This window comes from Ciconia boyciana, chromosome 7, assembly GCF_034638445.1.
Source record: "Ciconia boyciana chromosome 7, ASM3463844v1, whole genome shotgun sequence".
NCBI lineage: Eukaryota > Metazoa > Chordata > Aves > Ciconiiformes > Ciconiidae > Ciconia > Ciconia boyciana.
The window spans coordinates 33,553,538-33,837,036 of NC_132940.1; the positions used below are offsets into that span (position 1 = coordinate 33,553,538).

General features: G+C 41.5%; 3 protein-coding genes and 1 long non-coding RNA gene across 6 annotated transcripts; 1 reads left to right on the forward strand and 3 right to left on the reverse strand.

Moving 5' to 3' along the window:
• The first annotated feature begins 5,918 nt into the window (after window positions 1-5,918).
• On the forward strand, window positions 5,919-133,112 carry C7H1orf21 (chromosome 7 C1orf21 homolog). 2 transcript variants are annotated; one of them, XM_072867170.1, is made up of 6 exons: window positions 5,919-6,115; window positions 55,139-55,254; window positions 82,627-82,721; window positions 117,087-117,163; window positions 121,987-122,047; window positions 132,108-133,112. In XM_072867170.1, exons 2-6 carry the CDS (start codon window positions 55,161-55,163, stop codon window positions 132,144-132,146), a joined length of 366 nt encoding a protein of 121 aa, XP_072723271.1. In that variant the 5' UTR covers window positions 5,919-6,115; window positions 55,139-55,160; the 3' UTR covers window positions 132,147-133,112. The 2 variants fall into 2 exon arrangements, with proteins under 2 accessions (XP_072723271.1, XP_072723270.1); XM_072867169.1 differs by having other exon boundaries at window positions 5,921-6,115; window positions 55,049-55,254; window positions 132,108-133,109.
• Window positions 133,113-144,850: 11,738 nt separating this feature from the next.
• Window positions 144,851-176,240, reverse strand: EDEM3 (ER degradation enhancing alpha-mannosidase like protein 3). Its single transcript, XM_072866905.1, has 20 exons — window positions 175,932-176,240; window positions 173,648-173,693; window positions 169,110-169,210; window positions 166,331-166,370; window positions 164,750-164,862; window positions 163,876-164,029; window positions 162,612-162,746; window positions 161,353-161,458; window positions 160,636-160,733; window positions 159,215-159,340; window positions 158,540-158,623; window positions 157,179-157,262; window positions 156,477-156,601; window positions 155,810-155,975; window positions 153,501-153,655; window positions 152,564-152,717; window positions 151,866-152,060; window positions 150,921-151,086; window positions 150,243-150,428; window positions 144,851-148,688 (listed from the first exon to the last, which is right to left on the reverse strand). Exons 1-20 carry the CDS (start codon window positions 176,096-176,098, stop codon window positions 148,282-148,284), a joined length of 2,808 nt encoding a protein of 935 aa, XP_072723006.1. The 5' UTR covers window positions 176,099-176,240; the 3' UTR covers window positions 144,851-148,281.
• A 477-nt stretch (window positions 176,241-176,717) lies between these two features.
• On the reverse strand, window positions 176,718-250,777 carry NIBAN1 (niban apoptosis regulator 1). Of its 2 annotated transcripts, XM_072866522.1 has the most exons (15): window positions 250,593-250,721; window positions 227,110-227,204; window positions 220,185-220,315; window positions 218,660-218,791; window positions 217,854-217,968; window positions 216,169-216,336; window positions 195,716-195,831; window positions 189,614-189,718; window positions 189,357-189,519; window positions 188,187-188,374; window positions 187,791-187,952; window positions 184,758-184,868; window positions 184,040-184,147; window positions 182,086-182,197; window positions 176,718-181,139 (listed from the first exon to the last, which is right to left on the reverse strand). In XM_072866522.1, the coding sequence occupies exons 2-15, from the start codon at window positions 227,174-227,176 to the stop codon at window positions 179,419-179,421; spliced, it is 3,399 nt and encodes a 1,132-aa protein (XP_072722623.1). In that variant the 5' UTR covers window positions 227,177-227,204; window positions 250,593-250,721; the 3' UTR covers window positions 176,718-179,418. The 2 variants fall into 2 exon arrangements, with proteins under 2 accessions (XP_072722623.1, XP_072722624.1); XM_072866523.1 differs by lacking the exon at window positions 227,110-227,204 and having other exon boundaries at window positions 250,593-250,777.
• A 6,189-nt stretch (window positions 250,778-256,966) lies between these two features.
• LOC140654468 (uncharacterized) lies at window positions 256,967-260,540 on the reverse strand. The gene is made up of 3 exons (XR_012043423.1): window positions 260,387-260,540; window positions 258,070-258,511; window positions 256,967-257,303 (listed from the first exon to the last, which is right to left on the reverse strand). It is a non-coding gene; the product is annotated as an uncharacterized lncRNA (long non-coding RNA).
• Window positions 260,541-283,499: the final 22,959 nt, after the last annotated feature.

Genomic DNA, 283,499 nt, shown 5'->3' on the forward strand with positions numbered 1-283,499 from the left:
CAACACCCTGTATGAAGGATGGCTTCCCAATAACCCTTCCCATTTGAGCCAAGGTCTTGGCAGCCTCCTTTGAGGCATTTGCCACAATAGCACGTCCAAATGGATGTGGTCTGTAGTCATCAGGAGCCTGTATGAACTGGTAGTGCAGACTCCAAAGTATTGGTGTATGGGGGGGTCTCTGTGTGGGACAACGTCCCTTTTTCTAACTTAACTTAAAACTGGGCTCTAACTTAAAACTGTGTATATTCCTGATGGAGGTGAGGAGTGGGAGTGGATCTGTGCTTTGCAAACACCTGTGAGCAAAGAAATCACTGATGAGCAGTGTCCCTCAATGCTCCCAACAGGAGATGGCCACCTTTCCAGAGGAGGAGGTAGAGCTGCTCACATAAGTGCTCTCTATATAATTTAGTGTCAAAATGAGCTGTGTTAAAGCTTAAGAGGCTTAAACAGAAAGTCATGCTAGCCTAACTGGTACTGAGAAACAAATGTAGGCTAGAAGAAAATGTTCTTGGCTTTTTGATGCTAACTCAGTAATAAGCATAACTCAGCATGTGCTTTGGATCCAATTCTGCACCATGAAAGTCAAAGGGATCTTTTGCCGGTGGCCCAAACAGGACCATAGCACCCAGTCCTTGCTTGTCACTAATTTCCTGTGTTTTCAGATTGTATATTGCCTTGTTAGAGAAGTAATATAGCAAACGGTGGGGGTTTCTGGCAAACTGTGCCTCCAGGCACGCAAATCAAGTCGATCTTGGATGGTTTATCTTATTATAGTATAGGCATATGGCCTACAACTCCAGTCCCAGCGCAAAACATATTTTAGGCTAAGAAACTCAATGTATGAACTTTAGCAGTATCTGTGCTGCATCCAAATGCTGAACAACTAAAAACTAAAGTTCCTGCTTACTCTTTACTCTCTCTGCCTTTGCCTGAAATTAATAGACAGCTTTGCTAAGTCATTAATCTGGAATTAGGACCTCAGAATTGGGTGCTCTGACACAGATCTTCTGTTCTTGCTTATACAGCATCCAAAATGTGCATGGCTTATCTGAGGGCTTATCTACCTATTTTGTCTTATCTTGCCTAATTGCAAGCTCAGGTATAAAGAGAATAATTGAATCTGAAGAGCAAACAAACAAATATTGCATATAGAACTGGGATCAGTAAAGATTGTCAGAAAATTCCCAGGGGTATCTATAGGTTTCTCCTACAGCTGGGCTTGCTTTCTGTCCCAGGTTTTTAATGTAGGCCCTATTCTGTGATGACGGAAATGTGAAAAAGAAAATTCAGAATTATGCAGCTTTAAGTAATGCAGATTAATCTTTGACTCTCTTTAAATATTTCAGACTTCTTTTTGCCCTCTGAACAGGTGTACTGCTCAGTGAGGTGAATGAGAGCAGTTCATGTTTCCAAGGGCATTATTTATTCTAAGATAATTATTTATTGGTTAAAATGCATTCTCTAATATGTTGAGAATTTGTGATCCATTTTTTTCTTTATTGCAGATTAACACCATTTCCATTTTAATAATGATAGTGAATGCAATGAGCAGGGCCAGACTGTGCAAAACAAACATCCACTAATTTGTAATCATTTAAACATGTAAAGCTAGACTTTGATGTTAATGCACCATTAAAAAGAAGCCGGGAAGTTCACATGTCTGTTCCTGTATCACTTGTCAAGCAGCAGCCCAGCTCAAAGAGCAGCTCATTGATTTACAGCATCAAACCCACCTCAGCAAGTTTGCCATCTTGTAAAAATTTTTGGTACGTGACATCTTCAAATTTTACAGAACATGGAAAATCCATCGGATGAAACTGAATCCACAGAGCTTGTGCCTTTCCGTGCCCTCTCTTCATTATCCAGCAGCACCAGCTATCTGGTCCATGCGAGCCTGACTCCAGTTCTTCTCCAGTCCTTGGGGATGGAGGAATGGCTTCAGCACCCCAGCTGTCAGAGTCCTTTCACAGTGGCTGTATTTTCCAACCCCAGAGATCATGTTTACAAAGACTTTTGAATATCAGCATGTTTAGGAAATAGTTTGATGTTTTGGAATTATTATTCTTAAAGGGAAAACAAATTTGTCATTGTAGAGTTTATATTAGCATCCCCCAGGCAGGGTCTAGACAACACCAATTAATCAGAAACTTTAAACTGTTCCTGGCAGCAGTTTGTGCGGCATTTTAGTTTTTCTTCTGAACTCATGTTAATTGGTAAAAATGTGCAGCAGCTTCACCTATTTATCTGTAAGTCGAGCCATGACTTCTCTAATTTCTCCCATTTCTGAAATGTAGAGCTTCATTAAAGTGTCAGGAAATCACCAGTACCTTTCAGAAAATAAAAGAGGATAACTTAGGCATTTGCAACAATTTTTAGGCTTGGAACACAGTTGCACTGATAACAACTACCTGAGTAGTTTTTATCAGCAAGTAACAGTTTATTTTTTACCAATAACATGGGCATATGGGACATGGGCACAACATGTATACCTTTGGCATAGACGAATGAACTGTATCCCCATTTTGAGAAGAAAAGAAGGCAGACAGATCCCTACAAGCAGCGCTGTATTTATATAACTTCAGCAATTTATATAACCATGCATAGCGCACACACACATTGATTTCATTCCAGTAGTCTGATGAAAGCCAAATAACTTTTTTTTGCATAAACGGGTCAAATTGATGTTTCTACACTACTGTTTTAACTGTCCTCTTATAAGTCTTGCCATTTCCAGCGCTCTCTTTTACATTTCACATCTTCAAGGCTTGTTCTACATGTACACCAGCTGTAGCGCTTTTAACTCTCCCTATGTAGCTAGTGTTATTGTACTGAAAATGCTCTTTTGTGAATGTAAGTGCGCTATGACAGCATAATGTGAGTACAAGCATGAGAAAACAAGTACATAATCCCACTATGATTGCATCCACATTGGAGTTAATATTCATCAGCCTGGGTAAAAATCACTCTAATCAAACAGGTTCATCATAACAGAAACAATGCGTAGGTAAAGCCAACAAATAACCTCTTATAGTGCAAAATTTCAGACTTTGAGACACCAAATCACCAGCTTTAAAAGACTGCTGGCATCATTCGAAATAATTGTGCACACCACTCCCTCTGCTCTGTCTAGTGTGTTGCTGTGTCGGGGTCAACATGAAGGAAGCTCCCACTGATGCCAGAGGTAGCGCTGCTTGGAGAGGGCTCCCTGACAATAAATCTATGGGTTTCAGTGGCCTTAGAGAAGAAAGGGTCCAAAAATTTAGTGTGGCACAATTTGGCCCAGAGGTGGATCTTCTTTCAAAAGCAGACAACCGGCTGCAATCTCTGGAGCCACAGACTCTCTCGATACTCATTTCTATCCTCATCCTTCTCCTTTCCAAGAGTTTTGAGGGGCTTGTGTGTTTTTTCTTTTTCTTATAATAAACATTTTTTCTTTGCAAATATTTGTCTCTGGCTACTCTTTAGTCCATGGCTCCCCCAGATCCAAGTCAATTCATTCCCACAGCAGCAGGAGAACTGAATTGGGAAAGCCAATTTCTTTTGCACTGTATAAAAAAGTCAGGACGAAAGTTGTCATCTTCTTGCAGGAACAACCCCCAGCCCTTGGTTTTGATAATAAAACCATAATTTATTCTTGGGGTAATGAACTAATACCTGGTTCGGGCATCACTAGGCAAGGACAGAGCACCAGGCTCAGTTGATGTGGGCTACACTTGGTACCAAATACATTCTGGATATCAGAAATAGTTTACGCTATTTATAATTTTCCAGCTTCTAAAAATAACTCTCCCATATTCAATGTCTCTTCTCAAAAATGAGTAAAACAAACATGGGAAATAAGGGAAATAACTATTTTGTGCTTTTAGATGTATCTTTGACCACTTGAGAGTGGTAGACAAAGACTTGATCCACAAATTTGTGCATAAGGAAATGGGTTTACATGTAAATAATTATATTATGAATGTTAACTAGCTGCATACATCACAAGGAAAATGTCAGGGAGGTTTGTTTGTGGAGGCTAAACAAAATGCGTTTGCTTTATGCTGTTCTTATATGGTCGTTTTTATTGGAAGCACAGTTTATAGTGGCAAAGCAGTCATATATTTTTCACTGTAAAAGCTCCAAACATATTTGGAAACAGTATCAGGCTCTCTGTAGTGAAAAGGGCAAAAAACAAAGTTGGCCAACTTTAAAGTTGTCAACTTAGAGTTGAAAATATTCCCTCTTTTGGAATCTCTTGATGTTTATGTCCACCTTTCTGGTAGTGATTTCCAATGCAGAGAAAAATAACTAGATTGCTGGAAAGATTAAGGTAGAAATGACTGCAAATGGGATCTTGCCAAGGATTTGGCGAAGAAACTGTTATTTATTTTAACATTTTCATAATGGAGAAGGAAAATTCCTTGGATGAAAACATATCTGCCTGGATTATTGAAAGATACTAAAACTGTAAGTGATGAAAAGAATGTAGGCTTGCTGGAGTCTTTCTAGTTCACATGGTAGCACTTCCTGGCAGAAACTGAGAATCTGAGAAAGCTTTTATAACCAGATCTTCAAAGAAGCTTCACTTCAACCTCAATTTTTTTTTCAGTCAGCAGTCATTTTCATGAAAAACCACGCCTCTGTGAATACAAAAACACAGTTTTGCCTGTGAAAATTTGGGCACATGCTGCAATAAAGCTGATATGCATTGTGTTCTTGGGAAAACACCTTCCATGATAAGGTGGAGAACCACTCTGTTGTCCCATTGCTGAGTGGAAGAAGGACACCAAAGGCACAGGGGTCTGTATTTTTGCATCTCTGACCTTACCTAGATGCCTGGTCTTCTCCCACCTCAATGTACTCAGACTCCTGCCCTGAGATATTGTGGACCGTGGATGCTTGAGGTGCTCTCCAGTGGGTGCTGAGCCTTCCTTCTCCCTAAGGAAAAGCCAGTCCACCCCACCGAGGTGGGTGCAGGCTTTTAGGAGTGGGAGTGAGAATGTCCTTGCACTGTCACCCTTTCAGGGTACTGAACTGCTAGCAGAAAGACTGCACATAAAATGAGACAGCATATTAATGACAGCTTGACGTGAAAAAGTCCTATCCCTGCACGTTTTCCACCCCCGCGCACAAACAAGATTTCAGTGAAGTAATTGAGAAGCACAGCGCTGATAATCACTGTGACTTCATTCCTAACAGTCAATGGAAAAGGACAAATTGGCCAGTGGGAAATTTTTTTAAGGATTTCCAACATGACTATAAAAATGACACAATGTTATCCTTGCCCGTTAGTTGTGTTTGAAACAAAGCATTCAAAAGGGCACATTTTAAATACTAATTTACAACCGTTTCATGGGCAGTTATGAGACCCTTCATTTTAATTAAGGACATGCTCTTATTTTTAAACGTCGTCTTCTGTATCCTAACCAATTTTGCACCTGCCCTGTCAAAAAAGGCCTGTGTCCTCCATCCCCTGCGCCAGCCCCTCCGCCTCCCACCGGCCCCGAGGCTGCAGGTGACATGGGGTCGCCTGGCCCCTCCAGCCGGGGAGCGCAGGCGGGCTGGTGCGAGGCGACGGCCGGGAAGCGGACCCCAGCACCGGCCGCCGGCTGAGGGAGGCAACGCCGCCGCCTGAGGTAACATCACCCCGGCTCCTCGCAGCCCAGCAGGAAGGGCTGGAGCGGGGCCCGCGGCGGGCAGGGGACGACGCCGCCGCTCAGGCCCCGGCCCCCGCCCAGGGCGGCCGTTAGGAGCCGCTCGGTCCCTCATCCGGGAGAAACGACGGGGGAGCGGCCCCTCGAGCCCCGCAGCCCCCGAGACGAAGCGGCGGCGGGAGGGGCGGGCGGTGAGCGGGGGCTCCTCCTCCGCGGCCTCTCCTCGCCTCCCCGCCGTGACGGCCGGGCGCGCCCCCCGCTCCGCACCGCCCCTTCCCCGCCTCGGCCCGCCCCGGCTCCCTGGAGAGGCTGTTCCGCGCCCGGCTGCCGCCGCTGCCGCTGCCGCGCTCGCACACTTAGTTGGAGCCGCCCGGTCCCTCGCACCTCCCTGTCCTCTCCAGCCCGGGCCCCGAGCCGCGCCCGGCGTCTGCCGGCGGCTCTCCGCAGCGGGGGAGCCGCTCCGAGCAGCGACTCCTGAGGTGAGCGTTCCCCGGGTGCCGGCGGGGGCGGGCGGCGAGGGGGGGGCAGCCGCTGGCGGGGGGCCGGGGGGCGCCGATTCCCCCGCGGAGGCCCGGGCCTGGGCTGGCGGCGGGCGGGCCGGGGCCAGGGCCGGGGCCGGGGCCGGGGCCGGGGCCGGGCGACGCCCCCGCTCCGGGCCGGGGCCGGGATCCGGGCTCCGGGCTCCCCCCGCCCCCCGCGGGGCCGTGCCCGCGGCCGCGTCCCCCGGCCGCCGCGCAGCCTTTTTATTCCCTTATTTCTCCGTATCCAGACCCCCCTCACCCCCCTCCCCCGGGCGATGTTTTATTCATGACTCCGCCGGGCTTTGTACGGGGACGGGCGCCTTCCTCCGCAGTTCGCCAAGTGCTGCGAGACCCTGGGGCTGGGGGGGGCACCGGGGAGGTCGCGGCTTGGAGACGAAATGGCTGCAGGGTGGGCAAGGCTTTCCCATCCGGGCAGGCAAACCGGGGTTTGAACGGCATCTGTTTGCTTTGGGGGGTGCTGGCGTTGCCGCGGCTCAAAAGTGGAGTGAGGCAGGGGGGTCTCTTGCTGCATTTCCCTCGCTGCAGGTCTGCTGGCCTCATGGAGAAGAAACAAGTCACTGCAAGGCGTCCTGTAGCAGATTTTAAATATGTATATATACATATGTCTATCTTCTCTTTTAAGGGTTCAGCAGCAAGCGTATTGCAACATGAAATGCTTGTAAGCCAGGCGGCACTTACACCATCACCGAGTTAACTGTAGATGTCAGACTGTGCTTGCACTGATGTGATGTCAGATTTGTAATAACACACAGAAATGGTGAATTCAGTGCGGGCTGAGCATGATGGAGATGGCACAGACCCAGCTGGCGTGGACAGACTCAGTGGAGCCTCTTTCTTCCCTAGTGCAGAGCCTGCTGTGGAGGTAGTTCCCGTAGGGGCACTGGAGTAATGGTTACAGATTTGTGGGTACTGCGGACTCAGAGCAGCAGATATTTGTGCTTGGAGCAGAAATACTTAGCTTGCTTTCCCTTACAAAGGTATTCAGATGTGTGTTGGTTAGACAGTCATTTGCTGATGCCTGTCTTGGCTGTAACTTCTGCGATGAGGCTGCCACCATGGGTATCAGTCAAGAGGATGAATTTTGTTGCGTGCTGTAGAAAGCCGGCTGCAATCAATAGGTGGTTTCGTCTTAGCCCCCGATACTGCCCCTTGATTTCTCATGAGCCGATCATGGGCTGGTGAACTAAAACTGAGAGATGCCAAAATATGTTCCTCACGGTATTCGGTTTCCTGTTTGCCTGCCCTTCACCTTCCCCATGTTTTGGTTGGTTGGATGTCAATGGAAAAATTCTGGTCCTGAGTCTGTTCAGAGAAATATGTGTGTTCTGGTTTTGCTTTTCTAACTTGCTGTTTGATAATAGCCGTAAGGCTCTGTGTTTCTGAAGATCTCCCGTGTATGGGGGCTGGAGGTATTTGCCCTTTGGTGCAAGTGGAGTGCACTGATACTGCTTGATGTTGTTTAACCTTGTATTATCTTAAGCGTTGTATAATGAGACAGCTTGATTTGTTTAAGACTTTTTGATGATGTAATACAATAATAATTATAAATCTTCTAATTGTCTGAAGAATCTTTAAATACTACTCTGTCTCAGGAGGTACTTCATGTGTGTTTATTTCCAAGAGGCGCAGGCATGGATGAGCAGCGTTTGATATTAATCATGTTCGTTTTGGGGCGGGAGGGCAGGAGCAGTTTGGCACTAGTCCTTTAAGTTGTAATTTATGGGTGTGACGTCATGCAGTAGATAAGCTTTTATGGGATCTGCCATGTAAATTATGGCCTTCGTTTATATACGTGCAATTACTTGTTTTGAAAATCCACGCTGTATAGTTTGTTTAATAGCCTGCACTGGAGCTGTGAATAAGATCTAGCAGAATGTGCTTTAATTGCGCAACATTGTTCAGCAGTTGAAAACATTTCACTTTACCTTGCACTTGCAGCCTGCACCAGGTGTGAAGTTATTATGCTGCATCTACATGCCACGATATGTCTTGTACGGTAGTCAGCTGTGAAAGCAGTGGCCAGGCGCTTTTATTTTCTTCTTTCTCCATTATCTGTTTCATTTTGTTTTTTAAAAGAAGGAGTGTACTGAAATGAGTGATTTCAACTAATCCGTGCTGGAGAGAGCAGCTTGATTATTTAAGGCTGCTGGAGTTTGTTATGCAATCAGATTAACAAAGGTTGAAATGATCGTTCAACTTTGGGTAAACAAATGTTATATATAACAACGTGGATTAGGGCGACTGTTTATATCTGAGAGATGTGCTGCAGGTAGGGTATTGCAAGTATTGGACAAAAACACAACGAGTGGACACAGTAAATAAATAGTAGTAAATAAATTTTTGGTAAACTTCTCGGGATTACAATGCACTTACTATTGATTGTCTGTACTCCAGGAGCTTCTGCGGTGCGTTAGGTGCTGCCCGCGTGCATGGGCAAACTTACTTTCAGCTTCATTTAGTTGACAAGCAAAGGCCTCGGCAAACGTCTTTGTGCACAGTCCGATCGTGCCTGGGGTGTTGTGCAGGCTCTGTGCTAATTGCAGCACAGGTGTTGGGTCTAGGAAGATGACCAATGCTCAACTGGAAGCTTTTTAAAATAAAATTAAGAAAATATATAATTCCAAACACATTTGCTGAAGCTGGTAGCCCCTCAACCAGTCCCTTATTAGTTGGCTATTTCTTCTTGTTGTCGTGGAAGCAGCGTTGCTGCAGGAGAGATTTTTTTTTAAAGCTTGTCTCCCTGAATCTGTGCAGAGAGCAGGCGATGATGTGCGTGCTGCACGGCAAAGGTCAGCGAAGGCATCGCTGGTGTATCAGAGGTGACACCCCGCTGGGAGAGACAAGAGCCAATATAGAAAGGGGAAGGTGGAACCTCAGATATGGGGGAAGTAGCTGGAGCGGAGGGAGGAGAGGGAGACGTTTATCTGTGTTATGGCAGGGACCTCTCCTGTGCGTCTGTGCACGCAGTGCGTCGCTCAGACCTTGGTCTGCGGTTGCAGCGCAGTGATCTCGCGTGGGCTCTGGTGCTGTACAAGAGGACCTCGCTCTAAAAATACCGTACTGTGAAATATGCCCACTGTTATTACGGTATGCAATGGTGTCAAGTGGTTGGGGGAAAGGGGAAATAACTCAATCCTGGCAGTCTGTGTTCTGGAGGCCTTCGTATCAGCGTGGAGCCTGAGCCCTTCCAACCTTCCTCTCATTCAGGGAAAGGTAAGGTACCCTCTAGGATTCTGCTTTTCCATCCTTCAGCAGAAGATGATGGAACAGCACTATGTTTTGGATACGCGTGCAAAAATACTCCGGAAAGGGCTTTTTTTAAAATATTATTGTTACTTATTTCCTTGCTGCCTGTTTAATTCTGTATAAGCACGCATCTAATTGCAAAGGGATTTCACAGGCACTTGCAAATATCTGTCACTATGCTACTGGCTCATCTTTGTGCTGTATAACATATTTGTGACACAAGCACGTTTTAGGTATACTGGAATCTAAAGAGGTACTTTTGGAAATAGGTGATATTGTTCAGGCTGTATTCTTGTAGGATGTTCAGAGAGGAAGTGGTGTGGAATGTGATATGCAATCAGTAATTTTAAGACTATTTTTTTTTACTGGTACTAGTCTACTTCAGCTCCGATTTATTAACAGGTTGGTATCTTGTCGTCTTCAATTTTGTGGACTGAATAAGAGCAGTGATTCTTGGTCAGACTAGAGATCTGTCTAGCTCAGTATCTTTTCTGATGGAGCCACTTAGCGGTGCATAGGAAAATGGTAACTACAGAGTTATCCTCCTGGTAAACCCTTCTAGCAGTCATTGCTCTAGGAAATCTTTGGGCTGGCAGTTGTTCCATTGAGGCTGTTGTGTTTAATAGCTGCTGATGGATTGTCTTATCTGAAAAATGTCTGATTTGTTTTGAAAACCTTTATGGCATTAGTGTTCACAACATCCTGTGTTGGTGAATTTCTGGTATACTCTGAAATTGGTGAATTTCTGGTATACTCTGAAAAGGATTTTATTTTATTTGTTTTATGGCTTGCTATTTGAAGTGCCTGCCCTGTGATTTTTATCTGAATTCTGGAAGAATATCTTCCTTTTTAGATTTTTACATGGAAAAGTACTATGTATGGGGATGTTAACAAGTCTTAGAATGTATATAAAGATAACTGCTATATGTTTGCAGTAAGGTATACTCCCAGCCCCATTTACAGTCACCTTTCATAGATACATACCGTTACAGCTGTAGCATTTAGGTGATTGCATGAAAAAAAAAGTTCAAATACAAGAAGTGATGTGATTTCTGCAGCTATACATCCTGTATATAGATTGAAGTAAGTCTTGATTCAGAACAACTCAGACGACAAAAGAGTTGCCGTATGCCAAGGAGTGACTTCAGCAGTGTTGTTTGAAGTTCTTGCCAAAGTAAATCTTTGCAAGGTATCTGGTGCAACATTTCAGGCGATATGGAAGGATGCAAGGAACAGAATTGAAAAACTGTATTAAAGAGCTTGAAGTTAAGAAATACAGATTCTAATAAGTGCAGCGTCATGCAATAAAAACAATGTGTTGGTCCCTGAATTGTTCTTTAGGATAGCTTTCGACACGTCATCCTGGACCATTTTGGGAATAGGTGGGTGTTAAAAAGCTGTGTTTTAAATTCCACTTTTCCTTCATGTGACAGGGAAGCAGAATCTTTTGACTGTGAATTGACCTACAGTAATTGCTTTTGTACTGGTGGTCCAGGAGTCTGTGTGGGTTACAGGGGCTATCTGGGTTACAGAGTTCGTTGTGCTAGACTTCGGTACTGGTGGTAATGGCAGTTACATTTGGTGTATTAAAAGAAGCCCTCCAAAGGTTGGTAATTTATTTATTATTATGGTAGCTTCTGAAATCCTATTGATAAAAATGGGTAAAATTTTCACATTTTTAAAGCAAACAGAAAATCTTCATCTTGCCATTTCTACTGTTATTCCACCCTTAAGCCTGTAAAACTTATGATTAAAGTGGGTGGAATTTCAGCTTACTGGTTTATGGGTGGGATAATAGTAGAGAGTGACCAGACAAACATTTTCTGTTTGTTTTAAAAATAGAGCAACTTACATAATGATGCTATACGCAGCAACAGTACATGCATATGGATAAGATCTCTGCAACAGAGTATTAATCCAACAGCATCCCTTGCCTGCATGTCTGCTTTCGCTTGCTTCAAAGGAAGGTAATTCTGGAGTGAAGAGATGCCGATGCCAATGCCAAGTGATTTAACTGGAGTATTGGTCCAATCCTGAGCAGCCTTTAGGCAGGGCTCTGGATTAGAGGTTTGGAGAAACAGATTTTTAAACCATTATGAGCTCTTAATTTGTTATCTGAATCAGGGAAAACCGTTCTTTCTCTTTTGTGGACCACTTTCTATCTGTTTGTGTTTTGTTTGCAGAGATTCATCTTCTAATATGTGGCATGTGCTTAGGAAAACTGAGGCCCCATTTTTGAGAGTGGAGTGCTATTGCTAATAAAAAAACCCCAAACCAGCGAACATGTCTGAAAGCATCAGGATCACACCAGGGTCCTTCCTCTTACTATGGAAGTGGCCTCAGTTTGTTTTTCTTCTGTCTCTGTATCTCTAAACAGAAAGTAATAGACTTTATCCATCAAGTTTGGAAAAAGATAAAAAGCAAGTTCACTTGAAATATATATTCAATAGGAAAAATTTTCCAGGATCTATATATACAGGTGGGCATTTTACCAAAAGTGTGTGTTAGGCGTTGAGGCTGTAGCTATGTTGTTGCTAATCAAAATTCTAGCCCTGAACATATCTATAAATACCATAGCCTCACCCCTTTGACTCCGTGAAATGATATGTAGCTGGAATAATTTCATACATCAGGACATAAAAGGACCTTGGTGAACTTGGGCTTTTATAATAAACAAGGAAAAGTGTATCCAAGTTGCCCAATAGAGGAGTTTATCCACACAAAGACAGCTCTTTATTTGGTGAGGGGGAGGGCCTTACCTTTTAGACTTTTCTCCTTAGGATTTTTATCTCATCCCATCCCAAGTTTTTATTAATAAAAGCAAAACAACTTCAATGTGATTATGCAAGTTTGGCAGACAGACCTCTGTGTTTTAGAGTCATAGCAAATTAGATTTGCGGAGCCTGTGCAATTTAGGATATTGGGCGGGGAGATTGTTTTAGCAGGAAGACACAGAGGAAGGAACAAATTGCTCTCCTTCCCTTTCTTATGGTGGCAGCAGCATTTTCTGTGAACTTTGCAGGTTTCTAGATGACGTGCTGATGTTGGTGTGCCATTCCTGGGGAAATGGGCTTGTTGAAGTTTGCCTTTCTATTTGGAGAATTCCTTTTCAATTACCATTCAATGAAGTTTTGAATATCGGATACTTGCACATCTCCACTAGAAAACAGTCTGAGGAAAGAATTGGCTGGTAAAACAAAGCAAATGCTGTCTTTTTAAGGGCTGGTAATGGGCTGTAAGCCCATTTCAGCTTTAACTTTGAGGGGTGACTAGGATGTTTCTCTCTTCTGGCAATACCCAGTTTGGATCCTGTCTTAATTTTGTCTACAGGCCTGCTCATCTCAGTTGCATCTTAAAGGGAATGCAGCTGATGTGCAATAAATGTACCGACAAAATGTGCAGGAGTTTGGTCTTTTGTTGCAGATGGATTTATGCAGCACTCCGTCACTAGGAAGCCACCTTCAGCAGCAGGGTGTTCTCTGAAGTAGGATGTTTAAAGATGTGGTTTGGGCTGCTGAGCGTGGTCAGCCATGTGATGCTGAAGGATAGAGTACTGTTCCTTTTCTTCCAGTGCAGTTGTGCTTGTTATGTGCACACAGTAGCTGTGGTCTGGTGGATGCCCAGAGGCTCAGCTTTCTCTTCTGAGCCTTTATTTTCGCAGGAATCTGAAATAGCAGAACCAAAGCTGCTGAATAAGCTGGGCTGAATCCAGGGGAGCAGATCTGGTGGCTCCCCCTTTCACCTACCACAGAAATGCATAGAGGAGAGAAACTCGTATGGGTACTTCAGGGACTTGGTTTATTAGTGGGTGAAAGAAAAGCCAACCAGGGTTTTCTAATACTGTCTCTGTTATTTTTACCACTCAAAGTTCTTATTAACATAGTTGTTTTTTCTTATGATTTACGTTTTTAAATTACTGCCTAGTTTTCAGGTGTGGGAGCCTATCATTTAAAAGTGTCTGGCCAGTGCTACTGAAATGAAAATCAAAACCTCCCAATGAACAAGCTTCTGAGATAATTTCTGTTGCTTTTCTTCTGTTTTAAAAAAAAAGAGGAAGCTGTATCCATTCTGCTTTGGTCATGTCAGATAAGGTGTATCTTTGAGATTAAGAAGTCTTGATGCTTGTGGGAGGCGGGGAGCGCTTCTTTCTTTTGTCTCAAACGTTGCAGCGGAGGATAGTAATTAACCACCAAACAAATTGGGTTTGAGGGAGTTTGCCTTTGCTATCGCAGTGAAAATGTTTTGTTTGGAAGAGCTGCGCGAATTACACCCGCAGGCATTCATCTAGAGATAAATCAGCCCCTGGCTGCCCAAAATCTTCCTGTTTCAGTCTGCAGAAATATGCCAGGAAAGCTTTTGAAATGGCAACAGCCAGTCTGCATGTTCTGGAGCAGATTGTGTACCGGAGACCGCGGCACAGCCCTGAGCAAAGACGTCAGCAGCGAGGAGTGACTGTCATCCCCAACACAAACAGACAGACTCCATCAGCGTGACAGACCAGCGAAGAGTGACACAACACTAATGGGCAGATCATGATGATTGTCAGCTCAGAATATAGGGTTTGTTTGTTGTTCTTCCCCAACGACAGGAGCTGACTTTGAGGTGGATTTTCCTATAACTAGCATTCTGCATCTTTGACATTTTGGCAAGAGTGAGACTATTTCCTAAAAAAAAAAAATCATGGAGTAGGAGGCCTCAGGCTTAGGAACAGCATTTAGGAGAATAATAAATGCTCAGCCTTGTGAAGCTACATTTAGTTGTACATTTATTTGGGGATTTTTACAAGCATAATGGAAAATTATGCACTTGACTCTTCACTGAGTTGCAGTGGGATTCAGGGGACCTAATTTCCCCAAGACTATGAAAATCCCAGGCTTTGTGATGCAATTTTTGTTTGCCTTTACACTTCTGTGCTAGTCTCTGAGCCTTTTTTCATCCACAGCAAATGCTTGGGTGCTGCAACAGAAATAGTTTAAAAGCAAATGATTTGAGAGAAAAAAAGCTGGAGCTTCTTAGATGTGTGGGGACTCGATGAAATAGGATTAATCTGGCATTAGGGCAGAAATTTGTGAGAGAAGCCTGGTCAAGTGACTGTTTGGAGAGAGGGGAGGTTCATGAAGTCAAAGCCACTTCTTCAGCCAAAGGGGGATCAGGCTGACATCTTTGTGACAGGGGTTTTTGCCTGGCCTCTCCCACAGACTCTGGGTAGCTGCCATGTACTTCCCCTGTAATTGCTTGGCGTTCTGTGAGCCCATGCCTTAAAAAAGACTCTTGAAGTGAACAGCTTTCCAGAAGGTCATTAGGAATTTAATACTACAATTTAACGAGGTTTGTGAGTTACCTGTAACACAAATAACACTGCTGACGACTGCTTTTCAATTATTAATTTTTGTACAGCGTGTTGTTGGCCATTAAGATGGGTTGTCTATGCAAAGTGGTTCCATAAAATGCAAATTATTAGCTTCTATGTGGGTCAGAAAACACTGCATACTTAGTGTAACTCTTGTAGTTAAATAGACTCCTTTGTTAAGCAAATAATTTAAGCACTGGTTACTCTTAGCAGTGTCAAAAACATACATGAATTCTTGCTGAGTGTAAATGAAGTGTTTCAGCTTTGAATGATGACTGCAGGATTTGGCTTAAAAGCTATTTTTGTGCCATGGGCACAGCCCAAAGCCGGGGGACGTACGTGGCTCGGCTCCTAGAATGGCGTCAGGATGGAGGATGACTCAGTCACCCCTGCAACTTCCTTGTTGCTCCAGAAAGGTAGTGATTTATTGCAGGTCTGTGTCAGCAGTAAAAAGCTATCCACCCGGCGCTGATTCAGCTGCTCCGAAAGTGGTAGTTAAGGATGTGCGCCCCGTCTTTGCCTACTCAGTCCCTCCCAGCTCCCTTCCCACCCATCAGCTGCGGAGGGTGTAAACAAACACGTAGCCTTTCCTCCCCCATACTTCTGACTGCTGGCCAGGCGGTCTGCGTGAGGCTGTGAGCAGAGATCCTGTTCTTGCAGATAGACGCACAGTGCGCGCCAGCATCGAGATTTGGATGGCATTCCTGTTGAGTCAGGGAAGATTGGCTGTGCAAAGCCTGCGGGGTTTGGTCCTCTAAGGGTGCTGAGGTTGAAGTAATAGTAAATGTGGCAGAATCAGCATATAGTGCTGTTGCTGCTGGGTGAAAAATTGGTCCAAACCCTTGCAGGCCCTGCCCTCGCCTTCCTTTGTAGGCAGAACAGGTTGGACAGCAGCATGGGACCAGGGGAGACTACAGAGGAGAAGGTGAAGTTCACTGAGAATGTTCATTAAGTGCTACAGGTCGAGGACTCTTGTTTTTCTGGGGTTTATGTTGGCTTGCAGTACATGAGGAGGAATTTCTTTGCTCCGGTTGTTATGATTAATGAGAAATAAGGCAAGTAGTTGTTTTACTGCTGGCTTTCCCCTCCTGCCTGCCCTCCAAAAGATACCCCAAGGTGCAAAAAACCACCAGTCTAAATGCCTGATTTTGAAATAAAGCACTTGATTTCAGATATATGAATGATCCTACCAATGTCAAAGGATTGCGATGGAGAACAGCATCCTAATGGCAATACCTCCTCCAGTCTCCTCCACTCTGCCTTCCCAAGAGCTACTGCTATCCTGGGATAGCACAGGAAGAACCCACTTGCTATTTCTTGCCATCACAGCCTTTTTCTTTTTAGTGGAGGGCAAATACCAAGATAATTGTTGCGTTCCTGTATTTTTTTGCCTTAAGCCAAATGCAGAAGGAACAACTCCCTTTTCTGGGGCTTTTTTTGCATTCACGTATGCTTTGAAAAGGCACATAACAGGCTGTTGTTGGCCATAGGCAGTGTTAGCCACTTCCCGAGATGTCGTCTCTCACAAGCAGGAGGTAAGTTTTAATGCGGTGCTTGTGAGAGGCAGAGGTGGGATGGAAGATCCCAGGTGAATTAACCATGCCAAGGAAACTATAAAAAAAAAATCTGCTGTGGATTTTCTGAGCGTGTGAGATCAGCTCCACTTTTGATCTTGGTTGTGTCTGAATATCCTCAGGAATAAAAGCCACAAGTAAGAATGGAGGTGGCCCTGAAGACTTCCTGGTTTTGCTTTGATGGTTGTTACCTGATCAGTCGCACTGTCCTGTTTGCTGACAGATTCTCTTGAGTAAATGGGTGACCTCTGTGCTTTTCCAGCCTTTCAATTTCCCATTCCTCTCTTCCCTACCTATAATCTTCCATTTTTTCTCTTTACCTGCTGCCAACTCCTGCAACATCTCATGAACGTGCCTGAAATGTGTTTTGTATTGAAGCAGTTTTATTGCTTTGAAAATGCTGAGGGTGGTTGGGTGTAAAATAATAATAAAAAAAAGTAGTGTGTGAGCTTCATGGTCTGCTGCTTCTGTGCCAATAAAGTCAAACTCTATGGGTTAGGCTCAGTATCTGTAAGGTCTCTTCAAAGTGCAAGCTGAGCTGAGGTGCTGTCTGTGGGAATGCTGATTTGGTCTCAGCGTTGAGGGGAAAAAAAACAGTGTTGGAGGAGACACAGGGACCTTTCTGTATCGTCAGACTGCATGACTGGTTTTGTATCTTGATTTTGAATGTCAAAGAGATGGAAAACAGAAGATGGGAGTGACTTTCACCCTTAAGGTAATGTATGCCTCTTGGTGCTAGGGATTGTGAGCTGACTTACCAGTCTCTAGTTCATCACTTCCACCTGGTCATTAGCCAGCATGTCTAGTAGACTCAATCGTTTGGTTAGTCACTGGAGGTACTCTAGGACAAAGTTTAAAATCGATGAAAATTACAGCAGTCTAAGCTGCTGTGTTTGTTGTGCTTACCTGGAAATTTAGGAGTATACCTTGGTGCTGTGTGCAGCTGCCTTTTGCAATTCCCCTGGTTTTTATCCTGTTTGCTGCTTTGTTATAGATCTATACCAGAAAGGCTTGGATGAAATGAGTGCCCACAAGGAAAGTTTTAGGGAATATTGGGGAAAAAGTATAAAGGAGAACAAGCATGCACCAGAAAATCAGCTTTAAAGCATGCGGTAAGGAGGAAAAAATGTACATGCTTCCAGATATGGCTGGAATAGGAGAAAAATGGCATGATGTAGTGAAAGGTGCACCAGGGTGGGAGCTGGGAGACTACAGCTCTTTTTCCTGAGAGGCTATAGAGCTGCTGCGACTGGAGTTGCTCATTCAGGCTCTTTGCAGCTGCGACAGTAGCTTTGTGACACACAGTGTGGTAGGTCTCTGATCTTGTTCTGTGCCTTGTTATCAGAAAAATAAAAACAGGTCCCTTTTCTCAGCTTTGAAATGTTTTTTTGTTCCCTTTTTTTTTAATAGAGTGAAATCTGGTTTATTTTTCTAAATCCCTTGATCAACTTGAACATCAGTAGCTTAATTCTGTTCTCATAACAGATTTGCTTTTAAAATACTATTTTTAAGTTCATAGTTATGAACAAGAGTGTTTCCTATTGCTGTCTATGACAAATACAAATGCTCCCAGTCCAGTCCTGGGGCTGGGGTGTCTGTTGCTATTTCCTTATGGCTTTTGTAGCTGTTCTCTCCCTGCTTCTGCAGGGTGAAGACAGTGCTGATTGATTGCAGGTTTGTTTTGCTAATAACTATAAAGAAGCAATTCTGACTCATTGGTCATGGAAGACAGAAGTACAATCAAATATTGTGGCTATGTTAATTTGTTTACATATAGGGAAATTATGTAAATATCGGTGCAGATCATGTTTAGCCCCTGTGTGCGCTTGCATTCAATACCCAGGGACCAAAACTGGGTACTGCTGAAGCCGTGGAGAATTTTGCTGTTGAGCTTAGTAAGTCTAGGATTTAGCTTTTGAATGTTTAGCAGCGCAATGGCTTTTAATACTGTTAAATGCCGTAGAAGAAGGATTCTTGTGGCTTTACATTACCATTAAAGCCATAATCACAGACCTGTGAAAGGACAAAGTAAGCTGGAACCATGTCTTTCAGGCTTTCTGATTGCCTTTCTTAGGTGTACAGCTCCCCTGTGCATCTGGCTTTCGGTTGTCCTCCAGCCTCAGCTCCCCACCACCCCTCAGCCCCTACCTACCTCGTACAGACTGGAGCCTGCAGGCACCTTGGGTTTAGCATGGACTGAAAACTAATATTGAAAAAGAAGTTCAGAGTAATGATTGGCCACAATGATGCCCAGCAAAGGAGGTATTGCGTGGGCATCATTAGGGGCTTTCCCTTAGCAGCACTATGCAGGTGGGGTTGGCTAACTCTTCATTTTTGGGGTAGGAGCAGAGCCTGGGCATGTTGTTTCTGGGTCATTACCATCAAGAGTTGGTATCAATAAGCCAAGAAATGGTATGGAGAGCAGGAATAGCATGTCTGTTCATAAAGGTAGTAAACAAGGAGGTGGCAAGGTAGAGGGCTGGAGATGAAATGTGAAGAGCTAAACAGCTGATGGCACGAGGCTGGAAACGTGAGCAGGAGAAAATGAGACACTGAGTAACGAAACCAAAAGGCACTTGCTGTTGAAAAGGAAATTGTGTAAGGGCACACACATGCTTTGCATTACTATCTCAAGGTGTGTGGTCAAGGGGGCAGAAATGATCAAATGCTTCCTTCTCCTGTTCTTCATATGGTGTGTATTATGAATAAAAGCTTTCCGAGTGACAGGCTCAAAGCCAGAGCAGTTTTCTGTAGGCTGCGATGAAGGATGCTGGCCTTCGTGTTGCTTTTTGTTTTAGAGGTGGCAAGGCAAGAAATGACCCTGTCAAAACAACAAGGACAGAGCCTGCTCTCCAGCAGTGGGCTGTAACCAGGGGTGGTGGCACCACATCCTAAAGCTGGGTCTTGGGCTGGTCACACCCACATGCCAGTGACACCCCATGTTCTTGTGGGAGGCACGGAGTAGTGCCTGGCTCTTTGTGCACCCTTCTCTTTTAATGGGTGAGATATAGTTGGGTTGGATTCAGCCAGGAGATTTGGTGGTTGAATCCTGCTGAGTGGTATCACTAGCTATGGGCAAGGGAGAAGAGGAAGGAAATAATTTGGTCTCCAGTTAGCGTTTTTCTACAACTTTGAAACATTAAAGATTGGTCAAAAAGGTTGTAAATATTCCAGTTGTGAACTGCAGTGATTTTGCTTAATGCACTATACTGATTGTTCCTGTTATCTTTTCCAGGTGGAAATATTACAGTTCCACTTAGGAGCAGTATTTCTTCTGATCTCTGGCTGCACTTGTTGTTTGTTCCCCAAACCTTCTCTCTTTCTACCACAAACCACATAGATAACTGGTTTTATGGCAAAATAATCATCACTTATGTTAGTTCCTTGATTCTCAGCAATGCTGGTTTGTACTCCGGTATTTGAAATTGCAAGACAGACAAATAGACAAGTGTGCAAAAGGCAAAGCAAAAGCAACAAGAAAAAAAGATACTGTATTTGATTAAAATAAATTTCACCATGGTTCATTAACTATAGCTAATCAGGAGTGTGTCTTTTGGGAGGACTAAGGGTAAGGATGAAGTTTTATGGATAAACCTTCACTTGCTGAACCGGGGATGGAGCTTGATGGAAGAAATCATAGGCTCATCGTGACACTGACATACTGTCGGGAAGGAGGGGGCAGTGGCTGACCCTGCAAATACTGGCTGTGGGAATACGTCGGCTCTCAGGATTTCAGTACCTTTACCAGTTAATGGTCCTGATAACGTGCCTGCTTTGTAGGATCGAGGCTTGTTTGTATTTATGTCCACCACCCTTACTATCCTGTGTTGCGCAGCAGACCTGCAAAACCCAAACCAGCATGAATTTCCGTGGCATTTTGTGTTGCCACTTGTGTTGGCACAGTGTGTCTGGCGGGACACCAAAGAACAGGAGCTATCTTGTAGGCCAGCAGATGTAATGGAGGTAAGGCACTGTGCCTGCTGCAGTAAGACCTTGTATCCAAGACTGTCAAGTGCTTTAGCGCTGGTTTTGAGTGGGGAAGTTCATGTGGGTAGTATCTGCAAAGTCCTAGGCAACATAAAAGTTTCATCATAGGTCTCTCTTCTTTATTGATTTAACAATTTAAAGAGTTTGTAAATCTATAAAAAGCTAAAAGTTTAAACTTTTAAAACCTTGTTCCTTGGTTAACTTTACTTGTAACTCAAAATTATTTCTTTATTATGGAGCTTCCTCTCGCCAGCACTAACACCATTTCCCATTTCGGTTTGCTTTTCTTAAATTTTCCCTTGCCACATTACTAATTGCGTTATGTTGGCTCAAGGAAACTCCGGATGAGATCAGGTGTTGTTCTGGGAAGCACAGTTGTGACTTTTGGCAAGAAGGTTGGCTTTCCAAAGCTCACAAGGTAGAGACGAGCAACCAAGGGTGAGAGGGGAACAGGGAAATAGGCAGGAGAGCCTGATAGACAGTCCTGTGCTGTGATGATCGATCCATATTGACTTGCTGTGTTGTGTTTAGTACAACTTCAGTTACACCTTGAATCGAAGGGGAAAAAGTTGTCCCTGTACTTGGGTTGGGGTAGGAGAGAACGTCACATGGTGGTTTTGCTGTGTACTTGATCTGTATTCCTACGCCCTTTCTCAGGTATCTGCTTTTGGTTTCTGTTGGGTGCGGGATAAAATGGACCTTTAGTCCGACCTGATGTAGTTGTTGAGAATAATTCTGCATTGTTGACCCATCTTTAAAGTCAGGAAGGCTTGTGTGGGCGTGGGTGTCTTTATAGAATGGCTTGGGGGACTGGGAGGTTCAACTGCAGGCTTCCTGGAGAAGGAATTGCCTCTTTATTTGTTTCTGTACATCCCCAGCTGAGCTTATTGGACAGCAGCAGTTCTGGAAAGCAGAGGAATATAATGAAAGGTTGCTGTGAAATTAAAATGAAAAAAAGGCCTATTTCTGCCATGCATATAAGAGCAGAGGGCTGGAAAGGTGGAGCCTGTGCTGTGCTACTTGTTCTTTGGTTCCTTGTATGTGAAATGGTATAAAAATGCAAATGACCTCTACGCGGCACATGGGGATGAATGAGTAAAAAGCTCAGTGAAATTGCAAAGTATTTTCCCCGTTCATGAAAAGGAGCAACTGTTCTGTTGGGTTGCAAGGGAGGGTGGCCTATCTTTTATTTCTTTTACAGTGTTTTCTCGTCTTCCTCTCAGATGAGTGCTAACAGAAGTGCTGATAGGTTTGTAGTCTCTGAGGAATGGTGAATTATCACCCGTTAAGGGACTGACTGTCTAATTGAAAGAGTGAATTTTGAGCACTATGTGAGTGCATTTGCTCCTTGCATGTTGTTATTCAGTGACTATGATGTATGAATGCTTGCTAGTGGGAAAATTCATTTTCGTATTAATACACTGAATGATTTGTTTTGGTAAAACCCCTTATTTTTAGTCTCTTTTAAGCCAGTAGAAAACTTTTAGATTTGGTCATTTTTTTTAAGATTGCACTTTTTTCCCCCGAAGTCTGCAAGTAGCGTTTTTCCCCATGTTTCCTGCCTCCTCACCTTATGCACAGCCAATCAGAATACTATTTTTTTCTCCAAATTTAACTTTTACAGTAAATTAACAATGTATTCTGTTCTCCATGAGATTCCTCCCTTAGCTGAGGACAGCATATAGTAACAGAAATTATTAGGCAGCAGCTTTTTAGGCATAAAGGGTTTGTAATGTCCAGCAGCTGAAATGCCTCTGTTCTTTAAGATGAGTGAGAGCACTGCAGCCTGTGACTGCATTCCATCCTTCAAAGTCCCCTCCTCCTGTTTTAATTACCACTAGACCTGGCTGCGGTTTGCTTTCAGTTTATATGACAAAAATTTATATAGGATTTGCAGATTCAGAATCATGCCTTTGTGCTGGGTATGCAGTTGAACAAGTGTGAGTCTAGTGCATGGTTAGAGCTCTGCTGTTTCTTTTCTGTGTTTTTGTCTTTCAAACAAGTTCACATAGGTTTTTTATAAGTGAATGCTTTACAAGCTAAGTAGAAAGTCTTTGTATTAATTTGTTGTCAACACAAGCAAAAATACAGAACAAAAGACAAACGCAAACATATAAGAAAATATGTGTAATAAAGGTTCTGCTTATGTGAATTCTGTTTTAAGTGAATCAAAAGCACTAGTTATTTTTTATATATATTAAAAATATATGTGTGTGTGTATACACATGTATGTTTTTAATCACAGAAACTACTGCATATCGCTTGGTAGCGATACAAAATGGTGTTTGACTGGGTATCAGAGTCAGCAGTGGATGGCCATCTGCTGCACACCACTTGGATGCGGGTTTGTGGCTGCAGACGCCCATCTGCAGCTCCCACCCGTTTCTGCTGCTCACCCGTTACCACGGGACTGTGCAAAATCCTGTGGGTAAGATGACTTGCACAAAACACTGATTGCTGCGATACGCATTCTGCTCTTAATGCTACTTAGTCACAGTATCTGCTGATGCAAAAGAAGTTACATACTCTGTGCAGATGTGAGAGCAGTAATAATATAAATGCACATGCTTGTGAAAAGTAACTCTAATCAAAGGCGCAAGTGTCCACAGCATAAAGTACACATGATAATGGAAGGTATATTTGCAATATCAATTATTATGTTTATTGTAGCTTTTAAGTAAGAACAGTGCATATGAAGATACAGTAGGGCAGGCTGCAGTGCAGGCCAGCTGCCCAAATAAGTACTCAGTGTCCCCTGATGTCCCTGAGTTTAGTGTTGGTGACAGGCAGAACCACTACCTGCGATTCCAGGTTTGGTACCTTTTGCATGTTCTGAGGTAATTAGTGATTTATGTGCAAATTGAATTGGATCACAATGATTATTGTGGTGTCTGTGCTTAAGGAAGCGTGTACAGGTATGTAAAGATTTTTGGAGAAGCAGCTGGGTATAGCACAGATAGACCATGGCAGCACTAAGTGTCGGACTTAGGTTTGGTTTCTGCTGGCTCCTTTTGCTTTGCCTTGTGCACCAGACTCGCTTGTCCTTAACTTTCACTTTTCCCCCCCTTTTAAAGGTGCTAATTGGCCTTTAGCCAAAATATGTTGCTGCCAAACCCTTTAGAAGTAAAAGCCAATCTAAACATTCAAGCGTTGTATATAGTCAAGCACTTTGTCCGGGGTGATCTTCAGAAGCGTGAAGCAGCTACAGCAGCAAATCTGCTTGAGCATCTCCTGTGGTCTGGAGCTTTCAAAACCCATCTTGGTTGTGTTTTCGGTGTCAGCAGTTGCCCTGCTCTCGGTGGCTTTCCTTTCTCCTTTGTCAGCTTTGGGAGGGAGCAAACTTGAAGCAGAAGGAGAAGATAAGTGGAGGCTGAAATGAATATTTAAGCACTTCTAGATTTATTTCACTGACAAATAGAATTCACTGCTTGATTTCTGTGGGAGGAGCGTTTGCCAGAGCCTTGCCAAATACTCCAAAAAAGGATCTGGAGAATGTTAAACACAAGCCCCACAACATTTGATGGGAGTTTATTCTGTTGTTTCAGTGGTGACTCATCTCCAGAATGATCCATCCACTTCACTGTGTATATGTGGGGAAAAAAAAACCCTGACAAAGGTCTCGGAGCCGCCTACGAAATGCAATGTCCTGTTCAATTATTAGTTAAAGCATCTGAGTATCTTAAGCCCTTAGACAGTTTTGAGAGTTGTGCTGGCAAAATATGTTTGCAGTCAAATCTTGTTCACTTTTTGTTAAACATCCTATATTTTTAAAAGAGTGTGGGACGAGAAGAAATGGTAGGTATGATTTTCTTTTTCTGGATGGACAGGATTGTTGTTTTTGAAACCTCGGGGGTCGTTAGGATGTCACTTTTTTCCTTTCTGTACATTACATCTTTGGCTAACTGACCTGAAAATTAAAGATCAGCATTTCAGCGTGTTTGTTAAATGCTCCGCTTCCTGAGGCGGCCGTTCAGAAAACCAAGGGCTCCTGTCTTGATTTTCCTCCTCCCCCTACTCATCGTCCTCTGAAGGCAGCAATGAGTACAAAAACAGGAAAGAGGAATGATAAAATGCGGGAATAAAGCAAGTGCTGAGTTACCAATGCCAGAAGGAAGCATCTTTCTGACGGCAGCCTTGCTTCTGGTGAAAAATAAACCAGAGGTGAACTGACTTAAAATACTTGCGGAAATGGAGTTCTCTCTCTTGTGAAATTTTTCTGTGACCTCTTTCTACAATTTTTTAATGCAATAAAGTGGAAAGAATGCCCATTGTATTGACTGGATACTGGCACTAGTGTTTTAGCAAACACCTACACAGTATATATGGACTAAATTATCTAAAGGGCTTGTCAGCATATCATCTGCATGCAAAAGAAAGTGATGATGGTGATGGAGGCTTCTTAGAAATCAAATTAAGGACTCCGGCTCCTGTGTGTCGTGCTTCTGCATGTGAAAGCTGCTGCTTTTTCCTTCAACCCTAATCTTTTTTCCTTGTATCATTCCCCAGATATTGTGCAAATTGATGGAGTGATAGATTTTTTTTTTTTTCATAATATTCCCCTATGGAATTGCTAGAAAAATAGAACTGTATTATACAGCAAAATGTAACATGGGACGTGAAAGCCTATTATGGCTTTACTGCCTTTCCAGAGCCGGAGAGCCAAGGGTTTGGGAGGACTCTCTTGATTCATCAGATATTGCACTTGCTCCTTTCCTGTAGGTGCCAGGTGGTCAAAGCAGATGCACTTTTGACTCTTCCACGTGGCACTAACATTTCCCTCTTCAAGAGCAACGTAATGACAAGAACGAGCAGTGTCCTTTGGCTCTCCGTGTTCAAATGAGTCAACCCATAAATCAAGAACACCACAGTTAATGAGTCCACTGTGGAGGTTTGGGGGGGAGGAGGGCATCTTGCAAATGCTGAGAACAGTGTCAGCCTTGGTCAGGGATCTGAGGAAACTGAGACAGGGCTACCACATTTTTTTTTGCTGTTTTCTGGTTTCACATTTCAACTGGAAAAAAAAATCCTTGAGCGCAAAACTCCAAAACCTTTGGGAAAGGTTGTCTGGATGAGAAGAAACCGTACTATGGCAATTCCTTCCTAAAGGGAAATGTCATCCAGAGGTCCTGCTCCAGGCTTGTTCACTGTGAGCGAGGTAGGTCTTTGAGCTCATCTCCAAGCAAGGAAGAGCCGAATTACAGGATATGGGCACCTGTGTCTCTAAGCCTTCAGAGCTCGTGATGGAGTAATAAGCAGTGAGATCCCAAGGGTAGTATGTGAGAAAGGAGGGTATTTAATCAAAAAGACTTGGAAGTAAAACTACTCAACATGTGTCCCTTCTGTCTTTTGATGTTGGTCTGGTCCCGTGCAGAAGATTTTGTAAGGACCTGCACAGTGATACAGGCAGGGCTTATTTTAGAAGCAGCATGGTAGAAATTAGGGTGAAGTGTTTTATTCGACTGCAGTTTGACATGTATCAAAATAATATAATATGTCCTAAATAAGAAACATTTTCTAACAAAAAGAAATGAACCATTGGGAATTATGGTAAATGTATGGGAAGCTATGAAATTATTTATTAGGAACAGTGTTTCCTCTGGGTTTGCAAAAAGAAGTTCTGTTTTAGTAAGAGAAAGCTATATTTACATGAAGATCAACATAATTTAATGGTTACCAACTGATTACAAGGGAGCTTTCTTTAATAAAATAGCTGCCAGTAAAAATGGAGATGCTGATTTGGGTTCCCTGCCTGAGAATTTACAATACTTGAGTTTAAATAAGTGTATGCTACTTTGTGCAGAAATTGTGAGTAACAATTTGTGCCCTGCCCTTATCATCAGCTGTGGAGAAGATTGAGTAGGTTGGAGGTAAATTCAGTATTTTCCTGTCCAGCCCCAGGTGTCTGTCTCTTGGCCAGGAGACTGAGACAGGGTGCCTTTTCTTCTCAAATTTTGTATATGAAGAAAGCCTCCAAAGCCAGTCCTCTTCCCATAGCACCCAGTGGAAGGTGTGATTTGGAAAAGGATTAGGTTGTTGTTACATTTTGCTTTCCTTTTTCTTTTCATTGTTTTCTCCACAAAAAATGTCCATTGTTTTTGAGCACGTCTTTTTCTCTCTGTTGTCATTTTTGTTGTTGTTGTTTTGAAAGGCTTAAGTTACTTTTTTCCCTCTTTTATCTTAGGAAAATTTAGTAAGCTGTCTGGCCAATGCTTTTGTAAAGTTCACAGAGCATGTAAAATAGTGGTAGAGCAAAACCATCCACCAGTGAAAATACTTCATCTACAGAACAAGTTGTTTCTGAGAAAAGTTGAGTAATGCTTGATTTGATTTTGTTTTGTTTTCCTTTGGTTTCTTGGCTTCCAAATCAGTGTTGAAAAATACCTGCCAACTGTAATTATTTTACTGGAAGCTTAATTCAAGGTCTAATTTTACTGGAAGCCCAAAGGAGGGGAGGAGACCAGAGCTGGAGAATGGCATCTGATGTTGAATGATGGCGATGTCAGAAATAGTTAAGATAAACGAACTTGCTGTTAACAAAATAAACACACAATGCTGCTTTTGGCCCAATGTGGTGAACAGACTCTATGGAAGTACTCGTAGCAAGCTGGCTGTTTCGCTGCTGGTCCAAAAGCCTTTGCTGGTGGTTTTGGTTGTCTTACATGTGTGCCAAGAAGTTCTGGTGAAACTTTGAGCCCTCAAGCTGGTTGTGGTTGAAGTGTGTGTGTGTTAAGTGCTTTGGCTGAAAAGAAAACCAGTACTATTCTGATAAGGAGATTGAAAGTATTAAGTTGCTTTAAATACTAACTTTGCTTAGTGGGATTCAAGTTTGCTGTTTCCCATTGTTTAAAACTGTTGTGCTGGTATTTCTCCATCAGGGAACCTCCTGAAGCAATTCCAGCATTTCCAGATGGGTCTGCTAACACCTTCATTGTCCAAGTTTTCTCTTAAGAAGGAGAGAAAGGAAAGCGAGGGGAGGAAGGCAAATTTTCAGAATGAATCAACCCAAAGAGCAGACTGTGCGGGGAAGTTTTTAATTTCTTCCACATTCTTGACTTCCTTCCATGGCTGGAGCATCACGAATGTGCAGGCACAAAAGGTAGCTTGTTGTGAGACATGTGAGTTACACCTGATGGCTTTGTGTCAAGTGGAAAAAAACCAGTGATTTATCTTCACACCTGAGAGGAATTATTTGAATGATTTCAGAGGAAGCATCTCTCATTCTTAGAATTTGAGTTTTCTTGATACTATTCTAGTCATCCCTCTGCAGTTCTCCTCCCTGTGTTCAGGGTGAGCTGCATTCATGTTGTGGGTCGCTTCATTGAAAGATCAAACCCCTATTTCAGACCCCCAAATCTTTTGGTTAATTTTCATCAACAGTTTATGTAGCGTGTGCACCTTCTGGTTTTGTTATCCATCACAAAAGCATGTGAGGAGTTTAACTGCGGTACTGATACTTGCAAAATATTTCTGAAATTAGACAGATGATAAAGGATTGATGTTTCAGATGTGCTTTGTGTGAAGTGTTTACAGAGCAGAAGGGTTGTGGCAGGAGCAGTTAAGTGTGTTTTAATAGTTTAGGCAAAAATGTTTGGGAACAACGCAGTGGGAAACTATTCTCATGTTGTTCTCAGGGGAAAAAAACAGCCACCCATTGTGCACTGGGCAGGACAGTGATGGTGCTGGGTAGAACTTGGTTTTGTAGCTCACTGTGTGAAGGATGAATATATTACATGGGGAAAGGGACTCTCTCCTCTCTCACTTGCTTTTTCTTCAGGGGAAAAAACCCCAAACCCATAGTTTTTCTCAATTTACCTATTGAGAATAAACTTGAAAGGTATTTATAAACCACAGGGTTTATCTGATTTGTCTGGTTAGGCAAATCAGCAGAATCTGTTTGGGGAAGGAGCCAGGGAGGGTATCTCTGCCTTTCTTTTAAACTTCAGGTAGAGTCTTAAAATTAGAGGTTGCTGCAAGTCCCCTCCAGCATGTTTCATATAATTTGATATTTACGCACTGAAAGCCTGTCTAGACTCTTAGCAGTTGTATTTATTACATACAGCGTCAATCACTGCGTGTCTCTCCTTGTCAGTTTGTGTATATATAAAATTCATCCTGATTTGTCTGCATCTCTTTTCCCCATAAAACTCCCCCCAAAAGGCATACCTCCTTTTCCTTATAAAACTGCTTGTGCCAGATGCCCCGCAGTGTCTGAGGACCTGTCTTGTCTGTGAGCATGGTACGTTTTGCTGATGCTACAGCTTGCTGCATAGACCTCAACCAACTGGATCTGCTTTTATAAAACCATCTTTCAAGCTGAGGGTGATTCATTGCATTGAGGGGCTGAAGGCTGATCTATTTTAATCTGGGACCTGCTGCAATTATGTTTAATTGTCTGTTTGCCCATATGTAAATTGAGGATTGTGGTACCCTCCATCTTCTGAAAACCAGTCCTGATGCCTGAAATGAGCAGCATTTTATAAGGAGTGGATGATAGTACTTATAGTGTTTATCGTGAAACCTTTTTTGAGTTTTCTGATGGGTTCAGCAGAAGTAAAATTAGTTTTAATAGGAATTGCAAATTGTCATCTGTTTGACGTTGTGCTAGTATTTGTGTATCTTCTGTTTTATACTTTAATGATAGGCTTTTTGGAGGAGACAGCTCTTGCTCTGTGTTTACACGGTGTCCAGCACAGTGGGATTCTTTCCCATGCTACTCCTACATACTACAGATATTTAAGTAATAATGAAATTGCATGCAGTGCGCTCTCCTCTCCTACACGAACAGCTTTAAACCATTAACGCCTCCTTTCACCTGTCTTATCTGAAACCCTGTGAATTGTGCCTAGAATTGTTTTGAGCTTGTTGGAGCTCTCTGCTGCCTGTTTGGTAACAAGAAGCACTATTTACTTACATACTGGTAAATGCTCTATATTGAACAGGAGCAGAGGCTGTTGTCTGTGTTCAGAGGACTTCAAGAAAACTTGAACAACAAACAATTTTCCCCTTTTCTTTTCTAAACACTGAAATACTTACTTCTTGTCTTAATCTTGCAGAGACATCCTTCACAGAACATGTGTTTAAGAAAGAAGAGAATCCAAAATCTGTAGGCAAGGGATTAGAAAGTAAAATCCCAGTTTGGAAGGTAGATATATTTATTCTATGTGTTCACGCTTGTTTACAATAGACACAGAATTTGGGTTTTGTCTATCCATTGTTGCTTCTCGAAGTACTTTGCATATTTAATTAACAGTTTCACATTTGAATTATTCCCCAACAAATTATTCCGTCCATTATCGGACTCATTTTTTTTGCTGTCATCTGAAACTCTTCCTTTCAAGTACAAGAATTAAGCAAACATTGCAGATCTTGTTTCTGCAGACATTTGTGAATGCAGCCTTCACAGCATTAAAAGGCTGAACAACTGCCCACAGTTCTCAATAGGTTTCTTAACAATTGTATGAACGTCAGTCCTTCTGGGACAGAGTACTGCGAAACATAGCGTGTTGTCCTGCACATCCACATAGAGGCTTGTGCAGGAGCTTGTTTAATTTCAGATATCATTGACCTGCCTGGCACTGTTTTTCAGATTGCTGTCTGTAGTATTGAAATGAAATCTCTTACTGCCAGTGCTTCTGAATTATACAAGATGCTAGTTTTCATGAGTGGCTGAAAGTAAAAGCTGGTAGTGACAACTACATATAGATATCTTTTTTTTTTTTTTTTTTTAAAGGAAGTATTTTTCTTCTTTTACTAATAAACAAAACACATGCACACGAAAGGGGAAGATCTTATTTGCTATTTGGGACTGGAAGCCTACCAAAGCAGTGATAATTGGCTTTATTGACTTTTTTTTCCCTCTGATTGGAAACAACACAATTGTTTTTTTTCTCTGATTGTGTTCAAATTGTGCTCTGTGAAAATTACACTACCTTTCTCTTCCTGACCCATGGAAGAGCAGATTTCCCTGTTGCTGGATGTGTTTCCCTGTCCTTTGCTGCCTGTCTCTGTCACAGCCTTGGACACAGTTTTCCTGATCCATTGCTCCTTGGTGCTGCTATGCTGTGTGTTTGATGGTTCCGGTTCCAGCTGTGCAGTACAGGTAACCATTCTTGTTTATAGGAGGGACAGGATGCTTGAAGCATAAATCCATGATCCCGACTAGCCTGGTATTAGGATTTCCCAGTGCAGGCTGATAAATGTGTCATTGTGACCTGGACGCACATCTCTGTGCATCTTCATCTGGAGTCACTTGCAGCTTATGAAACTGAACTCATTGATTTAAAAAAAATATATAAGGGGATGAGGAAGGGATCTAAGAGGGAGTCTCCCTGCCTCTCTCCAGGGAAGGCATCCGCATGGTCTTGAAAAAGCTGTTGGCCAAGACTGTCTTGTGTTTCTAGAGTAAAAGGGAGAAGAGCCAGGATGCCCTTGTGAGTCCTGCCAAGGATGCACAAATCTTCCTCTATTCCAGATCATCTTTTTAACAGGAGTACCCTACAATAAAATCCTTGTGTAGTTTTTAAGTCATAAAAGGCAGACCGTAGAGTTAAGATTAGTGGAGTTTTCTCCTCACTTGGATTTTAAGGTTGCTGAATTACAATAGCATCCATTATTCACCATGCTTTTGCAGCCTGCAGTCATTTTTCTTCACCATGCTTGTAGAATATGTATAAATGCAATATTGTCATTAATGATATGAGCGGTGTCCTAAATATCTTCATAGACTGTTTTTGTACATCAGAAATGGTTAACCTTCATTTCAGAGGTCTGATACTTCTTTAGCAAGAAAATAATTGAACGGTATGGGAATGTGCTTCCTCTAAATACTGAAGGGATGCCCTGTTGCAAAAGAGATTCAAGTGCGTGTTAAACAGCTGCAGGCAGATGTATTTTTTAATTTAATAGAAGAGCTCATTCAAAGGTTTTCCCAAGGGAGCGCCACTTCAGTGAGCATGTTGGTTGACTCGTAAGAATTAAAAGACTTCTATTGGAAAGGAAGCCCTACAGGATGTCATGTTGAATGGGGATGTTGAAAAGTGTGTGTGAGTATTCGAATTTTTTGGATATGGATTTGCTGTCATAGTAAAGTTTTGGATGAGGCAGAAAACTAACGTAATTCTTGATCAGGTGATTTAAAGTACAGTAATAGGAGTTTATGTAGTCTAGGCCATACTTTTTTTTAGAAGTTTGAAAAACTGAAGGTGATTCTGGTTTGCTGTGTATTTGTTATAATTTCCTTTACCAAATAAACATTTTAAAAGCTATTAAATAGATTAATACGCTGTCCTCTTCTCTGAATTTTATAACCTCCACTACTTCAAGACATACGTTTTCAAGTGAATCTGAGGCTTGTGCTTCTGTGAGCATTTGGGATACAGGAAATACTGAACCTGATTTTTTTTTTTTTTTTAAAGGTAGAAAGTATTCTTTCTATTAGTATTTTCCTTCTTCTATTAGTATTTTCCTTCTTCTTTTGTTCACCAAACCCCATTACTGCTGGCAGCAAATACTTCTTGCTTGTGCTTAGAATCCAAATGCCGCCGTCGCAGTTCCTGAATGGGCTTGTACTACCCCAGCTTTTGAGGTAGCTTCCGGAATTTGAGAAGACTTTTAATTTGCAATTTCAATTTATCATTGTCTGTCCAGAGCCTTTATTCTCTGGTCTGCCTTCCTGTTCCATGTTTACTGTTCACAACTCAAGCGCCTCTCACTCTGCAGTTATGGCTGTTTTGTAAGGGGTGGAGGTTGGTTTTGTTGTTTTTGTTTTGGCTTTTTTTCTGAAATACAAATTATTTTTAAAAGTGGATGATGTGCTGAAAAATTCTTGTATACCTCATATGCAATTATATTGGTATATAAGGCAGACTAGTAATCTTTGCAGAATCACAGCTTACTGTACCAGCTCTGAAATCATTGTTATTTCCAGTAAAAGTGCTTTCTTATTGCATTAAAAGGTTGTGCCCCTTGCATGTCAGCAGTGATAACTGATTTGGTCATTATATTCATGGTAAGTGTTGACTATATAATCTCATACTTTTTGGGTCATGAGAGATTATTTATAAAGCATAATGAATAAACTGTACTATCATGATGCCTGGTAAATATAATTTTTTAAGATGCTATGTTAAAATGTTTTACTTAGCCTGATAAAGATTACTTTTATTACGTTTTACTGTTTGCATTGCAATAGCATTGACACCTTTAACTGCTCCCCAGCTCTTTGCTCATCTTCAAGAATACTTGGGATTTTACAAGCTGAACAGGATGTGATACTTTTCCCCCAAATAATTTCTACTGCAAGCTTTTTTCTTGGCAGAAACCCAGCTTTTTCTTAAAAATTATATCTGCACTTACACAATGAAAAAAGCTACAAATTTTTCTTGATCTTTTTGTCCAAGTACTAATTATATAATTTGTATAAAACCAGCAGACTTCAAATGCAGCATGTTGCCATTTTAAAGGGTAAACCTAGTGAGCTTTTTTTTTTTTTAAAACGCTATTTAAAAAACCTCAGAAGTGAACAGGTCTAGCACGTATAGAATTCTGTAAGAACATCATTCCTAGGATAGCCAAATCCCTAAAGCTTTAAGCCTCTCTTTGATCCAAGGGATTAGCAGAGATTTCCATTTTTGCATGGCAAATTTTTTGGCTGTTAAGGATGCATGGAGGAACCATGTTTTCATGGGAGAAGTGTCATGTAGGAGTAATATTGTTCCCAATCCTGCTCTGTATGCACGGTCCTCTGCACTGGTTTACACAAGCCATTTCAAATAGGTTTGAACATTGCTCTTGAACTCAGAGGAGAGCCCTTTCACTGTTTAGTTGCTCAGGAAGATAAAAGACCATGTATTTGATGACCCAGGCTGTCACCTACAAACAGAGCTAAGCGTTGAAGCAACTTTATTAACACCGAGGATTTACGATGCAGCTGTTCATAGGGGTCAGTGCTAGTCAAACACCTTTGGATGGCATCGGAGGGAAATGTATCTTGTGTCACAAGGTTGGATCGGAGGCTGTCTGATGAAGGCAAGGTTTTTTCCCCTTTGGTGAAACATTTAAAGTATTTTTTGGTAATATAATATAATTGGCTGCAAGGGGAATCATGGAATCATTTAGGTTGAAAAAGACCTTTAAGATCATCAAGTCCAACCGTTAACTTAGTACTACCAAGTCCACCACTATACCATGTCCCTAAGCGCCACATCCACACGTCTTTTATATACCTCCAGGGATGGTGACTCAACCACTTCCCTGGGCAGCTTGTTCCAATGCTTGATAACCCTTTCAGTGAAGAAATTTTTCCTAATATCCCTAAATCTCTAAGTCCTAGTGGAATTACTGTCTTGCCTATGTTGTGTTAGAAGAGGGAAGGTTTAGGTTTGGTGATTTTTACAGTGTATACAGCCTTTTATAGAAAAAGTTCACCATGTAATAACCCATGCTATGATAAGTGTGGTTGGTCTCTCGTCACGTACCTGTGAGGATGCTTCTAGGAGAATGGTTTGATCGTGGTGAAAGGTATGATGAGAAAGGCTGCAGAGACACCAAGAAGAGGATTTTCAGGTGCAAGGAGAAAAATCAAATGTGAAATAAGAAGAGAGATGGTGTTAGTGGTATTAAGAAAAACAGAAGATAGATGTTTTGTAAGCTGACAATACCTGTAAGATAAGGACTGACTTGTATCAGCTGTTTACACAATTCAAATTGGTATTTACAGTATAAATATTGTAACGTGCTTGTAGCATCTCTTCTGGTGACAATAATGAGCAATGCAAGAATGCCATCGAACAGAGTTGGGGTTTGGCTCTCCAGTGAGTGGTGGCATTTAGAGAAGCTTTCTCTCAGGCCAGAGCTATTTTAAATTTAAAACCAAATGATAAAATAATATCAGGCAAAATAAATGCTCAAATAAAGAAGAGGAACTGTCTCAAAGGATTATCAAAAACATCATCAGCTGTTTTCATGTGTCCTTCAAGAGCTTCAGAATCAGCGTGGATGTGGTTGGCTGGTGCAGAGCTGCGATCCCAGTCTGACCTCTCTTCTCCCCAGGCAACTGCATGGGAGATAAGCTGGGGTAGGTTTGGTTAGCACAGGAGGTCATTGTTTTAACTTGATCTCATTCAGTGGTACAGTTGCTCTTCATATTTATCGTATGTCCCCAAATCAGCATCCTTAGTTAGAAATTCATTGGAACTGTACCCAATGAAATTAGACAAGTTACTTTGACATTTGTGGTTGTTAAAACCCAATTTTGTAAATAATCTACTTCCAATAGGCTCTTACAGTCAGAGCTGCTGCAGCTCTCCATCTTCAGGTAAGAATCAAGGAGGTCCTTGGCGAATATTTCTTCATCTTTTGGAAGGGCTGTTGTTGGTAGGGTCTAAGACAAAGGAATTCAAGATTGTAAAATAAGTGTGCTCAGAGACAAATATTTTTAGGTGCAGAGAAAAGTCGTGCGAGAACTTCCCATCAGACTCCATGTGTTCTTTTGTTATCTAAAGCAAGAAAACAAGATTCTGCTCAGCAGACGAGAGCAAAATTTAAAGCAGGGGTAAAAACAAACAAGCAAAACCCTTTAATACCTTTTTTTATGATTTCAAGTTGAACTACTCTCCTGCTGTTTTGCTAGAAGTAACTGCTTGTTAGTTTATTTTCTGCAAGGGATAGAATAGATAATATTTATGAATGGCATGAGCAATTTTTTAATTTTATTTTTCATGTATGTTTTTTCCATGCACTGTAACGTGAAGCTCTAACAGTAGAAGCCTACAATTAGGTAAGGATATTAGTAGTATCTGAAGCCTTCTGTAGAATAGTTCTTTACTGTGGGTTTCTCAGCATGTATGCTTTGTGCTTGTCTCCTGCTTAAAAGTCTTTGACAGTGTACAGTGTGAAAAGTTATGTTTTGCATAATAAGGATATTGTCAGCGCGTAACAAATGCTTCATTTTTAGTGAAAAAAACCTTCCAATACAGTGCTAAAAGTAGCACTCTTCGTAGCAGATACCAAACTGATGCTCCTGGACAACCGTGTTTTAAGTAAAACCCATATTATTACTAGTTGCAACCAAAGATATTTGTGCTGTTGCAAGACATGGCTCGACACTTGAATCTGATGCTCAGCCAGCCTGTTAAATATATTAACAATACTTTATATTTTTAATCTGATGTTTCAAAACAGCATGGCAAGCATAACCCTAATAGGGTGCAGCTATTTCTTTGCTTGGGATAGTGCAACTGGAATTTTGCTGTGATTTCATGGCTTTTCTTAACCCAAACCATCAGAACACAACTCAGCAGAGGCTGCTGGCTGTTGCTTGGCATCAAGAAGAAATTACATAAATCTGAAGGCTTGGGTTGTTTCTGTCAAAAATGAAGTTTCCCAGGTTTACTGAAAATTCATCTCAAGTCATTGCAAGTCTCCTGGCTAGGGAGTTTGACGTGCACATGTTGCAAGGCTTATGGGCTCTTCCCCCACCCCCCGTCTTTCCTGTCCTGCAAGCATTTCTTCATGTGCCCTTGGAAGAAAGCTGCAGAATAATAGAATATCCTACTTACTCTGCTTTAGAAGTGCCATACTGTATTATTATTTAGGGGGGGAGGTCTCATTTGGATTAAAATTAATCAAGGTCACTTGAGGTTTAAGTTAAAGGAATAAATAAATGTAGCTTTTATAATCATAGGAAATATTTGCAACAATTTGCAAAATTATTTTAAAAACCAATGTTAGGATAATTAACAGAAAAATGGTTTTAAAGCTTGCCTTACAACAACTCTGGAAAGCAATTTTTATGTTTAAGAGGACGAGAGATGTTTTCTGTCCTTGAAATCAGCCAGCAGAAATTCTAGCACAGAGTGTTAAATCTGTTTTTGCTGGGAGAGTCTGGCACCACGGGAGGAGGAAATGAGGTAAGGATGGGCATTTTTAGGGATCTTGTTTTTGAAATACAAAGATGTGTGTATTTGTGGCTTCTAAATATTTTGTTTGGCTCTATAGGATATATATACACGCACATATAATACATATGTATACGCACATACACCTTTGAAACATTTTCATGTCAAAGGGAAGGGTGTAGAGGGGAACACGAACACATATTCAGAGATGCCTGAAAATGCACTGCATGAGCCGTGGTGTTGCAGCCTACACCAGAGCGTGGTAGTCTCTAGCACAGCTTCTGCTCAGTTGCTCATTCATATCTTGTACTAAACTTGCCTAGTTTTACCTTCGGGAGTTGGAAGATATAAGTTTTCTGTCTGAACCAAGCATAGAGGTGTCTAGGAAAGCTGAAGATGGCTGGATCTCTAGCAGGCAGTACTTCTTATGAAACATCTAATGAACTTCCATAAAATGTCTAAGGGAAAAAAAAAAGCTAATCTAGACTTTTGCTCCAGAGTTTTTCTAGGCTAAAAAGCCCGTCCAAAATACTCCTTGAAAGTAGGAAATTCAGTTAACTCTTACTGTGAGATAAGTGAAAATGTATGGGTTAGGTGTGTGGGACCAACAGAAGGTGATCCAAGGGGGAAGAATATGTTGCCTCGAGTCTACGGAAATGCGCATAAACGTGTAGGAGTCAGGATTGTTTTTCAGTCCTTCTTGCTCTGTTATTTTGTTTGAGCCTCCTCATCCAAAATACGATGCCTATTTACAGGGAAAACATCTATTGACAGGGCAACTCATGGAATGGGAAGCTTAGCATTGAGTTGAAGACTTAATGAAGGGATGTTAGCAAGGAGCTGTCTGGTAGCATAAGCTGACTGTGTTATTGTTGAAGAATACAAATTCTTCCCTCTCTTCAGGAATGCATCTGAATGTGCATATGGAGTCTCTCATGGTAAGCATGAAAAATTAATCTTGGTAAGCAAGATACCCTGGTCTGTAGAAATTGGGGAAGAGGAGTTGCAGCTCATGGGCCTACTAATAGCACACAGCAGCAAAGCACTTGGAGGTTTTTCATCAGAGATTATATGAGACAGGCATAATATGCAAGAACTGTCTTGCATATTACTATGCCACATCATGACAGCTCTTCCAAGTGTTTTCCACTGACTAAAACTTGCTATGAAATGGTGCTATGCCTTCAAGAGGGTTTTTTAGACATTGTGAGAGATCTACTGAATTACAGTGTATCAGGGTGAAGCCTTCTGGTAGTAAGACCAGTTGACTGTTCATGTGCATAAACAAAGTGTGTGTGAGGATGATTGCAAGATACAATCCCAATCACAAAAAAAAATTTGGGTGTCTGTTATATCTCATGTTGCTATACAAATCAATACAGATGAATCTTTTTGTTGTTTTGATTTAGTGGGTTTTTTTTAAATTTTTTTAATTCAGTATTCAGAACTTCCTGTGGTAAACAATGAAATGAAGGCAAGAAATAAAATATTACGGTGCTGATGTACCTTTACATGTTATTTTCTGTCACGTTTTCACAGTGTTTTGTTTGCCAGATCCCGAAGATACGTTGTCATTGAGCTGTCTACAGTAAAGTCCAGGTCACAGTTGTACATTATTCCTTTTAATCTGTGTTACCTTGTGCTTGTCAAGATACGTTTATTCCACTCTCAGGCAGCTTAATTGTCTGGCTTTTCTCTGGCTCTTTAGGATTTTGCAGTTTTCTCTAGTCTTGATTAATTTGCACAGTTTAGTGCCACCCGTCATGTATAGTTCTGCCCTGGCCACTCTTTTCTGGAGATGTGGTTTAGCCCATCTCTGTATTTAATGAAGAATGCTGATATGGGATTTTGTTTTTTTGGTTCCCCCCCCCCCCCCCCCCCCCCCCAGTATTGAAGTTTATGACTACGTGATTGGAGGGGAATTAATGAGGACTAAATGAAGGCAGGCAGGCTGTAGGACCACTCAGCTCTCCTGAGTTAGGTTCTTGCTCTGGAGCATTCCTGGAGGAGTCGTTTCCTTTTGTTGATATTCAAGGAAGTCTTTTGAGGGTAAACTTGCACTTGTGAAGATTTCCCTCCTCTCCTTCTCCCTCCTCTCCTTCTCCCTGTGGCAGACAGACCAGGTGACTTTCTAAGGTTCCTTCCAAGCCACTTGCCAGGGTTCTGCAATAAAGTCCCTCCAAGATGCTGTCACTGGCTTTTGAACATTCAAATAACAGTGATGTTTTCTTTATCCAAAGAAACCAAGCACATTGACTTCCATGACTGAAGCTAGGTTAAAATTTTTTTATTTAACATGGTTCTCTAGTTGTTTTCAAACACTATCATTAATTCTGATTTCAAACAACTTGTAAGGCTGATCGATCTGTAATTTTCAAGATCGTGCCAGAGCGTTTCTCACTCCTCCCTCTAGCTGGCTTGGATGGAAAACGGAATATTTTTCCCTGGTAAATTTTGAGTAAATTAAACATTTTGTGTTCTTCCAAACTGGGGAGTAGGGAAATGGCATGGGCATGCTATACACCTCAACCACTGCCTGTAATATACCCATTAGCTACCAGCTGCACTGTGGGTGAGAGGCAATCGGGGCAGTGTATTTATTTTATGTATTCAGTTTGATTTACTAAAATAAACAGAATTTGTTACTGCTGGAAGTGAGGTTCCTGCCTGCAATCTGCTCGCCTGTTTTGGAGCCCCTTATTTTGATTCCCAGATGTGCCATCCTGTGTCATTGGTATTCTGTGAAGGTGTGTGGCCGCTCACAGGGAGTTAAATCCTTGGGGCTCGGGGGGGAGCTCGCCAGCCTGGGCTGGCTTTTCACTCACAAACCACCGAGGAAAGCTGTGTGCTATGGTGAAAATACAAAGCACTGGATTTTATAATGTAAAAATCGGATTACCTGCTGCCCTCCTTCTGAAGAAGTCTGCTGTGCTCTGAAATACCAGGCTTGGTTTTTATACACTAATGAAAGATCCGTTAATGTCCTTCTCTGAGTCTGTACTTTAGCTTACATAAAATCACATCCTTTTTTTTTTTTCCCCCTAATAAGGCACTTAAGCAGCCTTAAATGAAGATTAATGTTCCGTTACACTTTTATCAGTTTTGTTATAGACTGAAATGTGGTGGTCACATGCAGATTGATCTTCTGTGTCAAATAATAGAAAAAATTTATATTTTTGGGTTTTGTGTCCAGTATATCTACAGAAACGCTTGCTTGCATCAAGTAACTCCCTTGTTTTATTGAGTCTCTCTTCGGGGATCCGTGCATGCCGGGGAAGTGGGTTGCCCAGAGTGAAGACGTGAAGCCATTGGTAAGCCAAGCTTTAAACCCCGGGCTATGTGAGCATCCACATCATTCCTCCTGTCGCATTTTAGCTTAACATTATCATTTGTCCTTTGAATTCAGAGGCCCATATAGATCTTTTTGTTGCCTAAAAAGGGAGAAGAAACCAAGCTGATATGGTTATGACTTCGTTCCAGCTGGTACCGTCTGTGCGTGCTGGCTGGCAAATGCCCGGGGAATTGCTGTTCCTGGTTTTGCATCTTGACTGTATTTAAAGTTTGATCACTGGTGCTTTCTCGGAAACTCTCTTTTTGGGAAGCTTGGAGGGAGTTGTTGGCATTTGGGTAATTAAATCCAAGCGGCTGCTTTGTGTGCCTTCAGTATAGAGCCTGAAGGTGATCAAGGCTTCTTTCCCTAGGTTTTTTGCTGCTTTATTTCTTGATTGGGCAGCTGTTGATGGCTGTGCTGCAGCCGGCACAGGCTGACTTAGCCCTACAAAAGTCATCCAAGCGATGTGATTCACGTTAGCTGAGGACCTTGTAGAAAACAAAGTTTCTATGTTTAATTCCTTCACCCTTATACTTTTAATTTCTTTTTCTCAGCTGGGCTGTCAGAATAAGAGACTTGCTAAGCAACTTCTTCACTTCTTCCCTTATTGCGATGGCATTTCTCTCTTTCCGTGGTGCTTTTGGGGACTTGAGAGGGTCTCTTCCATCTCAGCAAGCAGTCGATAATTCCCATAATCTTGCTGCACGGAGGTGGGATGGCACTGGTAACACAAAGCTGATTTCGCCTAATTCCTTATCAAAATTGCTTCTCGTGCTGCTTGGTTTCCTCGTGAGCTCGTACAGCAGGTTTCAAACCAAGCTTTCCTTGCTCTAGCTGCAGTTAAAGCACTTTTGCTCTCTGCACTGCAGCGCTGTGGGGTCTCAGTGTATTGAAAAATCTCTTCCAGGGATGGCGATGGCATGTCATAAATGGGAAAGCCTCAGGTTTTATTGTACAGCAGAATAACATGATGAGGGAGTGTTAAGTTATGGCAAGTTGTTTATCAGAAAGGAAAGTGAAATGATTTCCAGGCAGAATGTCCTTATTTTTTATTTTTGGTTTTGAGCTTTCCAGCATATTTGGTAAACCTGAGCACTTAGACTTTGCTTCTCTTTTAGCAAAGGGAACAAAAAACACCAGGAAAACATGGCAATTTTTAGTTTATATTTCAATATATTTTAAAACTTGTCGCTCATCCAGACAGATGACAGTCACTAAGAGGATTCTCCATGTTGGTGCTGGTACTTTATCACGCCACCGTAGGAGAAGGTGCAGCTGCCTTTGCACGCAGAACGGCTCTTCTCTCTGCATCGTTCTGCACAAAGCCTTGATGAACCAGAAATACCATCTCTGTCCTTCCTCTTTTTTAGCTTCAAGCTCTCACGTTGATGTTCTGGATTTAGTCTTTGGAGTTTTGAAGATCTGAACTTCACCTTGATGAAGTACGGTTTATTTATGAGCACTGACATATGTATTAAATGATTCATTGTAGGTGACAAAACAGTGGCTATTTGTCATGTAATTTTTTAATTATAAAAAATGCGATTGAAGAGAAACAAGGTGAAGAGAGAAGAATCCTGTTATTAGCTTCTGGGGTTGATGCTTTTCCGCTGTCTCTATCCTAATGACGTTTTTTGCAGTGGGATGTAGGCACCTTTAAATAGTCTGTTTAAAATATAATTGGTAGGTGCTCAGCTACAGTATCGTAAATCAGTTGCGCAGAATTTGCATATAGCATGGGAATGGAAAAATAAAGTAATGCTGACTGAAGGATTTATGGTGTTTTGGTGCATATGGCTCTGGCAGCTGATTTTCATGAAACTGTGTTTATCAGTTGTCTGGCAATGTATGATTTACAGGTGCTATAAATGATGGCAGCATTTACAGTTATGTTGTTTTGAGTTAAATGCTGTTCTAGGGATCTGGACTCGGTTATATGGTTTTTCTTACGAATAACATTGAACCAACTTCCAGTTACAGGCTCCTTGCTCAGCCGTGACCGTCCACATTCGTGGGCTTGGGAGGGAGGTGCACAATCTGTGCAGGACCTTGTATAGCACTGGCTTATACTTGGGGCAATATAGCTGCACTGTTTAAAAGCTGGTTTTGTGTGGTGCAATCAGATTGTTTAAAAAAAAAATAAAAAATTGTTTTTATTGTGTATTTTTTTAGCATTGCAAAAGGGAAAGCCAAGATTAGATAGCTAGATGGGACTTGTGTTATTTAAAAACTTTCTTGGTGCTGCCTTACTTTAAAAAAAAAAAGAAAGAAAAGAAAAAAGGAAAAAAAAATCACTTAAAAAATGTGCAATGATTTTTGCCTGAGGGAGGATTGTGGCAGACCAGAGCCAAGTGGGCTGTGTGTCTATGACCAGGTCTCCTGCAAAGGGCTGAGCAACTGTGGTCTGCCTTCCGAGTGGGGGTGAAATGTTTGCTTTCTTGGTATTTGAGGAAACTGTGGGTAAGCTTTCTGTCTGTCCCGCAGGCTGAAGGATTTTTCTTAGTCGCTCAAACACAGTTTTTCCGTTTCAGGTTGGTGGCTGGCTTACTGTCAGCTCTGCACCCCAGCAAGAGAGCTTTGGGTGCTTCACTCTGCCCAGCTTTGCTCTGATGGGAATGGGTTTGTGTCTTTTGAGCTTCTGGTAAACTCTGATTTTGATTGTTAGCTTTTGAAGTACCACAATTAGCAATAGTTGGACTCCCCCATTTTCCTTTTTTTTTTTTCCTTTTTTTTTTTTTTCTTCTTAATTAATATCAAATTCAATGTTTTTTGAATTTAGTCTCAGTACTGCTTTCCTAACAAAAGCATATCCAAGAGAGCCTGCCTGCTGTTAGAGTTCATAAACTTATTTCTTTTTCTAATTTTAAAAAGAAATCCTTCTCACACTTGAAGTTAAAAGGGGGAGAGGAAGGCTATAAAGATATTGCAGAATTTACTCTCAGGAAAGCAGCTGCTATTTTCATCCACAAAAAGCTAAATGTGGGAGTAAAGGGGCCAATGAGCTTAACATTGTACAGCTGTTGGTTGGCTGCCTTTTAACTTTGGATGCAGCTGCATTGAAGTTTCCCTGTCGCAGGGAATCGCTGACCCTGGTCAGTGAAATGGTCCTGCTGGACCAAGAGCCCCATGCGAGGCAGCCTGTCCCGGCTGGGCATGGTGAACCTGCAGAGCTGGAGATGGAGATGAGTCAACAAGTTACTGCAATTAGTCCTTGCTGGATGTGAGAAGGGAAATAACAATGAAATAAAGAAGGAGCAAAGATATAACTGAAATTTAATCAACACTACATTACTTCTCAAAGTAATAATCATTCCAGGGCTATAGGTTTTGAGATACATCCCTAAGGAAGATGATACAGCCATATGATATCCTTGGAGAGAGGTTATCAAAAAACCTAAAATGATGCTATGCTGTTGAGTATAAGCACTGTTGAAACGAGACAGTTTTCATGTAGTTTCTGCATCAATATCAACAGTAAGTCAAAATATTTTAGGTTTGAAGGCTACTGAGATGGCTTTAGCAATTCTTTGTGGCTATGTGGGTAGTATGGAGAGGTATGTGTTGTTCCTTGGCCCCTTACGCTAGTGGCAGTATATGATAACTAAGGCCCTGAAGGTCTTAGAGCATTGGCCATTGAATTGGAAAAGGAACAATATTTGAGCATTTGAATAATGAAGTAATTGTAAGGAGAGGTCATTGTGGGCAGAAGGAAAAGGAGTCAAAATAGCTCCTGGAGGGCCAGCTCAATTCATCCCCATGAGAAAGGTAGGCCTGCTTGGAGTGTAGCAGAAGAAGTTGGAAAATGCTTTTGAATCAGGATTGTCCTTCTGGTCTCGAGATGATGAAAACGGTGCAGTGGGTGAAATTTCCACAATTTGGAAAACACAATGTGGATGTTGTCCTCTGCCCTTGGATATGAATGAGAGGCCCAGTGTGGACCTGTGGAAAGCTAGCCTGGGTGATGTATTTGCATTCTCAGAGCTGTTACCTGCTCAGCCCCTCCTCAAAGCCAGCCAAAGAGCGTATGTACTCGCATCCTTCTTGCTTTTCTAAGTCTTCTCAATCTTTTGTAATCCGTATTTCTGTTTTCTTCAGGAGACCTATATTATTTTGTTCCACTCTTACAAATCGAACAGTGTTGCATTAACTTTTCTTCCCATCAGTTTTCTCTTCCTGGGTGAGCATCTGCTGAGCTTTAGTGTTTTTTGGATGTCCGTGCTGGCATATTTTCATGTGGGTTATCCACAAGAGTTATAATCCTGTAGCCATTTGTATTGTTCTGGCAGCACAAACCTTAAAAAAATTCCTATTACGCTTCAGTTCCTACTGATTGTTTTCAATGGTATTTGGAACCTTTTTCAATTATTTATTACACACTTCTTCTCTGCTCCTGCAGTTGAGCAGAATGTATTTTTTTTCCCCTGCTCTGTATGGGTTTCTCTCCTTGCTTTGACTCCTGTGAGGCTGTAATGTTTTCAGGCTGTTTTTTTCCACCCTTCTATTCATGTATTGGTTTGGCAGAAAAATCACAGTCAGAGCTCAACTGTGTGGCCAGGCGACTGTGAGGGGGCGTGGGAGAACACTTCATTTGCTGTTTTCTTTCAGGATTATTTCCTCCAGCTTGTTTGTGCTCAGCTATACACCTTTCACAACTGCAGGACCTCAAGCTAGCAATTCATCTCCCTGACTTTAGAAACGTCACGATCCCACAGCTAGACTGATGTATGACCCCCTGCTCCTCCTTAGATGAGTTATGTTCCATGTGCTGTGTGGAGGGAGTCGGGAGCAGTACTCTAAATATTTTTGGATGGTTCCCAGTCCTCGAGTCAGTTCCAGTTTCAGTTTTTGATGATGCACAGCACTGATTAGTTTATAATCTTCACTGTTCCTGAAGAGACATGAAGGCACATGCACACTTTGCAAAGACAACTTAATATTATTTAATGCCTTCTGCAATCACAGGGTCCATGCTGTGCATGCAAGAGTCACTGGTGTGGCATTTGCATGCATTGGTGCTCTACTAAAGATCTGCTGACCTGAAGAGTCACAACACTTGATCTGCAAAAGTGGTTTCAAACCAGCTTTGGATGAACTGGGTGAATCCAAATGTACCCATCCTGCGTGGGTGTGTTTCGCGACAGCAGCTGGATCAGTCACTCTTAAGTCTTGGTTGAATCAACTGCAAATAGCTTTGGATTCAACCACTTGCAAAGAGGAGTCAGGGCACAGACTGACATGACTTTGATGTCCTGGGTGGAGTGGCAGAAGTTCTGCTCGCTCTATTGGGAGCAAGCGTCCCTTAAAGAGGGGACAACACAGGCAACTGGGAGCGGTAACTTCTGCAGATGTGGACCATGAGTCAGAGCTTTTGCTCAGCTGGCTGACCTTTGTGTTGAAGCAGATAACAAGTGCTCTGATGGTGGATCAGTGCAGGTCAGGCCTAGAGATGATGCTATCCATCTGATGCTCAGCAATAAGCAGCTGGTGGGTAATAGCACCCAAACGGTAACAGACCTTTCCAAAAGGATACTGTGTCCTTGACCTGACTGCCCTTAACTTCAGGACTGCAGGCGTTTTGCTGAGCTGGTATTCATGGGCGAGGTGTTAATGTTGAAGGAGTGGTTCTTAAATCTCTTTCTGTACCAAAAATTTCATAATTATTATTCTGCATGGTGTTTGGTTTAAATAAATTCAAGTGGTATCCAGAAAAAGTTTACACCATGAAATAGAAAGTTGTGCTTGACCTGTTTTCCCCTAAAATTTCTAATTTGAAATATTTAATTTGTTTTATACACAATTGGTTTTAAACACTGGGTTTTTTGAGTTTAAATAGATCCCTAAACTGTGGGTCAAAGCACAAGAGCACTGTACAGGTATATGAGATGCCGTATAGGAGCCAGCTGCCTATATGCAGAATATTAACATGGTCACTTTTGGGGGAATGTAACATTAGGCCAAAGTATGGGGGCAGGATGCTAACAGCCTGAATAAGATGTAGGTAGTTTAAATAAGATAGAAGGTGGTTTCTATATTTTTAATCCTGAGGGGGTCTGTTGCTGCCTTGACTGCTCCTTGTTGTAACCCAGGGAAGTCAGGCACCCCATCAGTATCGTCAGTGGGAGGAGAGATCTGCAACATTCCCTGCTCCTGTGCCACTGATCCAGCTCCAGGCTTGCTGGTTGTGTTTGAGTTTTATAACTGTGTTAATATGAACTGAAAACATTTCAATTGTTTTTGGCTAGTCTACTGCTCATTTATTTACATCATAGGCTGGAACATGGTTTAGATCTTATTTTTTGAGTATCCATGCTTAGTTAAGGACATATCCATTCACCATCTCACTATTGAAAGGAAAACTCTCCATTACTTGCTCTGTGAGCATTAATGGAGAGTGTGGAAATATAACTTATGATGCTCTAAGACTTTTTTGTTTTAAATAAAAAAAAAAAAAGAAGGAAAAAGTTCTTACCCAAAGCCGCGACTCAGGTGGGCTCCTAAATCTGTTGACGGAACGGAGCAAGGAAACGTTTTTTGCAGGCACTGCGCTTCTAGCGGGGAGGTCCAGAAGCGCCTGTGCCGAAGCTTGGATGGGGAGATGTGATCAAAGAAGGGAATGGATCATAACAGGTTGTACAGGAGCGGTGACACATTGCTTTTCCTTCCCATAGCCCAGCTTCTCTCTCACCTGCGTGTTTTTTCAGCTGCCTGTTCTTGGCTGGAGGTTTCTGAAGCTCTCCTGTTCCTGACCAGAGCCTGCTTTCTCAGCTGCCCTTGCAGCTGGGGTTTCCGGGGGATAACCTGTGCGATAGGGTACGGTATCAGATAGGATATTGCATAGGGCTCTCTTGAACCATACCAATGCAAACATTTGGGTACTGTGGCCTTCAGCACCAAAAATCCTGTTTTCTCTTCCTTGATCCTGAGGAGTAACCCTGCTAAGCAGGAGAAAGCAGTCAGTAGTGTAATTTTGGGAATGCAGGTTGCAGTGTGCATCTCTTTCATTCCTACTTATGCCATTTACATAGGACTACGGCTAGGTAATGTCCTGACTGCATGAAAGAAATCCCCAGTAGAAATGCTGAACCCTATACAATTGTTCACAAAAGCTAAGAGTGAAACGAGCTGCTTTGTTAGCTTTTATCATTAATTTTAACTGATGATTTTTAGCTAGATTTTAGCTGTCATTTCAGCCATAGATTAGGCAGCTGTGCATGGGAATGGGTGCCTGTGCTGGGATTACTCTTTGCCAGCCTGGACGAGCCACCTCCTGTGGTTTTGAGCAGCGTCTCTGCACTTATTCTGTTGTTTAAGTCTTATCAGGTTAATGAAGAAAGATTTCTTCTTTCTCTAGCTCGTCTCTCTAAAAAAAGGAAGCCCCTTTAAATTGCTTCATGCTTTAATTGCACAGAAACAGCAGAGGTGCATATGGCAAATGCTTCCTTGCTGACACATTAGCAGCAGGTCCCCGGCATCTCACCCCCTTGGCTTCTGCGTAGCTGAGTTGTTTTGTTTTAATTTCAATTTAAGTGGCACACGAAGTACCTCCTGCCACAGCTCTTTGGATGAAAAATGCCTGGGAAGTCACCCGGGGGGCAGATCGTGGGCTCTGTATTGCTGCAGAGACATCCAGCAGCCCCCCTCCAGCTTGCAGCTGCTCCCCTCTTCCTCTGCAGTGATGAATTTGGCCAAACTTGCTGCTTGGCCAAACTTACCGGGGAGCAAGGAAGGCTCTCCAGGTGAATGCTGGAAGCACACAGCGTAACTGAAGAGCATATGTTCAAGGCAGATATTACAGAGCAGTCTAGAGGGACTGAAAGTGGTTTCCCAAGGTGAGGTGGGATAATCGCATGCTGTATGTTTGGAGGCGATCGTTTGGGGAGATAGATTAATTTTTGCTGTATTTGCGGTCGTCATTCATTGATGCAACTGGAGACAGGGGATCCGATGGGGTCTGTTGTTTCATTTTTGTCCTAAAAAGACAGTCCTAAAAAGAGTTCAGCTCCAGGCCAAAGTCAGTGGTTACATCTGGAGGTGCATTCCCCATCACTGGTGGGAAGAGGGCAGGAGGAATTTAGGAGGACGAAGCTGCTTTTTCGGAGTGTGGTAATTATCTCTCAAGGTTTTCCTCCAAAGCAGTTTTGTTGATGGCACAGCTACAGCTACTACGTAATTTTATTTTAGTCTAGTTCTAAATGATGGGGTTGATTGGCTAGGTGTAATGGTTACATCTTTAAATTATTTTTAGTAAGGCAAAGCAAGGGGAATGACTTCTCAAAAGGAAGATGATGCTCAGACCCGTACTTAGGCATGTACAAAACATTGTATAAATCACAGTTCCTGTACCTCAGGGCCTTTTACTGTATCTTGCTCAATAAAACATATCTTGCTCTTAAACCATGAGGACAGAAATAAAGTTAAATAGGAGAGCTTATTGCTGGTTTTCTTTATACTTTAGAGATACTTGGGCACCCTACCCATTATGGTAAGTGCTGGAAATGATTATACTTAGATATACAGGAAAGTCATGTATCGAGGAGAATTGAACCTGGCTTTTCTGTAGTCCTGTCTAGTATCTCCCATCACACCAGCATGCCTGTCTGGGCTGCTGTCACCAGCACTACATTTCCAAAATCCCTTTGGAAATAAATCATAAAACAGTCTTTCTTCCATGAAATTTGAGTTTTAGGAAGTGACCTCAAGCCACATAAAGTCAGTTGAAAGGGTCATGTTGCCTTTAATCAGATCCCTCATGCTGGTTTCTGTGGGGTTTTCAATCATCTAGGACTGACTGTGACCCAAAAGAGAAGTACTGGGCAATGGACTGAGGTACTGTAGTGACCCACCAGCTCTGAAACTGGCTCTGAAACGTGTTTGATAGCAAACACACATCTGAACATTTTGTGTGTGTTGTGGAAATCTCTACTGTGATTCTGTAATGTCCTTATAACAACTATAGCAATCACTCATATAGAAGCAGGAAATATTTAAGGTGTCCTCAGCTTATTGTCATGTAATCTTATTTTTAATGAAAAGTGCTTGTTTTTTCTGCAAAGGGAAAGTACACAGGATAAATGTCCTGATTCTTTGGAAATTCTAGTTGAGTAGCAGCACCTACTATGGTAAAGAGAAGCTGTGGGACCACTACTGGTTTGCAAGAGGCTGTGCAGGTGAAATATGTTGTATGCAAGTTTTGCTTTCTTACCAGAAACATACCATCTTTAGTGCGTTTTTCCTTTGTATGCAAGGAAAAAAGACCCTACAGTATTGGCAGCCCATACTCTTGTAAAGTCTAATCTGTCTTCAATATTTTGTCTATTAATTCTCCTAGAAAGAGGAAAAAAATCATTAGATGCTAGAACTGCATTCTGTAATGGTGGTGGTAATCTTCCTATCGCTACTCCTAAGGTATTTGAGTGTTTTTGAAAAAAAAACAGAGTAAAATTTAATTAATTTTCTTTGGAAACAGCAAAAACGGTAGGTCCTGTGACTGACATATCTTGCTCCTGGGTTGCTGGGCTTTTCACACTGGTGTTACTTTAACTCCACTCTGCGTGAATGAAGAGGAAGATTGCAATGTGATTCCCCTTCTCTTCCTCGTTTGTATTTTACAAATCTCCCAGGGAGTCTCTTCCCAGGGACTCACTGGTGCTATTTCTCCTTATGAGACTCAATAACGAGAAAATGCTCCCTAGATGCATTGCGTTGCTGTTGAGAGCTATTCTATTTGGAAATCAATTATTGCTTTAATACATCAAAAAACATGTATTGGGTCAGCAGAAATGCTGATTGCAAACAAAATAAAAGAAAATAAGAGGCTAATTTTGCTGATAAAAAAAGGTAAGATAAGCCTCAGTGGGGCAAAGTTTGTCCTGTAATAGGACAAATAACCTGATGATATGAATTAGTAGCATTTATTCAAAGCGGGCCCTCCCTGCTAGGAAAAACTAGGTAGATGAGCTATTGTGGTTTTTCTGTTGAGAGTGTTTAGCTGTAAAATTGCAGTATTCTTGTTTGCTCTTTGAAAAGTGAATGCTTAAAATATGATTTCTGCTGAGCATGGCTTCCCAAGAGAGGATACATGCAAATAGCAGTTCCACCATCCGACTGGGTAACTGGGCTGGTTTAGTTTGTTGATGGTATTTTTAGTGCAGCTTGAGTAAAACGCTATAAAACTGTGGTGCGCTTTCTCTGCATTTCCTTGTGCGTTATTGATTTTATTGCACTACACTCATTCTTTTCCCTTTCAGTGAGATTACTGCTGCATTCACCCAGCTGGCTGGAAGAGCGTGTTTCCAATAGGATGCCAAAATGTGGTAATAAATCCAGGAATTTTGCATCACGGAGACAAACAATCCATAGAAGAGGAGAAAATGCTTAATTTCATGGCTGTTAGTATCAACAGGCGGAGGGGAGCATATTCTGCCTATAGATTCAAAGGAACAGAGCATCACCACTCACTTTGACTTTTCTTTTTCCCTTTCTGCCACTGCAAGGTATTGCTCCAGAGTATTTGCAACTCTCATTCTACTGTAACCTTGCGCTGTTCATTTAGCAAGGCAGTGGGTTAATTTTCAATATAACTATGCTATTCACTAGCAACGCCAGTTTGAATAATTTGAAGAAGGAGAAAGAGAGCTTATATGATTTAAAAAAAAAAAAATCTTTTCTTTTTCCTCCCCTCCTTAGGCTGTTGGTGCACTTCAAAGGCAAAAGCTCCATCTTTTTGGCTCAAAAATGCCTTTTGCAGTTGAAAAAAAAACAAACCCAAAAAGCCCTCTTTTCTGGCAGAGGTGGTGGAGGGTAGCTGAGGAAGAGGGATATCACAGTGGGGGACTCCCAGGTGCTAACTTCCAATGACCCTCATGGAGGGCAAATTCAGAAGACATTGCTGCTTTCTTCGGGGGGGGGGGGGCAGAAATAAAATGGAAATCAAACAGGCCTATTTCTTATAGGAAATAAATATAATTAATAGCACTAAGTTAAATCCTTGGGTTCTGCCTGGACTAGGTTGTATTATAGGAAAAGCCAGAGTGGTTTTTCTTTGTAGTTTAGGATTTTTTCATGGCTGCACGAAGCTCATTGCTTTGATCTCTTGAGCTTTTTGAAATTTTAACCTGATTTCCCATGTGGTCAACACGGAAGGAAACTTTTAGATGTATCCGCACACTGAAGAAGATGAAAGATTGGTTATCTCAATGCGATAAAGATGAAAACAAATACACCTGTGGTAACAGAAGAATTAATATACATTTATTGTAAAACACTGGAGATCCTCCGTTCACTGTTAAGTGTTTGGTTTTCAGCTGTGGAAGCAAAATGTGTTTTGTCAAGGGTGCAGCCTTGGACATGACTGGCAGAAATAAGAGGTGAGGGGATGACAAGTGGATTAATGAAGGTCAAAAGGCTGGTAAAAGAAAAAGCACAACATAGGCATGCCTCAAAAAACCCCAAACAAACAAAAGGAATTGCTTAAGGTTTCCAAAGGCAATTTCTATTCTAAGGATTGAGCTCCCCTGTTTTTAGTTCAGAAGAAACTTGGGGTGTGAAGTACAGCATCTGAGAGTGTCTATAGTCTTCTCTTGACCTGCACATAGGATGTAATCTTAAACCTGCCGCATTTAATTTGGGGGTGGTGTAGGCACTTTTGATCTGCCTGAGAGATTTTTCTCACTAGGGTTTTGCAGATCAGAGCTTGCAAATTGCCTCTCAAATCTTGATAATTAATGATGGTGGGTGGTGAACATGAACTGCAAATGGTTGAGGTTTTCTTATTCTTTTTATTTTTGGCTTCTAAAATCTGTATGCCCCCGAAATGCTCAGGAAGACAAAAGGGAAAATTATATTTGTTCAAAAGTGGGGGAGGAGGTGGAATGGATGCGTTATTCTGTTGCCATTCGAAGTACTGCGTTTCACATCCTCAAAACCCTCTGCAGGCATCCCACTGAATGAGGACCAGCACCTGGTTTCTGAGCAATACCCGAACCTCATCACTGTGGGCTTCGGTACTGGGGCAAGAGAGGTTTCCCCGAGGCTGGGGGCAGTGTAAGGATGGAGAGCATCATAGTGGTGTGCATCTCAGATTTCATCTCTTGTAAAATTAATGCTGCTTTCCTCGCAGTTTTTGGGTTTGTTGTTTTGTTGTTTTTGTTTTTTTTTTTTTTTTTTAATCCTCTGCTAATTCTGGGTTGTGTTAGTTATCCCTGTCGCAGTGTCATCTGTCTCGCTGCTCTGTGTTTACAGTAGTCCAAGAAATGTGCCTGGAAATGTGTGTTGGACTTACCTTGGAGGTCATTTTGGAGTAGCTTTCTCAGCCCAATTTATTGGCACCAGGAGAAATTTCCTCCAAGTATTAGTTGTGTAGTTTTTTCAGATACTGCTGTGATTACTGTTCTTTAATGTAAAAGGTGAAACTTCCAGTTCTTGTATTCCCATTTGTTTCCTTTAATCACAGTGTGCCTTCGAACGTGACCATATTTTCAGTAAGGTTGGCGTGTGCTACCAAGATACTGAAGGAGAGATTTGACCGTGGATATTTTTTTCTTCCCTCCCCCAAAGAGCTTTATCCTTCTGCATTCACGTTCTGCGTCTCTTTGCTTCCGACTGCTTCTACAGCTCGCCAGTCCTGGGTGATGGGACCATCACCCTCCTGGGTACTAATCAATGATTAAGTATTTGGCAATGTGTTTTGTTGTATATTGGCTGTGTATAAGGCTTCACAAAAAATCCCTTCCCAAAAACCGGCCCACTGCTATGTTATGAAATACACTTGGTTTTTGTTACTAAGCAGCTGTTTCCCTTTTGTAAGTGGTCCCTGCTGAGAGACAGAAGGAAAAAGGAGAAAGAGGAAAAACAGTTGAATAGGGCAACAGCATAATTCATTCAACAGGTACTTCTGTGAGTGCAGTTCGGCTGTTCTGTGACAGAGATGCTGGGTTTGCAGTGTGCAGATTTCCCCCACGTACAGCCTGTTAGCGGTCCCACATACACACCTCCTTGTCTTTTCTGGGGTTACATTGGGTCTTCCCTTGCTCTTTGCCCCATAGCTGGCCACATCCTTTTCCCTTGGATAATATAACTGGTTATATTTTAAATCAGAAATCAAAGTTACTGTTTTCAGGCTCTGCTTACCTTGAGGCTCCTGCTTTTCTTTGAAACCTGAAATAGGGACTCTGTGGCAAAAAACTTGATTGCTTCCCCCCCTCATTTGTTTCAGCTGGTCTATTAAAAGCTATTATCTTTAAGCAAATTTGCATCCTCTAAGAAAATTAGTCCACATTTCATTTCCAGTCCAGGTAGCAGTTCCCCTTCTCAGTCTGCTATTTCTCCTCCATCTCCCACACCTCTGTGTATCTTGCTGAACCTCCTGAGTAGGCACAGCGTGGCTGATGCTTGAAATCCTTATGGATCCTCATTTCCCACCCCAACAGTGAGATTAAGACCTGTTATCTTAAGGCAGGCTGTCCCGCTCTTTGAACGCATGTGAAGACAAATTGTCAGCTGCGACCCTCACTGCATTGCAAAAACTTAAGAACATCTCATATAGTTTACATAAAATGAGTCTATTGGTATTTACAGCGCCTGGCAGTGTAATTAGGATGGCCTGCTCTGGATATTGACTGCTTGGATGTGCACATAGGGATCTTGAGAATGATTTGTTTCTTAGCAGGGCTATAGCTTTGTCTACACATCTGACAAGCAGACGGATTAAAACAGTTTGAAGAATAGCCTTGTAGATTGCTTGAGGAAGCTGAAAGTTTCCCTAGCTCAATACTGACTTTTGCTACAAAACCTAGGTTTTCTTTAAAATAAAAAAGTATGTAACCATATAGGGTTAAAAAAATAGCTCAAGGGGGATCTGCTCGCTCCCTTCCACTAACAGCATGAATGCCTGGTTTAAAGTCCTTTGTTTTCAGGTGAGTAGCTAGCTGTGACTAAGGGAGAGGAGAGGGATGGGGTAATTAGACATTTATGCTCAAGTGTGCGTATATAGGAGGAAGGAAAAAAGGAGAAAGCATGTTGGGGAATATACTGAACATAAAGAAAGAAAAATGCACGTAGAGGTGTGACTGGGAGGGTTAGCTGCTTAGAACAGGCATTGAGCATATATACGTTGTATGCTTTGAGTGAAACACCCTTGTTAAATGGAGAAAAGCACTTTTCTGAGCAGAGCAAGATGGAAGATGGAAGCTGGTCTGTGAGTAGAACTGAGAGGTGGTTCTGCATTGAGTCCTTCCCCTTGCATGGTAAAAGCCCCTGGTCAGGGAACCTGCGGCTGCAGTGGAAGAAGCAGAATCGCTCTTGGCCTGGCTGGCCACATCCTTGTTTCTGTGACTTTGGGGATGGGTGGGGAAATCCCTCCGAGGGTGGCTGCAGAGGCCCCATAAACCATGTCCTGATGTGTCACGGTGCTGCCTTGACACGGGCAGGCGTGCTGTTCATGCTGAGTGCACAGGGAAATAAAACTCACAAGATTTTATTTGGGGTTATATATTTCTGGTGGGATGGATACTGCTATATCCTAGGTAAGAGTGCCTTTCTGCTGTTATAGATAAAATTCTTGTGGTTGGCATGGAGTAGAATGAACTACATCCTTTTAAGTAAATACCCAGAAGTAATGAGTTAAGAAATTGTGTGTATGATCTTCTGCTAGAGCTGAACTAAACAACTCAGCAACAAGGGGTGGTTCTCATTTTCCTCTAGCTCTTCTCCTCTTCCAAAAGGTTTGGCTGGTGGAAAGGCAAGCAGGTCATCTCACCCAACTTTGAAGTTGGTTTTGTTTGAGTGTGGAACCATTTGGTCATTAAACAGTTTGTGGTTTTAATTTTTTTCTTTATATATATAAAATATTGCAGCTATAAACTAGCTTTTTCTTCCCCCTTTTGTTTTATGTGACATCTGGATTGTTCAGGGAGTGTTATTCCATCTTAAAGTGGGGATAGTTGCCTTTTTGAGCAGTGGAAGTTTTATGGATTCAGTAGAGTAATGGTCACGTAGAAAAAAGATAATACAGCTGGCTATTGCCTTTCACATCTATTAACATAAGATCTTTAATTGATTTAGGGGTGGTATTTTGTCTGAACACTTGCAATTAGCAGCTCTTAATCACTAAAACACTTTGTAAGAAATCTGGCTTGATGGGTAGATTGGTAAAAGGAATAGGAAGAGCAGATATTGCTGGTTTCTTATCTTCTTTCCAAAAAAACCCATGTTCTGTGGGAAACATATCTGTGCACATGTTGCTTTCTTCAAGGCACAGATTAAAGAATAGGGCTGGAGGAGACTTTGGGTTCCTGTCCCAAGGCAGGATTGGTCTACCTATATCATGATCTGCCTATATCAGATGTTTATTGAATAAGGTTTTAACAACCTAAGAAGATGGAGACAGCCTGTGCTCTTGTACTTTTCTCCACAAACTCCATTATTTGTCTTCTTGAAGCTCTACATGTAGAGGTTACCTTTTGTCAATATTTTTATCTCTCTTTTTAGGTAAAAGTGTCTTGACAGCCACGCGGGAAGGTGGATTATTTTTCAAACAATGAGCGTGTGTCTCTAGACATGATTTGTGGTTCGGTCCAGCTGGAGCTGTCTGAATGAAGCTATGGGCTGTGCCTCCGCCAAGCATGTTTCTACTGTTCAAAACGAAGAGGAAACTCAGAAGGGGAAAAACTACCAGAATGGAGATGTGTTTGGTGGTAAGTGTTGCAGGATTTCATCTTTCTCCCAACATCATGAATGTTCTGGAAGGTATATTTTGAAGCCTTAACCTTTCACAAAATATAAAGGAAAATGTATGTTAAAATAAATCACGATGATAGTGCAGTTGGCCCCTCCGAGGGACAGTACCATGACACCTGAAACAGAGTTCGGGGTGAAATCCTTAGTGGAAAGTTAACATTCTAAGTGATGTACAGTACTGCGCTGTCTTTAACTCCACAAATCCTGGAATAGTTCAAAGACAACAAGTTGCACAACCCCCTCATATTTATATATGCATGTCTGTTATATATTTGTCATTAGGTACCAAAATAGTTGACTCATTTCCTAAAAATAGAAATCTGTTCAGTAAGAAAAATAATTCCTCAATACTGTTGTCCTGTAAAGCAATAAAGCATTAGTTCTGAAATCCTATAGCAAACAGGGTTTGAAGGTACAATGAAACTAGAAATAACCTTCTGTGAGGGACTCATTGATACTGGGAAGCTCTGAACGTGGGATGAAAACATCTGTTTCACTGTGTGGGAAGACTGGTCTATGATCCAGGTGTTATCACAGACACTTGTGCATCAGGAAAGTTGTATAAGATAAAATGTATACTAACACAAGCGGACTATATGCTAAGTGTTTTAGATGATGATCTAAACAATAATTAAGTTTTTTAAATGTTAGGAATTATCTGGAAGACTGTTCAGAACTGACATTTGTAGATCTGCCCAGATATCTATCTGAAAGTTAAGTCAGCTGTGAATAAGCTAACTTGGTACTGTTATTCTTAAAATAGGTGCATTGCTACTGAGTACACCAAACTTCTCTTCTCTGGTGGTTTTTATAGCAATTGTTTGTGTAGAAGTGGGAATGATGCATCTAGCGGCAAAAAATATCTCCCTTTAATTTCAAAAGCAATGATATTTCACTTTTTCAACCTTTCTGGGGGCTAGCTTGCTCCCAAAGTGGATCCCAAAGTAAAAATTAGTAAAAGTAAAAGATTACCTAGAGGCGTAATCTGAAGAGAAAGTAGTTGTTCAGCAAACTTCAGGCCTAAATGATGGGTTGTTTTGCTGTGTGTGCTTCTTCACTAACCTGAGAGATGCTGGTTTTAGAATTGTGAGTTCAGTATGTTGCCTTTATTTAAAACAGGCTTTAAGTGCCGTCACAAACAAAAAGCTCTATTAGTTTCTCAAAGGAATTTGTGTTTATATTTTAGCTGATACTTAGTGAGGGAGCAGTTTTTGGAAATATGTGTGTGCGTCTCAGCTTTTTCTTTGTTTAACTACATGCTGCAGACCAAAGATCATAACTTTAATGGCAAGAAACCTAAAGTAACTTCTGGAGGCAGAGGATCAAGAAGACCAAAGGGATTTTAAAGGGCTCCTACTTTATAGAGCTGGACTGGTGTCAGCGGTATCATTTAGCTATTCTGGGATCCATTTGAGGGCTGTTAATCGTTCCCTATTTTACAGAATCCTATCAATATCAGGAATATTACCTGCTGTTAATCATTTTCTGGTACATATTGTAGTTTAGTTACGCAGTCTGTCATTGCTAAAGATCCAGTTCAATGACTGATCCTTCTTTAGCAAAGAGTTTGAGTCTGTGACTTAAAAGATGTGTTGAATGGTAACCAGAATGAGCACAACAGCTGTGTTTTTCCCTTTCTGCTGAGGGACAGCCTCCAGATCAGGAATTGGGCGTATGAGAAAGGTGAGCTGGAGTGTACCTGGCTTTACTGCTGTCCTTTTGGGACTTATAAATGATCAACAGGATGCTTAGATGCCCAGAAGCAGGAAGCATGCGTCACATGTCCAGTGCCTTGCATAGTTCCTGAACACAATTTTTCAGTATAAAAAAGAGGCAGGAAAATACACCTTAACATCATATTTATTGTCCTTCTTAACAATCTTCTGGACTTGCCAAATGTCTAGAGCTTTTTCATAGGAGACTGAATACTATTCCTGCTTCCCCTTCTTCCACATTGGAAATCGTAGTGGCAATTGCATTGTTTGTTATGAGTTAGATCAGAAAGGTCAGAGTATTCTGCCCGCTTCATTTTCTATTAAACTTTCATGTTGTTAGTCCCAAATTAATTCCGTATAACATATTCTGCATAGTTATTCGTTGAGTCATCAAGGAGGAAGTCAGTGCCATATCAGAGGGCTGTCGTCATCAACTCCCTGCAAGGAGAGAGCGTGATCATGCTAGATTTGAACAGACTATCTCAGCTAGGATGACAAATCTTAGCAGTATAAGTTCCCAGAGATACAGGAGGATCCACAGAGTCAACAAAGGTTAAAAAGCACTGCAGCACTTCCATCATGAGTTCCCCCATCCAGTTCTAGGTGCCAAGAGTGTCTGAATGTTTCCTTGCTTATTGCTGGGAAGGAACAGAAATGTCTGATCCAGCCAGTGGCCAAGAGCAAAGTATCTCTGCAGCCTGTAGGGATCGAAAATTAACTGCAGAATGACTAGACAGAGCAACACCAAGGTGAGTGGCAGGGAAATCAGATGATTCATGAGGAGTGAGAAGGTAATGGAAAGGGAATTAGAGGCAATTGGTAAGAGGTTTTGGGGAAGGAGGCAGCAAAGTAAAAGAAACAGAGGTGACAAGTGGGGTTGGAAGGTGGCTGATGTAGTGATAGCATTGATGACATCCTGAGAATATTAGTATCCGTAAATGATGATGTTCGTAGATGATGAATACTTGCACTGTTCACATCTGGGGACTACTCTGACATAAAGCACCTGTGCAGAACTAGGAGGTATGAGCTTCATAGCTGTAGTAGTCAAGATTGCTTCAGATGTTTCACAACTGGAGAAAATCCTGAAGGACTTGGAAAAGCAATGACAGAATTAAAGGAAAATACCTCAGTGCTGGTGCTGCCTTCCCTGGGTGGCTGGTGTGATCTGAAAGATGTGGCTTACAGTGTATTGCCCCTTGCTGTTTGCCTAACACCTGAGATGAAAACAGTATTATTCTTTCTTCCTTGAACATCACCCGCAGACAAGTTGCAGGCAGAAAGAGTCAACAGTAAGGACTGTACTTTCCATCCTGCTTTTGCATTAAATAGGTCATTTTGAGTGAGGGGAGTATGAAAATACTTTATTTGGTTCTAGCCAGTTTTGCTCTTACCTTTGCCTTAGGCTGCTGGGGTTTTTTTGCCACTTAGGGATTTTTTTGTGTGTGGTTGAAAGCATTCTCCACATAGCTGAAAAACCTTTCGCTTTCCCACGTAGCACCCTTTTTCCACAAATAAGTGTAGTTGTTCATGTGATTTTCTGTGAGCTTCATCTTCTCTGGTGCGCAAGACCTTTCCTATTTTGCTCCACTGCTGTAATTGCAGCTCCACAAGTAGCAAGTGGAGCTACTGAAGAATGAACTAGATGGTCATCATTGCCATTGCACTTGTTTTCCAGCCGGGCAATAAAAACTGCCAATGCGAGCCTACAGTGATACAGAGCCAGTGGCTACTCTGTGCCATCTCTGCTGTCAAAGTTGAATAATGATGGAAGTTTCAGAGGGCAGAGAAGAAGGGGGTTAGTTATAGCCTGGGGTTATAAGCTTCCCTCTTGTAACTGATGGAAAAGAGCTGTAATTATAATGAGAGTGCTGGGGGGAGGAGAGACCTGTCTGGTTGTAGTTAAACATGGCTTCTTGCTGTGAGAGAGGTCTGCTGTACATGCAGTACAACAATCCTTAGTTATCTGAACTGAAGACTACATTGAGGTGATCTCAGAACTGTGTAAATGCTTGGTGTACCCCAAGCTTCTCATTTGGGGTAAGCTCATGGTACAGGACTTCATGAGTAAAGGAAGGGTGGAAAGGACCTTAGTAATTCCTGTGCAGCTCCTTGCTCTCTGTGCCTTGGATAACAATTCTCTGTTCATGTTGCAGAAGTTGCCAGAACAGCATTATTGCATTGCCAACTTTGACTTCCTTTGCTATGAACACACTTCTAGTCCTTCAGCACTTTTTCCTCTTCCTTTCAGGGAAGAAGCAGGCAATGAAGCCATGCAGGAGTGATGTGCACCAACAGGGCTGTAGCTTTGCCCTCTGCCCTTTTGTTGTCACTCAGCTTGCATGCCATGAGCCTTATACTTGTTTTGCAGCCCTCCCTCCAAGCCCTCAGAAGGTGGCCTGTCTAGAAGACCACTTAACATTTCCAAAGCTTTCTTCAGGGGCTGTGATGTTTGTCTTAGGGTTTATCCACCCTTCTTTAGACAAAAAGGAGATGATTTCCAGGTATAGTGTTTGATATTTTTTTTTCTAATCAGTAGTTTTTGCTCAACTATAGATGTCACTTTGAATCCAGAGAGTATTTTCTGAACTGCTTGGAGTGGTGCAGTTCTGTTCTTCCTCAGAGCCTCTAGATGCTTTTTCCTTCTTGCCTGGTGGTACTTGGTTGAAGCCCAGTCTATTGACTATTTGAGAGATCATCGCTTCTGTGAGGACTTTTTTTTTTTTTTACTTTTAAAAGTCACTGCAGGTTAGGATTGTGCTCCAGTGCCTTATTTCCTCACCAGCTTTTAACCTTTTTTTTTTAATTGAGCAGACACATTGAGCCAGGTGTTCACTGTAAATTTGAAACTCTAGTGTTTAAAACTGAGAAACCCACCGTGAAACCCATGAATTCTGTAAGAACAAATTCTGGTTAACTGAAAACAAAACATAAAAATTTCCATCTTCTCCCAGACTGTAGAAGGCATGCTGCATTTTTCTGTAATATATATTTAAATAATTGAGTTACCAGGCCTATCAAAGGAGATGTTCTAGAGAAGATTGAATATAATATGATTATTATGTCTTGTTGGTCTCTAATGACTTTAAAGTCCCTTAAATAAGGATAGTAATAACAAGTCTTCATTTATTCATCATTCCACTTCAAAGCTGATTTCCAGGGCAATACATAAGAACTATAATAATGTAAATACCAATGAAGAACAAAATGCCATGATAGAGCCTTAAGCGTTGCTGATTTCAGCATATGTTTTAATAATGTAATGTCTCTTGTAGATTAATTTTATTTGTGCCTTTTGAAAAAATCATGGGATGTTCATTTGGGGAGGAGGTTATTGACATAATTTTTTGTGTAAGACAATAACTGGTAATGTGATTTGTTGTGGGGGGAAGAAAAAAATTGTTTTAGAATCTGTTTATTAATCTGAGAGGCTAGTCCAGACATTTATGTGGAGCTCTTGGGTGCTTTGCAAAAGTGAGAGTAAACACGGCAGGTAAGAATATTCTGGCAAATTGGGAATATCTGTGCTGCAATTGCCGGATAGTATTTCTGTTATTAACAGCAGTTCTAATTGCTATACCAGCCTAAATAAAGCTGAATGCAAAGTACAATAGTTTATAAACGAATTTACCTCAGAGCAGCCGGGAGAATGCTAGAAAAGGAAATCTTTAGCATTGAGGTATCATAATGAGATTGAAAAACTGATTGATGCACATAGTATCTGATTGCTTCACAAGCTCTAGTTTAGTCATCTTCACAACTTTCCTGGTTGGTATTACAGACCCACTCTTGTTTTAGAGAAGAGCAGCATGAAGATGTGTGAGGGACCTGATGTCAGATTACTTGAAGACATGCATGCCCTTATCTCTGCTCTGCTCTTCCTCACTTGTTTTTTTCAACAGTTTTCTCCTGTGTTAATACGTCTTCCCAAATCTTTTGAAAATGCCATGGTTCAAAATCCAAGCAGCAAAGTTAGAGTATTCAACTACGGCAAGTATTGAGCTGTCCTGTATGGTGGCAGTCGGTCTGCAGTCTCTGGAAAGCAACAACCAGTCTCACAGGGAGGACTCCTTTTTCTCACCAAATTGAAGAGTTCAGCTTAGTCACCCAAAACAAATAGCCGCTCTGTAGTGCCTGTAACTGAACTGGAAGGAAGTAGCTTTACTTGGCTTCTTGTTCACCAATATCACCATTTAAAACCCAAAATCTTTATCAACTTGTTGTGAGTTTGCTCATGTTTGTGTTATCTTTCTCCCTATATGTTTTATGTGTTTGTCTCACTTCTGCTAATCCTTGCCTTGTGACAGTCAATTATTTCCTTCCTTGTGTCTGCTGTGTGTCATCCATGTGGGTATCGCAGTCCGCTACCCAAGACAGCAGAGCTCTGACTTATTTTGATGTATGCTCTAAGTGCCAAAAGATGCTAAAATAATTGAAACTTTTAAAACATGCCCACTGTATACAGGAAGAGAATAGCAAGGGGAATTTGGGACTATGACTTACCTTTCCTAAATATGTGTCATCATCTCCAAAAATATTGTGCCCAAACCTTTGTAGAGGTTAGTATGTTTTGAAGGCTCTTTCCTTAATAGGCAGGCCTAGAAGTATCATCTTATTCAAAACTTCAGTCTCAGGTTGTTGCTCATGACACTTCAAAATATCTGTGGGCCTGGCGAGACTGTTCAGATGTCCCTAATTAATATGAGAGAACTTCCTAAACCTGCCTTGTTCCTGTGCACAAAATTCTGCAGATCATCTTCAGGTTATCTGAGGTTCTGAAGTTGGGAAGTTTTCCGGTAAAATTTGAAGTGGGAAAAATATATTAGAAGTGTTTTCAGTGAATAGCACCTTCCTGTTACCTCTCCCTTACTCTCAACTGCCAGAAAAAAACGCTAAAATTGAGAACAAGAAATTCTTTCTACTGAAAGACAGCGTGGCCGTCCTCACTGAACTGAAACTGTCTGGAAAGCTGTAGTTTAAGGAATATAACTTCTGTCATGTTGACCGGGAACGCATGCTGCGATCATTAGGTCTTGCTGCACTAGGCTTCCCACAAACACACAGCTCACTTTGCCTGGCAGCGTTTATTTTATTGACTCTGTTGGTCAGCTGGTTAGCACTCAAATTGTAATTGCTCCAGCTCATTTGGCTGTCCTGACATGCTTCTGCAATGTCAGATCTTACTCATTTTAGGGACAGTAGTGATTATGCGTAAGGGTACCAGCACCATGCAGTGTCCTAATACCATACTGGATATTTTGAGACAATAACCTTTTTAAAATACATTTTCAAACATGAACAAATACCTCTGGTACAACCACAGGCACTTGTTCCATGCAGTGCTTAATCTGAACTCCATGGAAGTGATTGGCATGTAGGCACCCGCTCTCTGAAAACCCAGTCTCAGGGGTGCAAAACTTTAAATATCACAGTGAGTTTCAAAGGAGGAGATTTTCACTGCTTAAATTCAAATTCTGGCTGAGCTCCTGAAAGGGTAGCTTTCATGTTGTTCATGATTTCAGCAGCTCATGTTATAAAGTAGATCTTGCATCAGTGCTTGAAAGCTAAAGAAAAGCAGATGAGTGCATTGCAGCATATGGCTGAAGTGCATGAGCATCTTCCAGAATTATACTGGTCTCTGTTTTTCCTCACTTTTTTTATTCAGTTGAAATGATATTTTTTTAGTTTAACAACATCTTTGTTTTTATCTACTCTGTTCCAACACAATTTGGTGATAGCCTGCTTCTTATCTAAGTAAGGTCAGTCCTAAACATGTGTTTCAGGAAGTGAGAGAGAAGAATAGAACCAAAAACCACTTTGGTGTTATGTTCATGTGGGAAATGTAATAAAATTGCATTTGTTATCTAGGTTTATAATGTATTTGTGTAACTCTGAGAACACCCTTGGTAAGTCAATAATTTACTATTTTATTGCCATAAGGAAGCAACAGGGTTTTAAAAAAAAAAATTAAAACAAAACCAAACCCCACCCTCAGGTTTTGTCTACTCATGTATTTGTGATCAAAGCATGCAAATAAAGTGTTTTCCACATGAATTAAAACTCTGTATTTTCACCTTTTGTGAATAGAAGTGGCTCATCTTTATAGCTCTCTTGGAAAAGGTACTGCTTTTGCAGTATAAGGAAGAAGCTGTTCTGGGCTATGGGTTTGCTCAGAGAGTAGTAGCAAAACAGGCTCTTCATCCCACTCCAGCAAGTAAATATATAGGGAGATATGTAAAGAATATAAAAAGAGCCTTTTGTAGAAGGTGTAACAGGCCAGCATCTCTCCTGCAGCAGGAGCAGGGTTGCTTCATGAGGGGGGACAAGTTGGGAGCCAAGGGTGACCCCAGCACCTGCAGTGCCCTCACTGTTGGGGTGCAGTCCCATGGCGCCTGAACATGGGCCAGAGCTGGGTGCTGGTGACAGGGTCCATCAGCAGTCCCAGGCATGGCAATGAACCAGGTCCAGGGTGCATCCAGGGAGTGCAGTGAGGAGCAGCAGGAGATGAGGCTGGAGTCAGGGATGGGGACGAGCTAGAGCTTGCCCGAGGGCTTTGTTCAGGCGAGAAGATATCTCCAGTGTGGGGCTGAGGTCCCTCCAAGAGATGGGACCAGAGGCAGGACTGGAGACAGGCAGACCTGCTCTGGCAAGAACTGAAGGCCCAAGCCTCACCCAAAACAGAGCTGGATCTATGGGCAGAATGTGCAAGTGGGAGTTTCATGAGGCTGGCCATGGCCTCTTACTGCACTCAAGGCCTGACAGCATCTGTCCATTAATCATGAGCTTTATGACATGATTGTGATTGAACTAGCTCTTTCTTCTCCTACTCCTCCCCCTTTTGTTTTTACTTGTGAGAGGAGAAATGCTGGTCTGGTGGTCCTTAGAGATGAGATCCAAGTCAATTGAAAGGTTCCTGTAGGCTCCAAGAAGATACCTTGCCACAAGACTGGTTTTCAGCATCTAGTTTCACTGATCCAGCAGTGAAGAAAACTAGTTCAGAAGTGATAGAGTAGTTCTTTAAATCCTTGGGTGTTGGAAAATTGCTTCGTTGTAAATCGTTTCAGTGAAGTCAAGCAACAGTGGTTGAAGACATTCCTTGGTCACGTATAGTAATCCCCATGCAACCCATCACTAGTGGTAGCGGTGGGGTTGCCATTCAGGGAGAGTTAAAGAGCTTGTCCCCACCCTGCAGTGCTGTATACATTATGATTAATAACTTCGGTTTTGATAGCACTCCGGAGTCTATCAGGACTGGGCATGACCAAGCTAGCAATTGTCTGAACATGGATAAAGACATGCCATACTTCCTTGTTGCTATCTTCATATCTCATGCAGCGGTTGCCACCTCTTTCATACCATTGACCTTACAGCTCCAGAAGCTTTTTGCTCATTTTAACTGACAGTACAAAGAAAGGAGAAGAAAACACTGACCCTCGGAAGCTGATCACATCCACCACCGGCGAGCAAGCCTGTGCTAGGGAGCAGGTTGACAGAGCAGGTGCACAGAAACAAATTGCTTGTTTTTATGTGCTGGAGGAGTATTCTCAGTCATTGGCAGGGTGAGGTTTTGCATTGCTATGCCCTCAGCCACATTGCAAGGCTGCTTTGGGGAGGCACTGCATTTATATCAATTGAGCACTGATTTACCAGATAAAGCCTTCCCATTCTTAGTCATGACTTCTCCTGGCAGGAAGGAAAAAACGAGCAATAAAGAAAAATGGTGCATATTTGGAGTTCTGTCTCTTATTATTTCAGTTCTTTCCTTTGAAAAAAATCAGAAAGACCCTAAATGAGATTACTTTCCCAAATGGATAGCAGATCTTTGCTATATAAATGTTGCTGATGTTTTCCTACCTGTAAGCAGAGAACAATTGACTAAATTTAACAAAACCTGTAAGCAGAGAACAATTGACTAAATTTAACAAAACAAGTTCTTATTTTTTGATGGTGCTTTTTGAGATTATTGTATCAGATGACTGAACTGATATAGTAGTATATGGCCCTTAGCTTAAAAAATAATCCCTGTAGTTTAAACCATGTTTGCGTTTGCTATATAGCCAGAAGATGCAAAGTATCCTTCTTCTTTGCGGCCCTTTAACCTTAGTATATGGTTCGACATCAAACATTTAACTTAAGCATTTAACTTAGCTTTGAAATGTTTGAAAATGTGTGCAGATAATTTTGCAACAGGAAAACTGAAGAAAGACAGGGTGACTCCTACTTCATTTTTCGTGAAACCATAATTTTGTAAATTTTTCTCTTGCATAGGAATGAATTTGAAATTGTGTGACACCTTAAAAAGAGCTGGACTTAAAGCAGAGGAGGTGTCCATAAATTAACTAGATAGCCTTCAGACTGTATAGTTATCATCTTCTGGCAGTTAATAATCTTGCAATGTTTATGACCCCTTGTCATGGTATTAGGTGAGGGAATTATTCTGCAGTGTCATTCTACTTAGTGTAAACGCACTGTATTTATACAGACCTTCTCTGGTACAGGCACTGTTTGTTATCTGCTTTGCAGCAATGCCTGAGTTTCCAGCCTGGTGTCTGCTGGGTTTGGCATGATATGCAGGCAATCAGACTCAACACCTTTAGTGGGGATTTATAGGATAAAGAGAGAAGGTGAACCAAGGTGGAGAAACAGTTGTTATCCCCATTTTGGGGGGAGAAATTAATTGGCAGGTCGTAACTTCCCTGCTTCTTAGTTTAATGTAAGCTTTCACCTTTTGCAATCTGCCGATCGGTGTCAGAGCACCCGAAGGAGATGTACCAGAGGATGGGGGGGCTCTGAGGGCACCCCTGAGTCTCTGCAAGTAGTTGATACATGGGCAGAGTTAACGCAGTTTTATTCTTGGGAATGACCCTTCCCACAAGCTGCTTAGCTCCATGAGGAGTATAGTCAAAGTTGAATACAAATAAACTGCATGGGGTATGCATTTCACAATTGCATTAGTGTACTATAAATAGGGGCATACATCCGCCTTTGGTATTTGCTAGAAAGAAGACAGGATGTGTTTTCTGGCAGCCTTGGTGCTGAAGGAAATCCGTTTATTTTATGGGTACAGGCAAACGTATCTTTTTTACTTAATCTTTTAAAGACAGAATCCTTGGCGTTCATTGCCTACCTGTAGGTGCAAACGAGGAAAAATCATGGTAAAAGTACCACATACTTTCAATTACTGCAGTGTTCCTTTTGTCATTTTCCAAGTGGTGTATTACTTTGCCACAAAGTAAAAAAACCACAAACAAACAAAACCCCCAAAGACTGAAATTTGGCCAGGAAATCCTCAGTCTGGGGGATAATTCTCTGATTCCCCAGGTAAGCCTTGTGAAGCTGCATGGATGCATATTCATTTCAGCAACACAAGGCTGTAATTTTATAGTAGGAATATCTACAGGTAGAAATACCTATTAAATACAAGGAAAAGATACCTGACCAGTAAGTATTTGTGTACCCTCACATACACGGACAAAGATGCCTTTACAGGCTAGTTGCTATGAAACTTTGATTTCTAAAAAGCTGCCAAAATGCTTTGTTGTCCTATGTGCTCAGACTACAGCAAAACATCTGTTTGCTAGTGTAGAAGGCATTTTTCCATTAGGTACTTCTCCAAAACACTGTGCCGTCATGGGTATTTTAAGTAAATTCTATAACCAAGCGGTCTCATGTTGTCCTGGTCCAATGCCCAAGACTGGTGGTGCTCTGTCTTGAGCTTGCACCAAAAAAAAAATTGGAAAAAAATTGGGAAAAAATTGGAAATGTTAAGATTGCTGCCTCATGGGCTTATAAAAAACAAAGCCTGGCTTCTGCTGAGTGGGTGTAATCGTGCCCTGCCACACACCTTTTCTTCTTATCTGTACGAGGGGGGGTGGGGTGGGGGTGTGGCTCTGGCAAAAAGGATCAGGTTTAGGGTGCTCTTAAATTATGTATTTCCTTTTTGCTCTTGTAACGGGAGCGCTGCAAGGGGCTGTTCAGGCGACAGAGGCGCGGAGCACTTCATGTTCTGTGATACTGGGAAATAGCATGAAGTCGCCTTTGTTTCAGGATTTGTGGTTTCAGGAATGATCTGAGTCTATTCAAAGGGAAGAAAGGGGGCGTAGGTGTTTTTCATGGAAGTCTCCTAAATTGTATTAATGGTTGTATATATTAAAATTACATACATTTTATCCCCTGTATTTTGTCATCAAGTATATAGGGAATTTCTAACTGTAGGAACTGGGTGCATCTTGAGATCTTTTTAGGCTGAAAATGCTCATCTAACATAAGTGTTGTAAGCACACATTTCTTATTTTGATTTTTTTTTTCTTTAGCTATCATTAAAAACTGCCTTTTCTCACACATTGATATTTTGCTGTCTTTTAGAAAGTGTTGCCCAGAGGGAAGGGGAGGAGACATGGAAAATCACTAGCTTTTTAAAATTTCTTTTTCTTTTCTCTTCCAGTCATCTTTGTACTACCAGCATATCCTAAATGTGCATGTTCATGTATTATTTGCACGGAGCAGCTTTGATGTGGTTGCAAGACAGCAGGCAGCAAATGGGGACGAGCACTTCTAGTCTCATAAACAGGTTATGTTCGTGATGACAGTAGGGACAAGGGAGGAGATCGTTAACGGTACAAGACAGTGTGGAAGAGCACTGACTACATGCTGCAGAGAATTGGGAGTTAATTTGTGGCTTGGCATATATGGTGAGGTGGAGATGTTAAACCAGACATCTCCTGTGACTGGACGGGGCTGTGAGCCAGGCAGTCCCTCGTTGCCCAGTGTTGCTCCGGTTCCAGGAATTTCTTAGGGTGTTCCCATCGTTACCGTTGATTGCTTGAACGATACGCCTCCGTCAGCTCCGTGTGAGTGGTAGGTGTTTGCTTTTGGGGCTTTAGATAAAGCTTTTGCATCATGGATGCTGCTCGAGCAAGTAGGCATCTTTCAGAGATAACAGATTAACTCTGAACATTGTAACCAGACTAAAATATTAATCTTTCCGATAGGTTAATTTTGTAGCACTTCAGAGGGCCTGTAAGTGAAGTAATGTAATTAACTTTTGTATCTTTTGCATCTGGAAATGTGTGCTGTCTTTTATAAATTAAGTTTACATTAGTCCCTCTCTCCCCTCCTGGTTTACAGAAATACTAGCAACGAGGAGGCATTTGTGCTCATCATGAATCTCCAGTACGTCACTGGCCCTGGATAATTATTCTGTCCCTTTCATAATGCAGTTAATAAAAATGAAATAGCTGTTGATTTACAAATATTCTTTGAGGTACATGAGCAGTGAAAATTTGATAGAGTAGTATTCATGGAAGAAAGCTACTATGCCAGAAAGGACGTGAAAATCCATTTCAAGTCATACATTGCAGGGCAACAATCTCATTTAGTAGTTGACTGATAGAGAATGGCATTACTTGTTAAGTATCCTTTTTTATTAACAAGGATACTGAAGATGCCTCATCATGTATTTGCAATATAATAATATAAAAATGTGCTGAAGGAAAAGCCAGCAGGGAAGAAGACCGGCCTGGCTGAACAGAGAGCTTCGGCTGGAACTCAGGGGGAAAAAAGGAGAGTTTATGACCTTTGGAAGAAGGGGCAGGCAACTCAGGAGGACTACAAAGATGTCGTGAGGTTATCTAGGGAGAAAATTAGAAGGGCCAAAGCCCAACTAGAACTTAATATGGCTACTGCCATAAAAGACAATAAAAAAATGTTTCTATAAATACATTAGCAAGAAAAGGAGGACTAAGGAGAATCTCCATCCTTTATGGGACACAGAGGTAAACATAGTGACAAAGGATGAGGAAAAGGCTGAGGTACTTAATGCCTTCTTTGCCTCAGTCTTTAATAGTAAGACCAGTTGTTCTCCGGGTATGCAGCCCCCTGAGCTGGAAGATAGGGATGGGAAGCAGAATGAAGCCCCCGTAATCCAAGGGCAAATGGTTAGCAACCTGCAACACCACTTAGACACACATAAGTCTGTGGGGCTGGATGGGATCCACCCAAAGGTACTGAGGGAGCTGGTGGAGCTCACCAAACCACTTTGAATCCTCTATCAGCAGTCCTGGCTAACTGGGGAGGTCCCAGTTGACTGGAGGTTAGCAAATGTGACACCCATCTAGAAGAAGGGCCAGTAGGAGGATCTGGGGAAATACAGGCCTGTCAGTCTGACCTCAGTGCTGGGGAAGCTGATGGAGCAGATCATCTTCAGTGCCATCACATGGCATGTACAGGACAACCAGGTGACCGGCTCCAGTCAGCATGGGTTTATGAAAGGCAGGTCCTGCTTGACTAACCTGATCTCCTTCTATGACAAGGTGACCCGCTTAGTGGATGGGGGAAAGGCTGTGGATGTTGTCTACCTAGACTTTAGTAAAGCCTTTGGCGCGGTTTCCCACAGCATTCTCCTGGAGAAACTGGCTGCTCGTGGCTTGGACAGGCGTACTCTTTGCTGGGTAAAACCTGGCTGGATGGCCGGACCCAAGGAGTTGTGGTGGACGGAGTTAAATCCAGTTGGTGGCTGGTCACAAGTGGTGTTTCCCAGGGCTCAGTATTGGGGCCAGTTCTGTTTAATATCTTTGTCAATGATCTGGACGAGGGGATTGAGTGCACCCTCAGTAAGTCTGCAGATGACACCAAGTTGTATGGGAGTGTTGATCTGCTTGAGGGGAGGAAGGCTCTACAGAGGGATCTGGACAGGCTGGATCAGTGGGCCGAGGCCAATTGTATGAGACTCAACAAAGCTAAGTGCCAGGTCCTGCACTTGGGCCACAACAACCCCATGCAACGCTACAGGCTTGGGGAAGAGTGGCTGGGAAGCTGTCCAACAGAAAAGGACCTGGGGGTGTTGGTCGACAGTCAGCTGAATATGAGCCAGCAGTGTGCCCAGGTGGCCAAGAAGGCCAATAGCATCCTGGCTTGTATCAAAAATAGTGTGGCCAGCAGGACTAGGGAAGTGATTGTCCCCCTGTAGTCAGCACTGGTGAGGCTGCACCTTGAATACTGTGTTCAGTTTTGGGCCCTGGAGTCTGTCCAAAGAAGGGCAACGAAGCTGGTGAAGGGTCTAGAGCACAAGTCTTATGAGGAGCGGCTGAGGGAACTGGGGTTGTTTAGCCTGGAGAAAAGGAGGCTCAGGGAGACCTTATTGCTCTCTACAACTACCTGTAAGGAGGTTGTAGAGAGGTGGGGGTCAGTCTCTTCTCCAAGGTAACAAGTGATAGGACAAGAGGAAATGGCCTCAAGTTGTGCCAGGGAGGTTTAGATTGGATATGAGGAAAAATGTCTTCACTGAAAGGGTTATCAAGCATTGGAACAGGCTGCCCAGGGAAGTGGTTGAGTCACGATCCCTGGAGGTATTTAAAAGACGTTCGGATGAGGTGCTTAGGGTCATGGTTTAGCGGTGGACTTGGCAGTGCTAGGTTAATGGTTGGACTTGATGATCTTAAAGGTCTTTTCCAACCTAAACAATTCTATAATTCTATGATTCTAATAATAGGAAATGTGTAATTTTGGGGGTGTGGAGTGGTAATGACTCTCTTTTCCAGGGAACTCTTGGGGGTGGCTCAGTTCAAGAGAGGTTTTTGGTGTCTAGAGCAATTGGTTGATATGTTAGCAGGGCTGTAAGGAGCAGGACCTCCATCGTTGTAAAAGAGATGCTCACAGTAGTGGTCAGTTAAGTTTTTTGTTTGGAATCTGAATAGTCCCTGACAGGTTCTGTGCTAGAATGATAAATGTTGTGCAATGGAGTACGTAGATGGATGCCGGCTGGGGGAGGGTTAGCAGAGACCAGGAGTTTTGTTAATGATGTTGAAAAAACTGAAAAGAATTAAATATTTAGTGCTTGGTGGGTTTTTTCCTTTCTAAGGGAGGATTTTAAAAAGGAGCAGTAGAATGGAGTTGAAGTAGCCTTTCTGACCTGGCCACAGTGTGCTATCTAGATTGGCTGAGGTGACAGCTTTTGGGTTGGTCTCAAGATACTTTCCAGGATGCAGCGTGGAGAGGTGAGAGGACGGCACCTGCCTCTCCTCCGCGGCTGAGGAGGTCTTACCATCACTGCCTACAAGCTTGCTAGGTTTTCACCACCTAGTTGGAACATAGGAGAAGTTTTAGCCCTTCTTGTGTTGCAGTTTGTTATATTTGCAGATTTGCTCCCCAGCCGTTCCTCTTGTCTCTCCCTTCCACAACAAAGAGGTCTATGGCGATGAAGCCGATTCTTCAAGCTTTGCTTTTGCAGTTCCTGAGGAGCAGGGTGTTTTCTTCAGGGCAGGGTCATGCAATTTTGTTTAAAAATAAGTTTGTGGTGTTTAAATGTGGTAAGTGATTGGAAATGCTGAACTTCTGGCTCTTTCAAGATGCCGCAAGGGCTGTGCGGGGCCAGCCCTGTGCTGCTCCCCTGTCATGGCATGGGGATGCTGGGGCAGGATGGTGCAACCTTGATCCAAAAACCTACCTGGTGGTTTCATACAAACAGCACTATTTTCAAGGCACAGACCCTTTGTTTTCCTCCTGTCTGTTCCTTTAATTAATCTCTCTGCTGCTTGTTTCCTCTTCTGCTTTCATTTCTCAATTTGATCTTTTTAGTGGGCTAGATAATTGCATTTACTGAGTATCCTTCCTGCCAAGCACCGTGGCTGTAATCTCTTCCACCTGAGAAATGGTTTCCTTTGAACAACCTGGTGTCTGGCTCAAAGTTATGTGTTAATTAAATGCAAAAAAAACCCCAAACCTCTGTGTGTGTGTGTATGTATATATATGAGTTATATAGTTTCAGCAAGAAAAAATCTGGGTAGCTGAAAGACAGTTACGAGTGCACACCACCAGCACTGTTTTTTGGCTTCTTAATTACAGATGAATACGCAAAAGTCTTTAATTATATGATCACATGGCTGTTTTTTCAATACCATCTTATACACGGAGTTTCCTCAGATCTTGAATACAAATGGGAGTTTAAAATATCTGGAGATTGTGTAATTAAAGATGGTACTGTGTAAGCCAGGCGCAAGTTGTGTGTTTAGCAATAACTGGATTTTAGGATATTGAGGTTGTATTTTTAAGAGTCTTTCTGAGGTAAAGAAATGGCCTCTGAGGTTGTGGTACCCCATGCTTGAACTAGCTGCTGGCAGCCTGTACCTGGCCAGAGGGGTTCATTGGTGGAGTTGGCCGGAGGGTCCCTGACCTTCTTGTCAGGGAGCCATGATGGAGCAGAGCAGCAACAGAGCATTGCCTTCCTTCAGGGGTTCCAGGGGGGTTTAAGATTTCCAATCCCCCCCCTACCACATGCACGCACATCCATGAGCCCCCTTGTCCCCAAGAATTGTTTTTCAAGTGGTTTTGGGTACTCACTGTCTTCCACTTGTTCATGCATCTTCCCATACTTCTCTTCACATAAAGAGAATTAACCCCAAGGAGCACGGAGGAAGTCTGAGCTAGAGCAGGAAAAGCTTTAGGTTATACCCTGACCAGTGAACTGTCCTCCACGCTCAGTCTGTAGACCCGGGGTGGATGACCTGTGTGCAAGGAAGCCAGTTGTGCAAACTGTGGTGAGTTGTCATTTTTTTTCCACATGGTGTTAATAGAAAGATTGCATATGAAGCAGAAATCTTTATGGAAAAATTACTTCCCACAAAACAACTCTATTGGTTGCACACCAATATGTATGTATTTTTTTCCCCTGCCAAAGTACTCCTCTGAACTACCTATCACAACAGTAGACCTAGCAGATATACTGTAGTGGACCTGTGCCCCTGGTACAAGGTTAGTTAACATGATCTTTTATGCATAATGTGATAGAAAATTATACATACAACTATAGTTTTCACAGTACTTAGACTATGTGACAGTCCAAATATAGAGTAGCCGTAGGAACTTTTTTGGTCAAGAAGAAACATAGTAGGAGAAACCAAGTCATGACTTCCTTGATTCAGCTACTCGTGACCTGTGCGCAGCGGTGTGTCTCTGCAAGTCATGTACCAAATTCAAAAATTAAACCTATAGAAACAAGGGAGCTAAATTATGGCTTCATCGTCATCTGCCACTATATTAGATCGGGGGAAAAGAAATCAGAAAACTCAAGATACATAAACTAAGGCATGTGACGAGCAGTGGCATCGTAGGTGTTGGGACAGCACCTTCTCCCTCAGGCAGAAGTCAGGCTGGACCTTTTGTATGGGAGGGCAGAGATACCCAAAGAATCAAGAGCAGTTTGCAGCACTGGAAACAACTGACAGTATTAATGAAGGATGGATTAATATGGCAATATGAATTTTTGTGCTTCTACAGCAACAAAGATCAAGATGACGTCCATTAAAGTTAATGGAGCTGTGCTCCTGTCAAACCTGTCCCAGAGGAAAGCTGTTGAAAGCTGTCATGATTTGGGCCTGGAAAGGGGTAGCCTGATAAAGTAGAAGGGAATTTGCTAGAATTTTGCAGTTTAGTTTCAAGCAGGCATCACCCTTGAGTTAATGTTTCATAAAGCACTGGGTGTGACATGGGCTGTAGTAGGAACTGCTCGACAGCTTAGAAAAGAGCTACCCCTATCTTGCCTAGCTTTAGGGCAAGTGTCCTTCCAATACTGCAGAAGTAGGGTCTGTTTTTTGTTACACTGAATGTCTCTGTCTCCCCCCCCCGCCCCGCCCCTGCCGCAAACCCAACCCTAGCAGTCACAGATCTGCCTTATGCAGATTAGTTAACACGTGTTAGGATTGTGTAGGAAGAAGAAAAAATACTTGGGGGTGGTCTTTCCAGATGTGCTGTGATCTGTGTAGTACGTTTTTTAAACAGCATTTCTGTCATATGATTTATATTTTGTGGCAGAATTGGTGTCTTGTTTGTGTACCTGTTCTCTGTTTAATATCTGGTGGTGTCCACTGCCTCAGCTTCCAGCAGTGGCCGTATTTTAGATTGGATTAAGGTACGGGTAACTTCATTGGGGAAATCTGAATGAGCATTTTCAGATATTCCTTTGAGAAAAATGGTTTGGTTTATTTCCTAAGCTATTTTTTCTATTCAGTTCATGTTAGTAAAAGTAACGTGATCACTAGGATCTAGAATTACCCAGGAGTTGATAGCCCTGAGGATTGATGACAGAGGAAGACAATGGGCCGCTCACCCAATGCTGGTTCATCTCCGATGAAATTTCACTCTCAACCCACCTCAAGGTGGATCGGAAATCCACCCCTACAGCCGTGAATCTCAGCAATTAAGTCAGAATCGAAATAATCATGTAGAATAAAAACAACCGTGTAGGTGCTGCTTTCTTAGAATGCTTGAAGCTGGAGCTAAGAAGATAACTGAGATATCCTCCATTACCTAGTATTTAGTTTGAGAAACATTAGTTTACAGTTTACAGGATTTTTGCAACTTCTTTCTCTAACTGTTGACTTTGGTTGGTGTTTTGTTTTGTTTTGTTTTGTTTTGTTTGATCTTTGACATAGCTTGTGCTAGTGGGAGTTGATACCCGCATACAGTAACAGAGCTGGAATAATCTGAATAGCTCATTTCATCCCTCCTGTGCTCTAAAACAGGATGGACTTTAACCTGTGGCAGTCAAGGCTGAGGACTCTTTAAAGACCTCTGATGATGGAAACTGCAACCACCCAAGCAATCTAATTCTAGTACTTGACTGTCCTTGTGGTTAATGATTTTTCCTGATGCCTAGCCTGGCTCTTTCTAGAGTTAAGCCCACCACTGCTCGTCCTACCAGTGTAGCTGTGGAGCTCAGAGTATTCCTTCTTTGCCATGGCACTGTAGATGATGTTTGGCATGTTTTTTGTTTAGCATCTAGGTGGCCCCCCTGCTGTTATATGTTTCCATTAAATTGCATCAAAATCTCTTAACAATTTTTAACAAATATTTTTAGAAAGAGCAATTCAGTCCTTTATCTAAATATAGCTTCTAGCTTTCAAGTCTTTGAGAGAGGAGAGCACGTGAATCTTTGATCCGTGGCATTCCTCGTGATCACAGCGGTAGGAGTACTTTCCACACCTGGCAGAAATAAGTATGGTACGGAGAAATTTGTTAGACAGAAAGTTCAGATTTATAGAATAGACACGTGTTCTAGTACGGATGAAGGATAAATCTTGGCATGTCCTTCAAGAGAAATGCAAGAGATACTAAAGAAAAATATGAAGCACAGGAAAATGAAGGTGTGGTGAGAAACTTTCTTCTTGGTGGTGTGACTGAAGTACCACTTATCTCCTGTCTGATACTTCATATGTCAGTAAAAATAGAGAAGAGAGGCTCACCGATCGTCCCTGTTGATGACAGCAGAGCCAAATCTGTTCGTCCTTAGGTGTCTGAAATGGGAATGCAATGTAAATCAGCATTTTTTTTTTAATTATTATTTTTTTAAGACTTGATGTTTAACAAAAGACTTCTCCAAAAGTCACAGTGAGTCCAGATATGTTTGATGGAGTTATGCTTTTTTGTGGTGGTGTTTTTTTTTAACTGAGCCAGAAATAGCGTCATTACCAATGTTGCTGTGGTAATGGCACTTATAGCGATGTTTGGAAGTGCTGAAAAAAATTTTCTCAGAGGAACAACCACAGTTTTCTCCCCCCCCACCCCCCCAGTAATTGTTTCAATATTACGAGTAGATACGCCCATTTATCACTGAAATCATTATTAATGAGTGCTGTTTTTCTTTGTTACGTTGCCATGGCAACCGGGTGACGTTTGAGTAGAATTATCTATTTCCAGATGGAGATCTTCATTCATAAGATTTGCCGACTGAGAATTTTTGCAGTGTATTCAACTTAAAAATTCTTCCTCCCTTGCCCTTCCAAAGAGTTTCACGCTAGAGGCATTACTGCTTTCTGGTTTATATCCTGTGATGGATTTTGTGGTGGGTGTTATGCTTGACAATGTTTCTGTCTTTTATTTGTGGTTCATTTATGTTGGTTTTCTTCTGATTCAATTGGGCTGCTTTTCTTCAACTTGGTATTTGCTGTGGCAGTCCTGTAAACCCATTCCTCCCCCATTTGAGTTGTTGGAAATCTTCTCTTTTTATAATGTACCACACAATGGAAGACAGTACTTGATTTTTACTTTTACAGGTGAAAAGAGCATAAAGATGTATTTCTCTTTATATATGATCTACCACACTCTGAGTGATAGTGTCCTAAGATTTTTATCGTATTCACTACTCAATTTTTAGTTTTGCACAGGAAAGAAGCATAAAGATGTTTCACTTTTGTTCATGTTTGATGTAAAGGTGTATTTAGGAAAAAGAAAAAAGGTATTATTCTTGAGCAAGATAGAGCAAGGTAAATATGCATAGAACTTTGTACAATTTCCTTTATCCTGAACTTCTTACAGTTTTAAAGGTCTTGTTGACTGTCAGACTTGATTGACATCAAGTAGGACCTAATTAGCATTTTACAATTTCTCTGGGTTAGTTTCTGATCACTCAACCCAAAATATGTCAAAAATGGTGCATTTAGTAGAAATCAAAAGGTAAAAATCAAAAGGTGACTTTAGCATCCTTCACTTGTTCGATTCCAGGTGCACTCTTACCTTATCAAGCAAAACCTGGTTAGCAGTTTTTGCAAATACCTAAAGGTGTTACCTTTAGGGAAGGCATCAAAGGCCCATTCCTCCAACCCGTCTTTAATTTTCATATTCACTTAAAGCCATTAATGACCATACACCCCATGACACACTTTAAGGCCTGTCTGTTGCTTAAACATCCATTCTTTTGCATTTGCAGCACTTTCATCCTGACAGTCACTTTAGAACAAGAACAATCTCATAAATAGCCCAGAATTTGTAGTTTCTGAACACCCTGTCTTACACATATCTTATCTTTAGAAGATAACATTTATCTTCACCTAGTCAAAAAAGTCTGTATATAATTGTGCCCTCCCAATAATAACATAATATAGTGCAAGACCTGTCTTCTCCAAATACTTATTTGAATTTAGTTGCTGTATTTAGTATATTTGAGATAATGAATGTTGTCTTATCTGTGAAGAGCAAGGTGTTACACATCAGACTCGTTTCTTCTCTGTTACACCAACTAGCAATGTCCTCCCTAGCCAAACTGCTTGCTACCACCTTCTCCTCCTTTGCACCCTTTGGTTGCACTTTTGGTTGACTGCTTATTGCGGTCAACAGTCTTGGCTGGGAACCTGCTAAATATTGACTGGTCCCATTGCTTTCAGGAATTGTTCTGCATTTCTCATGTCAGGTCTCTACTTGAACAGACTTGTGATGGGCCCATAAAAATGAAGAGATTTTACAGCTTAGCTCAATCCAAGGAAAAAAAATGGGAGTTCAACATGAATGTGAAGGGTAAAGTTTGTGTCATTGAGTACTGTAAATGCCAGAGGGAGACCTGCAAGCAAAATTTGGTGTTTCTCCTCAGATAGCAGGAAGGTTGCAGGTATAAATATTGACATTTTAGCTGTGATTCAGGTAGTTACTTGTATTTAAGCAGCCTAGTTCAATGGCTATTGAAATTAGAGGTGGGGTTTTTCCTCAGCGTATTAGCTAGTTCAGAAGGTGGATGTTTCCAGGTATCCCTCATCGTACCTTGGAAGCTGTAGTCAGCTGGATACTCCTCCTTTTTCTTTCTGTGTCACTGTAATTACTTAGCAGTTTTTTTCCCCCCTTGAAAGTGGAATCATATCTATTTATACCTACCTCCAGCAAGTGACTACTTAATATGAGCTAATGTTGCCAATATATTGTATTTGTGCTCCCTATTTTAAGGAAAATATTTTGCCTGTGATAGGAAATTATGAGAGCTTATGAACAATAATATTGCTTCAAACTTCACATTGCTGATCCATTCCCTTCATCTCTGTGTGTATATGATAAAACAGTTGGTCATGGCTCAGTCCTCTCTTCTGCTGCTGTTAACTGAAATTAGGTTGATCGCTTGCTTTCCACAGGCCAGCGCTGTGTTTGCCTGTTTGTCTGATATTGGTACGTGCACTGCTTGCTCAAAACCCATTGGTTTGATGGAGTTGCTAGCTGCTTGGTACTCCTGTCTGTTAATCATTTATTTAGGCACTGAAACCTGAGTGTTTGCCACTCAGCCTGCTTCTTCCTTAATGTGCCTCATCCCCGAGAGGTAGTCTCTTGGCCTTTAAGGCAGGTTGTCAGCTTTAGATTGTGTCAAATTTACACTGCTTTTTGAGATACAAGTAGAGATTTCTCATGCCCTAACACATACCATATAATAGACCCATGACATTAATATTATTTTGTAAGACACTTTCTATTAAAAGAGTAATTCTACTAACATCTACAGAAGCAGGTGTCTTGTACTTTGACCTCCTGAATTTCTTTTATCTGTATTCTCCTAAGGAGAAGGTGGATTTCTCTGAAGTAAGACTTGCTAATTGGCATGGTGTATTCAACTTGTCCCAAAAATGTAATGAAAAATGACTGTTTTATTTTTGGAAACTTTCTTGCTGCTGCATGTCTCAGGCATGAATTGTCCAGGCATCTGCACTTCTGGAGCTGGTAGGACAGAGGGAAGAGTAACGCCAACTGTGCTACGCTGCACAGATAATTGAATAGTTACTGTATTCATAAGTAAAGTATTGGGGGAAAGCACGTTTATTAACCCTGCTGTAAATATTTGTGAAAATGACACAAAAAATTTGTGCAAAATTTTTTGCTGTCATTACAGGGCTACTTGATGCATCTGGCAAGCAGTGCAGCATTTGAAGGATCTGTGCCCATGTTCAACATGAATTTAAAATTACACTTTTGAAAACTTTTGTTGATAACGATCTCTAAAAAGACTTGTGTGGAGCTGAAGCTGGAAAGGAAGCATAGCCTAGAAATTCACACAACCACAGAGTGGGAACAGGCTGCCCGGGCAGCTCAAGTATTCCTTAAATGTCCTGTGTCCGTGTTGTAATCCTTACCCTCGCCTGGCCTGACTCTGTCCACAAGTTCTCTAACATTTATTCTCTTTATGAATCCTACACAATTCAGGGAGATCTCTGCTGAAGTTAATAGCAAGAGGAGGTCTAAAGAAAACATTGGACTGATACTTGTTGAAGATGGTCACCTGCTCCTTTTACCAGGCAAATAGAATAGAATAGACTATTTCAGTTGGAAGGGACCTCCAACAATCATCTAGTCCAACCACCTGACCAATTCAGGGCTGACCAAAAGTTAAAGCATGTTGTTAAGGGCATTGTCCAAGTGCCTCTTAAACACTGACAGGCATGGGGTATTGACCACCTCTCTAGGAAGCCCGTTCCAGTGTTTGACCACCCTCTCAGCAAATAAATATTTCCTAATGTCCAGTCTAAACCTCCCCCGGCACAGCTCTGAACCGTTCCCACGCGTCCTATGACTGGATACCAGGGAGAAGAGATCAGCACCTCCCTCTCCACGTCCCCTCCTCAGGAAGCTGTAGAGAGCAATGAGGTTGCCCCTCAGCCTCCTTTTCTCCAAGCTAGACAAGACCAAAGTCCTTAGCTGCTCCTCATAGGACATGCCTTCCAGCCCTGTTACCAGCTTTGTTGCCCTCCTCTGGATGCATTCAAGGACCTTCACATCCTTCTTAAATGGTGGGGCCCAGAAGTGCACACAGTACTCAAGGTGAGGCCACACCAACGCTGAATACAGTGGGATAATCACCTCTCTTGACCAGCTGCCCATGCTGTGTTTGATGCCCCCCAGGATGTGGTTTGCCCTCTTGGCTGCCAGGGCACACTGCTGGCTCCTATTGAGCCATCCAGCACCCCCAGATCCCTTTCTGCAGGGCTTCTCTCCAGCCACTCCTCTCCCAGTTTATACTTGTGCGCAGCATTACCCTATCCTAGGTGCAGAATCTGGCACTTGGACTTGTTAAACTTCATCCCAATGCTCCAATCATAGCCCAGTGCTCCAGTCTATCTAGATCCCTGTGCAGGGCCTCTTGTCCCTCAAGAGAGTCAACAGCACCTCCCAGTTTGGTATCATCAGCAAACTTGCTGCTGGTGCATTCAACTCCTGCATCCAGATCATTGATAAAAATACTGAACAGCACTAGCCCTAGGATTGAGCCCTGAGGAACACAGCTTGTGACTGGTTGCCAGCCAGATGTAGCCCCATCCACCACAACCCTTTCAGCTCTGCCCTTCAGCCAGTCCTTCACTCAGCGCACCGTGTACTTTCTCATCTCACAGTTGTACAACTTGGCCAGAAGGATGCTGTGAGGGACAGTATCCAACTAGAGGACTGGACAGCCCAAGGTCTACTAGTATTATTAAAGACTGAGGCAAAAAAAGCATTGAATTCCTCTGCTTTTTCTTCATCCCTATTTGTAAGTAGTAATGATGCAATAATTCCAAGTGTTGTCATGATGGTGATGATGAATATTGGGAAGCTAGGTACCAGCAAGTCCTCAGCTCAGACAGCTAAGCAGTGACGCCTGGCAGCACTCTCTTACAGTCAGTTAGAGAAGAAATACAGAATTAAGTTTCCAACAAAAACCCTCCTTCCCGTCTTGCCTCCATCTTATCAAACTGTATCAAACTTTCATATATAAATCTGATTACGTTGATTATCAGTCATGGGCTCATCAATGCCCTGGTCCACTTGCTACAGACGTATAGTCCGCATAGGATGGTCTGCTGCCCGGGTGTGCGCTTGGTGTTTTATCACAATTAATCTCTTTGAATAAGCAGGAGACACGTTTCAGAGGTTATTTTTGCCATTGAACATCAGGAGCTCCATACCTTACTTATTTTTTAAAAGGCTGGGTTGAACATGCCTCTCTTTTTTAGTTAATGTGGACTAGCTGCAGGTTGTGCAAACTTCCTTTGTGCTATTTTCTCTTTCTCGTGTTTTCCTATTCAAATCTGTACATGCAATCATAGGAGTTTTATGCTTTTTCTGTGTGTAGGTTTTATTGCTAATCACAACAGAGATCATTGAAGGAGTGAGAAAAATGTAAGTTAGATATTGCAGTCAATCAAGTACTTCTAATTCCCAGGCTTTACTGTGTTCAGCCTTTTTGGTTTTATGCATTATCACCTCCAGACTACCTAAATTCCATTTAAAAAAGAAAAAAAAATCAGAGTTGTTGTTCACATTTACCAATCTAATAATATTGTCTTAAATTCTTCCATCTCTTTTGAGACTCTGCATCTCAGATGCTGCTATTTGATAAATTTACAGTTTTATTTAAACTCTATAATAAAAAAAGCATATCGATACGGAGTAGGCCAAATGCAAAATCATGTTGTATTTAAAAAAACATGATTGTTTTTCAAAGTTAGGCTTATTTAACTTATATACTCTGTGGTTAATACTTTCCTGAAAACAAGCTTCCTTCTAAATAATTTTGATTTTTTTTTTTGACAATGCAGTAACCCAGAAAAATCCATTTGTGTTTTGTTTTTCCCTTAGCAAGTGAGATAAGTTGCTTGAAAACCCAAATAAAAAGAATAAAGTTTGTGCGGTTTCTTTTAATTTGCTAAGGTTTTGCCTTTTATTCCCAGTGTACTGTGTCTCATTTCATTTTGTATTACCATTTTTCCACTTATGTGGGGTAAAGTTTCTCTTCGGCATTATATATCCTGGCTGGAGGAATGTGGGTGCAAAACTCTGGGTGTTCTTCCAGTAGATTTACGTGCTACAAAGATAACCAGAGGAAAAAGCAGTTGAGAAAAAGCAGTGTTGGTACTGCAAGCACTGCATTCACAGGCTAGAGAGAAGAATCACTTTTCCCAAAATTCCATCTTGTCCTACCAAAATAAAAAATCCCTTATTCAAGCTTTTGGTGAGGCTGTTTACTTCACTGTGGGATAGCACATGTATGCTAGATAATTTTTCCATTTTGGCACTGGAGCTGGGAATTTATTATTTAAAGAGCTGAAATGCCTAGCTGATTAATATTAAGGGCAAACCAGGAACCTTACTTTTCTTATTACTTATTTTTACGCTGGATTTCTGTCTGGGTAACGTTCATGTGCAGGAAAAATGGTTGTGGGTGGGGAATGGGGAGAGGAAGATGCTCAGTATGGGGCCTTTTCTCCGGAAACCATTATATGACTGTGCATTGTGTATGTTTTGCTTTAGCTCCATTAAAACAGTGCAGGAAAAACAAAATTAAAAAAAAAAAGGCATTGGTTTTTGTTGTGGGGGGTTATTTCCAGCTTTTAACTCAAATTTTAAATATCCTCTATCAGCATTGTTTTTCAAAAGAGATTTTCTCAATGTAAGGAACATCCATGAGCAGACTGCTTTCTGTAGTAACTACTGTACATCGCTTGTTTGCCCAATGATAATAAAAATCCAGGGAGGATGCAGGAGCAAAGAACTTGTTTGTACTGAACATGTTATACAGAAAACCTAGGGATTTGGGGGAGAGTACATACCGAACATCCCCTGTTTGTGGTGCCGTGGCTATACTAGACCAGGGAGCTACTGAACAATTTCTGGAAGCTAGAACTGGAAATTCTTACTGAAGCTTCAGTCAGGAAAAACTTCCTTGGTATCAGTCACATTTAAGCCTTTGAAACTATATACATGTAATTTTTAGTTGCTTTGCTTAATTAGGGTCTTTTCTAGTCAGCTGTTTTGGTTTTAGTTTGTTTTTTTTCCCAGCTGCTGAACTACACTGGTTCAAAATTTTTTTTTTCTTTTTTTTTTTTTTTCCTTGGTGCTCAGATGAGTATAGGATCAAACCAGTGGAAGAGGTCAAATACATGAAAAATGGGGGAGAAGATGATCAGAAAATAGCAGCCAGGAACCAAGAAAACTTGGTAAGGAATGAACTTATCGCTTATCTAATGAAATAACGTGGCTCTGCTTTTGTAATGAAATATGCAACGTGCAGCACATTCAAGCTACAGCTTACATGCGGCAAGAGGATTTTCTCAAAAATGTCATAACTCTGTGCGAAGCTCGCATAGAAGGTGCATAATATGACTTTTTCCTGCTTGTCTTTCTGAATTAGGCTCTACTTGATCTTGGAGTGAGTGCTTCCACGATTATACTCACTCACCTCCTTTGCAGATCTGAATATACGCGTTTTGGAATGTATGTGTCTATATTGCAAACGAGTTGGTAGTAAACCAGCAGTGCACTGCCATTAAGAAAATGACTTACTTATATAGATATTATTTGCTCTGTGCTTTCTGCTTTTACATATTTAAAAATTCACAGGGAAGGCAGTTTGGAATAGAAAAAGCAATATATTCATAACACAGCAGTCGTAAGAATCATTTTGTGTGTGTTTCTTTTTCTCTGCTTTGAGCACCTTGCTGGCTCATAGTTCCACTTACGGGAAGGAAATCTCAGGTAAACTCTTAGTACTACTTGAAATAACTAGGATGCTGTTGAAGTGGCTTAAAAATCACAGTTGAGTCACTTCTGGCAATTCTGAGAAGTCGTTTCCTCTCTTCTAAAGCTGAAGGAATGTCAATTTTGTAATTGGCTGACTGGGGCTTTGCCCAGTTTAACTTTTTGAAGACATCTCTCAGTTATAATAGTTGGGCGCAAAATTTCACGTCTGGTTCCGCTCATTCATTGCAGCTTTTCTTCACATAGGATTGTTTGGTTTTTTCCCTCCTTCAGTAAGACCGAAGGGTATCAGCAGATTTCAGTGGAGCCATAACCATTATCACCAGCTGAGGATTTGCTTTTTGCCATCATTGGGCAGCTGTACAAAAATTCACTGTTTGGGTTTTTGTCTTTTCCTGAAGATACAAGTGAGCTCCAGGCATCCTGGATACTTTATATTCCCTCTTCTAGACACACATGCTTGCGTTACACAATTACACATGCGTTCCTGTAGCACCTGGAAGAGCTTATTTTGCTGTCTGCTGTCCTTACCTCATTGCTCGAGCAGTGATTTAGCAGCACACAACACGATTTCTACTTCAGTATCCACATTAGGTATTTGCCACTGCAATTTTGCATTGCTGATGCTCCAGTGGATGGCGCAACTTCAGCTGGCAGCAGGATTTTGGGATTTTTTAGGGCGTTAGAAACATTGCTGAGAACATCACCTTTTCTAGCAGCATCCGCAGTGCATTCAGCGTTATCGCCAATGTAAGCACGTTTGTTTTGAACTGGAAGAAGTGTTACTGGAAGAATTTTTTGCTCATTTTGGAGACCTCAGTGCTTTGTTGGTAAACAGAGAAAAAGGAAAAATGGGGACAATCTTCAGGTTTTTTTGATAAAAAATGGAAAAAGTCTAGCAGGTTAAATTTTAAACTAGCCTTCATCTGTATTTAAATTAGAGTATTTGCAGAAGGTAACATGCCACTTGAATGACAATGAGGAATAGTTCAGGAAAGCTTGGGTCTGCTGAGGTGACAGTCACTGAAGTTGTATTCAAAACCAGATAGAGATATTTTGTACTTGGGTTAGCGCCTGCTTTCTTGTAGCACCTAAGTGTTAGCCTGATTAAATTTAGGAAGAGACATTTCTACAGCACAGTGCTTATTATTTTATTATTGACAGGTCATGTTTGATGGGAGCAGTGGGTTTGTTTGAAAATATAACTTAATATGGAGTTGGAGGGCCAGTATAGCTATCTTCTCTGTCATATCTATCGGGAGAAAAAAAACGACAACACAAGAAAGTCTTCAATCAGACAGGATGTACATACTTTAAAACAAAAACCGTCTTGCACACCAAAAAGACTTCATTCTCCTTTTCCTCATCTTACTATAAGGAGATTACGTTGTCTGTAATGTATGCAGCTTTTTAATCCTGGGAATTGTCAGGTCCTCGTCACTCCTGGATTTTTTAATGGGGTTTCACTGTTCGAGTTCTCCTTAGTAAACATGTTTTAGTTCACTGCTTAGAAGATAGGTTAAGCTACCCATCAGTCAGGCTTTAGTTTTCTTAACGTGTGAAAAGTTGGCAAGCCCTTACATAATCCCATCTTCTCATCAGCCATTTCCAGGCAACAGAAATTTTAGGAACAAGAAAAGGCGGTGGGAGAATCGACCAGCCCTTTTCCCTCCTCTCTTGTTTCTTAATCCCACGTTTCTTTATCGTCACAGGACTGCTAATTCACATCTCCTTCAGAAACACGGCCCAGATGAGATGTATAACCTGAATGTCATTATAGTCGGTTCCCTGGGAACTGCTGCGGTGTGGGTTATCTTATCCTCTGATACTTGTGCTTGAATTATGTTATTCAAATGCCATGGAATTTTTCAGTCCCCCATTATCATCATTGTTACTTTTTTGAGGTATTTTGAAGTCTCGCTTTAAAAAAAATATCTCTGCTCAAGTGAAAATAAAACCGCTTCCCTTATAACTTAGGCTCTTTGATGTGGTGCCATCCCTGCCTTTGGTGTTGCAGTATTTCTGAGTAAGGGAAAAAAAGTCATGCAAGTAGATAAAGAGAATGAGAGGACACGGCAGACACTAGGCAAATTGTCATTTTGTACTGGGGTCCTGTGGTCAAGGTCCCAGGCTTTTATTCTGTTTAAAGAGAGAGCTGGAGATGGGCTGGTACAAGCATGGGTATCCCTGGGAGAGAGGAGGCTCTGTCAGTGAATCACCGTCTTCTCAGCTTCAACTTGAGGCTTAAGCAGGGCTCAAAACTTGAGCAAGGTTGACATTGTGAAGCAGAAATACTCCTCAGATGTATTGACAATGGGAATGGCTGTGCTAGGGCTGTATGCTCGGTGAAACAGAAGATGCTCCATGTGAAGACATTTTCTGGCAGAATCAAAGGCCTCCTTGAATTAAAATGTAGGCTTGGGGCAGGGGAGCGGGGGGAATAAGAAAAGATTAAAAAGCCAAGCTTGTTTCAGACTCTGTCACAGTCAGTTACTGTTTTCCTGCAGTTCCCTTGTATCCATCAGCCTGATTCAGTTCTTTACCCAGGTTGTTTCTGCAGTTCTCCACTTGCTGCTGGGATCTCTCTGGTCCTGGTTTCACTTCTGGTACCTCTGGCTGCCAGCACCTCCTGAGGCAGAGTTGCAGATTCTTTCACCTAGTAGATAGGTGAAGAAAGTAGAAAGAAGTAATTTGTACTGGTTTTCAAGACTATATATGTTTTTTAATCAATCAATCACAAGAGTTGGACTATATATATATTAAAAAACATGCAAATTGTGCTAATTTTCAAATGAGATGTGATTGTGCATAGAAGCTCATGACTGTGGTGTTATGCCTGGAGCTGAAGAAGCAGCTGTGATGGTTATTTGTACATTTGGAAGCAGAAGGGCTGGCTGCAATGGTTTATTGGGGTCCTGGACTGGCGTGGCTGGGCAGGCAGGTGGGCTGGCTTTGCCCACAGAGGATCACGCTCCATCAGGGTTGTTGGCTCAGGCAAAGCCGAGACGATGTCATCTCCATGCACAGCTTGGTGCCAGTGTACCAAGTGAGGTGATGAACCCCCATCTGTTTAAACCTCAACTCCTCGTGGATCCACAGCAGCTCAGCAAAACCTTGCTGGGGCAGAGGTGAGCTCTCCTGCTTTTCCCCATCTTTTGCGGGGAGACTATGGGTTGTTAATTCAGTACTGAACAGTGTTTAAGGGTTTTATGATAAGCGTTCTCCAAAACAAAGAGAGTTTTACCAACTTTGAGTTTACCACTCAGCAGATCTGGATGGGGCCCTAAATATCAGCAAAAGCTAATCATGGCTAATCACATATGTCACATACCTGGTTTTGTTACTTTGGAAAGCTAAAATGCTAAAAATCAGGAATTATTGATATTTTAAAAGCTAAATCTATTCTAAAACATACCTCCTATGAGCAGGTATGACCGGAATAAATAACACATTTTACCATTTCTAAAGATCTATTAATTTTTTGTTTGGAAAGGACTCACTGTTTAGCTCTACCACGTCATGTTAAATACACAGAGTACAATCATAACAGCCTATTTAACATTCATAATAGCATGAATTTAATTGTCCTCATTTCCATACTCTTGCAGCACTTTCCATTGTAAAATTTTATTGCCAGAAAGGTAAAATAAGAAGGTGTGGCGTATTCGTGCAGCTTAGCATTGCTTTGGCAAACTTGATGAGCTGTATCAGTTTTCCTCTGAGATGGCCTGTAATAGTACAGATACCTCTGAAAATATCAAATCCCTAAAGTTACATTTTTTTTGTTGGATAATTAACTTGATACTTGCTGCAGTTCAGTTTTTGGATGGTTTTGTAACTTTTACTAATAGAAATCTTTTTCTGGTCTGCATTGGCACAAAGGGCTACTTGTTGGGATTTTTATGCTTTGTTATCCAAACCCTCAAAACAACTGGGCATAATCCTCTGTTTTGTCCTGAAGCTCTGTAGTGAAATTGCATGTTAGAACTTGAGATGAATTCCTGCTGGAGTTGGAAGAAAATTGTTTCTCTCCATTGCTCTTGCTATCTCTCACTCTGCCTTTAATAACACAACAATGTTTTGCCTTTTTTTTTCCAGTAAGTATAAATTTCCACTCCACTTACCTGCAAATGTAATTTTTATCAGCCTTGTGTGCGCTGTTATTTCCTAATTATATATCGAGCTTCTCAGCCCAGCCACTGTTCTCCACTTATCATTCAGTTCTGTAATACTTAGTATTGCAAAACCTCAGTATCCATAGCTCTGTATTCAACACCAGTTATCAATTTCTGCAGTGATATGTTAAAAGTAGACAGTAGTGTCTGATAGATGAAGTGTATGAAATTAAAAGCCTAGCAGAAAATGAGGAATGAAACAACTGTAATAATTATATAAAATGTAATATGTGAAAGGGAAGCTACTGTGTATAATATAAATCTTTAAATAGGTATGCAAAATATGTATTATAGGTACATCAATTATAAACATTTTGTGATGTGCAATGCAAATATTGGCATATGTCTGAATTCCAGATCGATTTAGGAAAATATCTTTTTAATTCTATTGCCAAGTTGCCCAATCTAGGCACTTAAAATAATGAGAAGAAATAAGCTAGCTAAAAGAAATAAGCTAACCACCACTCTCTGGTGTTAAATTTATTGGGGGTTTTTGTGGTGTTTTCCTTTATACATATGCAAAATACCACAAGTGCAAATTTCAGCATGGGAATACAATTGATTTGGTACTTTAAAGTGTTTAAAGCCACTGCTGCTTACCGTTGCTAGATAAGCTTTGAATGGCTGTGTTTTAAATGCATAACTCTATATATTTATCACAGCACTGTTGTAGTGCATTGGTGAAGAACTTTGTAAAAATTAAAATTTGTGTCATATTAATGTATACTACAGTACTAATATTTCAGGCTGCAGTTTCCTAATTATTTATTTTAAACCATTTTGCAATGATAGCGTGTTTCGAAACATGCGATTTCAGGACAGAACTTGCTCATGCTCTGCTTATAAAGGGAAAGAAACCAGAAATGTCCAAGACCAACAGCCCTCAAGCCCTTAGAAAGAAGAGGTTTTCTTGTGTTTTGTCTACCCTGAAGAGTTTTGGTATGTTAAATCCTGTGTTGACCCCTCACTTGCTTTCAGTGCTGTATGCAGCATCATCCAGGAGACATTGTGCCACTGCTGGTGTGGTGTCAGCTCCAGGTATGAGTGTTGGGACAATTGCATCATGTTGGTTCATTATCCACTGTCAAGGATGGATATCTAGATATTTTCTATATATGAAGGAGAGGCTATTAACTTCTCTGCCTCCTGCTACCCTATTTTCCCTTCTCCTGTTTTCAGATACAAAGCCTCAGCTCAACAAAACGCTTGAAGATGTTGTTGGCTCTTGTGTTGGAATCCAGGCAGGGAGAAAAACACACTGAAAAATACAGCTTGGGTCATTCTGGGATGGGAAAAAGAAATTGAGATGCCCTTTTTCTTTGGTTCCTGGGGCATAAGAATAATGAAAGGACAAAGTGAGCATCACCAGATGTGCATGGAGACTTGATAACGTGCAGGGGTTCCTGCGCCGCCCACCCATTGCATCTCCTGTAATCCTGAGAGCTGGAAAATAGAGCAGAGAAGTTGAGGGCTACAAAGCAAGGCTACTCCCCCACACGTTTTCCCACAAGGAGAGGCATCCGCTTTGCCTAGATGCTGCATCAGCCAAATCCTGAGGCCCTGAGGGAGGTCTGTGGCAGCAGGTCCCACAGACTCCTCGCAGACCAGCGCAAAGATGCTCCCCATCTGGACTGTTCCTCTCTCAAGTTCAAGAAATAAACCACAGAACAAAAGCCGCGGCTACAAAACGCAGCTACAGAATAAGTAAGTAAATGAAAGTCAGGGATTAAAATTTAAAAGTAACTAAATGAAGGAGTGATGAGTGTAATATCAAGCTCTTTTCTGCCGGAGGTGGCAGGGTTCATGTTAGGATAAAGGAGGCAACATCCCCCACCCCACAGGCAGGCAGGCAGGCTGGGGTGCCCATGAACCTCCCTGCCCCAGGCAGCTGCAAGGGCAAAGGTGTCATTCCCTCAAGGCAGAGGCAGTCTGAGCAGCGCCAGGACAGACCGGGCAAAGTAAATGATGTGCCCCACTCACTGAAGAGGGATTTTTGCTCTTTACTTTTATAGCATGATACCTAAGAAATTCCCCTGGGACTATATAGTTCTTTATTGGATGTATTTTCCTCCAGTCTTCATTGGTAGGGTCTGGATTGGAGTGTTTTGTGCTGCACATACTCCCCAGTTCCTTTTCCCAGGGAAATGATAATTTTAAATTCACCCTTTGGATTTCTTTTTTTCAAAGTCTGAGATCCTGAATGAATGCTGCCCTATCGCTGTCAGTACTAAGTAATTACAACATTTCAATTTTCATAAGCCAGCCTCTCCAATGTTTTTTGGAAGAAATGCATTTGCAGCTGAGATAGATGTGCATGGAAAGGATATTGTTACTAGAGCCAGTTATTTTAAATGCCATGCAATTAGCTTATTTCCATATTGCCCATTTCATTTCAAATTTGCAGTGATATTCTTCAAAGAATGGTTTCTCATAATGAATTTATGACAGTTTTAGCTCATTCCACTTATGGGTCACTGCATATTATATAGACATCAAAGTAAAAGATTGCACTGAGTATTAATATTCTTTTTCTCCTGGATTCCATTAAAAATGGTTTTGGGGAAGAAATATTAATTTTTCCTCTAGTATTTAATTTTTGAAAATCTAGAAAATAAGTGGATACTATTAATAAATATTTCTAGCAAGTCAGAAAATAATCTACTTGTGCTCCAGATAGATACATTTCTTCAGACTAGATCTTGTTTCGGTCTTCACCCTCTGTTAAGTAAATATGCATTGTGCTCTATTGAGAGATAGAATGATACAATTTATCAAGCTCTTGATAGATGTGATTTTAAAGTATAAAGTTTAAAAAAAGTATAATGATATTTCTTTCTAAGCATATTAAAATGACAGTGTCCAGAAGCAATGTGTAGTTGCAGCCTTGCTAGTGTTTGCTAGGGGAAAAAAAATAGTGAAGGTCTAATGCCCAAGAGTCTTGGGCAGCTGTCAGGAGCAAGTTTTCAGGACCAGCTACATAGCTGGTGTAAAAGATTCTTGCAAAACCTGCAGAGATGGTCCAGTCACTTGTGGGAGCAGATCATTTTCCATACTGGTCATGTTTTTCCATGCCTGTATCATTTTAATGGGTGGGTTTCTGCCTGGGATTTTTTTTCCCTCTCTGGGGAAGCTGATGCTGTTGAGAAGGAAGATGGACAAGAAGCTGTTGGTGAAACAGAGGAGTCATGAGCAGTGGCAGGGTCGCTGTTGGGAGTGGACGATGCTGCTGGCTTTGAAATCTTCCACCAATATAAACTGCATTGTTCTGTTCAGGGTCCTCTTGAAAGTCCAGCTGAGCTGCTCTCCCTTCACCATCAGGCACTGGCTGAAAATCCCCTTTGCCAAGGAAGTCCTTTTTCACAGCAATCCTACCTAGGACCTAAACTGCAAAACTTAAAGCATTGCTGCTCATTGCCTGAAATGTGTCTGACTTCTCCAGACCACATCATTCAGGGTTTGTAGACGTCAGCATCTGAAGCCCAAGTGGGATGCTGCTGCGGTGAGCTCTGGCCGTGGCAGGCGGATGGGCACGGTGACATCTCTCTGTAGCCCTGAGTATACTGGCCCACCAGCAACCACGAGCTTGTGGGCATTTCTGAAATCCTCTCATTATCATCGTCCTTGTGCTTGAAGTTATCAAGGCCACGGGCATTGTGTGTATGTTTTGGACACGCAACTTTCAGTACTGCTCTCCAGGAGGAGGTATAGAAATGTATACTGTTCCCTGTAATAGTTTATTGTGCACTTTGCGGTAAACCAGCCTGCATTGCAGTGCTGCCGACATCAGCCATTTGAAAATGAGTCAGTTGACCAAAATATATAGATTATATATAAAATTTGTTATTTAAAAACATTATACATAAAGCTCTGGAAGTTTTCGATTTCAGTGTTTCTTCCATGATTGTGAGGACTGGGAACCTTCCTCCTCCCCCTGCCTTTTTTTTATAGAGCTGAGATTCTTTTTTATTCTTTTTATTTTTTTTTTTAAGAGCTTGAGCGTCTCAAAACTTGAGGAACTGGAGCTTTAAGAAAGATAAGCAGTAAGATTTTGAAAGCTGTCAGCAATAGAAGCTCTCTGTATCCTCTGTTTTGGTACTTGCTTTTCAGCTATGGCCTGGTAGGTGTTAATTATTAATTCTGCTGTTTTGGAACAGAGGATAAGGCAAGATACAGGCAGAAATGAACACATAGAAATGCCTAAAATCAGCAAAAGTCACTGTTGGAGAATAAAGCTGGCAAATCCAGGCAGCTGTGCTGGCTGCTAGCCCGAGAGTCCTGGGGTGGGAGTACTGCTGACCACTGGTGAGCTGAGGTCTCCTGTCCTCCTACCTCCTTTTGATAGTGGCGAGGTAGAAGTTTATCCTTTCATCTGTTCAAATTCAATTATAGATGTTATTATACGGGTTTGCTCAAGCTTTCTTTTCAGGCATAGGACTCCTTCAATTGAGGCGGTTGTGGAGAAAATGTAGGGCCCAGGATTTACATATCTGGTGAGATGCTTATTTCAGACTATTTAAGTAGATGGAGATAACAAGCAAATTTATCCATAGATACCTATTTCATTAGATATTTAACCATGCAGCCTTAATGATCTCTCAGTTTTACTTTGAATACAATATTGCACCTGGAAAAGAAAGTTTCATGGTGCTGAGAGATGGGAGGTGCCATTTTAGACTCAAAACCAGTACTGAATTTATTAATTTTGATTTATTGAACCTGAGGTGGTGCCCTTTGAGGGGTGGGACATTCAGTGTTAGTTTCAGGCAAATCCTTCTTAGAGTCAGTGCATTTTTGCTGTAACTCCTTTATACTATGGCTGTTTTTTTCAGTGGAAAAAGTGTTTTCTTTTGTGAACTTCCCTAACTAATGTCTTTAAAAACAAGTTAAAACAGGTGAACTCGAAGTCAGTCAAATGAATTATTGTCTGCGGTACGTAAAAGATCTCCAGCACCCAGTTCTCGGGATTTAATGCTCTGCAGTGGATGGGGTCCTGTGACAGACGCTTCCTTCTCTCCCTTTTCCTCCTTTTACCTTTGTTTACCTTTTACCTTTGTTGTTGGTGTTTCTTTGACCAACACCCACGCTTTGATCCCCTGGCCTGTTTATAAAGAAATGCATCTTTAAAGTTGTTTCTAGTAGCTGGAAGCTCAGCTTGCTTACACTGAATTGCAATGGCTTTGTATAGATTCAGAGATCAAATTTAAAGGTGAGGACTGACCGTTATGAAAGAATGGGATTTGTTCATGTTTTTAGGGAGGAGATTGCTTATGCTGTCTTCTGAGGTTGGTGACAGCTAGTTTGATCTCAAATGCAGCGAGACAGATGACACTTGACAGCTCTCTAGTGCAAAGTAGACCTCAACATCTGTGTTGGATGTCTCTCTCTGGTGGAATTTAATGCATCTTCTTGAGTGACAGGCAAGAGAGGTGGCATCTTCTGTGGCCAGCTGTGGCCAGCTAGGGTGAGTGCGGTCCAAAGCCCCAAAGAGGAATCTTGCTGAAAGCAAGCGGGAGTTAAATGACAATCCTAGAAAGAGGTTGGAGAGGTAAAGAAGGAAGGGCAAAAGGTGAAAGGTGGGCAGAAAAGGGGAAAAGGAGCAGAAATGCTACAAGGAGAGGTGAGAAGAGATTCAGAGGGCTCTCTGCAGCCCTGAACTTCTCAGTTTGCCCTAATTGAGGAGAGGCATCCTTCCAGTAAGCAGTGGGGCACCCCGTGGGCTACCTTGATGAGACACACACATCATTACTGACGTGTAGGAAGACACCCAGGTTTCTTCAGCAAAGGTAGCTTACCACCAGCCAACATTTTACTCAGTGTTAAATCCATATAGCGGGAGCTGAGGGCACTCATCAGCTCTAAAAACAGTTTTGATGGGGCCTTTCTGATGTAGGTGGGAGCTTATTCATAGCATTTCTTTCCAAGTGTTTTGTGAGGGGTCGGGAGATTTTATATGATCTCTCCCAGTTTAATCCCACAGCGATTGCCAAGGTCAGACACAGTGTTGTCCTGTAGGAGATGAGTCAGGTCCTGTGTCTCAGTCTTCGCTCTGTACCTCTGAGTGATCTTACTGGCCGTACTGGTACAGAGATTTCATGAGGCGGGTCTGCACTTGTGCCATGAACAGCATGTGACAGCAGCATGTTGCATAATCTAGATTTGTCATTTGAAAAACAGAGTTTTCTAACATATTTTTTCAAATGAGCGTTTGCAGTTTTGAATTTGGTGCTTTTCTGTTAAAAGCCCCGTTGCTCCTCTGTTACGGTATTGTAAAGGAGTTCCCAATCCATTTTGCACCATTATTGTTTTGAAACATTTGCATTTTGTCCCCTTTTTTATGTAAACAAGGCAGTTTTTTTCCACTATGCAATCCATACGAGACTTTCTTCATCACCTAAATTATTTTTAGTGTGGTTTTTTTCCCCGCGCTTTTCTTGGTTATTTAGTAAGAAATATAAAAAATACTTTTAGAAGCAATGTACAATAGAAGATCCAAGAGCAAGGAGTGCTTGCAGGAATAAAAGTTGTAGCAGGAGAGCACTAGTTACTTAACTAATCTTCAAAAAGGCAATATCTGTTGTACTGAATGAGCATGAAATGTTATTTTCCTGTTTCAATAGTCACTGCTTTTGTTAGGTTTTCTACCTGTTAGGCAATTGTATGCTCACATTGTTATTGAGCAGGAATGTTTTTCACCGCTGCAGCAGTTGGTTTGTTTGCTTGCTTGATATTTTGGTTGTGCTTCATTGCAATATGTGAACAAAGTTGGTAAATATTTAAAATCTGACATGGAGAAAATGATGGTATTTTGTACAAAATTATTTGAAACTGTAGTGGACATTTTTAAGTGGAATTTTTATTTTTTTTTTTTTAATTCTTTCAGGGAAACGAGGGGTCTCTGCAGGGGCTGGGCCACCCAGGCATTTTACCAGCTTAGGCTTGCTGGGACAGTGCTACAGTGAAGGCCACATGCGGGCAGAAGACATCCTGATTTAATGATGTCTTCTCTGGAGAAAGTGAAAGCTAACTGGAGGCAGCTGTTGGGGAAGCTCATTAGCTGTATAAATGGGCTCGTTGATCTCTTTAGCCTTAATTACTGCATGCTTAGGGTGACAGGCTTGGCAAATCCAGGTCTCCCCCAGACCTGGCATGAACTCAGAAGGCACTCCCCCATTTGATTTCCTGCTGTCGCACATTTTGGGACCATTGGGAGGGTAACAACGTTCCTCAGCCTATGCTGGTCCACCTTGCCAAGGGGGTTTGCTGGTGCTGGGGTGGCCACTGCAGAGGTCTCCAGGGCAGCGTGAAGCCGCGGGGTGATGTACGGGCAGGAGGTGAGTGAACCAAGAGGAGGGGATTTATTCCTGGTGGTGGATGAAAGTGGGGTTGTGTAACTACACACACGGATAGGGGAGATCAATGAAGTTCCTGATGTTCTTGAGACATTGCTGGTGCCCTATTCCCCTCCCCAGCCCCCCCCACCCAAAAAAAAAAAAAAAAAAAAAAGGCAAACCAACCAACCAAAAAACCCAAAAAACCCGCAAACTAGCATGATATACTTGTGAAGGGTAAGGGGAGGGATATAAATGTAATGTTTTCAGGATTTTTTTTGGATATTAAGTGAAATAGGAGGATTTTTTTTTTTTTCCTAAATGAGAAGCATTTTCAATTATTAATTTATTTATTTATATAAGATGCCTGGAGCATTGGTTAGGCACTTGCCAAATAGAGTCAGCAGAAACAATTTTTAATCTTAAAAAGTTGAAGGTGGCAGCTTACGCTCCTGTTTTAACTAGAAGGTTGGAGGCTAGAGTTGGGACTGTGTGAACATTCAGGGTTTGCATCAGCTCTGCGGCAGTAAACTCCCTCTCTGGCAAGCTGTGGGGCACTGCTGATGCTTTTGGCATTGCCTCCAGCTCTGACTAGTCGATGTGAAATTCCCTATATCGGATATCTGCCTCCCGTTGAACTGTGAATGCTTCAGCCACCTCTAAGGATAAAACGATGAGTGTATCTCTCCATCTGTACTATGTGTGCTTAAACCTGGGTTGGAAGGGGCTCAGCTTCATTTTTTCTTTTTTTTTTTTCCACTACAATTTTGCTTTTTGGCTTCATTTGTTCCCCTTCGCTTTTGCGGATAGCTGAGACCAGCTGCTCTGCAGACAGCTGAGAGACTCAAGTGCGTGTGTTGGAAGGGATTTCTGCATTTCAACTGGTGGAAAGAGGAGCAGAAAATTGGACTGGGAGAAGGGGAATCAATATAAGATTATAACCTTCAAGGGTTCAGGGGTTTTTTTTAAGTAAAAAGAAAAACAAAGTCAGAGAAGAAAAAAAAAACTATGAAAATACATTTATGCTTGTAAAAGCAAGCACTTTGATATTACGAAAATGCTGGGCAGATAATTCAGGCTCTTGTGCATACGGAGGACGATGCAATTTGGAATTACATGTAGGGACGTTATAAAATAAATCTCCTGAATACGTGAATATTTTTAATGTGAAGCACTAGTTTACACAGATAGCAAAGTAATACTGAACTAAGCTAATATGCAGCTTACCAAACAGTCTCATATTTGTTCTCACTGGGAAGAAAACCTTTTTTTTTGGCTTTAAATTGTTTGCTCCTTGCTCCTGCAAGAAAAACTATTTGAGTTCAAACACAGCTCTGCTTTCATCTCCCACACTTGATCTGCATGAGCCGCGCTGGCTGTGTACTTGTGCTTGCTGCTTTATCTAATATGTAATCTTTCCATGGGATAGCATCAAAGACAGGTGGCTTTAAATAAAATAAACAAGCTGCCAGATAGTCTATGCATGGGAACACAAAACCAATGCTTTTTAATAAGGTAATAATATTATATTTGTGTGTGTGTATATATATATATATTTAAATGTAGTTTGTATTACAGCAGCACCTGAAGGCAGTAGTTGGGAATCAGAAGCGGCTGCTCTGCCTGCAAAAGCAGCAAAAAGGAGCTCATATATTACCAATTCTTTCAAAAAATTTCATCCAAATCAGCACTTTTACTCCAAAATCCATGTAGTTCCAGAGGAGCAACCTGGGGGTAAGTTTCCAAATCCCAAGCTATAAAATGAAAGGCAAATGCTGGAGAGGGTAATAGCATGGTATGCAGCAGAACATGATGTAGTGCCATCCTTTTCCCCCAATATTTTGATGTCAAACTTCACCATGTGAGGGGATGATTTGGATTGGAGTGGCAGGGAGCATGCTGTCAAGCTGCCCTCTTCCCTTGGTTTTCTTCTTTCCTTTAGCCATTTGGAGAAATTAAGCTGCTGTGAGAGAGAGGAGGAGGAACAGTTTGACTGTGAGGCATGGTGGAAACCATGGGATGATTTCAGGGTTGGAGACATGCTGGCAATGTTGTACTTCTGCTGGTGAAATGCTGTGGGCTTCCCAGATCGCCCTCTCTTTTTAGACTTGGAGAGCACATTGCCTTAGCAAGCATACCTGAGCTAAACATAGAAAATCCTCAGCCCTTTCAGGTGACTGGTGGGGTTCTGAAATAACTGGCTTCAGGTTGCTTCATAGTCTCTAAGAGTGAGTCAAGGTCTAAATGTGCTTTATTTTTTATAAGGGCTTGGCTGGATGCACAAGTTTAGCAGCTTGTATATTTGTGGGATTTGTTGCTTCTGGAGCTCTCCCGGCTCTCTAAGTCACTCCATCCTGTCCAGCTTTTCCAAAGATTAACATCCGTATGGGAACGCTGTCTCTGAAGCAATGTTTACAGTAATTTCCTTCCTAGGGAAAGCATTCAGCAATGAAACAGGACTTCAGCAGTGCTGTGGAAGTGGTGACAGCAGATGCGAGGAGACGGTGGCACGTCTTTCCAAAGTACAGCTTGTTCTTAGAGGGTTGTGTATTGAGTTTTCTGCATCCTCTTTTTTTTTTTTTAAAAAAAAGGCAAACAGAAATCTTTTACCATGCTAAAGGCATTGCTCAGCCTTGCAGCGAACCCAGTCGGGGCTGGCCACTGGCCAAGCCTTTGCTAGCCACAGCCTGCACACCATGTAACTCCTCTCAGAATAGCCCCGGTGCTCTTTTTTAAAAGCCCCCCCCCAAAAAATATTTTAGCAGTGCATTGTCTTCATCCTTGTTGTTTAAAGATGTGGAGTTTGGAGGGGATTTTTTTCCCCCATGACGGTGTTTGTTGTTTCGTCTGTGCCTGCAATGAGCTATTGCTAATGCTGAGAAATATTTTCGGACTTAATATGGTGAGTCAGGGCTTAGCCATAAATTGGTCATGGGATAGAAAGGATTCAGATTGTCTGTTACCCAGTGTCTAGTTTCAGTGATTTCAGAAACATGAGCAATTTCTCAACTGATGTTAATTAGACTCATAATTCTTTCTGAGATGATCTAAGGCAAGGATTAATTATAAAAGTTTCTCGGTGTTAGAACATGTTTCTTTTAGTTAAAGTTTGGCATGCTTTCATTTTACGATTAGCATGAAAGAATTTTCCTCTTCTTAAAATCCCTAAACACACCATTCTATCTTACTATATAAATAACCATATTTGAGTTTACCTAAACAAATCTAACTGCTAAATGGGAAAAACACATAAAAGGCCCAAGCACTACCAGCTAATTCAAAGGCTCATCGAGTGGACTTGCATATTGCTTGTGGGTTTAGTTGTGTTTTGGAAGCTGTTCTTCTGGCTGTACTTGATTTCTTGCGTAAATAAAACACACCATGGATTATTTTCCTATCTTCATTTAAAAAATAAGTGACCTAATGAAGTGCCCTTATGTGCTTCTCCTTTTGTCCCCATATCTAGGAGCTTTTCCAGGGCAGCTCTGTGGAGTCTTGATGGAGATGAGGATCCAGTTGTCCCATGTTAAACCACCCCCATGGTTTGTTGTGCGGGGCTCTCACCTCTGAGCCTGTAGCCTGCGCTTTGAGGTGTGCGCTTACTAAATCTGAATATTTTTAATGCCATGGCTGCATTTCCTTAGAGGATAGAAGGAAGCGGAGCTTGTTTCAATAAAATTGTGTGAATGTGAAAATAGCCAGTTCACATCACTTCTGAAAGGTGAACCTACATAAAAACGGTCAAATGGGTATATGGAAGGCTTGGTTTGACTTGATGGTGTGCAATCACAAAAGGCTAGATGAGATGACGTGTCTTCTCTCCATCTTCTCTGTCTTCTGTGCTCCTTATTTTCCTGGGGGTAAATTTTATCAGAGCGTTCCCAGTTAAGCATCCCTGCATCGGTTTGGAAAACTTGGCCAAGTGTTCATTTTGTTTGCTTTTTTACTTCATAAAGCTCTTCTCTTACGATTAAGTCACATAGCCAAATAGCGATGTCATTTTTTTTATCGTACTTCTGTGAGTGCTTTAAAACAGACGAGATTAAAATCTAGTTCCTATGACTGCTATGTTTGAAATTTTTTTTCTAGAAAAGTGTTGCATTAGCCTGTCCTTGAGCGCAAGTATTGCAATAGAAAATTGTTGGGGATTTTTGCCTGTAATAAATTTAGACTTAGATTCTTATCATATGTTAATGTTTTTAATAATCTGACACTACAGATCTTCCTAGTTTTATGGCCTGTACTTATGACTCCTGCATTATGTATGCTGATGATTACTATGCGAATGTAAGTTATTGAATTGATTTTATGACAGTGGCACAGAGCATAAAGCTGAGTTCACTTCAGGAAATAAAAGCGATGCAAACACAAAGCACTAAAATAAGAACAAGTCTTTTGTGTCATGTTGGGTGATGAACCGCAAAGGGATTTGTAATTCAGCTTTCTGCTGAAACCCTTTTGTGAAGTGATGCTCCAGCATCACTCACCCTCCAGTCCTCAGTGTCCCCAAACTTGGCCCAGTTACCAGCAAGACAGAATGTATTGGATCCGCTTTGAGTTTACAAATGGTGACAGATTAATTTGGAAAGACAGATTACAAACGTGCATCATGGCTGCAGTCCGAGTCCTGTAAGTGATGTATGGCTGGTGCAGAATGATAAAAATTTGAAATTCGTATCAAGGGAACTGTTTAATTAACTATTCTTGATTAAAGTAGTACAGTATGTGGATTTAATAGCTTGTCTTCAAAAGCAGAATGTGAAATCGCTTGTTACTTTGGTGTATCTTGCTGGCAAATTGTGAGCTGCCAGAGGTTCTTCGTGATTAACTGAGTTTAGAGGAACTTAACACTGGGGTGGGAGACACCAAATAATTATTCTGCTCTTGCTTCAAGCTCATTGCCTCGTGTGAATAAAGAAGTTGTCAAGAACTAAGTCATAGGAGTGGACTAGGAATAGGATCGATAGCTGTTAGGAAAGGGAAGGCATAAGTGGATTGCAAAGCAAGGACTTCAGTTGAATACCACCATCAAAATGTTGGGCAGTGAAATAGTTAACAGCATTGCCATTCAAACTTCCACGTTTATGGTTGATGTTTGTGTCATTATGGTTGTTGGGGTCACTGTAGGTATGGAGAACGGTTTACTTTACAGCAGCTTTATGTTTTTGAAGTTTATTGAGTCTCACTTCTGTTGTCTTTTAGGCTGAGCAACTCTAGATCATGCAATGTTTTCTTGATGGTCATGTCTTATGGTGCTCCAGTCGTTCTTGTGGTTCTCAGAGACCTTCTCAATGCATGTAGCTGAAGCAGGACACACTTTCTGCATTCCGATACACCTTTTACATACATCAGTATGATGCTTGTCCTTTTTATAAGAGCATGATATTGATGGCTTGTGTCCAGCATGCTTCTAGATCCTTTTCAGCAGAATTAATAGGTAGACTGATGTTTCCATTTTGTCTATATCCAGTTGATTATTCCTGCCTAAATGTAATAGCTAGCACTTGGGCCCTGTTTGAATAATCTCCTCTCTTTTTCAGTATATCTCTCCAAGTTGTCAGGATAACTGAATCCTGGAAAGGACATTCTTTCCTGGCTTGATGCTCTCTGTGGTTTTGGAAAGCAGTTGTCGTCTCCAATTAATTATTATTCATCATCCTAGTTCCTAATGAAAATCCAGCTCCAGGACAGATAACAACAAAATCCTACTTGATACATTCCTCCATTTTAACAATGTGCCATTGTAAACTACCTTCTGTGTGGCCTCCCGACCAGCCTTGCACTTATCCTAGAGTGCTTTCGTCTTGTAGGTCTAGAAAAACAGACTTGGTTTTCCTAACTTGTTTATGAAAATGCCAAGAGAGATGGTGACAAAAGCCTTATGAAAGTCAAGGCGTATCACATGTTCACTGCAACCAATATAACTGAAATATGGTATTTACATAAATATGAGTTGTTTTCTTTAAAAAAAAAGGAATTTTCAAGTACTGTTAGTTTACAACATTTTTCCCATGTAAAGGTTTTTCCTAAAAATACTAATACTACAGAATGGATATTTGCTTTAAAATATAAGCTTAGATTGTGAAGCATTATTGAAAGCCAAAGGGTGAATTTTGGAAGCAAGTTTTATTGCTGCAGAATGAAGAACATTCAATGCCTTCATTATACAATGCTTCGGTATTAGTCAAAGCTCAGATTCAGTCAGTCTCATCAATTAGTACAGATGTGCAAGTAATGAACTTTATAATTATGTGATGTCAAAATGAGCTTGAAAAAGGATCTGATCTTCTTTAAAATAATATAAAAATCCTGCTTTACATTTCTTTTGGAATCAGTACCTCAAAAATATTTATACTTGATCTCATCTGAAGAACCCTTCTGATTCCAATCAGAGACAGTTTTCAGGGCATGTTTTCACTGTAAATAGGTAAATATGTTATTTGGATGGGTTAGCGTTGCTGCTGCTTGAAAGTAAAGTGAGTGAAAAAGATTATCTTAGAGCAGCTATTTTGGCTTTGAGACTGGGCATCTGCACACCTGTGACTGATCCAAGATGAAGAATTAGGGTTTGTTCCTGATTTTTTTTTTTTTCCTAATTTATTAGGTTTGTACATGGGATCTTACCTTGACTAGAATTAGTGATGGTCTGAGTCCTGAATAAAACATCAAAGAGGTACAGTTTCTTTGAGAGATACTCATTCCTCCTGGTACCCTTCTCCTGGGAACAGGGCTTACTGCAACAGGTAGGCTCGGTGAAATGAATAGGACTGGCTGTGGCTGAAGATATTGTAGCCTACAGTAAGTAAATATAAAGCCCAAACTTTTTAAGGGCATGTCTGCATCAATACATTTTTCTCGGCAATATATGTATTGCAGAAGCTGCCTCTGCAGTTACACCTAATTATAAGATACCATTGTTCTGTATTTTATGATTGCTTTGAAAAAATTAGCAAAATCCATTAATATTGTGGTCGGTGAACTCATCCGAAGTTGCCTGATGACGCTGTTATTTATACACAGTGGAAAAATCGATAAATTTAATCCAAGGTAAAACTGTCTGGCTCTCTAAAGGAGAAGGCTGCCTCGGTTGCTGAGGACTGGAAATCATTGCCTCATGGTAATTGAATAACATCCAGCAGTTGCATGGCTGAATCTTCCAGACTGATTTGACTCACGGGGATGGAGTCTCTAAATGAAGTGTATTTGTCATGCTGCAGTCCTACAGCATTAAGAGCACTTGGATTCATTTGATCTGATGCATTCCAACAATATTAAATAAGTCAATTTTTTATTGTCCTTTGCACCTTGTATTTTCCTGGCTGTAGAAGTCCAGCATCTTACTTTTTGGAAACTGAGCTGTGATATGACAAATATTTCTGGCCAGTATTTCTAGCTCTGGCAGGGCTTGAAGAATTCTTGGCTGGCTTTTACATAGGCTGATAGCTTAGACCAAATATAACAAGAGGCAGAGTACAGAATGTAGAATTAAATCATGTTACTTTTTATTATATTATTTTTCTTGTCTTGAAATTATTCACTGTATTCTGGGTTTTGTGATAAATAGTCATTCTAAAATGTTTTAATCAATACTTAGATATTAAATAATTTTAAACAAAACATCTGAAAGATCCTTTTGTCTTTCAGCAAGTTAATTACGCTGGGAAATTTGTTTTCATAATTCATTTGGGAAGTCCAATTTATTGAACATTTGGGAGGTGGGACTTACTCCTGCTATCTGTGGTTTCTCCTCTGGAACCTTCTTTGCAGCCATGCCAATGGGCACAGTTTATAATCATGCAAAGACACAAGTTGCATAGTTTAAAGTCTTTGCAAGGGTACCTCATGGGTAGGAGAGAAGGGAAGGAGAAGGCTATAATGTGAATGCAAAGCCATGAATCGACTACAATAGAGACATCTTTGTTCCTGCTCACAGTAGCATCCATCCATAAATAAATAAAGGCTGACAAGGTAAGAGTGGGAACAGAGAATAAGTAATGGTGCACACCTTTCCAAAGAGGTGAGCTTTGAGGTGGAAACCAAGAGAGAGGGAAAGTTTCCTCCCTGCTGCATTGGCTTTGGCACTTGGCGGGCTGCGCAGCCCTTTGTATCAGTTGGTGTGAATGAACCCTGCGAAAAAGACTTAAAGTTTTATTTTCAGGCAGATCAGTGAGTTAGTAGGACTCCTTACAGGGCCAGACGAGTCCTATTCCTGGCAGGAGTGTACCAGAAGTCCCTTTTAGTGACATACCTCAGTCAAATGGCCATAAATTGACTGTGAGACTGCACTCTTAATGAGAGAGGGACCTACCAAGAGGTAAATAAATACCTTTCAGTATTAAAAAAATATTTTCTGAACATGTATTGCATTTTTAACGCTGGCCAGAGTTTCTGATCGGTCCAGGAGAGCATGTGCTGAAAGTCCATGGAGGTGGCTGTGCAGCTTCCCTGGGTCCCTTGGGGGACCTCAAAGACCAAAAGCCACCCTCCCAGCAAGCTCGCAACAATGTGGCTAATATTAATTGAAAGTGATTTTAAGCTCCAGGAATTTGGGGCTTAAACTAAGCTCTGAATTTGAGGATTAGGAGGAGACCACCTAATCATCTACGTGTTTGTCTTCCCAGATAAGCCTTGATAACATGAGCTTTCTCTGCACCCACTGGATGGTTAACAAGTTGCTTAACGTGCCCTTTCAGAAGTTAGTGGACAGGGGAAATAGCTGTGCACCGGCTCAATCCAAGGTTGGTGTAATCACAGATGCCTCACTTGGCGCTGTCTGAGCAGCAGGAAAGTAGGTAGATGGGCTGGAGAAGAGAGAGCACGGGCACAGGAGCTCACAGGTTTGAGGCAAGTCTGTAAGCAGTGCATGGAGAGGCCGTTGCGTTCTCCGAGGCAAAGGAGCAAGCCCTATACATAGTAACAGAAAGGCTTTAATGGCCCCAGAACATTAATAGGACGGTGCAGTGTTACTACCTGCTTATTTATAGCTGCAAGTTTAGGGCAATGTGTAACTGCCCATATTTCATTTGGAAGAAAGGAGTAGAGGAGTCTTGGCTGAAAGCGTATTTCCTTCTGCTCATTACACTCAGTTGATTGCTGTTGGTTTAAGTAAGGTTTAAACATCCTAAAATGTGCCCCCATCCTGTGGTCCCCCATCTGCTGTTTACCCTTCTTTTCTCCCGTGAAGGTTATTTTATCAATTCTGCCTATATGTGGCACAGGCTTCTTGAGCTGGCCTCCATGCTGTTCCTGTGGCTGGTTGTTTGCCTGTCTTCCCCTTTGGCTTTCCTTCCCTGCATGCCTTACCCAGCTGTTTTAAACATACATAGCAGTATCACAAAGAGTCCTTCCAGCATAAAGTCATTCGTTGTTGTTGTGATGTTTAATAGCTGCAAAATTAGTCTTCAGCACATGTAGTCTTCTGCTGGAAGAGTCATGCAGACCATGATTCAGGAGAGCAGCATTATGGGCATATGCACCATTGACCTGAGGGGGATTTAGGCACCTCTGTGAGATGAAACGGGCCCTTAAGTGCTTTGCAGATCCAGGAGCAAAGTGTGCCTAGGTTGAAGTTTACATCAGAAAACTGTTAAAAATTAATTTAAGCACGTGATTCTTTAGGGACATGCTCCATCATGTCCCATAGCCTCAGTGATGCAGGAGGCTGTGCTTTTTATGAAGAGTCAGGGAATGAGAGCAGTTTTGCATTTCACTGGTAGGGGAAAAAGTGATCCTGACACACAATTCATGCCTCAGTTTGTTTCAAAACTGCTTTTGCAATCCTTCAGGTTGAGAAGCTTTGGGTAAGCATTGTCAGATTTGGCTGCTAAGCGCCAAGTACGGTGTTTCCAGTTGTCTTTGTAAAAGTTATACAATCTATTTGTTGGTGTTCCTGATAGAGTTGATAAGCCTGCGTTAAGGTCAAGTGTGCTCCTTGCTAGGTCTTGATGTTCTAGGTCTTTCTAGGTCTCTAGTCTGTTTTTAACAGCTTACAAAATGTGGGCCAGAGAAGGGCCAAGGAAGGAATACATATCATGGGTCTCTGCTATGGGTTTTCAAAAGTTGAAAGTTTTGACAGAACAAATGACCTAACATGGTCTTTGACTGAACATAGGTATAGGATCTGCAGAGAGCCCTGATCACCAGGTCTCTGCTGCTCTTCATTTTTCCAGAGATGAACAAGTGAGAAATATTAATCACAGCTTACTGATTTTGATTACAAAATAGATTTTATTTGTTAATGTTCTTAGTAGCAATCAGGGAAGATTCTTGGCCTGTTGCAGCTGCTGTGCTTTTATATGGCTCATAGTGTTATAAAAAGGCAGAGGGATTATGGGGCTTTAGTGACTTTAATAAAATCTATTTTTGCTGTTAGGATCATTGATGTGGTATATGGTTTGAATTAAAGTTCTCATTATCACATTAAGATTCAACAAGGAGCTAATTAAGTATAGGGAAGTAATTGAATGCTAATACTACAACACTGCAGTGAAAAATGAGGCAGTATTTCCATACTACAGCCTAGTTTTCTCCTCATTGTAAGTACCATGCCTATGAACATGCATCGGAGTATACTTCTGACTCAGGCAGAAAGCTTTTGTGTTTGGCAGTGCTGCACCTCTTGGTAGTAACATGCCGGTCCATCATTTTCTGAACATTCCTGTGATGGGACAACCCTATTAAATTTTAGAGGTACTTATCTTTGCACTCACCTGACTTGAAAAGAAAACAGAGTGTGTGTTAAAACTTGGCATCTGGAAATCAACTTGTAGACTTGAAAGCTGATTTTGATTAGAAATAGTAAAATTGAAATTATTTAAGAAGCCTGTTTTGCTTGTTGCATGTGATTTTTGTTAATTTTAGGAAGACCTGTTGGACTGTGAGTCATGGAACATGCGGATATTTTACTTTCTGATAATTCTTCTAGCACTGAATAATTGTTTTGTTAAATAATCTAAGGGTTGAGACAGGAAGACAGATCATCCCGACCAGCTTCTTGGCTTGAGAGAGATCTTGAGTAAAGTACCACAAATTTTATGTACCCATTAGAGAAGTTGTGCTCAGCTTATTTCTCCTTCAGCATTTATTTACCTTGGTTTTTTGAAGTATGAATGCACAGCGTACAGATGTCCCCTGTATATGTGGTAATAAAACTTAACGATATTTCAGTGGCAAACCATGTTACAGTAACAAAATGAGTACATTCAGAGAGGGCTCACAGAAGTCCCTCCCAAAAGGGGAGATTTGAACTGGAGCTGCCTCTGTTTTTGAAGGAGTTAGGCTCTCATCCCCAAATACATGATCTGACTTGCTCTTCGAAATAAGTGTATTTTTCTTTTTTAGGGAAACCTCAACAGTAAAAATAGTTGGTAGAGCCACGTGCAGCTTCTGTCCATTTGCTTATGAGTCTCAGATAGGGCTGCTGCAGGCAGAGAAATGCCATCTGTGAATACAGTAGGTTAACCTCACTGGTTTGAGATACCACATTAAAAACAGGAGCTTCTCTTGCTCTTAAATACATGTGATACATCCTGACTTCAGCAAGGCTTTAAATACTGTGATTGAAATTGGAAATGTGCTCTGTAGGAAAGATGTAGGCAGATGGGAAAGAGCCCAGAGGGGAGTGACAAGAATAGGAGGTTTAGCAAACGTAAGCTGTAATGTAAGATGGAAGGAATTGATTTGTTTAGCCTAAAAATACAGAAGGAAACGCAAGTCACCCGATATATAAAATATTGCTTTAAAAGGCATGACAATCGGTTTTTCTCTGTGGGCACTGAGAGATGCAAGAAGACATCAGGCAAGGATTTAAGCTGGATAGTAGGATAAATGTTTGAACTTTTAGGGAAGTGGCAAAATGAAAGACAGGCTGTTGAGAGAACCTGCAGGATGGGAGTTTGGAGAACAGGTTAGACAGAGATCTGTTGAAGTGGTTTGGATACATGCCCTCAGGTAATGCAATTAGGTAATATTTTGAAATATCTTCCTTTCGTGGTGATTGATGCTATGTGAAGCTTTCGGGAGCCTAATCTTGTAGAGTTTCACAATGCTATTTCACATTCTTATCAAGGAGCCATTGAGATTTTGTGGGCGAGTGAAGGATCCATCCTTGACCAGCCTGATCTTGCACAGCGTATGAGACCTCCTTTTCCATGACCGGTCCCTCCCAAGGGAGTAGACACCATATCCCAACTCTGGCCTGTCTCACGGCCATGCCGCTGCTGGGACTGATGCAGAGCAGCTGCTCTTGGCTAGCACTGACACTTTCCTGGAGAAAAGATTTGCTGCTTTCTGGAAAAGGAGGGCAGAGCTCATTTTGAGTCTTTTCCATGTCCTCTTCCACCTATGCGGGGTGGTTTTGGGAAGAGGTGATGCAGAAAGTGATGTGATGGACACAGTCAAGTCAGAGTGGACAGTAAAGGCCATAACAGGCATACAGTCATTTTGGGACTCTTAAATACTGGACATCTTAAATGTTGGACACAAGTATTTCCAGCCCTGTAATTGGATTTTAAGCTATTTCTTCACCCAATATTGGCTTGGATATCTTCCTCTAATCTGCAGCATCTTGAGCATCAAAGCTATTTTTATACATCCTTGATGGAATTTTTTTACTTATTGGTGCCTCTTTTTGCTAGCATTGAGGAGACATGCTTATTTATCTGCTCTTTTTCCAAGGAAACTTAGAGGAGATAAACACTTAAAAACCCAGCCTCCATTACTGATTTAAACAGCTTATAAAATTTTTAAACCATTTATGATTGTCTTTCATTCTGATGTATGTGACATCTATTCTCAGTATTACTCTCAGATAAATTTGTTTGGAGAATCCAGACAAAATCCATGCTTATACATCTGAGGATTGGAAACTCAGTAAGTGAGCAGGCTACTATATTCTTTGTGAAATAATAACCATTCTTTCTACTATTCAAAAGTAACGGCTAACCAAAACAATGAAAAGATGGTACAAAATACATAAATCAGACTTAAGGCTCCTCCTGCAGCCATAATACTTCTCATGTGTGTCATAATACATATGTCATATTTAATTATATTCAAACTATTATGTCCTTTAAAATGTACATTTTACCCATGCTTGCTGAAATTTGCTATGTAGCAAGAACTATAACTTCTTTCTCTTGGGTCTTAAATCTTATGCCTTGTGCAAATTTGAGAATTAATGCAAATAAAACAGATGTTGAGAGGAGCAAAATACAGGCATTAAAAATATGTTCCAGCAATGGCATTTACATAATTAAAATCTACAAAAAGTTTAAGAATTTAAGCCTTGGACAGTGCTGGGAGAATGAGAGCTTATTGTAGGGTACTCTTGCCATTTTGGAACAGGCATTAATATGCTTTTTTCCCTTTGTCAGCTGCACAGCTCTGCAAGTGGGAAATGCAGTTAGCCAGCAGTGTCCATCTGCATGAGTGTGCCATGTGCAGTGTATGGTGTCCTACATATTCGGAGATGTTTCCATGATGTCAGCCTGTGGGAACTTCTCAGGGTTACCTCGATCAAAATTTCTTGCTACCATTTTATTCTGTTTTCATTTGGCTTAATGGTGTCTTTTCATTTGCACCGTATCTTCTAATTAGTTCCCTTCTTCCTCTTCTCTTAATTGTAAACAACAAACCCAAAAGGACTTTTTCTTTCACTGCTTTCCCTTATTGTTCCAGCCTTTGTAAATCTCAGGTTTGAACAAGAGGGAAAAATTCTTACGTGTATCCTGCAAATTCCCCGTTAAGACTGGGTTAATGGGGCACTCTCATTATCCTAACATCTAGGAGGATCTCAGTGCACTTTATGGAACTGCTTGGATGTAATAAGAAATGTGTAATAAACATAGTCTACTCAAACTTGCAATTTGCTGATAAAAGCCAGCAACCAGTATAACTGCAGACTCTACAAGAGGAGATACCATCAACATGCTGTTGTTATGCAGATGAAGGGAACCAAGTGTTATTTTTAACACCTCCTCAAAGTGGCTGTTTGGTGGTCACCATCTTTTCAATGAGCCCAGCCTAAAATGCAACCCAAAACTTAGTATTAAGGCAGTGAGGTAGCGTATGCATGCATGGGGAGTCATCAGTCTTGGTTGGTTTTGCAGTGCAGGAAGATCTCAGGAGGCTTCGCTTGTGTGTGCCTGATGTGGAGGCGTCTCTCACAGAACTGATTTTACAAAGGGTGGGTGTAGAGCATGTTCCAAACACAGTCTGAAAAAGTTCAGTTTTGCCTTTAGAAATCCAGCTTTAGAAATCACTACAGCTGCTGAAATTTTAGGCCCAGCTATTTAAAAAGCCACAAAACGGGGCACATCTCATTCTCTAGATATGTTCTCTCGTTTGAAGGGCATAAAGCTCTTCAAAACCATCCCCATAAAAAGCTCTGCAAAAATTGTAGTAGCAATAACCTGCTTGCCATTCCAGCAAAGTGCCTTCTTGAAGCAAAAACTAATCAATACATGCTGTGCTGCAAACGGGCTGCGTAATGCACCAAGTTACTCTTCAGACTGTCTACACCATTTATTCCTGGCTATAAATGTTTTACAGACTTCACGCAATACTGTTGTTTCAATGTTATTACACTTGGTGGAAAACTGCCTTCAGGAGACATGCATGAAAAACCTGAGGGCATGACTAATATATACATTTACTATAAATAACTGTATTTCTGTGAAAGCTTGTTGACCGAGAGAGCATAATTGACAACACAGGCTTAATAAGCAGAAAGTTAATTTTTGAGCCCGGTTTTGTTATCCAGGGTGGCTGTACAATCCAGAAGAGCAACATACCTGCGAAAGAGAAAGGTTAGTTGTGCTTTTTGTTGTGAAGTGCCCTAAAACCTCTGAAGTTTCCTCAAGAGTCAGTCTAGTCTTTTAAGTTATCAGTAATGCAGTTTTTAACTTTTATCCATCTATTTTTTATTTGCTAGATAAAACTTTCAGCCACTCTGATGTACCAAAGCCATTAAAGATCTGGTATATTAATGAGAGTTGGAGAGCAGGTTTCCTTTCTGCCCATAGTATTTTATTTGCAGTATTTCTGGATATCTTTCAATTAAGCAAGTATTCTTCATGCCCTCAAGCAATCCCATGTCACCTTAATTTCTGGTGTATATAACTGTGAAGGACAGTTTTCAGCCTCTTGCAAAGTTGTTTGTAGAGGGGATGTTCCTCAACTTCATTTTGCATATTGCTCCCTGCTGGAAGTCTTGCAGACGTGTCCCTTCCTCTGCTTTCTGCGCGTGTTCCCATTCTCTATGAAATGCAGAGTTTTATTACATGGATAAGTAAGACTCTTCCAAAGGAGCAAGATAATTTCCCATTTGAAATGAAACTTCATGCAGTGCTATGGATACAGGTGTTTTGACTTTATTTATGTCTGTGATGTTAATTTTCTTATCCTGGCTGATCTTTCGGAGTACCACGGAGGCTGAAGGAACCAGAAAACCCTGATGCTTAGGGCGATGTGAACCTCACATTTCAGAATAGAGGTGTTTTTCAAGTGATCACACTCCTCATTTTCTGTAGGGGACACCTTGAAGTTTAGCAATCTATCTGCAGAAAAGAACTTTGAGATAGAAATAGACATTTTTATTTTTCTGGACCTTGGTGTCACAAGCTGTATAGAAAGGAGAGGATTCCAACGTGTGGGGTGATACAACTGCAGAGCTGTGAAGGGGAACGTGATGGCAAGATGCAAGTAAGAGTTTCCCTGGAGGATTTATTGGTCATACTTATTTATCATTTAGGTTCCTTATTTGTAATTTCATCTGTTTACCTGCCTTAATTTCCCGTCTTCATGCCAGCTGCTCCCATATCTAATTTTCAGTTTGTCTACAGCTTTCCTGGTATTTGGTTACTCGACAGAATTAATTGGAATTACGTAACCGATTAGTCCAGACTTTTTAATATTGACTGGGAGGGAGAAGGAGTTGAAAAGCTGATGGGGATGTTTAACAAGTTATAGCTACTATATTTAGTAAATATTAATGCCCTTTGAAAACCCTTTAGTGGTGGGAATTGCTCTTCGTTTTTTTCCCTGCTCTTTAATGACATTCTCCATCAAAGCTCAAAGACCAGTAACTTTGGCTGAGGGTGAAATATAGTTAGATGCTGCAGGAGAAGTCCTGCAACTCTCTCCAGAGGGAGCTTTTTCCTTCCTCTTCCATGCTTTTTTTTCTTCTTTTTTTTCCAACTTTACACTTCTGTTGAATTTTTCAGATTTTTTGAGATCCTGCAGCTTGAGTTGAGTGTAATGGGCATGTTAGATGTTCTTCTAATAATCCCCCCCCCTCGTTTTTAACATCTCAAAGGCATTTTAACAAAGCAACTACAAATTAGTTACTACACCAATTTCAGCCAAATATGCAAAGAGCTGATCTAAGAAAAAAAAGCAGGCCAGGTGACAACCTGAACAGAAAGTAAGTAACCTCAGATTAGATCTCCTTGGAGAGGGAGCTCAATATCAGAGAGGCAGCGGGGCAAGAACTGAAATGGAGCCAAACCTGGAGACAGAGCAAGCTTGTTGCCCTGCCTCCAGCCAGTGCCACACTCTACGAGGAGGTTGTTTGCTTCCTGCCTTGGAGGGTTAAATTAGGCTCAGTTTAAACCACTCTCAGAGTTTGTAGTGTGTTCTCAGCTAGTCTCTCTTTTTTTTCTTTTCTTTTTTTCTTGGTATCCATGATTCACCCAGCTCCTTGAATCCATACTCATCTGTAGCATCATTTCATTCTTCTCACTCACACTTGCCCTGAATTTCTGTGTTGGCTTCTTTAGTGGATTATACAAGTCTGGTGAAGGATCTCCATGTAGGCTGTATTTATTTTGTACAGGTGCAACAAGCATTTCTTGTCCGTGTTTTGAAGGCCTGGCTGAAAGCCACCTTGCAGTCAGTTGAAAGGCTTTTGTTGACTTTAAGCCAGGTCTTGCTGAGCAATATGCATAGGTGTATGCATGCATGTATGTATGACTGGTAAATAAACACTAAAAGCAGCATTATCTGATTTCTCAGATTGCAGCATATGTGTGCCTTTCTGGTGGGCTGTAGAAAGCTGCTCAGGATTTGTACCTTTTTCTTTTTTTACCTGTTTTTATCCTGTTTCAAGTAATTTTTAACTTTTTTTTTGTGCTTTCCAAATCCTGCTCTTCCGTATTGCATTTCAGGAGCTGGAATCACCACAGCAAAATTTCCCAGTAATAGCTGGGAAGGAGGAGCTCCGTTAAGCAGCTGATTTCAGGATGAGGCCTGCCCTCTGGAACAAATTTGAGAAAACCATGAACCTCTGATGAAAGCACAGGATTTTCCTCTGCCAAACCTGGGTTATACTCCTGGCATCAGTGCAGACTCACTGCATGATGTTGGCTGGGTTTGCAGAATCTGTTTGGTTTTTTTTCCAAAATAAATGCCAGGCAGTGTGTCTGCTTCTGCTTTCCCTTTGCATGCCTGAATGGCCACGATACAATTTGGGCCTGAAGTCTTCAGGCTTCAGTCTCTCACACTGTTACTTGGGGATAAAACTCAACAAACCTACTCCAAAATTTTTTTCCCAGCGTCCAATTTATTAAGAAAGATACTTTATCACAGAATCACACATGGGTTGAGGTTGGAAGGGATTTCTGGAGGTCATCTGGTCCAACCCCCCTGCTCAAGCAGGGCCACTTAGAGCTGGCTGCCCAGGACCGAGTCCAGACAGCTTTTAGACATCTCCAAGGATGGAGATATTTATAGGGGTAAGGTATCATGGGCAAATCCTCCATACTTCGTTGAGGAAATTTTGGCCTAATGCAGCAATAATATTTATTAAAATATTCCATTTAAGACTAAGATTTTATTTTGAAACATGACCTCAATCTTCATTCAAATCTGCAAATAACAGCCATGTTTTCAAGTCTTCATTCTGAAGACTGAGGTGCTCCAGGCGGCAGGACGGCAGCACTTGGTCAAATGGACAGGCTGAACATTGTTGTTGCCTCAGGTGCCTCAGTTACAAAGTGCTCCTTAAAACAGCTCCCATGGTGGATGGCAAACGACGTTTCCTAGGAGCCAGGGGCAAGACGGGCGTCAATAGTGGAGCGGTGCCAGCACCTGTTGACTTGTGTCGCAGTTCTGTGTTCAGGAGTCTACACAACTGCAACCACAGTCACAGCCACCTGGGAGGTATATTGGAAAGATCAGAGGAGTTTGTTCCAATATTGGCTCTTCTCATGACAGTTGCCAGTAGAAGGTTGCTTTTAAGAAAGACATATTTTGGAAAGGTAGAAGGTCCTTCTGATGACTGTGATGATAGTGTCTTTCTTAGGTGTCTTCTAAAACTGCTGGGCTGGCATACTGAAATTTTACATCTCATCTTTCATGCCATTTTTAACTGATGCATTTGGTTTCCTTCTTTTCAAATATGATTATTTTAAAGAGTAGTTTATGGTATAAAAAGAAAATAAATACTTAGTTTTTTCCCCTAAACAATTTTAATGATTAATTACACGGCTCCAGAAAGCAGTTTGAAAGGTGGGGTGGGCTCCTTTGAAGGAAACTGTCATCTTGATATAAATCAGGAATATTATTTTATAAATATTTGACTAGCTGTAAACTACCAATATTGAGTAAAATGTGATCACTGTCTGGACAGACCCTTGATGTTTCTATCAATTTCAGTATATTTTAGTAGCAAATCTACAGAGACAAATTAATCTTAAAAATGATACTAATTTGGAGGAACGTGCCACCTTCAAATATTGGTGGCTCCAAGATACAGTTGCAAGTTGGATACTTCAGCCTTTTCCAAATTAAACAAAAACCAGCCTTGAAACTAAGAATTCCATTTTACTTACTTACACTAAGTTTTACTGGTTTATGGGGGTTTTCCCCATTTGGTTGTATATTTGTTTAATTATTATAACTTTAGAGGAAAAACAGTTAAAGACCAAAACGTGACTGTAAGTTAATGAAAATAAGCCATTAGATTAGGTAGTAGAATTGCTGCTATCATCTTTAATTGATTTATTCCTGGCCAATTTAATAAATTTTAAAAATACATGAAATGTATAGTCTCTTCATAAAATACGTTAGCACTTACGGAAGCATCTCTTAAAAATCAGCCTTTCTCTAGTAAGCTGTCAGTGTTAAGAGAGTTGAGAAGAAGGACTATTAGCAGCTTACCTGAGCCATCTGTGGCAGTCTTATGAAGAAAAGCAAAATACTTCAAATTAAGTTCATATGTCTCTAGAAGTGGGTTCGTAAGAGGGGAAGCATCAAGGGAAATGTTGACAGATATTTAATTATAATGGCAGTAGTGGCTGTTCCTGTGTTAATAGCATCTGGCAGCAGAGTTACCGCCATCTGTTAATGCCCTGAAATTCTGATATGGTGCATCCTTTATGGAGGAATTAACAATAATTAACGAATCTGTCAAATGAAATCACCTTGATTGGATCACAGCTTTACCTTGATAATGATTAATTGCAAAATAATGGGGAGTAAAATGTCTGCTATTTGCCTTTTTACTATAGACTAGCTAATGCTGCTATCTGAGTACAGCATCCTGGAGGGTTTACTTTTAAGGTTATGGTGCGAGACATCATTTAGTGCATCTCCATTAAATAATCCTTATAAGCAGAGGTAGATTAAAAACAAACTTTTGCATCTTAATTTCTATTTGCAATATATTAGGACTGTAAAATGAGCCATGGTTCTGCTGATGCACGGTAACTTATTTAATGTTAAATAAGGGAGAAAATAAGGTTAGACTGACAGAAGTGATCCTTCAACCAAAGTCAAGTCAACCTGGAAGAGCAACCTGACTATGTTAAAGCATTTTGGGTTTCTTTGTAATCTCGATATTAGAATCCAAAGTGTTAATTTCTGATGAATCAGTTTGCCTTCAAAGTGATGGGAAAAAATATTCTATTTGTTTGTATTTGGAAGAATTCTTTTCAAATATCTGTTTTTATCAAAGCAACTATTTCAGTCAGTGTAATGAAATATCACTGCCGTAAATAATAGCTATAGACAAAGCAACGAGCCAATTCGAGGCCTGGTTGGGTTTTATGTTTCTCTTAACTCCTCTTTTTCTGTTCGTTCCTGCTGAGCAACAGATGGAGAAGGTGGCATACTCTGATTAAAAAGAAGAATTGTAGGTAATAAGTAATTGACGTGTGTTAATTATCAGAAGCAATAGGAGGGAGAGAGTAAATTTTGGGATCTTGAAGTAAAGTAAACTGGAATTTTATTTCCATCTTCCTGTGTGAGTCCGTTAATATTCCGAATATTGCTCTGGGACCCACAAAGACAAGGCAACATGTATTTTCCTTGTGTCTTTCTATTTATTCCTAAGTGACAGAAGTTTCTTTAGGCAGGGATTTGTGCTGATTCCAGCTACTGATAGAGCTGCACTGACGCCAAACCACAAGTGGAGGTGTGGAAAGCTGGGTTTGCACCACCGTGATTTATCTCAGCTCCCGACTCAGGAGCTATAATTCAGAGCTTCCCTTCGCTTTTAATTGAGGTAATGGATTTGCAGCAGTGTTTTGGTGGGGAAAGGTCTGTGCCTCCAGGGTGATGGTATGCAGAGACAGAAGATAGCCCAAAATTCACCTTGTGTTGCAGTAGGTGGGCAAGGAGGTGTTATGGCTGCAGAACGTGTCTACTACTGGACCATCCAGATGTGCAGTGCACAGCATTCCCGGTTTCTGCCTCTGCATTGTGGCAAACAAACTGGTGGAGCAGATTTGAGGATAAAGGCTCACCAGGTGCATGAGGTTGGGATTTAGCTGATTTCTGGTTTTGGTGTCTTCTCCATGAGACCTATCCCTCTCTTTTTTATTTTGCTTGACAGTTGTATGAGTCATACATCAACTCATATGAGTTGTATGACTATGTACATGCACGTTCGCCACACACACAACATGCGTGTACATAGTCATCCCCAGTTAACACTGCTAAAATTAGAAGATGCTTTGAAAGCAAGTGGTTTCGCCTCCTGTTCTGCTGCTTTGACTTGACATCATGGGATCATGGGCAGGCAGTGGCTGGTGGGATGTGACAAACATACAGAGACATTTGTTAAGGCTTGGAAGAAAGGCTTGTTTCTCTCTCACTGTTATTTTCATGCAAGACACCATTTTCTGTTTAGGAGGATTAGAAGATATGCATTAAACAGTGTTAAATGTGCTGAGGCAGTTGATGTTTACAGCCCTTGTAGAATTATTCATTAAAATATTAACTGCTAGACAGCCTCTTTTTTTTTTTTTAAATTCAGTGATTTAGTAGCCCTCTTAAAAATCATGTTGTGTGATTCAGATGTTCAAAGACTAAATAAGACAAAACAAACCCACCAAAATTACCCACAAAAGCACTAATTCTTGGGTTTACATTTCTTAAATTGTTATGGGCATGATGTGCCTAAGAAATTCAGATGGATTTGTGGAGCGGGTGAGCTGTAAGATTTGACTCAGCTCTCTCCCATCTGCACCAGCAGCTTTCCCTAACATGCAGCTCTGGGAAGATCTGGAAGGGGCCATATCCTTCTCCAGGTTTTTGCAGACAATAGATAGGTGTGTGCACTAAGCTCTGGTTTACAGAAACTTTTGTCTTGAGGACAAGATGTTACCTTGAAGTGCTGGCTCTCAGCTAAACTCTTTTCCTTCCCCATGCCTTTTAAAATATGTTTTTAATAGCTCTGGTCCTCTGTGGAGGACATGGTTGTGTTCTTGTCTATAAACATATTCTGGTTTGCTACCTTGGGCCCCTTGCATGCAATTTTCTGGCTGAGCAGGTCAAGTCTGCCATTGGTGCTCTTTTCAGTGGCACATTTGACGTATGCTTTCCCCACATACAGTTTTCCATGTGATGCTAATGTTTGTCACCTCTGTTCTGAGCAAACCTACAGGTCTAGGGTGACTCTGGGGCTCTGCCTTTTCAATGCTTTGCCTTGCTCAGTTAAAGGTACCAATTGACGTTATTATCAATACAACTCTACGAGGAGCCAAGCTGCAGCTGCACACCTTGTTTTCCGTGGACCACTGGAGAGTTATTAGCCAGCGCAGTGTTTGATTGCTACACATACCGGATAGATTTCGCCCGGTGATCCGGAGGCAATCCTCCAGGCCACTGGGCCTGTGACATTTAAAAATTGCCCAATCAGAGTCATTACATCAATTGTGTTGCCTTTAATTTCGTTTTTTATGAGCTTCTCTCATTCGGTTGTACAGGTAGAAGAGCCTGAACCCAGTGCAGTGTGACACTGATGACAAATGCCTGTTGCGCTTTGTGTGCTTCATAGATACTGATGGTATCTCTGTTGTGTTTTTTTTGTGTGTTTCAGGAAAAAAGTGCCAGTTCAAATGTAAGACTTAAATCTAATAAAGAGATCCCAGGATTAGTACATCAACCCAGAGCAAAGTAAGTTCATTTTTTTTTTTTAAATAGTAATACAAATAAACACAGGATTAAGCAGTATCTGTGAGATTCACAATTATTGCCCAGTGAAAACCAATTGGTGGTTCCAGCAGCCCTAAAACCATGCTCAATTTAAATAAAATAGGTAAGGTCACCTGTGTCCCGATACCAGTCACACAGCCGGGCCAGCGCTTGTGGTGGCATCCCTGCAGCATCCTCTCCTTCACATGGCTAAGATGCAGGACTTTAAAAATGTGTGAGATGCATCTTGCCGTGCCTTATAGGAGTACCATACTGTGTTATTTCTCAGCTTTCCATACAACTTCCACATAAACAAAATTATATATGCCCTAGTGTTCCTAAATACTATCGGTTAAGTTCCCAGGGAACTATTTGCCAGCTCTTGGCTTAGGTTAGCAGCTATGCTGCCTGGGATTAGGAATGGTAAGTTTATTCCATTTAAAATGGTCAAGTTTTTTCTTAAAATGAGGGTTGTTTTGTAGCTGAGAGTTTCTCCATCCTTCGCTTGCAGTTCTATGCTGTACCCTGGCTGAGATCAGTCAGCGTTACATATGCCATGAAATATTTAACTCCTGTGACAGAGCTAGTTATTGATATTAGTAACTTGTTTCTTATCTAAATCACCGTTACATTTTAATCACTAATTGGATTGAAAATAACAGATTACATGGAGCTGTATATTGGGTTCGTAACGAAGAAGTGATAAAGCTTTACTGTTTGATTTTGAACAATAGTGGAAATGCTGTTCTTTATGCCGTGCCTTCAGGGCACTTATTAACTTAAACTTGCCGCATACCAAATGCGTTGTACATGGTTTCAAGTCTGGAAACTTCAGTAATTTTCTAATCAACTGACAGTATAATTCACCCTCCTTTCAAAAGGAAAAATCGAGTGCTTCAGATGTAATTGCAAAGAAGTTCACAGTAGGGAGGTGGAGGTAAAATCACCCTTTAGCAAAGCTGTACTTCATTATAGTGGCTTGGTCCTTCCCAGCAGGGTCAGAGGTGTATTTAAGATGCTCTAACAGGAGGCTAATCAGCCTGGGCTAAAAAAGGGATGTTTCTTTTGATGGGTCATCTGTTCTGGTGCATCCCAGGCAGAGGGACTGTGTAGGGTCAGGGGTCCATTCTTTCATCAAAGTCTGATTTTAAAAGTCCCCACAGAAATCAAAACTGACCTTTATTCACCAAAAAGCCTAAAGATGGCATGTTGGCAGAGGTGAATGTTTCTGTCGCAGTCCTGCAAAAATAAGGAAATGTCTCAGAGTTACAGAATGTAACATTAGGTTGTTGAGTAAAACCTCCGCTGTTTGCCCAAGCCTCTGCTGTTTACCCAATTTACCATTGGATTTTTGTTTATAAAGTGGCTACATGTGTTTGAGTTGCTAATCACCAAGTCAGCAAATACCTGTTATCGTGTGCAACTGTTTTTTTAAGGTTTATCATCTGAAAACCATGACAATTGTGACTGCAATGGGGGGTGGCATTGGGTGGGAAAGGGCTACTTAGCTAAAAGAGCAGAAATTAATAGATAAATCATTAGATACATCTTGTAGGACTGTTCTTGTAGAACAGGTGTTATTTCAAAACAAAACATGGACTATGTACCAAATTACAATTTTATATACAATGGAAGGAGTTTTAAAATGTCAGCTGTAAAAGTAAGGCTGTGAGGGCTCTTCCCATTTGTAGGAGGATTTAGCTTTTTACATCTAGAGCCTTGGACTCTAAAACCAGTGTACGTAGGGAGCCAGCAGTAGATTTATGGGGGTCTTTGACAGAGGTCGAGGGGTTGGTCCTTCCTCTTCACACTGAATTCTGATACCTTCCATACCTTCATGGGGCTTCATCCCCACACCCTGCCCCGAGCTCTTGGGCACTTCCTCTGTTCATCCTCAAAACTGAGTCTGCTGACATCTTTAACCAGAAAAGTGATCACATATGCCCCATTAAGTACATTGAGACATGGTCATAACTCATGGCACAGCCAGAAGCATAAAATGAAGTAGTATTTCATACCATTTTACCCTGCTAGATCATGGAATCATAGAATGGTTTGGCTTGGAAGGGACCTTTAAAGATCACAGAGTTCCACCCCTCCTGTCTTGGGCAGGGACATCTTCCACTAGATCAGGTTTCTCAAAGCCCTGTCTGAGCTGAGCTTGAACACTTCCAGGGAGGGGGCATCCACAACTTCTCTGGGCAACCTGTTCCAGTGTCTCACCACCCTCATCATAAAGAATTTCTTCCTTATGTCCATTCTAAATCTACCTTCTTAGTTTGAAATTGTTGCCCCTTGTCCTGTCACTACAGGCCTTGGTAAAAAGTCTCTCCCTATGTTTCTTGTAAGCCCCCTTTATATACTGAAAGGCCACAATAAGGTCTCCCCGGAGCCTTCTCTTCTGACTCTTCTCTTCTGGCTAAACAACTCCAACTCTCTCAGCCTGTCTTTGTAGCAGAGGTGTTCCAGCTCTCGGATCATTTTTGTAGCCCTTCTCTGGACCCGCTGTAACAGATCTATGTCTTTCTGTACTGGGGACCCCAGAACTGGATGCAGTACTCCAGGTGGGGTCTCACAAGAGCAGAGTAGAGGGGAAGAATCACTTCCCTCGACCTGCTGGCCATGCTGCTTGTGATACACTCAGGGTGTGATTGGCTTTCTGGGCTGCAAGTGCACAGTGCCTGCTCATGTCCAATTTGTCACCCACCAGTATCCCCAAGTCCTTCTCCACAGGGCTGCTCTCAATCCAGTTGGTACTGACACTGGGGATAAAGATCCCGTCTTTTGGCAAAATGTGTTTCATTGGCCTGCTATGAAACATCTAAAAATGCATTCTCTTGCTTTCTGATGTGCTTCTTACAAGGAAAATTAAATCCACATTTCTATTTGGGGAGAGTGTTTTCTTCTGGAGGGATACCCAAGAACTCTGCTTAGATTTGGTGGTTTTCTGACTCTTCCAGTTGTTCATTAACTCTGTCAGTTCCCTGCCCTGCCAAGGATTTTATAATTTTACACAGCTCCTCAAAATACACACTATGTCAGCATTTGTATCACTCATCTCTAAATCGTAGGGCAATTTTACTGCCCAGCCAAACTTTTCTGAAGATCATGGCCTGCAAGGGCTTTAGGACCTCCTGTGGGACTTTTCATGTGTATGGCAACACAATACTCCTTTTGTTTTCTCCCTCTTCCTTTACTTTCCTTATAAATTATGGTTGGGGTGAGTCACTACAGTATCATCTAATTTTATTAGAAACTGGATCTATGATGTTGCAAAGGCAAGAATATGTTTCTAGTGCTTATCTACACAGAAAGGGCTGTGCTGCCCTAAAGCCCCTCTCCAAGACACCTGAATATGCAGGTGACAGGGTCGGCTACCCTAAAGAAGCATTTTTTTTTCCCCATCTCAGGTGGAGGTGGGAACCTGAGGGACAGGCAGACAGCTGGGGGCAAAAACTCCCACAGCCACTGAAAGGTGATTTGTTCCGTCTCCTGAATTACCAGCTTTAGGTTTTAATGCCACTTCTGAGACCTCCTCTTCTGAACTGAGCCTTCATTTATGTCCAGCATAAGCAAATCATTGTATACGTCCATCCTGATAGCAAGTGAAGTATGAATGCTGAGCTCTGTAGGAAAGCACAGCATGTTGTTGGGCACTTGGGAAAAGTATTAACTCATTACAGCTGAAAGGATCATGCTGAGGAAGAGGAGTCTGGGGTGGGAATTCAGCAAGCCAAACCAGCTTTTAGTGTCGGAGAAAATCTCCAAGAGCTGTGTGTCCTTCTAACCATTTGGCATCACTGTTAACACTGGCATCAGTCTCTGATCCTTCCTTTTTTGCATCTTTTTTTTTGTCCCACATTGAGTCCCTGGCGCTTTTCTCCAGCCCCCCCATGGGCCCAGGCACTCCTCCCTGCTGTGATTCCAGAGAATGCTCCAGCTTCACCTTCCCAGAGGGATATCGTTATTTCAGGAAGGAGGCTCTCACCACCCCCTAACATAAGTAAAGCAGACACACCCCAAATACCATCTGCCATGCATCCTCATCTTTGTCTCCTCATCCTTTCCTTTGCGTCCGACCTTCCTGTATTTTTAGCTTGCGGGTCCCCCTTGGGGAAGGGCCTGTTGTCTTGTGCCACCATCAGCGTTTTACAGACAATGAATAAGAGTATTTTCCAGCCCTCTTCACTAATGCAAAATGGTATCACTAACCCTGAGCCCCTGCAGAATTAATTGAAGTAAGTAATCTGCTGGGTCCACTCAGGGAGCAGTAAGGACCACTTGTTTGGAAGGGAGCAGTAAGTACCAGCCTGGGCTTGTAGATGTTCCTGGGTGTTGTGCGCGGAGCCCGGCTGGAGCAAGGCAGGCAGATCTTCCAGTGCGAGGCTTTAACCTCACATTGTAGGCATTTCATTTTGTGGTGGTGAGGTTGGCGGTCTTGGAAGACCTTCTGTCTCGACACAGAGGGGGCTCTCACTGGCCCAGGGAAAGGTAGCAGGCTATTAAGTTTCTGCAACCTGCCTGGAAAAGGCAATAGTCTCCTCTGGATGCATGCACGTCCTAGTTACCATCCCAAGTGTAGCATGCATACACAGAACTAAATGCAATAATTTTTCTTTGAGCAAACCAAAAAAATGAAAAAAAAGATTAAAAAAATTGTCATTGTAGTCGAAAGTGTAAAGTGATTTATTTCTCACAGTGGTGAAAGCTTACAGCTGAGTCCCTCAACAACCCTGGACTGCAGCATCAGTATTTTAAAATGGAAGAAATCCTGTCAGTACTGATACTTTTCCTTTGCCTTTCAGCATGCACATCTCTGAAAGCCAACAAGAATTCTTCAGAATGCTTGATGAAAAAATTGAAAAGGTAAGACACAATAAAGTAAATGTGCATTTTCACTCAGGGGGTGGACATGCAGGTTTCCTGGCTCCATGGGGAGGACAACCCGACACTGCCTGTTGCAGTGCTCTGTGTTCTCCAGTACTTGGAGGGACTCTGGTCCGAGATCCCCCCTTACCACTTGTTGATTAGATAGCTCAAGTGCAAAGAAGACCAAAAAGGTAAAGAGGTTACAGGAGATACTGGAAAGAAACCTTTGTTTTGTAGAAACATCACCAGGCTAGGATGAATGGCAAATTAACTCAGCACAAACATTCAGGATATACATGGACTACTGGATAAAGGAGAAGAGCAAAGTGAGATTTTATGCCCTTAGTGACTTGATTTTTCATTTAATCTCTGTGGGAGACAACTGGAATCTTAATGCCAGTAGTATCTGGGATACCCTTCTTATTTCTTGCTGAATCTCTTCAAATAGCTCCCGGCTCCAAAGGTTATGAATAGTGTGGCTGTATGTATGGATAACCCTGCCTCAAGACCTATGCTGAGTAAAATAATGATGCTGGAGATGTTTTGAAGAAGAGGGTTAATAGTTCTTTACATATCTCATTGTCTTGATACCAGCTTTCATGTGTTTCACAAGTCTTTTAAATGAGAATCCCAGCTTCTTTGTGAGATAGTAGTGAATACTTGTACCATAACATAGGTGAGAAACTGAGACGTGAGGAATTAAATGGGCTATTTGGATCAAGTCTAGATCTCAGCCTTTGCTTATACCTTCAGCTGATATTTGCTCACCGATATACTCTTTGCACTTCATATTTTGGAGTGGTGTATCTTATTTAATGCTTGATATTAAATATTTGCTTCCCCAATTGGAATAAAGTAATTTGTACTCCCAAACTGTAGTGTTGGGTTGCAGAGTAGGAGGGAAATTTTTACTTGGATGACTCAGAATTTATGCCATTTTTGCCAGCTCTCTGGCTCTTAGGACTTGGAGTGCTACAGCAGGTGAATCTCTTATTTGCCCCAAGCAACAACTTTGTTACGCTACTTTAAAAAAAAAATTTTTCATGAAAGCAAAATGTTAGATAAAGGTGAAGAATAGAAGTGAGGAGGAGTTTGTAGATTCCTGAGAAGAGTATTCCTATACCAGTATTTCACAGGAGTAAGATTTTACTTAACCTATACGCATTTAAAAGTAGAATTTCTACATATCCATAATATAGCTACATCTCCTTTGAATAAATGCATTCACCCTACAAATATTTAGATGCTTTTCCTGGACATCATCACTTTCCATAATGTCAAACACAGAATCTCCAGTGAAATGGATTTTCCAAACATCTCTCTTATCTACATACCAGACCATCTGATGGCTGTATCTAATTATGAATTGAGGTTAGTTTTTGTTTTCAAGATTTATTTCAGGACAGTAATACCATTCGTTCACCAGCTGCCACATTGAGATGCATTTGGACTCCTCGCTGTTTGGACCATGCTCTCAGATGCTTGCAGGTGTTCTCCAGGGCTCTTGTACTAATTTATCTTCTAGATCAGGAGATTGCCTGTTTAGAGGATATACACAGTTTTATCTGTCAAAGAGAGAAAGATGGCTCCCGTACATTTCAAGCTGCTGACAGTTGATGGGATAGGCAGGAGTGAATGTGCAGCTGCACATGGGATTTGCTTTCTCTGGGGACCTCCTGTGCCTGAGGAAATAGTCTTCCTAAGAGAAGTTTTGGTTTTTTTAATTAATCTGTGCCCGCAATACATTGTTTTTCTAGGTATCTGCCACAAGTGCCAAAAAGATTGGAAAATATGAGGGGTTTTGTTTGATCCATAAATAGCATTTTGAGTCCCTTCTCCAGGGAAATGGAGGACAGCAGTCAAACAACTAAAAGAATTCTATCACTAAGCAGCTCACCAGTTACAGCTGAAATAGTCTGCAGAAGTGGGGGGCATTGCCTTTGGTTGATGAGGTCCCAAATCATGTTGTAATGTTCACGTGGTAACCATGGCCATGAGTAGCATTGGATTTGTAATGGAGACACGCTGTCCATCACTGACTCCATAAGCTATGTCTGCAGAAACTCTACAGTCAGAAGCAAAACATCCCTCAACTTGCGTTGAAATCCCGAGGGGTGTTAGGTCACCTAATACAAATGAGTAACAACAACTCCAATGTGTGTGCTGTGAATTAGAGAGGAAAATTAATGGGCGTTTTGGACTCAGCAAAATGATTAAATGGACAGGAAGGTTAGCTAAAATAAAATTTCTGCAATCAAAGTGTGAAATGGAAAGAACACAGGCTGCTGTTTTAGCAACTGAAAATATGAAGTATTTATGAATCCTGGAGATCAGAAAAAGCCTTAATGAAATGGTCTGGAGAATTTCTCTGAAAGTCTAGCCCCCATCGGTACCCAGCACGCGCCCGCGTTCCTGGCTGCCCGTCTGAAGCTGAGCTGCCTTCTGCAAATGCCACCCAAAGGTAAAAACCAGAATGTCAGCCCCAACGCATGAAGCTTCTGTCTACCAGAATTGGGTGTCAAAACACTGTGAGGCATTCAGAGACAGACATCTGTTCCTATCTCTGCGTGAGTGTCTGTTCCTGCTTGGAGAGCTAGAGCTGAACTTGCATGTATGGAACTGCATGTGATTATGGTAATTCAATTCATAGGGTTTGTTGGAAGGAAGAAATACTGATACGAAGGCTCGGCACTGAATGCTGAGGTAGGACTGACTGCCTTGCGCTTAGGGTTAGATGTTGGTTCTGCTAGAGTCAACCCAGTCATTTCAGCAGCACCAGAATTTGAGCTAAAAAAAAAAAAACCCAAAACCTGATGAGAAGCCAGAGATACATAGTTATGTTGGGAGTAGCTGGGCAGAGTTAAGCAGTCAACAGCACAGGAAACATCTGTATGTGTCATATGTATATGTCATAGCATGGAGTGCTTCTTGTGATGGTGTTTCCATGGTGTAGCAACATGCATCCAGACAGATAAGAAGCAGGCAATTAAAAGGTTGAACAAATCTCAGCACAGCTGTGGGATGGTTTTCAGATGATGGGATGCTGGTGTAGTGGCAGAGGGTGATCACAGCTTCGGTGCAACACCAAGGCTGGATGTGCACCGCAGCAGGAGAGAAGAAGAAAAGGAAAGACCAAGTCACCTGTGAGCAGCACGAGGCCCGAGCGTTGTGGCAACAGCTGGCTCAGAAATGCTCCTGACATCTGCCAGCAGCTGCAGCGAGTCCTCTTGGGGTTTCGCACTTGCTGAAGTTACTGTGAGTAGAGTCATGGGCTTTGCTTTTGGAGACAGAAAGGCACATGCATACAAAGAGTTTGGGAAGAAAATGGAGCAGAGACCTGGTGACAGCTCACCTGGTGACAGCATTATCATAATTTCTTGAAAACTGAGCTTGCCTAAAGTCATATAAATACATTCCAGCAGAGGATGAGCAACAGGTAATAGCAGCAATTAAGCTCGAGGAGAGAGCCCCTGCCAGAGTAAATTAGAAAGACACGTGGGTCAGAGGTGCAAGTGATTTGCTTGAGCTGAGAAATCAAGGCAGAAATATTACTTCGGAAACCTGAGAAGGAAGCAGAGAGTGACTGACACATCCCTCCTAAAGCAAACACAGCAGCCACTGGATAATTCTGAGATCTGCTGTGTGATGCCCAGAAGAGGAGAAATGGGTCCCGCCAGCTGAGCCAGGATAGGGAAAGTCTCTGCACTCATCACGGTGTGATAAATCTGGTTTTTAAATACCATCTCTGATTAAGAAGATAGAAATGCATCCCACTAACAGCATCCCTGTCTGCATGACACCCGGTGTTTTCTGCTGGCTGCAGTGAGAAACTATAGCAAAGTTAGGCCATTTGTATTGGTATTCAGGCAAATAAATTAGTTACCTATGTTCTCTCTAATCTAATAGTGCAAGGACTAATTTAGTTAGATATTGTATATGGATTCACAAAGAGTTGCCGTGAAACACAGCAGAAGGATTACCATGTCTCTCCTAAAATTTCTCCAGTCTTTTTTTCCCCTTCCTACATCTCAACTTTGTTTGGACCCTGATTGTGCAGCACCACACGCAAACTCCACCTTACGCCCTAAGAAGAAATCCCATTAATTGAACAGGACAGCTCAGAACGGAGAGTTAATCCTGGGCACAGCCTTTGCAGCCTCAAGTCCACAGACTGGAGGGGGCCTTGTCCCACCAAGCCTTCCATGAAAATACGAAATAAAGCAAAATTAAAAGCTGTGATATATAAAATGTTGAATGTGGAAAATTTACCCCATTTAGCGCTTGCTAGCAAAAACATCTTGATGATGGCTATCACGGAAAATGGTCTGAAAAATGACTGCTTTCTCCGAATCCTACGTATGGAGCAGTAAAAAGATCATCAGAAATTATCTCCTTTAAGTATATAGTATTACTGTAGACTGTGGCACAGTGTGTAGGCAGCTGTCTCACTGTAGGAAAAAATACCAAGGCTGAGGTATAATTGAACAGTTGACAAGCAATATCTAGGATTATATCTGGGGATTGTACCCCCAGAAGAGAAGCATCTCTGGCTTTGTGGTTTAAAAAAAAAAACAAACCTCCAAACAGTCTGGGTAAGCTGTACCAGAGGAAATCATCACCGGTCCCATCATCATAAGTGGTTTCTTACATGGCTACAAAAATAAAATAATAATAAAATAAAAAATAATCACAAGGCAAACATGCTCATGGAAAAAAATGAGATTAAAAAATGTCATAGCACCTGAAGATGTCTTGCTATAAACTCTCATGTGGCCAGTGGATACCCCGAGTCCAGGGCATCATGTTTCCATTGCTGCAGGGGATGTCGCTTTGGGTCGAGAGATAACTTGGTCTTGAACACCAGTGCTGGTGTCAAGGTGGGTTTGCAGGGGTTATTCCACTGATCTGCACACCTGGCTACCGGGAGCTGGGTTGGAGATTACCGGCTTGTTGTTGGAGGCCATGGGAGAGATGCCTGGTGGCAACTCACTCCATCCCCTCGTTAGTAAAACTGGGCATGAAATGCAGGGGGAAGACACAATGCAACTCCTTGTATCGTATTTAAAGAGTGCCGTTGGAAGTAGGGGGGGTTGCTAGCCGAAACGTATGCAAGGGCAGAATTATTAGGCTAAAACTCATTAGCAAAGTGGATTGGTCTTAATGACTCTATTGGTTTTTTTCTAACAAAATAAGAAATGGACAAAAATTAGCACAGTATACAATTATTTAGTGCCGCCTCCCAGCATTTTCTTCCCGTCCTTTCTGTGAGCGCTGTAAACAAAACCAGATTGATGAACAGGGTTCCCACTGTAGAGCCAGGCTAATGTTTCCCAGCGCCAGCCATCTCCTCTGAAAGGGGCCACTGTGTCCCGCAAGCTCTCTTTCAGTTGTTGCAGAAGAAAGGGCTGCTTGGTGCAGCTCATTTCCCTCTCCCAGGCCGGCCGGCCTCCTCTTCCTCCTCTCCTCACCGGGGCCACGGTGCAAGGATGCTGGTGCCAAGCTGCAGAGCCGTGGCGGAAGAAGCATCTCCTGAGCTGCCTCCTCTCCCTCGGCAAGTCCGCCAGCTGCACAAAAGGCTATTGAACTGGGAAGGCTTCTGCATTCAGGCGGCGTGGGGTTTTGTTTATTGGCCTGTCACCCACAACAATGGGGAAAAGGGCTTTTCCTGTGATTTTTTTTTTTATTTTTCTTTTTTTTTTCTCTAAAAGGATATCATCAGCCGTGATGCATGCCCTGGTAGCGGCATCAGGATGGTAGCACTTTCTAGATGCAGCGAGGGAGAGAGCAGGGGAATGAGCACTTCTGGTTTGGGTACAAGCAGCAGGAAAGGAGCATAAGGCTTTTTTTTTTTTAATTACCTTAAATTCACACACTTGTGATAAGGTGTTTCTGTGGTCATCTACAAAAGTTGAAAGTTGGATTTTGAAACTGCAGGGGAGGAAGATGGGATTTCTTGGGAATAACTTGGACTTGGATGCACGTGTTCCCATTCTCATCTTCCTTGGTGTAGTTCACTTACACTCTCAGTCATTAAAACTTATTTAATAGCCCGTGCTATTCAGGTCTATTAAAGGATGGCCCATACATTCCTGTTATTAGCCATATGCTCTGTGCCTGTGGCTCCTCTGGATGTGGGAGCCTGCTCCCTTGGGCAACAGGGGACAGAGTTTGGCCAGCAATCCTGCACCCTCATTTTATAGCCACATTGCCGCTCTATTTGGGCGGGTTGTCACCTTCTCTGCTTTCTTCTTTTCCTTCCTGACACACATCTGCTCCCCCAAAAAAAACCCACCCTCACTTCGGTTTGCACTCAGATACTACCAGAGCTCCTCTGCTCACATCATGGAGCTCATCTTCTGACTGCCGCTTCACATAGTCAGTATTTCAGTGTGGTTTCTTCAGGAGACCTTATCAGCTTTGCAAGCTGTTAGCTCACCATTTCGAGTGAGGTTTTGCCCAGCCCCACCAGGATAATTCCCCATCTCAAGCACAGCAGGCCTCTCACTGATGACAGGCGTGGCCACTCAAGGCATCATCTTCTCCAGCATCTATCAAACATCCTCTGAAAAAACCAAGTGGCCAAAAATGGACATTTTAAAGTGTTTTACTGGACTGGGGCCACGGTGCTTAGCAGGACCAAAGCAGCCTTCATTCTCTGCCGGCGGGGAGATGGAGACCTCTCCTGCCTTTCTGCCTGAGGAGCACCAAGGAGAAACCCCTGTGTGTTGAATTTACAATGCAGCAGGGAAGGCATCTTTATTCTTTCTCTGATCTTCGTGAGGAACACTGATGTTGTTATTACTGATAAAAATTCAATTAGGGAATAAGCTTTAGACAAAAGCTTTGTCTAAAAAAAAAAAAAAAGGAATTGTGACTTTTTTGGCTTCCTTGTAGCATGGTTTCTCCTCCTCCTGCTCCTTTTAGGAGGATAAATACCCTTTGCTGTGTATTTCCTCAAAGAGACCTCCTTCAAGAAGGGCACTTACCATGAGCCCTCCTTCAAGAAGATGCTAAAGCACCTGCTTAACTTTCTGCTCGTGAGCTGCTCCAGGGCTTAAATGCTGTTTCCCTTGTGCTTAAAGACTAGAATGTGCTTAACCCCACTGAACTGGCCCAGGATGCTTCAGACCTTGCTGGGCTGAGCCCCACATGCTTCATTTTCATGCTGGAATTAAATACTGGGTGCGTGTTGGTGTGGGTCTTTGCAGCGTAGCCAGGACAGTGGGTGTAGGACAGCTGGGATGGGTGCAGGAGGATGTGCAAAACAGGGTGTTTGCTGTCACAGCCGATTCCCACCCCTGCCAAAATAAGCTAAACCTGCCAGAGCGGGGTGGTCCCGCAGGTTGTATCGCATCCCACCACTAAGAGGGTGGATGCGGCCCTTCCTTCTGCCAAGGAAAGAAAAGCAACATCCTCTTAACTTGCCATAAACCCCAAGTGAAAGCAAACCCCCTAATTTTGCGTGCAGACTGCCAGCCCGCCATGCCTTCACTCCGACGTTATTCTTGGTGTGTAACAAATGCGTCCCTTCCCCTGCATCACAGCATTCTCCTGCGCACGGCTCTTCAGTGGGGAGGGGCAGTGGATGTGAAGACTTCAGCCAGCCGCCGAGCGGCTGCAAGAGCCTTTTTTGGTCACCCCGCTCCCTCGCCACGTCCTCCCCCTTCCCGCCAGCTGGCGCGTCGGTGGGGGCCGCCCCTGCTGAAGCGAGCGCTGGGGGTGAACCCAGCTCTGGAGCATTTTCCTGCAAAAATACAGCAGCCTCAGGCTGCAGCGGGTCTCGTCATCTTGCCATCGGGCGTTACCACAGTTTGGGCATCGAATTAGCTGGTCGTGTCAGGGTTGCAGGTCCGTGCTGGGCACTGTGGGTGGAAGAGCTGCGTGCCATACTGCAGGACGGCGTGGGAAGTGTTTCTGGCATTTCAGGCAGTTCTCATCCTCCTCCCCCTTTTGGCTGCGCCGCCGTTGCCCACATGCTTGTGGGAAGGAGCAGGCTGGCGGGAAGCTTGGGATGGCGGCAGCTCCCTGCCCATCGGCGACCAAGGGCCACAGCCTCGAAGGCCAACTCCGAGACACTGACGTGTCTCCATCCCCAACGTGAAGATGGAAATAAAGTGTCTGTCAGCAGCAGTCTGGCTCTTGGCGGCCTTCAGGCAGTGGGTGAGAGGTGGTATTTCCCTGCTGTGGCAAGGACTTCTTCAGCACGTTGTTTTTTAAGTGGTGTCTTGGCATCCTTTTGAGGAGTGATGTGCTTGGCTGCCATAGAGCAAACCCAGAAGCAGAAGAATGGCAGGAGGAATGGGAAAGGAAAAAAAAGCAAGATGGCTTTCAGTGTTTTGGGTCCGTTTGAGTCTTTAATAGCACTGATGCCCCCTGGTGCAGAGCAGAGTGGAGAATGATGGGCCACAGGGCTCCCTCTTAAGCAGGAGGCCAGGTGACCAGCTAAATGAATCTCCTGGAAATGCCCTGAGCCTGCTGGTGGCTTTCACAGCTCTGAAGCATGTTGGACAAAGCCTTCATCGCCTCCAGCTTAGTCTCGTGGGTTTGTCCAAGTGCATCATGGTCCCCAACACGGAGAAGAGTAATGGATTTGGGCTTTGCTGCAAAGTATTTCTGCATTCCTTCTTTCTGAGTAAAATCTTTTACTTTTCTTTCTTTTTTTTTTTCCTTTCTTTCTGGATCAGTGATTGCTGAATTAAAATTAGGACTGATTAGTCTCTTGGGGTTTTTGTTTATGTACTAAGAAGGCCCTTTTACTAATAGTATTGGGCCATAGAAAGCTGTTAAAGTGCCGCACATTCCTGGGTGTGGACCCTCCAGCAAAGTGAGCTCCACAGTCCCAGCATCATCAGTGGGATTTTAATTGCAGACACATTTTGGAACCTTTGTTCCCAACGTGTACCCCAGCTATGCATTCCAAATAAACTATTGCTGCATCAAGAAATACCTCTCCCTTTTCTTTTTTTACTTTTTTCTCCCCTGCCCCCCCCCCTTCTTTCCAGATGGGACATTGACTGGTTTTGATTTGTGGGGCAACTGCGTACCCCTTGGGTTAGTAGAGTTTCACCCGTTTTACCACTGCTGAGTTGGGCTGTTCTGCTTACCGGATGTTGTTGAGCTTTTACACTTTATTGCAGGTCTGAGACTCTCATGTTTCTCCTTTTCTTCTTCTTCTTTGCCAACCCTCTGCTTGGCTGCTGGGATTTTCCACACAAGCGCTCAGGTGATAACCCAGCACATGCAAAATAGCCCAGAGGTTGAGATTTTCGACACTACATTCAAGACATTTGTTTTACACAGCATATCTTGGATGGCTTGTGTGTTGAAAAGTTCAGCTCTGGCTTTTTCTGTGTAGATAAACGAGGACAGCAGGTCCCGTCTGGTCCTATTCTCGCTGCTTTGCAAGAAACAGCTAGTGAGGGACGGGACATGTCTTCTCCAGACCTTCCCGAGGGTAATACCTAGATAGATGCTGCTGCAGGTCTTGTGTTTGGGATGAGATGTAAGGTGTAACACGACTGGTCCGAGTTTTGTGAAGCTTAGCCTGTTTTCTCCCATTGTGCAAGTGTAATTTCAATACAAATAGTATATTTTGCTCTTACGTTAAACTCTTGCTGAGGTTATCAGATGAGGTATCGTTCACAGCAGCTGGCTTGCATTACTCATAGGATTATGTGCTTTGTTGCTTTTGCCTCAGAGATTATGTTTTGCAACAAATCTATAGGGTTGTGTCCATCAAGGTGTATCTATCTTCACATAAAATAGTTTTGTAAATTATTGGACACCTCCTGGAATTCAATATAGGGGATGAAATTTATGAGATTAACAGTGACAGAAAGGGAAGGGTCTCTTATCCTGGTTTCAAGCAAACCTTCTAGAAATGGTTGGAAGAGTTGTGCAAACTCTGTTCCCTATTTTTAAGGTTTCTATCCCGCTCTGAACTTAAATCTCCTAAGTTTAGAGAACCGATATGAATTATTAGTAAGTACTCCCTTGATTTATGTTATTCCTGTCTTCAAGTAGTCATTTACAAACCCTCTGGCTTTTCTCCTTACAGGGTCGTGATTATTGTTCAGAAGAGGAGGATGTCACATAGTGCCAGTTCTGCCACTCGCACCAGGAGTACTACTGTGTAAATAGATTACAACCCAGCTGAGACCTTTTGGAAGTCTTCTAGAGCGAACAGCACTACATAACAGAAGAAGATCATTTCCACATTATATGCTCCATTCAGTTACAGTGTTTCTTAATGAACAGATGAGGAATATTGCTAAGAACCTGTAAGGAACTGTTTTTGTTGCTGCTAGTTAAAACTTGTTGCAACTTCTCACTTTTTCTGTGTCCAGATACGCAGCAAATCCTTAAAGTTAATCCAAAAGACATTGTTGATTTTATTGAGGCTTCTGGCCTGTTTTCTATCAGATAAGGTAGTGTTATACAAAGCTTCCATAAGTGAACATTCAAGCATCTAAGAAACACCCTTAAGCTGTCTGTCAGTCCGCGTTTGGGCCGGAGTGCTTATTAATGCTGGTGATTTCAAGCTTTGGAGATGGGATGTTTTTGCCATGGCAGGCCTTGTTTCTCTGCTGAGAAGAAGCTGAGAAACTATTATCCATTAAAAGCATGTTATCACTGAAATACTGGAAGTGATGCAGGAGCAGGAATTTGTATTTTAAGAGGAAACAGAGTTTCATTTAATAGGTATCTTAATCAAGGACTAAGCTTGCAGTATTGGCTTTGCTGAGCACGAATGGGAGTGTGATCACAATCATTTTGAATCTCTTTTTTTCTAAGAAAATAAACATTTTACTGTTTTTATGTATTCTTGTCTTTTACCATTCCTACAACACAATGTTTTAAGGGTCTGGGGACAAGGAAGGCAAAACCAGCCCTCCATGTTGATGAGTCTTGGATCTAATCTCTTAAAGCAGCTCTGTGCCAACTGGCGGTATCTGTTGTATGTCCTGTAGAGTTTATTTTTCCATATTATATGGAGAGGATATTACCTTTTCAAAAGCAAATGTAATATTTTTAACAAATGCTGTCACGAGTAAAAAAAAAAGAAAACACTTAAGGAAAAAAAAATACACCTTTTGTATTTATTATTTCAAAGGAGATTGTTCCCTGTGCTGATATTTCTTCCTGCTTTGACACCATATGAGGGCCAGGTTTGCACTGCATCCCATGGAGAAACTTTGTCAAGACATAGGTTTCTGTATTGTATTGATGTCATTGCTCTGATGTGTGTGGTGTATGTGGAATAGACCATGAGATTGCATTAATAGCATCTTTTGCTGATGTGGCTGACACTTGAATAGGGCACTCAGCCCAAAGCCCTTTAATGCTGGCCATTTTTCACTGGATCTTCTGAAAATCAGATCCCTTTAAAGGGTTTCAAGTCCCTCAGAAACCACCTGTGACTTCTGAAAAATCTCTAAATTATTAGGGAATTTCTTGACTACAGAGATTTCTTCCAATGTTTGCTCTGAGTGGGGTTGGACAGTCCACGTCAGGAGATTTTGTTCCCTATCAGTGCTGTGTCGTACCTAGAATATGTCAAAAAAAGAGCAACTTCCTCATGGTTCCTTCCCTGCACTTGATTTTCCTTTGGCTTTCAGGCAGTGGATGGGGCAGTGGGATAGGGAGGACTTACCAGGGATAGAGACCCAGGAGTTAGTCTTATTCACGCAGGACTGGATGTGAGCACCTCCAGCAAGAGCAGCTTTCCAAGCAGCATTTGTGAGGCTGCAGTATCAGGCTCTCTTCTTAAGGTAGAAGCTATCTCTGAATGCTGCAAACTGCTCAGTCCCCTGGTCTCCTGTCAACATCGGTTTGAGTCAAGTGGTTGCTGTATTGCAGGATTGGGACAACTCAAGCGCTACCTAGCTTCAATAGCTTTCCCTATAAAAGCTCAGTGACAGTGTCCTCTCTGGCATGTTTCACTATGTGCCTCTTTATCCTGTTGATGGTCAAAAATTGCCAGCCAATTCTGATTTTCCTAAATCCTCACTGCATTTTGGCAGCTGCTTTGGCCACACAGCTCTTCCTGAGCATACTGACCTCCCTGGAGATGAGGTTTCACCACCTTCCTCCCATCACATCATCCTTCTTAGGGCTGTTGGCATCGCCCAGTGCTACGAGCCATTTGATCTGTTACGAATTCTTCAAGGTGATAATTCTGTCCTCTTGCATATGATTTTTTTCCATAATTTATGGCAGCTCTCAAGCAGGTAGCCACACTAAGGAGAGTCAAGACACTCGCATTTCTATTATTTAAACACTTTAATTAATAAAGAGTCCTGGGGCTTGATCCTGCAAATCCTTCTCTCAAAAGTGCTGTATAAAGCTTTTGCAAGTAGTACAAGAACGTTGGAACTAGGTCTCTTTTGAAACATGGTTCATTTTCTAGATGCTGAATGTCTCGTGTATAAATTTCCCCATACAAACCATGTATTACAAACACATTTTCATCTTTCAGTAAACCAGCCTCCTTTTACATGGAGTTTCTTTCAGCCACCTATTAGTTTGAATATTTTTTTTTTCTTTTTTTCATGACAGTGATGATGGCACCAAAGGCATGGGCTTTGGTGGAAGCTTTGTGAGAGAGAAAGAGCATTTCCCATCTTACCTGTGTGCTTAATGTGACCACTGGCAAGTGCTTTAGTCTTCTGTATAAATTATAACCTCACTGATGGACCTTTAGATGACAATATTTGTGAATGCCTGGGTAGACTGTCCTGCTGCTGGTTGTGGAGGCATGAGGATGGACAGGAGGTTTGGAGGACATCAGTAGTTGTCTTTGGAGCTGACGTGCTCCAGGACTTCCCCAGGCTGCTGGTGGGATTGGGGTGACAGCGACAGACTTTGATTTGCACTACCCTTCTGCAAGAAACATTAACAGAATTGAGGTTGGGGCGGGGGGAGGTTTGCCTATTCATATCAAATCAGCAAATCCTTGGCCATGGCATGTCTTGCTACCATCACCATGTACCAGGCAGAACCCAGGAGCTTCTTGATGGTTTTCAGCTTACTGAGCTTCTTGGTCAGGCAGGAGACTTGCTCTTAAACTCTTTGGGATATGGAAAAGCAAAGATCAGTGCTGGTTACCTACTAAAAGGAGCCATGCTTATGGAAACAAAACTTAAACAGAGCAGAAACCTTTTTCTAGTCTTGAATGTCTGAAGTCTATGAAATAGAAGATGGTTTCTAAGCACTTCAGGCTTTGGGTTGACATCCTTCTCTCCACACCTCAGCCACTAAGAGCTGTCTGCTTTGCTTGTTGAAGCAGGATAACCATGGCCTCACGCCTTGAGCAGCAACTTGCTGCAAAAACCATGTCCCGAGTAAGTGCAGGGACCTGACTGCAGCCATGTAGCATTTCGGAAAGGGACAGGAACAACTGAACTTCCTTGTAAGAAGTTGCACATGCCACAAGCAGATCCAGGAGGTTGCTCAGATGAATGTTGCTTTTTAACCTGCTTTATTTCTTCCACCTTTGCAAAGTCCTAGCAAATTTTGTTAAAAGTCTAAATATATGCGGCAGCTGAGGATCTATAAAAATATAAGCAGATTACTGTAGCTTAAAATGCATCTCTCCTTGAAACCATACCTCCACGTTACTTTACTCCACTCAAATATATTCAGTGGGGTGGAAAACAGGAGGATGGAAAGAGAACGAAAACTGCTTATATCTGATATGCTGTGCTTAATTGCAAATGGGTTTTTCAAGGTTTCTTTTAAAAGAAATACCAAGAAAACAATTTGGGCAAAACTTTTCTTTAGGAGGCTGATGCACTATTTAATAAGCTCCAAGTCATATTCTGGGATCTTGGAGAAAATTGTGGTGAAGGGGTTTTGCAATCAACCTTCTCCCCTGGACGTGCTTTTTCCTTCTGCTAAAGCCCTTCGAGCTATATTGGTTTTCCTCCTTGAAGCCTGGCCCAAGTGTTAGCCCCAGGCAAGAGCGAGGAGAAGAGCCAAGGAGTGGGAAGAGTTGCCCAAGAGGCCAGCACCCATCCCTGGATCCAGCCTTGTGCCATGGCTGGCATGTCCAGAAACCTCCCAAATACCAGCGCAAGGGACCCATATACCAAGGCACCCGTATTCCTCCAAGGGCTGCCTGGATGGGTGCTCCGTCCGAGGCAGGCACGAAGCCAATGCACCAGAGCTACACTGTATTGCTGCATCATCATCGTCATTCACCTAATGAGCAGGGCTTGTTGGGGGCTGCTGAGATTGAACGTTGGTGCTCTTGGGGCAATTTGGGTGCAGTTTGATGTGGTGCTCATAGGATGTATTCAACCTGGAGAGGGACTCCTGGAAAAAAAAAAAAGTGTTTATTGGCTATCTGACAGTAATTTTTGTCTCCATCACTAGTAACTAGAGATAGGGACACATTTTGTCTAGTTTTGTGTTTCGTGAGGTTTTGGCTCCTTCAGCCACTGCCCATCTCTGTATTGTATCTACTGCGACACATACGCTTTGACCTAAAAAGGTGATGCCTTTATTTTTTTTAATTATTGCGAGTTTCTCTTCACCTATGCCCCCTCCCAAACCCTTCCACCCTCTGAACAGCATCCAGCTCACCAAGGGGGCAGGTCCAGTCATGGTGGGCAGGAGGAGGCAGAGGCTTTACCCTCCTACCTGAAATGTGGTTGTGTGTGTTAAGATGATTTTCTAATGCGCTTGGGCTGCGACTGCTCTGATTCAAGGAGGAGCTGGCTATTCTGTATGCAGCTCTGGTTTGATTCTGTTTTGAAGGTTGGCATTTGGTATTTGGCTTTTTCAGGGGCAAGGGGAAATCCTGCTCCTGGATGCCAGCACCAATTCTCGATGACAAGACATTGGTTTGCCTTGACATCATGACCCTGTAACAAAGAGCAGCATTTGACCCCAGGCATGTCTTGAGTCACAGGAGTCTGCACCTAAATCAGATTAAGGAAACCCAAAACCATATTAGTGCTTTTTTCATCTCGGAAGGCTGTGGATCACTTCACATCATTCAGATGCTGACACTTGTACTTTTTTCCCTCGGAACCCCTGGCGGGAGATGTTCTGGGCCAGACCTCTGCATGCGATAACAAGGGACCAGTAGTTTCTCTCCGGCACCAGGACTTTGAGGAAACCATTGAAGGACTTGAGCAAAGCCCAGCCTGTCCCAGTTGGGAGCAAGGCTTTGCAGGAGCTTTGCGTGGTCGGATGGATTTGCTGAGCTACTGCAGGATTTTCCATGATGTCCACATAAATTAAGCTCTGTAGGAATCACTAGAGAGCGTAGCTTGGCAGACTCTGGGCTTCTCTAAAATTTTGCGGAGATTCCCACATTATCATGAAGAATTGGGCATGCTACTAGAAGCTCTCTGGACTTTTGCTGGTGTGGCTGATGGTTTTTAGGACATTGTCTTAGACTCACTGGCAATGTTCAGCAAATGCCTTTTCCTCTGATTATTCCTCCTAATCTCTGTTTGGACTTACCTTTTAAAAATATGCCTGGGCTGATTGGACCAGGATCCACTTTGACTCCCCATGAAGGACTTGTGCCTGCAGGTGTTTTATTTGCCCGGTGCAAATAGATGTTACCGCACATAGATGTTACAGTATTGACCAGGAAGAGCAGCCTGGAAACCCTATAGACAGATGGAGAGAATGGATGGGTAAACAGCTATAACTGAGAAACCAGTCTGCAGACCTTGGCCAAAAACCTTTGAAAAGGTTCACCAATGCAGCCAGTTAATTATCTGACTGCTAATACTGTTGTTTCCTCATTGCCATGAACCTTCCTCTGATACTAGACTTCATCCCCAAAACTATACCATCCAAAACTTAATTTCTTCCTTTGCTTTCAGTGAGAGGGTTTGGTGTTTTTTTCTTTTTTTCCAATTAAATAAGTCTCTCTGCTGCGACCCAGAAGACCCAGCTCTGTCTCCTCCCCTGCCCCAAGTCCTTTGTGGTCATGGACAGGCCATGCAGAACCTGGGTCAACTTACTGCACCTCTCCATCCCTTTGTGCACAGCAGGAATGGCAGTGCCTTCCAAATCCTGGCTGCACAGGTGAAATGTTCAGCCCATGAATGCCCTCATCCCATTGTCCCCATGTGCACTCGGGCAGGCTCTGACCTTCTCTGCAGCTGGTGGAGTTATGCATGGTGCCGCCACAAGGCACGGTGGCCACTGCTGTAAGAGAAAGGAGGCAGTGATAGGCAATATTGCACAATTTTTTTGCAGTGTGCTTTTTTCATTGCTGTAAGAGAGCCCAGGCTGATTACTGTCCATGAAGCACAACAAGTATTTTAAAATCTGAATTATGAGACAAGAGTGAATGGGTAGATGAAGCACCGGAGAGGCATGTTTAAACTCCGAAGACATTGCCATCATCATACGAAAATTAGACTGAAGCTAAATATTCAGTTCTCAGCTATTTCAGTTTTATCAGGTCTATAAAACAATAATTACCTGTCACTTTGATTTTGGAGTTAGCAGTGACTCAACTCCAGATCGGCTTGGCTGACATGCCAGATTTTCAGGATAGGAGAGGCTTCCAGCTGGGTAATGTATGCATCCACTGAGGAATGAATTTAATACAAGCTTTAAACAAAAGGGGGTGATTTCCAATTGCTGTTGGCACTTCTGTCCCACCAATAGCTTTGGTTAGCGTTGCTGCTTCGTGGGTGCCAATCCATGGTGCCACATAGGCTTCGTGTCCAACATGCGTGTTTTATACTCACATTTTACAACACGTCTTGCCACATGGGCCATTTCCCCTTTGTTTTCTAAACTGAGAACTGGCAAATGAGCTCTGATGGCCCATCAGGTGCCTTCACCTCCCCAGCACGGAGGAAACCTACTGCACCTCCACATCACGTCAGCCTGCGGGGAGCAGCGGTGCAGCTCGTCCCCCATTCCCTGCCACCTGCTGTCACTGATGAAAAGCACCAGCCTCCTCAAAACTACATACCCTGCGTAATCACCTCTGTAAGCTTAAATTTTCTAACCCAACAAAGGTTAAACAACATTTTCCAAAGCCAACACTGTCTCTAAAGCTGCATGACTGCAAGTGTGCATCCAGCAAGAACCACCCCCACCCTGTGCCAAGCAGGATGGAGAATTGCCGCCTTTCGGACCAAAGTGGCGAATGAATTGTGGAGGTGATCTCTGTATCTGCAGGGAGAAGACACTGAAGTGAAAGGATGTCAGCAGGGTCAGGGCTCCCCACAGCATGTGGAGGGGCCAGCCAAAGCCAACAGGGGCCGATATAACCAGAGAGTGCCTGCCTGTGGGATCATGGCTGTGCCACAGGTGTCCCTCCAGCATCCATACTGGGACCAGTACCATTCAATATCTTCATAAATTACATAGACAGTGGGATTGAGTGCACACTGAGCAAGTCTGTGGATGACACCAAGTTGAGTGGTACAGTTGATTCACTAGAGGGAAGAGATGCCATCCAGAGGGACCTTGACAGGCTGGAGGAGTGGGCCTGTGAGAAGTTCATGAAGTTCCACAATGCCAAGTGCAAGGTCCTGCACCTGGGCTGGGGCAATCCCCAGTATCAGTACAGACTGGGGATGACTGGATTGAGAGCAGCCCTGTGGAGAAGGACTTGGGGATACAGGTGGATGAAGAATTGGACATGAGCTGGCACTGTGCGCTTCCAGCCTAGAAAGCCAACCATATCGTGGGCTGCATCACCAGCAGCGTGGCCAGCAGGTCGAGGGAGATGATGCTCCCCCTCTACTCTGCTCTTTTGAGACCCCAGCTGGAGCACTGCATCCAGCTCTGGGGTCCCCAGTACAAGAAAGACATAGACCTGTTGGAGCGGGTCCAGAGGAGGCCACGGAAATGGTCAGAGGGCTGGAACACCTCTGCTATGGAGAAAGGTTGATGGAGTTGGGGTTGTTCAGCCTGGAAAAGAGAAGGCTCTGGGGAGACCTTACTGAGGCCTTTCAATACTTACAGGGGGCTTATAAGAAAGATGGAGAGACTTTTTATCAAGGCCTGTAGTGACAGGACAACAGGTAATGGTTTTAAACTAAAAGAGGGTAGATTTAGACTGGCCATAAGGAAGACTTTTTTTTATGATGAGGGTGGTGAAACACTGGAACAGGTTGGCCAGAGAAGTTGTGGATGCCCCATCCCTGGAAGTGTTCAAGCTCAGGTTGGATGGGGCTCTGAGCAACCTGATCTAGTGCAAGATGTCCCTGCCCATGGCAGAAGGGTTGGACTAGGTGATCTTTAAAGGTCCCTTCCAACCCAAACCATCCTACAATTCTATGACTCTATGAAACCAGTGCCCTGACTCAAATGCTGTGTGGGATGTTGGGGAGTCTGAGCAATAGTCTTATGTGCCAAAGAAGCTTTTATCTGTGTGGGATAGCCACAGCCCAGGGGGACATAACTAGCACTTGTACTCCAGGAAAATCAAAAGCTTTGTCTGCAGCCCAGGTCAGTGTGCAGTAGAGACAATTTTTATGGTGTTCACTGAGAAAGCACAGATTTGTTGAACTTCCTACCAATGTGGCTTTATGGAGGATGCTTTTGGGAGTGTTTAACATTAGAAGCCCCTGCTCTGGGTCCTGGTACTGCTGGGAAACTTCTTCAGGTTGAAATGTTTCACTATTTATTTAGTTTAATTCTGTAAATGTTTGGGGAAGAGGAGACAAGGAATGCAGGGATGGTTTTGGGGGGGCACATTATTTGCTTTACTCTCGGGGAAGAAACCTTCAGGTCAAACATCCAAAAAGTTGGGTAAGCGCCAAGTGAAAATTCATATTATTGTTGTTGTGCTGCTGTGGCAAAGGGAAAGGAGTCTCAGCTCAGGGGAACTGCAAAATGTGAAAGTTGGTAGAATTCAAAAAAGTTCATGTATTTGCTTTAGGAAAAAATTTTTTTTTTTTTTTCATTTAGCTGCATACTTCTGCCCACGACATCCAGGTAAATGCTCGCTTTGAGCTTGAAGATGGCAGAATCATGATCATCATCTTCTTATTCTGTTTCTTCTTCATCATCTTCGTAATCTTCATCTTTCTTCTTCGTCATCATCATAAACGTGTGGGACTGTGAACCTGCTTCATAAAAGCCACCTATAACACCATCCTCATGGACACCTATTCCCTGCACCCATGACAGGGTCTTGGCAGTGTTGTGAACACCAACAGAACATTTTAGGGGAAAAGTGTCCTTTTTTTTAAAGGTTCGCCTGTGTTACCAAAGCTGATGCTATTTCAGCGCAGCAGTTTCATGTGGCAGTGGGGCCAGGATGGTGTAGAGGACCCCACTGATGAGTTTCAGCCTAATTACTGAAAAGCTGGTTGAATGAAGAAGCCAGCCCAGGGGTGGGGTGAGCTCTAGGCTTTATCTGATGGTTGCTGCCTATCACTGATCTATCTGCCAGGTGTCGCACAGCAAAAGGAGAAGCGTGCAATCCCTTCCCTCTTGGAACGACTCACTTCTTCCCCACTGCTCTGCCATCCTGGACGGTTTCTGTTTAAATCAGGAGACCTGAGCTTTTATTTCAAGCTTTGTTACTAGTGGCAGCCTCATCTTAACAGGTCTATTTGCAGGAGGCATTGCTCTGAATGGGTGTTAGCCCAGTGTGCGATGCAGGACTGGAGTGTGGTACCCTGGTCGCCCAGAGCTGGAGCAACAAGCGTCCTCCATCGCTGCAGACTTTCTTCCCTCCCCCCCACCCCCCCTTCCCCAAGCCTTCAAGATGTGAGTTGAATAGAAAATTTGTTCCCCCTGTATATATATATATATATATATATATATATATATATATATATATATATATATTTAAAAAATTAAATTTTGATACAAAAAGTTCTCGAGCGCGATTGCTGTGAGAAACTAGAAAGCTACGTGTGGAAACTGAGTGATATTCTCGGGGTTTTGGCATTCTGCTTTTGTGTCTATTAATAATCCCCCGAAGTGAGTCATACGGAGATGCATTTATTCACTGAGTTGGAGAGAGCTGCTACCCAAAATAGCAGCTATGTAGTTTTTTATGATGCTGTAATGCCAGTGCAGCGAAGATTGACATCATTTAACAGAGATGCTCTCTGCCTGGCAAGCAGATAACCCATGTCAAGCCCAAAAATAAACGTGGAAAGCCACGTGCTCAGTTACATAAAACAGCCATGAGAGCCAACCCGTGTTGGAAATGCCTTTTTGCCCTTTCCTGCACATCTTTTGCCTTTTTTTGCCCTTATGCCTTTCTAAGCCTTCTTTACTAATTTTCTTAAACCAAAGTGTGAGGAGCATTGAGCCAGAGGAAGGATGGGGAAATGGCTTTTGCTGTGGAGGGGAGGATCACGCACATCTCTAATGATCAACATTTACTCTATTACCACCCTGCTGCCTATGAGCAGAAGAGGTCCGTAGAGAAATCCTAAAATGCATCAAATTCAGTACAACCAGCTCTGAATTGCTCATCATTTCTTCTTGCCCACGTTGCCGCTCTGCCTGCTCCGCGTGTCCCTGCACAAACCTCCAAGCATCCCCCTCAGCCGGGGCTCATGCCCAAAACCCGGTGACTCCTTCCCATCCCAGTGCTCACAGCCTGAAGTGCTGCGAAGGCGATGGCAGCACCCGGCGAAGAGCTTGAAGGCAGAGAAATACTTGGGTAGGGTGTTTTAAGGAACAGTGAAACTGGTTTTCTGTATTTCTTCTCATTCTCTGCCCTGCACTGCTGCCATCAGGTCTGTCCTGGTGTCGCAGCTGGTGGGGCACCCAAGCCGTCCTCATGTGGTCCCGGTGCTCCCTGAAAGCACGTGCGGTACCACTGAGTACTCTGCACTCTTTTTGGTGCAATTTTGGCTTAAATGCCTCTGCAATCAGACCAGCCCTGGTGTCATGCCATCATGCTGTGCCCTCCACCAAAGGATTAATAAAGATGAATTTGCCCACGCTGGGGTTTAACAGCTTGGGTGAACTTTCCCAGGCAAACGGTGTTTTATAGGACCATTCCAGCTGGAAACGTTTATTAACATTATCTTTTATGTAGCACTTAGGAAGAAAATGGGACTCCTGCCACAGGCAGCTTCAGGCTGATGTGAATGATGGGTCTTGGGATGAGCAGCAGCAGCGGCTGAATTTTTGTCAGAGCTGCTGAAGTCCTCCAGCTTCAGGTGACCTAACTGTGAAGTGGAAATGTGAAAATGGAGTAACGGCCCATCGATACAACTATTGGCGTAAAGTAATTATCAAAGATAGTTTTAATAGGAGGTGTGATGTACTGTTGCTGCTGTGTCTCCCTTACTCTGCACATCTGTGCAACAAGTGTTCCTGGAGAGAGGGACCTTCAGACCTGGAAATAAATAAATAAATATCCCTGATTTCTTCTTGGAAAATAAATATAAAGAGGGGCAGGGATGCAGGCACACCCTGGCTGTAATTTTGCATAACATTTTTGTTTTTTCAGAGACCATCTGCAATGGGAGGGCAACTTCTTGCTGTTTCAAACAGCATCTGGGCATCACAGCTGGCAAGGTGGTAGAGATGAACATGGAAAGAGAAAACCAGATCCTCTAAGGCCTATGGGAGGGTATTTCTAAGAGAGAACATTGGTTCCTCTGAGAGAGGGGTTTTTTTGTTTTGTTGTGGTTTATTTTGTAAAAAATAATGCTGTTTGCTGAGGGTTTGCTCCAAGAACTCACCAGCTACCCCAGTAGAGACGAGAGAGAGACTTTGCTGCTGCCCATGGCTCTGCTCCAACCTCCCGAGCCCCCATCCACCAGGCCCCAGCAGCAGGAAGGGCAACAGGTTAAACCCTCCTGTGCTGAATCTTGGGCTCTGGTTTCCCATGGTGAGGACTGGGGCTTTGCAGAATTGGTGCTTCTTTTAAGAAACTGCATCCCTCTGCCCGCATGGGCAGCACCATGGATGGCCCATGACCATAGGTCGGAGGCAGGCACTTGTAGAGGATGAACGTCTACCTGGTTTTTTGGTGTTAATTCGATGCTTGGTTAATGGTCAGATAGGGAAGAACAACATGAGCAAGCCAGAGAGGTAGGGATGAGGCATCTCTGCAGGAAAGGTATCAAAGGCATCCTGCGGACAGGAGGCCACAATGATTATGAAGAAAGGTGGGAAAACACAAAACAATGCAGCCACAAAGGGCTGCTCCATTGTGCTGGAGATGTTAGTCCTGAAAGGGTTGGCCTAAACCCCCCTGCCCCATCAAAATGAACTTTTGAGGATCTGTATTCTCACTGGAGGAATGGATTAAAAAACAAAAAATAAATGCCCAAGTCATAGAATAATAGAGGTTGAAATATTCCAATTAGATGAGGTTGCTGAGAGCTTTTCCAGTCTACTTTCAATTTTATACTGAGGTGTTCCAATTATATGTATCTCTGCGGTTGGCCACCCTCACTGTGAAAAGTTATCCCTTATTTCAGAATTTCCTGCATTGCAAGGGGTGTGTTGCTTTCACCTATTGCTGTGCACCTCTGCACCCTCCTGACAGGGAGGGTGCACAGCTGCTTAGCTGCCTGCACGCACCAGAGCTCACCACCAGCTTGCCTTCAACCTGCTCCTGCAAAGCTGCTTCCTTGCCCCGTGGTAGCCAGGACAGGTCTATGTGCTCCCAGATGCAGAACTCTTCGAGGTTCCCATCAGCGCCTTCTCCTGCCTTTCAAAGGCCCAGGATAGCACGCTGCTTGCTGGGGTACCGACAGCTTCTCCAGGGTGGTAGCTAGGAATTTCCCCTTATTAAAGGTAACTAAAGACATGGGACAGTATTGGTGCGACTACCAAAGGCCTTGCTAAAAATCAAGGCAAAGAGAGGTGGGCATGTCAGTTTAGCACAGCCTGACCAGAATATTTACATTTTATTAAATCTTTACAATCAGCAGTTATAATCAAGTACACAATTATGTACACAGATTATATACATTTTAGCCCAGACTTTTACATCACAGTACATTGTTGCCCTTAGAAATATTGTATACACTTATCACCAGACAGTAAAACCCAACAAAAGTGTTACAGCACCTGTTATTAGACATCTTTCATAAGAAAAATATACGGCTGTAAATTGGGCTGGCTAAAAAAAAAATTTTATAAAATCTGAACATACAATATTTCATTCACAGAATGGTTTATTTTCTATGTTCTGACTGATGCTTTTTGCATAAGATGTCCCATTTTTAACCTCTCAACATACACTTATTCATGGCTAATGCTAGGCCTTCAGGTATGCTGGCAGAAGGAGGAGAACCAAAGCTGGGCTCTTTTTGAAACTTCATTAACAAACAATAAATGTAAACAATTGAGAAGATTCCTCTAAGATCAAATGAGAAATTAATTGGCTGATCTGAATTATATGGCATGGAATAAGTGCTAGTTCCAGCTGTGATTCCCGAATTCTTCAGTGTTCAATACCATATAAGTAACTGTACAATACCATACAAAAAGAGGTGATTACTGATTAATGATGTACAAGCAATATTCCACATGGAGGGAGCAGACTTCTAAAAATTTGGGAAGAACACTTACTCCCCTCTCCAAAAGGTTTTGTTTTTTTGATGAATACATTCTTTTTGCTTTTTAAGATAACAGTGACAGAAAATTGAATTATTTTCATAATGATATGAAAAGGTTAACTAAAGCCTCTTTCCTCATAAGGAAATATAAAGTGAAAATAACCTGAATAAAACTGCCCCCCCACCCCAGTTTAGTCCTCTTTCCCAAAAGGTCAACCTTACCCTATTCAGTTCTGTAAACAAAGCTATAGCTCTCATGATGGTTTCAAAGGTAAAGTAGACCAAACTGAAACAAAAAAACCACAACCCAAAAGGAAGGAGGCAACCGTTATCTGAGGTAGGCCACCACCAAAATGATGCTTCAAATCCATACAGAGTTCTGGGATCATTCGAAATCCCTTAAAAGGAGAGCTAATGTCTGCTGCTTTAGCAATAGATGTGAAAAAAGCAGTTAAATAAAAATGAGCTGGTGGTGGCAAGGAAAGTTAATCTTTTAATAAAGTTTTATATCTACACCTACCTTTTCTGCAAGTAAAAAAAGAAAACCTTTAGTTACTATATTGACAGTCTTAACATAATAACCAGAGGGCCTCTATAGCTATAAAAATAATTCTATTTCCACCAAAAGAGCTAACAAGTATGAAGATGTACTCCTTGTTGAAGAGCACGGGAACAAAAATGCTCCTTTTGTGGCACTAAGCACTGACAGATCAAAGAAATTATCAGAGTGAAAACTTTTGATCTGCACCTGATGGTTTTGGATCCTGCAGCTGACTGCACTTGGCCATGTCACTTCGAGCCCAGGCGCTACCAGGGGAGCACAGCATCCCTCAGGTGCGGACGGGGGCTCCAAGTAACAACGGACACTTAAAAGGCTCCCACGATCAAATGCCTTCCATGAAGAAACTCACGTAACAAAAAACATAAATAAAAAATTTCTCAACTGAAAAACCCAGCTGCTTCCAGCCCTACTCATTCAGTCCAAACCTCCATACAGTTATTTGTGCAAAGGAATTATAACTACATTTAAAAGTTGATTTATTTAAAAGGACACTTACTCACTATTCCACTACCGCCTCATTTCCTCCTCAAAATTACCTCCTACTCTAGTGATTTAAAGTTATCATTCAGTTTATGGATAATATTCTGATTGACTGTCATGCTCTCAAAAGGTGCCTGTGCATTTTGATACTCTTGAAAGCAAGTGTCATTAAGTATACATGTATACAACATTTGCCTGGGATTTCTCCATTCATGCTGTACAGGAGTATACATAAATAAATACAGTATGGCTGTACTAATTAACAGTTGCATATTCAGCACGCATAATTTCACCAGCTAAATGAAAGGTGCAATTCAGATTGGGGTGCTTTTTTTTTTTTCCATTGTAAAGATGAATATAAACCTTCATTTTTAGCCTGGTGCAGCATATAGGCAGTGTTAACTTACTCTTTAATATAAAACAATTCTTTGAACCACAATTCACTAAAAGCAGTTTATATAAATCAAGTTAATTAGTTTTTGGCAGTTTCTTTGGACACAGTCAAAATGTCTCTCAGTTGTTTAAACATCCCCATTTTTATTTAAATAATGTTTTTCATAATAGGGATAACAAATTAGGACTCACACTTACCTGTAACAAACTCCCAAAGCCCAGAGTAACGTACCAGTCATCCTCACAGTTCACGCCACTATACTTAGAACTATGGACCCAACAGCCAAAATTGTTGCACTTCGCTACTGGAACTGGCCTCATTGCCTTAAGTATCACACGTATAGAAGTTGCATATAAAAAGAATGACAAAGTCACGCTGTTAGAAGTCCAACTTGTAGAAAAAGGAAGATTTTGTTATAGCTGATCTAGTTCTGTTTATTGTCCTTTCAGAGAATATTGCCAGTTTAAATTCCGTATCTCAGGGTAGATTGAGTTTTTCAACCTGGGAGGCCAAAGGAAATACCTATAACTCAACATCTGCCTTGTCCACTTTACCTTAACCTCAAGCATAACTTTCACAACACACCATGAACCTTTATCTGGTAGACCCCAAGGCTGTCTTAGTTTCCCTGATGGAACCTGCTTACAAAGTACACATTGCCTTTGGTTTATACAGTTTCTCTAGTTGAAAGCAGAGCAGAAGGGAAAACTTGCATGTCATCATGGTTGTTCTTCATGGTAACAAATGGAAGGAGTGATGAGCAACACTACTATGTCTCAGTAGTCAGGACAAAAATCACACTGATTCTAGCTGTGTCTTAAAGACACGACAATGGAAACAATTTCACCCGCTGCTATCAATGAAGGCTTTCAACTCAGTAGAGATCAGTGAAACTGCACCTTCACTCCAACCAGAACAGTGGCTGACCTACTGCCTTCAAGTGCTCTCATTGATAACCGTTACATGGTATGTTAACCCCACTGCGTTCAACTTTTGCTTTCCAGAGACCAAGGGAGTGTGACCTCCCGGAGCCTGGAACGCAGAAGTCAGGCTCGTTCCCTGAATGAGCCTCCTGGGTTACAGCACCATGCAGTGGAGCCAGACAAATGCTTCGATTGCACGTTCCCATTTTTAAACAGGAAAAATTGAAACAATACAAAGAGTGCGTGCTGGATTTCTATGGTAATTTCCAGGTGAAACCTGGTTGCTCATCACAATACTGAATATGTTTTCTAGTTCTCAGGTATCAGGGCCTCACTTCTACCCAAAGAGTTCTCCATTTGTTTACTAACAAATAAGTTATTATTACAAGTCATAGCTCATCCTTTTCCATCATTTCAAATGCTTCTATATCTTCATTCCAGTCTGCTAATATAGATTCCATAGGTTGGACTTTATTATCCCAGTTAACTTTGGAATTTGACTCTGTCTCGGTCTTTTGTTCCTGAGGCTGGTGATCCCCTTGCATACATGCTGGCTCCAGAGCACTAGCCTCATCGGTTCCAGGGACATAGGAATCCTGATTTGAAATGGAAACGCTGTCACTGTCTGTGTGAGCAGGAGATAAAGAATCAGGGTCAGTAACATCAGAGTTTTCTCCTTCTTCAGGCTCCTCATTGACCGCACCAACATCCCGAGATGCTAAAGTAGCTTCTTCTGAATTCTGTTTATGTGAATCGTTTTCAGATAATTTCTGGTCCATATTCTCCATTTCCAAGTCTTTGAGAGAGGAGAGAAAAAAAATGTTTTGGGGAAAAAAACCCAGAAAGGCAGCATTTTATTATGTATTTCAAAAGCAAGTCACTTCCCTTGGCCTTATTTCCTCAAGGAAGTGCAGACTTCCCACTGATATGATAATTTAATGTTATTAAGGAACATCTTTTACAGAGGGAGGGGAGGGAAGACATTTAAACACATTTTAAGTGAGGGCAAACAATATAGTGAGACTAGTCTTGGTTCCTCAAACTTGAATAGTGACTGTTGGGGTCAGTGCTAGTTGCCATCCTTCAGTCTTAAGCAAATACCCACTGCATGCACTGAACTTTAATACTGGATTTTAAAACACCCCCAGATCCAGCAGGATCCCACATCTAAGCAAGTGGGAGTTGGACAGTTTCATAAGTTTACTGAACTATGAATTAAGGAGAGCACCAAAGCCGAAGCCTCCCTTATCACATTCCCACTCAAAGCAATTAACATACATATCTCAAGTACTGATTTAGCTTTACAACAGCTGTCCAATTTAACCATGCAGATTTCTTTGGAGTTTGATGTTTACAGCTAGTATACAGGACACTAATATTTCAAGACTTCTAGGGAGTTTAACTGCATATGCTGTTTTTAACATGGGATACTTACTGCTATCAATAATGTAGTTTGGAATCATTTTACCTTTAAAGATTGTTGCTGGGATTCCAAACGGATGCACGAGGAGGGGGGAAGAAGCAGATAGGCATTACGAATTCTCAAATGCAGACCTATCTTTTGTGTTTAGTATTTTGTTAGAGCATCTTAACCATAGTTATACACAGGAGGAATTTGTAAGCAGCTATGAAGAAACAACACTGTAGCTTTCAGCATATCACCTTTGCAAATGTGCAGAAAATAAACACTGTCTCTGGTTTACTAGAGATACTTGTTCTTACATACTCTGCCTGGACAAAGCAGTGCTACGAGGAAGGCTTACAAAATGAAAACCTAGAATTTTCTGCCATATGCAAACATTTTAATTGGGAATGTATTAGCTTGCAATTTTCTTGTATTATACAAGAAAAACCACAAAACATCTGAGGTCAGCAGTCTTAGGTCTCATGATAACCACTTCTCCGTAGATAGGCAAAATAGTTCTAACAGTTGTCTCTCATTTTGGGTACAAGAATGTCACTGGGGAGCTTGATAAGAGAGGCATTTACAATGTAGGGCACTGAAAACACATACGCTATTCCTGACACTACTTCAAAGCAGATGACGACAAAAAGGGTTCAAAAGGAATCCAAAAGGCTGTATTTTCTCATTAGTCAAACTGAGATTTAACTTATGAACAGCATTTCTGGCTGTGAATGTTAACTTGGGGGAGGGGGAAGCGGATAATGACACATCTCAGATAATGGCTTTCTTACGGAAAAAAACTAATACCAGTGTCAAACAGAAAACTACAGCTACCAAATAACGCATTTGCACCTTTGGGTAACAATAGAAGTCACTATTGTACATTTCACATTGTGCCACGGCACAGATGGAAGCTGAATTTGTATAAATAACCTCTAATCTTACCTCTGTCTTTTGCTTTATCAGAAAGGAGCACCTCCACAGCCTCATACTCCCGAATTGCATCCAGTATAATGTTTCCTTCCTTGTTGAAGAGGAAGAGCATGGGAATTGTGATATCATCTGTACTCTTTCCATCACCAGCCATTTGGAAGAGAGGAGCTGTGTCGCTACTGCTTCCCTCATTGTCATCTAGCCAGATGCACACAAAAGGAAAAGCAAGCAAACCTCCTGTTAGACTACAACTCCGAACTTCAGCAGACTTTTTCAGCAGCTTTCTACTGCCCAGTCAGTTAAGAGGATCCCAGGCAGAAAATAGTAAGTCGGTTGTAAAAAGCAAAAAGCCAACTTGTGTACTTGTTTTCCTTAACATTTTTCATTTTTATCTCAAGTTTTCCTTAGCAGTTAGTAGATAGCACTATTGCAACACTCAGTGATCCTTAAAATAACAATTTTTAATCTGTAAAAACAGTGACAATCACCCATCCCAATTTGTTTAGCTACACTTTTTATGCAGAACCAGACAAAACCAAAACATTTCTTCATCTTCTGAAAGCACAATTTCTGTGTTGGAGTACTGTCATCTCAGAGAGTTTAACAGCTTCTTGTCAGCTCTCCAGTATCTTCAAATCTGTAAAATACAGGTTACATTTCCACAAATAGAGAACTTAAAATTTTGTTTACCAATAACAATGCCTCCTATTGCTCCAGCTTTTTGAATGTTCCGTGCCTTTTCAGCAAACATACACTGGCCTCTTTGCATCAGAGCAATTTTCTCTTTCACTGCCTCAGGATTAGTGATCTCTGAGCATCCATTATATGGCTTAATGGTTGCAACAAATCCTCTTCTCTGTTTGGAAAAACAAAAACAAACAGAAAGAGATAATTAGAGCACTAGGTTCAAGCTTACAAAAGATTCCTAAGCATTTTCGTTTCTTCAGTTAATCTAATGCATTTAGTGTTGTCTTCTGTCAGTGCAGGCAATCTTTACCCTAAAGCTGGAGTTCTAAGAAGCAAAGAATGACCGAGTGAAAACCTAATCCTCATATTCAGTGTATTTTGTCTATACCTGTGAACTCCTGTCTCTGGAAAATTTTCTTCTGTGAACTGCTAGTCTGGAATTCCTCTTTAGGGCTGCATCTCGCCCAAAGTCACTGGGTTTTCCTACTGCTTCCAATAGGGACCATTGCCTCTGTGATATTTTCTTCTTCCCTCTAGATACAGCCTTTTATAAAAGCTTGTGTAAAGAACAGCCTACTCTAAAAGGGCTTCTGCAAACTCATGACTGACACTGTAGGAAAACCTTCCCTTAAATTAACATCTCTTAAGATATGCACTACAGATGATATAAATTTGTTTCAAAAATACTATGTATGCATTTGAAATCCTAGATCATGACTGATGACTCAGAGGCAGAGCATGGGCCACAGACCAATAAGCCACTCATCTAAAAGACTGTCACTGCTCTCGTTCCGTCATTGCTGCGCCTTGTCATTCTAACCACTGTAATGAATTGATCACCCTCTATCTGGCCACCCTGAAATAGTACCAGTACTGTAAAATTTAGGCTTATGCAATAAGGAAAGTAAACAGAAAGCTAGGAACAGATCACAAATACATCTTACATACCCCTGCTTTGTGTTTGGATAAGTCCATCCCAAATTGTGCTGGTCCAGCAGTCAAGACCACCCTGCCAAAGAATGGATGGGAAACAATTTGAACAGCACGAGGAGGTAGCTGTTGCTCTTTCTGTTGCTGACTGGAGAGTTCAATCATTTCCTGCATGAACCGTAAGCCATCTTCAGCATCAAGTGAACTTGCTGCCTGAGTAGTAAAGAAACAATAAACAGTTTCTTCTTAAATGTTTGAGAAACTTAAAAAAAAAATTGAAGTTATGTTTGCTTGGACCACTACTAGAAAGATTTTAAAATACAGAGTGGATGCTCACTGGCACTTATTCATCATTTCAAATAAGGAAGCTAACTTTTTAGTGCCTCCACCACACAGAAGACTAAAAACAAACAAACATATAGACCTCCTAAACAAATGGAAGTATCTCACACTGAAAGCTAGTATTTTCAGATAAGATGCTATTAGCTACATCACTTTGACATGAACAGCCTCCATCTAATTTAATGGAAGATTAGTTAAAAGTGTTGCTGAGGCAAAATATTAACAAGCATCAGCCTGCTAAATAAAGTTGCATATCCAGCTCATGTGCCTCTCTTTCCACAGTTTGGCTGTCCCTCCTGAACCTCCAAGTGTCAAATATCATTGCTAGTAGGATTTTACTGAAAGTTTTCAAAAAAAGTACTGTCAGGTCTTACTTGCACTGCGTGCTGTACTAATTGTACTCTTCCATCTTTCAGATGAATTAAACTGACTCCCATCTTCTTCAGAATCTCCAAGTGTTCAGGATTACTAGCCATGAAATCTCTGGCTCTCAATGGTGGTTTTGGTCCACTTCCCAAACTCTCTTCTCTGCCAAAAGACATTAGAGATCAAAATTTTAAAAACCAGATTATTCTTGAAACATAACTCTCACGTTATTCCTACCACCACAACATTAGAATTCTTTGGGATAATGTGGAGTACAATCTTCACTAGAATGCAACTTCTCAGTCAAACTATCTTTTTTAAAAGTTGTCGATATTATCAATACTCTTCTAGTGCAAAAAAGCACAGGCAATGTTGATGATAAAACTACCATATGCTATCTCTCATTTCTAAACAGTCTGCATTACTGTAAGACTGACTAAAAACAGTTTTCCTCATATAATTGCTACTCAGTTTTACTCAGGAAGTGTAAATATCAAAGAGGTGGTCAGAAGGATAAACTTCCTCAGCTTTAACAGACTGTCCCAAACTCTTCAAAATAGGTGAAGTTATGTATGGTAGCATGATTTGCTTACTACAAAGAAGAGTTGCAGAACTGTTCAAGAGACTACAGAAATTAATTTTACAAATTGAAGAGACATATTTCCTGTAATACCTGGGCTACAATGCCCACTTGGAGTATGTGGCTCATTAAGCTCCTTTTGCTTTGAATGACTTGCTGATTCCTGCTGGAAATTAATTAAGTCTTGCTGATGATGCCAGAGAAAACATAACTGATTTTTTCCCCTAGCTAGGCTATCCATTCCAAAAGGACTACAAACTCAAACAGACAAAGCTCCAATATACCACGTATTTCTCTTTCCATGCATAACGGACCCTATTTCACTCACTCCTACACTAACAAAAGACATAAAATATTCGTCTTACACTCTAGAAATACCCCTAGGACAGCTCTTATCCACCACATTTTTCAAAGGTTCACGAATACTCTGAGCAAACATAGGGTCATTTGGGAAAAGAATCTGGGTGTTCGGACAGGTCCAGTCAAAATTGCTGTCATCCAGCTCTGTGTATTCTGTAGTCTAAAATGAAAGATACAGATCACCTATTAAAAATGCAGGTTACATTTTTATACAAAGAAAATCAACAGATAGACATACCCTTAAGGAATCTGAGTACTCAGGACATACAGCAGCTGAATGCATTAAGTGTCCTACAACCACAGTTCCCAGGAATGATGTGGCACATCATTCTTCTGTGCCACACCTTGCAATAATAAAGGGTAACCAGCGCACTACAACCCTTTTCTAGGGATAGATAAATACAACACCAGTTCTAATTTGTAACTTACCAAACTTGTATCCACAGTTTCTAGAAAATCTTTGCAAACACAGCTAATCCTCTACTGGCATACAGTACTCCTCAAGCCTACCCATGACATAGCTAGTGCCCCTGTACTTTTATGTGCCGGACAACTAAAGGAAGTAGTTACGATTTCATTTGATATTGCCTTTATGCTGAGTGGACCAGCTGCAGGCCTTAGGTAATTCTTGCTTCGTATTACTAAGAAAGATTCTCCTCCTCAGGAGCCAGACTTGCAAGTCTGAATGGGCAAGGATGAATCTATATATGATTCAAACAATCTCTATCTTCAGAAAAGAGAACAGAGTTAACAATTGCACAAATTGCTGTTTTGTAACATGTGAAACCACGCAGAACATGTACGGATATTTGGAGCCATATTTAGCCTGTTCTTAGTTTTGCAAATAACTCATTGGATAACTGTCAAGTTAATTTTCTCATCTATAAAAATTAATGTATTATTTATCTACTTAGAAAAAAACCTGTTTGCAACATATTAGCAAATTAAAAATCAAGTATTTAAAGGCTCCCTAAAAACCAAGACCTAAAAGGCTATTAGTTTACTGGAATAAACACTTTAAAGTACCTATGCTCTTAGTGTGACAAATAGTAGTCACCTCACTTAAGAAAGAAGGTCTTGCAAGCGCTATAGCAAGCATCAGCGTAGTAAGACACAACCTTTCATGTTTATGAGAATAAATACAAACAGGATGTTGGGTTGCTACTACCAGCTCTCTCTCAGACATTTTGGCTTACTAACACTGTGTTTATATTAAAAATAATTTACACATTACATTTTTCTTATAATTTTTTCCCCCATCAGATAAATTCCATAAAAAAGAGTGTTGTTTAAAAAAACAGTCTCCGTTTCCAAAACTCAAAGACAAAAGATGATAAATGCTGAAGGAAAGAACATTTCAGAGAGGGTGTAGGATCTCCACTGTCAAGCAACATGAAAAATCAACCCCCCCATTAAATGTATTACCAATGTTAGACATTAAGAGCAAGTCATTAAAAATTTTTCACTGTCTAATGCTCGAGTCCAAAAAACAGAGTGCCTTCTACTCAATTTCAAGATTTTTCCAGGACACATGGCTTGACATGCAACATGACTGTTTTCCTCTGATCCAGACATTATTGTAAAACACACAGTAAAGGGTAAAAATAGAGGCACACTAACATAAGGGAATTTATGTCCCTGATGCCCTAGACACCTCTCTATTGACATTCTCATGCATTTCTTTTGCTTGCCAGCAGTATTATTGCCTTAAAGATAAATTATGTCACCTTACTGAGTACAAAACCAAAAAAGAGATGAGTATTTATGGTGCTTCATGGCACAGTTGTATTACTATAGGTTATTTTGGAAGGTTAAGTAATTTATAAACCCATAAACGTTCTCACATTTACACAATAGATGCCTATTGCATGGACTAAAACAATTAAATATCCCAAAAGCTATAGCTGTATCTTGTCAAAGTAACTTTGTAGCAGTCTCAAAAAACCTTAGGCATGTTGTTGCAAATGTTTTAGGAAAAAATAATAGAAAATAAAGATGAAGATAAAAATATCATAGTGTGTTATTTTCAAATTTGTTTAGAGATGGGGAATTACTTTCTTTTTAAATATTGCTAATATTCCACAGCTTTTTTCTCAAGATTCAGTGGTGCAGAATCCAGTCAGGGAAACATTATTCATCCTCATGTGACTGACACTGTTAATATGATGAAATAGTTCATATTAAATGAAGTGTTAAAACTGGTGTACTTCTTCAAACTATGATTTTTCCTGATTTTTCTCCCATTTCCTCTCATAAAAAAAGGAACTGCTTCAAAGCACCCCTAAAACTGATTTAAATTTGAGCTGTTACTTACTGTATTTTTTTTAGAGATGGTTTGGTTTGTAGTGGAAAGCCAAAGTGGCAGTAGATGAGCTTCTGTAGTGAAGATATAATCTTCAATGTCGAAAATCATGTCTTCCTTATCAGCAAACAGCAGGTAAAGATATTTAAACATCTCAGCCAGAAAGAAAGAGTCCATTCTATGGAAAAAAAATGAATGTCCTTTAGAAAGATCCCTTTTTTTCTAAAACATCAGAAAAACACACACTCATATTGCTCCATCTCTGAAGAATTCATGACTATTATTGTTGAACTTAATTCCATTAGCGTTCCTTCCACTTGGAAGAAACTATGTTTGGAGGGAAATGATTCAGCATGTTCAGTACAAAACAGCATTATAGAAAAAACAAATAAACCTCTTTACAAACTTCCTGATTTGAAGTATATTTTGTTTTAAAGTAATTTATCTATTGCTCTGAGACAAAGGAAGAGTTATTAAACTAAAAATATTCTCACGTAACAAACTACAAAACTATTGAAATAGTTTATAGACTATGACAATCAGGTAATTTAAGACTTGGTTATCAAACTGAAGACAGCCAGCTACTCAAAAGTCAATTAATTCAATTACATAAACAGGGTAACTAGATTTTTTTCCCCTATAATCTTTTTATGAAAAAAATCACTGCAAAAACTTTTACCTGTCTTCGTGACTTCCTGTACGAACATCTTTCATTGCAGCAAACCCACAAGGTACTCTTGCATACTTGTTCAAGTTTTCAATGAGTGTTTTTCCTACTTCTAGATAGTAAGGGTCCCCAGTAGCCTATGAAAGAAAAACAAACAAACAAAACCCAAAACCAAACAGATAGGTGCATTTAGACTTACTGTACAATTAGCAGTTTCCATTTTCCTAATGCTAATTTACTGATTCCATACCTTCTCAGACACCAGTAAAGTCTGATTTATTAACAGTGCTAAACAGTCACTAGAGAAACTTCTGAGATACTACTGCATTACCTTTTACGGATATGCAGAAAAGCACATGGAAATACTTACAGAAACGCAAGACATTTAGGCACTGCTCTTCTCTGCAAGGTACAAGCGGCTTTTGCTTTTAGTCTCTAAGATCTCTTTAAGAGAGATCAGCAATACCGAAGTATCTTCAAAAATATGGGCCTTTGTCACTTCACAGTTTTCTTTCTAATTCAAGGCATATATAACAAAATTCCTAGAACAATTTTTGATAACCAATACTTTCATCTTGTTTATATACAGAACTGGCTCCAGTAAATAAAATAAGCTGGAGATACACTACTCATTCTATATTGAAATAAAACATGAACCAAATTCTAGGTGCTAGACAAAGTGACCAAAAGTCAGAGGAATTAAAGTGATCTTACCTTATACAAGAAGTAAGTGCTTTCGGCAAATTCAGGCCTTAAAGGATGCTGAGCCCAGTGAACTCTGAAGTCTGTTGTGAATGCCTGAGGAAGAAAAAGAACAGACAAAAATAAACGCAAGAATGAAAACCAAACACAGGTTTATTTTGAATCCTATGTTAAGTATATTACAACAGCTAAGTGTGTTAAGGAGGCAGCACACAGCCTCCAATTGCTCCCATCAGCACAAGCACACAGCTGCTGCTGCAATCCAACCAAAGTAGCCTGGTGAAGGGCCACTACATAGAGACGACCTGAGCTTTGACAAATACCGTTTTTGCAAACATACCTACCACCTGACAGTTCCAGTGCATTGAACTGTCATTTCAGACTGACAGATGGTAAGCAGCTGTTTCTAACATAAGTTACCTAAAAATTTCTTAGTCTATGTATTCACTTTTAATATGTGCTGGCAAAAGCCACTTCTGTGATGGCTTACATTCACTACTAGTTCATACTAGGGTTTAAGCTAAGTCTTTGCTAAAGGGGATGGCATATTGGCTTAAATACAACCAACTGATCTTTCAAAGTTTCCTTTGTAAGTCCAAAGCACTGAAAAAACAACCCCAAAAAACCCTAAGGAGCCAAACCATACCATTTTAAAAGCACTCAGAAAAAACATTCCAGTGCTTAGAGAGCATTCTTTGGTCGCAATTTCCACATTAGGTGAATGTGATGTTAATTAAAATGTTCTCTAACAGAAATAAGCTTACACCAGAGGAAAGCCAAAATTACAAACGGAGTCAGAAGCTCTCTCGTATATTCTGGGTCACCACAGAATAAAGACACATACTTCAGCAGGTAAACAAGCTTTTCTGTGCAGAATTAAGTTGCTCAAAGACTGCACTTGCAATATCTACAGATAAGTTCGTGTACCCACTTTCAAGGACATTATGCAAAATTTCAGAACATTCTCTCAGAACAATTCAGTCTTTAGTTTCCTTCCTTGGGTTAATAAAGATGACTGTGATCTTTAGCATTAATGCTATTACATTACTAAGCAGCTAGGACTATGTGTGCTTATACAAGTTTTGTATACTGAAATGAGTCAAGGTCAATTTTGAAAGGCTGAGATATAAAGTCTAAGCAATTAATAGCAGCAGCTTCCTATTTTATTAATTACAGCATAACTGAAGGAAAAATATTTCATATCCAAAACACAGTTGTCATACACGCAGAACTGTAAATCACATAAGAATGCTACGGAAACGAGCCTTTGGCTTTAATGACACATACACCTAACTATTTCTTCAAATGGATATCTGAGACTGCTCAAATTGAGGTAAGAATCAGCTTACACGATCAGAAAATTACTACCTTACCTCTGGAAGAAAGTTATGCTTTTTTATAACCTGATACAGCATCTCATGAGTTTCAATAGCAGGTCTAATATCGCCCTTCAACACCTAAAATTCAATAACAACATTAACACTAATTCACCTTGCATAGGAATGATATTCAAAGTTAGGTACACTCACTGTGTTCATGTAAAGCTACAGACCAATTTCTACATTTCCAGCAGATACATACTGTAAATATTACCCCCTTTCAGTGTAAGCCACAGATATTCCATCAGAGCTTTTTAAGCAAAATCAGTGAGCTCATTAAGACTACTGCCTATGTAGAAAAAGGATCTCTATCATTTACAGAGAACTGTGGTGGAAATGTGATTTAGTTTGTCTCAAAGACATAAATGGCACACAAACTAGAAAATTTGTCACCAGACTACTAAAAAGGCAGCTTAATTTGAGTGTTTTCATGACTAGGAATGAAGTAAGCAAATCATACAGAAATACTTTTCTTGATATTCAACATGGCCAGAAATGCACAATAACTTGCATCATAGGCATTGAAGTGACAGGAGGAGTGAGTACAGAAATCCTCATTCAGTATTTTTGAAAATCAAGTTACTAAGCTTGATTTGTCAATTATATATCCAGTCTATTTAATCATTTACTTGTTATTAAAATCATCTGCACACGGGTTTTAAACCTCACCTGCAATCCAGGGAAGAAAGCTAGCAAAGAATCCATCCACGTCCTAGCATTTAGCATGGGTTTATGAATATGAACATCAAGAAGAAGAGGTGGTTGGCTAATGTATCTCATTATGGCATCGTAGTGCTGACAAACATCAGAAAAATCATGAGTTTATATTATCAATACATTTTACAAAACAGATATAGATCATCAGATTATGGCATTTTATTTCAATAGAAGAACCAGTACTACACTCCCAATCATTATTACATTTGGCAATGCACAGTAGTTTTTAGTTTTGCAAACTAAAAAAGTGTAGTAAATACTGCAAAGCTCCACAGTATTACACATGCAATACACATCACCTTTTCCAAGTAATACACATACAAAAAAGTATATTCAGCAGCCATGTGATAAACAAGTAACTATCACAGTTAAGGCACATTTGTTTTGGCTGAATCTTTAAGCACATGCTAAACAAAGCTGAAATTGCTTTCTCTGAACAGGAGAACTCTAAAGCAAATACATCTCAGGTAAAGGGGAAAAGGAAGTATAAAAAAAAACAACACAGCAGCTGGACTTGATGGCTCAGACAAACTTTAAAACTTGTCAACTTGCTGACTTCCAATTCTATACTCCCCAAGATAGCTGCCTGCCTTATTTTCTGAAGCACAGAAGGTACAATCATGAGCACATGAGGCAAATCGATAGAGAACAGTTAATAGACATAATTAGGCAAAACATAATAATGGCAGCTGCAGGTTAGGAATATGAAATAATCAGTACACTTACAAAGTATTGCAACAGGCCTTTAGCTGCTGATTGATTCAAATTTTAATACTGCTTATGATATAAAATCATTTTATGATATAAAATGTTTTAATTGGATATTACTATTTTCAAAAGATAGAATGCTCTTATGAAAGAATAATGATGCTGACAAAGTTGCTTAGTAATCTTTATGAATTTAGTAATCTAAGTGTGTTTTTCACCTTGTAAGTATACTTAAATGTATACTGGGCCTTAGGATCTGCAGTGAATGCAAGATCCGCACTTTGATTTTCACATCTTTTTTGCTATCCAGGACAGAAATAAATTGTACCATGGCTTGTAACAAGAGGCCCTTATGTTGTTTCACAGAAATATTTGCAGTATTACACTCTCCAAGGTGATCTTGAAATACAGCTTCTCCTGTACTAGAAACATGGAAAAAGGTCCAGAAGATTCCAATTTTCATTGAACGGGGTTAAAATAGCTGGTCAGGTGACGGTTTAGCAAAAAATCATATTAAAAAGAGCTGGCACTAGATACATCAGAAGTCACAGAAATTCTGCTAAAGATCTCTTCATAGGCTTCCCAGGATAACAGCTGACTGACAATACAATTAGTCTTAAATTTGTCTTACAGAAGGCATAAACCTGAGCAAGGCGTTAACTTACTGTGTTAAATCTTTCCAGGAAACTGTCATCTCCCAGCAAGACATAGGCTTTTAATAAATATTCATAGTATGAATCTATTCCTGCTCCAACTCCACTATCTAGAAACAGCAGAAAATGAAAAGGTGGTTTTATTTTAAGTAGCTATATGGGTATTTTCACATGGTTTCAGTTTGATTTTAAAGGCTCTTTCAGTAAAAGGAAAAGGCTCCTATCACTAGAATTAAGGCACCAATGGATGTAGAGACACAGTACTGTACATGTATACTAAAGGTTTTGCAGTATCAACGCCCACAGTAATATGAATAGACATGCATTGAAGCCAGTTGTTTCACTTTTCTCATATGAAAATATTTCTACTGGCTGCCATATACAACCACAGTCCTATTTATATTTTTCCTATGTATTTATAGTAGAATCTCTGAAAATTTATCCAAAGGCATTCCCGTCTCAGTATTAAAGTGAATCAGAGAACACTTTCTTTGCAATGAATAAAACTAGTTTCTCTACCAAAACACCCTTTAAGAGCAAAGCCAGGCTTCATTGTAGCAGTTTTCTCCAGCACTGACATTATATAACTCCACTTGCCCAGCTATTAACATTTTTAAATAGTCTAGATAAATGTGTTGGGGGCAGCGGGGGCGGGGAGAAGCACATCAAGGTTTTTTTCTTGCCCAAAACCATTTGTGGTCACTGATTCCGAGTCAGAATACCACACACCTTTGCGGACCCAGTCTCCAGTGTGAATATTAATAGTAACGCCCACTAAATTGCTGCTGCGCTGCCTCTTTTCCCAAATAAAATCAAGCGCTTTCCGTGCATATTCCTGCAACAACAAAAAACACTCATTACAGGAAATTATAGAAAAACACAGATACTGTTATTCTTTTGTCTATTGAAATTAAGATGCCATGAAGTAATAAGATGTTTCATATCTAACAATTATGAAACTCAGTATTACATTACATACACTTAAATAGTAGGATGTTCAGTCCACATTTTATATAGTTATTCTGTTGCTGATTAGAAAGTATGGTGCTTGACTACACAACTATTTGCCTATACACTGTATGGTCTTAGGCAAGTCAAACATCCTTCTGCATGGGTTTCCTACTGTAAAATTGTGCATACAGACAGGATAGCGTAACCTAATTAAAAAAAATTTCAAGAAATATAATAGCCTTAGAATCAAAATCGCTCCGTCTTTTCAGACATCTCAATGTGGAACAGCAGCCTTTTCATCAGTACACAAGTTAAATACATTCTTTATATACACAAAAAGTAATATGAAGGTAACAACCTACCCAACAAAAATGGCTCTAAATTGCCAAACACATGCATGGGATTTTAGGGGGACAAGTTTTACCGAAACACTCAACACAAGCCCAGCTATGCTTCCACTCAGTTCCATGAAACTAAATTAAATACTAGGCCCATACTGAAAGATTTCCAAAAAATTCTAATCTGAAAAAAAGCATGCTTTTTTTTGGTATCATATCAAAGAAATACTCGCAGACATTTTCATTTAGCTTCCTGCTGACAATATACCCTTAGACAGGTCTTGCACAACTTCAGTGGGACTATACGAGTACGATTTTTTTCTTTCCTTTTTTTTAAGCTGCATTTTAAGGAACAAGTATCTCACTTTTCTTCTTTCTAGTCCTGACCCCTCTACCCAAAAACTATGCAAGTATTATCCTTTAGCTAGTCTTCAGTGTATTTATCTTGTTTACTTCTGTATGACTGTAACTACTTTCAAACAAAATTACTTCCTGTGTTTTTTAAACAGTCAAATTAATACTTTTAGAAAAAAGGCCCACAAACACAACAAATCTGAACACAGACAAACTTTTTGTGCAGAATAGCTAAGACATGCACCCATTTGATAAACTCAAAATTATTTTTCCAAAGTTACAGAAACGCAGCAGAACACTAATGAATACCTAATCCAAAAAAATAAGATATCATGGAAAGCAAACCTCAAATATAGATGTTCCTGTGAATCGGCTTAAAGCTGCAAACTCAAGGATCAAGGTACCTGCACAAGCTGTACAGGTATCAGTTTCTGTTCCTGTTCGTGCTTCTGGATGTCTTACACCGAACTTTAAGTTAACCTAGAGAAAAGTAGAGATTATCATCTTTATTTTTACTAGCTGAAAGAATTTACACTCCCATGATAGGTCTATAGAGCAACTACATAACCTATGCTTTTTCCAAAGGCAAGGGGGGGGGGAATCACCCACCCCCACCCCCTAGTTTTGCTCTGCTTTACCATATACTGCCAACTCAAACACGTACATAAAATTATCCAGAAGTACCCAAAATACTCAACCCTCCTTGGTTCACTGGACATTTGAATAAAAGATTACCACCCTGAAAATCTAATTCTAGCAATTTATTTACCAGCAAACCAGAAACTCAGAACATCACAAGAGCTCATAGAAATTAAGCTCTGTAAATATCTCACTACTCCTGACTCCAGAAAATACCTTGCTAGATGGACTCACTTTTGTTGCGGACACAACATGACTTTCTGCATTCTGGAGAGGGCCCTCTCAGCAGAATATTATCAAACCCTGAACATTTTGAATTAGACACTTTCACTAGAAAAATGCTGATTTACTAAGCCTAAATTTTTAATTTATGGGAAAGTTTCCAATCAAAGCCACATCTCACAAACTCAATAGATGATATGCACGGGAAAGTTTTCTGTATTCGAATATATGTGCCATGCTTTGTTTGAATTTGATGAGAGTTTTTACATTAAGTGAATATTTTTAGATTACAGCTACCTTCGCCCTCTTAAAAATGTGGATGTAGACCATGAAGGTTAATCAGTTTTGTGCTAAATTCACAAGCAAGTGCTTGCAAGTTGCTCTTTCTGTGCCTTAGTGAGAGATATGTACCAAAACAAAAATTACTCTCCTCAGCTATTTGGTGGTGCCTATAGTAGCAGGGAGCAAGAAATCAGTAGAGAGTGATTAGACAAGATTTCTGCAGTTACTATTTACCCACAACAATGTATACTAGAATTTTCAGAGCTGCAAATGTAGAAATTCAGAGAGACTAAAACCGTATTTTAAAATACTAGGTAGCATGTATTACAAATGAGCAATTTATCAGCTTTTGATTTTCTCTACACTTAATAAATATACAAGTGATTTTAGAAACTGAGATAAAAACAAAACAACAAAAAATTTGCTTACAGAAGTAATTCTGAATTGCAGAAACCAGGGAACTTACTCTTGGATAAGGGAGACCACTAGTGGTGTTAAAAGCAGGTAAAAGCTTGTAGCCTAGTTCCTTTGCCATGTGCAGAAGTTCACCATTGTACCACTGCATATATTCACCTTTTTCTTTCAGCATAATCGCCACTGAATGCCCACCTAGGAGACCTCTAAATGCAAGAAAAGTTATCCACATCTGAATAGGTATATTAATCTCAACAGCAATGCAGCAATTTCTACGATTTAAACAACTATGTAAGTAACTGTGCTATGTTCACATGGCCCTAATTTTCAGAAATGCTGAGCAGATGCAACTCCAATTACAGTCAAGGTGAGCTGTCAATATTTTGGAAGCAATTCTTATTGTTCAGGACTCAGTCCTAAAGTTGATGAATCAGTGATTCAACTATATCTAGTCAAGAATAACAACCAACATCTCTAAACCTGCCTATAATAGCTTAAAACTAACCTGCTCCGATCCTCCTTTGAGCAGCAAGTTGTACGAGAGACCTCCACAGGTCCCTTCCAACCTGAAATAATTATTACCCTAGGTATTGAAATATTCTATCTGTTAAATCAGGTATTGAACAGTGTAATCTGTAAGACTGTTTCCATTAAGAAAAAACACTGCTACCTCAGCATACACAATTTTTTTCAATCCAAAAAAGCTATGCCTGCAGCAGTTAGATGGGGGCCAACTTGATTCAGTACTACTGCATGGATTCCTGCCTAGCATTTTAAAACCTTTCTTAGGGCAGGTGTCAAGCTATGCTAACTGACAAAAGCACAACTGTTTTAAATGAGGTGAAATAGCACAGAAAGGTATGCCTTAAGGACATTTAGTCAAAACACAAAATTTTAAGAGTTTTGAAAACATAAAAGTTACTCACCCGAGGACTCTTATGTTGGTTTCAAAGACAGATACAACTATGTCGTTATCTAAATTAACATCCTTTATTACTTTTTTTACAGCCTCTTCAAACTCTTTGGTTTTATTTAACACCTGGAATACAAATGTAACCAGGTGTTTAGGTTCCAACATAGCTAATACAGTCACACTCAGGTGTGGAAGAACAAGTGCAATGAATTAAAACAGAAAGTATTTAATATGCCTTAGACCGATATTCTGCAGGGGCATACTCTGATACAGAGCAAACGGACATTAGTATTACTCTTTTTCTCATGAGATACACGAAAGAGAATAAAACCTGTACACAAAGAATAAAGTCACTGAGAATGTACCTAAACTATTACCCAGGGATTTATTTGTGTGTTCCTTCCCCTGCTCCCATGCCATGAATGTAATGCAACAGGACTCAATGGGCTGCAGGCTGTGCTGGTAGAGTGGGCAAAGACTGGCCTGCTCTGATGCCTCCAATTTCACAGAAGCCTCCCATCCACAGACTAAGGAGCCACATCCTAAGTTCGGTGAATTGTCCTAGCAGTCTTCCTCCTCCCAACAGTTTTCTCTTTGTGCCTGAAGAATAGCTAGGGCGCTTCCTACAGATTTTCTTTCACACTGACTTTTAGTTCAATCTATCTTTAAGAATCCTTGTGATTTATGCAATTCGTTATTGTAAGTGCCTTTAAATTCCACAAGTGTTAATCCTGATCCAAGACAAGAAAACAATAAATAAACCACAATAATCCATTTGAGTGTCTGGTAGAGACTGGGAGTTCCAGATTCCACATTTTCCATGTTTGTGGTCCCGATTCAAAAGAGCTAAGGGTCATCACACAGCACATCATAAAATCACAAAATCATAATAAAAGCACATCATGCGCTGTCAGAGACAGAGCATTATATGATTCACATACCAAATCAGTGCAGTAAGGATTTTCAAAACTTTTTAGATTTACCTGTAGATGTGAATGGCCAAAAATTCCTGATATCCAAACTCTATCTTATGATGACAAAATATGTCAAAGGGATTGAAATCTAACAAAAAGTAGTTTATTAATGATTGGAATCTTTTAATAAGAGATGGAACATAAGAAGTTTGGCAACATTTCCTGGCAAACATGTCCAGGGTTGCATTTTTTTAAACATATATTTAAGTGCACACAAATTAATCCATGAAATGTGTACATACAATTTAAAAAAATAAATAATTCAGTAGGTATTAAGAGGCATTCACCTATAAGTCAGCATGTTGCTTTAGACTGTAATGGGAAGCACACTCACGTACTTTTTTGTTAAGTTAGAGCCCAAGAAAAACAAGATAAGAAAGCATCAATGAAATGTGAATGAACTGTTCTACTTTTCTTTTTGCAACAAACTCCAAACACCACCATCGCACCACTTGAAACTCTTACAAGCAATAGCCACTTCAGATAGCCAGAGATCAAAGTTGAAGAAAAAATAGTATTTTTTAATGTATAATTTAACAAAATAGAAATCTAAAAATAAGTCTGAGCATCAAAAGACAATCTTTTTGTTTTATCAAAGTTTATCAATAGATTAAACTTACCACAAGAGTGTCCAAGGTATCAATCAAGGTCAGTGAAAATCTGTGAAACAAAATTTAAAACAGATTTACTATAGGCCTGTATGTGTAGAAATGAAATAATTTTTAATAGTAACCAATACCGTGGAAGAAACTAAATTCTCACAGAACACTAGCTGCTAAAAGTTAGTTGTACACAGTATGTTTAATATCAAAACACCCTACTAAGTTTCTTCCCTTTCTTAGCAACCAGAATAGGAGCTGACTGAAGCAAGCTATGATTATAAAGATACCTTTATTTACTGCAAAGCTTTCAAACTTCTTGTAAGGAAATTAAATTTTTATTTAATCTCCAATCAAATCTACTAAGAAACCCAGTAGAATGGTTCAAAGTCTTTTTCCAACCTCTTTTTTTCTTTCTTTTTCAAAAAATGAAGAATGTTGACCTAAGCTTAATAATAAAAACATTTAGGAAGATCAAAAATCATTCCAAGCTAAACCTCTCCTACCAGAAACTGTTCCAATCACCTACTTCAGAAAAAGCTGCAATTTGTTGCAATAAAACTCAGTGTTAAAATTAGTGGTGAAAGACTAAAGAAAACGCAGTTATTTTGTTATGAAACTTATGTGGGATACAATGGAACAGGAAAAGGTATAATAAAGGGCAGTAAGGGGAGGGCTGAAGGCATGTAGCAGGTTCTGTACAAGGAACAAGTGAACAGACTAGTGCTCTTGCAAAAGCAAAAGTGTTGACACTATACGAAGATTTTAAAATTGCACATGGCATGAAGAAAGTGAATGAGAATCTGCTGTTCGCTGTTTCTCCCAGCAAGTTTCACCTGGTGCCATCCAGCACTAGCAAGTGACAGGCTTAAAATAAAGAACTAGTTATTCCATAAAAAGAGAACATTAAGTCAGATCCATACTGTTTGAAACAGGAATAGCACAATAAGGCTTGTCCTGTTCATATATTCTTCTCTAGGCCTGTTCTAGTGCATACCAAGCTCAGTGGATCTTTAGCCTACACCGATAAAATTGCTCTTATGTTAAGAAACACACACCATGCATCGAATAGAAGTTACAGAATATGATGGTATTAAAACTGAAAACTTTGGAAACAGTTACAACTGCCTATTGAAGAACAAGCGTCAAGAATTTAAGCAAGTGCCCAATGTTTGAGACCCTGTAAGGCAACATGTGACTATGCATGGAGTGTAATTAAAATTCTAAATTAAGTGGTCATATATTATAATTTTCTTTAATTTGTAAAAGATAAGGGCATTCTGTGGATGTCATTCTACAAGAGAAAGAGATTAACTAGTGGCTATGCACAACTGCATAACAAATACACAACTTTTTCCATACAAAAGGGGGAGGAGATTATGCATTGCACAGCTATAGAGGAGGCTGGTGTACAAGTACACTCCCTGGCCCTCCAGGGAAACAGAATTGACCTAGCTGTCTCACCCTGTCATTTTGTGATTGCAAAGGCTTGTATAGAACGTGACTGATGAGCCAACTAGCAAGAAAAGCTATCAGAAACTATTTGCGTGCACTATAAGAAATCTGATAAATAATAATATAGCTGATTATTAGGAACAGGGAAAAAAAGCATGTATACAGAAAAAATAATAAATAAATACTTACACTATTCAATGCATCTAAGGGGCTGAAAGGTATTTTTACTCAAATGATAGTATGTTACTATGTAAAAAAAGGTCATTAAAAAGAATGCATGACCAGGATTAAAAGTACATTTTCTTGACACTTCTTTCTCAGTCTTCTCTCTCAATACCTCCAAGGCAGCAGGCTTATATAGGAATCTCTAGACTAAGGAACTTTTGTAAATAACAAAAAATAACCAAAATGACATGCTCAATATCACAGAGTGAGTTAGAAGTAGTATTTAAGACAAGGACTTCAGCTGTGATTAACACTATTCTGCTTAGGGACACTAAGCAGTGATACCAATAAAAAAAAGCATCTGCTATTTGTTATTAAGTATTTGCTCTATAAACAGCACACATACAGACAACATTCTTTGTGAAAAAAATCAATTACAAACACATTTAGAGTAATTCAGCTTTGTCTTTGACCGTTCAATTTAATATGGAGAAAAACAGTCCTTAAATTTACATTTTGTCGGCCAAAGGATCAGTACTTTGTATTATAAGTTATCTTAAAAGGAAAAACGTGAAGAATTTCCATGTCTGAAATAACATTCTATACTTTGGCAAAGGCCTCAGGCTACCACACACACATGATAATCATTTGACTAATTATGTTTTCAGAGAGTGAAAAAAAAAGGCATTTTAAGTATCTCTTAAGGCCAGCATAATGGATAACAGTTTACTCTGTGCAGCTGATAATTAACCCTTATAACCCCTATTTAGCAGTCAAATTTACTAATACCATAAATGTCAGCTCACATTTGGACATTTTCCTATGGAAAATACTTGGAGAATGATTAAAAAACTGTATCTTTGGACCTCATTCACTGGTCAACTCTCTTCTTCTGATTAAGGTACAATTTCGTATCAGTTAGCATCATGGAAGGAAATAATAAAAGTAAGTCTGCCTAACTTGCAAGAAGTTCACAATTACAGCTTTCTTTCCAATAGCTTCCCTCCAACCCCCATAAGAGAACTTGAGACAAATTATGGATTTGTCTGCACCTATAGAATCTTTTTCAACAAATTTAAGTTTGTGGCCATGTCAACTGAAGAAACAAGTTTTATGGGCGGCAATTTGTACTTAGATTCCTAGATGTTTACATGAGACAGTAACTATTTCAAACACTAACTTTCCCAAGGCATCATCCACATCCCCTCGACTTGGTTCCTGACCCCGTACTCGTCCACGACAAGTTAAAGGCATGAGTTCATCAGCTGGATATGCATGCTCCTGTAGGGAAACAAAACAAGGGAATAAGTTATAACTGTTACAGCCATTTCAGCAAATCCTCAGAGCCCGTTAAAAGGAAGCCCAGTTATGCTGCACTTCAGAAGAACTGCATCAGAACCACAGAATCTTTGAGGTGGACAAGATGACCTCTAGAGGTCCCTTCCCGAGTCCTCTACTCAGCAGGGCCACCCAGACACAGTTCCCCTGTACCGTGTCCAGACAACTTTTGAGTATCTCCAAGGAAGGAGACTCCACAACCACTCTGGGCAACCTATGCCAGTGCTCAGTCACCTTCAAAGTAAAAAAGTGTTCCCTGATGTTCAGAGGGAACCTCCCATGTTTCAGTTTGTGCCCGTTGCCTCTGGTCCTGTCACTGGGCACCACTGAAAAGAGCCTGGCTCTGTCATCTTTACAGCTTTCCTTCAGGTATTTATCTACATTGATAAGATCCCGCTGACCCTTCTCTTCTCCAGGCTGAACAGCCCTGCTCACTCAGGCTTTCCACATAGGAAAGATGCTCCAGTCTCTTCATAATCTTTGTGGCCCTTTGATGGACTCTGTCCAGTATGTCCATGTCTCTCTTGTACTGGGGAGGCCAGAACTGGACACAGTTGTACTGTACTCGAGGTGTGGCCTCACCAGTGCTGAGTAGAAAGGAAGAATCACCTCCCTTGACCTGCTGGCAATGTTTTGCCTAATGCAGGCCAGGATACTATTAGCTGCCTTTGCTGCAAGGGCACACTGCTGGCTCGTGGTCAACTTGGTGTCCACCAGGACCCCCAGGTCCTTTTCTGCAAAGCTGCTTTCCAGCTGGGTGGCTGGAAATGATTAAATTGTGAACCGAGCAACAAGACCTCTTTCTCCTTTTCTCTCTCTCTCTCTCTCTAACCTCCCAGAGAATTCTGGAACAACTAATAGCACATCCAAAAAAACCCCCCCACCAATTAACTTGAATAGTTAATTGTATGCTTTCTGCACCAAAGTGCATATGATGCTTCCTGTAATGTTTCTTAGGTAGAAGTTATCATCTCAAAGATGAGTTTAAAACCTAAAACTAATGCAGCCATTATCAAGTGGCTGATATTTAATGGAGAAAATAGTGGGAATTAGACTTTAAAGTCACTTTGAAACATTTCCAAATGAACATAAGTGACTCAAGGTCACAATCAGTGACAGGTAAGAGAACTCAGAAGGTAAAATAATAAACTGGTAAATCACTACACAAGGCATAACAGAAGATAACATTCACAAAAAAAGCTTACCAAGATTGAGCCTTTTACAAATATAACAAATATATTTTTTGAGAGAGAGAGAGAGACATTGCTAGATTTTTTATTTTGGAAAAGCAACAGTTACTTTCCATATTTCTAGAAAAAGCACTCTGCGAAGCAAGCTATATTGTAATATTATTTCTCATCAGTCCAGCAGAAATAACAGGAGTGACATGATTGCCTAAGTCAAGCACACTGAATAAAATGCCTGTTCCTATTCCCTCTTGAGTCAGTGCAAGTTTTGTAGGTTTAAACTACCACCAAAATGGGATATCACATGAAATAGACACAAATTTGAAATTCATCATTGTGCAATAGGAGAGGTTTACTGAAAAATTTTCAGTGGCCACTGACATTAAGAAAGATGAATTTTAAATATATCTAATTTCAACAAACATGTATGAAATTGCCTCTCCATTAGAAGCCCAGTACAAGTGATTTGGGATGGAGCTTCTCTCTTTTGATTTCATCAGGAAACTGGCTGCTGTACTGTGCTCTCCAATTCTGCTTTTAGTGGAGAACTAACATGTGGCAGGATGAAAGAGTTCAATTACTGCGCTGAAACTGCAAGTAAATACATTCAAAGTCTCTCCAAATATATGGTACAAAAACCAATCTATATTCAAACGTGAAAGAGGGGAAAAGAAGGAACATTCTTCTATAAATAAACAGCTCTTACAGCAACTTCTTTTGAAACTGATGGTTTGTTTCCCTGTCTACCACCCTCCCAAGTATTTTGGTCTTTGCACGACTCTTTGTTCTCCTCAAGTTCAACTACAAAAGCCAGAATCTAGATCATTTTAATACAGCTCAGATGTTTCTGAATATCTGGGCAAAGTATTCAGAAAAACAGATTAAAGTAGTACACCACAAAAGCAACATCAAAACTAAGATCCCTGGCTTAAATCATGGAGAAAAAAGGTGATAAAAATTCTGGGAAAAATGGACTTTCAGTCTTACAAAATCATAAGGAATTAGAAACATTTTGAAAAATACAAGTTCACTTATTCTATGTCTAAAGCAGGAAAGACTACCGGGTCAAGTGATTTCCCAACTTGTAACTTCTCCCCTTTCAAGTAACCTCAAAGGAAGGTAGCAAGAGCCATTAAATATAAAACATGGCACAAATGTTACAATAAACATACATCTGGAAAACATTATACAAATGGAGCTCAAAAGATACTCTGGAATTTCTACACATTCTAACTGAACAGATGACCATATTGCCTAATGTCAGGACTGTAAATTCAGGGCAGCACAGTACTTGAATAATGAAAAAAGATGCTTTGCTACTAGTGCTGTAAACCAAGAAATACCTACTGGCCTCAAGTTACTGACAGTTTCACATCTTTCTGACAGTCAAGAAGAAAAAAATCCTGATTATTACAAATATTGTTGAAGGACTGAAAAAACACAACAGGAGCTTTGAGTAAAAAGCTGCTAACAACTGAAAAAAAGACAAGGGAGTTTCCCCCTTGCATGCAAAGATGAATTTTCAGTCTTCTAAATACGCAAGTCTAAAACACCTATTAATAGAAACAGAAAATCAAAACTTTTCAGCTGGCTGTTTCAAAAACAGCTGCAAAAATACTTAATTCTCTTGCTGTCAGAATCAAGTCTGATACCCTAATCTTTTCTTCAGCTTTAAACAAACAAGTCATATTTCTCTGTTTGTTTAGTGCTCCAGCATACATGGCATGTAAATATCCTTTTGGCTTCAAAGTTTCCAGGATAGCTGAAGTAATTATTCTCTTTCGTCCAGAGTTTTCTAGCAAGACTCCTACCAGTTTCCGATTTATCACACAATGAACAGTAGGAGCGCAGATCCTTTCTACCGGCATATAACATTTTATCCAATTTTGCCAAATACGTAACAGTTTTTACTTCAGAATGCCATGGGAAACCCAAGCCCAAGTGTTTTTCATGGAACCAGGTCCCAGGTAACTAGTTGCAAATTATCACCAAAAAGCCTGATGTTTTTAAATTGCTAAGGTGTCAAAAGCAAGAGGTAATGTTAAAAAGAAACACTACACCCACTTTGAAAATACTCTTGCTTAGCTTTCTATCCGTTATTTCTATAACTCTTATGTACTGTATAAACTTGTAACTCACAAGCTTTTAAGCTTCTATTACATATTAAAGCGTTAAACCATAATACAGAAACTGGGATATGTGGCAAGATACTGTCAAGAGACAGCGGTTTGTCCTGCAGGAACTGCTGCAACTTAAAAGAGAGGGTTTTTTGCAACAGCCACAAAGAATGTACAAAAAGATTGTTAACGTAAACTCAGTAAGAATGCATCTTTTATATTTATCTTATTCACATTTACAGTTTCTCCTCAGAAGTGTATTCCTTACAGGATATTTGAAAGCAATTATTACTTGAGAAAAGTCAGTCCACTCTAAGTAATTCTTTATTCTTAAACATTATCTAAACTAAGCTAACATATTTCAAGGTTGATTAGAGTGCAGAATGGTTCACATACCCAGAACATGAAGACACCTGTACAGAAAATCACAAGTCATATTAAAAGAAACCATAGCAAGCGTGGCTCACTGTCATATGACAGTCACATACTCAGAAGAGGCTATAATGCATAGATATGACACCAGATCCTCTTTTTGTTCTACAAACAGTGTTTATTTGTAAAAGAGCTACCAAACTGCATCTGTTTGTGGTAAGATATGTTTATCTTACCACAGAAGAAATATTGTACATAATTTTTACCTACAAAATAAGTAAGATCAATTTGTATTCTCCAGAATCTGATGACTACAGACAGCTCTTCTTGAGCTTCCTTTTCCTAGTATTTTTAGGAGTCTGGAATTTCAACCCAGATACTTTAGCAAAGATGAAAACTGTTCATAGCTTGATGCGAGATAAACCGGTTTGAGAAAGATCAGGCACAGATTAACAGGGTTAATGCTAGCAATTCCTAGCTACCATTCTGAAAGCCATCATAACCCGCTTGACATTGCTCTTCCTGAAAGTAACATTTGTCCATTTCTTTTTAAAGGCTATACAGGTGCTCTTACTTATTTTAGCTTTGTTTTCATCCCTACCTCCCTGCTATTTCTCCAGAATGTCATGTACTGTAAGTTGCTTTCTCTCCCAGGTCAGCAATAACAACTGTGAAAAAATTAAACAAACAAGTATTTTACTTACCATATAATTGCTATATGCATGATCAAACATTTCAAGCACTTGGTTTCTAGAAAAGAAAAAAGAAAAAGCATTAGTGGTCAGCCTCACAATGGCCTTTAACACACCAACTTAGCACAGAAAGACATATTACACTTTAATATCTGAATATCAGTAACAGGTCCTCTGCTAATGTACTCTACTCAAGTATATGAAATATAGCATAATATTTTTTTCCTAATTTGGCTACTTTTGTTCACTGCAGAAAGGAAAAACTATTTCTTCACCTAACGTGAAATTAGGTATTTGGGGATCTCTTTCAACCTCCTGTGCTTCCCCTTAAATAGCTGTAGATGTCACCAACACACTAAAGCTAGAGATGGGACACATTCCATGCTCAGCAAAAAACGGCAAATAGAATTATGTTCTGCTTGTAATCACCAATACTAAAAGGAACTGACACAGCATAGATTCCCATCTGTGATTCAGAAAAGGACCAGAAGTTACGAGGTACACCTCTTCCTTGCATTAGAAGTCTTGTCAAGCAAATACTAAAGAAAACCCTTACAGATACATTTATTTTACATGTCTAAAAAGCAGTCAAGGTGAGAAATCCTACTACATAAAAAGCAGTGGCTTTTTTTGAGAGACAGTACTACTTCCAGTCATTCCTAACTATTTTACTGAGAAGCCCTGCAAGGCAAAAGAGCATGCTAATTTCTAAGCTACCATCAATATAATTCACAATCTCTGCTGATAAGACTGAACATAAAAGAGACAAGAACACCACAATTATATTGTAAACATCTGATTTAGTTCAATGACTTGGAAATTTAAGAAGTAGTTTTAACTCATCAAATGCCTTAAGTCATCAAAAGAGCAGAGTATGATGCTTTTTTCAGGTACTTCACAGACTACATCCAGTCTGCAGTTCTGGGATCCGTTGCAGCAGACAAAACCCCAGGGTTTGGGCACACAAGTGCCATGTCCAGATGAACTAAGCATACAATGCTGTTCAGTAATGTAGCATACAAAAAACTTCTTAAAACTTTTCTTTCTCTACATGCAACTTACATTTACAGGGCATTTTCTGAAAGAATTTCTGCGACTGACATGATCTTGTCATTAAATAAAAACACAGGTTACCTGCTGTTACTCAGAAATGACCTGGCTTGGTGCCCCCAAATTCAAACTGTGGCAAGACATTACTTGCATATGCCTGGGGCATCAGATGATACAGTGAGTGCAAGTTATGAATGAAAAATTTTAAAACCAATTGGTGAATGAAATTTAAACTCCTTATGTAGTCACGTGAAAAAAACATACAAAACATTATACACAGAATGCACCCTGAGAACCCAAGATGGAAAACCCCAATAACTGTAAGCATCAGAGTTAAATATCAACTTATATCTAACGATTAATAACCATGAGAGTATTCAGAGTGTTTCTGCATCATTATTCTGTGCAACTGACCAGTAGATGGGAAGAGGATGATGATAAAACTGCCTCAGTAATATACTAAGATCATGATATGCTTGATTACCTATTTGTCTAAAAAAATCCTACTCCATGCAGTGCAATACATTGCCACCTATGCTGTAATCTTCATCCTTCAACTAAAAACTATACTAAAAGAGAATCCGCTTCCTACATTTACATGCATGGGGACCAAAGTAGTTTACCTTATATACAGGAACTAGGCAAAAACACATGTAAACATTTACTCTTTTTATGATTCCCAAACGTTCATATGCTCCAGAGGCATAGCCATAATTAGACCAACTGACTATGGATTTAGATTTACCTTTGATCACTTTTACCCATAATTACATGCAATCACTGACTGCAGTCTTCAAGACTGGAGCTCCCAAGCATATGGCAGAAGGGTTTGACCCCACACGCAGCAGAGGCGATGAGGGGCTGTCTGCCCCAAATAGCCGTGGCGACCAGACCCAAAATACCAGCCCGGCTACGGCATACACACCTCAAACACTGATGGGAGACCGATACCACGCATCTCGTAGTCTTCGAGGGGGGAAAGGGAGGGACAGGAGAGACGTCCCCGGAGCTCTGCCGGGCGAGGGGCACACCCGCACCCGTCAAGCCCAACCCAACCCCCGGGGGTAGCGCAGATCCCCCTGCCCGAGCACGCAGAGGGCCCGGTAAGCGGCAAGGGGACGCCGGTGCACCGCAAAGCCACCGCGGACGGTGGGCTCGGCCCGGACCCCGCCGGCCCCGAGGGCGACCCGGTGCCGGCCGTCGTTTCCCCTCCACTCCCTGCCCGGCCCGCCGCGGTAGCGCTCACCCCAACCGGCGCTTCTCCTCCTTGCTCATGGCCCCAGCGCCCGGGGCGGCCGCCAGCACGGAGGAGGCGGAGAGCAGGCCAAGGGCCAGGAGCTTCCACGGCCTCCTCCAGCGGGGCCCCCGGTCGCCGCCGCCGCCGCCCCCCTGGCAGCCTGCAGCTCCGCTCATGGCCGCGGCCGCCTGCCCGCTGCCGCTAGGCCCGGCTCCGGCCCATCCCGCCCGCTGCCCGCCCCTCGCGGCGCGGCGGCCGCGGCTCCCAGCGCCGACGCGCAGGCGGAAGGGACCAGCCCTCCGCTTTCCTGTGGCGTAGCCAAGGAAACCGCCTCGGTCCGCCACTTCCGGGTCCCCCCGCACGCACCGCCCCGCCGGGCCAATAGGAACGGGACAGGAGCGCCGCGAGGCAGGAGGGCGCGTGGGCCTCGTGACGACGACGGCGGCACGCCGGGCGAGAGGGCGACGTGGACAAAAGGAGAGGCGGGGGGGGAGAGCGGCGCGCAGGCGCGCGAGCGCCGCACTACAACTCCCGGCATGCACCAGCGCACGTAGCCCAGGCTCTGTGGGGGGGGGCGGGCGAGTGCCCGCCGGGATCTGTAGTTCGCGCTCCCTGAGGAGAGGGGCAACGGCCAGCCGCTGTCGGGGGTACGGCTCCGGCCGGCAGAAAGGCAGCCCGCGGCCAGCGGTAGCGCAAGGCCGGTGTCTCCTTCACTCTCCCCCCAGCAGCCGCCTGAAGTGCGTTTTTTTACTACAACCCCCCCAAATTAAATTATCACACACACACAAAGCCAACGATGGAAGGGAAGAGCTTCTTTTATTTTCCTTGACAAGCGTTTTTACAAAGTTATCAGCGAGATACAATGTGTTTCATATCCTGTCCTTTAAAACTGGCAACCCCGTAAAATAAAATAGCGGTAACATCCCCCAGCCTGCTCCCATCAAGGCACCGTGGCGCTCCTAACCCTCAACCCTCCAGGTGGTGAAAGGTGATTTATTATTGTTCCTAGTTTACAAGAGAAATAATTAATTTTTTAAGTGTAGGAAAGTAAGTGTAAGGAAATTCCAAGAAAGCAACAAAAATTACTGAGTCAGTGGATTATTATTATTTTTGATCAGTGGTCCAACATAACCTTGCAGATTGATGACCTCTAAATTGCTGTCACCTCTACCCAAGTCTGATTAAAGACAAGAAAAATGCTACTCTCTATCCATTTGCAAACATCTGAATATACAGAAAACGTCCACAAAGGCAAAAAATCAGTCCCCTAGCCATGAGGAACTTCAATTTAAATTGCAGAACGAGGCGATGTTCAGGCTAAATCCGCCCCGTTCTTTCCCATCCTACTTATGAAAAACAAATATGCCGAGCATCTGTATTCAACAACTCAATTCTTTAATATTACAGGAAAATACTACCCAGACTCAAGCCTGCCATAGAAATAACTCAAAAATGACTATGATGGTATCTAATTCATATCAGCCATAAGCAGCTTTTGTAGGAGACTGCAGCCTTTTTCACAGACAGTAACCATCGCTGTCCTGCTAGTCCTCTTTCATACAAACCAGCGTATTAAAAATGTCATGTCCCCTAATTTTAGCATGGCTAAAAGAGACTGCTGCTGCTTAACTGTAAAGCACACGTTATAAATTTGAAGTCACTTAATGTTCAGTACCAATTAGAAATAACTAATGATTTGTAAAACAAAAAAAGTAGCTGACAGTGAAATAACTAATGATTTGTAAAAAAACTGGCTGACAGTGGTTTCTGTGTTTACAAATTAGTATTTTTGCATGAAATGTAAGGAGGAAACGAGTCAAAGTACTTTTGCAAGGAAAACTTCTGTGACCTTAATGTTTGTATACCGCAGTATGGCTTCTGGAATAAACAGGAGTTGCATTTATTTTACAATAGTGATATTGCAGTTGGTCTAGTTACTCAACAATGTTCCTTACTTATGCAGTAATATCTGCCTGTTCCTCTAGTGTCAATTCTCTGTTAGTATTATAGCATATTTTGATAGCATTAAATAATAGACTTTGCACAGTTTGTTGAAGTTAAATGCCAACAAGTATTACGCTCTCGGGACTTTGTTATTTCTTCCCATGTCTTCATGGGCGTAAACCCTGAAGTCCTTACTGTATTTATCATTAAACTTTGCTGTCCTGTACTGTATTATATTTATTCAGAAACAGTCTGAAACACCAGGCCAAATTTTTAAGGTGCCTTAAACTGACTTCTAAACTGAGGTCTTGATCTCTAAAGCTCAATTTATCAAAATACTGTTTTTAATTTCCAAGCTTTTCTGTGCAGTGTCTTTAAACTGTGCACATAAATAATGCATATAAGCAACTTTGTGCATAGATCATGATTTGATACAGATGATAATATGCTGGCTATGAAAGCAATAGGTCTCATTTCAGTAAGTGCTTTTGCAATGTGATTCTGCCCTCCAAAATCTAAGCACAATCTTTGGCTGCTTTTTGTTTCAGTTAATGTCTGTATTAGAAATTATATGCAATGATTACGATATTTCACAATGATTGCAATTTATTATATAGTTTATGCACCTAAAAAGGCCTACAGAACTGGGTAACTAACTTAAGTTAGTAAGAATGGGAATGGCAGGACTTTTAATATTCTGTATTAGATAGCCATAAGTGAATATATTTTATGGTGGGAAGTAAAACAGAAAGATGCTGCCTGACGGTTGTAGTTATTGTAAACATTCTCATCTTTCCCTTCCATAAAATAAAATAAAAAAAAAATAGCCATAAAGTGCTCTGGAAGGCTATATAACCCAGAAGTGCAGAGTGGGACTGAGAAACCTGCTCCCATATTTTCCCCATTTTAAATACAGCAATAAGAGAAAAAAAAAAAATCAGAACATTTGCTTGTCTTTAATATCCATCAAAACTGTAAAATAATTAAGTAATCAGTTTGCAGAGTTTGCATAGAGTGTGGCTTTTGAGCAACCTACTAAATTAACTATTTGGTTCTGTTTAACTACTAAAAGTTTTATTTATTTCCTGTATACTGCATGCAAATACTAAAAGCATCCTCGAATAGCAATGTATGTACCAACCACTTAAGAATCATAGCAGTACTTGTCAAATCCATGCATTTAAAAATCATGAGCTACTCCCCTGCTAAAACACCTAAGAACAGTTAAGTTGTTAAAATTACTTTATAGTTGGGAGTGAGTTGCTTTTGAGCATTCAGTGGTCACATTTTCAGACTTTTTCTATAACCATAAAATGTAGCAAATTTTAAGTGAACGATGAGGTTCCCCAACAGTAACCTGGTTTTGAACAGTGAGGGCTTTAACCAAAAAGAAACCTATCACCCATCACTCAGGATCCGTGCTAAAACTGCAAGAGCTGGTAATACCACAACAAAGCCCATTTCCTATAGCCCTGACCCAAGTAAGTATTCACAACTAAACAGGGACTACTGGAGTAAATAAATCCTGCAGGGCTGGGCTGAAAAATACTTCTTACTCTTCAGAGTTTTGCTGTGCATAACTACCTTCTCTGTTTTCTTCTGTGAAAATATCTTTTACTTCCATGCTTTTTATTTCCGTGTGTGAAGATGATTCATCTTCTGGCTTCCCTTCACCCTCACCAGCCTCTGTATCTCCTGTGACCTCTACAGTGCTAACTTCACCCTGCTCCAGCACCAAAGAAACTGGCACGTCTAGCAGTCCTGTTCTTGGGTTTTCTGTATCCAAAATGGGCACTTGCATTGTGTCTGCATTTTCAGCAGGATTATGAAGAAAGCTCTCAGTCCCTACCTCCACCAGGACAACATGGCTATTCCCTGCTCCTTCTTCCTCCCCATCTAATATTTTGCCTTCAGACACATTTTCAGTGTACTCCTCTGGTTGCAGTCTATCACTTTGGCAGCTTCCCACACCTGTGTACCAAAGGCTTTGCTTGATATCCACCTCTGCTTCTGCCTCCTGAGGTGTATCTGAGCTTTCCACCAGCCATTCTGCTTGTGCCATACTGCAGGCCCCCTCAGACACATTCTCTAAATTCGTACCATCTGTCCCCAAACTAGATGAAGATGGTTGGTCCTCCTTGAACTCCGTGCATTCTGCTGCATCTTTATTCATCATCATCTGGCTCACTTGAATTTCTGCTGCAGCCATTTTGCTCAACTCGTCGTTCGCTTTATTGTGCTCCTGCAACTTTAATATCTCACCTTCACAAATCTCCTTTATGTTCTCAGCTGGAGTATCTGCTGGTATCTCAACTGTTACCATCAGCAAACTCCTTATCTCATTCACATCATCAGGGGATTTACAACTCTTTTCTTCTAACTTGCTTTCTTTTTCAGGATTATCCCCAAACCCTCCTTTCCCTTTGTTTTCATCCTGGGAAATAACCCTTGTCTCAGTACTCGCTCCTTGGTCATTGCTTTCTTTTTTACTATCCTCCTCAAACCCTGTTCCTACTGCATTTTCACTCTGAGATAATTCTTTTTCTACCTTGATTTTCCTTTCTGCATTCCCTAAAATCTCTGTTTCTGATATATTATCATGTGGGGAAGTCAGCTTTATCTCAGCAACTTCTTCCTGTGCTTTGCTTTCTTTTTCAGTGCCACCGACAAAAGCAGCATGCGTTGTCATTTGACTCTCAGAAGTCACCTTTTCCTCTGCTGCTCCTTCATGTATCTTAAGTTCTTTTTTAGCACTGGCTCCAAAATCTTTCACTGCAGTTTCAGTCCCAGGAGCTACTTCTTCCTCTACAGCTTCTTGTTGTGTCTTAAGCTCATTCTCAGTGTTCACTACACACTTTGCTTTCACCATGTCTTCATTCTCCAAAACGATTTTTTCCTCTGAAACTTCTTGTTTTGTAAAGGTAGCTGGAAGGGACTCCTGTATTTCACCGATGTCTGTAATGACCACTTCTTCACTTTTGCTTGCCTGATCAGCAGCCGTATTAACAGAAGTAACTGCCTCTTTGTCTGATGACTTTCTATCATCAGCATCCTTCTCCCAAGAAATTTTTTCCGTCACAATGAGCGTTTCGTCACTTTGAGTTTCAGTGTCTGACACCTCGGCTTGGGCGGTGGAAGGCTTCTTCGCAGGAGTGGTTTGTGCTGATCCTGAAGGGGTCTTCAGGTCTGTTAAGCTGGACACACTTTCACAGGGCAAATTCAAGTTATCTTCAAAGAGGTTGTGCTTCTTCATAATGGCAGCTTCTTTTATCACTAAATAAAATAGAAAGATTAAACTGTTTTGGAGAGACTGACAGAGGTACCTTGAAAAAGGTACACTGTTTTCCCGAGTTTCTAATGTCATACATTTTGGTATTACAGACAACAGTAATTTTAATTTTCAACTTGCTTTTTTAGTTTACATTGCTTTGGGGTGGGGGAGGATTTGATCTGTTCTAAATAATGGAACTTCAATATTGACCTAAGCATTGATGTAATAGAAAACTACCAGAGGACCCGCAATGCACAAAGGTAATGTTTCAACGCAGAACTATTTACACTGAATATATGAATAAAAGTGTGCTTGTTACATTAATTATTATACTGATATTTTTGAACAGGAGTGCCAAAGAAGCGCTATTAAAACTTACTGTGCAATACAGAAGCTTGTCTTTTATCTAGGGTATAGACAGACAGACAGATCCAGAGAAATACAAGTATTTTATATATCTATATATGCCATCAAGAGTAGTTTCATTTTCTGACACAAAAACAGAGAGATTTGCAGGGAACATTGCACTGGCATCAGTGATGTACTGGAAACTGCATCCAGCAGTAGATTTCATTGGGGGAAGTTCATTTTCACTGCCATTAGATATCACCAAGTCTTTGCAAAGAAGAGCATAATTTCACTTCTTGGCCCAGGGAATCAAGACAAAATGAAGTTGGTATAATTACATTTTGTTAGAAATAGGTTTGTTCCAATCTATCACTTGGAGTTTCCCAGGTTTAGTAAAGTTGCCCCATAATTCAGATTTTAGGGCTTGCCACACATCTTTAGAGAGCTGAATCCAAACACTGGAGTATCATGACCACCAGTCTTCAGGAAAGTGGGACTTGGGTCTGAAATAGCCGGGTTAGGACTCTGGGAAGCTCTGAAGCAAAAGCTCACTGGCCAATGGCCGAAATGTTATTACTGTCACCTCAAGAATGTTCTCACCTTTCAGGGCTTCTTCAAGCAGTGTCTGATATAAAATCTCTTCATACACATTCTCTACTTGGATCACGCTAGTGTAATCAGCAAAAATGAACTGCTCGTATTTCTGCAGCTCCTGTGCAGACACAAAGAAAGGAACAGATATATAAAAATGAGAGATTCTGAGAGTCCTACTTCAACGGAGCACTTTGGAGGTGCCATCTAGCGGGTCTTGCAATGCTCCTTGCTGGCTCTTGAGGTCAACTATTTGAACTATGACTAAATGAACTATGTATGTTCACAATTTATTATGCATTTATCAAACAGTATTCTTGCACTACAATTACATTTAAAAGCACTATAGATCATTGACATCTGCACTATAATAAACAATCCTGAAATAAATAGCTAGTGAGGAAATGCCTCACTCACTTGTTTGTCCAAGGAAGCAAATCCATGGTGAGCATGGGAGATACAGGGTTTGGTTTTGTTTTTGTAATAGGTGTGTAGTATTTTTAGCTTACTGATTTATACGCAATAGGCTGTCTAGACAATAATTGAGTCATTATCACTAAGCAGCTGCTTGGTGGTCTATAGAGAGTAAATTAAATGACCTCTGCCCACTTCTAGAAGAGGCGCCTACATACAAACATCTGGAGGCTTTCAAATAAAAGGTCAAGACTTGACTGGGCATGTCAATTATGCCACATATTTGTTTCTAGAGCTGGCTGCTCACTTCTGCAGAGGCACAACGCAAAATGTTTGTGGAAAATTAAAAAGAAAGGGCTTGTGGGAAGTTTGCACCACCACTGCTTCCGCCGTCCTGTACGACAGAGACACGATGTGGGACTCCATCCGCTCTACATATATTCAAGGTGATGAAATGCTTGCCCTGTGCGTAGACACCATGTCTTGAAGGCACTGCTGAAACTCTACAAGAGACTATTATTTTGGGGATAATAAAGAAAGTAGAGTGACATACAGAAGAGAGTGATTTTAAATATATTTTTGAAAGTTTTAAGTTTTAATAATCCATACTCAAAGACTCGCAAGCATAACTTGGCAAAACACTTGGTTTTAAACTTTTTCAAACTGAAACAAGCTGGAGAGAATCAGCAAGAGCAGCACACTGTGGTGAGAGCTTCTAGCTTCAGGGGTATGATGAACATCAAAGGAAACAAAAGGGCAGAGAGGCCAGGATGGCTTAGGACGGTCATCTTTCAGCAAGTCCAGTGAAAATGCAAGAGGATATGCATGGGCTTCAGGAAGGGTAAAGACTATTTATTTTGAGCCAAGGTGAACAGCATTCCAACTGGCCCCTGATGTAGCCACACTGATAACATCTCCACGAAACTCTGGTAGCCGCATTTGCTGAGTACTAACCTACTCGAATGATTAAGGGCAACAGAGAACATCTCTGTATGTATGTTTCCTGATTGTTGACGCAATTACATCCATTTAAAATCACTGAAAGCAAGTGCACAGCCTGTCTGCTTGCTGCTCCTGCTGTCCAAGCAGGCATTTGGCTTTGAAGGAGGTCGTCAGCAGAGGCTGTGTATGGTCACAGCCGTGCCTCAGGGTGCTGCTGAAGAGGAAAGTGCCCTCCCGCACAGACTGAATTTCAGCCTGCATCAGGGCTGCTGAACAGAAGGACAAGTTCATAACCTACAATCATAACTGTCAAGAGGAGTCCAGTTTGAGGGGACTTAAGATCTCTAGGGAAGAAATGAAACAGGGAAGGGCAAAGGTCTGCAACTATCTTTGAGAAAGCAAGCTGTGTATAGTTTCCCTGTTTCCTGAAATCTTCCTACTGCCACATCAGTCCACAAACTGGCAAATCTAAGTGTCATTTGGCTGAGCAGGCAGCCAATCTGCACAACTCCCTGAGAGAAAACAGCTTTTCAGAGTTTAGGATTTACTGCCAAGGTGTTAATCCTTCCCTGCCTTTTATTATTGTTTTTTTCTAATAGAAACCTACTGGTTTGCATGTTGAAGCCAGTGTCTTTTGCATTGTGGGCAAAGTAATCTGTACCAGTGCTTCTTGAAATATCTTCTTCCGGATAGTGCTGCTGTCATAATCATATTGCTGTCAAAACAGACAAAAAGAGAAACAAGCCCAAATGTGTTTGGGGTTATTAATCACTCATAGGTGGAACTGGTTCTTGTTAACCTGTAACTGGTGACAGGTGAATCCCAAAGGATGCCACATCATGGGCGCACTCAGGGGTTTGAATTCCCATACAGGTTATTCCAGCTTTTACAAAAATATTCTAAAATCACGTTTTCTGGGATCTCTTTCCCTTCATTTTTTTCTACCTAGGCTAGAAACAGCCCCCGATTGCTCTCTCCACGTATATCAGCACTGCCTCTTCCAAGAGTAACGAATTATAGGGGCAGGCTAATTATAAAGCTAATAAAAAATTATTTACCCAGATCCACAGCATCATCTCCAGCTGATTTAATTGTAGTTAAAAGGACTGCACATATAAATACTTTTACAAGTGTCTGTCCAGAACTAGGTTTTACCCCCCAAAATGAGCAGGTTTGCTAAGTGCCACCAAATCAGTTTTTCCAGCTGGTTGGTAAGAGATATCTTCTTTCAAATACTGAGATAAATTCACATCAAATATATCCTCCACTTCCGAAAAGGCAGAACCCATGGTCTTCCCATGCAAATGCTGCAACACCATATTTACCTTCAGTACTCTCATCTTGACTTTTTCAATGGTCATTGCAACTTTCGCTGAGTCTGCCTGGCGACTTGGAGAGAACAACTGGTCAAAAGTATAAACTGCATTTTCCATCAGCTAAAAATAATAATTAAAAAATCTGTTAAAGACCAGTAACATGAAATTCCTACATACGTAAAGAAGCATGATAAATGTAACCATTAACTTAAATTGTGTTTTTGAGAAGGTGAAACGCAGAAAGAATAACGGGCCTAAAATCAATAAATATTTCAAGTACTTTAAATGATTGTGGAAGGGGAAGAAAAGCCTTGTTTAGTTAGATTGCAACACTCAGTTTTGGAATGGGAAACCAAAAATAATATTATCTAATTCAAGAGAATAAGAAAATGAAACTACCTCAACTTCTATCTTGAGTTTACAGGCAGGTCAATAATAGGAAGTCTGCTAATGTAACTAAACAAACAGTTATATCAGCAAACTTACTCAGAGTAGATTCATTTATATTGTCCAAAAATTTTCTCCTGTATTTCAGCTCTCTGAAGGCTAACATGCAAGAAATGTTCCAATAAATAAAGAAAAGTAAGCCTCGGTATCATTATTATGCTATCATAGCTTTCTTGTATAGATTTAATTTCATGTCACCATCCAAACTGATGGTGACAAAGACAAAAAGTAGAATCGATCATCTATATATAAAGGCCATAGACAAAACTCATTATCCCTAATAAGAAGAATCCCATTGAATCCTACCAGATTCTAATGGTCTTAATCATTAATACTGCAGATAATTATTTTAAAAGTAATTAATCAGTAGCTTTCCTTATAATACAAATAATTATCAGCAAAAATTGCAGAGTGCAATAATTTCTCACAGAATTATGTTAGGCTGTCATTTGCCATATTTTCAGGTTACCCTGAAATTCTTTAACTACCATTAAAAAATTCTCTTTAATGAAAGAGATTCATTAAAAATATTAAACCCCCTACTCTGAAAAGATATTTCAGAAAAACAGTTCTGCAAGCAGTTATTATGTCTACTTAAGGAGGTTTTGCCTTTTTTAGCTGTGTTTCTATTCAAATTTTACTACATTCTTATTGGAGAAGTACAGGGACATCCACAGGGAGGCTGTCCATACCGCCGGGTCTTGCTTTGCATCACATGGGACCAGCCCAGTTGATATACATAGACAGGCATATACTATAGAGGACTTCTTGTAGTTTGCAAATGAGTATGTACTTTAATGACATATTAAAAGTATATCTTATGGACAAGACATGCTTTTAATTCCTCCTTGGGTAGTAATATTGTCATGAATGAAAATATGCAGTGCTAAATGTTGAAGGCTGATTTTTACAACTGACTTTGCAGATAATGTAGGATTGGACTATACAGACTGTATTTATAAATGGAAATTGAGAAGATGGAGGTGTACTCAATTTGTGTGTGCATCAGAAGGCTGTACAGTAAAGGCTCACGCACTGCAAGACCTTGGATACAAGAAAAAGACAGGATCGGTGTAGAATTAAGTCTGAGGCTAATTAAAAGATTAACTACTCACTTTTTATTTCAGTTTTTATTTGAAGCAAATCATAAATTGGCGTAGTTCTGGTGAAGTCACTGAAGCTGCTTTATTTTATGCCAGTTGAGCATTCTGCTCCCAAATTTCCTAAAATTGGCCACTAGAGGATGCCAAGCTCCCAAGCCAAGGAATCCTGCTCCAGCCTCCACCCGAGTTAGAGTTAAGCAAAATGCTTCTTTTACATTAAGACTACACCAGCATAGACATGTCTGACCTTACTCGTTAATAAAATAAATGTCCATGGACACAAAGTGGAAATACGTACTATTTTTATGAGAAAAATACCAGACTTTTAAAGAGACAGAAGCAATAACAGCATTTTTAGAACAACTTGTTCTTTAATTTAACTTATTTATTGTGAATTTTGGCACATGTTCTGTTCAGAAAAAAAACCCCACTTGGTTTGTATGGGATATATTTTCTGTCTACTTCTTTGTCTTGACTCATGGTCTTCACTTACTGAAAGACATTTTATTTGGCAGCATTTTGGAATGGTCCTCCCTGAAAGACCCAGACATGAAATCAGAATGTTATTTCTGAATAATTGTTTGGCTGCTGATCATGCCTGTACTTAGAAGAACTGCTTTTAGGAAAACCCTATCCCAGCACCGTGCTAGAGACTCGCTTTCCATATTCATAACTCTCACTCCACAGAACTGGACCAGCTCCATTTCACAAGATTACCAACTAGATTATTTAGTTTCTCAGCTACGGATTAAAATCACAGGATTCAACACAGAGCTAAAGGGCCAAATCTGCCTTGTGATCTGGCAATTGAAAGAAGTCTACTGGCCAGCTCCTAATAGATTCCTGGCCAGGCATCCAGAAGAAATAAAAGCAAAGCAAAATTATAGCCTATGCAAACACACACTAGAGAGGAAAAAGAGGTGGAGTTCCTTTTTCATCTGAAATGATGTAGTCACTTCAACTATTCCCATGAGAATTGAAGTTGGTTAAAGCACCTACATGCAGCTACATCCTGAGACATCATCTCTGTCCAAGTAATTGCCAGTTTCTAACATTAATTGCTTTACTTTATATTCACGAGAAAATAAACTACCAAGGAGAAGACGTTCCATTTTGGTTAAATATATTTAAGATCCTTGCTGAAAAATCAGCCCTTGAGAATGGAAATCAGGTAGATTTTAGCCACCCTGTTGGTACAAGCACAACTTTCTCAGGTGCTGAGACACTGAGAATTCAGAACGTCAAGGTTCAGGGGAAGAGATGACCCATCCAAAATTTTTGTGCCTTACTGAAAGACTCATACACATGCAACCTCACAAATATAAATGTGAAACAGATTCTAGCTGTGATTTTCTTAGGTTTTGTTACCTGCACTTTGATTGAGATATATTCTGGGGCTCTTGCACAGCTTTTTATCAAGATTACTTTGAAGCAGATTAGAAAGACAAACCTAACCTGTTCTCCCAGGAGGAAAAACTGGATCTTACAGTACCTCTTGCATGAAGTTCTGTGTTCTCTGAATCACAAAATCAATGTGATAGACCTTGAAGCGACTCTTGAGGTCTTGAAGGAGCTCCTGGAGGAGGTTCACTTTCAGATAGCAGGGCTCCATTTTCACCGAGTTGAATGGTAGGTTCATAAGCTGATCCACATTCTGCGTTCCAGTGGAGGAAGAACAGGTTTTGAGAGAAAGCAACCAGAGGCGAATTTTTAATAGAGAATGTAACAGTGGCCCTAAAACAAATGCTGATATCTACACTCTGGTTGCACAAATACCGCCAGACTTTCTAAGTGACAAAACCAAGTGCTAACATACTACCACCTGGGAAAGCAAATATTGCTTGTCCTTGTGCTAATGTAAAAGGCTCCAGATATATTTTTGTCTTACCTCCTTTAGCTTCGTGATATCATTTGTCTTCTGGAAGTCCTGGATGATTTCATTAACTTCTTTATCAAAAAGTGAGCGGACTTCAGTGAATCCAGAACTCACCGGACCCATGAGCTCCTCCAATATGGATGCGAGAAATGGCTGGATATTTTCTGTGCAGCACTTCTGGGCAGGCTCAGAAACAGTGGCTGGAGTGCCAGACAATAGAACAGTTGCATTTAGGCTACTAAGAGATATAGTGAAAAAAGTAATCTGAACTGATCTACTTTACAATGAATTAAACGACTCTGTATTTTTCCCTGGAGTCACACCTCCACAAAGATGATGAGGGTGATGAAAGGAGAGTTTATAGTTTTATGAGTGACAATGAAACATCTTTTCCCATGCCCCACCTAACCAAACACTAGCAGCCTGGGGGCACTGTGAGAGCAGAGGAAAGGGCAGCTGTCAGTATTGATACACACTGGGAGGTTTGCACAGAGTGTGGCCACAGTGACTCTATAAGGAGTTATCCGAACTTGGTACTCTACAGTTCACTGAAAGCATCCTAGTCTGGTATGTGAGAATATCAACAAACATCCTGTGTTTTATCAAAACAGCTCCTAAATTATCAGCTATTTGTTTATTTGCTAGCTTAAGCAACATCAACTAATGTTTTGCCTGCTTTTTACACTGATTTTTATATTCACAGTAAAATTATAATTGCTTCACATTAGTTTAAAGCCACCTAAGAAGCCCTTTGGATTCAGTATTCTTTGGTAGCCTATGAATTTGTCACATAACCAGAACCTGTTTTTGCGGCGCATTCCTAGACATCAGGTCAAAACCACTACAATTTTAATTATGCTCATGTGACCTGTATCTTCATTACATAAGGCTGTCCAAGTGAAAATGAAAGCAGAATAAGCAACCCTAATCAGGATACTCAAAACCTGTCAGCTCTAGCTCCAACTTAAGAAGACCCGGTATTCTCACAGACACAGCGGCCACAGGTATCAGTTCCCATCAAAGGCAGCAGAGGCTCAAAGCATTTGTTTTCTGAAAACTAGTGTCTCCAGTTGGATTTTTCAAAACACATGAGGATTTCAAAACAATGACATCTGGTAATTTGAGCAACACAATGGGAAACATTAAAAAATTGCTCCAAAACACAGCTGTTCCTCCACTAACCTTTGATTTTTCCAGCTAAGAAGTTCTTGGAGTTCAGAATCTGATCCATGTCTGAGCGAATGGTTCCTTCAAGAGTTTTTGCAAAATCTCTGCATTCTTCTTTCAAGGTACTTAATCCTTCTGACACCTGCTGCTGGACTAAGCCGTAAGTTTCTTCTACGATCTAAACCCAAATTAAATTGAGAAGCATCTATCAGAATCAGCACACACAGACAACTGCTATGAGAAACAACTACTCTGCAAATATCATTACTTACACCAAACCAGGCCCGCTTCCTATCATTCCTCTTTCCTTTCATTTTAGGCAGGATCATCGTCTGAAGGTTAGGCAGGAGTTCCTCCATCACAAGGTTGCTCAGGATCTATAAGGTCAGAAGATTAAAATGACATGTTCACACACTGTTCTTCAGCTGAAAACTGAGCACTCGCATCGCAGAATGATGTGCAAACACAGGCAACCTCAAATATACAATGGCTTATCTATCCCAAGTTGCCAAGAGGACTGGATTTAAAATATTAGGTATGCCTGAGGGAAGCTCCATGCATTTCATCTGAAGCATTTTTCTCTGAAAGACTTTGAGAGACCATGCAGCAATTGACAACAGATGAACTAAGATGCTGAACTAAGATGCCCGTTAAAATTTACTGCATGCCATTATGACATTGCCATGTGAAAATCAATGGAGCTAAAATTATTGGTATCAACTGAGCAACTGGATCAAAAACATTTGAACAGTTGGTTTGCTGACTGCTGCTTCCCCAAACTGACCTTGTTCTGGGACATTCACACCCTCTCAGAGGAGGTATCATCAAGGAGAAATTGTTCTAAAGAGCCATCAGTCAAAGGATGCTTCTGATAGGAAGATAATTGGCCCCAAAAAGAAAGATATGACTGTACCAATGTGGATCTCCAGCACTTTTTTGGGTGAGCACCAACTTCACAATTGAAACAAGAAAAGAAGGAGATCCCAGGAAAACCAGAATATGGGACAGAAATGGAACCCAGAAATGTGGGTAATCTGTGAATCAAATAATTCTACTTTATCTGATTTTTTTTCAAAAATGTGTAACATGATCCAAAAGATTCATTAGCTCCAGCCTAATCCTGAGGCAACAGGGATAAAATAAATAGCTGTTGGAGTTCGTGAAAAACTTTTCAAGCAATTACCTTTGTCAGTAAAAGACAAATATACTGGTCTGAAACCAGTAAAACTTTCACACGGGAGAATTAATGTATGTTAAAGTCTCCTCCCAACATCTCCAGATCCTTGAACAAAAAATACATTAAATATATAATCTAAGAAGATATTCCGTGACAGAGGCGCACCACAGCAGAAAGGCAGGGGGAAGAAAAGTGTCAAAACGATTTCTACACATCAAGCATTTGTGCTGGAATGTAGGAAAATTGAGGAAAAGGTCCATTTTTTTATTATTTCTGTAAGTATATTGTCAGTCTATCATTGCTGTATTTTTCTAAATTGACACTGAGTACTTTTCTCCCTCAAGAACATTGTCACTTTGAAACGGGGTCCAGTGGTTGTAGAAGAGATGCATCACCCTCTCTGATCCCAGCATCTAACTGGCAATTCAGTCTTGCAGATGGTTCCAATTAGAAAGAAAATACATCAGACTGGGAATACAAATGATACCAATTTGGGGGAGTGGTCAATACGCTGGCAGGCAAGGCTGCTATTCAGAGGGACCTAGCTGGGCTGAAGAAATGGTTGGATAAAAACCTCATGAAGTTCAGCAAAAGCAAATGTATAGTCCAACATCTGGGATGGAACAATCCTGCGCACCAGTATAGGCTGGCGACAACTGGCTGGAAAGCAGTTTTGCAGAAAAGGACTCCGGCATCCTGGTGGACAAGAAATTCGACATCAGTCTGCAGGGTGCCCTCACAGCAAAGGGCAACAGCAGGTCAAGGGAGGAGAACGTTCCCCTCTATTCAGCACTTGTCAGACCGCATCTGGAGTGGTGGCCAGTTTTGGCCTACCCAGTACAAGACAGATCTTGACGCACTGGAGTGAGTCCAGCAGAGGCCACCAAGACGGTCAGGGGAGGGAGCACATGACATGTGAGGTGGAAGGAACTGGATTTGCTCAGCCTTAAAAAGATAAGGCTCAGGGGAGACCTTGTTGCTGTCTACAGCTACATAATGGAGGATGTTCAGCAGTCGGAGCCAGACTTTTCTTGGAAATGCACAGGGAAAGGAAGAAGGTGACGGCTACAAACAGCAACAAGGGAAATAGTAATCAGGTATTAAGAAATATGTTTCACCATGAGGGCAGTCATGGGAACAAGTCATGCAATCTCCAGCCTTGGATATCTTCAGAACTCAACTGCACAAACCCCCTAAAGTTGGCTCTGCTTTGAGTGGGGGATTGGGCCAGCTAACCTCCAGAGCTCCCCTTCTAACTAAACTGTCCTCTGGTTCTGTGGTTCTCTTGATAGCGTTACCTAACTTTGTACAGAAGAAGCATCAAAGTCTGGCTTCTTTGATACAGAAAGAATGAAACAGTGTGAGAAAAGTTCCTGGTTTCATTCACTGGCACGCATTTCAGAAGTTTTCTTCAGAATCACCCACTCTGTCAGGCTTTGCACCTCCTCTGCCTAGATTTGAACTGCAACTTCTTCCCTGTCCATCCCACTGAGATGCACCAAACTGGCACTAAATACACAGAGTTACAGGCACACATCTGATTTTGAGAGTCTAGGCTTTCCTCTCAATTTTTTAATTTATGGACACTGTATCTCTGGCCTGAGAAAGCTGCAAGACCTCTCTTTCTCCTGGGCTTTCCTCTTGCTGTGGGCCAACAAGGCAAACTATGCAAGCAGAGGGAGGCAGTTCATCATGGGACCTGCCCTATTTCTATTTCTTTGTGATCTCAGGTCTCTGAACATGTTTCCTATGGAGGCATCTATCAGTGCTGGGGATACACACTAGATTCTTGTATTACTCTACTTAAAGCTTCTCTATTTTGAACTAAACACCTCAGTCCCATATTTGGTTCAGTCATTAGTCATCCTCATGATTCAGAGGAGGGAGGGAGATCTATTTTTTCTGGACATGTTCGTTTTCTGTTCATAGATCTTGCCCAGGTATGTTTGTACTGGCCCACAGTTACAGATGCACAGCTGCTAATTTGTGACGACAGAGGCAGTACTATTGTGCATGTGCTATATAGAACAGCACATAACCCTTTCATCAAGGCTTTTTATCTGTCCCGACTGTACAGCACATATGTGGTTGTCCACAGTCTCTTGAAAGCTTTGAAATGCAGTGGATATCCTGCAAATCACAGAGAGACATAGTAACCCTATAAAAAAGCAGACAAAATGCATCTTAAGGTTCTGTACATTTCTCATTTAATCTGGGTGAAGGATTAATAGCTTGCTCAGCAGTTTCAGTAACATCTCACAGACAAGTATGTAGTCCTCTTTCCTCTCCAGTGGGGCTTGAACAGAGTTTTTCCCAAGTGGTGCATATTTGAACACAGGTTTTTTCCTTGCTTCAACACAGCCCAGCACAGTCTTCATTCAAGCATCACTGCCTTGAGGCAGCCAGCTGCTGGCTGAGCCAATACAGAGTGCAAAAACACTGCTCAACTTTGTATTTTCACCATGCTTGGAGTGCCAGTGTTTCATGACATTCAACCTCACATATTACGGCTGCTCGAGTCGGTTTTAGACATACAGTTAATACTAACGTCAAAGCAACACTGCTTCCTCCAGCTGTTACACTTGACAAAGGGCTCTACGAACACAAGAAACACTCCTTTTGCAGATACCTGCTGTCAAGAGTCCCATGATGCACCAACAGCATGATAGGGAAATGGCAGGAATTTAGACAGCAAAAGTAAGTAAGAAAGGACTCTGACTGTGTGCCACGTAGTGTAAAACAGAGTACCTCCTGGGCATAAGACAGCCCCTACAGAAATATAACACACAATACCCTATGCAATACTCTATTACTGTTGTTTCATACAACTTAAGTTCCTATAGATTATGCCACAGCACCACTCAAATTCAGCTATGCTGACACAAATACCTGTCAAAACCAATGGACTAATTCAGGTCCTAAACTAATGAGTCACCTAACAAAAATCTCACGAATAACCCAAACCGGAGCACCACAGACTGAATAATAACTGTGACAACAGATCAAACATATTCTGAAGAATCTGAGTTCTCTGGAAACATTTTTAGGAATGCTGGGTTGGCTTTATATTTCTGTACTGAAAGGTGCACTGTAGGGGTTTGGGGTTTTTTTAATCGCTTATTCAGGTATCCTTGATTTACCAATATGTTATTCTACATTCATGTTTTACTGATCAATGGAGTTATGCTAGTATAACATTAGTGTGTTGTAGTGCTCTCACTATGTGGCTGTACTGTTGCTTATAACAAGTGTTGTCAAAAATTTCCTGGTTTTAACCCTGTATTTCAGGACTTAAACTACAGAAATACTATCTACAGTTGAATTTATCCTTTGTTAGTAACGAAACCTTAAAAATTAAAAAGAACAAAAACGAAACCAGGAAAAGGAACTTTTACAACATAAAAAAAAATTAGTAGGTCTTCATTCAAGTGACTGGGTACTTGCTGATATTACATCCATGTTGCAGTACCTAGGCAGAACTGCATGAGCTAACGCTGTGGAGACTCTGTCATTATAAATTAATGTCAGGGAATATATTTATTGGCATTCTGCAGAGATTTTTACTGCAACAAATTGTAGCTTGCTTGTTCCAAACCATTCACTTAGCCTGGATATTTGCCTAAAATAATTATTATATTTGGTCAAAGCAGGCCTGAGAACACACTATACTTACAGAATGAATTATTACTAAGAAGATAGTAGCATAACTAGCCTGGATGTCTTCTGATTACAGTTCTCTTGAGGTATATGGGTTATGAGTAAGTAGTTGGCAAGCAATAGGAAAAATAAAACATAAAATGAAACTAGCACTATAATAGCTCCATAACTTGAGGGAGGAGGGGAGAAGAGAAAAACCCTCATTCCCTCCACTGGAAGGATGGAACTCCTTATACTAAGGAATTTATTATCAGATGTTAGCAGGAAACTTCAACCCCTGACATGATGGCACTGGGAAAGACACTGTTTATAGATTCTTCTCCAGTTTCCACATTTTTCAGCATTTCAAAGGTAGACTTCTCCTAAAAGAATAATCTGGTTTCTTAAAACAAAACCCTGGATCATGAACTCTCCATCAGGCTTTTTTCCATTTTCCCAAAGGGAAGCCAGATAGACTTCATCAAGGAAAACACCCAGCAGCTGGTACTAAAGTAAATATTTGCTGCTGAGTGCTCAGTCCTTTGGAAAAAATTTATAAATCAGGGCCCAAATAATGTCTCAATTGCACTAAAAGACAACTGGAGTGATGCCAGAGGATCGGTGGAGTTACTTCAGCTACCATCAGTGCTCCAAAGCTGCTCACTCAGGTGCCCAAATATGGACCCAGACCCTGAGCTTAGCATCTCATTTCTGAAGAACTGAAGTACACAAATTTTTGGCATTTAAATGTGACTGTTACTATGCAAGACTGTTTCAGAAGTCTGGCACAATAAGTAGGTCTACTAGTTTATCCGCTCAGGACTAAAAGCTTCATTTCCAAAGAACGGGGAAAAGCAAAGTGAAGAGAGTTGTCAAAATTTATGTTTAGCTGCTCTTCTGTTCTTCGTAAAGCCTGACCTCCTATGATGGCATCTGGAGGCATTACAGGACAAGCAACAGGAAACTGTTGCATTTAGTAACAAAGGTAATAGCAACAGAAAAAGAAAATAGCAAAGAAAAAATATCTCTTACCTGCAAAAGAGCAGTCATGAAAGACAGAAAAACAGCACAGCCCAAAATAGCTGACAGCGAGTATCTGCTGCATACAAACCATGGGTTCTGAGTTTGTTGTGTATTGCTTTTGGTCTCACCGATTTACCAAAACTATAAACAGCAGCAAATGTGGTTGCAAGACGTTAGCAAGTGCCTCGTTTTAGACACAGCATTTATTCACCAACTGACCCCGTGGCATAAAATTAAAGTAGATGTATAAGCTTTTTGTGGAAATGTGGCCATCCCTACATTCCAGCACAACACAACAACTTTAGTTCACAGCACACTTCCTTTCATTTTCTAGCAAAAAACTCAAAATCAGGTTTATTAAAAAAGAATTATCACTTACATATCAGTAAGCAGTATCTTGAAATCTTGGGTATTTCTACCTACTAGTTTTGTTTTTTTTTTAAAATGCCATTTTTTCCCAAGATGCTTTACAACCTTCACTATCCTCAGAGCTGCCATATCGCAAGCCAAAAAAAAAATCAGGAAGATATTATTTTACCTCTTTTTCGTTGCCAGTTATCATTTCCCACATCCCATAGTGGCCTTTCTCTTGCCGGAAGAACTGAATGGCTTCTAAGAATGCCTGGACTTCGTATGTGGTCTGCTTGAGAAAATCTAAAGAAAACAAAAAGTAACACAAAGGATTTACCCATAAATAACCTTTAAAAAATAACCATCCTTTTTTGATCCATTTTCCTGTTCCACATGCATCTAGCAGTAATATTTTAAAATCATTTACTAAACCTGAATGTCTGAAGACCTTGGGCTTTCATTAAGATTTAGAAGTGTAATGTTGAACTATCACATTGCACATATGAACTATCACAAGCCATCCCATCTAATTTGATAAGTTAAACCAACACCAGCAAATGTTAACGTGGAGCACATGATAAGGTAAAAGTTTTACAGCAGCAAGCCTTGTCTGTGGTAGGCTTTGACAAGGCAGTCATTAACATATGAAAGCTCATCCCTTGCCTTTATACCTATGAGCAATGTAAGATGGTACATGGGAAAAGTCTGACAGCACATACCAGGGCCAAGAGTTGGGAGCTTCTGCTTCTTTAAGAATAGAATTAAGAATTTAAGATAATGATAGTCAGCTGATTGCGGCATGTTGTATGCCCTTGATAAATTGCTAAACCCTGAGTTAACACTCCCCAATAATCTTTTATTTCCTTTGTTTTATTAAGGAATTGATGATCAAGATGATTTTTCAGGAGCATACAATAAAACAGACCTGGATAAAGTAAGCACTGTGTTCATACCAATTAAACACAAAAACTTCTGACAAAATCATGCTGCTTTCCCTAAATATTTCAGGAATGTTTAACCACAGCTCTGGAGTATCTGGTTATCATCCTTGGCTACTGCTGCTAGATGGCAGCCCTTCCCAAGAACAATGTGGTGGCCTGGGGACACTCTGTTGTACAAATGAGACCACAGCACAGAAAAACCTGAGAAGTGGCTGAGCTAGTTTGCTCTTACAAACTCCGGATAACCAGTCGTGCAACAGAAATTACATCTCAGGCAATTTGTTCTTTCCAAAGGCTTTCAAAAGAGTTGCAGCCAACCCTCTCCTTCACAGGAGAGTGCACAAAAACACAGCCAATTAAGACTCCAACAGCAGTTACACAGCAGAACTAGTTTGTCATGATTTGGGGAGAAACAGTCCCTCCTCCTCAAAATGTGGCGAAGCTCCCTAGAGCAATGAGACTGCTTGACAAACCTGAGTAAGAAAAACCAACACTGAAATACTTCAGGAATTCAAGTGCTGTGTCTTTGCTATGAAACGCAGCTTCAGGATTATTGTGAGGATTATTATCTTAAGGGAAAAACAAAGCCACGATGGTTTATTGTCCCCTCTTCAAGGTTATCTACTTGCAGCCTTGATAAGATGAAGTCCTGTTGTGCACACATTAGGAAGAAAGGAGGGAAGAAGAAGAATGTTAATTCTCTCAAAGGTAAGTATGCTGCTTTAAAAGATACTTATATGTGTAAACAATTGTTAAGTGAAGAGTCAGAGAGTAAGTTCTCAAGCCTTGCGTGCCAAACAAGACACTTCTTTTGACTTGTTCATGGAACTTGTAAAGAGAGAAGCTTTACAGGAGGCTTGCATACATGCCAAGGTCAACACAGGGATTATACAAATTATGGGAAACACGAAGGATTAACACTACAGTAATGCCTGAAATGTCTCCTCCATGCACATTACACAAAAATGAAAGCTACAGAAACCTACAATTAGTATCATCAATACTTCACCCTGGCTCCTGCTTGAAAACAGCACCGTATAGATTTTATCTACGTGGAGGGCAATGAGGTTTCAGATCTGCTAAGAGCCCAAATGTCAGAATTTGCCCTTTCGGAGTTTCTCCTGGGCCTAATAATTACTTCAGGAAGGTATGTTATACATACTGAGGTGCAGTAAACACTCTCTCAGTGCCACTCTACGGATGCCGTCCCTGTTTTGCAGATATTTGGAGGTCCAGAGAGATCACACAATTTCTTCAAGTTCCCACGATGATCAAACAAGAGAAAAACAGCCAGGTAAAATCCCAACCATACCTTCACTGCTACCTCCATGATTTATAGCATTTTTAATAGCAAGTCACAAACCAGGATGCTAAAATATCAGTGAAAGTGTTTTAAGTTAGTGTAAGAGTAAGTAAGTTAATAAGTTGTAAGTTCACTGCCAAGAGAACATCCTCTGATGGCAGCTTTAATGAAAGAATGGAGTATTCCACCTGAGAAACTGGTGGAGCATTGCATCCGAAAGCTTTTGTCCTCCCAAAATTAAACTGAATATTTTGACGAGGGCCGGGCTTGGATGGAGGGAGGGAGAACTGCAGCTCCTGCAGCCCTCCAATTGTGACTCACATGTTTTCCTTCTTCACAGCTGTGCTCCCTCCTAACCAAAAGGGACAACAGACCATCCAAAGGGCTGGATCTTGGACCTGCTGAGATGATGATGCGCCAGTGCTGACAAGAGTCTGCCCTCTAAGATCATCAAGTTTTAAACTCCATGCTCAAGGGATTATTCTCTTCTCTGTTCTGACTTGTCCCCAACCCCGTAGAGAAGTGGGAAGAAGGGGCTAAAAATCCAAGAGCGATTCATTTGAATAGTTCATGGGAAAAATATCAAGCTGTAAGTACCATAAAATCCCAATCACGCATTCTTTCCTATGCCAGTAAACACAGGAGAAAAACACAATTATGGCAGTCATACTACAAAAACAGCTCAAAGTAGAAAGGAAGCTTTATCCTTAAAGGCTACTACAATTACTTAATTTAGGCAGTTTCATTCTCACTTTCCATAGGAGGAAAAGATTGCATCAGTGATAAGGCACTGAACAACTAGATCCATCCAGTGTTGGGTTGTGCAGAAGCTGTTGGTGAGGCACACAAGACAGAGGCACATTCATGGGATATGGCTCAAGAAAAGGGAATTGTACCCAAGCTGAAAGGAGCTGTGGTGCACATCCTCCAAGATTTCAGCAGGGAAGAGCCAGCGCTTCTGTAAATCAGATCTAGCAGTTTATGAAAAAGATAGAGGACTGCGGCAGGCTTGGCAGCCAGATCCATTATGCCATATCAAAGCAAGGAAAACAATGAATAAGCTGTTGGGGTAGCCCCGCTTGCGTGCAAGAGAGAGGATGGTGCGTGGGAGATGGAAGCAGACGCTGCAGCTGCAAACAGGGCAGGTGGTAAACCCCAATGGTATCAGGAACGATTATTCATCAGCAGAAAGGACAACGTGTGCTTCACTCTCCTGAATGCCCTTGCAGGGGCTTCCCCTTCAACAAATCTGACTGGCACCTATCATGAGTGATGCGTCTGTCCCCACTGTTTGTAGAAAGCAGAGCATGTTAGGGGAGCTTGGTGCAGTGCTGGTTTTAGGTCATCCTTATCCAACTCCCATATGAAGACATAAAGTTTACTGAATGTCCTCCAGCAAAAGGCTGGTGAGGCTTTACAGGTACCCAGACTGACACTACGTGCTTAATCCAGGCTGGTCTGCACTTGGAAAATTACCCAAGCAGCTTCTCCAGCTGCTAATGAATACAACATCAGCTTATTTGTGGAGAGCAAAACAAAAATGTTTGTTCTGTTTAATTTTAAAATAAGAAAACTCACCTAGAGACTCTATCTTTACATATGCAAGTGTGGAGCCTAATTATAATAACAGGTAAGATATTGCTAACCATAGATTCCTTTTATAAACATAACAGAATAACTGCTATAAAGCTCCTTTTTAAAAGATGGAAGGACATCTGGGAACACCATGACTTTATAAATCTCCCCAAATTTGCATGTCTCTCAGAGGCACAGCTGAGTTTGCTCAGTACTGCAGAGAGGTGTCTGTAGGAAAGAGCTTCCTTGCAGCATATAAACAGTTTAAATCCCTCTTAAAAAAATAAAATCTCAAACCTTAACTCATCAAAATGATACACAGACGATCAGGCTACTTGACACCCAGTAAGAGTGCACTTGCACCTAGTGCAGAAGTGTTAACTTAGAGGGTCTCCTTCCTAATTTCAGCTGTATCCGATGTTTCAGCTGCTGTGGGACTTGCAGTCTCCTAATGAGGTGCTCCAGGCTATGAGCTGCAGCTCCTTCTCTGTCACTTGGCAGATGAATGTCCGGTTGTACAGGGGAGTAATGAGGAACTCTTCAGTCCCAAGTTTCTACGTGCTCTCCCATCCACTGCAGGACAGCTGCACCTTTGTTTGAAGACGGACGTGTCGCTGGCACATTGTTTAAAAGCCCCTCGGGAAAGGCTATCTGAACAATTTTTCTGGCTCACTAACACTTCTCGTGTGCATCTAAAGACAGCAGCGGAAATGAATTGCCCTGGTGAATTCAGTCTCGTCCGTAGCCATAGATTGACCGGTCTTACATCAGTCAATACACTGAAGACCTCTGTGCAAAAACTTCTATAAACAGGCCTCACTACCAGAGAGGATGAGTGCCGCAGACCTCACTGCCTCTAGCTAAAATTGTGGATTTTCAGCAAGTCTAGATAATATGAAATCTGTATTTGAACATTCCAGTTCAAATTTTGTATCTGTTTGTACTGCAGACTGCTGCGTTGGGTCTCTTGCTGTGCTTTGCAGCAGAAAGCTCAAAACCAGCTGATGTTTAATCGCTTAGATGCTGATTTTTCTTAATTACAATCAAAGAAAGATGCCTCTTTAACATTACATATTCTAACCTGCCACGCTAGCTGTTGAAAAGTGAGTATTTCAATATCCAGTTTAAACTGTGTTCCCCTCTGAACAATAATTGTCATTAATGAAGCTATTCAAACTCATTATTGCAGCATGAAAGAGGAGGCTAAAATGGTCATCAAACAACAGGAATGCCACTGGTGTCTGAAGACAGATGGTGTATTGTTTATCCACTTAAAAAATACGAAGGCAACAAGTTCAATAAGGCCAAGTGCAAAGTCCTGCACATGGGTCGGGGCAACCCCAAGCACAAATACAGGCTCAGGGGAGAATGGATTGAGAGCAGCCCTTAGGAGAAGGACTTGGGGGTGTTGGTTGAGGAGAAGCTCAACATGACACAGCAATGTGGGCCTGCAGGCCAGAAAGCCAACGTATCCTGGGCTGCATCACAAGAAGCATGACCAGCAGGTTGAGGGAGGTGATTCTCCCCCTCTACTCTGCTCTCGCGAGACCCCACCTGGAGTACTGCGCTCAGCTCTTGGGGCCCCCAACGTAAGGAGGACATGGACCTGTTGGAGTTAGTCCAGAGGAGGGCCATGAAGATGATCAGAGGGTTGGAGCACCTCTCCTATGAAGATGGGCTGAGAGAATTGGGGTTGTTCAACCTGGAGAATAGAAGGCTCTGGGGAGACCTTATAGCAGCCTTCCAGTACCTGAAGGGGGCCTACAAGAAAGCTGGAGAGGGACTTTTTACAAGGGCATGGAGTGACAGGACAAGGGGTAATGGCTTTAAATGGAAAAAGGATAGATTCAGATTAGATACAAGGAAGAAATTCTTCACTATAAGGGTGGTGAGGTACTGGAACAGGTTGCCCAGAGAAGCCTCAAAGTGTTCAAGGCCAGGTTGGATGGGGCTTTGAGCAACCTGGTCTAGTGGAAGGTGTCCCTGCCCATGGCAGAGGGGCTGGAACTAGACGATCTTTTAAGGTTGCTTCCAACACAAACCATTCTATGATTCTATGATAAGTAAAGGCTTCATATAAGTAGCAGCATAGCGCATTTTTGCGCGACTCATGCAACTGCATGGAAAAGTCCATCTTTGGGAAGAGCAGGGAAATGTTTCTCCAGCTCCTGGCGGGACTTCAGTCAGATGCAATAACCAGACAGCGAGAATTTTCCACCTCCCAGAACTGATGGGGTGTTTTGCTCTACTGAGACACCAGTGGTTCTCAGCTCCCTTCTGCATCTTGGCTAATTCTGCAAACTGTGACTCGCTGATTTTTGGACGCAGCAGCAGCATTACCATGTTAAACTGTTCGGAAAGCCAAGGAACTGCAGTCAGGATGTTTTATGTTGTGTAAAAACTGAGTATGTTATTCTTCAAAACAAACTGAGTGCCCCTATTGCAAGCCAGTAAATGTCCTCCCATATGGGCTTTTCTTACAATAAATTTATTACTTTTATTGTTAATAATAGTGAAGGGCTATATTGACTGTGGACAAAGCGCTTTACCAAAGTGAGCTAAACCACTGAGAGTAATCTAAGCTTTTTGGCTGACATTTCACAAAAGGCTGAGGCCCAAAGGCATTAGATGAACAAGTGTTAAAACAGAATCCAGAAGTCTGAGCTCACAGAGCATGGGTTTTAATTAAAGAAATGCTGATTCTGACATAATGCCCGTCATCTGATTACCAAAACTTGGAAGTAATCCACCCTGGCTTTATCTGTTTCCTGCAGTGCTCACATCTACATATACATTCCTGAGCTGGAGGGCTGCCTACAGTTTGGTTAAATTTTCTTCATTCAGTGAATATTATTTTCCATACAGTCCCTGAAATTCTTCCTGCAGGTAACTATAATTGATATTAAAGCAATCTGGCATCCAAAGATGGCCGTATTTATAAGAGAGGATCACATAAAGGCCCATAGGCAGGAAGGTAGCCTTGCCTGGCTCTTGCCTACCATCCTCAATAACTGCAGCTTTGCTCAAATGTCTCTTCCCAACACAAGTTGCTAACAACCTGATATACTCTTTAGTTCCCTCCTACAAGGCAGAAGGGCCCATGAATACCTCCTCAAATCTTCAAAAAGCACAGGCTGACTTTGGTTAAGGAGTGGGGAAGGCAGGAGGACAGTCACTGGAAGGAAATGAAGATGACCAAGGAGTCATAGAATAATAGAATCATTTGGTTTGGAAAATACTTTTAAGCTCATCAAGCCCAACCGTTAACCTAGCACTGCCAAGTCCACCACTAAACCATGTCCCTAAGCACCACATCTACACTTCTTTTAAATACCTCCAGGGATGGTGACTCCATCACTTCCCCAGCAGCCTGTTCCAGTGCTTGACAACACTTTCAGTGAAGAAATTTTTCCTAATATGCAATCTAAACCTCCCCTGGCACAACTTGAGGCCATTTCCTCTTGTCCTATGGCTTATTACTTGGGAGAAGAGACCAACACCCACCTCATATTCAGCCAGCTATCAAACAACACCCCCAGGTCCTTTTCCACTGTGTAGCTTCCCAGCCACTCTTCCCCAACCCTGTACCATTGCATGGGGTTGTTGTGGCCCAAGTGCAGGACCTTGCACTTAGCCTTGTTGAACCTCATACAACTGGCCTCAGCCCATTGATCCAGCCTGTCCAGATCCCTCTGTAAAGCCTTCCTCCCCTCAAGCAGATCAACACTCCCACACAACTTGGCGCCATCTGCAAACTTATTGAGGGTGCACTCGATGCCCTCATCCAGATTATTGATAAAGGTACTAAACAGAACTGGCCCCAATACTGAGCCCTGGGAAACACCCCTTGTGACCAGCCACCAACTGGATTTAACTCCATTCACCACAACTCCTTGGGCCCGGCCATCCAGGCAGTTTTTACCCAGCGAAGAGTACACCCGTCCAAGCCATGAACAGCCAGTTTCTCCAGGAGAATGCTGTGGGAAATGGTGTCAAAGGCTTTACTAAAGTCTAGGTAGACAACATCCACAGCCTTTCCCTCATCCACTAAGCGGGTCACCTTGTCATAGAAGATCAGGTTAGTCAAGCAGGACCTGCCTTTCATAAACCCATGCTGACTGGGCCCGATCACCTGGTTGTCCTGTAATTGCTGCGTGATGGCACTCAAGATGATCTGCTCCATCAGCTTCCCCAGCACTGAGGTCAGACTGACAGGCCGGTATTTCCCCAGATCCTCCTTCTGGCCCTTCTAGATGGGCGTCACATTTGCTAACCTCCAGTCAACTGGGACCTCCCCAGTTAGCCAGGACTGCTGGTAAATGATGGAAAGGGGCTTGGTGAGTACTTCCACCAGCTCCCTCAGTACCCTTGGGTGGATCCCATCCGGCCCCACTGACCTGTGTGTGTCTAAGTGGTGTTGCAGGTTGCTAACCATTTCCCCTTGGGTGATGGGGGCTTCATTCTGCTCCCTGTCCCTGTCTTCCAGCTCAGGGTGCTGGGTACCCAGAGAACAACTGGTCTTACTGTTAAAGACTGAGGCAAAGAAGGCATTAAGTACCTCAGCCTTTTCTTCATCCTTTGTCACTATGTTTCCCTCCGCATCCAATAAAGGACGGAGATTCTCCTTAGCCCTCCTTTTCTAGCTAATGTATTTATAGAAGCATTTTTTATTGTTTTTTACGGCAGTAGCCAGATTAAGTTCTAGCTGGGCTTTGGCCCTTCTAATTTTCTCCTTGCATAACCTCACGACATCTTTGTAGTCCTCCTGAGTTGCCTGCCCCTTCTTCCAAAGGTCATAAACTCTCCTTTTTTTCCTGAGTTCCAGCCGAAGCTCTCTGTTGAGCCAGGCTGGTCTTCTTCCCTGCCGGCTCGTCTTTCGGCACATGGGGACAGCCTGCTCCTGTGCCTTTAAGATTTCCTTCTTGAAGAATGTCCAGCCTTCCTAGACTCCTTTGCCCTTCAGGACTGCCTCGCAAGGGACTCTGTCAATGAGTCTCCTAAACAGGCCACAGTCTGCCCTCTGGAAGTCCAAGATAGCAGTTCTGCTGACCCTCCTTCTTACTTCTCCGAGAACTGAAAACTCTTATCATTTCATGATCGCTATGTCCAAGACAGCCTCCAACCATCACATCACCCACAAGTCTTTCTCTGTTCACAAACAACAGGTCCAGCGGGGCACCTTTCCTAGTTGGCTCGTTTACCAGCTGTGTCAGGAAGTTCTCTGCCACACACTCCAGGAACCTCCTAGACTGTTTCTTCTCTGCTGTATTGTATTTCCAGCAGACATCTGATAAGTTGAAGTCCCCCACAAGAACAAGGACTAGCAATTGTGAGATTTCTCCCAGCTGCTTATAGAATATTTCATCTGCCTCTTCATCCTGGTTGGGTGGTCTATAACAGACGCCCACCATGATATCTGCCTTGTTGGCCTTCCCCCTGATTCTTACCCATAAACACTCAACCCTATCATCACCATCATTAAGCTCTAGACAATCAAAACAGTTCCTAACATACAGGGCTACCCCACCACCTCTCCTTCCTTGCCTACCCATTCTGAAGAGTTTATAGCCATCCATTGCAGCACTCCAGTTGTGCAAGTCATCCCACCATGTTTCCATGATGGCAACTATATCATAATTTTCCTGGTGCACAATAGCTTCCAACTCCTCCTGTTTGTTGCCCATGCTGTGTGTGTTGGTGTAGATGCACTTCAGTTGGGCTATTGATCCTGCCACCTTTTGCAGGGGAGAAACCCCTAATTCCTACGTGACCATTCTCAGGCACTTCCATGGTTTCTAACACATCCATAACCCTTGTGTCTTTGCTGCTGCATGGATCTCCATCCCCTACCTCCACTGAGACAGCAGACTGAAAGACCTTGCTAGCACACCGTCCCTCAAACATTGGTGTGCCGCCCTTAGGCTTATCTCTAGTGAGCCTGGTTTTATCCCTTTCCCCCTTCAAATCTAGTTTAAAGCTCTTTCAATGAGCCCTGCTAACTCCCTGCTAACCCCCTTTGAGACAGGTGTACCCTGTCTGTCGCCAGCAGACCTGGTATTGTGTAGACCAACCCGTGATCAAAAACCACAAAATTCTGCTGGTGACACCAGGCGTGGAGCAAGGTATTGATCTGCTGGCTCTTCCTGTTTCTTCCCTCATCATTCCCTGCAACTGGAAGGATAGAGGAGAACACTACTTGTGCTCCTGATCCCTTAACCAGTTGTCCCAAGGCCCTGAAGTCTCTCTTGATTGCCCTCAGACTTCTAGTTGCAGCTTTATCGCTGTCTACCTGAAAAATCAATAATGGATAATAATTTGAGGCCATACCAGGGTAGGAAGTTTTCTCTTCACATCTTTTACTCGGGCCCCAGGGCGGCAGCAGACTTCCCTAAGAAGTGGGTCCAGTCTGCATATTGGGCCTTCTGTTCCCTTCAAAAGGGAATCTCCTATGACAATGACCAGTCTTTTTTCCTTTATGGAAGCAGTATTGATGCAGGGCGTAGGCTGACTTAACCTTGGCAACACCTCCAAGCTAGATCACAAAATCATAGAATCATAGAATCATTAAGGTTGGAAAAGACCTCTAGGATCATCTAGTCCAACCATCAACCCAACACCTAGATGAACCATTGTCCTTGTCATTGTTCAGTTCCACTTGCAGAGCCTCATACCTATTACGCAAGGGCACCTGCGAAGGTGGGGTAGTCACGGAGGAGACGCGCCTGCTTCGCCCGGCAGGAAGTTGTCACCATTGCCCCCTATCCCTTAAGTCACTGTGTTCAGCCAGGTGGAGAGAGTCGAGTTTGGTGGCCTTTCACCGATGGGGAGAATATTTGTCACTTACTGTAATTTTTGGAATATGAAAAATTAGTAGAAACTGCATTTAATTTTATGTGATCTCACAATAATATTTCCTTGCTTCCTCATCTATTTGGTGGAAAGCTGCCTCAGGTGAAGGCAGTGCCAAAACATCTATTTTGTAGCTCTTTCTTGCTGATCACCTTATATAGCATTTTCCTGGGACAAGAAAAATCTCTGTATAGATATCAGTGAAGGGCCTTCCTTCTTGTGATGCTACAAATAGATAGTAGGAGGCAGATAAAGCTGAAAAATATTTGGAATTTTAAGTGTCTTATCTTTGGTTTTAGCAGTCTCAAAGGATGGTGCTTCCACCACTTATTATTTCCACTGGGCACTGCTACCCTCAATGGAATAGATTTCATGCTAAAAAATGCAAATAAGATTTTTCCCAATTTTCTTATCCTTCCAAGTGATCCCCCTCTCACCTTGGCATCTGTTTCTTTCAAATATATTTAGATTGGTTTTTTTCCTCTGCTTTCCATTAAGCGTGCTCTTTCAAAACTTAGTTCTTTTAAAACAAAAGCTGGTAAAAAAGAAAATACACAACCCCAAGACAGAGGGAGGCTGCTGAAAGAAAAGGCTTCTATCTTCAACAAGTGTGGTGTCTTAACCATCTAAATACATGGGACATTTCCATCTCTTGTACTGGTACTTCAAAGAAACCTATTGCCTGCTGCCAGCCATCGAAGGATTTGGGGTGAAGGCAGCTAGAGAACATCACAGAATAAGGGACGTTCCTGCAATTATGGAATCATTCTGCTAACCTCCCAACACCACAGTTAGGGGATGCCCATCAAATAAAAAAAAATGAGCATGACAAAGAACGATTTCCCTTTCTAAGAGTGATCTTTGTAGCACAGATTTCCTGCAATAGCATTTCTTCTAGCATTTCTGGTAATACCTGCCTGGGATTTATTTGCTGTGGGTAGGGACTGTGGTGATTATTATCTGTTGCTCATACAGTTTCTATTTAATGATGAGCAACTTTCTACTGTGAGGTGTATGAGTAATATCATCACACGGAGGACAATGGACAGAACACAGAGAAGGGCTCAGAGAGAGCAAGACCATCGGATCATCACACTGTCAGAAGGCAAAAAGTGACCACCTGAGTTCCCAGTGCATTTTAAGAGCTGTTGCTTGTTAAGGTACTACAGAAAGTTGGTTAGAAAGTCCATGGTCATCAACTCCAAAAAATAAGATTCTGGAAATTTCTGTCTCCAAAAAATAAGCAAATGGTCCCAACCCAAAGGGGACCACTGGTAAAAAAAATGAAAGTGAATCCATCTGCTTGAACCTGGGGAGATGAGGAAAGCTTGGGAACTGGACCTCAGGAAAAGATAGCTTGCACAGGGCTTGTAACACAGCTACAGAACCTCTAGAAATGATCCTCTGAATAAAAGGACACACTGTTTACTTTTACAAAGTGGAGTCCTGTCATATTATTACCCAAATTGAGAACGAAGTGAAGTATAATGCCCTGGGTCTGAGAAGCATCAACCTTACAGCTCTGATGTTTTCCTAAGAGCAATGTACTATCATATTATTCATAGATCATGTGGTATAAAGCTGCTAACCACTAACAGAAGCTAGATGAGGTCATTTCCAAACAGGATACAACCCTGCAATAATACGCTGTATTTATAGCAAATCAAGTTTTGCAGCACAAGTTCCCTCCGAGACCATCAAACCAACATTCAGTGGGTTTTAACTATTTGCTTTGCAGCATGCAATGCCTGTATTAAAGCTGTTCAAAGCAGCACAAGACAGATTACAAGGTACCTCCCTCTGCCGGGACCAGCTGCTTCATGTTTCATAGTCTAAAACATGAGTGCACCATATAAACACACACTATCATTTATCTCTGACGATTTCCAAGCACTTTCCAAACCAGCTACCATATTCCTGGTGCAGGTGAAAATTTTTCTGCTGCTGAACTTTGAAGCTGGAGCCCAAATACAACCTTACACCCACACAAATGAGTATCTTCACGGCTCCTAAAATAGGCTTGGGTGGTGGGCACAAGGCTGTGGCTCTTCTGCACCACCCCATGCTTGGTAATATATAAGAAAAGGAGAATCAGCCCAAGGCGTGGAGGTGAGAGGTAGGAAGAACGTAATCGCAATTAGGACTTCAGCACATTAATCATCTTGGTGTTTCAGAATGAATATACTTCCTACAGACTGAAAATCCTAACTACAGTATAGGCAAGTACACTTACTGGAAAAGCAAAAGCCATGCTGAATGAAGGAAATGATGTTGCAGAACAAAAACATCCCAGAAAGAGGAAAAAGTCTTAAAGGAAAATATTCTAAATTATACAAAGAAATGTATGTCCTAAAACATTTCATGGGTTTTTTATCACCCCACAAGCCTCATCAAAGATATTCATAGCAAAATGGGTTTGAATGTTATGACAGCATTAATATTTCTATGGAAGTTTGCACACCAGTTTTGAAAAGTCCAACTAGACCTCAGATATCTGTCTGGTGAAAGACCAACCATGTGGATCACAGGAGATCTGATCTTATTAACCATAAAGTGGTTAATTAATCAAAGTGCAGCAGCTGCAGTGAGAGAAGCCAAGGCTTGAGTCAGGCAGGCAACAGGCTGAATACTCTGTCTTCATTTGTACCTTTTCCCACCCCCAAATTATCAGGCAAACCTTCAGAAAGGTCTTGCTTCATCCCAGTGCAGAAGGACATTTTTCTTTAACATCAAAAAAAGCAATTTCCTCCTCAGTTCTACTTTAATCGGTCCTTCCGCACGTCATCTGAAAAAGGCAACAAGAAAATCCTTTTCTTCAGCTGACCTCTCCAGAGAAGAAATGCCAACCTGTTTGCAACATGAAGACTAAAAAATCTTTCCAAAGTACTATTTGGACTCATGACAGCTGCTTTGCTCTGTATATGGAGATATATATCCTTCAGCTTAAGTATTTAACATCATCTTCTCAACCTTGTATCAACGCTTCAGTAATTATTTTTAATTATAGTCCAAGAGTTGGTAAGCCCTACATGTACTATATACATGTACCATAGGAAAGCTAGAAATAATTATGAGAAAAACACCTGCCAGCTAAACTTAGAGTTGAAAAAGTAAATGTGGACACAGCTAATGGCAACCCTAAAAGCCAGAGATGGAGAAAAAATATCTGAAGCCATCCTAGTTGTCCTGACATAGCCAAGCTGTGACAGAATGCCCTGCATGAGCTTAAAAGTACATTTTGTATTTCTCTCTTACCTGATGTATTTCTTTATTGTACTTCTTTAATGTATTTTATTTCTCTCATTTTTTTTTTTATTTCTGGTGAAATTGGAGATGACAGGATATGGTTTTGAAAGTCCCCCAGCTTCCTGTGTCATGAGGGTGATTATCATGATAAGGATGTGAAATCAAACCAGATGAAAGAAAATAAAATCATGAAGTGAAACTCTGCATCTCCCAGAATTAGCTAGTTGTATTCTCCTTCTCCTCACACAGACTTCCCTCTATCCCAGCACCAAGTGGTCAGGCTTCTTCATTTTTAACAACAAATACCAAGTGAAACACAATAGCTGGTAACCTCATAGAGGAAATGAGAAGACCTCCTAAAATAACAAAAAATTAAATAAGCATTTGGAAGAAACTTCAGTCTGATTTTCAGGGCATACAAACGTAAAGGATTAAAAACTGGAGAATGCTAAACATTAGAGCACTGTGAATATTTTGAGCATTTTGCTCATTATTGCCATTCTGGGACTGATAGCACTTGTCCATTGGGGGTTAGGTGGCCATTTCAGCAGCAAATTTCCCCCAAAATTTAAGGTGTGCAGTTCTCACTGTTTCAGTAAGAAAATGGGGATGGAGAGGGATCCAAAGTAAGTCCAAGCTGTGGATGAAAGTGGAGGGATCATGGAGATAAAGACAAACCAATGAATAGCATGCTACAGCCCACATCTAAACTGGGAGTAGCGGTTTAGGAAATTGGAGGAAAAAATGAAGCCATCTCCTCAAGCACAGCCATCACAACTCAAGCACAGCTTCTATAAAGTTTTTAAAGCTAAGTGTTGCATAAAATCCTACACTGATGAAGGTCTGACCTCCACAGATGCTAGAGAAGAACAGGCTCTCTGGAAGTAACAGTGAATGGTCAGCAGCTCCTCCCTATCAACCTAAGAAAAACTCAATTAAGGCAAAACTTAGGGAGGGAAAGTTAAAAAATAGTATTATGGGCAAAAAATTCTCCTTCTTGCTGCCCCTTCTGCGGGGAAGTTGATATGGAAGTGGTATTAGGATATATATTTTTTGTCAGGTGCTGTTATTCTCCTGAATTAATTATGAATCATCAAAACTTTAACAAATATAGTAATACATTTTATATAATGATGTAATGTAGGATCTTTAGGTATAAAAAATTTGAATGTGGTCAACTATACTAATTATTTACTAAAGCCAGCAAGGCCACATGTAGTATACTGTAAATGCGTCCCAGTTAAGCTCAGATCAGAAAGCAAAAGTTCTCCAGTAATCCTTGAAACTGCATCTTTTACAAGAGTTATCTTTTGCCTTGAAACATTTGTCACTTGAAACATTTATTTGTCAGTTTTACTAAAACAGCGAAGGCTACATAATTGCCCTGGGAAAATACAGCAAATGTCTTCCGGCGCAAGGAACAGCCCAGCAAAGCGAATGTTGAAAATTTAATTGTGTAGCCCTGTACCCAGAGAACTGTATGTTCTTCTCTGTATGTGGAATTATATTTATCAAGAGCCATCACTAGGTTGTATTACTCTACACCACCATATTTTATTATTGACTCCTCTGTATCTGTTGGCTTGTTGTTCTTCTGCAAAGAACATTTTTTGGCTGACCTGTTCTACATTTAGAGCCCTCCCCTCAATGTTATCATTCTATATGAACATTTATGTAATTTAACTAACTCACCCTTTCACTTATCATATTCATTGATCACAGCCAAAAAGCTTTGAAATCAGCAAATATGCCCATTATAATGCTTTATACCCTATGCCTAGGTAATAAATTCAATGAGAAATGAATTGTGGCATTTCAGAGCTGCACATAATGTTCTTTAATGCAGCCCACTGAAGTCCTTAATTACAAAGCTGTTGGTAAAAAATAAACAGTTTGGAGGGAAGGAACCTTTCGATGGAGCTTCTGTAAAGCAGTTTTGACATAATGGCCAAGATTAGATAGTAGCACCTCTGTACTGAGTATGCAAATTTACAGTCATCTTTTTTTTCCTGGGAGCAAAGTTACACAGTCATTAATTTTCACAGCAGAAGGGTCACACAGTGAATGGTGAAAAGCAATTTTGAAATATATTTGACTCAAACTCAGCCAGAAAAGAGAATCAAATGTAAGTATGGCTTATGTTAGATTTGCAAAATCTGGTAGCCCAATAGCTGCAGCTCTCATTACATCCTTCCCCACCTGTCCCCACTGACAGCAGGTCCAGACATATGTTTCCCCCCAGCAGTAACTCTCAGCCCCCCATGTCTCTTCAGTAGCTGGTTTGGACGTATGGTCCCTCCAGTACCAGTCCCAGTCCTATGGTGTCTCTGATCACTGGCTCCCACACCTCCTCTCCTACTTGCCAGATAGTCCAGCTTGAAGTTTGCTAGTGAGTGAAGCCTATGTACATGCACAGCTGGTGGAAGCTCATTAGGAAAGCACTCTGGTCTCGCCAGATGATGGCCCCGCACCTATGGGACCCTGTGCTCTGTGGTCCCTTCTCCCATTGCTGGCACTGGGACCTCTCACACACATCTCTCCAGGTGCTGGCACCTCAAACATATGGAGTCCTCATGACCCCGTGGCTCCTTCTCTACTTTCTGGCACACCCAACACACACATTGGAGAGCACCCTCACCCTGGAAAATAGTTAGAAGTGGAGTTTAATAAGAAGACAGGGCAGACTGTGGTGATCAAGCGTGGGGCTTGACTGGACAAGCGTACTGACCAGCCTCCTGTTCACACCCAACTGACCCCATTTATCCCCTTTTTCCCTTTGTTATCCCATGCTTGTTCCTTTACAATCCACTTTGATCCTTCCCTTTTCCCACCTTTGGTCCTTCCCCTAAACATCCCATAATAAATCTCGCACATTCCCACAGTCTCCTGGAAAACAACCCATAATACACTTTACACAATCCCCAAATGCTCTTCCCCTCCATCCCATAATAAGTCCTGTACCAGCTTAGGCAATGACAGCCCTGCAGATTGCGAGGCGGTCAGGGAGAGTCACTGGTGGCCCACCAGGGTGGGTTTCACAGTGGGACTGTGAGCTGAGCCCCCTCCCCTGAGCACCAGGGCAGCCGGGTCGGGGTCCCCTCTGCACCCATCAGTTTGTTGGGGTTCATTGCTGCTCCCTGGGCACTTGTGTTTTCATTAATTAGCCCTTAATCACACAACCTCACAGCTTAAAACCAAAAAAGCATTTTATCTCCTCCCCAAATCCTGAGGCATCATGAAAGCCAACTTGCAAAGAGCAAAGCGGGAGCTGCCCAGATGAATCACTGAACTGGGATGATTTCTGTATGCAGATTAATCAGTCAATCAACTTTCAGAGTCAGGGTAATTCACAGACTCTCACTGTATGCGTCCGCTTCTGCTAGCATATTTTTAAAGCCATGACCAGTCAGGTCCTGACTGGCTTAGGCTCATTTTAAAGGTTTTAAATATGCTTTATTCAAACTGTACTCAAGAAGGGTGCAAAACATCTACATATTCTATTGATAATGAAGAAAATCATTGTCCTCTCAAACTGCAAACCCTTATCAATTCATACAAAGGAAGGTCAAACACAATAGGAAAATTTGGAGGGGGGGAGGAGAACCCACAATCCATACATCTGAATCACATTTGCAAGCAGTGATCACTAAATCCAAATGCTTTTGTAATTATTCTCCTGACCATGAGTTCTGACCAGAAAACCCAGAAACACAAGCTGGACTGGTTATTTATAACAGAGGGACTCTAAAGAGAGGAAATAGCTGAATGCCAGGGTGGCTCCCATCACAAGACCAAACGCTGATTCACTCCAGTTTTCTCTTCAGTAAGAGACAGTATTTAATTCTGCTTCCTGGGAGAAAACAGACTTTAACTGTAAACTCCTCCAAGTTTTTGGCTAAAGCCCAGTGCGATATATTCCCTTCCAGAAGTGGTAGATTATAGAAAAGACAGAAAGGCAACTTCTGATCAGACATTACGTCTGTCTTTCTCCTGTCCTTGCCAAATTTGCCCTGGCAAAAGTTAACTCGGCATTAGAAGAGGTGGGGCAAGTGCTGCCTTGGCTGCTGCTCCTTATCCCACTAGATTATATCCCACAATTGAACTTGAAGGATTTTTCACATTTCTTCTCTCTTTTCAATTTTTTTTAATAAAAGAACACACAGTCAATTTTTATATTATGAGCCTTATTACCTGTAGTATTGCTGCACATGTCTATAACTTTGTTGGATTGTTCAGATACCTGTTTTTTGTAGGCAGAATTGTTTGCAAATAAGGCCTTAAAAAGTATTAATAAAGTAACATCTTTCAGTCATGTGAGAAAAAACATAGATTAATATGAAGTCCTTGGAAAAAAACCCTGAAGAAGTTCCCTCCAAGGGCAGAGTGAAGGTTACTGGGGTGCTTGTCAGTGATCATTTTTCCACTTGCAGCACCTAGGTTTCTAGGAGATGGTATAACTCCAAGAAATCCAGAAAATATGGGCGCTCATTTCCCTAGCTGTAAAAACCTGTTCATTTTTACCAGTGTAGCAGTAGGTCTTAATCCAGACTGTCTTTATCTACCAATCAGTCTGTTGAGCAGAAATAATGTGACAGAAAGGATAGGCCTTGATGAAGGCACTCCGGTGTCACTAAGCATCTTCTGTCAGATAAAAACTTGACCACAGAAAAAGCTGAAATCCTGGAACAGATGCATAGATGAGCAATGGCTGAGCCATATGAAATATAATAAAACACAGACTTGCAGGGATTGGAGATGAAAAAGACCTATTAGGTCATCTAGTCCTAGCTTCTGCCAATTCAGAATTGGCCCCTAGAGTGATGTGCTGAACTTTAAGAAAAAAAAAAAAGGCTGCCAAAAGCTTTGTCAAGCCTGTTACACTTGCTCCAGAAGAGAGAAATTAAAAACCCCGAACCTAATGAACAGACTTCAAGTCATGGAGGACTGACAGTGCCAGGAAAACTTGATTGTATCCCCATCTTCTTACCAAACCTCGGTGAGGAGCAAAGGGGTGGCTTCCCAAAGTCCGGAGTGCTTTCATACTGTATGACCGCTGTGGCTAAAACCAGGCTAATCAGAACCGAAAATCAGAGGCAGGATTTGCCCTCGGGCATGCTATGGGAATTGGGGTTCCTCTGGCAGCTATATAGGGAATATTTATTGAGACTTAAGCTATTTGGAAATGCCAGTTGAAGGCATGTTCCTTCTAGATTGATGCCTCCAACTTGTTAATCTAGCCATGAAATAGTCTTTATAGTCCCCGTGACTGGGTATTTGCTTACCAGGGTGTTTTAGCCCTCAGCCTCTCCAAACCTACACAGAATTGCATTGGAGCTGCTTCCTCCAGTTTGTACGAGGCTGTCAGCGCTAGAAGGGCATGCTGCATCTCACCACCTTCAGCATGAGCTGGGAAACGAGCTGGAAAGGGGATCATCAAATGTCAGGGGAGTGTACACCACCTGGCTAGCATTGGGACCGAGAATCCTGCACGTCCTGTGAAGAAGGCACCTGCCACCAACCACCATTGAGCACCACGCAAATAACTGCATCTTAGGGAACTGCCTAGAAATACAGTAATGTGTGTTTTCGTCATGGGAATGGAGTCCTAAAGGAGACCAGGAATGTCTTTGGCAGTGGAGACAAGGGAAAAGAGACGGCAGTTGAGAAGGATCCGGGAAGGACAGTGTGAGACAGCTGTCTGAGGGTAATGGGGTGAAGCTGATGGCCAGGAGGCAAAAGTGACAGCTAAAAAAAAAACACTGGGAGCCACTTCTGTAAATAACAGTGACCGTTCACACACTGCACTCTCAATTCATTTATCTACAAGCATGGGCTTCAGGCCCAAGTATCTGAGATTGCTGGAGAAGTTCCTGAGTGTTCCCATCTTCCACCAAGGGCAACAGGAGCAGATGGGACTCGAAAGCAACACTAAAGGCATGTAACAGCCTGAACACCAGCAGGGGAACTAGGTCATCTTGATGGAAAAAGAGAAAAGTAATCTGAAAAACAGGAAAGCATTTCTTTTTCTGAAGGACACAACTCATAAATGCTCTTCCAATTTTGTGGGAGCAAGGTTGGTTTTATAATCCTAGCAAGTTACGAGTTTGGTTTTTTTAAAGCTTTCTAGTCTAACAAGCTCAGAAAGCGAGACTTAAAATTTACCCTTGTGCAAACAATCAATACTGTGTTTTACACCATTCATGTTCCCACATACAAGGTTTAACCATGGCTGGGGCTTGAGCTGCCATCTAAATACCCACAGAAAACATCAAACGTTTGACCATTGGTGATACATGCATAACATTACAGAAATGTATTGGGAGACTGCGTTCCCTCCACATTGTACAAACCTGGTCTACTATATCTATGATGCATTTGTCAAGCTTGCAAACACAGGTGAGAGTTTGCCATGCCATATTTAGTAAACATTTGTATGATTTTGTATCATGATACTGGATTTAGATGAGCTGACAGAGAGGGGAACTTTCAAAGCCATTCCCATGTTTTCTACCCAAGCTTACTGCACTGCAGCTCAAATCCCACCTAACTTCGCTCCCAGCAAAGCAAGAAGAAGTTGTTAGGTATGTTAATGCAATCCTCAAGACACTGAAAGCCAAGCATCTTTCATAAGTGACTTGCATTTTTCTACAGCTTTTGTACTATAATAGCTATTTAAATCGTCACCGGGGTGAATGATGCACAGGAAGAGGCCCTTTCTGCACTCACCATGGTTTGAGTGTCTCACGCAGTCCCCCAGCACAGCGCTGAACTGCCGCTGAGCTTCTGGTTCCGGGAAGCAATAGTAGCTGTGTCGGGCGAAGGGCTGCCACAGGTAAACTGGGAACTCCCTTGGCAGCTGAACAAAGGCTTGAGTGACCTCCTTCTCACTCGACCCTACACAAAACACACATCTCCATTTGAAATATGCACATTTCTTGGGGTTTTGGCTCTTTTCCTCTGCTATGACAGAGAGAACAGACTTTCGCTAGAAGGAAAGCATGAGACGGGAAAAAATCAAGTCTCCTTCTTGATCCAAGCAACAGGGCATAGCGGGCAGGGGGACACAGCTGGGATGGGCAAACTCAGCAGGCACCAACCACACCTTTACATTATACCACAGCAACTTGATGTCCTCTTGTTTTGTATTCAAGGTGGCCATAAACTACACATTTTTGGTAAAATTTCCAAGAAATTCCTTGGGCTTTAGCTGCTAGGGAAAAGGTTTTCATGGCAAATAAGTAAGTTAGTGGGCAGCTCTGGTCTCTTCCACGTAGACACCATATAGGAGCATATGCTCTTCCATATAGAAACGAACTGCATTAAACCATGTAGGAACTGCAGCAGTGTCCCTGTCTCCAGGGTTTCCAAACACAACTGCAAGATGGCCCTATGAACTGACACTTCAAGCCCTTGAAGGTGAAGCAAAGAAAGCATTAAGTATCTACAGTTTCTACCTGCCCTGAGTCACTGTGCACAGGGGATGCTGTACACACCGTTTACAGATGACCAAACCCAATCTTGTCTCAGTGCCATGCATCGAGAGCCCAGCCACAAGAGGTTCATCTCGGAGCGTCTTCAGCATTGCACAGAAGGGGAGAAGGGCCATAAAAGACTAACTGAGCCACTCTTTGTGAAGGGAGAGCCATGGGAAGCCTGCAAGCAGCCTTGGGCTGCTCCACATCACTCAACCCCAACTCCTCCGGAGCTGTGGTGACACATGGAGGACACGTCCAGCACCGCTGCCCCGTGCTACCCTCTGGCCACCCTACGCCTTGGGAAAGGGCTGTAAGGGGGACACCTCTCAACAGTCATAACTTTAAGTGGTATGAGACAGGACCTAAAAAAAAATTCCTTGTCTACATGTTGCCCTTATCCCTTTCCTTATGTGGCATTCCATCTTCCCAAGCTGACCCTGCAACATGAGATCTGCTCCCTTAAAGCCTGAATTTTCTCCATCTTCGTGGAGTGGGGTGGGGGCAGGCAGGACCACAGCGGTTCCCATCCCAGAAACAACAAATTCAGCAGCAGCAACCTTCCTGCCCTCTCTGTGGGACTTATTATCAACTGTGAGTCAACGCAGGCAGCTGGCATCTAAAAATGGAAACAAATAAACCAGGAATATTAACAAAGCCCGGGAACAATGGTGGTGTGGTTCCTGCCCTGCTTCTGCACAGCTTCCAGCGGCTTTGTGCCGGGATGCTGGAAAAAAAAGGGAGCCAGCATTTCCCTGAATGTCAGCTTATAGCATCTTCTGTGTACGTCCACTCTGGAGCTGTGCTTTGACTTCGAAAAAGGGCTGCATGCATCTTCTGTTGCCCCATTTTAAAGTCTAGCCTGAAAGCCTGCCCAGAAGAGGTCTGCGTAAGGAATAGAGCCTGGGGTTTGGCAGTTCAGCTTCGAGCAGGGCTTACCAACAGGATCTGGAAAATGTTTATCAGACAGCAAATTGTAATCTTCTTCTGAAGTCAGTACTTTGCCTCCTGCAGGAAGAACATGATATTTAGGGCTGGCTCCTTTCTGGTAGGCCTGGAAAATCAAGAGAGAGGGAGTTAAATAGCGATTTCAGGAGAGGGAAAACATAAAGCACACAACTCATTTACAAAGCTAATGCACAGGAATATTCCCCAAAGGGAATTTTTTTTTGTCAGACTGAATTTTGGTTATGTTCCTTGGAAACATCAAATCTAAAACATGGTCAAATGTAAAAAATATATTTTAAAATATCCTCTCAGTGCTTATGAGCCATGATGGAGAGTCAGGGACAGAAGGGAGGGGAAAGGAATGGGATTTTCTTCTAAGCCCTATTTGTCTGATTTGTCAGCCAGGACTAGTTTGACTACAGCAGCTGCCAAAAATCTTCACTGTAGACAACTTGAAGCCACTCAAAAACTGCTACTTAAAACCCAACTGCAGAAGCACGGGGCCATATTACAATGACACACAGGTAAGAAGTGTTCTGTGATATGCAAAGGAATGTTCAAAGCACTGTTAAAATGATTTGCTAATTCTTGCAAACGTGTATGGCCAATGCAACACGCTTGGTTGTATCCTCAGCCATCCCCATGAAGCTTCCAGCCATCTCTGCAAGGCTGGAGACGCCTCGCCAAGGACAACGTTTCATCTAGTATTGCCAAAAGAAAGGCAGCAGCATCGGCTAGTTCACTTGATATCAGTTTCTTTGGGAGCATAGAAGAACATAAGAGGAAGAAGCATTTACCTCTTTAGTCTCAAAGCAATCCACAGTGTAGTCGTTTTTGATAACGACGTATCTGTCCTTCCATTTCTTCAGATCCTCAGCAAAATGCAGCAGCTCTGCCTCGTATAAGATGGTCCCAGCTTCCACTGGGGGCTACAAAGACAATTTTCTAGATTTGAAATGACTCTGGATTACTGACCATTTTGAAGCTTTTATTTCTACATTTCCAAGACTGCTATGAGGGCTTCTGAGTCTTCAAATGCAATTTGGAGTCACAAACATCTCTCTGATTTGGACAGACACTACATAGGCAATCAAATTGTTGTAGCCTGAGGTGAGGAGGCAGCAGAGGAGCTCTGCCTTCCAAAAATACTTCCAGATTTCTGAGACAGAGGTGTTCTTATGGTTTGCATGCTGGTTCTTTTGGTTGGCCTGCTGAATGCAAGATGACTTGTAGTTCATTATCTCCCATTTTCCACTACATAACATCAATGAAAACATTTCATTGAGGCAGCAAAGAGTTTTATTATAAAATAGTAAATTATTTCCCATTTCTTTGTAACACTTTTGCACCTGTGCTCTTGTAACTGATACGCATCTTTCTGAAAGACATGGCTCTTCTATTATCCCACCTTTTACATCCCACATCATTGCTTTACCCTACTCATTTCAAGAGCATTGGAAACCCATGATTTCCAATACAGCCAAAAAATTTAGATTTGTATCTTCTTAATATTGAAGGCTGGTTCTCTGCATTTTCCTCTAATAAAGAGACTTTTGTCTCTCTCTTTGTCTCTCCTCCTCTAATAAAAACCAGCTCTCCATAGCTCACTTCACAGGGGGGATTATTGCCATCTTCTTTATGGAACCATGTAGCCATGGCTGAAAGGGCTAATTAAGTTTCCTACATACATTTCTGCCCTGAATGTATGATCTCTGACCCAAGATTCTTGCAAAATCTTGCAATCAGCAGGAAGCAACTAGTTTTGTCCAAGTGTCCAACTCTACCTCGATGAAATCCATGCTTTGTACCAGAAACTTGTGTCATGGTTCTTCTCAAACACAACCAAAACAAAGATGATTTTTCAAAACTAAACTTTAAACCTGCACCCAAATGCAACTTCTCCACCTAAAACCTAACTGAACCAAATCCGACATCTGCACTTGGGTTATATATAGGCAAGTACACACATAAAATGTCCTAGATACACATTTATTGTGTATTCAACTATCCAATATAAGAAGCTGAAAGAACATTTCTCTACTGTGCTTGTATGTATAGACACATTTAAATAACTTTAAAAATACTTTGGGCTTGATTTTTAGAAGCTTTGAGTATCTGTACCACCTATTAACTTTACTTGAGGGCATTCAACACTGGGAAAAACAAGAAAACCGAGCCCAGTTGGTAGCTGATACACTTCCAGCTCATGTTTTTCATACATTATGACTACTAACTGTGCGATTTAAATAGTTAATGCATTCATTATTTCATGCAGGAGAGCAGAGCTGTATAGCAGCTTCAAGGGCTTACGTGCCCTCCTACCTTGGTTTTCAGGAACCGGGACTGGGAATCCCGGTGCTGCTCCAGCTCATCCTGCACGTGCTTGCAGAAAGCCACCGCGTACTGGCGTCTGTAGTGTGGGCTGAAGTTTTTGATGACAGCCTCTGTTTTTCCTGAAGCAGAAATAGAGATTTAATTGTATTTAATGTACATCAGCTCTGAAATTGTAATGCAGAGTCGATGCAGTTATCACCAGCAACCCAAAATATTGCCCAAGCGTACCAAAGGCCACTTGCTGCACAGCAGATCAGGAAACCCTCAGAGATGGCATTCAGCTGTTGTGATAACCAAGTATAGAGGGAATTTGTCCAGGTCTTAATGATATAGAGAAAACACTGGGTTTTGGACATTGTTTTTCCTTCCAAGATTGGGCAAAACATACCCCAAATCCATTTCTCTAAGAAAAGACGCTATCTGCCTCTCCCTAGGACATAGTGCCACAGAGCCGTGCGTGTTTGAGAGCTGATAAGGTTTTCAAAGAAACATATACACAAGTGATACTAGCTAGTGTTTAGCCGTATTAGCCAATTTTATCACATAATCAGATTTTAAAGCTGAGTCAAAGCTCCTACAAAGGATGTTTTCTAGGCTTGGGCACTGCAGTCTCTTCTTTGTTTTAATGTAAACAGATACTCAGTCATGCTGCAATAAACACTAATCTTGTATTGTCTTGCTATGATCAAGATCTCATCAGTAGCAATAACAGCAATAAACACACTGACAGTCTAATTTCTGGGAATCTTAAAGCAATTTACAAGCAATTAACTCATTAACCCTATCAAAGAAATAATAATGCTTTACAGACAGGGAAGTGAAGCTAAAAGTTAAAGCCATGTGCATGCATGCGACGCAAAGAGTCTGCGGCAATGCGAAAACCAAAACCTGGACTATGATCTAGATAGCACCGAGTCCATCCTGGATAGTGGAGAGATCCTTTTCTTCCTTGTATTAAGGAGCCCCATGAGAAAGGGTTTTTTCTGAGCATACAACAGAGAAACATAATTTCACACTTCAAGCAATTTTGATGCTTTCAAAATTTTATTGTGTTCTGCTTCGGGGGGGGGGGGGGCGGGGGGATCAAATTTTCTGTGTAAGACAAAAAAAATGGTAGTTCTCAAACTGAGATTTCTTGAAGCCTTTATACACATGGTCTCCTAAACCAGGACTAGCATTCATCACTCCTGAAGGGCCAAACAGGGGAACCAGCAAGAAGCACTGTGAAAGTCCTGGAAAAGCTGAATCACCTGCATCCTATGATGATTTTCCCTGATTGACAAACTCCTCTCAGCCACCCACCAGCACTACCACCAAAAGGGATTCACTGGGAGTTTTCATGATGCTTCTATATTTTATACAATGGGCTGCGAGTCTGCAGCAGCTATGATTAAATCAGAGAGCGGTCTTGACAGACTTGCTGTTTCAAGCATAGCATAGTCCTTCTAAAGTAACCATGCAAAACTTCCTGGATTACTACTGATTTTATTGCCATTTCTCACAAAAAAAAGGGGTTTAAATGTCAGTGCAATTCCCAGAATGTTCATGCCTTTTTTCATCTGAAATAATTTTAAATATGGTTAAAGAAAGAGAAAAGCTGTGGATCATTATGAGAGTCAGTGGATAGGATTTTATGGGAGAAAGTGCATGGGATGCTCTGGCATAGAAGATGCTATGGTCCAAGATCTACCACTTCTGGCTACCTTATTTCTACTTTAAAAACCCAAATATGTGTGGCTTTGACTGCCACGGAAAAATAGCTAGTTTGCTAAGGAGTTCGCAGAGATGGGTAATGGCAAAAGATTTTGTAAGGTGCTTATTTCAGGTCCTGCGCCGATTTGCTCCTAATGTGGGACATTACCAGGCTGTTAGAGGTAATTTCATCAATTCAGATAGCCGCAGTATTTAATTACTCCCTAACTTCATGATAATTACATTTACATCGCTGTAGTTGCATGGATGTGAACACAAAAGAAAAAGCTATACATCAGCTCCTCTGCTTCTGCAATTTTATTTTCAGTTTGATGCACAGAATTTGACGCATCTCTCAAGTCTAGAGACAGTATTGACACGACCTCTCATTCCAGCTACTCCCGTGTAACCAGCTCTCCTTCTCAAGCATCAATGGGATCGCTGCCTTCAGTTAAGCTGAGAGCCCTTCTGCCCCACTCCTGCCCCTTTCCAAACCTACACCACCGCCGGGTTACAAACCTGCTGTCCCTTCAAGCCCTGCCTGGGTGCACGGAGGAGACAGATCGGCTGACTGATGCCTTTGCAGTCATTACACAAAGCTGGAGGGATGTCAGGAGGTTGGGTTAAGTTTTCAGGTATGTAAGTTTTTCACAGATTTACTTGTGGGACAGCACCAGGTGACAATTTGGACTCCAGCCCTCCAGTTTTAAGAGACCAGATTTTTTGAGACCTACCGATTATAGGATGTGCTTGCATATAATAGCAGGATACTGGTGTTGCAGAAAATCCCCGCCCATCTGACAGCCTTTTAAAAACTAGCCTGCTTTGGGTGGAGGCATGAACTTATTCTCCAAATAAGGACAAAGCTTCCCAAAACCTTCTTTATAGCTTTTTTTTTTTCTTCTGGTCCCAGCCAGCAGTAGGATGTTGTTGGCCCCAGCCCCGGTGGAGTTTCCTGCTCAGGCCACTGCCAGGGTTTGCCCCTATTTTCCACCGTGGCTTTTTCTTTTCCAGCTTGCAGTGGACTCTTAATCTGTTACAGAGGGCTCTGGGACACTGAACCTCACTTGACTACTGCCTGCATCCTGCAGTAAAAATTTGTAGAGGAAGCAGGACAAAGAACAAAATTCTGGTGTTGGGAAAAAACCCCCAACAATCACAGGAAATACCTGTAATTTTGGCAAAGTCTTTCAATTATGGCTAAATCGGCTCAGAAGTGTGACTCTTCAGTGTCAACAGTTCTTAGATCAGCTTAAAGTATGATGACCAAAAAGAACAGAACTATTCAATTCATAATATATATAAGTGAGAAACATGACATCAATGTGATTTCTATATGTGGAATATATTTACAGTCAACCAAAACATGAATCGAGGAGCAAATGTTTCAGGTTGTTTATTCCAGTCTTTGTACTACTTGTTGCAAAGGATCTCCATACTAAAAATACCACCCCCTCTTAAAATTAGAAGAAAAAGGTTTTTGAAGAGGTTGTGAGTGGCACCACACAAGGACCTGGCCTTGCACCGCTCGGCTCAACAGGAATTGCAATGCTACCTGCAGGTGGGAAGAGAAGCGGACAGACCCTTGATCCATTGTTCGCCGATGGATCTTTAAACTCTTTTGGTTTACAGAAGATAAAAATAAGCTATCTGAAAACAAACATGCTAGAAACAGTCATGAGTAATAGAAGCTCTTCCCATGAAATGATAACATGGGGCAACTGGAGATAAAATACTCCAGGGCAGTGGAAAAATGAGTTCCCCTAATTCTTTTCCAAATTTAGTGTGGCTTGCTTAGTCAGAGCTGTTTATATGGAGCAAGGCCAACTTTCCCACTCAGTTGGTCTGGCAACGACACAGCTCCAGCCCATATAAATGTGATCTGAAACTCAGCAGCTAGATTGATGTTTATCCTAGGAGAAGACAAAATGTGATCATCTCCAGTAGAAGCCTGCATGCAATCAAAATTACCGACAGCAAAAGACAACAGTGATGGAGGTGGAAGGATTTCTGTCAAATTAAGGTGGCAAGGGTCTGCACACACTGATGTTCCCCCTTTGTTGAGGGTTAGATCCTGCTAAAGAATAAACTTTTCAAATGCTTCATGATGCTCCTCCTCTTCTGCAGAACCACCCTTGCACTTGATCACAGAAGTTTAGGACCAAGTTATGATACGTCTTTTAAGACTAAAAACAAATGTCATTGCACTGAGAAGCAAGAAACATCTGCCAGTTGCCCCACTGGAAATCTGGAATCCTTCCCCAGACTTGTTTCTTTCTGCCTGTCAACTGCCTTTGACCTTTTTAACTGTGCACCACCTGTGCTGGACACTTGTACGAAACCCCAAGTCATCAGACCCACAGCATGTCCTCAAATACCCAACTTTTTATTTTGGGTTTCACTGCTTTTATTGAAATAAACTGACATCCAACGTTAAAAAATAAGGGCAGTCTTTGGCAAGTTCTCCCACGAATTTCTGCTGGTCTAGCTGGCTTTCAGCCTGGTGGGACAGCCATATGCAGCCTGGCTAGCTCGCCCTGCCATGCTCCTCCACTCTCAACAATGTGTTGCCAAGTGACCGGTACGGATGCTGGTCAGGAAAATTCAGAAAAAAAGGTCAGAAAACAATAACTTCTTGGCTGGCATACAAGAGAGGCATCACTCACACTCACTGGACTTCAGCCATTTTGAAGTTAGGATGAGCAAGAGCTAAGGACTTGCCATAAAAGCTGTTATTCTACTTAAATATTGGTGTATCATAGCAAGATGACCCTTCCAAGGGTAGCAAGATGACCATAACCCTTCCTCTTCACAGCACAATTGCTTGCACTCAGCAGCTTTTGAATGGGGTTTTCGAAAAATACTGTGATCGTGATATAAATCTGTTTGGAGGTCTGGGGGATTTATCTTCTTAAACTATTTAAGCCCTTTGGAAAATATACTTTGTGCCCTGAGGGACATGAACTGAAAAAAAAGTAGATGATTTGCTGTATCAAACCAAACCCTAGACAAAATAAAACCTAAAAGAAACAATAAGCATTGTGCATGCTGAATGCCAGTACACCCAGCACTTCAAACAAGTGTGAAGTACTGAGACAGAACAGGAATGAATGACTTTGTCCTTTCTTCCACAAGGCCACAAAGCAAAGCCGTCAGAAGTAAATAGAAAAAGACGAGTTGATCATACCCTCATGGTATCACCAATCATACCCCAGCCAGCCTCTGCTGCTTCTGCTGCAATACGGTGCATAAAAGCTGCTCTTCCTGACTTCACCTATTCATTTCAAACATCATTATCAGTTATTAAATGCATCTGGTAACCAGAAAACCTGTAAAAGCAATTCTCTTTGGCATATCCTCTCTAACAGTGCCCACCACCTTCCAGTGCTATGGGACACGTAATAGTGCAGCGGAAATTACCAGCAATTCCCTCTTTCCTACAGTTTTCTTTCTTGTGCAGTACTTATGGTACCACCCAGAAACTGTTTAAATCCAAGTGTTCCCAGGCTTTATCCTACACGTACAGGGAGGCAATATAAAATACTCTCTTTGTTGTTGAAAGCATAGCTCAGTTTGATTTTTATTTATAGAAACAGTATTTTGATTATTCGTGAGTCATGACTTAATATGTTATTAAAAAAAGGGATGACAGGCATAAATCCCATGTTCTGATTTGGCTGAATCGTGTCCCCACAGGTTTGTTTGCACTCACTGAGCCAAACCAAGAAGCTCTCTAGTGGAGCCACCCCTCTTCCCCATGCAGACACACTGAAAAGTGTGGTTTGCACCTGATAAAATATTGAAACCAATTATTTACTCTCAGCCTTGTTTCATATTAATGGAGACTACTCATGAAAAACTTATGATGCTGTAACTACACTGGGGTGCACACATGCCCAAATTATCCATCTGCAATGCAGACACTGAATTGCACTGGTAAAACTCCAGTTAGTCACCCAAAACTTAATCCATGGGAGAGAATAATACCCATCACACCTCAGATCATCCTTGTCCTAAATCTCGGCATATAAGCACTTCTTGGGTGCTTAGCCCATCTTCTCTATAGGATGAGTGGGAAAGTTCATGTTGTCTTGTGAAAAAATCAGATTTCTTAGCAAGCTTGCCAGCTGAGACCGTGGGTGTGAAATTTGTGCTCCACCAGAAGCAAAGCTTCTTTCTCAGGGCAAGCTAAATAAATACGTTTGTAAGTTCATGTAAACTTGATCCACGGCAAAGGAGGAGCCAAAAATAACAGGCTCCATTCCAGCCTTGCAGATCTCCCTTTCTACAGTTTTACTCAAGTACTTAGCTCTTCCTCAAGTGCTCCTCTAAACGAGGCTAAATTTTATACTGAGCTGCACAATTATCCCATATATTTCAATAGGTTTATATACATATAATGTTCTTCTCAGGCAACTTCATGAGCATCTCGTATTTCAGAGGGAGTAGACAGACCTGAGTGAGACAGACCTCATACACTCTAAAAAAAAAAGGTTTGTGTTCTTAAGAGTAGCTTGTCATTTAACTATGGCTCCTGCTATTTTAAAATAATTCTGAATGCCTCATTATTAAAAAATGCAGAGCAAAACACAGAGCACTCATCCTGCTTAAACAGCCCATCTCTTGCGTCAAACTCAGAGACTCATTCCTACAGCCAGGTTTCCTTTCCCCTTTCTCCTTCCCTCCCAGACCAGGATCAAGAAAATTCTTCTTGGGAAATGCAGACACAGGACTATCACACCTTTGATCTATGGTTAACCATCATTATCCTAACAGCGCATCTTCCACACCTGCGCAAGCGTCTGCTATAACCTGAAACTCTGGAGGATATCTCAATTGCTATCACGTCATTTCCATGCTATGTCCTTCGCAAGAAGCACACAATTTCCTCTGACTGCATGACATGTTGCTAGGGTATTTGAGACCAGCTGCTGTTAAGGTGGAAAAGCCCAGGGAAACATACTCTAGCATCAATCCGCGACTGCAAAGCAACAGGCTAGGGTGTAACATGTCTCGTGCACACTTGAAATGGAGAAGTAGCAGAGACACAGACATCTGAAGATGTGACTTGTAGCTGTCTGTGTGCAATGTATTTCATTGGGACAACGGATATAAGCTTTGTTGAGACTCTTCCACTGTCGGGCACATCCACTCCTTCAGCATGTGCACTTCACAGACATGTGCCAGCCCTGGGACACCACCCCCTCCAGCTTCTTCATACCTTCTCCCGTACATGTGTCATCTCTCATGCTGGGGGAAATGGATGGACAACCTCTCCATCTAGACATGTGTCCTGCACAAGCAGCTCCACCAGCACTGCAGAGGGGAGAGGCAGTAAATATCAGGAAACCATTGGAAGTGCTATCGATCTCCTAAACACGTAGGCCTGGGGCAGCAGATAGGGAAAACAACAGGAAGGATTTGAATTTTAACCTTAAAATGCTTGAATTGCAACCGGTGAGATCAGACACTCCTGTACCAAGCAACAGGGGCCACCAGCTCTGCAACACTCCCGTCACTGAATCGTTTATATAACGAGGAGAAACAAGATTGCACGAGTTGCCTTTGCACTTCTGTCAGATTAAAAAAATCCTAATAATCACAAATTACATAAAGGACAAAGCTTGAGGTTAATCAAGCAGAAGCAAGCCCAAGACAAGCCAAGGGTTTGATTAACACCGTGTCAGATAAGCTTGTCCTTAAGGCTGCTGAAATTTATCCTTTATTGGCAATGGGGTTAGAAGCAGCAACGCTCTGCCTAGAAACAATTACTCATGGTCAAATTCAACAAGAATAAGGTCTGACAATCCTTTATTTATAAGCTTATTTCACAGCACCAGAAGACCTAGGGATTTAATAAAACAAATTACCCAATTTAGTTCCTGGGGGCCACAAGAAGCTAAACTATGCTCTGTATAAAGTTAATTTGGTGAAGGTCAATGGTTTTCAAGTTTTGGGGTTTTATTTTCAACACCATGAGCCACAAGGTGAGCCACTAATGAGGAAATGGACACCAAGCACATCTTGAGCAGCTTTCTTCAGTCCGGATCTCAGCATCACATTATACATCATGGTAGGTCATACAAGAATGTTTCTTGGGGACATTTAAACACCTTTCCAAAAATGTCAGCCAATGCCACATCACCCTTTAAATCACGATTATGTATTCCCTCCTCCCTCCCTTTTGGGTGACAGGCGTTGCAGCCAGTTGCTTCACTGCCCGACCATCCACAAGATAAAATAATGAAAACTATTCTCATGTCAGAGATACAGATAACAGAAATTAACTATCTTCATGATACTAGTTGATGGTTTTTCCAAACATACATATATATTTTTATATGGACACACACACCTGCACAAGATTAATTCTGTGCAATGCCTGGAGTGTGCTCATATAGATTCAGGAGATATTTTTACTCATTTATTTTTTCTTAATTATTTTGCCAAAATTATGCCATACTAGACAGGTCTATTACAAAATTACTCAAAGGCGTATATGATACTGCACATAGGTATGAGTACACACACACATCTTTCCATACGGGGCCTTATTTATGCTGAGTTTACCTTAAGTTAGTCTTAAAGTTCCCTTTACCTTATAACTCCTTTTACTACCAGTCTAGCGTAAGTCAACCCAGATGGACTTCTCAGAGTACCGGGTTTCCCATGAAGGCATCACTTTTAAGCACTGTAGTAGAAGGCCATTATCCACTGGTAATGTTTTATTCCATTTCTCTTCAACGAACACACAAACCCCACGACATGGAGATGGGTTACGTGTTGGTAATGCGATGATTTTCTCACTGAATTGTAAGGTGTTTGATTCTCTTTTGGCTCCCACATACACTGAAAATGAGTAAATGTCATGAATTGCAAAGGAAAATATTTCAGCTAGTCTATGTGCAAAAAAGGTTAAAACCAAGATTCATCTCGGAACTAAATTAAACAGGGGCCTCAAAGTACAGGCGTTTATTTTAACGGCTTTCCATCACCACCACCACATCTCGTACTTTATAGCAGGAAATCATTTCAGCCTCAGAGCTCCTCCTTGCCATTTTGAACCCCATATGATCAACTGGGTAAATACAGGGATTTTAACCCAGACAACTAGCACCACTCATTTCTGAAGCACTGATCTGTAGCCCAACGCCATACATGTCACAGGTATACCAGTTGGGACCATTTTCCAATTTCATCTCTTTGTTAGCTTGTGCCAACGCCGCCTTGCCTTGGTCCTCTGCATAGCAGCAGCCATGGAAAGACATTTGGAGGGGGATTGCAAGGAAGGCACACATCTTTTCCCTGGGAAGGGTACATTACAGGTCCCGGACACAGTCTCCTTCCCATTTCCAGCTTATGAGCTTGCAAAAGCCTTTTGCTCTTGCGATCTCCCAGGCAACCTCCTCTTGTGGTCTTTTGACACATTGCTTTCTTGGTAAATATGTATTTTTAAAATTGGATCTCTGCTACAGCATCCCAGGAAGTTCTTTTAAGTCAAATACACAGTGCTACTTGTGCTGCAAATTTTACTAAGCAGAGGGGGAAAAATAACAGATGTGTATTTCACATAGGAATAAATACTTCTGTCTCCTTTGCTATTAGATGTAGCTGACAACATACATCTTTAGATGGACAAAGAGACAATTCTTTGTGAAAACCAAGAATCAATTTTATTGCTTTTCCCCCTTTTTTAAAAAAGGACAAACAAATTAAATATATATATAATTAAGCTTCTAATACAACTTTATATTACAGGAAGAGAAATACGTAAAATGCAGTTCACATCCCAAGGAATTTTTTGACCCCCCCCACCCCTTTATATTAAGCTTGGACAACAAAAAGGGGAAAATATTTCATTGGTAGTGCATTTTTAGTCATTTGCTTCAGGTTCTCATTGATTTAGTGCTATAATACTGCCAGATGAATGCAAGGAAATTTAACTGTTGTCACAGCAAAACATTATTGGGGAGAGGATGGGAGAACCCACTTTATAAAACCTAAAAGTTTGAGTGAAGCATAATTTCAAAATCTCTTTAATATATCATATATTTGTTTGTTACAAAGCATGATGATACAATGGGATCACTTTCTGATGCCACATGGATTGCATTGGCCATAAAGACACTACAGTAGGAATTGTTCAGGACTGACACAAACTACAAGACAAAAATGTTGTTTCACAGCACTACGCCATAGGGTGCAATGTCACGCTTCCAGCAGACAGTCTGCGTGCTTGCCCTGGTAAAGCCAGAATTATTCACTATGACATTGAGTAACCTGTTTTGCATATGTACTAAACATTCTGAAAAAATATCTCCATCATATCATCCATCCATGTGTACACCCAGCAGCTGCAGAACAGCAACCAGTGTGGACTAGTGGTTTTAAGCTGGGAAAATGAATCAGTAGACAAATGTTCCTTAGTTCTGGCATTTCCAAATTATTTTTTCTCATATAAGGTTAATCTTTCTATGCCTTAGCTAAGCCAAACTAGACAAATTCTCCTTGCTGAGAGTCAGTTCTCACATTCAGAAAAATAAGATAACATCCTTAAGCACATTTGCTAAATCTTTAGAAATAAATGGATTAAAAAATGATTGCCTTCACACTTTGCAAGAAATATTTCCAACCGTTAAAGGGTCTGTACTCACACAAATAAAAGTCTCCTCTTTTACAAACAAACCCTTCTCTACCTCTCTGTGGAAGATATCATCTCCCAGCCAGCAAAACCACACTGTTCACTGAATTTTTAATTCTGCAGAAGAGACACAAGGAAGCATTGGCGCCTCATCCTGTGTGGAAGGAGGTTCCTTCCCACAGCTGCAAAAAAGCATCAATTAAGGTTAAGAGCCTAGAAAAAAAGCATATAATTATTACACGAATCTGCTCACCAAACCCTGTGTAAAAACAGTCTCTTCTGTGAATATTACAGATAACTACAGCTCTGCAATGCGGCAGATAAGCTTTATAATTCAAGTTAGTTGAGAAACACCAAGAACATTGCTTATTACCATGGTACCAGAGCATCAGCTGCCTGGATCAGGGGTTCTTCAAAGCTACAGAAATATCTGGTTTGACACGAGGGGAGGAAGACGCACTGATGCTCAGCTGAAAATGGGGACCTCGACTGAGCCTCCTCTCACCCTTCAAAACAATCATGGTCTGAATGAGTATGTCTGGTTTTCTCACTTACGCTTTACTCGGACTCTACTATATCAGCTGCTACTGCCCAGAAGTCCCAGTTTGGGACAGGATGCAGCCTTTTGCTCTCTTCCAGCTGTGAAACGGGTGCAAAGGAAACAGAATTGGCTGCAACAGAGTGAAGGAGGTCTTCCCTTCCTTCGCGAAACCAATGCGACCGCTCCAAAAGCCCCTGCTAAATTTAGTCCAGGGACAATCCATGGGCAGAAGCAGAGAAAATGAGACAAAAGGGCATGAAAAGAAAATAAAGACAAACAAGCAAACAGAAGACAGGAGATGGCCCTCTGGCTGTCTGGGGCTTCTCAACATGGGAGACCTGCCAGTGGCCTCCTTTTCCCTCTTTCCTCCCATCCAAAGTTGAGTAAGGCCATAATTAAGATCCCAGTATTTCCAAGGCACTGTAAAAGAAGGAAACAAAGTGATCTGAACATTTTGGGGGTTTTTTTGCAAAGCTAAAAGGACCCATTAAACTTAATTAATCATTCCTTACTTGGCAGAGTTTATGCCTTTGATTCTTCTGAATTAAAGTTGGGACCTGATTGATAAAAGTATACCTTCTGCTGGCAAATTCAGAATTAATTCCATTAGACTTCTATTTTTAGCTGTAATTCAGAGAAATGCCAGAGCCCCACTGAGTTTTTGACTGCGATTCCCAGACAGGCACAGCTATGGTGTGACTTGCTGTGTTGGGAAGCTGGTGGCACACAACTCCGCAGATGGAGTCTCAAAGTCATCTTGCTTCCTCTGTGGAGCTGGTTTCACTAAAGCCTGCTTATATACGGTGGAATCAAGCTGAGGGGTTACAGTCCAGCCACTTGACTGTCTGCCAAGTTTTGTACATTATTCTTCTTCCACCTGCACGAGTTTCAGTTCCTCAAACGCTCATGAAAGCATCACTGAGAAGACAATAGGGTTAGTGCTGGTGTTTGTTTTCCATTTCTAAGACGACGTCCCGGGAAGAAGCACCAGTCAGCTATTGTCTCTCTCACTAAATGTGTGTTTGATTCTCCTCAGCCACTCAGCTCTTCCGCCTCAATGTTTCAATGCTCCTTCCTTTTTAAAAAAAAAAAAAAAAAAAAGAAGATAAGTTGCCTCATTTCCTCTCCATTTATCTTTCTCGTTCAGAAGGGCTTGTGACAACACAACACAACTTGAAAGGAAAAAAACAAATCAAAACCACCTTCTTCCAGTGCTGTGTTTGTACAGTAGGACCACGTGAGCTTCTGGGCTCGGAAAAACAGCCGGGCAGGTTATTATTAAGAAGAGGAAATTTGTTCCCAAGAATTTATTTGGAAACAGTTCGGTGAGAGCTCTCCTGCTGGTTTGCAGTAACCCTGCACCCCTCAAGGTCTTCAGCAGGACCTCCATGTACGGACACGTCAAAAGTACTTGCCTGTATGACAAGATTTGTGGCAATGCGTAACCAGAGCATGTTAGAGGCCTGGGTTTAGGTCTATGGCAATCTTTGGTGGCAATACCTCAATTAGTGCATTTAACAGTCTGCTTTCGGCACTCTTGCCTTTATACAATCAATTACGGACCTCTGGTTTTGTAAGTCTCAGTTCTTCCATCATGGGTCTCCATAAAGTTCTCCCCATCAATCCAGTCTGAGCTCCTATCAACGTGGATGCTGATACTTCCTCTCTTTTTGGAGAAGAATATGGTCCTCTTTTATAAAATGTTTTAGATAGGGGACTAAGAAAAAAACAGCCCTAAGAATGCAACATGCAAGAGCTGGTAAGAATAAAAGAAAACAACTTTTGTGTGATAAGAGTTTTATCTGGTGAATTTATGTATACTAGATTACATTTTCATTTTCTGATTGCAGAAGTAATATTAGTAATGCTACTTTAAACATATTTAGCTCCTATCTACTCAACTGCATTTTAAGCACACTATCACAGTTCATTTCACTAGGGAAGCAGCCAGACAGCAGTCTCATTTACAGACTCACAGCTGGGGAGAAGGATGCTAAAGACACCCCTCTGTGGCAAAAGGGATTACAAAATGTTTCTGTTAGTGCAGGTCTTCATAAGAAAGAGCAGATTTTGGATAATAATAAACAACCATGACTATGTGGCATTGCTTTGAAATTTCAAAATTATACAATGTATTTTTCTTTGTGTCTTTCCCCAAACTCCTCAGTGAAGCAACTGCAGAAGATAAAGGAGAGTCTATGAGATGGTCTAGTTTTTGCTTCAGCCTCTGCAGGGCTGCTCTGCAGAAATTTGCCGTGAGACCATGTAAGTGTCCAATATCCACAAACTGCCTCTAACAGAGTAACGCTCATTTTGAATCTCATCCAAATCTGAATTCCTCCAAAGGCTGCCTGCATTTACTGACTACAACTAAATTTCAAGCCATGTTTGCATTCTTTGATGGTGGCTTAAAGTCAGCCTGTGTCTTTCTGAGAAACAAATGCACGGAAAGCCACATAAAATCCATTTTCTATCTTCATTTAGGCTGATGGGATTCACCAGGCTGATGAAGTGCAGGATAAGCACTGAATTTCTACGAAGTATTTTCCCTAACAGCATCCACCATGGCTTCAAAACACTCCCAAGAGCTCTAGAATCCAAAATACCCTTTCGGAGACTTTTCTGTCCCTTACTGTTACTCCTAAAGACCTCTTCATTTCTCTACTGTACAGTGCAATCATCTCTTCCAATGAGATGCTACTCATGCAGTAGCAAAACTTCTTTGTACCCTGGGACATTACTTCTTTGCTATTTACCCTTTCAAGCATCGCTGAGCAATTATTTCACCAACAGTTTCACCATAGGTTTTGCATAAAACCAGCAGCTTCATACAAACAGGCAGGCTCTTGGTTAACTAAAAAGCAGATCAATGAAAAGGATGATTGAATAAGAACAGGCCAGGAATTTTGGAAAACTGTATCCACAAAGACTGCCAATATGATTCGCAGATTCCTTATAGTTTCCAATGCAAAACCACGGCCACTAGGAGAGACAGTGTTGAAAAAGTGCATCTTACGCTCTCCGCTTTACACCGAGCTTGACTAGCAAAGATGCACCAAACCTTCGAAAATGAGACAGTCAGGTTGAACCTTCTGGCTCCCAAAGTTTGGGTTTAAGTTGAGTCACACCTTTTTTTTGCATGTCTCAGAAATTCAGAGGTCAGGACAACAAAACAGAGGCCTCAGATTTAACATATTAGTTTCCGATTTTGCTTGCAGCAATGTCCCTCTGAGGGACACGTGCCTTAGCTAACAGCAACAAAACCCATAGTCTAGGACATGACAGTCTTCTTACAACCTCTTTTGAATCAGTAACGAGGTCAGGTCCTTGTATTGTAATTATTTCACTTTTAGAAGTACCTCTGTCACTAAGAGGATAGTATACATGGTTGAAGATTCAAAGGCATTTTTGAAAATTACTTTTGCTGCCACCGGTGTAGGGCAACTTCTTGTGTTTCCAGAACTGCTGGATACCAACCACCAGTGCCAGGTGGGTGCTCGCACCTCTGAAGCCAAGCTGAAAGTCTAAATGACAACTGAAATTCTAAAAATTACCATTTTTGCTTGGATGTACTAAAAATATCTGCTTGGTGTGCTTCAGAAGAACCTTCTGCGAGAAAAAAAAAATGAAAGCATCATATCTCATTCAAGAACGACTAGTACAGAGCAATGCAAAGAAAGTCAGAGGAGATAATGCAGCCCTGGCTTCAAGATTGAGCAGATACCCTAACATGCTTTTTAAACTCTTAATTTCATAGGGTTCCTCTAATTTGTAAAATACTGTATCTTGAAATTGAAAGAAAACATAGAATTATAGTAAAGAAACACCTAAGATACAAAAGTAAAACTGCTTCACTAGCCAGCACACGTTATTTAAATAAAAGTCTTTTAAATGCATTAGAACTACGTTTTTTGCAAAACTGCTCTGGAAAACTCATTTTTTAAACATACACTCTTCTTTGCTTGTCTACTGTATATAAATTGCGTATCTTCTGGTTAACATAGTATTCAGTCCGGAATAATTACACATCAGAGAGATGCCTAATAAGCTAATCTTTAAATTCTACAGATCTAAAAAAAGATCCCAAGGCATGTTTTATGAATATAGAATGGCATCACCTGACAAATATATGGCACAGTCCATATTATTGTGGTTGCAACCAAGAACCACATGAATCAACGTTATGGGCTTGTTTTTGCATTATTCAAGATGACAGGACTTCTGAAGGAAAGCAAGAGCTTGTTCTGTAATTGTGAGAATCCACTATGAAGGTAAAAGAAAATTAGCCACACAATATGGTAAAGAAAATACAGAATATAAGCAATACTGCATTCTATCAGCAGCATGCACTTCACTGGAAGACTCCACAAGGTTTTAAAAAAATCAAACAGCTGCTATGAGAAGCAACAATGAATAGAAATACTTGGACTTACAACTAAAACTAACAGGGGACAGAACTGACAAAGAAATATTTTCAGTTACCATAACCATATTGTTTTAGACTTACATCAGACAAAAGCTATTTTAACAGGAAAACCTGTCTTAGCCAACAGCTGGAAAACTCATAGCCTTATTCTGGAAGGAAAGGGGCCTTATTACTTTTTACAGATGTCTCCATTCCCATCATCCAAAAGAAGTTAAAACTATGAATAGGGAGATGGGCCCCATCTGAAATACAGCTTTCACATCCTCCCAAGGCTGCACACACTCACATCTCTGGCATCGATTCAGCCTACACTAGTATGTGTAATGGTCACAGAAACTCAACCTGACGTTTTGTATAGCATCTTCAAATTCAGCTTTAAATTTATTTTTGCTTCAGTCTCTCAGAAAATCGTGTGTCCCTTCCAACAGCAGAACTCCAGACACCCCCGCTATCAGAGGGGCTGGATTTTATTTTAAAAAAATGTTATTTTGCAGCCAATAACAATAAAAACACAGCCAGTGTTCACCTACACTGTTCAGCCCCAACACCCCGCAAGACCTGGCTGTCAAAGCACCCTCCAAGGCAAGTCTGATTGCAGTTTATATACACGAAAGTAACACCTGCCAATGCCAAGTGTTACAGAAAGAGCACAGCAACTTTTCAGTTGACCACACTTCCTGCTGCCTAAATATTTAAGGCACGCTAAGGAAAAACCATGTAGCAAGATTAATAGCTAACAAACCACAAGCTCTTGCTCAAAATTACCACATAGTATTTTATACTCTTACCAACACATTGTTTTTGTATGTTTGTTTACATTGGTAACTCCCTTGTATCTCGGTGTGGTATCAGCTTTACACACCCTCATTCTGGTACGAGATGTGCTGAGCAGCTTCACGTTTTTTCCAAGCGCAAGGGAAGCTGGTGATAAATTCAGATGGTGGCCTTTCTTCTTCATTCACTTCAAACAGAACTTCTTCCTCCAACAAATCCCAGTGCTGCTTCTCACTGGGTTGCTTCAGTTTGTGATTTGTCACCACTACTCGGCCACAGCTCCCATGGGATTACCACAAACACATCAAGGCCCAAACGCCCAATCTCCAAAGTCTTCTACAGAAGCTTCTTTTGTCACAGATCTCGGGTGTGTTTCACAGCGAATACGGCCTCAGTTTTGTTCCGGGCACTCTTCCTCCCCACTGCTTCCCTTGTGTTTGCTGGGACATCATTTGAAAGCAGCTTGCTGCTGGGCCCTCCTGCTCTCAGCTAAAAAGCTGTTGAAACTGAAGAGCAGGAGGAAGGGATCAAAGCTCTGGTAGAGAACAGTGAACTACATACAACAACATGGAGGTCTTTCTTCTGCAGCTTCTGAGGAAACCCGATAATATGAGGACAATTGAACTGGCAAAGGAACTGCTGTGCTAATGAAATACCCATGGTCCCTCCAGTGGCACAGCAATTACGTACCATGAAGCCAAGCAAGCACGCTGCAGCCATTCCCTAAGGAAAGCATCCACTCCACATAATTAAAATACTTATCTCAAAAGGAATGAGAGAAACAGTAGACGAACCCTAATACTGGCCCCAAAAAATTCATTGTGGCCAAGGTAGCAGACTGGTGAAGTATCATACATCTAGAAGTAAGGTTAAATTAGGATTCAAATTTTCAAGCTGCCTTGATTTTGACATCCAAAGAGAGAGGTGCTCAAATCCTGCATCAGTCCACACGGACACCGACATCCTTCCCCATTCCTTCACTCTGTTTTTGATCAACAGGCTTATGGAAGCAGCTATTAACATCATTTTCTACTTAGCACATGATTTGCTTCTATAGTTCAAAAAGTTTTTGAACTTCCTAGAGATGAATTTCTTCTATTAAATACATTGTGATGGCTGAATCAAGACTTTGGCATGGGCTTCAAATACCCTTCACATACAGGTCAGACTTAAATAAGGCTCATGGCAACTGGGAGCGATGCCTGTCCTGTCCTTCACCAGTCTGCTCAAGACCTCTCTCCAAATCGTAATGTTCGATTTATACCAAAAGCTGAATAAACGGACAAGGAGTCTTGCCATCCTGCTTTGGACAGAAAATTTCAGATTTTTTAGGTAAACAGATGATTTATTATGCTTCATATCTAAATGGATGTATGTCCCTCCTTCACAGAGCGCACACTTGGATTAATCAGGTTGATTACCCTAGATTAAATCCTCCTGTGCAGCACATATAGGTTTGCTTCATGGGATTTCTGACTCTTTATCTTTTTTTAAAACAAAAGGTGCTGGAACAACCTTTGGCTCCTGTCTAGCAAGCCTCCTGTACAAGGTATAGGAAGCTACACTAGGTAGGTGTGCACCCACCGGCCACTCACTTTGGTACATTATAACACCAAGCAATGCATTGAAGGTCTGATCCATGGAATGCCAGAGACTGGTTTCTTTTGTGGGTTGTATAAGACACAAATCTCCATGAACAATCCAGCAGCTGTGTCACTTTTGCATATAAGTTTTTCCAAGGGTTTACAGCTTTGTTTCAGTGTGTCACCCCTTCCTCTACACACACCTGATCTGCTAATTCCAACCTGCCCGGGAGGCGGACACGCCTTCACCATGCTTGCTGACATTTGCTACTTTCCTTTTGGGTTTTGGGCAATGTTTGGTTTTGGAATAATTTTTTCAACATCACTTTGTAGGAAATGGCATAGTCTCAGTCTAAGCCTTTCCTTCTCTGTTAAAAATACAGCAGCATAACAGACCTGCGCTCTTAGCACAATTACACAATCATTTTGCCTTCTGCAAATGAGGGTCTTCACTGTGGGCCACAAGAGGGCTAAAGGAAACTGCAGCTGATTCCCTGTTTCCTGGCCATAGCCAGAAAGCCCATTGCAAATTATCAAGCTTGATAAAAACATTAACAAATAACTAAACAACCACGATTACATTTTGAAAGCACATCAAAATCAAGAACTCGCATCTCCTCGGTATCTTTAATTCACACAGTCCCCTTTTCTATGTGCATTTGAAACACTTTTAAAGGGTGGTGGGACACTGGAACAGGTTGGGCAGAGAAGCTGTGGATGCCCCATCATTGGAAGTGTTCAAGGTCAGGTTGGATGGGGCTTTGAGCAACCTGATCTAGTGGAAGACGTCCTTGCTCATGGCAGGGGGCTTGGAACTAGACGATCTTTGAGGGTGCCTTCCAACCCAAACCATTCTATGACTATCATCTTTTCTCCTCCAAAAGCACCATAAAAACCATCATCAACTTAGATCAGCTGACAATCCGGATGATTTTGGATTATTTTTGCAGACACAAATGCAACCCTGACATCTGGATACCTCCCTCCAGCCACACTCGCAAACTGTCACTAGCCTAGTTTTGCTGCTGCTTCCCGGGCTGAGAGCAAAGACCAATGGAGCACAAGCAGCATGGTTAAAGCTACTTTTCTTTGCAATCACACCTAAAAATACTGTAATCTAATCAACCCAGTATGGTAGCTGCCCCATTTAAGGTGGAGCTCTGAAAGTTTGTGGTGTGGTGAGCTGGAAATCGCAGGGACTTGATTTATATTTAAGGCAGGTAAATGCCACCCTGAAGAACTAGATCCTGTCTTTGTGCCTGCTACAAAATGTAAAGCTGGACAAAACATATGTCACTTATGGGAAAAGCTACCAGATGGCTCCTGCTGCCTTCTTTTTCTGATTTACAGAAGTGCTGAGTGCCCGCAGTTGCAACTGAGCACAGCCAGAGCCCAGCTGGAAATCTGGGGAGAGCATTAAAATAGACAATTCCCTCAAAAATTAAGTACCAGGTTCGTCAAGCCCCAAATTAATATCCATAACTCCTCATACGTGAAATAAAATACCACCACCTATCACAGTATCTCAGCAGGAAGATCAGTTTTTTGATGTCTGCATGGCACTTTGTAGCTTGGCAGGTGTACAGGAAATCTCAGAAGGGGAAAAAAAACCCAACCAAACAACAAATCTGGGTCTTCCTACTGAATGAAGCCAATAGAAAAACATACCAAAAAAGCTGCCTTTGCACCCTGGTCTCCCTTGAGCATCAGCGGTGAGTTCAGGGCTTCAGATTCACGTACCTTTTCAGCTAACACAGTAAGCTTATATGGTAGAAAGTTGTGTTTACTTTGTGGCGTTGCCTTTGTCTACAAGGGTGAAGAGCTGCTGGTAGCTGGGGGTTTCGCATCTATTTGCTAGACTGCACAGAGGGCAAACGTGGAAACAGTGGGGTTTAGTTCAGCAGGTAAACACTTGCAGCAGTTAGAAACCCTTCCCACTTGCCTCTGGTTTCCCTTATTCCAGCTCTACGGCCCCCAACCCCTTCCCTCCTCTTGCAGGATACACCTGAGCTGCTCAACAGAACGTCCAAAGAGAGGAAAAACATGTTTTCCTTAGTTTAATTCTCAAAAAAGAAAAAAAGAAAGCTCATCCATTTTAACTGCAGTTTTCTCAAAAATGCAATTTGAGGCAGACACTCAGCATGGAAACTTCAATCTGAACAGATGAAGACTGTTTTGCAAAGCCTCATTTGCAACTGAAAACAGTGGAAAGTGTCTGGCAGACTAAATTACAGACAATGATATTACTTTACAGAATACCCCTAAGAGCAAAAAAGCCTTTTTTTTTTCCTTTGCATAGACCCTGCCATTAAATCTTTGCCTGGGGATGATGAAAGCTTGCCTTTCCTCCAGTGCAACAGCTACAACACGTGGAATATCAAGTGAAAATATGCAAGGATCCTCCATATCACATTCAATAAAAGCAAGTTGGTCTTTAGACAACGTTCATCTAAGATATTTAATGTCCCCAGTGTTGCTTCAAGAATCAGGTCTTCCGTTACCAACATTGCAACAAAGCTCTCCAGAGAATCACAGCACAAATAGCAACTGTGGTTTCATGCAGAGGAAGGAAAGTATCACATAAAGCTTTAAAAATTGCTTCCTAAGATAAGAGATGAGAGGTGCTCTGGAAGAGTGCTAGCTAAAAGGACAGGGATGAGTGAGCTGGACACTGAGTGGCAGAATGGTGGTGGCTTCTTCTGTAAATTTGAAGCAATGATGCCCGTATATCTCTGAAAAGAGTAAGGAAAAGCTTCTTGGCAGGCAGCAAGTTTCCAGATACAGCACATGAGGACAATCTTTTTAGCTGGGATCCCAAGCACACAGAACTAAAAACCAGTAGTAAATCCAGGAAGGCATTACTCCAGCAAATGAGCCATCCCAGGCAGCAAGGAGCAGATCTTTAGAAATGGTATGCATGGACAGAGCTGGCTTTCAAGCTCCGCAAAACCTGCAGCTACCTTGACCTGGGGAACATAAACCTTCGTGGGAAATTCCAGATATTTTTATAATATAAAGAAGCTGTGGACATTTTTTCCTAAGGTCGCCTGTGAAAGTATTTAGTGATCACAAGGGCTTAAAGGTCCAGCTGGTCGCTAGCACGTATCATAGCTGTTAGATCTGCCCGGCTGCGACACATCAGCACTGTGCAGCTGGAACCATTGCAGAGGCCTGACCCTGCACTGGACGTTGGCACAGGCTGCTTCTCCTAGTCCTGGCACTCCCTGGTCCCACGCCTTCATTTCACTGGACATTTTCTTTAGCTTTGTGTGTTTTCCCTGCTTAAACAGTAAACAATCAGGAACAAGTATTGCCTTATGGTGTTTGTACCATGAACACTCTTTGTGAGGACCAACATGTCCCACACACAACAACTAACATGCAATTCAGGCGTAGATGACCTTTTCTGCAAGTTGCCTGTTGCAATGCATGAGAGCTGCAATCAAAACGTGCACTGACCTTAGAAGCACAATTCAGAATGAACCTGGAAAACACAGCAGCATTTTTGGGGAGCTATGAACTGATTGTCTCACACTGTTACCAATGATCTCCTTGCAAGTCCGCTATCATTTGAAAAGGCATCACCGCTGCTGGTATTGTCAGTGGAGAGTCCAAAAACAGGCCAGGCCCTGATGTGGATGGCTTTTCTCAGCATGCCGCCTGGCCAGAAACCGTAACAGGGAGGATGCACCACGTTCACTGGTTAAGCAATGGCATGTAGAAAACCAGCTTGAAGATCAGCTGACATGCTCACTTTGCATAAATCTCAAAACCAGAATTTATTCTGAAGGACGGATCATGGCTTGCTCCTGGGAAGATATGTAAAGCGGGTAGCAAGCCAGAAACCTCTGCTGCTATTTTCCACCCTGGAGTAACTGCATTGCTGCAGCCCATCGCTGCGGCTAGCCTGGCCCGCTGAGCAGCGTGGTGCCAGGCATGGTTTGAGGCAGTCCTGAAGGAGTGAACACTGCTCTAACCTAAAGGGTTGGCACAGCACCCTCTAAGATCCCGGAGCGTGACCATGCACCTGCAGCAAACATCTACCAACCACCACGGTCACGCTCTGATGGCTGACGTGGCACCTCCCCCTGTTCATATCGGACCCGCCACATGTTCAGCAGAAAACTACCCGAGACACACTTGGCTGGTCTGGCACTGAACAGGGATTGCACGAAAACACTGAACACGTCATCCACAATGAAAGCCTCCCTGGCATCTGCACACTCCTTAGGAATCATGCTGCTCAAGGCAAGGCAGAAGAACAGGCTTAGAATCAAGATCATCACAAACAACATAAAAAAGTTATTTTTAATAACTATTTTTTATTAGAAAATTAATTTAGAAAATTAACTAACTACTCTATTCCTTAGTTCCCTTATTTCCTAGAAGAATTTCAACCATACAAAAATAATCTACACATTTTTGAAAACTATATTGCTTTTAACTTCTTAAGAGTCAGCCTCGCTTTTCGTTTCTACTTCCTGATATTGCTAGCTAAGACATCTACCTAGTTTTAAAAAAAAAAGATGCAATAACTAAATAATAACTTTGGTAGCACTACAACGGCCTAGTATGTATGCTTAAAGCTTTAATACTATCCAAAGTGTAAAAGCAACTGTTCGTGTCTGAGGTATTAACTAATATCTTATCACAGAAGCATGAAGATTAAAGGCTTATGATTTCAAAAATTAACACTTTAATTAAATACCTGGAGAACCTAATTCACCAAAATCTTAGGTTATGCATATCAAGTTAAGCATTAGTATAGAATCAGCACCAAACTTTTTTTTATATGTAAGACTAATAAAAAAATAGACAATAAAGTTTTTAGAAAACCCAAACAGGCAAACCCTTTCTTCACACAAGTTTGAGGCACTTCCACAAGCTTTAATCTTGCTTTTATGTAGGAGTTGGCCTCATTTCATCACTGTCCTTTAACTGCAAAAGCAACTAAAATGCTTGCATGCATGTTCAAAAACTTGAAGCCACTTTTAATTGTCCTTCAAGTGTGAAGAGAACAGCATGTTTATTATATGCAAAGGAAAAAGCTGCAGAAAGAAGTGTTGCTGTACTTTCAAAGCAGCCATGACCACATTGCTTATGAATATCATCCTTCTCGATCTAGACATTGGCTTTTCAGCTGCTACTGCCCAAAGGCATCAACAACAAAGCTGCTTTAATCATCTCAGAGCTTGCTTTTTCTCCCCTTAATATCAATAAAATTTCTATCAGATGCAAAGACTGTCTTATAATTTGTGGCCAAGCTGCACTAATTAAAGAATCTCCAAGATTTTGGAAAATATCAAGTACAAAAGAGCAGCAGACTCCACACTTAGAGTGCGCAGCCCAATTACAGGGGGTTTTTTGGCAGATGTGAGCGTATTTCTCACTTTTTCTATTGAGAAGCAGCTCTTTCTGTTGATACGTGTTGCTTACTTCAACATCGTACGTAGTTTCTTCTACACAGACAGCAGAAAAGCATGAAAAATGCCACATGCCTTCCCCTACCACCCAGCGGTTTCCCTTCACTCATACTACCTGAAAAAGACCTTCTTTCCCAGATAGAAACCACCTTTCAGTTTTCAAACCCAGGCTCTGTAGCAAGCATTACGTAGCACATCATCTTTAAGGTTAGTTCTTGTGCAAGCAGTACAGTTTGCTTTGGTGTAAGGGAGCTTGAGGCGATCCTGCTGAAGGGGCAAGGAGCCCAACCTGGCTTCCCAGCCGCTTTGGCAGAAAGAGGAGCCATGCCACAAAACGGATAACTGAGATTTCTTGGTTTATGAAAACCTCAAGCCATTTACAGAAGGTAAATGGGATGAAATCACAGACAATCCTTTTATTGACAAACTGAAGAACAAAATCTTACCTCCCGCTTTGATTAGGGAAATTCTCGACCATGCCTGTTGCAAGACAACATGACTGCAAACTTCCAAAATTGCTCGTGGTACTTTTGAAAGAAGTTAATAAATGGGACTATATGAGCAATGGAAACTGAATAGAGAAGGTATCTCCTGCTTTAATCTCCCAAAGCTGAAATCTGGAAGTTAACAAATACAGTAAATTCTGTTCAAGTTGGGTGGCAAATACCTTTCCCATCAATCACATCCCTGGATGCCTTTTGCTTGCATTTAGTCTAAAGCTAAGATAAAGCGCCTGGCCCCCTGAATTAAAGAATAAAAGAACCACAGAGAAGCTGTGTCTCCTTTCCAACACAGATAGGCATTATTTATTATAACTATGGGATGAAAATCTGCCACTGGCTCCAACAGCAACAACCTCTCTGAGGACTAAAACTTCCCAGAAAGCAAGTAAAGCCAAAAGGATTTTTCTTCAAAATCTCATTCCTTAAGTTCTTCAAGAATTCGGACACTTAGCAAGGTGAATATAATGAAGAATAGAAACTCATATCTGTATTGAAATTTTAATTTCCTACCCATTTCACTTCATTTTTTCATTCCATGGGTATTTATGCCTATTGGATTGGATTGGATAGTACCTGCTAAGTGCTAAGCCACAAACATGAATTCTGGATTCAATACGTGTTTGTAAAAGAAAATATTACTCTGCCTTTTCCTTAGATTTTGGGAATTGCAGAAAAATCATATCAGCTTTTACCATAAACCTCAGAATGTGAAAATGAAAAGCACCCTCTAAGAGCTACAAAGTAGATGCTGGTAAGTCCAGAGACACACTACACTCGTGCTCTATATGATGCTACAGCCTTGCCCACCTGTGGAAAACGAAAGACAGAATATTTCCAAAACACAGCAAGACATAGCTTGTAACAGGCTGAGAGAAAAGGCAGTAAGTGTAGTCAGATTTTTCACAAAACTCTGTTATACTTGCAGACATACACCAAATTAAAACCAGACGGACTATGCGACAGTTTAAAGCAGAAAATCCAATATTCAGTCTGAGTGCCTGCCCAAAAAAGGCCAACTTTTCCACAATTAATTCCAAGTTATTCTTCCATCCTCCAGTATCCCTGCTCATGGCTATGTGCACACTGGCTGGCTGCTGGTGAGAATTTCACTCCAGAGCTGTATCAGGCACTCTGAGTTGGTGGGACTTATCTTCGTACAACTGATGGTATTAGTTCACACAGTTTCCTGTAGAGCTTGCGACTGATTTCCTTATCTTGTTTTTTAAGTAAAGGGTAAACCAGGCTCCTCTTCAGTCTCTAAAACTTGACAGAATAGGAGGAGTCTATCTGCTTTTTCTAAGTATGCTGCATCTTGTAGGAAGACATCTAAAGTGTTTTAACCTTGTGCAAAAAAACCCCATCTTAATTAGTACCATACTGAAATTCATAGGCAAAACAAATGACTAGAAAGAAATTTTTTACAGACGTTAAGTAATAGCTTTCACTATCAAATGAAAAGAATAATGGCTGGAAGGTCCACTCAGAAGAAAGCCCTGAATGAGGAAACCTGCAGAGTGTACCCCTGGGTGCCACAGGGTCCCAGCACCATCGCTGCGTCCCTCGGCCAGGCTGTCCCATCTACCTGGGCAAGGAAAGAGATGGAAAAGAAGGGAAGGACGGAAGGAAGAAAAACTGCATTTAAACAAACAAATCAAAGCAAATGACTACAGAGCCTCATCCTCTGGTCAGCTTTAAGTTTATAGAAATGGGTAGATTGGATACAGTCAAGCAGGCTGAGCACCTTTAATAAAAAAAACAACCTTCAGAGAAGTTCAATTTTTTGTATGCTAAACTCTTTTGAAGATGTACCTGTTGAAATTACCAGCATCGGGTGCTTGAAATCTCTCCACCTCTCCCAATTTAAAAAAATTTGGTCCCAACAGACCATGCGTGACAGAGCAGAGCTTGGTCCCCTACTACAGCTGCTGCTGCTGAGATTGCAGAAAAGGAAAATCATTAAGACCCTCGGGGCCATTTCTCCCTTCTCCCTGCTGTGAGACCTGCTTCCTTGATTGTTTCTTGCCTAATATTAGAGACCCAAGGCAAAAAACTTTCTATCAGCAATACTGAAACCACCGGCACAGTCTCTCAGGGCATGCTACTAAGTTGTTTTAACAGGTACTTTCATCTTTTTCCCCAATTTCATGATTGCACCCTGAGTCTGTAACTCCCCACTGCCACCCTATACCGCTCCCTGTTGGGTGTAACACTCATTAAGTATCATTAGACAAATCACGCAACAAACACCTCCCATCACAAGTGTAGCCCATGCCTCATCAAACCAAAAGCATGAATTTTTTTAATAAACTCTTTTCACATGACCGACTCCCAATCTCCTAATTATTACTGTCATTTTTTAAACTCCATCTATTTCACTTGCATCCTGAATAATTCCCATGTAGTCCCACCAAAACCCTGCAAAGGAGGATTATCACCTCCACAAGTCTTTCCTTCTTTTTTAAGGGCTTAGTCCAAAACCTAGAGGAATTACTATAAAAATTTCCTTTAATTTCAGGGGCCTTTAAATAATTTTACTGCTTATAACATGTGCATATTTAAAATACCTTAAGGTTCTTAAATAAATGGGAAAAAAATATTTTTCCATAGGTATGGTTAGAAAAACAAGCTTGTGCTACACAGAACAGAATACACCATTGAAACTGCTAAGGTTTCAAGACTAGTAACGTTGCAGTGCATGTGGTCTGGCTTTCTGCCCCACTCCTCCTTGCTGGCACTACATGGCCTCCTACTCTCCCCTAAATAACCTCCACCCCAGTCCATTCTTCTCCCATCAGACACAAGCTGTCCCCAGTGCTTGCAGGAGTCCCTGCTGACTCTCATTTTTCTATTACTTTACTATGACATTAATTTCCTTCAGGTAGGAGTAAGGAAAATAGAGTCTTGACTTTTTATTCACAATTTCATCCCACAGTACTTACCAATTTTCATTAATTTCTACTTGAAAAAGACAAAAAATTTTGTGACGGCTTGCAAAATGTAACTTAATTTTATATATATATATATATATACACACACACACAGTTTCTTAATGCAGAGATTTTCTGACTATAAAAATTGTTTTGCAAAACATTGCCTTCCCCAAATAAGTCTTTAGGCAGCTTGTGAAGTACCTGTCCCCAATTCAAACTTCACAAGGATGATCCCTGCCCTCGCAATTTCAAACACAGCTTCATGGATATCGTTCCATGAAGACCACTTGAAAAATTACACGTTGGCATCGTATATTCTCTTCTTAGGTGTTATTTGCTGCAGGAAACATTACCATGTCAATAATGATATTAGCTGACTTCCAGGTATGGCTCAAGATATTGCCCCATGTACAAGTATACACAGCTCTCAACGATTTGCAATTTGTCTGGTTCACTACTACTGCTTCTTCCTTAAGAGCACGAAAGTTGAAGAAGGTTTAGGTGGAAATCACAGCCTTTGCATTCAGCAACCAAGACTCCGTGTAGGATGCCTTCATGATTTTCTCTGAGATTCATTTCTCCGACTGGTCTGACAAGGCTTACGCTTATTTACCCACAGGGAACGGCACAGAGCAAAGCATCTCCCAGGCTCTGCCCGGAGGTGCCTGTGCTAAGGACCATGTTCTCGCTGGTTTATACAGACACTTACATGTATGTTTTTACATATTTTTTACATAATTTTACATAGCACGTAATTTTTGTCCTTGTTTTGTTCTCCTCTCATCCCTCAAACAATGTGAGCAAACAGACTTTTGGAAATTAGAAAACCTGTAGATTTGTACATATGTTGATGAAGAAACCGTATCAGTTTATTGCTGAAAACTCCATCCATCCCTTTAGCCTTCAGTCCCTCCTTTCCACTCGTTATATTGTGTTTCAGCTTAAATGTTGTCTAAATAACCTACAAGGCTTTACAACACAGGGACACAGCTTCAGACAAATTAAATTACCATTACAGCAACAAGAAATTAAACTACACCATCATGACAACAAACACGCAGTGACGCTGCTACACATTCAAGCAGTCATGTTTAGCTCTGCCCCACGCAATTTTGGCTAACCCCCCCTTGCAGGGAGCAGCCCGGCATACTGCATAGCTGACATGCCACCCAAATAATGTTCTCTGCTGCAGGTTGAGGTTAGCATGGCAGGAACTATCTCGAAGGATGCCAGTGTTTAATGACAGCAAGCTTCTGCTGCAAAGGCAAGGAGAGGGGGGCATGAGTCATTGCCAAACTATGCTAAGGGAGATGCAAAAATCTAGTGCCACAACCAGGACGCGTAAATTGCAAGTATAAATTTGTTTACTGAAACACTGGTTGGGAGGGAGCACTAGAGATGATCTGGACCAAAGTCTCACTTGAACTAATACTCAGGATTTCCTGTCTTGAGTCTACTGATATTTGGGCCAATACGACTGAGCATCCCAAAACGCGCAAAGTTTGGAGAATGTCACTCACTGCAGTCTGAGCAAGATGTGCAAGGCAGCATCCTCGAGCCTGCTGTCTCACGACCTCCCTCACCAGTGCCATCCCATTCAAGCACTATGGATTGACAGCTCTACTGACAAAAAGCAGGTAACTCCCTTCCCTTTTTACTAAAGACCTGCCTGCATCATCTTTGGAGGAAAAAAACTCCAAAACTCCCAGCCCCCCAGTAAAACCCACCTAACCTTTACAAAGTCAGCTAAAAAAATGTGCTGCTTTTTCAATCTACAGAATCAGCGATTCAGCCCGCTTCCTCTTCGAATGAGGAGAGCTCACCATAGCACTTGCTGTGGAAATACGTCAGACCAAGACGTATAAGACAAATAAATAAGGTCTGAATCTTGCAGACCCTGGCCTCAATATGAGCAGTAGTTTTGGCGAGATGGCTGGACTGCACCCTATTTCGATTTAAGATTCTCTTCCCAATTCCTATTCCTTCTTAGAAGTACTAATTTACGGGCAGCCTCCAAAGTGCCTCATTCATTACTTTTCAAAGCAAGAGTTTAAAGCAAGGGATCCTCACTTACAGCAAGAACAGCAGACCTGAGCCAGGGGATAAGCACAATGTTTTAATTTCTTTTTTCACAATGATTTTGCTTTATCACTTGCCTCTGCAAAGATGTGATAGGCAAACTAGAGATCTGTCTGAAGAGCCGCTCAGCTCTCAGCAAGGCAAAGGCACCCTCCCTTTGAGCTACAGGGAGGTCTCAGATACATACATCCAGTCCAGTTTCACATGTGTCTGAACAGATAAGGATTTCCCAACCCTCTGACGCGAGTTCCCCGTTCTAATTCTAGATGATGTCCAGGGCAAAGACCTGCATGATTTCCTCTTGCACAGCTGTGAAGAAGCTAATAAGCTCCCTGAATCTCCTTTTTTTTTTTCCCCTCAGTAACTGGACATCAGCCTTTTCAGGCACTCACAACTGCCCTCATTCAGTCAGGGAACAGAAAACTTGAAATGCTAAACTGTGAAAGTGCAATTTTGTCTGCAGCATGGGGATGAGTGTAAATAAAAAAAGAAATCCATGGGGATTGCACCATCGTGGCTCTGATGGGACCTGAAACCACCCTCAACAGGGCAGGAGAAAATGACAATACTGAGAGGACATTGTAGAAAAATCTCCGCATGTGAGGCCTGCAGCTTTGCCGACTGCTTTTTGGGTGAAAGCCATTTAACATTTGGACGTCTCTCCCACTATGGGAATCTCTTGAAAGATCCACTGTGATTTCAAAAGAGTCCTACCAGAGGAGTGGTTCAACATTTGCACTCCCTCTACACCACAAAAAAATCCCAAAGCAACAGAATAAAAGGACAAGCTCGACTGCAGGCACCACCCAGGAGTCACCCTACAGTCTGAATCATCAGCTCTGAGTTTGATCTCCCAGTCCACAACAGCGAGGACTCTCGCAGGCTTCAGACGCATAATACATAATATACTGGAACAGGGCTTCCTTTTCGCATGCAAACTTTTATTTCGCTTGTAAATCTCCAGCCTTAAAATTTGCTTTGTAAATACTTTACCTGCTACCTTACCAATAAGGAGAATAGGTAGACAGGCAAGAGCGAGATGTATTTCATCTTTTAACTACTCAAATAACAAAAATACCCCCCAAAATACAGAATTACGCTCTTTTCGTTCATAGTTTAATAGTAATATGCATAAATTTAAAGCAAATTTTTTTCATTTTCTCTCTCCTAACATTGTCATGGGATAAAAAATTGTTCTTACACAAGTTTGAACAGTTTATCTAAATGCCTACCTAGCAGTTTTTCCACTGCCTTCAATGGGCTTTGCAAAACATCAGGCCATACGGTCTTGATCCGATCTACCTTGGTGAAATCTAGTACCTTAAAAGCTTTAGCTGCCGGTGCTGGGGAATTACTGTCACACGCACAGTTTCAGGTCGCATCTCTCCACGTTCTTTAAAGTTTTTACCGTCTACTCTTAGGCATGTTATAACTCACTCATCGGGAATTTTTAAAGCATTGCCGTTTAAAAACCGCCTGCCCGAAACCCCATCGGACACTGTCCCTCTCCAAACCAGCCCAGCTGTGCGCTCAAACCCCACCGATCCCACCGGCTCCCGAGCCCTGCCCGGTGCCGAGGGCTCCCTGCTGGCCGCTGCACCGCGCCCGGCTCCGGCCCCGCTCGGGACCCCGCCGGGCCGCGGGGGCTCGGGATTTCCTTCCCTCGCCCCCCGGGTGCTTTCCTGCGAGCTTTCCAAACAGAAAGCACAACCGCAGATGCAAACGCGTTTTTCCCCGGCCGGTGCTCTCAGAAAAAGTCTCGGGAGGCAGCCGGCCGCTTCGCCTCCCCCCTACAGAGCCCTACCTCGGATGTAGGTGCACTTGCCCTCGTCCAGCAAGCTGGAGGCAGAGCCGCCCATGCTGCCGGCGGCGCGGGACAGCTGCGCGGGGCGCTGCCGGGGAGCGCTGCCGGGGAGCGCTGCCGCCGCCCAGCCCAGCCCGGCCCGGCCCCGCGCTCCGCGGCCGCTTCCTCCCGCAGGCACCGCCTCTCGCCCGCCGCCGCCAAAAGGAGGTCGGGCCCCGGCGGCAGGAGGGCTCTTCCGGACCCTGCTCCCCGCCCCCTCTGTCTCTCCCCCACCCTCCAGCTACCCCCTTCGTCCCCTGCCCAGGAGTGCCCCTCGCCAGTCTCAGAAATTTAGGAGCAGAAGGTGGCAGGAGGCTCCAGCAGAAGTTGCGGAGGAGATGGAGAACACGTCCATCTGCAAGGCAGGCGGGGTGTGCCTCTAGGCACACGTGTCCCCATCTATTTCACTTGTCCCATCAAAATGCACAGCACGGCTGTCTCTTCTTGCGCACATGCCACTTGTTGCCCCATCTCAAAATCTGCATCCCCTTGGAGACACACTTAGACCCTTTGAAGTTTCCATGGAGGCTACTTTAAAGACCATGGATTGCAAGTGTAGTAGGTATCATGGGATTGAAGTCCATTAGAAATAGTCTCCAACATTTTTCAAGAAGGAAGAACCACCTGAAATGTCCTTCAAATAGGACACCTTCTTCTACAAGGCACGTTGAGACACCATGGGATTCATATGGCGCAGCCTGCAGGGCCGTATCTTCCTGCTCCAGCCAGCCTCCTGCTGGAATCCTGGTGGCCTATATAGGATGCTATTGATAATATGATTCCAGGATGAATGATAAACCTACACAAGCAGGCACTAAACTGCATGTCACTTCAGTAAAAATTGTCCAGTGATCAAACCAACTTCCAAAAACATGCAAGAGCACCAGTTTGCAGATCCTTGGCACAGCAGCATAAGATAGTATGGAACAGCTATCCAAATTTCCTTGCCTCTCAGTAATAATTTCAGTGAGGCTTTATACCATATGTGACTTCCTAAGGTATTTTCTTCTGTTTTCATAATGCTAATTCAGCTGGCCAGGAACGGGCAGCATGCCATATGTTATTGTGCCTCATATGTTTAGTATGGAGTTGATGAGTTGCAAAGAACATGGATTGTGCCGACATGTTGGAGATTCACAGTGACTAGAAGTTTACGTATTTTAGACTTAAATACTTTTCATTGAGCTTGTACACACTTGTCACTTGCTGTGAAATTGCTTTAATATAGTCAAGTTTTGCTTACATGGATTGTGCATTAAGTACGTTTAACACTTTGCCACTCAGTTGATCACAGGATGGTTAAAAATTTTCAGGTTGAATCTTAAAACTTTTAAAACCAACACTAAACTTGACCAGATTTGAAATTTTGAAGACAATATGTAATATCAAGTTCAGTATTCTGCTAAACAGCCTCTTCCTTCAAGAAAGCTGATTGAAGGCAACTTCAATATAAATTCATGCTCTCTGTTCATGCTAGTTGTACCGAAGTGTAACGGAGCAATTGTTTAACTACCCTGAGGAGACCAGGTTAATCCAGAGCATCACTAAAACAACCTTTCACAAGTCTATAGATATTTCAACTGAGAATATAATACTAAATCAATAGCACTTCTAGAGGTCAAATGTGAATCAGACTCTATTATCAATATATTTGGCTGTTAAGCTCTGCTTGAGAGCTTTGCACTTGCTCGCAGAAAGGTGGATGCTGTGGTTTGCTCGCTGCACATCTTTGAGCAGTGTGAGCAGGCAACAATGAGGAAATACTGTTTACTGTCATGCATTTTAAAGGCATTAACTCAGAGAAGAATTTGGCCTGCGCTCAGTGTAGCATATCTTTTATCAAATGTATGAGAAGCCTTTCATAATGTACAGTCACATGTAATATACAAGTCAGCTCCAGGAGTCTGGAGAGATAAACTATGGAAAATTCATGATCCGTAAACTGGATTGCTATTCTGTCTCGTCATTGAGCAGATGAAAATATGCCAAATCCCAGAAGCTTTATACCCAAGAACAGATGTCAGTGTGCATAGTGAATGGGAAACCTCCCTGTCTAATTACAGCTAGGGTAAAAACAAAATGAGAGCTGAATAGTTTTTTTAATTATAACATTTTATACTTTTGTAATACCTGATCCCCAAGCATTTCACAAATGATAGCTGATTAAAGACCATAATTTTCCTTTTAGGATAGGGAAATGCTGTGTTTTAATGGCAAAGTTTGTATCTTAAGCATCTTAAAAAGATACTATGAGAAATGTGAGCAAAGTCAGGAACAGATATAAATTATTCTATTTCTATACTGCTTAATAACAAAACCATCCTTCTCTAAGATAAGAAATTGGCCATGTTAGATTTTAGTCTGATGTAACATATCCACACTGCAGCTATCAATGATAAAGTAATACTATCAAAACAAAAATACCACCGGAGGCAAAACAAGTATTTTCCCACTTTTTCTCCTATGAAATCCTGTTCTTTGAGTATTTTTTGCCTTTACTCTCCCAAAGAGTTCCTTCTCTAAACACCTGTTTTGTATTATATCCTAAAGGGCAACATGGTGGAGCTCTTCCATCCCATAGAAAAAGTGAACTCATGAGCGAACAGGACCAGGAGAAGCACCTCCTCCCCAACAAAGGCATGAAGATCTGTCTCCGCTGCCTCTGTGACTTCACTTGTTGCAGCTTGACATCAGGAGAGAGGTGGTTTCTTACACCACCAGAGTTCAAGCTTCACTCATGGTCTGGACCCACGAGGCAGCCAGTGAAACTACTGGGAGCTCTCGTACCCACAAAGTGCAGTGTATAGTCACAACACTGCCTTATTTTGTATCAGCCTCCAACTCTATTTTGGGAGCGGGGGAGAAGGAAGTGTCTCCACAATCACTTCTTTATTACCTCCCTGCAGAGGGAACTGTCATGTAACCCTGATGGGCCACAGACACAGACATGACAATGAGATTCATTCTCAACGCAAACGGGCATACCATCATAATAAACTTCCAGTGGTTGTTAGTCAAACACGTGGTCCTTAACATGACCACAGGGCTGACAAACTACAGATGTGTGATCAGAGGGACTGATAAAATCTTTGCCATGTTGTTGGCTACTTCTCCTGTGTACCAACACTTGTCTAATTGTAAATAAGACATGCCAAGGAACCAGTTGCTTTGGCATGCTGCATAATAGCACTTGATAGCACCCTTTGCTTTAGAGGGAACTGCAGGGTAGCACCCTTTGCTTTAGAGGGAACTGCAGGGTTCATCCTGTGTGTACTCTCCCACAACCTTCTTGGTTGCCTCAGAATCACAGTTTGTTATCAACCAGAAGCATTTAAGTGAAATGCGTATGAAATCCATTGGGAGAGAAAAGTAATTATCCAAACCTACTTTACAAGATTTCTCCCAGGGAAAGTAGCCATTTTAAGACCGCTGACTTCTGTAAGCAGGATAACAAGGTGCTGATGACAAAGACAGCTGAAAATATAATAATACCATCATGGATAAATAATAATTATCTATTGCTAGAGGAAACTGTTAATAATAGGAAACTGTTAATAATTGGAAACTGTTATCAGAGGAATGATCTGATAAGATCATTAAAATCTTATGATAAAGAACATAAATTTATCATAATTTTTATCATAATAATCTTATCATAATTTTTATGATCTTATCATAAGATCATAAAATTATGATAAGATCATAAAAATCAGAGGAAACTGTTAATTATTGTCCGAAAGCCAAAACCAGGTTGCAGAAAGTAGTACTGGGACAACACATCAGAAGATAAAAGCAGCCCTTTTCTCAGGACGGGCTGTTGGTTGAAATACATTCTGAATCCCTTCCATCTAAGTAACACAGAAAAATGTTATTCTTACGAGTTATTTTCAAAAGGTTAGAAGGAGGTCTGAAAATCTAGCTGCAGAAGATACTCTAAGAGAATCACAACTGTATTGGCTGGAGAGCCAAAAATAATATTTTGATAAAATAGCCTTAAAAAAAGTTAGAGTTGGTTGTGCTTTAGCTGCTACCCTAATTCTGAGAGACAGGCAAGAAGCACTGAAAGCCCACAGACAGAAGAGTGGATTTTAATAGATTCTTAATCACAGAATCATGGAACCTCCCAGGTTGGAAAGGACCTCAGAAGATCATCTGGTTCAACCTTTCGTGGCAAAGGGAGCCTAGATGAGATTATCTAGCACCCTGTGCAATTGCATCTTGAAAACCTCCAGCGACAGAGACTCTACCCTATCCCTCAGGAGGTTGTTCCAGTGAATCATTGTTCTTACTGTAAAAAATGTCTTTCTTATATCAAGACGAAATGAAAAGGCATGATGTGGAGACAGTATATGAAGTGCTACTATGTTCTAGGGAAGAGATAAAAATGGTGTTTATAGTCATTATTCAAACAAAGAAATTAGATAAACCCCCTTATTTTTGTAACTTCAGAAAGTATGGATGACAGTCTGAACTACTTGTGAAGGAGGAAAAGCAAGGCAAAGGTATATTTCAATAGCAGACAGTATCTTGGTGGTAAAATTACATTATTTGTATCTCTGTCTCTATCTTTCACTAGTTCTGTGAAAGAACAGAGTTTAAAAGGTGGTGCGGGTCAAAATGTAATCAGGCCACTGAGTGCACACCCTAATGCAGGAGGAGACTTTGCTGCCTTCGTCGCTCCTTATTTTCTTCCCAGTTACGTTTTCTTGCCATTCAACATGTAAACAACATTAGTTTGAATACTCATTGAATACCAGTGCTCATAAAATACCAAATTATAAATAATGTTCATAATTTTACCCTGCATGGTTGCAAATCATTCATAAATGTCAATTTCATCCACAGAATGGAATCTGATTCATAATCTGAGAGATTTTTGAAACTTTTCAGCAATGAAACGTTCTCATAATGCCTTAATGGTGACACATCAGAGTTCAGTAGTTCTCCACTCACATTTAGTAAACATATATATACCTAGCCCATGGCAAGGCTCAGCTAGACGTTAGCATTGCTACAAATCAAGAATTTCCATCCTCGGTATCCAAACAGCACACATCTTGTTCTGCAAAAACAAATACTTTTTAGTGGAAAGGTAGAAAACTTGCGGTAGAAATTTTTTTCTTAGTTGTCAAAGAGTGAGGTGGGGTCATGAAAGCTACGCTGTAAATGAGGGCTAAAAGCTTTTCTCTCTTTTGGCACCTGAGATTCTTGAGTGGGAGGATTTAAGCAGCTGGGCCTTAAAGACACTAGGCAAGCAAAACATAAGAATGCTGCATAAATAGAATTGCTGCTCAAAAATTAGGAGAATAGCACACTGCTAATGGTATACACTTGAGAGAAGGTATGTTCTTTTTTTACCTATCTGTAAGGGCCCGTCAGTGTGTCTTAGGTTCCCAGTTCACAAGGAGTACAAACAAAAACTTGTAAATACATTCTGAGCAAGTTATACTCTTTATAACACAATACACAACTCTTAGTACTTAGTACTTAGGGCATATTACCAACTTGCATGTCAAGGCTACTTTTTAAAACAGATTCTAAAATTGATCTATTACAAATAAACAGGTACAGCTCAAGTACAGCTCTAGACAGTGGCTGTGGAGAAGGAAAAGCACTGTGCACACCATGGTACTTTAGTAGAAAAATCCTCTGAAACCAGTAACCTCACAAGAACAACAGACTTCGCCTTACTTTAACTTTGAAATAATTTATCTTCAAACCCTGTGGTGAAAAGTTCCCCTGGTCTTCTTGCCTTCCCTCTCTGGTTTTACTGCAGGAGTGCTGTTGGCCCTGCCACCTGCCATATCAGGAACCTAATGAGAACACTGTTTTAAACTTGTTCTTTTGATGTCAGCCGTGTGACTCTTTGAAGCTGGAGTCTGCTTTTGGAAGGCTGGAGGGGCAATGCTGGATCCAGAAGAACAGGAAAGTGAAGAGGTGCAGCAAACCCAATAGAAATGGGAATTGGTAAGGAGGAAACTCTGATTGTTAGGACATGACACGGGTCTAAGGGCATTTGGGAAAGGAATGAAGACTCTGAATAGGGATGTGAAATTTAGAATCTTTAAGATGTGATTCTTGATTTTATTTCCTATAAATTAAGCAATCCTAGAGCTGAGAGTCCCCTCCAGCTGTTGCATACTCCATTTGCCTGTTGTAGTGGCAAAGGGTTTTGTACATATGTAAATTAAAATAAATTATATATGTTGAACTTTTCTTGATTACTAAATACACAAATCATATTTGGTAAATTGAAACACCATTTCCTTCTCTGCTTAGTCACTAGGTTATGAAATCTGTTAAACGACACAGCTAGAGGTAATCATTCCTGCTCAGCTGCCATTAGAGGCTGTATTTTAATTAGTTAGGACATTCATGTCAAAGCAGCTAACATACAGGCCTTTGCAAATTAATTGTTGAAGCAAGCTTCATCATTGTCAAACAAGACGCACTGATTTGTTCCCTCACCTTGAAATAGAGGTGGCGTATAGAAACCAGTAAATAAAACCACAGTTGACTGCGCTTTCCACTGCCTAGTGCTCACACAGCTACAGAAGAGCAAACAAGAAGGCACAGCTCAATCTGTTGATCTCAGCAGAAAATCCAGGATAAAAATCCGACTGTTGGAGATCCAGTGGATTCTTTACTGCCTCAAATGGGCAGCCACACCTGCTTGGGAAGACAAAAAGAAAAACCTTCATAAGTGGTGGAAATGAATTTATAGGGTGGGATTTGTAGGAGGCAGCATTAAAGGCTTTCAGCTCAGGTAACAGAGGAAGGCTCACGGCATCCCACTGTCTTTGAACAGACTTCAGTGAGGCAAGACATCAAAAGCTAGAAATTAGACTTGACATTTTTTCTTCTTAATTAAGTAAATTGTAGCGTGACTCTACTTAGAGGAGTAAGAAATTCTGTTTTCATTTGATTAACAAAGATGTGACCGAAACTTTCTTCCCAAGTGAGCTGATGTTCATGTATTATTAACTACCCTCAAAAGTACAGCAGGCATATGCTGCAGAAGCTGAATGATCCTGCAGACATGATTAACGAAGGAGAGGACTAAATCCTCATGACATCTGGATTTGCTTCTTCTGGGCACAGATGGTTTTGGTTGCTTTTCATTCTGAGTATATTCATTAAGACTAAGCATGGGGTTTAAACACAGCCTTCCTGTTCCAAGTCTCCATTTTCTGTGAAGAAGGTTCTCATCAGAAGCCTATCCAAGAAGGCATATGTAGTGATTGAAATGGGATTTGCTAAACCATCTTGCCCACTGTATGGGCTGCAAGAGTTCAAAAGGAGATACACAAAGGAAAGCTGAATAGTTTGGATTTTTTATATTTTTTCCCCTCTTTCTCAGAAGTGATTGTCTTGTCTGCTTCATTTTCTTTCTAGATAATTTTATAAAAACCTTAGCATTCCTAGGTTTTTAACTTACTGTAAATGCATCCCAACATGTTTACGAGTTTTTCTCTTCATTAAGTTTAGATGCTCAGAGCATAAGCCCATCCATCCAAGCCTTGCTTCTGACATGGGAAAGCCACGCAGTGATAAGCCTTCACAACAAAGGAAACAATGCACTAATCATGTCAGTGGGTGAGGCATCCGCTGATCCTTGTAATCCTGTTAGCCTCATGTTCCTCTCCAGCTCATTTGCAGTCACACAAGAATTTGCCCAGACAAGAGAAGGACATCACCTACTCGACAGCACCAGCACATCCAGGGGGCAGTCCCCCCATTCCAGTACATGCTGTGTCATGATATGTTTGTTAATGGTGCAGGATCTGCCACAGTAATGTTGATTGGTATATAAATGGCAACAAGCATTGCTACAAATCAAGAATTTCCATCCTCGGTATCCAAACAGCACACATCTTGTTCTGTGAAAATAAATACTTTTTAGTGGAAAGGTAGAAAACTTGGGGTAAGCAGGAAGCAAGAATCTTAGCAATTAATTATTACCAAGACTTATTTGGGTAGCAATATCTGGACACAGAGTTTTTCATTGTCCTTTAGGAGACCAAATGTAATTAACTGGTATATTACTTACCTCTGCACTGATTTTCTTACACTTACTTTGTTGCTCTTCTAGTTGTTAATGTGGGTAACAAGTAATCTGCTTTTTTAGCTTGTTACCTGGCTTGGGTTCTCTCTAGCTAGCATCTCTACAGCAGTTGCTGTGTCTTGTGAAACATATATGTCCATCTAAAATAAAGTGGGATGCATCAGCTTTGCTTTATTTTAACTACATTCTTCTATGTTAACTAATGCTAAAAAAATAAGAAAAAAAAAAAAGATAAAAGTAAACTCTTGCATTATTGTCATGCAATTCATATACATATGTCGAGTGCCCGGCCAAGCTAGCAGTGTGTGTTACATCTCTTAAGATGGTTACCACTAATTTGTAGAACACCAAACACCCTGGTTTGCTGTAGAAGCAGTGCAAAATAGTCTCACTCTGTAGAAATTAGAAAGTATCTAATATCTCCTTTTGCTCTAAATTGTGCATTTTTATATAATAGCAATCTACTTAAAATTGATAAACTATCAAATTATTACTAAGTCTGGTTTTTTCAAAGCAATTTCAATGTCAGTGTTTATTTGGATTTTATAGGAAAGCGTAATATGCATTAAAAAAATTCCCAGCTTTCATACACACATCCATCATTGCAAGTCCAGCAGTTTTGCTGTACTGTATTAAACATACAGGCATATTTAATGCAGTAAAGCAGCCCTCTGCAGAAAAACAAAAAAGATAATTTTATGACTTTTTTTGATGATGTTTAGCAGAAACCAATATTCTCCTGGTTATCTATGCAGTTCAGCTTTACCAGATTGCAACCAACTGTGGTCAAAACCAATCATGTTTGTTTGTAAGTGAAATGCAACTACTGCTTTTCCTTCCTTTTCTATTTCATAATAAAGTTAGTATTTCCGTATGCACTGGAATCCTCATTTGCCTGACATGAGCAAAAATGACAACATTCTTCTGTTATTCCAACTTTGAAACATGATGATTAGGAGTATTATCATAGATCACAGAAAAATCTAGGTTGGAAGGGACTTCTGGAGACCATCTGGTCCAACTTTTCTGCTGGAAGCAGGACCATTGAGTTAGGTTGTCCAGGGCTCTGCCAAGCCAAGTCTTGAATATTTCCCGTGAGGGAAATTATACCACTTCCCTGGCAACCTATTCCAATGTTTAATTGTTCTCACACTGAAAATTTTTTACTTACATCCAGACAGAATTTCTCCTTGAAGCGACTTGTTTGTATTAGCCTTAATGTGTTTTCTCTTTATGTGTTCAGATACACAAATTAGTGCTTGCTTATCTAAATAACCAACAGAAGAAAGAACACTGGCCTAGTTTTATGTCTTATGTCTTGCTGGATATTTAGTAATTGAACTACCTGAAGGCTAGCTTTTGTCCAAGTCTTTCATCCCCCTTTGCACAGCCTGCATAAGTACTGGACAGAATTGGGTGGTCTTTAAGTACTCTGTCAAGTACTGGAGAACCAAGAAATACAGAAGTGGGCAGGAGGTTGAAATTGAGGGCATTAACGTTCCACAACAGCCACCCACCCCATTTTAAAACCAAGTTTTTCAAGGACTTTGCCTACATAGTATAATTGAGCTGTAAAAGTCCCAGCCACAGCCTGAATACCTGTATTCGACCCTCATTTTGTGCACATACATCACTGCTGTAGACTGAAAGCAGTATGCAAAACTAACCTTGTAGTCCTGCCAACAATTACCTGTTACTTGGCGCACTGCCCAGAATAAAATCTTGCAAAATTTTAAACTCTAGTCTCCATTTCTCTGGTATATTTCCACAGCTATTTAAACAACTGCCAAAAAAAAAAAAGGGGAGACGATAAAAATGTTTAGATTATGGAATAAGCATGCATAATGGTTTGGCTACGGTTCTCTTCTCTTTCCAAATACTTGAAAGAATAGCAAGAGGAAATACTAAAAAGAACCAGCAATCTAAACAAAGGTTGTGAGGTCAAACTCTCACTTGCTCCTCCTTCCTTCTCTTTATCGCTGCTAGCCACTTGGCTCCTGGCTCTCAGCTGAAGGGACTGGTTGCATTGTTAGTCCATGGACAAAAACAATAAATGACAAAAAAAGATTTTGTTGTTGCCCCGTGATGTCTTGAGCCGTTCCAGAGTTTTGCCTTGTGCAAAACGAAAGTCCTCTGAAAACAAGGAAAAATGAACTGAAGTTCAAGTGACCTTAACTCTGGTCACCATCGATGACAGTTATCACTAGAATGAGTTGCACAAATGAAAGCTATGTCTGCTGTGTGTAGGTGTATCTGCAAGGGATGGTGAGGAAAGTACTGCATTAGCTTGGCGGGACTGTAATTGCAGCCATTAGGGAGGCAGCGGTGGAGGAAAGACGCAAAGACGAGTTACGAAGATTTTCACTAGTGGTGCACATGGCCTTCTTGCCAATATGTTTTCACAGCAGTGAAATAGAAGTTTGAATACGTGAATTTAAAGATAGCCCAGTGAAAGTTTTGCATCAAGTGGCAACCTGTACAAATAGGTGAAGGACTGCAAAAGTCCACCAAGCGTGAAGATGTTTCTAGGCAGCACGCTATGTTTGAGGATAGGATGGGTATAAGTAGCTGCCACTCAGGGCAGTTCATGTAAATGCTGGATTTGCCATTGCAAAAGGGTCGGTAGACCCTGTCTGACAGTGCTGCAGTGGCCTATTTCCTGAATGTTTCTGCTGTCTGCAAAGCGCAGGCACCTTGTACTGCTGCAGCCCTAAAAATAAACAGAGCCAAAGTTGTAACCTAGTTGCAGTTGCCTAATCCAATATTCTGGAAGCACAGACAGCCAGCGCTAACTGTATTTTTGTAAGTGAATTTTGTCTTTGTAAGTGAATTTTCTAGTTTAACAAGGAACTAGTTCACTGTAGAGACTGGTATCACATGGCTGTAATTGAAGTACTGGAATGACACAATAAAAATAAAGGAAGCTATACAGTACCTACTGTGTTTGCTCTCACATATCTAATTATAGAGGAGTGATAAAGATTATACTTCTAACTGATCAAAGGCTGGAGTTGCAGACATGAATGACAGGAATCAGATTTTCAGTTGATATTCATATATCCTGACCGTTGCAATGAATGTTGAATGCACTAGCTAGCAAAATCATGGATGCTCAGTTATCCACTGTAACTCTCTGAGGTTATGCAAAATATAACCTCAACCAAAACTTTAAGCTAGCTGTTCTCTTCCTATTTTATTAAGATAGCACACCAAAAGTTACTCCTTGCTATCTGGCGCCCTCTCCCGCACGTTTACTTGTGTAGGCTGTTCTGGTTACAGAGAGAACCTCCCACAACATCCTCCTCCTCTGGTAAGGCCTCTCAGTACAAAAGTCCCTCTTGACCCAGCAAACCTTACCTCCCTATTTTTCAGCTACCTAGGTTGTGGCCACTCATTACACTCCGAACGGCTCCCAGGCAACTGTAGCTTTGTTAATGAAGGGTTATCAGGCAAATAGTTTTCTTTACAAAGCAAAATTATTCCTAGCATCCTCAGCTTACCATGGTCCAGCTCTCTGCTGGTTGTCTCTGGTTTATTGACAATAATTACCCTTGCCACAAAATGCACTGAATGGGTATTAGTGTCTTTACCTCCTCAACATAATATTTCTATCTCTTCTACCTTTTCCCTCACAGAGTTCAGCCAAAGTTGAGGCAAATTGATCTGAGCCTCACTGCCTTCTCACCACCATCATACCACCTTCAGCCTTCTCGCTACTCCATCTCTGTAGTAAGGTAGCAATAGCTATGTAGCAGTGATTGTCCCTGCACTCAGTAGAGGCAGGAAAAAGCAGACAGATTTTGTGTCTCTGTTCCAAATCACAGAATCACAGAATCACAGAATCGTATAGGTTGGATAAGACCTTCAAGATCATCGAGTCCAACCGTAAACTTAACACTACCAAGACCACCACTATACCATGTCCCTAAGCACCTCATCTAAACATCTTTTAAATACTTCCAGGGATGGTGACTCAACCACTTCCCTGGGCAGCCTGTTCCAATGCTTGATAACCCCTTCAGTGAAGTAAAATTTCCTAATATCCAGTCTAAACCTCCCCTGGCACAACTTGAGGCCATTTTGTCTCGTCCTTTCACTTGTTACCTGGGAGAAGAGACCGACCCCCACCTCTCTACAACCTCCTTTCAGGTAGTTGTAGGGAGCAATAAGGTCTCCCCTGAGCCTCCTTTTCTCCAGGCTAAACAACCCCAGTTCCCTCAGCTGCTCCTCATAAGGCTTGTGCTCTAGACCCTTCACCAGGTTTGTTGCCCTTCTTTGGACACACTCCAGCACCTCAATGTCTCTCTTGTAGTGAGGGGCCCAAAACTGAACACAGTATTCGAGGTGCAGCCTCACCAGTGCCGAGTACAGGGGCATGATCACTTCCCTGCTGGCCACACTATTTTTGATACAAGCCAGAATGCCATTGGCCTTCTTGGTCACCTGGGCACACTGCTGGCTCATATTCAGGAGGCTGTCAACCAACACTCCCAGGTCCTTCTCTGCTGGGCAGCTTTCCAGCCACTCTTCCCCAACCCTAAAGCGTTGCATGGGGTTGTTGTGGCCCAAGTGCAGGACCTTGAACTTAGCCTTGTTGAACCTCATACAATTGGCCCCAGCCCATCAATCCAGCCTGTCCAGGTCCTTCTGTAGAGCCTTCCTACCCTCAAGCAGATCAACACTCCCACACAACTTGGTGTGGTCTGCAAACTTACTGAGGGTGCACTTGATCCCTTCGTCCAGATCATTGATAAAGATATTAAACAGGACTGGCCCCAACACAGAGCCCTGGGGGACACCAGTTGTGACCAGCTGCCAACTGGAGTAAACTCCATTCACCACCACTCTTTGGGCCCGGCCATCCAGCCAGTTCTTTACCCAGCGAAGAGTACACCTGTCCAAGCCATGAGCAGCCAGTTTCTCCAGGAGAATGCCGTGGGAAAATGCGCCAAAGGCTTTACTGAAGTCTAGATAGACAACATCCACAGCCTTCCCCTCCTCCATTAGGCAGGTCACCTTGTCATAGAAGGATATCAGGTTGGTCAAGCAGGACCTGCCTTTCCTAAACCCATGCTGGCTGGGCTTGATCCCTTGGTTATCCTCTACATGCCGTGTGATGGCACTCAGGATGATCTGCTCCATCAGCTTCCCCGGTGCCGAGGTCAGGCTGACAGGCCTGTAGTTCCCTGGATCCTCCTTCCAACCCTTCTTGTAGATGGGTGTCACATTTGCTAATCTCCAGTCAACTGGGACCTCCCCAGTTAGCCAGGACTGGTGGTAAATGTTGAAAAGGGGCTTGGTGAGCACTTCTGCCAGTTCCTTCAGTACAAATCTAAGTGTTTTGCACAGAAGGACCATTGTATCTGCAGCAGAGGAAGTTCAGAGAGGTGTGACTTGACCTCTGCCTCCTGATGGCAGGTCCTCTGGTCATCCAGCTGAGATTATAACAATCTGAAACAGCAGCTCTGAGATAGAAAATTTGCTCCACGTATGGGTCCTCTTGCCCTGGTGTGAGAGAGAATGAACCCACTTCTTTATCTGGAGATGAAAATCTATGGTCCCAACTCCCACAAAGGCAAGGAATGGGGCACAAACCCTGAGGAGTTTAAGAATTCATGTAAGAGGAAACAATACAGGGCTAGGACTTAATCACTACATTTCTACATCCTCGTCCCACAGGCTGATTGCCAAACCACTTTCTCTTCTGTTTCCTTCCTCCCTGTTGCCTTTTTTACACTCCGTCAAGTCGTTCACACTGCTTCCTCATCCCCGCTCAGTGTTCCAAGACTTCTCTTTATCATATTTTTCCTAGTTTATCATCAAAAAGCTGCAAGAAGCTAAGAGAAATTATGTCTTAGAGAACAACACAGAGAATGCTTTGACTTTTGGCTAATGCTCTGCTGCAATGTTTACCGTATTTGATCTATACATTTTAGAAGGCTTTTTACTTGTAGGTTGGGGATGAGAAGTAGATGCCTGCTTTCAGTAAAAATTCGTAGATACTGGCCATTCATTGTCTGTAGGCGCCTTTGAAAAATCTTTCTGCAGGGTGGCCTGTTTGATTATTCTCTGACCAATGGCTACACAACAGTACTGTAATTTATTTCACCAGAAAGTACATAAAAACTTGTTTTCAGCTGCTTTGTGGAAACTTAAATCCAGCTTCTTTGTGAAAACAGGTGTGTATAGTTTCATTGTCCAAGAATTCTGTATCACTGACTTCTTTAGACACAGATTTTTTTTCTATTGACTTCCTGGACCAGTGCTGAGTGATAGGACGAAGCCTCCTAAAAATGCATTTGTAATTTTTGTTTGTCTGACTAACCTATGATGTGATGTTATATCTCCTGGTTAATAAGATAGTGTGACTCCAACTGTTCCTGCTGGAGGTAAGTGTTTAGGACCAGGACATGTGCTAAGCCTGGAAGTTTGTGAAAGCTATTTCTATACTTGTGTTGTGGATTGAGGTTGTCCCTCCCCCAAAACCTCCTGATGCACACCAACTCACTAGACTTCTGCAAAATAAACCACTGAAAGTAGTGGGAAAAGGAACCCACAAAGTTTCATGAACTGAAACCGCCTACTGTATGATTTACTTCAGCATACCTGTTCCTGAAACACAGTAGGCAGTTCTGTAAAGAATATAAAAGAACCTAACAAAGCTTCCAACAATGCCTACTCTTTTATGGTAGTAAATGTTTTGGTATCTGTTGACAGTTTCCTCCCACTACCACTTAGCTTATTACTAACAATGCCTGGAACTCCCTTCAAACAGCATTCTTTAAATTGTTTCCAGGGTTTGAAGAAGGCTTGTTTTAACTTTTCTTAATGTAGTGTTCTCTATTGTTGCTAAACTATTACCAAAAAAACTTATTTTTGTGGCTCATGGTTAGAAAAAGATGTTAACTTTCTCCCACCTGCTTCCACTAACTTCAAGGTGTTTCAAAATCTTTAGCTTTGACCTTTGAGAAAATGTAGTTTTCAAAGCGATGCAGGTTCTTTTTGAAAGTAGGTATGATTTATGCATCTTAATCATGTAGATAATATGGAATCACTACCTGAAGAGAATCACTATGTTCTATTTTATTCCTTCCTTCCTTTCTTTACCCTCAATTTTTTTATTCCAAAGTTGTAATTGAAACAGATTTTTTTTAAAAACAAACAAACCCAAAACTAATGAAGATCTGGTTTTAAGAACTTAAAATCAGGTTTTTGTCTTTCTGATTAAATCTGTCAAATCATACCTTCCACAATTTATCTTCCTTAGCTTTCTAAGCTCAGCTTCAAATTGTATTGTAGCTTACTTTTACAAGTTTGGACCCAGGCAGAAATCCAGAACTTCAGCTTTAGCTCACTCTATACATCTAACTTAGGTATGGATTGAGAGGACCAAAGATTGAGAGGACCTTGGATTTAGAGGACCAAAGCTATCTTGCTAGCTCAGTCAATTCAGAGGCATGTAAGCACAGAGAGGACAATTCCAAATACCTAAAGTAGGTGCTTAGAGCACACTATGTGGAAAAAAATCCCAGCTTAATGTTATGAGTACAAAAAAAAGCTTCTTTGACCTATTAGTCACCCTTGAGCATTCTCCTGTTCTGCATTCATCGCAATGCCTCTCTTTTCCAGTCAGTCATGCTGGCTACATAATAGAAGAGTTCTTGAGGGCTTCTAATTTTTATTGTCATTGTGTTCCCACTGTTATGTTAATTACATTAAATCAGACTCCCACTGAGACTGTAACAATGGTAAACATTGTAGTAATGTCAGCTCTCTCTGAAACCACTTTTGATGGCTTTGTAAATGTGCTGCCCCAACAGACCACACCGCTGTGTAATGTAAATAATCTGTTTTGATCACATTTGCTCATACATGTTGCAATAATCAATATAGAAGAATAAATTTGTAGTGACAGGGAACCTGAGGCACATAATCAATCTTTCCAATCAACTAACTATGAAGAGGGAGAAAGAGAATAATTTTAAACATGCATTAATACTGCCATTTTTTAACTACACAATAAAATATTGTGGGGAATGATCTCCTGTCAGAAGTTTAAAATTACTGTACATTAATACTCATCAGTTTCTTTGTCTGGAAAGATTGGCTTGTTCCATTTTTCCCTCTTCGCCTTAAATAGTTTGTAGCCTTTCCACTGCTTGTTCTAAAGATAATGATAAATTCTGAGAACGTTTAACATAGACCCTCAGTTCTATGGGATTGCACTTCCAGGCAGTTAACTTCTAAATCCATATTCTGACAGATTTCATCTGAGGAAAAAAGAACAATGCAAGAGTAAGTGCTGAACTGCCTTTCTTGCCTTACTGTATGAAGACATTCAGCAAAAAGGCACTCCTCATTATCAGACTGTATTGAGAAGTAGGGTGAACTTCATAAATGCAGGTTCTTTACAAGTGACATGGAAACCATTATAACAAATAGTTATGTACTTCTCACTAGCCTTATGCCTCATTTAACTGAATCCGAAAGTTTTAAGTCTTCTGTATCCAGTGTGCATGCATGTGTGTGTTTGTGTGTGTGTGCATGTATGGACATATGTATCTGCTGTGTTCATAAACCTGTATTATACATCTCATTTCTCCTCTTACTGCAAATTTGAACCAGATGTGTGAGGCTGTAGAGAATAGGTCTAGGCTATTTTTCTCTAAACTGTGTTCTTGCTGGTCATTTGGAAGGCAAAAATTTTCCAAATAGCAGAACCGCAGACTTCAAAAACAAGTAACGACATATAGCCAAGATCTCACTTTTCCATCCCTGAGCCTGAAAATAATGAAAGAAGAGTGGGGGTGGAACCCAAAAAGGGAAATTATTTCTTCTTTAGACCTCTGCCCTAACATAATGCCTGCCCCCAGCACCTATCAAAGTCCACTACAGATCCCTAATTCATAAGGCTGTTTAGAAGATTATTGACAATTGTTATCTTTGTCTTCAGGTGTGGGAGCGGATTCACAAACCTTAAGTGACTTAAATTCACATAGGCAGTCTGTAGTACAAGTGGAAATTGGCCTGGGCCTCCTTGGAAAGAAACTCTTTAACTGCAAAATCCTATTTAATATGTTGGACTGAAATGCGAGCGTGTGCAATATGCATGACTACCCCTAAATAAATTAGAGCTCAGATCTATGTGCCCCAAATTCAAGGGCTGTCCAGACTATAGCAGCAGGACTGTCTTTGAGTTAAACAACTCTTCAATGTTTATGAGAAAAGAGCTGCGTTATGAAGAAGTGGGCAGAATTGCTTTGGTGAGTCACATGCTGACTTGGAACAAGAACACAGCTGGCATACACCTATTTTTCACCATTTCTTGAGGTCACTGCTTAAGTTCAAATAATGGAAAACCCAGATGAGTTAAAACAAAACCTCTTTGAATTATATTTGAAGCATATAGCTCACGGATAGTCTTGCAAAATTTAACCAGTCTCTGAAAAGTATGGCACAATCATCTGTTGAACTTCTCCACTTTAGAGAAAGTAGCCCACACTTGATGATACAGTCATATGGGGATTGCATGCTTTGACCAGCTACAAAACAAGGTAAGTCTGTGCTATGCGAAATCCTTTAAAATGAGGTGTAAAAAGAGGGAAGGAGTAGTCATTCATTTGCTATAACTGATGCTTAAGACAGGGACGACTAAACCTGTATCCTGATTTTTTTTTTTCCCAGGATTTTTTCCCCCCTCCTTTTCTTTGCCTGCTTCTGTCCTTATCCTTGACTGTCTATTTAAAAACATACTTTTGTTCATCACTTTTTGAATGGCCACAACAACAAATAAACACAACAGGCCAAGACATCCTCATACTTATTTACCTCTGGCGTGCTTTTCAGTGCAAGCATAAACCTTCAACAACTTCAGCAAAAGTGCTCTCGGTTGGGCCATTCACTCACAGGATTGTACTAATTGCAGAAAAAAATCTGTATTTGCAGAACTAATAATTGCAGAAAAAAAATCTATATTTTATTGCATCTGTTTCGTATAGCTACAATTACAAATGTGACTAAACTGATTTGTACCCTCCTTTAAAGAGATCTTTGTGGATGCTGGGAAGCCAGAGTAAGATACTTCGTTCTACTATTGTCTGATGTGGAAAACTCCGCAAGAGGGCACCAGACAGTTATCTTAAATATCATCCAGGCAGCTATTATGAAAAAGCTGTTACTTGCACCTAATTAGAGATCAATAACTGTATTAACCAACTACAAGTTAGGCCTTCAATATAGAAACATTCAGTGGCAAGTTCAGTGTTTCCATCTACACTCAGCGTGAAGTTTGCTGCTTCTGTTTAGGATCCCAAGGAGAGCTTGTATGCAGGTATTGCTTCTACTTACAGACACTGCCCCATTTCTAATCTTACTGCCATGCTGTCTTGTACCTAAATATTTACCTAAAATATTGCCTAGAGCTCTAGGATGAGAACAGTGTTTGGTAAATTTATTTTCCAGGGCACTGTGCAATTTTTTCATCACAAATTAAAAGTTCATCAGTTGAAGAGACAGCTTTATTATGGGTTAGTCTCAGTCTGTAGAGCTATTCCTCCACATGCAACCAACTTCCATGCTTCAAAGGCCTTTGACCTTGTCTTTACAATGCATATGTAGTTATTTAAAAAAAAAAAACAACAACAACTATTTCAAAACATTGTGTACAGAATTTCCCCTAACACATTCAATAGGTGTTAATCACACTTGTTTCCTTACTGCAGAGGATAGGACGTTACAAAAATGTTTGCTGAATCACAAATTAAAAAGTTGTAAAAATGGTTTTATCATGTCCCTACTTCTGTGCAAACTACCTCTGCTAGGCACTGGAGCTGAAGCATTCTGCATTCCTTTTTGCCGTGAGACTACTTAGATCCTTCTGAAAGTGTATGCAAAATCTCCTCAACTGTTTTGAGGAAACAAAAAGGTAAAAAACTAACTAAAAATTATCTCTTTCCTTTCAATCCACTTGTTATAATGCAAAAGGTAAATAAAGTAGTAAAAAAGGAAAAACAGATGCAGCTTGACACCTAGCCTGGATTCTGTCCTCTTTACTGCCCTTTTTGCAGAGAAAGGTAACCACAGGAATAGCTTCTGTTTCACTAAAGCATTTCAAAAAGTGATCCTTTGCAAATCTAACAGAAATGTTAAGTCTTTAAAGCAGATTTTCAATGATTCATTTGTAATTATTTTGAAACAACTGCTTAATTGAACAAGTCCCTGCATAGCACAGGAGAGACAATAAGGAAAAATGAAATTACGGCTTTTGGTTAAATTCTGAAAAGTTACCAGCAGCACAAAACACAAACTTGCTTGGAAATCCAAGTCCCAAGAACAGGTTCTTGACACACTGGCTGGATATATCACTAGTGATTTGCCCTAAATATCTTGGGGGAACTTCTTTGTTAGAACACCAACAAACTCTTAATGCTTTATCTGTGTGCTTTCTCTTTGCTGCCAACGCACACTGTGGATTTCAGACGTAGTAATTTGACACACTGGAAAATAAGGTGGGCCTGCATCATTCTGTCAAAGAGTGGGAGTAGAGAAATTCTTAGTCCTGTATCCCCACTACAATTCTCTTTCTTGTGGGGGGCTTTTTCTGCTGTTCTGTCCACCACTCACTCAGAAACTCTCACACTGCTGCTGCTTTCTGAGTTCCTGCTTCCTCCTTGTTACCATTCATGTAGCACAAGTAGTTTTGGGTGATAACACACACTTCTCTCATTCACCTTTGGAATTTTTTCTTCCGGACTTTGCTTTTCATTCTCACCTTTGCAAGCAATAACTGCACTAGCACAAACTAGCCTTGGCCCCTAGCCATGACACTAGTGGGAAGTGTGTTATGGGATGGCAGAGGACTTTGTCCCTCAAGAAGAGAAGAAAGGATTAAGAATCTTTATTGCACATGGTGACAAGATAGCAGAAGGTCAGTGACAGTTTGCCAGCCACACACATACTTTAATCTCCTTCAAAAGGGAACAAAAATGCTCAGTGGGAAAGCGAAGAATACTCCCAGGCTAGGAGTATTAAGTCTTAGAGCAGCTACTATAGAGAGTGGAGTTTCTTTTCATGTTTTTGTTTCTAGACATATTCTTAATTAGAAGACTCATTTGACTTAGCATTCAAGAGGAGCAACATTTTATTGCTTTCCTAGTTGCTTATAATGAGTGACTGCTCTTTTGTCTTTATCTCCTGGCCCTGGATTTCTGGGAATTGAAGGGTATCCTTTAACAATTTATCTTTTATAGCCTGAATTTTTAATATCCATTAGCTACATGGAACAGGTCATAACACACAACATCCCACAAGTAGAAGGAAACCACATGTGTTTAGTGTGTTACTCTCATCCCTTAAGTAAGCTGGACAAGAAGAATATTCTGTTATCAGAGATTAAATAGCTAGTGAATTCAAGCCAAAAGTTTCATTGTACTCTGAGAGTACAGCTTAGAGGACAAGAAAGTAGGACCAGATACCTAGCTTCATGTGCAACAATCTACACTAGAATGTAAACTAGCAACAGTAAAGTCACACCTGTGTTAGGGTACCTGAATGGCTGTGAACACTGTCAGAAAGTTGCTACTTTGGGCACATCAACAGCTTCTGCCTATCCTGTTATGATTTTCTTTGGCAGCACATGCAAGAAGAAACAATTATTACTTTTGGTTTTGTTGTGGCTAAACAATAAGTTTTAGATAAATGGAATTAGTTATCTTCTTTTACCCTTTTAAAGGGACAAAGGAAATGCCTAAAATAAAGTTCCCACCAAATGAAAATATTTTTAATAAGCTAATTTCTTGATTAAATAATTAAAATTTTTGTCTCCCTGCATTTCTACACCTGTTAATATACTGTCTTAAATATCAAATTCAGAATTAATACCAGCCATTAAGTGCATGCTACCCCACTCCAGAAGTCCAATTTAAGCATGTCTTTACAAATGATACCTCTAATTATCCAGCTTTGTTGTTTCAGTCAAATGTCTTAATATGCCTTAAAGATATTTCACAAACTAAGGAGACATAAAATGTCTACTCAAAGTATGAATATTCCGAAAACACTGTGTATTTTTGAGCACAAATCCTAAGGCTATAGATTTTGTAAATACATTTTTTTCATTCTAAATGAGTTTGGGGTTTTGCCTTCTGAAATATTTAAGAATCTGAATTTCACGTACTAACTTTTTCATTTGTATAGCCATTTCTGTAATTCTGGAGTTTGCTGGTTTGAACTGTCTTTCATTTTTTAAATTGGCAAAATCCTTTGATCACTGCCTGAAACTTCATTTTATGAAGTAGATAATATTATTTTGCAGCTACCTCTGAAGTTCTTGGCTAGTTTTGACCTCTGTTTTTACTTTGCAGATATGATTACTTTCAGAACCGTGCAGTTTAATGGTGTTATGAAAACTCTGTCTGGAAAATACTAAATATTGCTGAATTACCACCAGTTACTAATACCACTGTGCTACTGTTGTTCACCAGTCATGGTTGTATGATTGTTTGGCTTGTATCTACACTGGAATGTTTCATGACCATACAACTACTAAAGCTATTAGACTATATTGCCAGTTAAGAGTTGAGATAATTTTTTTCCTACACTCTCTCTCATCTTTGCCTTCTTATAAGCAATCTGCATTAGAGAACTTGGCCTGATATTGTTTCCATCAAAGCTGGTGAAGTATTTTATGCCCCTGCTTGCTCAAAATCTGTTCCCATTCTGCATACTGCTTAAGAAGTGCATTGCAGTCATGATTTTATTAAGGCTATACAGGTCAGATACATCAACATTTTTAGGATACATTGGAGGGCAAAACTAGTCTTTGACCCTACCTAAACAAGATCTACTATGTTACTATCTGTTCCCATCTCTGCTACTCCTAGCTCATTCAGGTCTTACAAAACTGCTATTTTTAGCAATATCTTTCCCTCTTGGGTCAGCATTGGTTGTCCAAATGCTGGCTACATACTGGTTTTCAGCAACTTTTTTGAAAGCAAGAACTTAATAACGGTGGGGCCTGAATACTGAAGATCCTGTAGTGTCTCATGCAAAACTTCTTTTCCAAAGGAATAAAGCTGATAGAATCCCTAATCTGTGCATTTTGATCCTTGAGTAACATGGATTCTGATACAATTCCCATTTATTCACGTTACCTCTGTGAGTAGTTAACATGCCATGGCTTTCCCCTTGTCACTTATTTTTGTCTACAAGTCTCAAAGCCACAGTCTTTTCAAAGTTCTGAAAATATATTACCAGGGTATTATGTTACCTATCACTCCAGGAAATTAATACAGATTATAGCAGAGCTGACTGTTTCTGACACTCATTGAATTATTTTCATCACATACACAAACAAGCATCTCGAATGCGTGACCCACTACTGAAACAGATGATAAGCCTGTCTCCAGATGTTTATTACTGCTGAGCATAAGCTACTACACCGACAGCAAGTATATCCAGAGTAACTCCTTACACTTCACGATGCCCATTTGAATGTTGCATAAAGTGACATAACTCCTGCCTTGCCATGAAAGATATCCTCTATCACTGATTTCTTTTGGTCTAGTAAACCCATCTATAGCCAGGGAGCCCTACTTCAAACATGATGTCTTCATGAAAGTGAACTATTACTTGATGGAAGGGCTGAATTCCTGCCGTTACCATACCTTTGTGCACCTCTTATGATCCAACAAAGGGCTTTTCCTCTGGATTGCTACTGGATGTTTTCACTTGATTGTTATAGCTCTAGCAAGAGCAGGAGGTACATTGCAGTTACAGCCACACTATGGCAATGTCACATCCGTCCATCTACCTGTGCCAACAGTGTCTGTCAGTTCAAGATACCATTGTCAGGCAAACGTTTCTCACTAAGGTATCTTAGTTTAGTTTTAAAGCTGGAATAAGCATTAGCATCACATCCAAGTATACAGAGGGTTTTCTACTATTCTGAACTTCCTCTAGAATGTGACCTGCCACAATACAATCTGTGCTGAGCAATTGTCTTGGTTTCAGCTGCGATAGAGTTAGTTTTCTTCCTAGTAGCTGGTATAGTGCTGTGTTTTGGATTTTAGTATGAGAATAATAGTGGTAACACACTGATGTTGCTAAGTAATGATGTTGCTAAGTTGTTGCTAAGTAATGCTTACACTAGTCAAGGACTTTTCATCTTCCCATGCTCTGCCAGGCGCACAAGAAACTGGGAGGGGGCACAGCCAAGATAGTTGATCCAAACGGGCCAAAGGGCTATTCCGTACCATATGACATCATGATTAGTATATAAACTGGGGGGAGTTGGCCGGGGGTAACGATCGCTGCTCGGGGACTGGCTGGGCATTGGTCAGTGGGTGGTGAGCAGTTGTATCACTTGTTTTTTCTCCTGGGTTTTGTTTCTCTCTTGCTCTCTTGTTGTTTTCCTTCGCATTACAATTTATTATTAATATTATTATTTTCTTCCAATTATTAAAGTGTTCTTATCTCAACCCACGAGTTTTCTTACTTTTGCTCTTCCGATTCTCTCCCCCATCCCACTGGGGGGGAGGGTGAGCAAGCAGCTGTGTGGTACTTAATTGCTGACTGGGGCTAAACCACAACAGTCCTTTTTGGCCCCCTACATGGGGCACGGAGCGTTTGAGATAATAACAGATTAACCAGAGCATATTAAGGAATTTAGATCTGTTAATAGTTGCGAGCCACAATATTGATTCATCTGTTCTCGGTATTGGTTTACCTGATCTGCACCATGCTCATTTTTTGCTGTACGTGTTAAAGATTGGTGTTGGTTTTTGCAGTTTGATGTGCTCTGCAGTGATTAGTGATGTTTTGCCTGGGAGTTTTGTTATTAAAACAGTGACCTTGAGTTTACTTTGGTATCTAAGTTTCGTACTGAAACCATTACTGTACATCGGGTACCACCTCATGGGGACAATTAGCAATTATACTTCTTCCTCTGAGAGGTTTTTTATGGAGGAAATACAAAATGGCACCTTCGCTACATTATTCTACAATGTTTCCTCCTTCATTACAATAACTTTTCAGTATCTTGAACATCCTTGGGTAGTTAAGATACATCTATTGGTATTGGTTGGGAATATTGTTTCGGTTTTGTCTAAGATTAGTATGCAATTTAAGAATGTCATCCAGAGATCTGCCCCAAGGCTGGATAGTTATGAGTAGCAGGGCGTGTGGGACAGCATGGGCAAATGCCTAGCACGGTGGGCAAATGCCTAGCACGGTGGGCACCTGCAGTGTTTTGGAACTTCACCCCTGAACAAGTGCAGAATCCTGAAAAATTAGTAGAATATTTGGAAAAAGTCTGTTGTCACCCTGACAATTCTAAGGAGATACAAATCACTGCAATGTGCTGGGGCCCGGCCCATGCCTACCGAGCCCTGTTCAACACTCTTCAGAACCTTCAAGGATCTGGTGACAAAACGACAGGCACTGTGGCTACTCCAGCCCCCCCTGCAACAGGCACTGCGGTCACTCCAGCCCCCCTGCAAAAGGCACTGCGGTTCAACCAGGGAACCAACCTGTGTCAGTATCAGTCACCCCTATACACAAGAAGAAATCTTGGAAGCAAAAATCAGCTTGTTTAGAAAGGGAAGATGAAAGAGCAGGGCCATCACAAGGAGAGGAAGAGGCTGGGATAACAGGGCCAGTAGCCTGGAATTAGAGGGTAAGGAAGCCAAACAGCTGGGATCCCTTTCTAGGGAAGGGGGCATTGACAAAGCAATTGGAAAAGGGGCACCAGTCCTTGGCCTCTGGAGGCGACTCCTGTCAGCTATGAAGGAAAGATATCCCTTTAAGGAAGATGTTATATATTGCCCCAGGAAATGGACCATCATGGAGAAAAGTATCCAGTACCTGAGGGAATTAGCCATGCTGGAGGCGATTTATGGTGACTTGGACGATGAGCAGTTACCCAAAGATCCAGATGAAGTTCAGTGCACACAACCCATGTGGCAAAAGTTGGCATGGAACGCACCATCCTCGTGTGCCAACTCACTGGCAATACTGAACTGGAAAGACAGAGAGGGTCCAACAGTGGATGAAGCGGCTAGCCAGCTCCGGGAATACGAAGAAAGTATCTCTTCCTCCCTTGTCTCAGCTGTGGAGAAACTGTCCCGGAAGGTCCAGGAACTCAAAGAGGATAGGTCCGTCTTTCCACCTGTACAGATCAGTCTATTAGGAGTCAGCATTCCTCTGCTCAAGAGAGAGGATATAGAGGGTACACACCACGGGACACCCTATGGTTTTACCTGCGTGACCACGGAGGAGACATGAGGAAGTGGGATGGAAAACCTACCTTGACCCTAGAGGCGCGGGTACATGAGTTGCAATGAAAAACAATCACCAAAGGGGGTTCTTCCAGGAAAATTGCTGCTCTGGTTTCCAGTGGTTCCCCAGACAGGGTAAAAGGGCTGATCTTACTCCTGATTTTAATGAAGGAGCTCCTGACTCGTATGTGCAAGAAGTGGGTAATGAATACTATGACCAGGACTAGAGGGGCCGGCCCTGCCTCCAGCCAGGTGGAGGAAAGGGACAACCAAGTTTACTGGACTGTGTGGATTCGATGGCCTGGCACATCAGACCCACAGGACTATAAGGCTTTCGTAAACACCGGTGCACAGTGTACCCTAATGCCATCAAGCTATATAGGGGCAGAACCCATCTGTATTTCTGGAGTGACAGGGGGATCCCAACAGCTAACTGTATTGGAGGCCAAAGTGAGCCTAACTGGGAATGAGTGGCAAAAGCACCCCATTGTGACTGGCCCAGAGGCTCTGTGCATCCTTGGCACAGACTACCTCAGGAGAGGGTATTTCAAGGACCCAAAAGGGTACTGGTGGGCTGGTTGGTATAGCTGCCGGTTGGTATAGCTGCCTTGGAGGTGGAGGAAATTAAACAGCTGTCTACCTTGCCTGGTCTCTCAGAAGACCCTCCTGCTGTGGGGTTGCTGAGGGTCGAAGAACAACAGGTGCCAATTGCTACCACAACGGAGCACCGGAGGCAATACTGTACCAGCCGAGACTCCCTGATTCCCAACCATAAACTGATTCATCGACTGGAAAGCCAAGGATTGATCAGTAAGACTCGTTCACCTTTTAACAGTCCTATATGGCCAGTGCAAAAGTCTAATGGAGAGTGGAGACTATCGTGGCCTGAATGAAGTCACACCACCACTGAGTGCTGCTGTGCCGAACGTGCTGGAACTTCAATACGAACTGGAGTCAAAAGCAGCCAAATGGTAGGCTACAACTGATATCGTTAATGAGTTTTTCTCAATGCCTTTGGCAGCAGAGTGCAGGCCACAGTTTGCTTTCACTTGGAGGGGTGTTCAGTACACTTGGAATCAATTGCCCCAGCAGTGGAAACACATTTGCCCTGCCATTTGCCATGGACTGATCCAGATGGCACTGGAACAGGGTGAAGCTCCAGAACATCTGCATTTTATTGATGACATTATCGTGTGGGGCAATACAGAAGAAGAATTTTTTGAGAAAGGGAATAAAAAAGTCCAAATCCTCCTGAAAGCCGGTGTTGCCATAAAACAAAGTAAGGTCAAGGGTCCTGCACAGGACATCCAGTTTTTAGGAATAAAATGGCAAGATGGACGTCGTCAGATCCCAATGCATGTTATTAACAGAATAACAGCCATGTCTCCACCAACTAGCAGAAAGGAAACACAATCTTTCTTAGGCGTTGTGGGTTTTTGGAGAATGCATATTCCAACTTACAGTCTGATCGTAAGCCCTCTTTATCAAGTGACCCAGAAGAAGAATGATTTCAAATGGGGCCCTGAGCAATGACAAGCCTTTGAATAAGTTAAACGGGAGATAGTTCATGCAGTAGCCCTTGGGCCAGTCCGGGCAGGGCAAGATATTAAAAATGTGCTGTACACTGCAGCTGGGGAGAATGGCCCTACCTTTCTGCCTCTGGCAGAAAGCACCAGGGGAGACTCAAGGTCGACCCCTAGGGTTTTGGAGTCAGGGATACAGAGGATCCAAAGCCCGCTGCACTCCAACTGTAAAAGAGATATTGGCAGCATATGAAGGGGTACGAGCTGATTTGGATGTGGTTGGTACTGAAGCACAGCTCTTCCTGGCACCCCAACTACTGGTGCTGGGCTGGATGTTCAAAGGGAGGGTCCCCTCTACACGTCATGCAACTGATGCTACATGGAGTAAGTGGGTTGCACTGATCACACAACGGGCTCGAATAGGAAACCCCAATCGCCCAGGGATCTTGGAATTAATTATGGACTGGCCAGAAGGCCAAGATTTCGGAATATCACCAGAGGAGGAGGTGACGTGTGCTGAGGAGGCCCCACTGTACAATAAACTACCAGAAAATGAGAAGCAATGTGCCCTGTTCACTGGTGGGTCCTGTTGTATTGTGGGAAAACATCAGAGATGGAAAGCTGCTGTATGGAGTCCTATACAACAAGTTGTAGAAACTGCTGAAGGAGACGATGAATTGAGCCAATTTGCAGAAGTAAAGGCCATCCAGTTGGCTTTAGACATTGCTGAACAAGAAAAGTGGCCAGTGCTCTATCACTATACTGATTCATGGATGGTGGCAAATGCCCTGTGGGGGTGGTTACAGCAATGGAAGCAGAACAATTGGCAGCACAGAGGCAAACCCATCTGGTCTGCCGCATTGTGGCAAAATATTGCTGCCCGGGTAGAGAACCTGGTTGTAAAAGTACGTCACGTAGATGCTCAAATACCCAAGAGTCGGGCCACTGAAGAACATCAAAACAACCAGCAGGTGGATCAGGCTGCTAAGATGGAATTGGCTCAGGTAGATCTGGACTGGCAAAATAAGGGTGAATTATTTATAGCTCGGTGAGCCCATGATACCTCAGGCCATCAAGGAAGAGATGCAACATATAGATGGGCTCGTGATCAAGGGGTGGACTTGACCATGGACACTATTGCACAGGTTATCCATGAATGTGAAACATGCGTTGCAATTTAACAAGCCAAGCAGTTAAAGCCTCTGTGGTATGGAGGGCGATGGCTGAAATATAAATATGGGGAGGCCTGGCAGATGGATTATATCACACTCCCACAAACCCACCAAGGCAAGCACCATGTGCTTACAATGGTGGAAGCAACCACCGGATGGCTGGAAACGTATCCTGTACCCCATGCCACCACCCAGAACGCTGTCCTGGGCCTTGAAAACCAAGTCTTATGGTGACACGGAACCCCAGAAAGAATTGACTCAGACAATGGGACTCATTTTTGAAACAACCTCATAGACACCTGGGCCAAAGAGCACGGCATCGAGTGGGTATATCACATCCCCTATCATGCACCAGCCTCTGGGAAAATCGAATGATACAATGGACTGTTAAAGACTACACTGCGAGCAATGGGCGGTGGGACATTCAAACATTGGGATACACATTTAGCAAAGGCGACCTGGTTAGTCAACACTAGGGGATCTGTCAATCGAGCTGGCCCTGCCCAATCAAAACTTTTACGCACTGTCGAAGGAGATAAAGTCCCTGTAGTGCACATAAAAAACATGCTGGGGAAGACAGTCTGGGTTACTCCTGCCTCTGGCAAAGGCAAGCCCATTCGTGGGATTGCTTTTGCTCAAGGACCTGGGTGCGCTTGGTGGGTAATATGAAAGGATGGGGAGGTCCACTGTGTACCTCAAAGGGATTTGATTTTGTGTGAGAATAGCCAATGAACTAAATGGTATGATGTTAATTGCTATGTAATACTGTATGTCATCACTTTTATGGTTGCTATACACTATATCAACGGTATTTCAGTGAGAATCACCCAGATTAATGAAGAATGAACTTTGATGAAACCAAGCAAAGTGCAGCGGTGATGGAACCAGAACTGACTTCAGCATGCAACAATCCAACACCACACACCATCTCTCATGCCCTGAAGGACTGTTATGACACATGGAGCCCAAAGTCATGGAGTAAATGAACTCAATGGACATTTTAGAGGGATGGCCCATAGGCCAAGGGAATGATATCTGTGTCTATATATCAAAAGACAGGAAAAGTGGTGGTGATTAATTGGAATGCGTTAGAAAGGGTAGAACCTGGGCATGACGTAGATGGTATAGAATAAGGGGTACATAATGTCCTGGTTTCGGCTGGAATAGAGTTAATTTTCTTTCTAGTAGCTGGTATAGTGCTGTGTTTTGGATTTTAGTATGAGAATAATAGTGATAACACACTGATATTTTAGGTGTTGCTAAGTAATGCTTACACTAGTCAAGGACTTTTCATCTTCCCATGCTCTGCCAGGTGCACAAGAAACTGGGAGGGGGCACAGCCAGGATAGTTGATCCAAACGGGCCAAAGGGCTATTCCATACCATATGACGTCCTGATTAGTATATAAACTGGGGGGAGTTGGCCGGGGGGTAGCAATCACTGCTCGGGGACTGGCTGGGCATCAGTCAGTGGGTGGTGAGCAGTTGTATCACTTGTTTTTTTTTCCTGGGTTTTGTTTCTCTCTTGCTCTCTTGTTGTTTTCCTTCTCATTACATATTATTATTATTATTATTATTATTATTATTATTATTATTATTATTATTATTATTATATTCCAATTATTAAAGTGTTCTTATCTCAACCCACGAGTTTTCTTACTTTTGTTCTTCCGATTCTCTCCCCCATCCCACTGGGGGGGAGGGTGAGCAAGCGGCTGTGTGATACTTAATTGCTGACTGGGGCTAAACCACAACAGCAATCTTGTTTAATTTCCCTCCTTCCCATTTGTAATATTGAACATTTTTCAGTAAAGACAATGCAGCTTGCTTGCCTCTGCTTTGTTTTCAAAGAATCTAAATCTTAAATTGTAGCAAAACCATCAATTCTGAGCCAGCATTGGTTCAGAAGAACAAGCTGAGTACCCTTTCTTCCTGCCTCACTTGTATCTGATTTGATCCTAAGGAAGGCGGCTTTGTGTACACTTTGTAACCTGCACAAAGTGTAAATGCCTCAGAAATCTCTCTTGCTCTGTTTGACAGGGGCAGCCAGCATGGGAAAAAGGATTGAGTATTTTACCAATGTTTGGTCAGACAAGTCTCTCAGCCTACCTGGGACACCACCAATTACCTTACCTCATCTTACTACTTCACTGCCCATTTATTTTTCTCTTGCTATGACTTATTTATACACTCATCTTTGTTTACTGTAATGTACCACAGCAAAGTAACGCACAAAGATTGGAATTTCCTCCTACCTTCTCCCACCTTTTGTGTATTATTTACAGTTCCCTGCCTCCAGACTTTTAAAATGGGAGTACTTTATTTTCCTTTTTCTTCTCTCTATATGCTGGTTTCTAAAAGGCAGTGAATGGGTGACCTTCAATCACTTTAACAGGTAATAAATATTTTACCTGGAAGGAGGACATGGCAACAGCATGTCTCAGCTGACTGGAGTAATTTTCTTTACTATTATTTTGCTGCTGCGAGAAGCAGAAGAAATGTTTCCATTACACCAGGAACAGTGGAAACCACGAGCTGATGAAAGCTTTCTCAGCTATCATGCTGCATGTTTTTTTCTACCTACTGCAGAGGAAGCTGCAAAGAACAAAAACGCTCACAAAGGTTTGAAATACAATATTATCCATATCCCAGGCTTTCTTGTCTGCACTGTGAGTGCAGAATCACAGAATGATAGGATGGAGGTGACCTCAGGAGGTCCCCGTCCAACCTCCTGCTCAAAGCAGGTCAGCTCTGGGGTCAGACCGGGTTGCTCAGGGCTTGAGCCAGTTGGGTCCAAGAATGGAGGTGGCACAACCTCTCTGGGCAAACTGTGCCACTGCTTGAGTGTCCTCATGGGGAATAGGTTTTCCCTGCATTCAGTCCAAACCTTTCTTGTTTCAGTTTGTTGTCACCTCTCACCTTGCTCCTTTGCAACACTGAGAAAAGCCTAGTTCCATATTTTCAATAACCTCGTAGGAAGGGGTTGGATGGTGCAGGGTCCCTGAAGCCTTCCCTGCCCCAGGCTGACCAAGCCCCACTCCCATGGCCTCTCCTCTCAGGGCAAATGCTCCAGCCCCAACCATCCTGGGGGTCTCCCTGACCTCACTCCAGTTTTTCAATGCCTTTCCTGTACTAGGAGCCCAAAACTGGACACCTTATCTGGATGTGATCTAATGAGTGCTGAACAGAAGGGACTAATCTCCCCTTTGATCTCCTGGCCATGCCCCTGTTTGTGCCACCCAGGATGCTGACCCCAGGGCCTTCCCCACAGAGGCAGTAGCGTCCTGGCTCCTACGCTGAGCAGGGGACCTGGTACAGAGCAGAACTGTGCATCTGCACCACATTTTTCCCATGAAGAGGAAACCTTCTTCAAGTGATGTCTTGGCAGACTGGCAGCCTGCACTTGAAAAGTATTCGGTAGCCTTTTTTACATCCTTAAAAGTAGCAAGAACACTACCTTGCAGAGAAGATCTGTGGTGCTACTATTAAATGGTAACTACAGGAATTATAAAACAAAATGAAATAAATATTCTTATAAATATGGTGAGTTGGACACCACTGGCACAACTGAACTGTGCTGAATTTCTTTTTGTCTCCTTTTCAGCAAAAAGTTCTTAAAAATGTTTATAGTTTGTTAATTTACATGCCACCGTATAGTCTGGCATTTTACCAGATGCTTCCAACTCACCTTGCACTCCATCTGCCTTTGGAGATCTGCCTTCCTTCCAATTGTGTGCTTTTACTTTGCAAATCTTATTTTTGCAACATTCAATGACCTAATATTCATTTAGCTTTTTTCATCTCAAAAAATTTTACTAACAGTGGTACATTAACATAGAAACTACTTAACTCACTGCAGTACTGCAGACAATTAACAAGTGAAGCAATTTTCACCAAAGGACACTTTCTGGTACAGCAATAGCTTGACAGACGACGTCTTCCTTTCCTCGGCACTGATGAACAGCTGAAACATCAGGAAAATTTCAGTCATTAATTCTGACTAGTTTCATTCTAAAGAGAGGAACTGATCAGCATCTCTTTTTCTGTTCTGTACCAGCTTTGAACTTTAACATTTAAAGAGCTCAACACAACCCACTTAAGAAAAATAATTATTTAAAAAAAAACTAATCAGGAACAAAAAAAGGACTCTCTCTGAGATTTAGCTGAGACATTTGATCACACTTAGAAAACAGAGATGTTATTGCTGACTACCTTATCAAGCTCTTGTGAGGATTTAATTATATAGGCTGCTGTGGTGCAGGTCACAGGGAGTGTGGGGGAGTGAAAACTACTACATAAAAATAGTTACTTAGAATGACCAGGAATAACCTGACATAGGCTAGAACTTCTTAAAAATACATGAAGTTTTGCAAAGAGGGAAAAAGTCCAAACCAGGACTTTGTTAATATTCCAATTATGAGAATATTAACTGTAAAACTCTAGGAAAACTTAAAAAACTCCATATTGAATTGCTTTAAATACTCCATATTGAATAATCTTATAATCTTAAATGGTGTTGCTGCATCATTAAAGACTAAAGTATTAATTCAAATTTACGTCTCACAAGGTGATCTCTGTTCACTTTTTACTCGCACTAGATTTAATCACACTAAGTGTACTGCATTGCTTTTGCTATAAAACAGTTAATGACAAGACCAATAAAGGCACCACTGAAGACCCAAAGCTCATAAAAACTATCTTAATTTAACAAACATTAAAATGCAGACACCGGAAGACAAATGCTTATTTCACGTTGTGACCGCAAAGCAGACTTGAGAAGCTTAAAAACATCTAGTGTGCATTTTTGTAGCTTAAATACAAACACACCGAGTCTTC

Coding starts and splice junctions, on each gene's coding strand:
- NIBAN1 (XM_072866522.1), bottom strand. CDS start 227,176: ATGTCTAGATGGAGAGGTTGTCCATCCATTTCCCCCAGCATGAGAGAT. Junction 218,792..220,184: donor CCCGGTTCCTGAAAACCAAG/GTAGGAGGGCAC, acceptor TTGTCTTTGTAG/CCCCCAGTGGAAGCTGGGAC. Junction 217,969..218,659: donor ATTGCTTTGAGACTAAAGAG/GTAAATGCTTCT, acceptor TTGATTTTCCAG/GCCTACCAGAAAGGAGCCAG.
- C7H1orf21 (XM_072867170.1), top strand. CDS start 55,161: ATGGGCTGTGCCTCCGCCAAGCATGTTTCTACTGTTCAAAACGAAGAG. Junction 117,164..121,986: donor GTACATCAACCCAGAGCAAA/GTAAGTTCATTT, acceptor TTTGCCTTTCAG/CATGCACATCTCTGAAAGCC. Junction 122,048..132,107: donor TTGATGAAAAAATTGAAAAG/GTAAGACACAAT, acceptor TTCTCCTTACAG/GGTCGTGATTATTGTTCAGA.
- EDEM3 (XM_072866905.1), bottom strand. CDS start 176,098: ATGAGCGGAGCTGCAGGCTGCCAGGGGGGCGGCGGCGGCGGCGACCGG. Junction 153,656..155,809: donor CCATCTCTAAAAAAAATACA/GTAAGTAACAGC, acceptor CTTTCATTTTAG/ACTACAGAATACACAGAGCT. Junction 152,061..152,563: donor TAGTACAGCACGCAGTGCAA/GTAAGACCTGAC, acceptor TTTACTACTCAG/GCAGCAAGTTCACTTGATGC.